Below are 288,358 nucleotides of genomic sequence, written 5' to 3' on the forward strand. Positions count from 1 at the left end.
GAGAGGGTCGCCTCCTTGCGTCTTCGGGTTGTTTTTGTTGTTTGTGCGTATTCATCAAACAGCATTTTGGACTATTCAGCCTTCTTGGAGTCCCTGAATGAAGTCCTGTATGGGGCTCCGGTGGGGGACTCCATTGTTCTGCTGGGGGACTTCAACGCACACGTGGGCAATGACAGAGACACCTGGAGAGGTGTGATTGGGAGGAACGGCCTCCCTGTTCTAAGGATGCTCATAAGTGTACATGGTACAAGAGCACCCTAGGCTGAAGATCGATGATCAATTTTGTGATCGTATCATCTGATTTGAGGCTGCATGTTCTGGACACTCGGGTGAAACAAGAGCTTCCAGCAGGGAGCAAGATGTTCAAAGACAGAAGTGTGGGCTCATTGTTTGGGTCTGTTGTCACTTTTGATGCTACCAGAAGCGATCATAGTGTTAAAACTCAAATTCAGTTTATTAGTAGTTGCAAATGTACCAGAGACAATATTGGAATTTATCGGTTATTGGTTATCTGTAACTTCTGATACGTTTTTGGGTGGTTTATCGTTTTATCTTTATCAAAGATATCTTTTCAGTTACCTGATTATCTGTTATCAAAGTTAATTTTTTGGTTATCTGTGCCCACCACTGTCTATCAGTGTCCGACTTTATGGACCAGCCTACCAGCTGATATCTGCCAGGAAAACTGGAACTTAAGTCAGGGCTTAAAACAAATTTTTCTCATTGTATATGATGATTAATTTGTTTTGATTTCTCTTCTTGCAAATTACAGTGAGCTGCAAGTTGTATTTTTTAACATTTTATGTGTTTGCCGTTTTTGTTTTATTTGGTGTGTGTGTGTGTGTGTGTTTTCAAGTGCTTTACAAATAAATTTGAGTAACAAGAAAATCACTTACCACTAATGCATATGAAAATTGTGGGCTTCAGGCTAAACCATCTAATGTTTTTTGGGGATTTTTTGAACAGCTGCTGGTGACAGTCAAGTGTATTCTTCTCGTAAAGCCTTACGTACCTTCCAGTGCTCTGCATTTTCAAACTGAAGGCCTCCTTTAAATAAGGTGACAAAGAAGCCAGCAGGTTCCAAGGCTTTCAGTTATTCTGCACCTTCCTCTTCATCCAGACTTGAAAGACTCTAAATTGTAATTCACTGTTGCATAATATCGTCTAGTCTGACTGATTACAGGCTGTGGGTTTGCGTCACGGCGCTGGATTTAATAATGCACACTCCTCTCCTGCTGACAACAATCTTCAAATGTTTTTCATGCTTTCGTACCATCAATTTTCGTTTCCCTCTCCATCCTCCCATCTTCTCACCCATCGAGGTGACATGTAATGTTGCTAATTTTGGCCCGTTATTAAAATAGAACCTATTTGAACAGAGCTTCCACTTGTTGTCGACCTTTGCAAATTGTGCAACAGCATTTGGCACCATGCTCGCTGTGCTCAGTCAACATGTGTGACTCCAGTCAGTGTTTATTGTCCTGACTGGAACACACTTTGTGTGTTTGTGTGTGTGTGTGTGTGTCACTCCCTGTCTTACACACCCATGAAGAAGTACAGGACTCTCTGTACATAAAGACCTGATTGTCTGGTTCTGGATGGGTCGGACAGCCCGGCCTGTCAGCGTCTCTGGCCCTGAGTTTGTTTAAAGGCGAGCGTTTTGTCAGGATTGTCTGTGACCTGCGATGAATCGCCTGTTTGTGGGTCTGCATGAAGAACAGCCTCACTGTTTTCCAGAGAGATGCAGCACAAAGACGTCTTCACTCTGTTTGTCTTCATCACTTTTCATTCCACAAACTGTCAAATATTCACAACAAAAACACTGTACACGTGCACTATCACTGCTCTACATGCGCGTGCACAGTAGCTGTGTCATCTGGTTCCAGGTACTTTCAGTAACCGTGGCACTCCAATTCAATGGAAACTGCAAAGTGAATAAAGGTATCTGAAGTGCTGCCACATGTTTAACTGTGAGAGTAATAAAATATTTTAACACAAATTAAAACAAATCGCACCACTGGAAAATACTGCTGTGGTACAAGTGCTTAATACATTCTGATAACATCTCAAGGTATCTGATAACATTTTTTTTTATCAACACACATCAGCTATTTCACTTAAAAAAAAACCTGTAAAATTAGCTATTTTAGTGAAGAATTTCTTTCATAAACCAGGATAAACATCACAGGATATATAAATGATAGTATAATATGAGTATAATCAACATATATCAAGGACTTGTACCAGTTTTCACAAAATTCATATTAAATATGTGAGGAGTTGATTTCAGAATCCAGGCACCCACTCATGAAACTGGCAGTGTCTAGGTTTATAATCAAGGGCCATAACTCTGCCAAAAATGTGTCAATCCTGTATAATATTATAATATGCATATTATCAACCTATAATGAGAATCTGTTCCAAGTTACATAAAGTTCCATCTAAAAACGGGAGTGGGGTTGATTTCAGAATGCAAGTACCTAAGCATGAAACTGATGGGAGTCTAGCTTTGTTAATCAAGGTCCATATCTCTGGTAAAATGAGCCCAACTGGAATGATATTAAAATGTGCACATTACCAACTTATAACAAGGAGTTGGACCAAGTTTCCCAAAGTCCCTACTAAAAATATGAGGAGTTCATTTCAGAAATCAGACACCCTCTCATGAAACTGGCTGTGTCCAGGTTTGCTAATCAAGGCCCATAACTTGTCAAGCCTGTACAATATTATAATATGTGTAATACCAACCTGTAACAAGGATCAGCCTATAACAAGGACCAAGTTTCACAAAATTCCTCCTAAAAGTGTGAGATGGGTTGATTTCAGAACGCTTCTACCCTTTTTGGGGCAGACTGACAGATGGAAATCACCACGACATAATCCCTGTTTGGGCCTTTGGTCAGCTGGGGATAAAAAACTACATTTAAAAGAAAAATGTTAATTGGGCATGCGCAGTCTTACCGCCTGCCGGGGACAGAAACATGGCACTTTCTCTGAGTTTTTGGGCAAATTACATGCAAACAAAGTGAAAATCAAAGAAAAAGTGACAATGCAGTGGACATGTGTTGTGGTTTATTTATGACCTGGAGCTCAAACGTGTCAAGGTGGTTTTGTAGGCTAACCACTGCTAGGGTTGCCAACTCTCTGAAAAATAAATAACGGACACCTCACTGGCAGGGCTGACCAGCCCATGGAAATATAGACTGGAATGGACATGCACGCGTCTATCTATTAGCATCACTCAGGACAGGAAGGCGCCATTACTAAGGGTGGAAATGTGCAGCTCATCAATAATAAACTGACCGCTTTTTTTGCACTAGCGTCACTATTTCTTAATGGATTTTAATAAATGTAGGCTTGTTTCAAAGCCCTTTGAAAGCTCTTTCCAATGCACCTATGCATGTGTGGGTTAAAAAAAAAAAAACAACTTTTATGTAAAATGCAGAAATGTGGGGAAATTACGACAAACTGTGCTGCTTTTCTCGCTCTATTGTCGCTATTTGTTAACAGATTTTAATAAAAGTAGTCTTGTTTTAAAGCCCTTTCATTGCTCTTTCTAATGAACCCATACATGTCTAGGTAGAAAAAAATGTTTTATGTAAAGTGTGGAAATTTGTGGAAAATATTCCATTCTGTTCATTTACTGTGATTTTTTTTTCCTGTCATCATAATTCTCGATGGATTTTTATAAATGAAGCCTTGTAAGTTGTATTCATGCTAATTAAAAGGTCTAACGAACCCATACATGTCTGGATAAAAAAATCCTTATGTATTAAAACATAAATCTGAAGTATGCCTTGACATTGTGCTCATTTATCTTGCTGCTTTTTCCACTGTAATATTACTGCTAGTATTTTAATGACAACAACATATATAAGATTTTTACTAACATTTTATTCCAAGTAGATATAAAGCCATTCAGAATCGATGACTTTTGACCCTCAGTCAGGGTAAAAATTACCTCCTCCATCCCCTCCAACCACACTGTTCAAATTTAAATGCCTCCTGTCACCACCATGTACACATCATATTAAACAACAGCTGCAAATATGTATAGACATAAATATATTTAAACATTTTTGTTTCCGCATGTGAACGCAGCTTAATGAAAAGAACTTATGGCGTTGAGTTATAGTCTCAGTATATTGACATTAAATTGCAGCGTAACGACTTTAAAATAGACATTTGTTTTACATAATTACATTAAGGCTCTTGTTCAGTTCATTTTAGTATTGGAGAATTTGTTGTTGTGGTTCGTGCAGTTGATGATGAAGCACTGGCTGCCTTTTTTCTCCTCATATCGCTTCTGTTTAACAGGATCAAGGTCTCTCTCCACCCTCAGTAACGGCCAGTCACGTGACGTCCATTCCAGTCTCTATTTCCATGGACCGGCCAACTGACCATCACCTTCACCCTTCCCAGCGTGTGTGTGAAACGATTTTTAACCATTTGACTATTGACTTGACCCTGAATTTAAGTAGATGCACACATGCATTTGTTATGATATGAACATGCGGAAAACAAATTATTATTTAGCAATTTATTTTTAGTGCAAAATAAATTTTCACTTACAATTTCAATATGAGCATCCTGTACTGCTTCAAAATATATATAAAAAAAATGTCTTTAAAAATAAATCTTTCTCTGTCGTGTTATTGTTATAAAAGTGTATAAATTAACAAAAAAATATATATAATCCAAAACAATGTAACAGTGAAAGTCTGAAAAAGTAAACAATACTTACAATACTTACAGCTGTTGTCGCGCACCTTTTCCCATTTGCCCATGTATTTTTGCTTTCTTTTTTGTTTTGTTTTTTTTGAGGAGGAGTAACGACGTTACAGACATTGCTGTTCGTAGGAGTATCTGCAGTGTCAGTGTCGGTGTCTGTGTCGGTATCAGCCATGCTGCTATGGTCGTCCGAGACCGTCGTCGGCTCATGATTCTCGTCCGGTATCTTCTTGCGAGCAGATGTCCCTCGACCAATGAGATAAGAGTGATTCTGTATCGTCAACTCGTGTCTGTCAGCTCATTGGTGAAGAGCAGGAGAGAGGCTGGGATCAAATTTACCGTAAGTTTCCATATAAAGCGCCAGTCAATTCCATTGACATTTTACAGACTTTTTGATTCTCACAGAAATACGGGACAAACTGCGTCCCGTTTCAGGTCAATACGGAACGCACACTTTTATTTCCAAGTAAGGGACGATTCCATTTTTCAAGGGACAGTTGGCAACCCTAACCACTGCTCATACGACGTCTCCCATTTGCTTCGTCTTCCCTTCTCCAATGGGAACCGAAAAAACAGCACTTTTTGTGACTCCTTCAGTGATTGCAGCTGAAAACAAAACAGTGCACCGTTTTCCCGTGTTAAGTTATGCTGTGTATATACTGCACAACGGGAGCGGAGGCCCCCATAAGTGGTCAAATCCCATGATATCACAAAGGGGTTCAAACGAGACTGCGGTGCCCTGTTTGTATTATATGTATGTACCATGTCATTCAGTGCGCTGTCGCCTCTACTCGAAAGCTGTATAAAAGCTGTTAGGGGAAGCTCCTGCATGGAACTGGGGGGTTATCATAGTTCTTAGAATGACATTCAGGGGTCTTTTAGCTCCAACTTCAGGGTAGGAACCCTCACAGCTCAACAGGAACCGTGAGTGACAAAAGTGAACATTCGTACCGGATTCCTTCTAGCAGTGCTGTTGGGGATGTGTAGTTCTTGGGGGAGTGAGGTCTGTCAAGGACTGCTTCATCTAAAAGCACCAAATGGTTCCTCCAGTGGTTCCTAAAGTGTGGTCCAGGTGCCTGTGAGTGATTTTCACAGGCGTCTTTATGAGGACTTTGCTTTTTTCCTTCGACACGAGCAGAATATTTATTTCAGATCAAACTCGTTTGGTTCTTGTTTGTCTCCCGGCACCCTGCTGGCATCAACTGACGTTATATAATTCTGTACCGAGTTATATTTGACAGCAGAAATCTGCAGAAGCAGTTCTAAAGGACGCGTGTTTTAATCCCATTACAGCTGACCTACGGTTTAATGTGGATCTGGTTTTTGGCTGAGGATGAGTTGGGGATGGAAATGAGAAAAGACTTGGCAACCCTTCGGTTATTCCTTAATGTTGGCACTTTTCACTGCAGAATTCATCGTCTTTACTATTTGAATATTGACAGTAATGACGGGCGTCTGTTGAGATGTTTCCACCTGAGTGTCACCCAGAAGTCCACGTCTGGACCATGGCCTTCTCGCTGTTTGTGTCTGCGGCCACGGAGCAGCAGCAAAACATGTTTTTCCCTCACAGTAGCTGAAAACTGCAAACAGGAGCTCCACAGTCAGTCAATAAGTGCCGGTTATTACTCAGGTCAACCTGAGGATGTTATTATGTCTGAGAGGAAGGTGGAGCTCAGGCCGTGTGCCAAACCCAGCTCGAAAAACTGCTGACTGTGCATCAGCACCGTCAGACTTTAACAATCCTGTCTGTGGGATCAACACAAGAACCTGCAGGATTAAATCAATTGATCAATATGTCAGGACACTTTGATCTGAATTGGGATCTGAGTGTGTATTCTGTGTATATGATGTTTAATCAAACATCCAATAGAAGACAAAAGGTGAAACTTTGTGCACGTTACACTGAAATGCACATTGAGACACGTGACGCTGCTGAACTGCAGCGAGTAAAACAACAACATAATTGTTTTGCTGATGTCTCTTTGCTGCATTTTTACCTGGTTAGGTTACATTTTTAACAGGATTAACAAGAAATTAATTAAATCATTTTCATTATCTTTATCAATTTTGTGGCTATCTTAGAAAAAAATCTGATTATGTATTTATGCATCAAATGTTCTCAAAGTTAACATTTACGAAGAAAAATTTGATTAACGTCAGATAAACTGAGTTCATTCTCAGTTGTTTGCAGAAGATCAATGATGAAAGGATTGTAAATACAATCATTTTTCTAAATTCCATTGGAAAATAACTGCACATTTTTAATGTCCTTCATGTAGTTGAGTTCATTTGTACTTTTTGTTTTTTGCCTATTTTTAGTTTAAATTAGTCACACATTTGACCTTATTAATAATTAGTAGTCACAGAGCCTTTTTTGCTTGCAGATGATCACCCAGTGATAAAAAGTATAGTAAAACCTCATTAAATATATTTTTTGAAATGGCAGGAAATAAATAACTATACATTTTTAATCCTCTTCATGACTGATTATTTTTTAAAGTTTAAATTGGTCACATATTTGACCTTATTTATATAACTAGAGACAGAGCAGCTTTTATTTTAGTGTTAGGCACGTTGCCGTGCGCCTGGAAAGTATTCACAGCACTTCACTTTTTTCGTTATGTTACAGCCTTATTCCAAAATGAATGAAATTCATTTTTTCCTCAAAATTCTACACGGTACCCCATAATGACAATGTGAATTTTTTTTTTCTTTTTTAAAGATTTTTGCAAAATGTGTATTAAAACAAAAAACCCTAAGCAATTACATGTACATAAATATTCACAGTTTTTGCCATGAAGCTCAAAATTGAGCTCAGGTGCCTCCTGTTTCCACAAATCATTTTTGAGATGTTTCTACAGCTTAACTGGATTCTACCTGGGGTAAATTCAGTTGATTGGACATGATTTGGAAAAACACACACCTGTCTACATATAAGATTCTCCAGTTGACAATCAGAGCACAAACCAAGCATGAAGTCAAAGGAATTGTCTGTAGACCTCAGAGACAGGATTGTCTCGAGGCACAATTCTGGGGAAGAGTAGAGAAACATTTCTGCTGCTTTGAAGGTCCCAATGAGCACAGTGGCTTCCATCATCTGTAAATGGAAGTAGTTCAGATCCACCAGGCCTCTTCCTTGAGCTCCTTGAGGTAGACAACTGAACAATCAGGGGAGAAGGACCTTAGTCAGGGAGGTGACCAAGAACCGATGGTCACTCTGTCAGAGCTCCAGTGGCCAGATGGAAGCCACTCCTTAATAAAAGGCACATGGCAACCCACCTGGAGTTTGACAAAAGGCACCTGAAGGACTCTCAGACCATGAGAAACAAAATTCTCTGGTGTGATGAGACAAAGATTGAACTCTTTGGTGTGAATGTTAGGCGTCATGTTTGGAGGAAACCAGGCACCATCCCTACAGGGAAGCATGGTGGTGGCAGCATCATTCTTCAGCAGCAGGAACTGGGAGACTAGTCAGGATTGAGGGAAAGATGAATGCAGCAATGTACAGAGACATCCTGGCAAAACTGAACATTTCAGAGTGGCCTTTTATTGTGGCCAGCCTAAGGCACACCTGTGCAATAATCATGCTGTCTAATCAGAATCTTGATATGCCACACCTGTGAGGTGGGATGGATTAACTTGGCAAAGGAGAAGTGCTCACTAACACAGATTTAGACAGATTTGTGAACAATATTTGAGAGAAATAGGTCTTTTGTGTATGGAAAAAATGTTTTAGATCTTTGAGTTCAGCTCCTGAAAAATGGGAGCAAAAACAAAAGTGTTGAGTTGATATTTTTGTTCAGTGTATGTGAATTCAATGGTAAATCAAAAAATAATTTGTAGCTGATGGGACTCAGGTTGTTTTTGAGATCACTGTTCCCAGTTATAGACTTTGGAAAAATAATTGCTGATTCTGTTTATTTGAGCTCAAACATCTCAAAGTCCTTTACGTTTGACATGTGGAGGTTTTGAAGCTGTGCTCAAAACACTCCTGCTGCAAAAACATCCCATCAGGTTTTTTCTTTTTTAATGACTGCCAGCAGATCAGAACTTAAAAAAGAAAAATAATTTTATGAGCAGTGGTCAAAATCAGTGGTTCAGTCTGACTGAGATTGAAGAGTTTCTGATGGAGTCAGAGAAATTAAACCTCTGGTTCCTGCCTGTTCTGCTCTGTGTATGTAGATGATGGAGAGACACGGGGTATATAGGGAGAAGGATGCTGAGGATGGAACCACCAGGCAGGAGGAGAAGAGGGAGGACAAAAAGGAGGTTTGTGGACATGGTGAGGGAAGACAGGCAGGCGGTTGGTATGACAGAAGATGATGCAGAGGACAAGGTGAGAGGGAGACAAATGACCTGTTGTGGCGCCCCCTAACAGGAGCAAGTGAAATTAGAACAAGAGTTGCTGTGTTTTTAAAATGTATAAAACAACTAATGTGCATCAGCTGCAGGGATCCACATCTGCACAAGGATATGATGGACGGCGGGTCGGAGCCGTAAATGAGTCCATGGTTGAGGACTGACCTCCTCCCATGTCACCCCTGGGCTTCCTGATGGATGGTGACAGTAACATCTGTCCTCCATCCCCTAACCCACTGTCCCATTCACCTCCTCCACCCCCATCTTCCGTCCTTGCTCCCTCAGTGGAGCCTCTGGTTCTTGCCTGGTCAGCGTTGACCCCGACCATGACCTTGCTTTGGTAGCGCTGTCCTGCGGCTCTGCTCAGGGCCTCTAGGGGGCAAAACGTCTGCGTCTGGCTGTCAAAAGCTCATCTGGGACGCAATATGCCACCCATTTGTGACACATGCTGACAGTTCTTCATCTCAACGGACAAATAACTCAGAAATGTCAACGTGTGCAGCAACACTCCTCTCATGACTTACCTGTGCAGAAATGATTGGAATGACTCACCTGTTACACAATCAGAACAAAACGTCAATCACTTTCATAGCCGGGGGGGGGGGGGTGGCATTGTCTAGGAGACACATGCGCACACTCGCCTGCCCACTTCCTCTTGTGCAATTTGAAGAAACCCAAAAACAAAAGCATGTGAAGACTGAACTTGTTGAACTGGATGGAAGATGGCAGACGTCGGTGTGGAAACAAAACTAGGACGAGGGGACACGAAGAGAGAGACAGGCCCCGCCCTGACATGGGTCACTAACGAGGAAGTGAAGTTTACATCGCAGGAGGAGAAAGTGGGAGATGTCATGTTTTGGTGGAGATGTGCATTATTCATGCCCACAGCGGAGACGCTGGCGAAGTCACAGGAGTGTAAGTAACAACAGATGTCACATCAATCAGCCGCGGTGATGACCTCATTTTCCCGCCTGCACGCTCGCCTTCCAGATGTTTCACACACAGACACCTTTGGAGCTCGTGGTTTTTCTCTGCAGATAATTAGGTTACAGCCCACTTTGTCACTTTAACCCTGAAATTACAGCCACCACCGTGTGCACGACCACGTGCACGCCCAGTTCAGCCAATGCCGAGCTTGTGCAGGTGGAAGAGCGATGACGGCAGTGGCGGCGGCAGCCACACCTGGCTGCAACCGCAGACACAATAAACCGCTATTAAGTCCTGATTGTCTCACAGTTCTCTGTCGTAACAGAAACTAGGAGGACACGAGCAGTGCACACCTCAGGCAGTGCCAGAGTTTTATGTTGGACAAAAACATCGTCCCTGTCTGGACACATTTCATTGCAGGATATTTTCACTTTTTATTTTGTTAATTTAATTATTTTTTTGTGGAATGTCAAAGTGAAATTCATTCATTTTCTTCTACAGATCAAGCAGCTCATCCCACTCTTCCCTAGCCTTGGCCGAGTCCTGTGATTTTTCCCAGGTGATCCCGAGGTGTTTCCAAACCAGCTGGGATATATAGTCCCTCCAGCCTGTCCTGCGTCGTCCCTGAGGCCTCTGCCCAGTAGGATGTACCTGGAAAACCTCCCTCTGCCTCAGGAGACCACTAGGAGACATCCTCACCAGATCCTGGAACACCTCAGCTGGCTTCTTTTGATTCAAAGAAGCAGTGGCTCTACTCAGAGTCTCTCCCGGAGAGTTGAGTTTCTCACCCCGTCCAGGAGTGTAAGCCCGGATACCTAAAGGAGGAATCTCATTTCCTCTGCTTGTATCCACAACATTATTTCGGTCATTACCAAAAGTCCATGACTGTAGGTGATGAGCTTTCAAACTGAAATGTCAAAAGAAAAAAAAATCAGCTCATCCTGATCACAGCAGTCCAAAGTTTGGACACAGACACTCTCCCATTCAACTGAATGTCCAAAGTCAATGCACCATCGTTACAACAGGGATGAAACACCGAAGTTTCAGTACTTTTAGTCCGCAGCAGTATGGTAGTATTACACTGAAGTACATATGCTGAAATGCAGTATTCACCACACTGTAACTGTGAATTCCAGCAGCTGCTGTTACGTTGCCTGTTCTGCAGAAACTGACCACAAAAAAAGACACTTCTTCCTCTTAAGATTTGTTCATATTGTGATGACACATATTTTGCACCAGTCTTCATTATTGTGTATGTAGTGCACAGTTGTGCATGGAGGAATGTGATGCACACCACATTGAACTTTGACCCTGCACACACAGCCAACACAACCAGTCGGTGTTATTGTTTACATTCCATTTTTCCGCAGTGCGCTGCCCAACATGGTGTCTGCAGCACATTTTGCTATTTGATAATGACATTTCTGCATTTATTTATTTTTATTTAAATGACTGCTAACTGCATTTTATCTCTGGAGCCTGACAATAGACACAGATATGAGGAAAAGCTCAAAGTAGTGACATCATTGTGACATCACCATTGAGGAAAAGCCTTTTCCTCAATGGTGATGTCACACCGATGACATCATCTTGTAAATTCAGAGAATACGACCTCTAGCTCAGGGAAAAAATGCCTTGAACACTATGTCTGGCCAGAATTTTCGCTTGGAAGCACACAAGGAAATTGGGCAACCTGAGCTACCTGAGTTAGCATCGCAGCCATGCGGCATACTTTGCAACTACTGAGACACAGTGGTACTAATGTTGAAAACACATCTTTAAAAATTTATTTTTAACAAGAAATAACTGCTATATGTAATATTTTCACATTTTATGCACAATTAGTGAAGTTACCAGCACCAACCATTAGCAAAAACATCTTTGACCATTTCATTTATCCCAAAAGATAACATTAGCTTAGCTTTATTGCGGCTAAGAGGTCAATGACTCAAATTACTGAGGTAATCTCATGAATGCACTTTTTATGGAAGCAGGGGTTTTTATGAGGATTCGTTCAGAATGTCTGAGGGTTCTGAACGCAACATAAGCTCATGTCAGAGGAGATGCTAATGCTAAAAACATACATGGAATTTCAAGGATTGAACAGCAACAAATGTGGTTCCTGTCCAGACAAATTTAACAAAAATACACAAACCTACTTGAGGGAACGTCCGCTTTCAACTTACGTAAACAAATTTGTGATTAAAAAAAAAATGCTTTGAAGTCTGAAAATGGGAAGCTAACGTAGTTAAGCTAATGATATGGATAGCGCTAACATTATTAACCAAAAGGGAAACTTCTCACTAGTCCTAGTATTACGGAGCGCGTGTTGAAGTTGTTTTTAGATTTATGATAGGCAATATGTTGCACTAAAGTAGGTGACAATTAAAAAGTGACAAAAGTGTGACAATTAAAAAAAACAAACAAACATATAATTATGGTGAATTACCATTCAACAGATTTATAGACAACAGTATAATTAAAGCCGATTAATAGTGTATGTCAACAGAATCATATGTTTCGTTTTTGTAAACTGAACTTTAAAATCAGTTTGGGTTTGTAATATACACGATCAAATAATACAGATGTTAGGACCAGTGGACCCTCCCCAAGCAAAAGGTAATCAATGTGCCACCAACTGTTCCTGATGTGGTCAAGATTAGCGTGCACCAGTTTGGTGTTAGGCCGCAGTAATATAGATGCATGTTCACGATCATCCTTTTTACTGTGTTTGAGGATATTGCTGGAAAGTGTTTTGAGCAATCCTAATAACCATCAGGCACAGGTGGAGAGAACCTTAGTTCTATAATATGGTGGAGGCGGCATACATTGTCATCACATCCACCATACTATAGGACTCTTTTGGATCCTGGATGGCAACCATGCAGGCAGACAGCTGGCCCATCCCCACCGCTCCAAAGTAATAATTTTGTCTGCTTCAACCAGGTGAGATGTGGGCGTGACCTTGACCTTCTGCAGCTGCTGGGATCCTCAACACAGACGCACCTAAGTCCAGAGAAACATGTCAACAGTCCTTCACAATCTAAGTGATACAGTTGTCCTCATCGGAGTGTCTCTTGGTAACGTTTGACACAATGTCATTCCAGGTAATTTCAAGAGTCCCTCAAAGAGACAAAGTACCAAAGACATCCCGTCTTCGCCTCAAGTCACTGCTTCTGTTCAGAGTCTCACAGTCACAATACATTGTAAAATTTGCTGCAGCATGTGGCGGAGTGTCCCCCAAAAGCTGAGGCTGTGTCCCCCAAAAGCTGAAGCTGTGAGCCTCTTTTTCCCCCATTGTCTCATTTCCAAACAGTCATTTAATAAGGTTCAGGTGTGTCTGGTTTGTGGTTAAAACTTGGCAGCTTTTACTTTTCAGCTGCTTCTCATTGTGATTCTAACAGATTTTTTTTTTTTTTTTTTTTTTGGAATGCTGAAGCATGTTTGTGAGACACTCGGGGACGCGTGGCCTCAGGCTGTCCTCAAGTCAACGCCAATCATTTCCCAAACCCTTATTTATCAGGCGCTTCTTGTCGTGTTTTGCTGCTGTTGTTTTGCTCCTCAGGAATCTTTAGAGGTGATCTCATCCACGTCTCGCGCCTCAACCCCCATCTCCCCAAACAGCACCGTATTTATCTGACCAAATCCATCACCTCAGGCTGGAAAAACCCTCGTCAGGACCCACAGAAATAGGCCATGGGTTTCCAGGGAAGCCAATGTGGGCTGCAGGTGACGGTTTGGACTGACAGCCGCTGAAGGCCAACAGAGCACCAGGCTTAAAAACAAAGAAATATAAACTGAAAAATAACACTTACAGAGAGCTGATGCCTCTGACAAACTCTGCAAAAATAAATAAATAAGTAAATGCATTATTTTATTATTATTATTATTTTTTTTTTTTTAAAAGCTGTTTGTTAATGTGGCTGACAACTCTGGATAATTTAAAAGCAAACAAACAAACAAACAATCAGGAAATTATTTTGTTAATTAAATTTACTTATTCGTTATACCAAGGAGGATTTATGAGCTTTTTTGCAGAATTGATCAAAAACTAACAGAAACTAAATAAACATGCAGAATTAATGATAATTACTAATTCATGATGTTAGTTTTTGTGGAGGAAGGTGAGAAATCAACTCTTTAATTCTTTATGACATCAGTGACACTTCTAAAATAAAACTTAAGGTTTATTACTGCTGAATGTATAATAAACTGACTTGTTTACGCTGTACCAACTGACAGAAAACTTAAATAAATTTTAGTCCCTCAGGTTGAACAATGATGAGAAATATTAATTGAGGCAAACAGAGGATTTTTATTTTTGGTTTTTCAAAAGGATTATTTCATGAAGACAAACAAACAAACAGCTCTTTGGATTAACGTTGGTGATGTTTTGGCAAACATTGAATGAAGTTGCAGAAAGATTCTGAATTATTGAAGAAGAAAAAGGAAGCCACAAGCGCTTGGCACCATCGCTGTCCCTGCTTTGGCACAAAAATGGAGCCATGTAAATTTTGTGCCAAAACTGGCGATAACTGGGCTTTGGCCAAACAGAGCTATTCTTGGTGAGAAAATACAGTTTAGGCACCGTGACCAAAAACACAGCTGTTAGAACTAGTTCAGAAGTGAAACATTTTTACAAAAAACTATTTATTTTGTATGATTAGTCATTTTAAGATGTTTGTAAAAGTTCATCCATATTTAGGACAAAATGATTCCAACAGTTAAAAAAAAAATACCAGGGACAGGAAAGTCAAATCTAAAATTCCATTGCCAGAACATTTACACGATTAAAACGTGAATCAGGTCTTGTCAGGTCTTGTCTCATGCATATTTTACACATTCACTCAGATCATCTTCTTGGCCACGTGACTTCCGCTCCGGTTTTGAGGGGTAAATAAATATGGGAAGTGTTTGGACTCAGACAGTTTGGGTCAAGTCCCACTGCAGGCTGTAGGTTCGAGATCACATCCATGTTCACACTAATGAAGAAACACACCAGTTTGTTCATCTTTATGGTGTCATAAGGCAAAAATGAGTGGGTTTTACTTTTATTTCTAACTGATCCCATTAAAGAAAAATGTGCAGAAGCAGATAATGAAAAATGTTCAGCAGTTGCAACTCAAAACCCTCTGAGTCGGTTGATGGGAGTAAAATGAACACATACTGGAGCTTATATTGTCTAAAAAAAACAAAAACAAAAAAGTCATTTTCTTACCTTCACCACCCGACAGGTGAGGGCCAGACATTATGACATTATGACCTTTGTGTGTTTGTTAGAAAACATTATTAGATGGTCTTTTACTAATGAAGTTTATCAGGTTTTGGTTTTTGTTTCCTTTTATCTCTAACACATCTCCCTTACGATGTCACAAAGGCCTGATGGTTCTAAAAGCCAGAGTTGTGACTTGCCTCTGTTTGTTGGTTGTTACTGCCCCGTCAGAGGTGCCATTCTACTTTTAGCATGTAGACTTCAGTGTGACTGACTCTAACATTAGCGTCTGTCAGTGTTGGTTAAAGCGGCGGCGTTTTGCTCTCTGCCGGCCCACAGAAGCCCGTTTCTGTCTGAGCGGCTTTGCCAAGTCTCTCCAGTGAGATAATCTGGGCTATCTGCCCTGAAGTTAACTTCAGTGCAGCCGTACACAGGCTCACCGCAGCGTTCACACAGACAGACAAACATTAACCCGCGGCCTGACCCTCCTCTACCCCGCCACAAAAAAAAAAAACCCTTAAGAAATGAAAACACTGTGCTTCCCGTAAAGCTGGGAGACAGCGCAGTGACTCACTGGAGCAGTTTTAAACGGGCCCTTTTTACTTTGAGACGCCTGTGAGCGTCTCCACGTGCATGGACCCAAACACATCCTTCATCACGTGCACAGGCCCAAAGACCTCTGGCTTGTTGTTCAGATTGAACTCACCTGGAATATTAAAGTTCTTATTGTAGCTTTAATTTGAGGCTAATTCCAATCAGATCCAGTTAATTTGCAGGAATTAGAAGACTTTTATTGTTGGGCTACATATTTTTACCTGAATTGGTATAATAACTCAAAATTAAAGCTACAATGATTGAAATCTATGAAAAAAAACCCTGTTGAGGCATTCAGAAAAGAACTTCTCGTCATTTATCAGCCACATAAAAATCTTCATGCCACCTGTGGCGGCTCCAGGGGCTGTTTAGTGGGTGGGGCCCTCAGGCTTGCAGGAGTTAAACTAAATGTGTATATTATAATAATTTAAAGTTGTTTTAATATGCATGATGTAATTCTCATGCAGGACACAGCAGATAGAATTAATATGGTTAAAAAAAATCAAAGAATTTACCCTCTGATGGGAAAAAATACAAATTTAAAATATTTGGAAGGACCTACAGATGTAAAAACAGCTAACAGCAAACATCTCAGTCAGGTATACAGGCTGGCATTGCTTCGGTGGTGCTCTTCTCTTTCACTTATTACTATTATTTTTAATAATAATATTTGACCAGATTCTTCTGTTTGTTAATTTCACCAGTTTCTGGGTTCTGAATGGAATTGTTTGAAGGGAAATGATCCATTTTTAACATGTTACGAGTGATGTAAACCTGATGGAGCTGATGCAAATCACAGTGTGGTGCAAAGTTCTGCAGCAATGGGGGGGGGCACTACAGGGGGCGCTATGGGGCCAGATCAGTGACAGAATGGTGGTATTAGTAGGAGTGTTATTTCAAAAATTTTGGAAATCTATAAATGTTTGCATGAAACCAAAAAATATACTGTTATGGTTTATTCCATGTATATTTCCATATTCCATGCAAAAATGTATAGATTTCAAAAAGTTTTGAAATAACACCCCTCCCTAGTATTAGAGAGAAACTGAACCTGAAAACATGATTTTGAGTGAAAATGTCAGTTTTCTAGTGTGGTAACTGTGGACCAAGTGAAGTGTTGGGAGGAAGGGGGTTCCAGCCCAATGACACACACCCCCAAGAGCCGCCGATGTGAACGGTGCGCACATTAAACGGCAAATGCTGACTGAGAGATGTTTAGATTTTCCACAGAGCGATGATTCCAGTTAAACATTTAAAACGTCACAAAGACTCTTCACTCCCCATCAGTCCAGACACAGCCCCCCCCCCCCAACAAAGACCCAGACACAAACAGAAATGATGCCAGTTTTCCCTTTTAGTTTACAGGCAGCATCCTGACTCACACACTCACACACACACATACACACACACACTTACACACAGTGATGTCTTCACGGTCTCCGTATCTCGTCCCGCTGTCCGATAAGACTGACTCACAAACAATGAGGTTCAGCTTCCAGCTGCATGTTTTCGGACCCGTACAGATGCTGAAGTGTTTTATTTGTCCCTTGTGACCTTTAACCTCAAACACCCCAGTGAGAAGTTTAAAGCCGTCAGTTTGTCCAAAAACACTCAAATTGTGACTGAGTTGAAAAGGATGAACATAAAAACCAGCATGTGCCGTCTGAACGTGATTTCCTGCTCATTATTTTTAAATGATGGACTTTAAAGCTTTGTTGTGAACCAATAAAAACATTTGTTCTATTCCAGCCATAAAAGAGCAACAAAACTACAAACGCACAAATTAGAGAGAAAAACATGTTTCTGCTGCAATGAATGCTTTAAAATAAAAATCAGATTCAGATTTGGACGCAGTCGCAGTTGAGTCATTGGAGGGAAGTCAGGTCTGGACGGATGGACGGACGGACACACACACAAGCGCACACTCAGTGCTGTAGCTGTGCACTCAGATTGCAGTGACTCAGTTAGTAATACACTATCTCTCTCACACACACACACACACACACACACACACACACACACACACACACACACACACACACACACACACACACACACACACACACACACACACACGCACACACACTGTGGGGCTGCTGTGCACTCAGGAGGGCAGCAGTGACTCACATCGAGACACACACACACAGAAGGCCGCAGAGCCAAAGTGAGACCAACGTTATTGGTTTCAGTCCTCTGAGCTTCATTCATGTCAGAATGCTGTGGATCAAGACAAACTCACAAAACATGTCAAATAAAGAGTGTTTCAGCTTTTATGTCACAAAGCTCACCAAGGTTGGGCAGGATTACTTTGAAAGAATACATGTGGATTACATGTATTCTTAATCCAAATGTACATACATTTGGATTAAGAATACATGTAATCCACATGTATGTATGTGCATACATGTAATCCACATGTATTCTGATTACTATTACATCTGATTACTTTTGGATTACATTTCAAAGTAATCCTACCCAACCTTGAAGCTCGCTCAACGGTGGGGCAAAGCGGGACGAGGCGGAGCGTTTTCCCAAAACATCTCACACAATATGTGACCTTGTAACTTCTGGTTGAAACCATATTTCAACAGCTGTATCTTCACACTGCAGTGATCCGTCTGCAGCCTTCATTGTGGACAAACTCAGTGTGTGTATTTTTTGCACTAACCGCTCTGCCACTGTTGTTTTCCCATCATGCTTTGTGCACCTGGAGCCTGTCGCCGCTTTGCAAAGCCCCCGCACTGCGTCGCACAGCTCTTACTGGATTTATTGCATTTAGTGATTTCTTGGATTTAGTAAAATAATTTCTTTCTGTGCTTTGCAGGAGTTACTGTGAGAACAGAAATACTCTGCAGGGACGTGTAAGCATCTGAGAGGTTTACAGTATTTATGATACACAAACAGTACTGTGCAAAAAGTCGTACTGGATGAAATATCACATGGTTTTGCAGTAACATCATGTTGATTAATTCACTAATTATTGATTGGTATCCTAATTAAGTTTAAGATAACAAACATTTAAAAACAAAAACTGCAGTTCTTAAGACATTTGCACAATTTCAAATGATAAATATGGGTGATATCTGCATATATATACAAAGATTAAACCTTAGGTTTTTGTATATAGTTTTTATGCACTTGCATTTCCAGACATTGTATCATGTTACAGCCTTTTTAAAAAAATAATTTCATTGTGCTTTAATTGAGCAGCACTCATCACGCCATAATGACAAAGTAGTAGAAGTTTAGAACTTTGTGCTGATTTATTACGAAAAATAAAAATCTACAATTAATGTTCAAACACTTTAAGTTTTAAATTAAGCTGTTCCAGTGAAAGTCATGTGATGTGTTTTCACCACCTTGTTTATGAAAACATCACTTGATTGGACAAGAGTGATGACACACCCCTGCCTATGTGACATCACACTGCTCAGAGTTTGTTTGCAGCATCACTCAAGCCTGTCTGAGTCACACCAATTTTTACATGCAAACAAATTTTTATTTTAAAAAGTGTCCCCATTTGAACAGATTTTTCCTGCATTTTAAAAATACATAAATGACTAAAAAACAGGCTGCAAATTCACATGTCTAATTATTATTATTATTATGTCTAATTACTATTATTATTTTACCTTTTTTGAAGCACCTCAGCTGCTGAATTTTTTTTCCCACTTGTTTTGGCACTCTTATGTTATTTTTATATTTTCCTCTGTGGAGGATGGAGGTTATGTGATCCACCCCATCTTCTGATTTTTCTGCATCATGTGTTATGATATCACTCTATGTCCTTCAGCTGATGAAATGCAGAAAATGCTTAAAATCCTTGAGTTATGCCAAGAAATATTATATTATATTTAATATTTAAAGGTCATGGAGGATTTTATGATGACTTGTATTCAATCAATCAAACTTTATTGCAGATTCCAGCATCCAAATAGACATACCATCACAAACAATACATAAAACAAACATATAGTGTAAAAGGCGTTATATCGCCTAATATTAAAAAAGTGCTTGTGCAAATTCAATAAAAGGCATAAGAGCAGTAAAAAATGTCATTTAAAAAAAGTGCATATACATTCTATTTAAATGACACACTGTTAAATTGCAATAATACTGCTCATCATGAATTGTGGACTGTTGATAAAGATGTGATTTCAAAGATTTGGAGATGTTTCAACAAATGTATTTAAAATCAAATCAAGGTCGTCTACATTCTTTATTTAATTGTATGTTATTTCAAAAGTACTGTTTTTCTCTCTCTCTTTATGGTTCATCTTTAAAACCATAAATGACCTTTGTGCTGTTTGGAGAAAAGCACCGTGACATATATGGAAGATTCATCCAATGAGTCACTGCAATAATTGTACGTGAATTAATCAGGAAACTTTCCATTATCAAACACAACTGAAGAGAAGCTTTAAGTTCATAAGAAAGAAGACAGTAAGTGAGAGTGATGTTATCAGTAAAGTAACCAGAACTGTCGGTTACAGGGTCTGACTGTGTCACGTTAAATCACAAATTTGGTGACATTGTAAAAAATCAATAATATTCATTTTAACAGTAACTGTGATGGAGATCAGGTGCATATTTTAAGACAGATTACACTATGTAACAAATTTTTATTTTTGTTTTGTTCCTGGGTACACAGTGTGTTTTTCTAACCTGTTATGCCTTAAATAAATAGAAAATAGCTGTTATTCCACAGAAACTTTGCTTCTGTGATCAGGACAATGATATTTTGAAATTTGTCTGTTTTCAAGAATATTCTCGATTCGCCTTCACTACTACTGAGTAGTCTTCTAGAATATTCTTTAACCGCTAGAACTGTCCAGAATTTTCTAGAAGTTTCCAGAATTATCTAGAAATTTCAAGAAACTTTTAGAACTTTCTAGAGCATTAAAAAAAAATAAAATCAAAGTTTGTGCTGAATGTCGTCATTTTTCCATAGACTTTAGACATAAGCAGTTGAAATATAACACTTAGAAGCCAGGAACAAAAACTGTGTTACATAGTGTTATTGATGTCAGACAGTTTTAGCTTCTGTTCAAATCTGAATTTTAAAGATGTTGTAGATATAAATCAATTTAATGTGCTTATCTTGATTTTTTTATCATCTGTTTTTAATCTGTGTTTTATTTTATGGCCCGGCGTCCTGTCCAGGGTGAACCCCGCCTAACGCCCTATGACTACTGGCATAGCTTCCAGCCCCCCGGCAACCCCTAGTTGAAGTAAGCGGCTGAAGATGAGTGAAATAAGTTCCTTCGGCTGCTCCCTTGGTTTGCACTCGGGGTTGCCACAACAAATCAGAGGTGCATCTGCATGCTGATTTGGCACATTATGTATGTGAATAGAGATGATATTTTCTCTGGCGGATGAATTTGACAAAATTTTTTGAAATAATGTGTTGATCAGGCAAAAGGTGCATCAAATTTTCCCTTTTATTCCTCTATTGAGCAATACAAAGAATTTTCTTTTGGTCTTTGTCAGTCCCACTTTATGACATCATAAAGATAGATGCCTTTTGTTGTCAGCTGGAGGTAATGATTCCAGCGCCGGGGGGGATATTTGCTTGTTGACTGGTTTTTCAGTTTGCTTTTTGTATTTGTTGCTGTTGTTGAAATCAGACGGAGGAACAGACACGTTTATGGATTTGTTGCTAATTAATATTTGACCGTGTCGGTGTTGAGTGGAGGCTGGACGGTCTTGCAGAGCCTGTATATATTTTTTGCACGAGAACACGGTGGTTGCTTGCATCTATGTAGGTTGGCGATGGCTTGAAGGGACAGCATGGAAGAGATTTTGGCAGTTTGTTCATCCAGCCCCCGTCCTCCTGCAGAACCATTAATCACAGACAATATGAAGTCATCGCTCCCTCGTGGGATTTTACTGCCTGTAAAAATAAACCTGACATGGCTCATAAGCCGTGTTGCTAACAGTCATATCACGAACAAACAAGCGCTGGCAGCGCGAGCTGCATTTTTCTGTCAAATTCTGGCAGCGGAACACTCGCAGGCTTTTACAAAACCAGGAGGCTCTGACGAGTTCAACTTTTCCTCCTGGTGAACGAGATGATTGGAAATAAGCGCAGTCCATGAGTGAGGTCAGATTTTCCTTCAAGAGGAAGGAATGAATGTTCTGGAACATGCTGAGACAGGAGAGATGGAGAAGGATGGAACAGGGAGGTGGAAGTGGATCCAAGACGCACACCATCACATTTTGATCAGCTTCATCTGTTTCCTTGACAACAATATCATATTTTTGGGAATCAGGTGTTAAAAGCTTCTTTGTCAAGACGGATGTGGAGAGAATTACAAAACACTCATTATTACTTCTGGTGACATCAACCGGTTTGTGTCACATACACAAAATGTTTATCACATTCTGAACTCGTTAATTTAAACAAAAAACTTATAACACGCCATCTATCAGCTTGGAAATCATCAAAACATCAAAGTACAGACAGCTGACAAATTAATAGAACAATATGATAATATGAGCAGAGGAACAGAGCAAATGCCCCCACGCACAGGTCACCAGGGTCACTGATAGTTTGGTGACAAACCACTCCGGTCCTTCTTGAACAGATGCGGTGAAGGGTCTGATGTTTGATGTGGTGCCTACTGATGTTAGCTGGTGCTCTCCACCACCATCCAATGAGGTTATAATATTGTTGAGAAGTATGGCGCTCCATCCCTCCAGTGCAGTTCCAGAGAACATTAAGAATCAACGCCAAGATACACTGAAAGTGTTCTGGTGGCCCAACACATTACGAAAACAACTTGGAGCCTGACTTAATGATCTCCAGTGCACAGTGAGAATGGATTTGGAGGTGTGTCCAACTCCTGTATGTGCTTGACCTTAACGTGTTATTATTTAGATGGTGCACTCAGAAGTGAGAGGTTTTCTGGTGAGGAATGGAAATGTGTGCAAAGCCTCAAAGCTTGTGAGCAGTTACAGGAGAAACCACCACAGCGCCTCCTTCCTTGCAACTCCACCTTCTTCTGCGACTGTGACCCACCCCATCTTGGTACGCCACGCCTGCAAAACTGGGGCAGAAATAAAACTAAACTTATGGCACAAACCAGTTAGTAACTTTTTTGATTTCTCAGTTATTCTGTTTTTAATTCAGGTCCATTGTAATATGACCACTAATGCATGTCATAATGTGCACAAGCAGAGTGTACTGTACATGCACCGTGAACCGGTCTAAATCATAGCTGAGTATCACAGTGTATGGTACACGCAGCAGTCCTATACAGGTCCTGAGGCCCCTTGGTGCCAGTATCTGTCCTCTGATTCCATAGCATGAAGTGGATCAGCCAAGGCCGGTCCTCATTTCCACAAGAACAATGCAGATGATGAGTCTTCTCCAAAGAGACTATATTGTGACCAGGAATCCAACCCAAGTCTTTGTGCTATGGTCTATGGCGTAACCAGGTGTTTAATGGTCTATGGTGTAACCAGGTGTTTGATGGTCTATGGTGTAACCAGATGTTTGATGGTCTATGGCGTAACCGGGTGTTTGATGGTCTGTGGCGTAACCAGGTGTTTGATGGTCTATGGGGTAACCGGGTGTTTGATGGTCTGTGGGGTAACCAGGTGTTTTATGGTCTATGGCGTAACCGGGTGTTTGATGGTCTATGGCGTAACCAGATGTTTGATGGTCTGTGGCGTAACCGGGTGTTTGATGGTCTGTGGCGTAACCGGGTGTTTGATGGTCTATGGGGTAACCGGGTGTTTGATGGTCTATGGGGTAACCAGGTGTTTTATGGTCAATGATGTAACCAGATGTTTTATGGTATATGGCGTAACTGGGTGTTTGATGGTCAATGATGTAACCAGGTGTTCTATGGTCTATGGTGTAACCAGGTGTTTGATGGTCTATGGTGTAACAGGGTGTTTGATGGTCTGTGACATAACCGGGTGTTTGATGATCTATGGTGTAACCGGATGTTTGATGGTCTATGGCGTAACCGGGTGTTTGATGGTCTATGGCGTAACCGGGTGTTTGATGGTCAATGGGGTAACCGGGTGTTTGATGGTCAATGATGTAACCAGGTGTTTGATGGTCTATGGTGTAACCGGGTATTTGATGGTCTATGGCGTAACCGGGTGTTTGATGGTCAATGATGTAACCAGGTGTTTGATGGTCAATGATGTAACCGGGTGTTTGATGGTCTATGGCGTAACCGGGTATTTGATGGTCTATGGGGTAACCGGGTGTTTGATGGTCTATGGGGTAACCGGGTGTTTGATGGTCTATGGTGTAACCGGGTATTTGATGGTCTATGGTGTAACCGGGTATTTGATGGTCTATGGTGTAACCGGGTATTTGATGGTCTATGGCGTAACCGGGTGTTTGATGGTCAATGATGTAACCAGGTGTTTGATGGTCAATGATGTAACCAGGTGTTTGATGGTCTATGGTGTAACCGGGTATTTGATGGTCTATGGCGTAACCGGGTGTTTGATGGTCTATGGCGTAACCGGGTGTTTGATGGTCTATGGCGTAACCGGGTGTTTGATGGTCTATGGTGTAACCAGGTGTTTGATGGTCTATGGTGTAACCGGGTGTTTGATGGTCTATGGCGTAACCAGGTGTTTGATGGTCTATGGCGTAACCGGGTGTTTGATGGTCTATGACGTAACTAGATGTTTGATGGTCTATGATGTAACCAGGTGTTTGATGGTCTATGGTGTAACCAGGTATTTGATGGTCTATGGTGTAACCGGGTATTTGATGGTCTATGGCGTAACTGGGTGTTCTATGGTCTATGGCGTAACTGGGTGTTTGATGGTCTATGGCGTAACTGGGTGTTCTATGGTCTATGGCGTAACCAGGTGTTTGATGGTCTATGGCGTAACCGGGTGTTTGATGGTCTATGGTGTAACCAGGTGTTTGATGGTCTATGACATAACTGGGTGTTTGATGGTCTATGGTGTAATCAGGTGTTTGATGGTCTATGGCGTAACTGGGTGTTTGATGGTCTATGGCGTAACTAGGGCTTTTATGGTCTATGGCGTAACCAGGTGTTCTATGGTCTATGGCGTAACCAGGTGTTTGATGGTCTATGGTGTAACCAGGTGTTTGATGGTCTATGGTGTAACCAGGTGTTTGATGGTCTATGGCGTAACTGGGTGTTTGATGGTCTATGGTGTAACCAGGTGTTCTATGGTCTATGGCGTAACTGGGTGTTTGATGGTGTATGGTGTAACCAGGTGTTTGATGGTCTATGGCGTAACTGGGTGTTTGATGGTCTATGGTGTAACCAGGTGTTTGATGGTCTATGGTGTAACCAGGCGTTTGATTGTCTATGGCGTAACCGGGTGTTTGATGGTCTATGGTGTAACCAGATGTTTGATGGTCTATGGTGTAACCGGGTGTTTGATGGTCTATGGCGTAACCGGGTGTTTGATGGTCTATGGTGTAACCAGATGTTTGATGGTCTATGGTGTAACCGGGTGTTTGATGGTCTATGGCGTAACTGGGTGTTTGATGGTCTATGGCGTAACTGGGTGTTTGATGGTCTATGGTGTAACCAGGTGTTTGATGGTCTATGGTGTAACCGGGTGTTTGGTCTATGGCGTAATCTCTTTCTGCACCAACACTGCACCTGACCACGCCTCGTTTGGTCAACATGCTCGTGGGTATACTCGCTGTTCAGACTTTGTTCTGGCTGCAAAAATAACAGCTGTGCATTGGTGGGAAACATGAGACGGTGCACGGCTTTGTGGCAGGCGGACGGTCCATCATGATGCTGGTTTTCCTTTATTTTGTCACCTGTGTTTAATAAAACATCAGGCAGAGTGAACCTTCACCTGCTGCCAGAAAACTTTTCCTTCCAGTTTTTTTAAACAATCTTAACACATCTTCAGGCTGCAGAGCTGTCAAAGGAAAGTCATTGTCCCCAAAATAAACCTGGTTTTCTCAGTTTGTCTGCCAATGAGGTTGTTTACACCCACAGCTCCCCCTGAGAGGAGCTTCTACAGAAATGTCACTCGATCCACACAGAACCTTCCAAAAAGGATTTAATTTATGAAGCATTAGAACCCGTTAAATGAGGGCGCTGATCAGGAGTCACATCCTGGAGCTTCTTCTTTTCTTGCAGACCAGATTGAATTTTTTTTTTTTTTTACCAGTTTCTTGAAGATTTTTCAGCCAATATCTCCACAAAATCTGTTGGAACAATCAAACTGACCACTCATTAACTTTTGTCAACGTTTTCACCTGCGTTTGGTTTTTTTGTTTGTTTGTTTGTTTGCAGGATAACTCAAATTAATGAAGACTTATGAATTAAACTTGGTGAGATAACTTTCAAGAAAATAAGGGATTTATGGGACCTTGGCGCAGGTATGAGCTCTCAGAGTGCCTTAGTTGATTTTCCACATTTCCCTTTTAATTGGATGAAACCAGTTAATCCCACTTAAACAACAGAAATAAAAGGTGTGGCCCAATCACACCACACAGGATGGTGTGGACCTGGACCCGGATCTGTTACTGTGCCGACGAATAATCTGCAATAATTTAGCTTTGGTGGTGCCATGCACTCCAACTGCCCTTCCAGATTATCCATCCAGCTATTAGAGAGATTATTTAAAGACTGATTATTTGATTTTTATGAAAGTTGATGCATATAATGATTTCTACAGCAGATAAATCGTATTATATTTTGGATATTATTTGAATTCAAACCCAGAAGATAAATTATTTCCTTTAATCTATCAACATTTAAGTAAAATACACGTAACTAGAGGTCACACACACACACACACACACACACACACACACACACACACACACACACACACACACACACACACACACACACACACACAGGCGCGCGATCTGAATTTTGAAAGAAATCCACTTTAAGAAGACATTTTTGGACTTTTTTGGTGCATCATTAGGTGTTAATGTTGAAGTTTGCACTGTAATGAGTGTTGGTTCCTCAGTGTTGATTTGGGTTTATCATATGTAAATGAAATGTTAATGAACACACACACACACACACGACTGATGTGTCAGTTATGTGCACGCACGCACACGCACACACACACACACACACACACACACACACACACACACACACACACACACACACACACACACACACACACACGAGCTCCCACCTACACATCACTACAGGAAATAAAGCATTTCCGGCTGCTGCTGGCACAGGATGTGAGGTTAAAAATGTGCCGTGTTTCAGTGTATTATGAATGAGCGCCACTCTCACTGGGGACCACAGTATCACTCACAGTACTTTTGAAGTACTACGATCACACAAAATATTCACTCTGCCTAAAAAACAAAACAAAACAAACAACAAAAATCCTATTTTCATGAATTATTGTTTTACTGTGAATAACAGTGGCATTTAATTTAGCTGCTTTTTTCCTTTTAACACAGAACCGATGAGAAAACGGATCTCTGCAAAGTACAAATTATGAAGCAAATGAATTCACTGACTTCAATGTGAAAAAACCAAATCGTCACTGCATGCAGCTAACGCAGTTCTATGAGTCACATGGTGAGTGATCAGCTGTGCTGAGTGAAGGGGTTTCACCTGTGTTTGGTTTTTCCAAGTTGTGGGTTGCTGGTGCAAACACTGAATCATGACAACGTGCCAAACTAAGCCCCCAACAAGTATAAATACAACAAACAATTCTCTTGGAGTCCACTTTAAGGAAAGTAAAGCGTGTGAGTGATATAGACAGAGCTGCCTAGACCAGGTTTACAAGAAGAAAACTGAATGTTCATGCAAGAAGAAGACTAGTGAGGGAAGCCACCAAGGCACCTGCAACAACTCACAAGCTTGAAAGCCAGTGAGATGGTAACCCAGGTGTTTCTCAGCTCACGTTCTGTGGTCTCATGACATCTTGAGACATCTAGTAAGATAAACCTGAGAGAGGGTTAATGGTCCAACAAGCCCATTCTGGAATGTTTTGATCATCAGAATGAACACCATGTTTGGTGTAAATAATCATGAAGGCTTCGTATTGATGATGAAGCCTGATTGGCAGCGTCGTGCTGAGATGATGATTCTCAACAGCGGAGCCTCAGAGGCTCGTGAGAAGAATACAACAAAATACTGAACAGAAACACGACAGCACAAGATTCACCTGAGATTTGGTTTTAATATTTGTTTTCCTGCAACCATGAAGTCAGAAAGACACAGGAAAGACTTTAAAAACAGATCAGCAATCGTTCCTTGAGTCCAGATCTCAGTCCAACTGAGAATTTGTAGCCAAAAAGAAAATAAGTCTGTTCACATCAGATTAACGTGCAGGGTGACAAAACGTGAGCATCCAAACGTACCAATTTAAAGCTGAGAATAAAGTTCATCGTCATGACCCACAACAAGGCAAGAAGACTTACACACACACTTACACACACACACACACACACACACACACACACACACACACACACACACACACACACACACACACACACACACACACACACACACACACACACACACACACACACACACCTTAGTTATGGAGTACAGAAAAAAAAAGGGTCAAGTGTTGCTGGCAGGCAGAATTTGAAATCCAGCACGTGTCAAAAACATCAACACAAAAAAACCAGCCTGAAGCTGCACGCCGTGCACAGTAAAGTGCACGTGCCACACAGGGAGATGGAAAGAACAAAGAGGAGGTTGTTTTTTTCCAGAGAAAAACTCTTCACACATCTCCTGATGGTTACCATCAACCCCATCTGACTGAGCCTCGACACCCTCCACCTCATTTCTGGGCACCAGGCAGCACCAGTAATACCAGACAGCTGGGAGGCAGAAAAAAGCAAAAGTGCAGTTTAACCGTTTCACTGCCTCACAGATTTGAGCTGGCTGTGGCTGATTGACTAAAAGCTTTCTGACTCAGTCTCTATGTATTACTCGTCTGCTTTCATTCCTGAGAGTATTGATTGAAATGTCGCTCGACCTCTCCCAGCCACGCCTGTCTGAGCTGCTACCCGACACAACACCTCAAAGCTGCTGTGCATCTAACACAAAAAAAAAAACAGCATCATATGTGCACAACACCTCAAAGCTACTGTGCATCTGTCACATACAAAAAAACACCCAACATCATATGTGCACAACACCTCAAAGCTGCTGTGCATCTATCACAAACAAAAAAAAACACCCATCATATGTGCACAACACCTCAAAGCTGCTGTGCATCTATCACAAACAAAAAAACACCCAACATCATATGTGCACAACACCTCAAAGCTGCTGTGCATCTGTCAAAAACAAAAAACACCCAACATCATATGTGCACAACACCTCAAAGCTACTGTGCATCTATCACAAACAAAAAAACACCCAACATCATATGTGCACAACACCTCAAAGCTGCTGTGCATCTGTCAAAAACAAAAACACCCAACATCATATGTGCACAACACCTCAAAGCTGCTGTGCATCTATCACAAACAAAAAAAAACACCCATCATATGTGCACAACACCTCAAAGCTGCTGTGCATCTATCACAAACAAAAAACCCCAACATCATATGTGCACAACACCTCAAAGCTGCTGTGCATCTGTCAAAAACAAAAAACACCCAACCTCATATGTGCACAACACCTCAAAGCTACTGTGCATCTATCACAAACAAAAAAACACCCATCATATGTGCACAACACCTCAAAGCTGCTGTGCATCTATCACAAACAAAAAACCCCAACATCATATGTGCACAACACCTCAAAGCTGCTGTGCATCTGTCAAAAACAAAAAACACCCAACCTCATATGTGCACAACACCTCAAAGCTACTGTGCATCTATCACAAACAAAAAAACACCCATCATATGTGCACAACACCTCAAAGCTGCTGTGCATCTGTCAAAAACAAAAAAACACCCAACATCATATGTGCACAACACCTCAAAGCTACTGTGCATCTATCACAAACAAAAAAACACCCATCATATGTGCACAACACCTCAAAGCTGCTGTGCATCTGTCAAAAACAAAAAAAACACCCAACCTCATATGTGCACAACACCTCAAAGCTGCTGTGCATCTATCACAAACAAAAAAACACCCATCATATGTGCACAACACCTCAAAGCTGCTGTGCATCTGTCAAAAACAAAAAAACACCCAACATCATATGTGCACAACACCTCAAAGCTACTGTGCATCTATCACAAACAAAAAAACACCCAACATCATATGTGCACAACACCTCAAAGCTGCTGTGCATCTGTCAAAAACAAAAAAACACCCAACATCATATGTGCACAACACCTCAAAGCTACTGTGCATCTATCACAAACAAAAAAACACCCATCATATGTGCACAACACCTCAAAGCTACTGTGCATCTATCAAAAACAAAAAAACACCCATCATATGTGCACAACACCTCAAAGCTGCTGTGCATCTGTCAAAAACAAAAAACACCCAACATCATATGTGCACAACACCTCAAAGCTGCTGTGCATCTATCACAAACAAAAAACCCCAACATCATATGTGCACAACACCTCAAACCTGCTGTGCATCTATCAAAAACAAAAAATCCAACATCATATGTGCACAACACCTCAAAGCTGCTGAGGCATCTATCACAAACAAAAAACACCCAACATCATATGTGCACAACACCTCAAACCTGCTGTGCATCTATCAAAAACAAAAAATCCAACATCATATGTGCACAACACCTCAAAGCTGCTGTGCATCTATCACAAACAAAAAATCCAACATCATATGTGCACAACACCTCAAAGCTGCTGTGCATCTATCAAAAACAAAAAAACCCAACATCATATGTGCACAACACCTCAAACCTGCTGTGCATCTATCAAAAACAAAAAAAAACAACATCATATGTGCACAACACCTCAAAGCTACTGTGCATCTGTCACATACAAAAAAACACCCAACATCATATGTGCACAACACCTCAAAGCTGCTGTGCATCTATCACAAACAAAAAAAAAACACCCATCATATGTGCACAACACCTCAAAGCTGCTGTGCATCTGTCAAAAACAAAAAACACCCAACCTCATATGTGCACAACACCTCAAAGCTGCTGTGCATCTATCACAAACAAAAAACCCCAACATCATATGTGCACAACACCTCAAAGCTGCTGTGCATCTATCAAAAACAAAAAAACCCAACATCATATGTGCACAACACCTCAAACCTGCTGTGCATCTATCAAAAACAAAAAAAAACAACATCATATGTGCACAACACCTCAAAGCTACTGTGCATCTGTCACATACAAAAAAACACCCAACATCATATGTGCACAACACCTCAAAGCTGCTGTGCATCTATCACAAACAAAAAAAAACACCCATCATATGTGCACAACACCTCAAAGCTGCTGTGCATCTGTCAAAAACAAAAAACACCCAACCTCATATGTGCACAACACCTCAAAGCTGCTGTGCATCTATCACAAACAAAAAACCCCAACATCATATGTGCACAACACCTCAAAGCTGCTGTGCATCTGTCAAAAACAAAAAACACCCAACCTCATATGTGCACAACACCTCAAAGCTACTGTGCATCTATCACAAACAAAAAAAACACCCATCATATGTGCACAACACCTCAAAGCTACTGTGCATCTATCACAAACAAAAAAACACCCAACATCATATGTGCACAACACCTCAAAGCTGCTGTGCATCTGTCAAAAACAAAAAAACACCCAACATCATATGTGCACAACACCTCAAAGCTACTGTGCATCTATCACAAACAAAAAAACACCCAACATCATATGTGCACAACACCTCAAAGCTGCTGTGCATCTGTCAAAAACAAAAAAACACCCAACATCATATGTGCACAACACCTCAAAGCTACTGTGCATCTATCACAAACAAAAAAACACCCAACATCATATGTGCACAACACCTCAAAGCTGCTGTGCATCTGTCAAAAACAAAAAAAAACACCCAACCTCATATGTGCACAACACCTCAAAGCTGCTGTGCATCTATCACAAACAAAAAAACACCCATCATATGTGCACAACACCTCAAAGCTGCTGTGCATCTGTCAAAAACAAAAAACACCCAACATCATATGTGCACAACACCTCAAAGCTACTGTGCATCTATCACAAACAAAAAAACACCCATCATATGTGCACAACACCTCAAAGCTGCTGTGCATCTGTCAAAAACAAAAAAACACCCAACATCATATGTGCACAACACCTCAAAGCTACTGTGCATCTATCACAAACAAAAAAACACCCATCATATGTGCACAACACCTCAAAGCTACTGTGCATCTATCAAAAACAAAAAAACACCCAACCTCATATGTGCACAACACCTCAAAGCTACTGTGCATCTATCACAAACAAAAAAACACCCATCATATGTGCACAACACCTCAAAGCTACTGTGCATCTATCACAAACAAAAAAACACCCAACATCATATGTGCACAACACCTCAAAGCTGCTGTGCATCTGTCAAAAACAAAAAAACACCCAACATCATATGTGCACAACACCTCAAAGCTACTGTGCATCTATCACAAACAAAAAAACACCCAACATCATATGTGCACAACACCTCAAAGCTGCTGTGCATCTGTCAAAAACAAAAAAACACCCAACATCATATGTGCACAACACCTCAAAGCTACTGTGCATCTATCACAAACAAAAAAACACCCAACATCATATGTGCACAACACCTCAAAGCTGCTGTGCATCTGTCAAAAACAAAAAAAACACCCAACCTCATATGTGCACAACACCTCAAAGCTGCTGTGCATCTATCACAAACAAAAAAACACCCATCATATGTGCACAACACCTCAAAGCTGCTGTGCATCTGTCAAAAACAAAAAAACACCCAACATCATATGTGCACAACACCTCAAAGCTACTGTGCATCTATCACAAACAAAAAAACACCCAACCTCATATGTGCACAACACCTCAAAGCTACTGTGCATCTATCACAAACAAAAAAACACCCATCATATGTGCACAACACCTCAAAGCTGCTGTGCATCTGTCAAAAACAAAAAACACCCAACATCATATGTGCACAACACCTCAAAGCTGCTGTGCATCTATCACAAACAAAAAACCCCAACATCATATGTGCACAACACCTCAAACCTGCTGTGCATCTATCAAAAACAAAAAATCCAACATCATATGTGCACAACACCTCAAAGCTGCTGTGCATCTATCACAAACAAAAAACACCCAACATCATATGTGCACAACACCTCAAACCTGCTGTGCATCTATCAAAAACAAAAAATCCAACATCATATGTGCACAACACCTCAAAGCTGCTGTGCATCTATCACAAACAAAAAATCCAACATCATATGTGCACAACACCTCAAAGCTGCTGTGCATCTATCAAAAACAAAAAAACCCAACATCATATGTGCACAACACCTCAAACCTGCTGTGCATCTATCAAAAACAAAAAACAACAACATCATATGTGCACAACACCTCAAAGCTGCTGTGCATCTATCACAAACAAAAAACCCCAACATCATATGTGCACAACACCTCAAAACAAACAAACAAAAAACAGCATCATATGTGCACAACACCTCAAAGCTGCTGTGCATCTATCACAAACAAAAAAACACCCATCATATGTGCACAACACCTCAAAGCTACTGTGCATCTATCAAAAACAAAAAAACACCCAACCTCATATGTGCACAACACCTCAAAGCTACTGTGCATCTATCACAAACAAAAAACCCCAACATCATATGTGCACAACACCTCAAAACAAACAAACAAAAAACAGCATCATATGTGCACAACACCTCAAAGCTGCTGTGCATCTATCACAAACAAAAAAACACCCATCATATGTGCACAACACCTCAAAGCTACTGTGCATCTATCAAAAACAAAAAAACACCCAACCTCATATGTGCACAACACCTCAAAGCTACTGTGCATCTATCACAAACAAAAAAACACCCAACCTCATATGTGCACAACACCTCAAAGCTACTGTGCATCTATCACAAACAAAAAAACACCCATCATGTGCACAACACCTCAAAGCTGCTGTGCATCTGTCAAAAACAAAAAACACCCAACATCATATGTGCACAACACCTCAAAGCTGCTGTGCATCTATCACAAACAAAAAAACCCAACATCATATGTGCACAACACCTCAAACCTGCTGTGCATCTATCAAAAACAAAAAATCCAACATCATATGTGCACAACACCTCAAAGCTGCTGTGCATCTATCACAAACAAAAAATCCAACATCATATGTGCACAACACCTCAAAGCTGCTGTGCATCTATCAAAAACAAAAAAAAAACAACATCATATGTGCACAACACCTCAAACCTGCTGTGCATCTATCAAAAACAAAAAAAACCAACATCATATGTGCACAACACCTCAAAACAAACAAACAAAAAACAGCATCATATGTGCACAACACCTCAAAGCTGCTGTGCATCTGTCAAAAACAAAAAAACACCCAACATCATATGTGCACAACACCTCAAAACAAACAAACAAAAAACAGCATCATATGTGCACAACACCTCAAAGCTGCTGTGCATCTATCACAAACAAAAAACCCCAACATCATATGTGCACAACACCTCAAAACAAACAAACAAAAAACAGCATCATATGTGCACAACACCTCAAAGCTGCTGTGCATCTGTCAAAAACAAAAAAACACCCAACATCATATGTGCACAACACCTCAAAACTGCTGTGCATCTGTCAAAAACAAAAAAACACCCATCATAATATGTGCACAACACCTCAAAACTGCTGTGCATCTGTCAAAAACAAAAAAACACCCAACATCATATGTGCACAACACCTCAAAACTGCTGTGCATCTGTCAAAAACAAAAAAACACCCAACATCATATGTGCACTACACCTCAAAACTGCTGTGCATCTGTCAAAAACAAAAAAACACCCATCATAATATGTGCACAACACCTCAAAGCTGCTGTGCACAAATGGCACATCTACTACATTAAAAAAAAGAAATGAAATAAAAATCAGATGTGATAAAGAAGTCTTGATTTCACTCTGCAAAAGGGACTTTTTGTGTTGATGCTCCAAATGACTCTGTACTTTGTCCCCCCGCGTTCTTCTCTTTCATCTTTGCTCTCATGGGAATATCAAGGGTTTTTTTAAAAAAAGGAATGCTAATGCGTATATTAGCCTACATTTACCAATCAAATGTGAAAAACATATAACTGAGACCAGCAGTTTAACTAATAAAATGTGTTGGTAGGATGTTCCAACCATGTTTCATTTGTGTATTTGGATGAAAACTGAGTAAAATATTTACTAAAAACATCTGACAGCTCAGTCGACACTAATCAGTAAGCGCTAACTCATATTTGGATTAGAGATTTGTAGAAGCAATGTTTGTTGTATTCACAATGTTTGTGGGGAAAAAGTACTTGTAGACAAATGCAAATGTGGAGGACTCATACAGCACGTACTGATTGTACATGTGGAACTTAGGGTAACAGGCTAATGATTAAACCAGTCACACGCTAAGTAGCTAAACTAGCACAGAGAGTTCTTGAAATAGCCACGCTACATGCGAATTAGCTAACTAAGGGGTACTGGCCTGAAGAACATATTAGTACAATACAGTACTTACAAAAGGGACCTTAAAGAACAACATTTCATTCCCATTTTAACCATCAACCATGTTAAGCTAAATGCTCAGATAGCTAGCATAGTCACTACCAAGACAAAAACGTACAACTATTCTGTACTAATCAGTGTAGTAAGGCAGTGGAAACTGTATTTTAACAGATTTTGGAATCTGTTTTTATACTTTAAGAGAACAAAATCTTTGAGAAACAGATTTAAGTGATGCAACAGTGGAGTTATTCTATGTTTATTCTGTTGCTTGTTGTTTTATCGTCGTGACAGGATGGCCTTACAAGAGTTTTTTGTATGTTAATGAGAGGTTTTCTGGTTAAATAACTCTGGTAGCTGCCACCGTGTTGCTCACTGCCGTCATGTTTAAAGGCTGGCGGTAACACAGCGGTCTGTGATTGTCGTCGATGCTAATTCCATTCTGGACTTTCAGCTGACGCCACAGTAAGAGAAACAAACACCAAACGCTTAGTGACACACAGGCCTTCTGGCTTTGTGGAATATAAATTAAAACTTAAGCACGACTGTTTTGACTCGATTTGTTGAAGGTCTTTGGTGTCGGTGACACGTGGCGCGGAACACGTGCAGCGAGCCGCGGCGGTGACACTCGTCCTCCACACGCCGTTAACACTTTCAGATGACGTCATGAAGGATTTCATAACTGGTTGAACCAGCAGTTAGGAAGAGTTTCATTGGATATTTAGTTTTCTGTGATGCCTCACATGTGCTGCAGAAGAAGATGAAAAGACACTGAAAGTCAAACACTGGACAGAAAGACGGACCAGCTGGGACATTTTTCCTGAGTGGACTTTTTTCATGAGTGGCGTTCCTTCACATTATCTGACTTCCTTCAGTATTATCTTAATTGAAAGTTGTTACATCAGTATTTTTTTTCTTCACAAAATAATTTTTTTTAAGTGGCTAAAACCTCAGCTTATGGAAACATTAAAACACTGTAACCAGTTAAAGTAAAAAAAAAAAAAAAAAAAATTGAAATTGAAATTTGCCCCCCCATGAAGTGAACCTCAGAAATGCTTCATTCACTGATTTTAATTTCAGTTCAGCACAACTCTCAGCATTTGTCAAACCAAAGGACCCAATGATTTGGGTAATTTAATCCACAAATAAAGAATGAATATATATATATATATATCTCAACAAAAATATAAACGCAACACTTTTGGTTTTGCTCCCATTTTGTATGAGATGAACTCAAAGATCTAAAACTTTTTCCATATACACAATATCACCATTTCCCTCAAATATTGTTCACAAACCAGTCGAAATCTGTGATAGTTAGCACTTCTCCTTTGCTGAAATAATCCATCCCACCTCACAGGTGTGCCATACCAAGATGCTGATTAGACACCATGATTAGTGCACAGGTGTGCCTTAGACTGCCCACAATAAAAGGCCACTCTGAAAGGTGCAGTTTTATCACACAGCACAATGCCACACATGTCGCAAGATTTGAGGGAGCGTGCAATTGGCATGCTGACAGCAGGAATGTCAACCAGAGCTGTTGCTCGTGTATTGAATGTTCATTTCTCTACCATAAGCCATCTCCAAAGGCGTTTCAGAGAATTTGGCAGTACATCCAACCAGCCTCACAACCGCAGACCACGTGTAACCACACCAGCCCAGGACCTCCACATCCAGCATGTTCACCTCCAAGATCGTCTGAGACCAGCCACTCGGACAGCTGCTGGAACAATCGGTTTGCATAACCAAAGAATTTCTGCACAAACTGTCAGAAACCGTCTCAGGGAAGCTCATCTGCATGCTCGTCCTCCTCATCAGGGTCTCGACCTGACTCCAGTTCATCGTCGTAACCAACTTGAGTGGGCAAATGCTCACATTCGCTGGCGTTTGGCACGTTGGAGAGGTGTTCTCTTCACGGATGATGCGAAGGAGATGTGTTGCACTGCATGAGGCAAATGGTGGTCACACCAGATACTGACTGGTATCCCCCCCCCAGTAAAACAAAACTGCACCTTTCAGAGTGGCCTTTTATTGTGGGCAGTCTAAGGCACACCTGTGCACTAATCATGGTGTCTAATCAGCATCTTGATATGGCACACCTGTGAGGTGGGATGAATTATCACAGCAAAGGAGAAGTGCTCACTATCACAGATTTCGACTGGTTTGTGAACAATATTTGAGGGAAATGGTGATATTGTGTATGTGGAAAAAGTTTTAGATCTTTGAGTTCATCTCATACAAAATGGGAGCAAAACCAAAAGTGTTGCGTTTATATTTTTGTTGAGTATATATATATATATTATTCATTATGTAAATATAAAGCATGGTACTGAAAATTTGTGTCATAAATTGTACAGATCTGATTTTTTAATAGTAACAGTATTCTTCAAATCAGATAAAAATCTCTCTTTCTCTCCACACACACACATAAATTTGCAAATTAAATTTGTGAATACATATATGCATAAAATTGTTAAGTGCTGCTGTCACATACAAATAATAATAATAATAATAATAATAATAATAATAATAATAATAATAATAATAAAACTGCAAATCAAGACAAACTGCCCAATGGAAGAAAAAAAACAAAAAACAAGGAAAAATAACCACATTTGGCTCCAACTACATTTATTTTCCAACATTTTAAACAACAAGGTTTTATACTCTTAGGACACTTTCAGTTGTGTCTGTCTCTGTTCAGGATCACTGCTCTGCTCAGCGTGTGAGATCTGATGGGATCAGACGAACCCTCATTTTAATGACTCCACCCACTGATCGAGGTGGGAGGAGCCAGCTGCAATCAAGTCTGTGGAAGACACTAATTAACAGGAAACACTGATAACATACAGTCAAATTTGTCCATTAAATGGATGGTTTGTCTGCCTGGGTGGTTGCCACCCAGAACCCAGAGTGGTGCTGTGGTGTCGTGATACAGCACCTGCACACACTAACACACAACTTGATCTGGAATGCACACCCTAAAGGGGGCGCTACACTCCACCTGAGGGGCCTCCTAGTTGGAAAACCAGTTTTGTGTGTTTTGTGATTTATTTTACTTCTTGTTGTGAGTTCATGACCTCATGCAGGTCGACACTAACTCCGTTTGGCTTTACGTTTAAGGTGTGTGAGGTTGAGCGGCGTGTACGACACGATGGTGATGATCAGGAACTATTTCAGAATATTCTGCTGTCAGATAAAAGAGAACGATTGGGCGGACATCAGAAAAAAAAGAGCCGAAAACAGCAAATACAGTTGTGCTCAAAAGTTTACATACCCTGGCAGAATTTTTGATTTGAGGCTTTTTGCCAAGAAGAATGATTTGAGGCTTTCTGCCAAGAAGAATGAGCAGCTTCACCATCAGAGTCCACAACGACCACAAAAGACTCCAAGCTGCCATTGATGTTAAAGGGGGCAACACACAGTGTTAAGAACAGGGGGATGTAAACTTTTGATCGGGGTCATTTGGGTCATTTCTGTTGTCATTATGATTTAAAAAGATTAAACACAGTTGTGGAGGGTTTCCGGTTTGGTGGGCTCAGGGTCTCATCACTGCTTTTTGCAGATGATGTGGTCCTGTTGGCTTCATCGGCCGGTGACCTCCAACACTCACTGGATCGGTTCAGAGCCGAGTGTGAAGCGGCTGGGATGAGGATCAGCACCTCTAAATCTGAGGCCATGGTTCTCAGTGGGAAACCGATGGATTGCCTACTCTGGGTAGGAAATATGGTCTTGCCCCAAGTGAAGGAGTTCAAGTACCTTGAGGTCTTGTTCACAAGTGAGGGGACGATGGAACATGAGATTGGCTGTAGAATCAGTGCAGCAGGGGAGGTGTTGCATTCGCTCTGCCGTACTGTTGTGACGAAAAGGGAGCTGAGCCAAAAGGTGAAGCTCTCGATCTTCTGGTCAGTCTTCATTCCTACTCTCACCTATGGTCATGAGTGTTGGGTCATGACCGAAGGAACTAGATTGCGGGTACACGCGGCTGAAATGGGCTTCCTCAGGAGGGTGGCTGGTGTCTCCCTTAGAAATAGGGTGAGAAGTTCAGTCATCTGTGGGAAGCTCAGAGTAGAGCCGCTGCTCCTTCATGTTGAAAGGAGCCAGCTGAGGTGGTTCGGGCATCTGCTAAGGATGCCCCCTGGGCGCCTCCCTAGGGAGGTGTTCCAAGTACGTCCATCTGGGAGGAGACCCAGGACTAGGTGGAGAGATTATATCTCCACACTGGCCTGGGAACGCCTTGGGATCCCCCAGTCAGAGGTGGTCAATGTGGCACGGGAAAGGGAAGTCTGGGGTCCCCTGCTGGAGCTGTTGCCCCCGTGACCCAAACCTGGAAAAGCGGTTGAAGATGAGTGAATGAAACACAGTTGTTTGACAATAAACGGCTTCATCCAACCACTAACCATGAGGGGAACAAAAAACGTTTTGTGTTATCATTCATATTCTCTGAAAAATCACCAAAAAATTCTAAAATTCTGCCAGTATATGTAAACCTTTGAGCACAACTGTATCTGCATGCTGAAGGACTTTCTCTTCTACACATCGATGATGTTTACTGGTATACAAATAATGAATGTTTACACATTTGACTGGATCCATTCGGTGCACTTTAAGGTTAGAAAAAGTCTTTGACTCTGAACTCACTCAACTTTCTTAGTATGACAACAAATGTTTGACAGGAAAATGTGTGTGTGTGTGTTTAAATACCAGCTGGGGAGTGATTTTGGGGTAAATAAAACAGTTTTGCTGGTGTCTCGTTGTTAAACGAGTTCTTATAAACGAGTTCTCTGAATTCAGATGAAAGGTCTGGAGCTTAAATGACTAATTAAGAGATGAGGTTTTCCGGCTGTGTAGTCTTTGAGTGTGCAGATGATTCGGCCCACAGCATTAGTTAGTATCGTTAGCAAAGTTTTGGAAATTCTATCATTGAATTGCACTGCGTCTGAATACATGGTAACCAGCTGAAATCAGTTTGGCTTCAAAATGAAGCGCGGCACAGATCAGTGTGTGATGAAAGAAATAATCAATGCCTATAGAGTGTTTATCTGCAGCATGTTTGCATGTGTCCTGGATGCCAGTAAAGCCTTCAACAGGGTAAAACACTCAGTATTATTTAAAGCTCTCATCAGGAGAGTTGTTCCTGATTATATTGCTCACACAAAGCCTGCTCACAGGCGAATGACGCAACCGACAGGCGTGAAAAAACTCATGCATGCGCACGAAGGTTCAAGCTTGGCTGATGCAATCACACGTGATTCAAATCCATATGGTTTTTGAAAAAATAAAAAGGTCCAATACTTTTCTAACAGACCTTGTAAACGGTCAAGTTCTGAAAGAAGTGGACTCATGAAGACACCTCGGACACATAGTCAGTAATGACCTAAGTGATGACCTTGGTGTAGCCAGACAATGCGGGCAGCTTTATGCTCATATGTGTAATCTTGATATTAATTGAACCTTGTTTTGTTCATACTGCTCTCCTATGTACACAGCTCAACTGTGGTGGAACTACAAGAAATCATCTGTCAACAAACTGTATGTGTCCTATCATAACATCGTTAAATTATTCATTGGATTCACTAAATATGAGAGTACAAGTCCACTCTGCACAGTCTTTGACATACAGGCTGTGATCAGGAATTTGGTTTAGACGAGTCTGTGAATCCCATCATACGAGGTCTATTAGAAAAGTATTCGACCTTATTTAAAAAAAAAAACATATGGATTTGAATCACGTGTGCTTGCGTGAGCCAACCTTGAACCTTCATGCGCATGCGTGATTTTTTTCACGCCTGTCGGTTGCGTCATTCGCCTGTGAGCAGGCTTTGAGTGAGGAGTGGTCCACCCCCCTCGGCGGATTTTCATTGTCAGGGAAATGGCTGAGACTGCTGCTTTGCTTGATCAAATTTTTTTTAGAAACTGTGAGGCACATCCATGTGGACACCATTCGAGAAATTCAGGTGGTTTTTGGTCAAAATTTTATGGGCTTCAAAGACATTAAGGGATGTTACTGTCGCTTTAAGGACGCCCTCAGCAGCTGTGGGGCACGCCGCACTCCAGCTGCCATCGACAGGCTGAACGACCATTTCATTTCTAAACAGATCGCTCTGTGGATCCGTGACCATCGTGTGCACTTTCTCTGGTTATCACAAGAGCTGGACATCAACCATTTTCCTGCAGATTTCACTTTTAACAAGAGATTTTGTCGTGGAAAGCCAAGCGGATGCTTTGCGCATCATGATGGATTCGCTGCTGGACCGACACAAAACCACCTCCGTTTTGGTCTCACAGGACGGCTTTGAGATGGCGTTCAGACGGCTGTCGGTGGTTTTTCAGTCGAGTGATTATCCAAGAAATTGTGGACGAGCCTGGACATGCCAGAACATGTTCTGTGACGCTTCATCATGGCGTTGCTTTGGAATTCCTCCGCACGTCTGTCTCAATTTGCCGAAAAAGTGCTGATGTCCACGTCTTTTCACAATTCCTGTGCTAGTTCAGACGACGTCCCAGATAAAACACAGCGTCCAGTTTGGAAATGAACGGCACATTCCACTGTTACGAGGATTTTTTGTCATGGAAAGGAGCGGATGCTTCGCGCGTCACGACGACAAGCGAGACAAAGAACACCTCCGTTTCAGAGTGCCAGAAGGACAAGCTGGGACATGTCCACCTCTCCACAATTTCTCTGATACTCACTCGACTGGTAAGCACTGAAAGGCATGTCCGCGACGCGCAAAGCAACGCCGTGATGAAGCGTCACAGAACATGTTCTGGCATGTCCAGGCTCGTCCACAATTTCTTGGATAATCACTCGACTGAAAAACCACCGACAGCTGTCTGAACGCCATCTCAAAGCCGTCCTGTGAGACCAAAACGGAAGTGGTTTTGTGTCGGTCCAGCAGCGAATCCATCATGACACGCGAAGCGTCCGCTCGGCTTTCCACGACAAAATCTCTTGTTAAAAGTGAAATCTGCAGGAAAATTGTTGATGTCCAGCTCTTGTGATAACCAGAGAAAGTGCACACGATGGTCACGGATCCACAGAGCGATCCGTTTAGAAATGAAATGGTCGTTCAGCCTGTCGATGGCAGCTGGAGTGCGGCGTGCCCCACAGCTGCTGAGGGCGTCCTTAAAGCGACAGTAACATCCCTTAATGTCTTTGAAGCCCATAAAATTTTGACCAAAAACCACCTGAATTTCTCGAATGGTGTCCACATGGATGTGCCTCACAGTTTCTAAAAAAAATTTGATCAAGCAAAGCAGCAGTCTCAGCCATTTCCCTGACAATGAAAATCCGCCGAGGGGGGTGGACCACTCCTCACTCAAAGCCTGCTCACAGGCGAATGACGCAACCGACAGGCGTGAAAAAAATCACGCATGCGCATGAAGGTTCAAGGTTGGCTCACGCAAGCACACGTGATTCAAATCCATATGCTTTTTAAAAAAAAAAAATAAGGTCGGATACTTTTCTAATAGATCTCGTATGTGCTGTTCTTGACACCTGCTTCAAATGAAGGTCCAGGATCAGGACGTTACACACAAGCGTCACTGTATAAATCTGTAACTGCCCACATATGGACCTCTGTACGAGGGCTGTCAATAAAGTTATGGTCCTTTTTATTTTTTTCAAAAACTATATGGATTTCATTCATATGTTTTTACGTCAGACATGCTTGAACCCTCGTGCGCACGCGTGAGTTTTTCCACGCCTGTCGGTGACGTCATTCGCCTGTGAGCACTCCTTGTGGGAGGAGTCGTCCAGCCCCTCGTCGGAATTCCTTTGTCTGAGAAGTTGCTGAGAGACTGGCGCGTTGTTTGATCAAACTTTTTTCTAAACCTGTGAGACACATCAAAGTGGACACGGTTCGAAAAATTAAGCTGGTTTTCAGTGAAAATTTTAACGGCTGATGAGAGATTTTGAGGTGATTCTGTCGCTTTAAGGACTTTTCACGGTGCGAGACGTCGCGCAGCGCTCTCAGGCGGCGTCATCAGCCTGTTCAAGCTGAAAACCTCCACATTTCAGGCTCTATTGATCCAGGACGTCGTGAGAGAACAGAGAAGTTTCAGAAGAAGTCGGTTTCAGCATTTTATCCGGATATTCCACTGTTAAAGGAGATTTTTTTAATGAAAGACGTGCGGACGGGTCCGCGCGTCGGGATGCAGCCGCCGCGACGCTCCGCCACAGGAAAAACACCTCTGTTGAAAGCCTTAAGGACAAGTTGGAACATGTCCTGCTGTTAAACAATTTCTCATATACTCACTCCACTGAAAGCCATCAAAAGCCGCCTGGATTTTACAAATGGTTATCAACACGGAGGTGTTTTTCCTGTGCCGCCGCACCGCGTCGGCTGTGTCCCGACGCGCGGATCCGTCCGCACGTCTTTCATTAAAAAAATCTCCTTTAACAGTGGAATATCTGGATAAGATGCTGAAACCGACTTCTTCTGAAACTTCTCTGTTCTCTCACGACGTCCTGGATCAATAGAGCCTGAAATGTGGAGGTTTTCAGCTTGAACAGGCTGACGACGGCGCCTGAGAGCGCTGCACGACGTCTCGCACCGTGAAAAGTCCTTAAAGTGACAGAATCACCTCAAAATCTCTCATCAGCTGTTAAAATTTTCACTGAAAACCAGCTTAATTTTTCGAACCGTGTCCACTTCGATGTGTCTCACAGGTTTAGAAAAAATTTTGATCAAACAAAGCGCCAGTCTCTCAGCAACTTCTCAGACAAAGGAATTCCGACGAGGGGCTGGACGACTCCTCCCACAAGGAGTGCTCACAGGCGAATGACGTCACCGACAGGCGTGGAAAAACTCACGCATGCGCACGAGGGTTCAAGCATGTCTGACGTAAAAACATATGAATGAAATCCATATAGTTTTTGAAAAAAATATAAAGGACCGTTACTTTATTGACAGCCCTCGTATATGCGAGCATATCATGTATCTATGTACTCATGAGTCTGGAATAAAATAATAATAATAATTATTATTATTATTATTATACCTATTGTGAATGCTGCTGGTTATGGAAGTACTGCCCATCGTGACCTGGAGTGGGAAAGACTGACTAGTGAATCATGATACCTGGCTATGACAGCTGCAACAGGTCGATATATGAGAACAAAATGTCATGTGATCCTCAAACTATGTCAATGCTAAAAATAGATCAGATCCTGTCTGTGGAATTTCAGCAGCAGGGTCAAAGAGAAGCTTTCCTGCTGTCCAAACAAACACACAAACAAATAAATGAACAGTATCAGAGGGCTGATGCAGACCTGGAGTACGCTCTACACGCCACAATATAAATCTACATGCAAATATTCATCTGCCTGTAATGGTGTTTGAGGTTCATCATGAAGCCATTCACACAAATCAATCACAAATATGTTGCTGATATGTTTCAGATCATCCATCTAAGCTTCTTGGTTGTTGAGATATACAACATAAATGAGATTTTGGATGGTGTTTTCCTTGACCTCTGACCAAACTACTCCAAAACCTAACCACCGCTACCTCCCTATTAAAGTCATATTCCCACCGTGTTTGAAGGAAATCCCTCCAGCCATGTTTGAGTTATCATGCCCACAGACCCTGCTGTGCTCATGTGCAGGGTTATTAAAACAAACAAACAAAAACAAGACTGGTACAAATGGAGGTGAAGTACAATGGTTGGATCATGATACCTGGTTACAGGTGCAACATGACCATATATCAGTACAAAATGTCACATGATACCCAAACTGGGTCTGTACCAATCAAACCAGATCAGCTTCCATCTACATGTGATCACATTACGTAACTGCTGGAATTACAAAGACAAAACAGACACATCACTATTGTAGAAAAGTAACACTGTAGATGATGTTAAAGGTGCCAACGTGGAACAAAACAGGAAGAACTTCTGAATCCAGTAAACCCGGATGGAGCCAACTTCAGCTTTATCGCCGGCGATTCGCCGCATTGATTCGTAGTAATAAAAGTGTGACCTGTGAAGTTGAGTATTCTCACACACAGTCCACTTGTGTGTGTGTGTGTGTGTGTGTGTGTGTGTGTGTGTGTGTGTGTGTGTGTGTGTGTGTGTGTGTGTGTGTGTGTGTGTGTGTGTGTGTGTGTGTGTGTGTGTGTGTGTGTTTTCTCTGTGCTTTACTTCCAGGAAACAAAGGAGTCTGAGCGTTCTTCACGTCAATAATCATCCATACACGTCTCGGTCGCCTACGAAGTTTCATCAGAAGTGACACGAATGTTGTTGATAACAACCACGCAGTTAGCAGCTCTGCCCCACACTCCTCTTCCCTGAGGTCATAGTGCATGTGCACATGCACGACACACAGCAGAACGTCACTTTTAGGAGGAACATCAGCAGGTCCTAGAAATGTTTCCTGTGGCCTTCAGTCTGGCCACATCTAACATGATTCAGTCTGTATTCGGTCTGTTACTCTGTGATTTGGTCTATTTGGTCTGTTACGCTGTGATTTGGTCTGTATTTGGTCTGTAACCCTGTAATTCGGTCTGTTACTGTGTGATTTGGTCTGTATTTGGTCTGTTACTCTGTGATTTGGTCTGTATTTGGTCTGTAACCCTGTGATTCCGTCTGTTACTCTGTGATTTGGTCTGTATCCCTGTGATTTGGTCTGTTACTCTGTGATTTGGTCTGTATATGGTCTGTTACTCTGTGATTTGGTCTGTATTCGGTCTGTTACTCTGTGATTTGGTCTGCATTCGGTCTGTTACTCTGTGATTTGGTCTGTTACTCTGTAATTTGGTCTGTATTCGGTCTGCTACTCTGTGATTTGGTTTGTATTTGGTCTGTTTCTCTGTGATTTGGTCTGTATTCGGTCTGTTACTCTGTGATTTGGTCTGTATATGGTCTGTTACTCTGTGATTTGGTCTGTATTCGGTCTGTTACTCTGTGATTTGGTCTGTATATGGTCTGTTACTCTGTGATTTGGTTCTGTTACTCTGTGATTTGGTCTGTATTTGGTCTGTTACTCTGTGATTTGGTCTGTATTTGGTCTGTTACTCTGTAATTTGGTCTGTATTCGGTCTGTTACTCTGTGATTTGGTCTGTATTTGGTCTGTCACCCTGTGATTCAGTCTGTTACTCTGTGATTCGGTCTGTATCCCTGTGATTCGGTCTGTTACTCTGTGATTTGGTCTGTTACTCTGTGATTCGGTCTGTATTCCTGTGATTCGGTCTGTTACCCTGTGATTTGGTCTGTTACTCTGTGATTCGGTCTGTATCCCTGTGATTCGGTCTGTTACTCTGTGATTTGGTCTGTTACTCTGTGATTCGGTCTGTATTCCTGTGATTCGGTCTGTTACTCTGTGATTCGGTCTGTTACTCTGTGATTCGGTCTGTATTCCTGTGATTCGGTCTGTTACCCTGTGATTCGGTCTGTTACTCTGTGATTCGGTCTGTATCCCTGTGATTCGGTCTGTTACTCTGTGATTTGGTCTGTTACTCTGTGATTCGGTCTGTATCCCTGTGATTTGGTCTGTTACTCTGTGATTTGGTCTGTTACTCTGTGATTTGGTCTGTATTCCTGTGATTCGGTCTGTTACCCTGTGATTTGGTCTGTTACTCTGTGATTCGGTCTGTATCCCTGTGATTCGGTCTGTTACTCTGTGATTTGGTCTGTTACTCTGTGATTCGGTCTGTATCCCTGTGATTCGGTCTGTTACTCTGTGATTTGGTCTGTTACTCTGTGATTCAGTCTGTATTCCTGTGATTCGGTCTGTTACTCTGTGATTTGGTCTGTTACTCTGTGATTCGGTCTGTATCCCTGTGATTCGGTCTGTTACTCTGTGATTTGGTCTGTTACTCTGTGATTCGGTCTGTTACTCTGTGATTTGGTCTGTTACTCTGTGATTCGGTCTGTATCCCTGTGATTCGGTCTGTTACTCTGTGATTTGGTCTGTTACTCTGTGATTCAGTCTGTATTCCTGTGATTCGGTCTGTTACCCTGTGATGGGGTCGACCAGCTGCCATTTCTCATTTAAATCACCTGCTGGGAAACGGTGTGAGCCGAGGTGAGGTCCTGACCTCAGACCAATACCACAGCCTGTCATCTTCACCCCGAGTCAACTCATTTACCAGCTGCGGTGACTAATGCTACGATGTGCCCTCGTGTGAACGTGCCGGCGTTCTCACACGTCTTTGGCTCCGATCTTCACAGGAGCTGCGGCTGTAGAGGAGGAATGTTGCACAAACGCATCGTGGGCGGACGGAACATTTCTATACCTACTGTACACTGAACATCAAATACTGTTCCCAGCTACTCTGTACCACCATCTCACTTTCTGTCATCAGAACTATTTCTACTGTAAATAGACGCCAAAGTTCCTGTTTTGTGTGTCTTACTTTGTGCAGTGTTGGTGTGTGTGATTGTTGTCAATGGCAGAATCTGTTTTCTAGTAACTTGGTCATAAGGTTTGGTTGAATTTGAAATTGATTTGCCACAAAGATTTGAGGCCATGGCAGCTTCAGGGAGCAGAAGACACTAATTACCAGGAAACAGGCTGAAGGTCACGGTGGCAGTAAACCAAGCAGCTCATCCCACACTTCCCTATCCTCAGGCAATTCCAATAACTCTTCCCGGGAGATCCCAAGGCATTCCCAAGTCATCTGAGAAATATAATCCCTTCAGCGTGTCCTGGGTTTTTCCTGAGGTCTCCTCCCAGTTGGAGGACCAGGGGGCGTCTTCACCAGACACCCAAACCACCTCACATGAGATTTTTTATTTATTTATTTTGGAACCTGGGTAAACTTGGTGGAACTGGTCTACAGCTGGATTCATTACATTATGAAACATATTTGCATAAATGGGTGGAGCCAGATTTGTTTTCCTTGCAAAACATTTTGGTATGGCCTGGAAAAATAACCTTTAGAATTTGGGGTGGAGCTAAGAAAACACTTAAATGCTTATCTTCAAAAAAAATTGTATGTTTGTTTTGTGATTTTCATTTTTATTTATTTTTGGCCAGTGACTTCCTGTGTAGCTCAGACTTTGATCCAGTCCCAGTTCTCCCCCTTCGGCCTGCCACTGTGCCCTTTCCCTTCATTTTGCACTTTGGCTCCTATTTTACACAAAGCAGCGTGCAGCCCAGCACAGACATTGTTCCCGTCCACGCCTTCATCATTTTCACTCCCTGCACCCACGTTGTTTCAGGCTGGTCTCCCGGTGCTGATTTACAACGTCTTACTGGCAACATTTTTTTGTGCAAAACATAATCGAACATGTAATCACAGCCTGGCCTTGTAGAACGTTCTGTGTGGTTGGGAAACATTTGAACATGTCCAAAAGGTTTGTGACGTCAGAAAACACTGTGATCCAAAAACAGTGAATCATCAGGTGTCATTTTTGCCAAGTGGGGGTCATATTTTGAAAAGCAGATGATGGTGGACGTCCAGGTACAACATGAAGTGAGGAGGACCAGAAACCTCCATCTGCTTCACTCATTTGTAAGCCGCCATGTAAGCCATCAGACAGGTGACCCCAGAGGTGGGTGAAGGTTATGTGATAAATTTAGATGAGGAAAGATTTTGGAATGAATGTCCTTTATTTCAGGAAATGCAGATTAATTTTTTTTTAATTCAGATTTGTCTCATTTTTTCCCCTTATCTCTTCCATTATATCATCCCCACTTTATGATGTCACAAAGGCTTGATCTGTTTGTTCTATGATGATCCTAATGAAATGGATGGAAGGGTCAAACAGTGAGTGCACATTGTGCATGTAACCCACCAGTCAAAAGTAATGCGCACATGTATAAATGATCATTTAAAAAAAATTTAAAAATAAAAAATATGCATCCATAGCAACCCAGCAGCCTGCAGACGGTGATATCACTCCCTCAGGTGTGCACGGCTGTGACTAAATGTTTGCTCAGTAGATCAGGGTGTTGATCTGAACTTCATAGTTTCCAGACTTTCTGTTACCACACCAAGAATTACTGCAATTTATTGGGGAATTGAAAACATGTCGTACCTATGGTGTCTGCACCCTGCAGCTCACATTCACTTCTCCAATTTTCTCACAAAGAGGAACCTTCAGCTTGAACATCAGACAGAGAAATCAAACAGTTGTCGAGTTCCTGAAGAGTTTAAAACCAACCCAGAGTGTTTTTTTGTTTAAATAATGTGCCTTGATTGTGTCTGTGGTGCTCTGACAATGCGTTTACTCACGTTCAGTTTGTTTGGGTGCGTTTGAAGAAATGCAGGGGTTTGGCTTCTTACTCATTTCCAACATTCGCCACATTACGTGACCCGTCTGTGACCTGTGAGTCCTGTAGGTGTCAAACACAGAGTGACCCCCTTTAGTGCAGCAGATAACTGTAACAATTGTTCGTTTCTGGAAACAAGCACCAAATTTGGCACAAATACTCCTCAGACATTACTCTTTTGAGAAAAAAAACAAAACAAAAAAACAATTGGCCACCTGAATTTTCAATAGGCAGCCAAGTAGGAGACAACTGAAGAATTACACAGGAGTCAAAATTAAAAAAAAATGATCCCACCATGTTGAAAACTATATCACCTTATTTGTCTGATTATAAAGATTCCAAAAAGGTACAGTTTGGACTATCTATGATTGAATGTTATGGAGTTATGGGGTAAAAACTGCAAGAATGGTGACAAAGGTCAATTTCAGTTTGTACAGGGGTCAAAAGTTAAAGTTGCTCCAGTTTTGTTAAAAAGTGGTGCATATTATTGGTCGAGCTAATAGGATTAATAAATGGAATAGTTTGACTGTGCTGAATGTTTGGTCTCCAAAGTAAAGGTCAACGTCCATTGTATTCTGTTATGGTTAGAGGTCCAAATGGGACCAGACCGGTACAGATGATGATCTCAAATGCTGGGAGCAAGGAACAGAACTGGTTGTGAACAAAAAGATGTTTATTTACAATAAATAAGAAAGTAATAATGCTGCGCTGGGGTGGCTGCAGAGTGGAGAGTCAGCCTGCTCGTAGTGGTGGAAATTAGGGAGCTGCAGGTTCCCGAGCCAGTCTTGTAAGAGAACTGAAATCCTGGCGTGTATGAAACTGGAGCCGGGGCCAGGTGGGACGCACAGAGCCGAGAACAGGAACTAGGAGAACGGAGGAGAGAGGAGGTGAGTGATTGCACTCGTAACACTGAAGCCTTTAACAACAGACAGTTCACTGCAGGCTTAAAACAGGAAAGTTCACAGTTCTGGAAATGAGGTTTGCTGTTCAGGAATCATTCACAGTTCATGAATATCTTCAGAGGTCAGAGGTCAGGTGCTGCGCGTTTTGTGATGCAGTTCCAATTAAGCAGGACTTGACTTTTAGAAATGACTTGGAAAGTTTTTAGTGGTTCAATATCAGAGTTCATACAGGTCTTGGAAATAGTTCTTGGAAACAGTTCTTAGTCATGCACAGTCACAAACAGGAGCAGCATGAGAGCGGGATCTCACAGACATGCAGGACCTTAACTGAAGTGTGGCAGAGCTACGCGCTCTGTAGCTGAGAGCCGGATCATTCCACAGTGACGTAGTGCAGAGAGTGGCCAGGTTACTTTGAGAAGAGCGTGGAAAGCTCAGATGTCAGAGCCCATGGAAGCGTCAGCGTAGACAAGGTCATGGATTTCTCGTGGAGAGTCAATGTGTGGAATCTGGCAGTCACTGAACTCAAGGCCGGGGTTTAAGTAACCCACTCCTGATGAGCCACAGATGAGCCTCAGGTTGGAGTAGCTGACGAGCAGCAGGTGTTCCTCGGCTCTGCAGCGTGCCACCTGGAGGGAAAACAGACAAACTACACACAAGAGGTTAAAAAGGAAGGGGAGAGAGGCAGCCAAAAGGCTGGCCACAACAGGATTCTATGATATGTGACATATGTTACCCTGTAATGTGATAACTAAAAGCATGACACATGGTGCAAACTAGACCTTTTCTTTAGAGAAACGTTTTTAAATCTTTGTGGGTTGGGTTTGTTTTATGGTCTTGTCAAACTGGCTTGTCTTCTTGATGCTAAATCTGGTTACAAGACAATGACTTGAGATGAGGAGATGTTTGAGGCTCAAGGTCAAGGATAATTCATCAGATAGACCAGGAGCAGTCAGGGATCGAACCTTGTTGATGGGAAACCCACTCTTTTGCCTATGTTACAGCTGCCCTGTCAGGAAGTGTTGTGGTCAGGGTGATGTCCCACATGTTCTCATGCAAATTCAATCCCAGAGTCCACCTGCCTCCTTTTTCACGGTCTGGCTTGCAAATTCACAGTGTTTTATTTATTTATTTGCTGATTTACATTCAGTCTTCTCTGTCTTCAGCTTTGTACCATCTTGACAGTTTTTCTGTCCCATGGACAGACCTGTCATTTGATACATGCTGTATTTTCCAGAGTATCAAACAGCGTTTCCATGGTGTCAAATTTAACAACAGACAGGAACGCAGTGTAGCACATGTGCACACCACAGTGTGTGCTGCTTTAAATTCCAAAAACAGCCGATATGCATTGGACAACAAATTGGATTTTATTTGACACAGTTTGGACAAAAGAAATCATCGGGTGGACACAGACTGCCGTCCCACAATGTTGGAAACACTAGATTGAAAGTCAGATTTTTAAAAAAAATCTTTATTTGAGGTTTTTGTGCATTATTACATTATACGTTCATTATTAGAGTTTATTTTGTTTAGTGTTTTGATTCCTGGGAAAGTCGCATATAAATAATTGTAGTTGTTATTAAAGAATGTGGGATTTTTTTTTGTACATAAGTCACAGGACTTTCCAAGCTAGTTAAAAAAACAACTGACATGCTCTAGAAAGTTCATGCATAGGAAACTGTAGGCGTTGTCATGGCTAAACAAAATCTGATAGGTCCACCAACCCATCAATCAAATCCTCTGCTTGTCTGCTGTCAAACTGCAGTGAAGGACTTTAAAATTTAAAGGTCTCCAACAGGAAGTGGAAGCTATTTTGTCCTTTCTTTGGATTTATATTGAGATTGTGACATCATAATGTTGCGTTTGCTCTCATTTTGTCGCAGATAAGATCAGCTTTCCGTCGATCATTTTGGTGAGAATTGGTGATGATAAAACATGCCGTGAGCGACGGGGCGCTGGGCGTGGCCTCGCAGGCTGCTCTGGTTTTAAAGGAGGATGTTTATCTTCTCTCAACAAAAACAACAATAACCCAAAAATAATTAATGAAGCAATTAATAAATCCAACATGCATGTGAAATGAGATTAAGAGCTTCACATCCTGCTTTTCGCCTCTTGACAGACTGTCAGAGTCTCCGTGGTGCTGTGGCGTGGACGGACAGATCCATATGCCTTACATCAGCCAGAGGGGACAGCGGCGTCCGACTGTCTTTTTCTGCCTCGCTCGTTTGGCTCCAGTGATCTTCTCGTCTTGTGCTAAAGGTCTGTCGTCGCCACGAGGCCCCTCAGCGCTCTCCGGGAGCTACAGACCAATAAAATGCTGATTAAACACGCCTTCATTAAAACGATTACGTGCACAAGGAGGCTCAAATTCCCACAGGCGGACAAATAACGAAGAGCAGAAGGAGAGGACGAAAAGGGGCGTTTGGTTTTCCCTCAAAGGGGAATTGAACACGGCCGCTCATTAGCATTAATTTAAGAAGACCGCAGAAGCACTAAGGACTGAATAACAGTTGACCAGCTTGATATTCTCCGCGAGGGAGCGGACGGTCATCTGCTGGCGGCGACAGCCAGCGTTCTGCCCCGATGTCACACCCACACCTGACTCACCACACCTACGGGCCGCTTCCAGGTCATCGAGCTTCCAGCAGAGAAGACCTTGCCATACACTCAGGAGAGTGATTACTTCTGCTTCATTTACTGAAACCGCCAGTGTTCAGTTCGCAGCGAGATCTCGGATTAGATGGACGCAGGGCGTTAAAGTCATGACCAAGGCCAAGTGAACGTCAGCAGTTCTGAGGCGTTTGTTCCCTTTTGTCCTCTTCACCTCTGAAGTCGGCTGTGGAAGTCAACACAGAATGTTTGTGGCACCAATATTCAGAATACAGGAACATTTAAATTACAATTACCTCTGACAACTGACAGAGGTGGGCGGAGCCATGTGTTCACCCCTCTAACCATTTGCTTGCTAAACCTGAAAACCTGGATGATGGATTGTGCTGAAGCTTTGTGGAGAGGCCTTCTTTTGGGAAAATGAGATGTGGTGGTGATCTCAACCTGCCTCTGAATTTAAATGTGAATTGTCTCTTTAACGTTCTCTCTTTATGATGTCACAATGAATGCTGGCTGAGGTGTAATTACCCTACTGAAGGTATAAGCCTGACTTTCCATCTGACTGAAAAATCACTAAGGGCCCTTGGGCAAGGCCTTTAATCCCCTATTGCTCCCGGTGTGTAGTGAGCACCTTGTATGGCAGCACCCTGACATCGGGGTGAATGTGAGGCATAATTGTAAAGCGCTTTGAGCGTCTGATGCAGATGGAAAAGCGCTATATAAATGCAGTCCATTTACCATTTATAAGTGATTTCTGAGTGTCCAGCTAATTTTCAGTGTACAGACATAAACAAGGTTAAAGAGCCACATAAAAGGAGTTAGAATTCTGACAGCTGTTATGCTTTTCTCTCAAAAATTCTTGAAAGGGTAGTTGTAAAACAGCTAACTGATCATCTGCAGAGGAATGGTCTATTTGAAGAGTTTCAGTCAGGTTTTAGAATTCATCATAGTACAGAACAGCATTAGTGAAGGTTACAAATGATCTTCTTATGGCCTCAGACAGTGGACTCATCTCTGTGCTTGTTCTGTTAGACCTCAGTGCTGCTTTTGATACTGTTGACCATAAAATTTTATTACAGAGATTAGAGCATGCCATAGGTATTAAAGGCACTGCGCTGCAGTGGTTTGAATCATATTTGTCTAATAGATTACAATTTGTTCATGTAAATGGGGAATCTTCTTCACAGACTAAAGTTAATTATGGAGTTCCACAAGGTTCTGTGCTAGGACCAATTTTATTCACTTTATACATGCTTCCCTTAGGCAGTATTATTAGACAGTATTGCTTAAATTTTCATTGTTACGCAGATGATACCCAGCTTTATCTATCCATGAAGCCAGAGGACACACACCAATTAGCTAAACTGCAGGATTGTCTTACAGACATAAAGACATGGATGACCTCTAATTTCCTGCTTTTAAACTCAGATAAAACTGAAGTTATTGTACTTGGCCCCACAAATCTTAGAAACATGGTGTCTAACCAGATCCTTACTCTGGATGGCATTACCCTGACCTCTAGTAATACTGTGAGAAATCTTGGAGTCATTTTTGATCAGGATATGTCATTCAAAGCGCATATTAAACAAATATGTAGGACTGCTTTTTTGCATTTACGCAATATCTCTAAAATTAGAAAGGTCTTGTCTCAGAGTGATGCTGAAAAACTAATTCATGCATTTATTTCCTCTAGGCTGGACTATTGTAATTCATTATTATCAGGTTGTCCTAAAAGTTCCCTAAAAAGCCTTCAGTTAATTCAAAATGCTGCAGCTAGAGTACTGACAGGGACTAGAAGGAGAGAGCATATCTCACCCATATTGGCCTCTCTTCATTGGCTTCCTGTTAATTCTAGAATAGAATTTAAAATTCTTCTTCTTACTTATAAGGTTTTGAATAATCAGGTCCCATCTTATCTTAGGAACCTCATAGTACCATATCACCCCAATAGAGCGCTTCGCTCTCAGACTGCAGGCTTACTTGTAGTTCCTAGGGTTTGTAAGAGTAGAATGGGAGGCAGAGCCTTCAGCTTTCAGGCTCCTCTCCTGTGGAACCAGCTCCCAATTCAGAGCAGGGAGACAGACACCCTCTCTACTTTAAGATTAGGCTTAAAACTTTCCTTTTTGCTAAAGCTTATAGTTAGGGCTGGATCAGGGTGACCCTGAACCATCCCTTAGTTATGCTGCTATAGACTTAGACTGCTGGGGGGTTCCCATGATGCACTGTTTCTTTCTCTTTTTGCTCTGTATGCACCACTCTGCATTTAATCATTAGTGATTGATCTCTGCTCCCCTCCACAGCATGTCTTTTTCCTGGTTCTCTCCCTCAGCCCCAACCAGTCCCAGCAGAAGACTGCCCCTCCCTGAGCCTGGTTCTGCTGGAGGTTTCTTCCTGTTAAAAGGGAGTTTTTTCCTTCCCACTGTAGCCAAGTGCTTGCTCACAGGGGGTCGTTTTGACCGTTGGGGTTTTACATAATTATTGTATGGCCTTGCCTTACAATATAAAGCGCCTTGGGGCAACTGTTTGTTGTGATTTGGCGCTATATATATAAAAAAAAAATTGATTGATTGATTGATTGATTGATGTCATAAAATAAGAATGTTAAAGGAACATTAGTCACTTTGATGTTTGAGCCCAATAATGAAAAGGTTTATAAATATTATGTTGTGCCAAAGATTTTCTAAACCATCTACTGAGAAGTTCTAGTAATCCTCTGACTTTAATTTGGCTTCAGATCCAGTGGGGGCGCTGTTTCACCAAACTAATAATAACCTGGAAGCTAAAGAGATGAAAAATGATCTTGGATATGAATCTGATTGCTGATCCACCTGAAATTCTAACTGACTGTTTCTTGACTCGAGACTGAAATTTCCATTATTTTCATTAAAATCTGTAAATGACTCTTTGAGTTTTGTTGCTCAGTCAAACACGAACAACAAACAACAGGGATAAATTCCTAACCTCTGTCCCTCCTCAGCACTATAACATCTCATTTCCAGTAAAATGATAATTGTTCCATGATGTTGTGGTCAGCAAACCTGACTGGATCCTGACTTCTGAATCCTGGGTGAAATCACAGTAATCAATTATCAGAGTGGGATGTCAGTCCTGACAAAATTAACATTTTGGAAGCATGAATCACAACAGAAAGCATGCACAGATGTGTGGTTATCATGATAAGGTTTCTTGTAAAAAACACTTTTATTTGTTCCTCTCATGTCTGTCACCGGCTCTCTGCAGGACTCGTGGTTGAGAAGCCAGTGAAGCTCTCAAAATGAATCTTTGACTCAACCACAGGATGAACACGGCGAGTGATCTGCTGCTCACGTTTATCTGCTTTAATGTGAAGCAGATAAACATAAATAAATAAATACATCAAGAATCCCAAATTTGGATTTCAAATAGAAAGTCTCATTAAAATTCAATGGTGGTCCAACAGGGTGGGCCGGGGGTCCGAGGGGACAAATGGATCAACACCAAAATATCACAACTCTTTCTCTTGATGAAACTGATCGTTTCACCGAGTTTCAAGGAAATCACAAAACAATTTAAGAAATGATGAAAATGTTAAATGATCCCTCACCTTCAAATGAAATCAAGATTTTGACCAGCACCAACAGTAAATATATTCTTCCTCATGCAAAGATTTGGTGTTGATCAGGGAAGTAATCCTGCCAAAACAAACAAACAGACAAACAAACAGTGGGTGAAAACAGCCTACTGGAGCTTAAAAACACAAATCTTATGTTTGCTTCACTAAACCAGGATGAAGATTTCAGCATTCTGTCTGTAATAAACCCAAACTAAACCTTTGAGGTCTGATTGCCAGTTTTTTACAGTCTGATGCAAACATGTATCAATATCAATCCAAAACACCTTGTGACATCGTAAAGGTGAAGTAAACAGATGAGGTCAGTGTGAAAGTGGAACTGACCACTGACTGAAACTTCAGTTTCCATGAAATGACTTCAGTTTCTCTGCTGCTCCTCACATTCCTCTCATCTGATCAGCCGATCATAAGATTCAACCGTCCAACGCGGCAGCATCCAACTCCCACATAAGGGGAAAAAAAATCCCTCTGGTGCTGCATCATCTCTTCTAAAAATGTTCATGTCAACAAGACTGCAGAAAGCTGCAGCACGACTTCATCTTTTATAGTCTGCCTTTAAAATGCTGCAAAAGTAATAAATCCTGCAGGACGGAAGAAAAAGCAAAGATCTGAATAAAAAGCCATGAATTCAGATCTAAACTTTACATTTGTAGAGTCACAAAGCAATGCTGAAATTTGACTGACAGGGAAAAAAAAAAAAAAAATGTAAACAAAATGATTTAAAAAAAAAAAAAATTAGGCTATGCTTTATCAAAATACAATCTTCAGCTTTTGTATTTATTTGACAAAAATAATTTACTGATTTACTTTGTGTCAATATAAATGTGTGCTATTATGTGTCATTTATATACAGATATCTGGGCATTTTATGTTGCTTTTTGCCCTCTTTGGTGATGTGTTCAGGGCGCCGTGTTGGCACAGGGGTGATGCCTTTGTGTTATCAGGTCTCTGCCCAGTCGTTAATTTAATTAATTTAACAGAAACTCTTAATCATAAACTTATCATCAGACTGATTTTAATATGACCTCTGGACTTTATTTGGTTGGTGAGATGCATCGTTTCTGTCGTTGCATGCAGGGGTGGATCCAGAAATAGTTTTTTAGTTGATTCATTGCAACTGAGAAATCAGCTGGTCAGATTCCACTCATTCATGGAATGACAGTGTAATATTCTCACTGATATTTAAAAAATATATATTTTTATACTATTAATAAACGACGAGATTTAACATTTCCTGATTGTGGTGTTTTGTGATCCGCTGCTTAAATTTAGCAGGTCTTTAAATGTTTTAACATGTGGAGGATAGTTGAGACAATTTTTTACAGCTTTAAAAAGAAATCTGTCAAATGTGTTTGAATTCTGCACACAACTATCTGACTGTGGCTTCAGACGTTCAACAACTTCCTCATTTCTTTGTGAACACTCCACCAAGGCAACAAATAAATTATTTTAATCCGATTACATTTTTTCCACGGATCTGATTGGTTAATCGTGTGAGATTTCAGACCATAAAATATGTGGACGGTGGCAAAATATTAAAACCGTTTCACATATGATGTGTTACTTCCGCCCCCCTGATCACGTTGCTGCGCAGGTATCAACAATGACGCTGTCACCTGAAACCGACAGAAACTAGTACAGCGACGACGATCCTGAAATGTGTGGATTTAATGGATTTAACTGGATTGACTGATGGATTTACTGTGAATTTAATGCAATGCAGCTGACAAGATGTAGAATTCTGTGGGTCTGCTCACAGAATTTCTAGCTTGACATGAAGACGCTGTTGCAACGGTAAGCACTGACGAGCTGACCGCACCCTTTCACAACGCTTTACCAACCAAATTACTTACAGAAAATAAACCGTGCAAACAACTGAATTGGATTAGTTTTACCGACTAACGGGTCGCTGGTAAAACTCAATTAGTGACCGTATAATCCAGCATGAACATCCACAAATCATCAGACACAACAGGGTTATTCCCTAAATTGGGTGTTTAATCAAAATAAACTAGTGACTAAAAGTACAGATTTTTTTTTTTCCCTGCAAAACATCTGTTAAACATTTTGCAGGAATCATTTAAAATGAGTCATTAACATGTACGTATCAGCAGATATCACATACTGTAATATCCTGATTTTTTTCATGTTTGTCAAAAATATTCTCTTAATTCAGTGTTAAAAATTAAACAGGAGGCAGATTGAATTTGAAAATCTTCACACTAAATAAAATCGTTGGGAATAAAGCTCCCGCAGTGACGGTGAAACGTGTTGGAAGACGATAAACAACACTTGACCCGAGGAAGTAACCAGAGGTCAAGAGGTCAAACTAGAAGATGTGAATGTGCGTGGGTGCACGTCCCCGTGGGAAGTGATTCAGGGTCATTACCATACGGAGAAGACAAAGACAGCCGTGTCTCAGCCAGGTGCTCGGTTTAGGACGAGTCTTCAGTCTGAAACGCCTCCGAGGCTCGCTCACTGATTTACATTTCAATCATTTCTGTAAGAACATTTTCTCCAGGACAACAAATAAACATCCAAAACAGATCAAATAAAGATTATCAAGAAAGTACTGACAAATGAAATTCATTTCATATGAACCGCAATGATGAGTTCATGAGATGTTATTAGTCACCGTATATGATACCAAACACTGCTTGGTCCATAGACTGAAGTGCCCTTGAGCAAGGCTCTTAACTCCACGTTGCTCCAGGTGTGTGAGTGTGACGAGCCTCCTGAACTGCAGGTGCAATAAAACTAAAACTTGGATGTTGTGACTGTGGGACCTGTGTGGTGGGTGTTGGGGGAGGTGATGGTCTAGTGGTTAAGGTGTTGGGCTTGAGACCAGAAGATCCTGGGTTCAAATCCCTGCCTGACTGGAAAATCTCTAAGGGCCCTTGGGCAAGGTCTTTAATCCCCTATTGCTCCCGGCTGTAGTGAGCGCCTTATATGGCAGCACCCTGACGTTGGGGTGAATGTGAGGCTATGAGCGTCTGATGCAGATAGAAAAGAGCTATATAAATGCAGTCCACTTTGTTCCCACCAGCAGTGGATGAAGGTGCCCCCTGGGCTGAAACTCACATTAAAAATCACAGAATGAATAGCATCAAAATAGTGCAGTAATAAAAAAAAAAACATAAAAAGATTCAGATTTCAATGGAACATTTTTTTCACAATGAAAACAGCAAATGTTAAATTTTTGCTTATTGTTTTGTAGTGCATCAGTTACCCATCATGCAATGTTCCATTAGACATTATGTTAGTGATTGTTGATGCATCATGACAGTTTTTATCATTTTCTGTGTTTGTTATCTACAATTTTTTCATGAAGAAAAATGTGTGTGCGCGGGGTCAGTCGAGGTCATACACTTTGGGACCCACCATAACTTGTGGATTTGGGAACCATCGTGGTGTGGCACTGCTCCTCCTGCTCTGCTCCTCTTCCTCCTCCACGCCCGCAGACCTGGACGCGCTCCAGGAAGGGTTGGGCTTCCCGTTCCTCTCTGGGAGGAGCCGGAACAACTGGAACCCAATTATGGAATGACCGGTATCATTTCGGATGGCGTGACTCAGCACCCGCGTGTCTGTGGGTCGGAGAGACCCTGCGCGCGTGTTTAGTCCCGCCAGCGGGGTTTTCGCCCGGTTTTGCGTTTTGGCCTAAATGGAAATGCGCGCGGCGGTGCGCCTCAGGCACTTTGTGTTTACCTGTTTTGACTCGCCTTGTTTAGGGTTCTTGTTCCTGGCAGCGACGTCAGCAGGTCTTTCAGACATCACGGGGGCGGGGACAAAACCCAAGAACCAATGAGCGCGCCGGTTGAGCGGCCGCGCGCAGGTCGGTGCGCTCGAAGACGCACGTCATATAAATGGAGCAGAGCGCGTCGGCTGCTTCACTAAAGAAAAAAAAAAAATCAAAGGGAACAGGTCGGACATCACGCGTGGAATGAAATCAGCAGAGTTAATCAGTGGACTTCGCTTTGGTTCCATCTAAAGGTACAAAACCAAGACTTGGTACAGTAGAGTTCTGGAAGTTTTCTGTGTTTTTAGCCTTTGATCGTCACTAAGATAATACAGGCGGACTTTGTGCTGGAGATTGAATCAGTTGGGACACTGAGGACTTTTGTATTTGACTGTCTGATGTGAAATATGTCCACAATAATGGAACAGCCTTTTTATGACGACTCGTTTCTCTCTGCTTATGGCCATCCAGGCGCAGCGCTGCCAGACTACAAGCTGCTAAAGCAGAACTGACTTGAACTTCTCCGATTCTTATCGGAACTCAAACTTCAAGCCACGCACCTGCGCGCGGGGCGCCGACTTCTATCCGGCGGGGACGCGGACTCTCTGAAGCTCGCCTCTCCGGAGCTGGAACGCCTCATCATCCAGAACAGTAACGGGGTCATCACCACCACGCCGACGCCGGCTCAGTTCTTGTAACAACCGCGGGATCACCGAGGAGCAGGAGGGCTTTGCCGAAGGTTTCGTCAAAGCCTTGGACGACCTCCACAAGATGAACCAGATGGCGCCTCCGAACGTGTCCCTCAACACCGGCGGCGTCGCCTGCGCGGCGCCGCCGGCGGTGTTCGGTTCATCCATGCAGCCGGAGCCGCTCGAGTACACCACCCTGAGCAGCTGTTCCACCAACGCCAGCATGACCTCCGCACCCAGCTACCCGTCCTCCACAATCGGCTACCTCCCGCACCAGTACCACCAGCACCGCAGGCCGTGGCGCACAGCTCGCACCACTTCCCGCACTCCTTGTCCGGGGCGGGCATCCACGCGCAGCGCTTCAGCAGCTTGAAAGAGGAGCCGCAGACCGTTCCCGACATGCACAGCAGCGACAACGGCTCCCCGCCGATGTCCCCCATCGACCTGGAAAACCAGGAGCGCATCAAGGCGGAGCGCAAAACGGCTGAGGAACCGGCTGGCTGCGTCCAAGTGCCGGAAGCGCAAACTGGAGCGCATCGCGCGCCTGGAGGACAAAGTGAAGTCCTGAAAACTGATAACGCCGGACTATCGAGCACGGCCTCTGTGCTGAGGGAGCAGGTGGCTCAGCTCAAGCAGAAGGTCATGACACACGTGAGCAGCGGGTGTCAGCCTCATGATAGCGCCCAAAGTGAAGTCTTATTGAACAGAACAACGCGCACTTTGACAACACTGGACCAGAACCGCACTGACAATCTCAGAACGCTCCGGTTCTGTGAGACCTCTGGAATACAAACCGTGTCTGAAAAGATCGAACCGAATCAAACAAGTCACGAATTCAAGTCTGAACATTCATGTTCCATGTTTACAAAGTGTGAGTTTGAGGTTGCTCAATTATTCATGATGAAATTTGGACTGAAAGTCAAATTAAAACCACATTTTTTTACAAAATTTGCTGATATTGTAGTCTTAATATTTCAACCTTATTTTGGCAGAAAACATCCTATAATTTTCTGTCATAATTGGATTCTTCTATCTTCTTTTTTTTTTAATTTGAGCAACCTTAACATTACATTTTTTTTATTTACGTTTACATTTATTTCCCTTCTGATCGTTTTAAACACCGCTTTTATTCCACACTGAATCACAAGAACGTAAAAACACTTTGGGCATTTTTGAAAGTTTTTAAAAGTGTCATGTTGACTTTGCTTGTTTACATTTTTGTCATTTGTGATGAAATTTGTTGTAAGTTATTTGTAAGTTTTTTTTTTTTTGTTTACTTGTATCTATTTAAGTAAATGCACTTGAGAAAGAAACTACATGGTGTTTTGTTTTTTTCTTTTTTTCCTTTCCTTGATAAAGGATTATTTCGTATGAAAAACGCCTTAAAGCGCCACTTGACGTTTGGAGACCCGCCCACCCGAGCGCGCTATTGTTTTCTCGTTGACGCACGAAGCGTCACTCCTAATATGGTCAGCCCCGCGGGCACACGTCACGCACGAGCAGGTTTCCGGGAACTCCCTCCTACACTGACCGTCAGAAGAGCTGCTCCCCGCGTCACACCGCAACGTGCGTGTGGAAACCAACGGGTTTGTCAGTCAGGGGAGTTTCTGCTTTCAGTTTCCCACAAACAGGCTGCAAAAAATTACGGGGTCACGCAGTGTGCCAGATCTCCAGCGAAAACAAGCCCCCCCCCCCCAAAAAAAAAAAAAAAAAAAGGCAAAACGAAGTAAATCCCGTTGAGAAACTTTACAGATGAAAGGTATCAGAAGGTTGTGCGCTCTAGACACCACAATATAAACGTACAAGTAAAATATAGATGCATGTCTGAGATGGTGCACCTATGACTTCTTTATGAAATAATTGTTTTGCTTATCAATTTATGCTCGAAGCGTCAAGGACAATTTTATGACTATTTTTGGCTGACTAACAGGCTACATTTACATTTCCAGCTGCAGTGACCCAAACCCAGATTGATTATTTTTTTTTTAACCAGGATTGTTTCACACAGCACCAGAGATGAGACTCAATCAGATCTTTGATTGGACGTGCGAATATTCACAATTTAACAAAAAGGCTGATTCAGGTTACTTCAGCCAACAGTGTGAACGTCACTGCAAAGCTTGAAATGATTTAACATGTCTTTGGTGCTCATGAGAAGTCATTTTCCAATAGATTGAGTATTTGTGTACACCATCAATACCCACAATGCACCTGTAAGTTGTAGAAATTTGAGTCAAACTGTCAAATTATATTTACAGAAGACCACTATAATGTTTATGTTCAATTTTTCACATCTGTATGAAGCGACATTCTTTTCCAATTACGTTCGCCAACATTTGGCAACACCAGATTGTGTGGTGACTCAACCCACAATAACTCTGACATTAACCAAACACTTGACAGCCTGGTGGACGTGTTCTGAGCCGCTGCCAGGCACACGGTCCAGCCCAACACAGCCTGTTCATTCCAAACATGTCTGTTTCACAACTGCTTTCAAAAGAGCAAATCAGGTAACAGGAAAAAGATCTTGCAAGACTTATGGTGCCACCTAGTGGTTGAATAGCAGTCTTGTTACTCTCAACAATGACAACAATAAAGACCAGGGACACCTTTTTCTTTTACCTTCACTGCTTTAATGCTGATAAGGACAGAGAAGGAAAAATAATCTCTGGGTGGGGGGAGAGAACTATTCTTTCAGTGCTTAAGACTTTGATGCGCCAGTGGGGGGTGGGGGCAAGATGTACAGATGTTTTTCCTGAAGGATTATTGGCCAACACTGCGTTAAACCAACTATGCAACATAACTGAGCGTCATCTGAAGGTTAGTGCTAGTTAGGAGGTCAACATGGAAATGTTCACGTTTACTGCTGCTTGGAGAAGTACGCTTGACTCTTCTCGACGTCTGGGATGATGGTGTCGCTGCCTGGTTTCCAGCCTGCGGGGCAAACTGTGGACAAAGTGCACACACACACACACAAAAAAAGAAGTTAGCAGAAACCAATCACCTTCTCCAGCAGTTATTTCCACCTAGCCCTCACATACTCCAGGTCATGACACAACTTGCCCTCGTGTCGGTGTGTCTGTCTAATTCAGTGTTCACACCAGACACCACATGACGCCACAAATTTGCGTCCCTCGCACCACCATCGCCCAGTGTGTCGCTCTGCCTGGTGAAACTTTCGCTGTGAAAATTCGCCCCAATGCGTCATCAAATAGGAGGAGCTTCCATTCCGCTCGGCGGTTCCGGTTGTCAGTCATCATGGCGGACCTTGATCACACGGAGCGAGTTGCTGTGCTGTATTTGCTGTGGAAAGCTGACAAACGTCCCCAGCGGCGCCGTCCCCAGGTTCACCAACATCCATCCTCATAAGACGTTCCCAATTCTGGGAGTTTCATCATTTGCTGCAGGAGCTGCGTCTGGATGACGGCCGCTTTCAGCGATACTTCCGCCTCTCCAGGACCCAGTTTGAGGACCTCCTGTCCCACATTGGAGCCACCATCCACCTGCAGGACACCAATTACAGTATATCCCTGCCGCAGAGCTCCTTTCCATCTGTCTTCAGTTAGCAAAACCAACCTGTCTTCAATACAAATACACCCCAATATATCCAAATTGTGTTATCCAAATATTCTGCGCTTAAATTAATAATCAAAGTCCACCAAAATATAAAAATACACTGGGCAAACAGATGGCAACAGAGGTAAATTGTCATATGATTGCCATAAAGCAATAAATCATTCGTAATTTCCTGGTAAAATGTGGTTCAGATAATAGATTGTTATTACAAAGATATTGAATACCACCCAGTAGCGCTACCTAGTAACTTTCAGGCAGTGCCCCACAACTAAATTGGTAAAAAATAATGAATATACAATGCATATATAGTAATGAATATATATTATAAAATTAAGGACTACTAAATATTGATTTTGATACTTTATATATTAACCTAAAAATACATCTTTTTTGATGTTCTCTTATTATAATCATGAATGATTTATTGCCTCCTTTGAATATATGTAGTTTTAATGCTAAAATGAAATGAGTGTGTCTGTTAAGTTAGTGCCGGATATAGTGGATTCAAAAATAGTACAAAAGTTTCATCCAAGCAAGTCTTCGAGAACAGTTAATAGGAAACATGACAGAGCTGAAAAGTCTGGACAGAAAATGGCAACAAGAATAATAAGAATTTGGTTATTATTATATATTAAAATTATTCATTTCATTTTCCTAATCAACAATTACTTTTTTAGTTTTAACAGTGATTATATATATATAATATATATATATATATATATAATTATATATATATTATATTATATATATAGTGTGTTCTGCTTATATGACAAGTAATGTAATATATGTGTTACGCATTGTGTATTTTACACTCTTGCTTGTTTTGTTGAGTAGGTATCTGGCCACAGGGGACTCCTACTGAACTATCGCGATAGTTTCTGGGTGGGGCGTTGTCCTACAGTCAGCATTATTGTCCTCAGATGGTTGATGCAACCTGGGACTGCCTCAGGAGAGCTTCATGGCTGTGTCCACCACTGAAGACTGGAGGTCCATTGCGGAAGAGTTTTACCAGCAGTGGCAGTTTCCCCTGTGCTGCAGAGCTGTGGACGGAAAGCACGTCCAGATCCAAGCGCCTCTCAGCTTCAGGATCCCAGTTCCACAACCTACAAGGGGCATTTTTCCATTGTGCTCCTTGCTGTTGTTGACGCTTGGTATCGGTTCCAGGGATTGATGTTTGGGGGGTACGGCAGGACAAGTGACGGTGGCTTGCGCACAGAAGTTTGTGGAAGCAGTGTGTGAAGGCCACATGTGTGCTACACAATTTCTTGCAGGCTTCGGTGGACAATGAGACACAGACATTGTGGGGTCCAGTAGCTGGAGAGGAGCCATTGCCAGGCCTGGGCCAAGTAGCTGCCAACACTCGTCGACAGAGACACGGCGTGTGAGGGCGTGTTTAAAGACTTCTTCACAGTGGAGGGAGCACTACCATGGCAGCCCACAGTGATTTAACAGTCCTTCTCAGGAAGCCACCCACGAACATACAAGCAGCAAACTTGAACTTCACCCCATTTTCTACATTATTTGTTCTGTCTTTCTTATATTTGTTGAGTGCAATTATTTGTACTTTTTCCTTCTGTGTTTGCAGATATTGAATTGGAACCCTGCACACATTCAGAATTTAGGATCTGCGGTTGTCCTTCTGTGCCTGTGGTGGGCTGTTCGGCGGCTGTTGATGCTCACTCCAGAACATATGCACGTTCTTCACCGATGCTGACTTTAAACTTCCATGGAAACACTATTGTGGCTTTCTTTCTTCTTGAAAAGTTGTAAAGTTTTGTTTCCTGTGTGTTATAATGGATTTAATAAATTGAGATAAGCCCAAGTGGAAAAACCTATTTCTAATACCGTCACAAAAGTACATTATTATCATTCGTGGTGGATAAATGAATGTCATACTTATGACTGCATGAAATTATACCAAAGTTGTCAGAAAAAAAAAAAGAAAAAAAAACTAATTTATTGAAAAATATATCATTTACGCGTACTAGGCCTGAGTTATATGACTGGAACAAAATTTACAAAGAAAGACAAGTACAAAAAGAACTGGAGAAAAGGAGATGGAGGCCAGTAGGGAGAGAAGGATGGAGATAATGTTTAGGTCCATCCCTTAAAAACTGTCAATTTATGTTGTTAAAAAAAACAAACAAACAAAAAAAAAAAGTCTATTGGGTGGCTGAATGCTCCAAATTAAGCACAGCTGTGCAATGATCAAATATGACCTTATTAATTTGCATTTTTAATGTCTCTAGGTCATGAAATGACAATCTTACAAGGGCTGGAGCTAAACTGAGGAGATAATGCTCCACAGCACTAAATTCCCGAGGAGGAGGTGGAGGCAGCTGGTTTAGTGCTGCCAAAATGGCAGCCTCCACTGCAGAAGGCTCCTCCTGTGGTCTGGCTCTCCTCATCTTTCTTTGTCCTGTGACAATTTTAAATTAGATTACCCAAATTTTCTACAGTGTGTACAGTGGTCCCTCACTATAACGCGGTTCACCTTTCGCGGCCTTGCAGTTTCATGGATTTTTTAAGTGCAATTTTGCATGCTTTTTTTTTTTTTTTTTTTTTTAACAGCGCATTGTGTTCTGCGTCCTTATCAGGTGGGCCGGTCGCGGCACCAGTTGGCATCACCGTGCTTGCTCTCACTGCCACCGATGCACTTACTGAGTCTGCGGGCTCAGTAAACGCAGCAGCGGGCCACTCACACCGCCACCCTTGTTGCGCCAAATCTGGCAACAGGTCCAGAGACTACGCTCGCTGTTTTGATGCGGATGTTGACCGCAGCCTCAGAGCTCCGTGGCCACCGAGAGAGGACTTGGATTCTTTGCAGGTCCCGCATTCGTACCTCCGGATGCAGTGAGTGAAGGGAAAGTTCTGCGTGTGTCTGTTTATAATCTTCTTGCCCAGAAGGAAAAAAAGAGAGTGTTTACACAGGAGAGAAAAGTGTATAAAGTGTGTAGTGACGGATTTTACAGCCTTAAAACATCTATAATAATTGCAAAAAATAGCGCTGACTACTATGCGGATTTCGCTTATCGCGGGTTATTTTTAGAACGCAACTCCAGCGATAAACGAGGGACCACTGTATTATGACTTTAGTTTGTCATTTTGGGTAAGATGTAAAGCTGAAGAAACGGCTCCCATTGGTGTTTGAAAAAGACAAAATGCTGAAGCGTGTTTTTTTTTTTGTGGATTCCCAAGGAATTTAGAGCATGGTGGCGCTAGAGGTCATGCTCTGAATTTCTGTGGAGAGCCTTTCTTACAAGCGTGTATTGGCATGATGGTGTGTTCCAGCCACTGTGTGGGGGACACATTTCCGAGACTAGTCCATCTGAAGGCCCTGTCACAGCTCAACGATTTAGCTTGCGTATGCCGACCGACGAAGACAACCACGGCATCGAGCACATGCAGTGTCGCTCGGTGTCTCTGCTCCACATGGAGGCAAAACTGACTAATTTTAACATTTTATTTATTTATATTTTGTGGATCATGGGACAAATTCATCGCGTGCAGACAAAAATCGACCGATCCCTGTGGTAAATGAGACGTTAATCATTGAGGCACTGTGATTCTTTCCACTTGTGGCACAAAGCGCGAGGCCTGGTCGGGTAGATGCTTCGTTGATAGCTGAGACTCGAGCCAGCACCCACAGACACCCAGCCAACAGATAACACCTGTAACAGACCGTGCCAGCCCCAGACTGGCCCAGCCACAACAGGGGCTACACCTCAACAACCTGATGGACGACCTCTGGCGCAGAAACCATGATCTGACAGAGCAACTGCAGCGCCAAGTGCCGCTGTTACAGAGGGACTTTTTTCAGCCTCGACAAGGAATTAAAGTATTTTCAGTTGTCGTTTTTGAAAGTCAGTAGGCTTTATGTGGATATGTTTGTCAGGCTGTGATAATGAATCCTACTGAAACAAGCAGGTAAGACTTCATATTTAGTCCACGTATAATGGTTTTAATATTTGAAACTGTTTGTTCGCATGAGAATCGCAGCTTTCAGCCAATCAATGGCCAATATTAATGGATGTATTTCGACTTATGAGTAAATTATAAGAAACACGTGTCAACAATCGCAAAACTTACTTTTAACTTATGTCCCACATGTGCAGGATGTATGAGCCATATGCTGGCATGTGTTGAAAATTTTTCGAGGTCCTCTGCATATATCAACGTGGTCTTAACTTACCCATAAGATATTAGACATACGCCAGCATTTTTTTTTTTTTATTGTTAAATACGGTCGGCATACGCTGCCTAAATCGTTAAGGTGTGACAGGGCCTTGAGATCTGCATGATCAGGTAGCACATATGATAAATGCGACAATACTGATGATCACAGCTGTTGCACCCCACTGATGTGCACATTTAAGACCTGATGTGAGGTTGCAAAGAGAAAAGATGTTTTTGACCAGGGGCAGGATGTTACATCTTTACCTCAGGGAGCCTTGGTGACCACAGTCAGGACCGACAAACCATTCCATTCGATGTTTTGTAGTTGTGAATCTCATGCGGTCTCACGGTCCGTGACTCACGCAAAAGATCAGTTTCAGCAGAGTTCTGGCTCAGGGCATAATGTAAACAAATGTCGTGAAGTATGGTCAATAAAAATGTTGGGCCACAGCAAAAGTCCATCACAGGTGCTACACCTCCTCTAGATAACCCTCTCAACTTGGGAGAACGTGTTATCATAATCGCCTGTGAATTCACTGGATCAATGCCATTCACATCCTCATTAGTCATTGTTTACATGCACTGTGAGATGCCAGAACTCTGCCGGCACCGTGGTGCATTCTGGGAAGCACAGGTGGCCGTCAAGGGGCATTATGGGAAACGCTGAAGTACCGAATTAACACACACGCTGTGCCTAGGCAGTCCGGTTTTAAGAGACAGACCGTGTACTGCTGCAATCAGTTGAGAACACAAATTCAAACCCTTGGATTTACAGGTTTGGTGACGTGTTGACACATGCCCCCAAGTGGCTCTTCACCCAATATGCAGCTGACTTTGTGCTGCTGTTAAGACAGGATCCCAAAGTGTATTTTATTATTGCAAAGCTGCTTAAATGTGAGAATTTGCACTATGACAGACTGTTCTGACCATCTGCACACCGCACTCTGCAGCAGGGTCAGTATACAGTCCAGCATCACCACAGCAACCCATATCATCAAAACTAAACTCAAAGTCAACAGCTGCAGAGAACAGTACACTTTTCTACATAGTTTGAGCACCTTATTAGTGGTATCAGGTTAAAGTTAAGATTAATTCAAGATTAAACGTGGTGGAAAACAGACAATTTAGCTAAAGGAAGCGAGCAGCGAGTCGTCACTCAGCTCTCAATACCTCAGAGCAGAAAGGATGAGGTGACAGACAAAAGCAATTCATTTGAACTTAGAGCTGTAAATACGATCACACAAACCTTCTCCGTATTTGTCAGTGTGCTGGAAGGCATGAACGAGGCGCAGAGTCTCATCCACAGACCGACCTACGGGCAGGTCATTGATGGTGATCTGCCTCACAATGCCTTTGTCATCAATCACAAACAGACCCCTGAGAAAGAGAAGGGGGAAAGAAAAGAGGCGCATCTGGTTAATTTACAGACATGAGGTGATCTATGAGGTGATTATGTAAATCATTCAAGAGTTCCACTTTACAGTTTCAACAAGTCACAAAAGAAAGAAGAAGAAAAAAAACCCCCCAAACAAACGAACAAGGAGAATTGCAACTTGAATGGTCAAACTATGATTTAGACTTTAAGAAGAGGTATATGTGCAGCCTACAGTCCTGTAGATATTACAGCTCATCACGCTCCCACTGGACAGTAATTAATGACTTGAGACTTAATGTCTGCATGCGGTCTGGCCAACCTGTAAGCAACACCGTCGTCTTCCTTCAACACGCCGTAGTCTCTGGTGATGGACTTTGTAAGGTCTGCCACAAGAGGGATTTTCATGTTACCCAGACCGCCCTGCTTTCGCGGCGTATTGATCCTGTAGAGTCCCAAAAAAAGTGAACAAGCAAACAATGAGAACTAACAATATATATGGATCATCTGCAAAAAGAGGCACCGGTCAAAGATTTTTATTCTTGGGGTGGGTGGGGCACCTAGCTTTAAATAAAGAGAGTTCTAATGAAACATAAAAAGGGATTTAAAGTTTGTGTTTGGTTTATCAATGAGAAGACTGAAACATAGCTCCAACTGCTCCCTGGGCAGGGAGCAAAGAAACAACAGCAAAGTTCCAACCACATCACATCGACAACAACAAACCGGCTGCAAATTTGGGGGCATGCAAGATGCATAATTATGCTTAAAAAACAAAGTAGTCATGGTAACAGGTTTTAACTGTATCTCAATAAAATTCAACACCTCCAAGTATCATAAAAACACCCTTGTTCTTGATTCTCTTTTAGAAACTGGACTTTGAAGAGGTCGTTACCTCATCCCTCATATCGGGACCTAAGCAGCTTATCAAGGCTACACAGAGGGGTGGAGTAGGAGATAACCTGATGGGCGGAGCCTGGCCTCAGCATAACGAACCCAAAACTCAGCCAACTTCTTTTACTCCTTATAAAAACTAAATTATGTAGAATTAATCAGAATTCTCACCAAGCCAAGTGACTGAAATGAGAGTCAACAGAGACACCGATCACTTCACAGTTTATTTTGCGGAACTCGTCAACCCTGTCACTGAAGGCCACGATCTCAGTGGGGCACACAAATGTGAAGTCCAGCGGGTAAAAGAACAAGACCACATACTTCCCTAAAGAGGAACAGAATGAGATATTCTGCTGTCAAATACAAATGTTAAATACAGTAATTACATGATGTCTGTGTGCACTGAAGTTAGTCGCTTATAATGTCAAATAATAAATTACCTTTGAAATTTGACAATAGGATATCCTTAAATGCTCCATCCACTACAGCTGTGGCCTTGAAGTCTGGGGCAGGTTGGCCGATCTGAGCTTTTCCAGCAGACATGTTTGCTGCAACTTACTAGGGCAAAGAACACATGTAGCAATAAGACACCACAGTCACCGTCAGTCTGCCTGGGCGGAGATCGCAATCAGGAAAAACAAAACCGACGACTTCAGCTGCGCAAATGCACCGGAGTGCTGCTGTCGTTTTCACGGTTAGAATTTATACACAATACTTATGTACACTGTGTGAGCCAAAACCAGAGTGCAGGAGGCCCACATGTTTAATGTTGAGTCTGACATACTAGCTTTAAAAAGGATAGATGACATCTGCAGTGAAAAACAAGTTTCTTTTTTTGCCTGCAAACGCTTTTGCAGCAAGTGGCCAAAAAAAAGTTCACATGATCTGAGAAAACTGAATTATAAAGTCACATGCAAATCACGTTTAGCAGCGTATAAGAGCTTAATGAGGATTCTTACATGACCATGACTTGCAAAAACAACAAGACCATGACTTCAGGTCATTTTAGAAGGAAGAAAACACACACAAGGATTTTTTTTTTTACCCTCTTTAAATATTTAATGTCGGGCATCATTTTAAACACTTCTGTCCGATAAGGTCTCGTAACAAGTTATACATTATAACTATCTTTAAAAATGATTAAGAAAATTACTGCAGCTCAGTCGTACGTTCGAAAGGCAAAAAGAGAGAATGACTTAAAGACTTAGAAGTTAGTAGTAGGAGGGAAGACTTTAAAGAGAGAAAAAGAAAGATGGAGGAAAAACAAAGAGACAGACACAAAGACAGGGGCCCAAACACTTGAGAACTTGAGTTAGTCTTCACGGTTAACTTAAAGTCAGCTTCTTCTAATGAATCGATGCTTTTAAATCCCAAAACAAATACACACTGAGCACACTTATAAAGTTAAATTACATAAACGGATAAGGAGAAATTTATTTTAAAAAGCGTTTGTTATTTTCCCGCTCACCTGTTTTTAAGACAAAGCCGAAACCAGGTTAGCACACAGGACGACGAACCGGCAGCTTCTGGAGGGACTGTGCTGCTTCTTCAGCTTCTTCTGTCGAGTCTACTGAACCGACATGGTGCATTACCGCCACCAACTGGAGGGACGGACGAAGCAAACTAGGCGGGGCCACGATCACCGGAACTGACTGTAATATTTTCAAAGTAAAAGCTTCGAGTCTTTGGTTGGGATACCAACCTAGTGTCCACTTTGTACCTGTAATAAATATAAATACAACTGTCTTACATTATTACTAAAGATGCACCATCACTTACAAATATCCTCCAGGAAATATGACCATTTCCTGGAGGATATGTTTACCCAGAGGCGGCATGGTGTCTCAGTGGGTAGCACTGTTGCCTCTCAGAGAGAACATCCCAGGTTCTCTTCCTGCCTGGACCTTTCTTTGTGGAGGTGGAATGTTCTCCCCGTGTTTGCTTTGGTTCCCTTCAAGTGCTAAGGCTTCCTCCAACTTCCAAAATATGCAAGCTTTTGGAAGTGGGACCCTTACTTGGAATAACCTTAATTGAAGACCCTTCATTGGAATAAGCAATTATAGAAAAGACTGAATGAAAAAACAGTTATATGTTGAAAGGAGCCAGCTGAGGTGTTTCGGGCATCTGGTAAGGACGCCCCCTGGGCGCCTCACTGAGGTGTTCCAGGCAGGTCTAGCTGGGATGAGACTACAGGGAAGACCCAGGACTAGGTGGATGAATGGTGCATGAATATGGGACGAAGTCACTAGCAAGTCATGAACTGGCAAGTCACAAGTCTCAAGTCATAATGACCACCAATTGTTTGCAAGCTGACTTGAGACTTGTTTGGATGTTTACAACTATACTTGTGTTTGATGATACTGCAGTTTCCAAGTTCCATGGTTCTACAAAGAAAATGATATATGTGATTATGTATATACATTTAATAATTTTGAATTTGTAATAAAAGATATTGTTGATTTTGTAATAATGTTGTGTAACGTTTTTATACTTTGCCTTTTATGTCTGCTTGTGTATAAGTGTGGTGTGTATATACACACTTCTCAAATAAATTATAGTTACAGGTGAACAATCAATCAATCAATCAATCAACTTTTTTTTTATATAGCGCCAAATCACAACAAACAGTTGCCCCAAGGCGTGAACAAAAAGTAATGTCTCCTTGCTAGTACAGTGGCAACATTATATTGCATAAACATATGCAGACAAAATAGAACAATCTGTTTTTCTGTTATGTGTCGACGCGGGTTGAGGAGCGGACCTGCATCTGACTGAACCCAGCGCTAAAATAACCAGAAAGCGGTTCCAATAACAAAACAATTTATTTTCCCCCTTTTGTGCAATACTCGGTGTACAAACATAAAACGCGTCTGTCTGGCGGAGTGAAGGACGGCGCGCTCTCCAGCGCCCAAAGGGTTCGAAGCCCGGCGCCTCTGGACCCACGTTCACCGCCAAACACCCCCCAGGTGGACACGACAAACCGACTCTGTGAAGGATAGAAAAGGTGAGGTAAGTCAGCAGCTACAACTAATATCCTTCAAAGGCACACACTATCAGCAACACATTCAGGTCTGAATTTAAGCTTTATGTAAATGAGCAGCTTCTCACAACAGGTGGAGGATCATCTGTCCGCACGCCACGGCCGTGAGAAGCTGCTGCACAACTCTCATCAATATTCACATATACTGCGTAACAAAATACCAAATTACTGTTAACAATTATTCAGACAATCAAATCACCTCTGATGTGTGCTGACAGCATGTGTCCCTCACCCGTCCTCCTTCACAGGCACGATGTGTCAAACCCAGGCACGGTCCTCAGCGTCTCACAAACGAACATCACAAGGTCGAGTTCCCGGCAATTCTGCTTGAATCACACATGGCTTAAATGCAGAACGCCATCTCATTATCTGCTTCAGCTGAAAGTCTTTAAGGTTGCACGTGAGCATCATCCACAGGTGCTGCATATCACGTTCATGAGGGTGAAGGACTCTTCTGCCAGCACCTTCTCCACAGACAATAAATCAGTTTGCATACCACCTGGAGAGCAAAGAAAAGAAAAGAACACTAAAATGTCCAGCCAAACCCCCCCAACACACAACATTTTCATCCAAATTCCACATTTTTTCCTATCAGATAATTTATCGGCTAAATTTGAGTAAAATGCCAGAATTGATTAATATGGTGTTTCTATATGCTGGCATGTCTATAAAAACCTATAGGTTTCTATGTATAAACAATGGCGCCTATAGGTCCTTATGGCTGTAGAATGCTATCGGTCTCTATAGGCCAAGACCCCTGTAGATCGTGTGTCTATAGGTGTTCTATAGAAAGCTATAAGTCCTCTATAGAATCTTATAGAAACCTATTGAACTTTTTTGTAAGGATGGAGAGATTATATCTCCACACTGGCCTGGGAACACCTCAGGATCCTTCAGTCAGAGGTGGTTAATGTGGCACGAGAAAGGGAAGTTTGGGGTCTCCTGCTGAGAAGCGGTTGAAGGTGAGTGAGTGAGTGAGTGAGTGAGTGAGTGAGTGAGTGAGTGAGTGAGTGAGTGAGTGAGTGAGTGAGTGCTGGTGCTGGTGCTGTAGACCCTGGGTCCTGGTTACCAATCAGGCGGACCATTGGTCTGTCCCCACCTCTGAAATGGAGCCATTTATTTGCTGTGGTCAGGTGATCCACAGGTATTGCTATTTGCACTCTGGATCTTCCTCTTGGCCGTAGTACCATAGCTGATATTTTCTCACAGCACAAGTCAGACTTTGTTTGATACAAATTCATTCCAGTGATACTCAAGGATTCTCCAGAGAGACTTAGTACCAAAGACATCTAGTCGCTACCCCAAAGATTAGACCTCAAATCTCACAACTATACAGCAACACTTAAGAACTTAGACCTTTGTTATCCTGCAAAGATATCGGCATCCCCAAACATGTCTGTCAGCAACCTCATGACTCCATAAGAACAGACGTCTTTCAATCTCAAAGGACAAGGTCCCATGAACCATTGGGTTCCATGAACCATTGGGTTCCATGAACCATTGGGTTCCATGAACCATTGGGTAACTCATCCCATCTGCTCAAAGGGATGTTAATCAGTGAAATCACCTGCTGGAGTCAGTGGCTGCAATTAAAACCTGCCCTTTCTGGAATAGTTTGGACACCACTAGACTCTAGTAGTGGCTAAAGCATTGGGCTTTAGACCAGAGGATCCTCGGTTCAAATCCCAGCCTGACTGAAAAATCACTAAGGGCCCTTGGGCAAGGTCCTTAATCCCCTAGTTGCTCCGGGTGTGTAGTGGGTGCCTTGCATGGCAGCAGCCTGACATCAGGGTGGATGTCAGGCATTGATGTGTAAAGAGCTTTGCGCATCTAATGCAGGTGGAAAAGTGCTATATGCAGTCCTCTTAAGAGACCAGACCAAAACGTCTACCCACCCAGCAAGATCTGGCCACTTCCAGGACTACTGACTTCAAAGAGTAATTGCAATGCAGATTTCCAAGCTCCCAAATGGTTTCCCTCCATCCCATTCATGACCTGCAATGGAAGGCAGCAACAAGACTTACTAACAGGGAGTGCAGGCGTCCAACTTTTTAAAGTGTTTTATTGTTTCTAGAGTGTCAGTCCTGCTACCAGCCAGGACACATAAGAATAAAAGATAAATCGGAATTAGGAAATGTCCTGCCATCGTGGACCGTCGAAGCTTGTGACCTTTAGAGGGCACCAGCAACATTCAACATTAATTCAACATTAGGGCTTTTATTGTGAAGGGCATGGCGTTGCAGGAAGTTGGGATGTGTAAAGCAGCGTTTCCGCTGATTTTGGCGTTGTGCTTGTTTAAGGTTGCTTGTTGACGGGTTTTAGGTAAATCAAGTTTTATTTCTCCATCACAATCGAAGTATGACCTTGATGCGACGGCATGTAATGGACAGGTAGTCACGATTTTACGAAATAAAAGAGAAAACATTAACAAATAAAAGCTTTCAGAACGAATGTAAAGGTGCGCGTGAAGGAAGCTATATGGAGCTTTTCTTGTTCGGGGCGTTCGAACCATGGTTCAAAACGGTTAAGGCCTTTTTGAAGCTTTTGAAACATCAGTTTTTGAAAAAGTAAAAAAAAAAAAGTCGGTAAAGTGTTGTTGTAAAGTGTTAGTGCGCCGCCTAGTGTTAGAGCTGTGTACTGTCAGGCTAATCACGTGACTGATCTTTGGGTTTTGTGTGATTTTTCTTTTTTTTTTTGTTTTTTAGTTTATGTTTGGAAATTTTTAATTCTGTTTAGTGAAATAAAAGCAAACTGCAGTTAAGCTACAGTTATTATTTGTGAATCATATTTGTTTAAATCCTTTTTGTTTTTTTCCTTTTGTTTTGTATATACCCTGTAGTTTTGTAGGGGTTGTTTCAGATCATATAAAGTGTCCTTTATCCACATATTGCATCTCTTGTGATTCATTCATGTCTATTAAAATTACTACATAACTTCATTTGATTGTTGATCATCTCTCCAGCTGTTGATCAGCGTTTGGATCAGGATACATCTGTTTTGTGTCATATCTTCATATTGTTTTGGGCTTGTGTCCACGTAGGTTGAGGCTGTCAGGTGGACCAGTTTTGGTTTCTGGAGATGTTTTGTTCTTCATCCAGAAAAGCTTCATTAGTTCTTGATTTTGCTTGCTTGATTTTGGTTTGACACTGGTAAAATCTTTTAATTTTGTTTTCTTCCTCCACATGATCACAGAGGACCAGCAGAAGTTTCCCCAGTTCCTCCATAAACAAGAAGTCAGCCTTGACGTTAACCAGTTCATACATGGATTTACAAGGTAAAGTTTATCATGTGACTTGTGTTTTTGGAACAGAAAAAGTTTAATCTCACAAGTAAGGAATTATTGAAATACATAAAAGTTGGTCTTTCTCTGTGCAATTGATTTTTTTTTTCTTCTGTAAATTGCTTTCCATAGAAGGACAAGTGCAGTTTTCATCCTATTTTTAAGTTGCAGTGAAACGTTTTGGTGACATTCGACTTCCAGGGTTAGCTACAAGCAGTGGTGGCCACCAGACGTCAGGTTTGTTGGCCACTAAATATAAGGTTTGTTGGCCACTAAACACTGGGTTTGTTGGCCACTAAACATCACATTTGGAAATGAAGGCAGTGCAAGCAACTTCATTAAAACCACATGTAGCTTCAGAACCACACAAATTTTGAGAGAGAGTGAAGAAGTGTCAGCTTTTTGGTGATATTCTGATAAAATCCTCTCCACAAGGTTGTGAGGAGTTGTGGTTTTGTTAAATTTTAGAACATCGCCTCTTGAAGAATCGGAAACTAGAGGTTTATTTTTCAATTTAGTACATTATGTACTTGTCCTGTTTTCTTTACTTCTGCTTCTCACAACAGCGGAGTCGACAGTGATGTGTAAGGTCTGTGGGACTTACTTTGAGTCACGCAAGGGGTTATCCAGCCACGCCCGCCTGCATCTTCGGCAACTTGGAGTGGCAGCTTCAGAAAACAGTGGCACACCCATCGAGCTGCTCTACCAGCTGGTCCAAGACAGCGATGGAACCTTCCCCACAGGCAAGCGGGATTCCCCAGCTGTTGGGTTGATGGGGAGTTCAGGCATAGTGACCCCACAAAAGGTGGCGGGTGAAGAATCTCCAGCTGAAATAAAGGAGGAGACAGCTTTGGCTCCGCCCTCGTCTTCCTCTGCTGTTAGACCGGTCGCGTCTCGAATGAATGAAGGCAGCAGCTCCTCATCAGACCTTCACCTGACCCCGACCAAACCACTGTGGGCACCGCTGGAAACCGACGCCCCCATCACTTTAGGTATAACAGTAACTCGCCAGCTTTACTGTGCAGGTCATGTGACTGAATATGACATTGAGGTGTCATTCTGATGGTCTGCTCTTCTCCCTCCTCTTTCACAGCGTCCAACACAAAAGAGGAAGTTCATGTGTGCGAACTCTGTGGCTGTTGGTATGAGACACGTAAAGGTCTGTCCAGTCACGCTCGGTCCCACCTGCGGCAGATTGGGATCCCTGACAGCGAGATCCGGGGGAGTCCTGTTGAGTTCCTCTACCAGATGGTAGCAGAAGAAGACCCCCAGCCTATCAGCCAAGAGCGACAAAACCCCCCAAGCTCCTCCTCCAAACGTCCCTCAGGTGTGTCCTCTCCACCTGGACCTCCCCCCAGCAAAAAACCCAAAAGTTTAGACTGCACCTGTGTTCTGTGCGGGGAGGTATTTGAGCATCGGAAAGGATTGTCCAGCCATTCGCGGTCCCACCTACGTCAGCTGGGAGTGATCGACTTGTTGGAAAAAGGCTCTGCGATCGATACTGTCCAGGAACTGGTTAAAAGTGGCGTGCTCGAGGGTGTATACCCCCCCAAACCTAACAGCGCCATGAACTTATCTGCAGTGCCTTCTCTTGCTTTGTCTCTGCCTCCTGGCAAATCCCAGTCTCCCTTTTCTTTCCCATCCCGCAGTCCAGGTCCTGCAAAGTCACCTCACTCTCCCCCTGTAGCTCTCAACCGGGCACCAAAGGCCAAGAAAGGCTTTCGGCTGGCAGTGGACCCGCTCCTCAGGACGCCCAAGCCTGAGCCCCTGGACGACGATGACATGGTTGTTTTAGCGGACAGTGCAGGAAGCGGTTCGCACCCCGCTCCAAAGTCTCTGAATGCAGGTAAAACAGGTCGCACTGACTTTTGTTGTCCAAAAACAAGTGTTTTGCCTTTTCAGAAGTTAATGTGGCTCAGCGGGAGTTTTAAAAACAGATCTTAAAGTTTGTACTTCCTCCTTTATATCTGTCGTCTCTCGCCCACAGATGTGGCGTCCATACCCTCAGTGCTTTGTGACTTCTGTGGAATGCTGTTTGACACTCGCAAAGCCTTGTCATGCCACGTGCGCGCTCACCTGCGCCAGCTCGGCATCACCTGGTCTGTCAGGACGTCTCCTATCGATCTCCTCAATGAGGTCATGAAGCGTGGCTATAAAGCCAGTGAGCCGGGGCTCGGTGAGGTGCTGACATCAGCGAAGACTTCATCCTCCCCTCTGAGCTCAAAGAGGCCTGTGAGCGTTGTGCCGCCAGGAGACACACCCAGCAGTCCGTGCACGTCGCCCATCGACTATTCCATGAAGGACAAGCCGGCTTCCAGCAAATCTGCACCGTTGCCACTCGGTAAGCCTGAAGTACCCGAGAAGCCGCCACACGTCGTCTTCGACCTTCAAATTCATGAGGGTGCCTCCCTCTGGGTGCCGTCTGTCTATCAGAAAATTCTGATTTGAACGTTTATAGTGTTGCAGGCTCATCTGAAGTCCACTTGTGTTTTGAGGTCCTCAGGCTAAAGGTCACTGGTACCGCCCGCCCGTTTTAAAAGCTGTGGGTTTCCTGCTTTTCAAACTCTAGCCGCCTCAAAATGTTGGACTGAGCTGCCTGTCAGTCTTACTAATTTGTTTCTGTTTTTGCCCGGCAACTGATTTGTGTTTCCTTTCTGGTGACACTTTCCTCCCTCCGTAACTCTCTCTCTCGTCCTCGCGATGCTCTCTGCTGTGGTAACAGCTGTCTCTCTTTTTGTCTTTTCGTCAGACACGTGCTGTGAGCTCTGTGGGTTTTACTTTGAGAACCGTAAGGCTCTGGCCAGTCACGCGCGCGCTCACCTGCGACAGATGGGTTTGTTTGAGTGGAAGGTCGATGGGGCGAGGTCGCCGATCGATCTGCTCAGTGAGCTGATCCGGAAGAATCCTACCAAGGTGGCCGAAGTGACCCGACGCTACCAGATGGGGACACTGTATATCAAAAAGGTTGGTTGTTGGTTTTTGTTTTGTTTTTAAAGTCCAACAAAAATCTCATTTAAATTTGAATGCAGAAGCTCGATGACAGCGTGCACTTTTATTATTCATGCTCTTCAGGGTACCAGAGCCGCCGGCTCCACCTCTAAATCCAGCGGCACAGACAGAACGCCTGGCGGAACCATGAAATCTTTGGGACAACAGCCAGAGCACAGCGGGACCGGCAACAAGGCGACTATCACCGCGGACTCAACTGAAGCCCCTCTGAACCAACCAGAGAGCTGCGCACAGACGAAGGCGGGCCACAGTGACCACGGCATGCACTCCCCGAGGGGTGAGCCGCCACCCTGTTAGAGTCGTACAAACGCATCCTGTGTTTGCCTGAAACTTCATGAGTCCTTGTGGTGCTTTTCAGGCCATCATCCTCCAAAACGTGCCACAGCTGCAGGGAGAGAACATCGAACTGGCAGCTCACAGCAAACGCCACGTTCTGGAAACATCCCGGCTCTCCTGCCAAAGCCCCCGCTTACGCCTCTGGTCACATTTGTGGGAAAAATATACTCGCTCAAGTGCAGGTCAGTCAAAAAAAAACAAAACAAAAAAGAAGCTAAATCAGAAAAAGTCGGGATGATATGAGGAAAGTACAAAACTTTACTTTGTCTTATGTTTACAAACACAAACTGTGGTACTGTGCAGTAACTCAGTGGTCTAAAACTGAGTGACCACATTAGAAGGAGACAATAAGGTAAGCCACAGGACTCCCAGACAGCACTAAAGGAATTATGGGATTCTGTGGATGTGAGTGGAGAAACTGGGATTAGTGCAACTTTTGCCTCTGTCATCCCCGTTCACAGCATCACGTTGGAGTACAGAAGGATTTTAAAACAGGGAAGCAGATCAGATCTAGACTCAGGTTTCCCATGTTGCTTCTGGCAAATTGCAGCTGAAATTTTGCATGTTCTTTTTTAAGAAAATCCGCATCTATACATACAGCAGATGTCTTAAGACTTGAAACATAAGTGGGTTGAAAGTTATTTAGCAATAAGGTATTTGAGAAAGGAGGTGAGGAAAGGAATGAATCAAGACCTCTAAGGAAAGGAAAAGAAGTAGACAGGACATATCCTTAGTCATGATGGATTACTGAAAGATGCCATTGGGGGAAGGTTGGAACGAAAATGGCCACGAGGGAGGAAAAGAATAATGATGCTGGATAACATCAAAGGGAGCGATTCATACCAAAGGCTGAAGGAGAGGGTTTCGAGACAGACGAGGCTGGACTGAGGACCAGATATGAAGCCTACTGTACAGTCGCACACTTCATCAGGAAGCTCTTTAACGGGTAATACAATAAATAAAAGTTCTTATTGCATTTTCTTTAACCACAGAAGCCCAGAATATCTTCAGAACAGAATGTCTTGGTGGCTTCCCTCACTGGTCTCTCCTTCTGGCCTTCAAGTCATAAAACAGTAAAAAAAATAAAAAAAACGTGGAATATCTTGTAAGGATTATACTTTTTATCGGCGCTGTAGTAGCAGAGTCGGGTTGTCCTGAGACTAGAGCCCAGAGCTCTGATGGTCTAACGCAGGTCTGACAGAATCAGTTCACTTTAAATCTAGATCCAGGTTTGTCTGAGTTGACTGAGATGGGTTCACAGCCTTCTCTGTCCTGTTCAGGTTCTGTGAGAAAGTGTTCCAGGGGCCTCTGTCGGTCAAGAGGAGTGGATCACACACCTGCAGAAACACATCCTGGGACTCGGCTACAAAGGCAAAGAGTCGTCGTCTTCGTCTCCTCCTCCGGCGGCAGCGCTCGTCCACCCCGTAGCCGTCTGATACACCTCTGGACTTCCAGCTTCAAATGTCAGGTCAGGTCAAAGTACAGACACAATCAGTGAAGTGAAACTCTCTTTATGTCCTGTAGAGGGCAGAAAACACAATGTGACACATGGACTTTGTTTGTCTGCTGTTACTCAGTTTTGTCACTCAGAATTCTGGACTGTGTCCTTGTTTATTTAAAAAAAAAAAAAAAAACTTTATACTGTCAGTTGTCAGCGGTTATTTTTCTGTCAAACCCGAAAAAAAATGTTTCAGTTGTAAAACTGTATCATGTTTTTACAGATGTAACTATGAACCAACTACATGTACTATTTTTACATCTTTTAAAAAAAATATCTAAATTATCATTTTTATGTGTATATGAAACATGTTTTAACTCGTCAGTGTTCTAGAAGCAACTTGATCTCTGATCGACCAGCAGCCATGATCATTAAAAACCAAATCTGTTACGTGAAGCATGAGATCCGAATATTCTTAAACAAAGCTTCATTGGCTTCACACAGTTGCTTCGAGTTGTGTGTTAATGAACTGAGTGTTTGCGATCCCTTTGATTTGCTGCCAAGCCGTGGCGGCTCTTAACGAGCAATAAACTGAGAGTCATAAAGAACCTGAACCGACTGTGACCTGAACCACGTCTCATTGCTTCATGAACCAGTAGCCAGCGAGCTGATGGCGTTCTGTATGTGACCCCAGTAAAGAGTGCTTTAAAGTTGGATTAAAGGAGGATCTTTTGCCCTTACTGTTGGTTTTAAAGGTTGTCTGGTGGGGGGGTAACTCACAGGGCTTTACAAAGTACAGTTCAGTTAATATCTGTTGTATAATTAAAAAAATAAAAATTATTTTTCAAATATCCATAGAAATGTCAGTTTTTTAAATTAAATGGGTTTTTTTTGTTTTCTGTGTTTATTGTGCTGATTTCTCAGACAAAGTGTTTATCATCAAACAAATATCGACTGCTATAAATGCTTGTTTTTCTCAGGAAACATATTTTCATCTGCTTTCATCCTTTCACCTTCCTATCATCATGTCAGACTCATCTCGTTTTAAGCTTTCAGACGCCGGCAGCATGAAACCTTTGAAATAAGTCAGCGAGCTCAAGGCCACGCGGCCGCTGGAGGCGCGGCCTTAGTGTTGATTGGGGGTTGGTTGTCTGCGTGATCATATTTCATCAGTGAATTAAATACACTCTTTTTTCTCTCTTTCTCTCTGTAACTTTGTAACATTTATATTATTTTCTTGAGGGTTGAAATGTAGGAGCGCCTGTATATTAATGAAGTGAAATTAATGTTTTGTTTTGTTTTTTGTTTTTTTTTTTACAAAATGAATTTTCATGTATTTAAGACTGTAAAGATTAAAGACATTAAAGGATTCTTTGCCGTGCGACGAGGTGTAGGTCGAGGAAGAGTGGATTACATTTTGGTGCAAATCTGGACCATAAAGTGGATCTTACCTTTGATCTTGCTTTCTTTGATTTGGATCCTTTGATCCTGCCTTTTATCTGTGTTGTTTTACCCCCAAGTCCCTGACATCCTTTTCTCATACGACATTGAGACAAATCGGAAAGGTGAAAAACTGATTGATTTCATGACACTTAGGTCTTATAGCCATGAACACCCGTCTCATGAACCCTCCAGTGAAGGTGTGGCCCTTCCAGCATCCTTCAGGAACTCGTACCCAACTGGACTACAAATTAATTGGGAAGAAATGAATCAGCCGTGTGAGGAACAGTCATATGAACATATCACAGAATCATATCTGAAACTTTGAATCTAAGCTTGCAATGCTCAAAGAGACTTAAATCAGATCCAGTCAAGCAAGCCCATTGGGTTTGCATCACTCAAGCTCAAGACCTCTCTTTGCAATCCACACTCTGTTTAATTTTCCTTACTATGCCCCAAAAACGTCACTCCAAGTGAGAAATAGACCCTGATTTCCTCCTGTGTAGAAGAGGTGGCAGTTGACACTCTCCCAAGAAAATGGAAAAAATATATAAGTTCTATCAACTCTTATGATTCCATCAAAGTTGCACGTATGAAACTAGCAAATGCAAACAATAGATACAAACAAAACCCTTCTGCCAGGAATAGAGTAGCCACCAGGAAATCCTGTCTTCTAGTTTGTGGGTAACCTTAAATTGTCTCAGAGCCAGAGTGGGTCGTTTTGGTGCAGATATGCATCGATGGGGATTGAAACAATCAGCTTCATGCAAGGCCCAGACCGCTGCTCACATACTGGGTGAATGTAAGATCCTTCACCCTCCCTCCACCCATCACGACCTTACAACTATAGATGACGATATGGAGAGATGGCTTCAACACCTGGCCGACATTGTTGGATGAGCTTTACAACACTCATATGCAAGAAGAAGAATGGGTCACAACTGACTCCATCCAAGGGAAGATCAACATCAAACATCTCCAACAGTCCTATCAACACGCTGCTGGAAGGAAAACTGTCAGGAAGGCTAAACCCTCAGTTACCGTTATAGGAGATACTCCAAAGAAGTGACCATCAGGCTAAGCACTTTCAGAAACTCCTTGGAGAGTCGTTCGCCGTTACGCCTAATGTTCCAAAGATCCAAATTGCTGACTAACTTAATATCAACTCATGTCCTTTCACAGTTGAAGGTTGTAACATCAGGAATAGCTAACAAGAACAACCCCAGGTCCCGACAACATTCCACCCGTGATCTGTTAAGACTCTAACTTACATCATGTTCTCGATATCTGCGACAACGTATTTACTTCACTCAAAGTTCCACCACTCTGGGTTACTTCCAACATTATCCTGATCCTAAAGAATGGAAATCTGACGCTTCACAAAAACCCCAGTGGAATTTTTCTAACTGCTACAGCAGCTAAATGGTACGAGATGATTCTCAACAGGCTTGTTCCTGTTCTAGACCCACTACACTGTAGAAACCAAAAGGGCTTCCAGAGGGGATGATCTACCCTCTCTTAAATCTTTTGTCTATACAGAGTTATTAAGGAAATGGAAAAACAGGGAGCTTTGTCGACTTTAAAAAGTCTTTCAGCTTGATCAACTTGAACTCATGTTTGAAATTCTTGCCCTTTACGGAATTCCTGATAAGATAATCAAGGCCATCAGAGCTTTTTACTACAACAACATGACAAGAGTTGCCACGCCAGACCGACATTTGAAGTCGTCTGTGGCATCCTGCACTGTTGTACACAACAGAGTGTTTGTCAAACCTAGAACAAGCCGTAGACACCCGACAACAACACTACAGATCTCAGTTGCTATGTCATCAAGCTCTGTTACCGATGCTGAGGCAAGACAGAATTTATCTTTACTACCTTTAGCTGTCTGTCAAATCTGGTTTCTCATTGAAGCATGTTGATGATTTCAAATACCTGGGCTCATGGATCATGGACTCTGGGAAGGATTTTAAGACTTGTAAGGCACAGGTTTGGGCAGCCTGCAATAAGATGGACAAAATCTGGCCACCAGATCTTTCGAACAGCCTTAAAACTGATCTATTCAATACGGTCGTAGAAACAGTTTTGACGTACGGCTCAGAAACCTGGACACTTAATGTCCGACTACACGTGTGTTTAGATGGCTGCTCTGCAAATCTCCTCAGAAGGATACAGAACCTGTCAATGTCCTCACATCTGACACTCAAGCAAATATACGAGGACATTCCACTGCTAAGCCAGTGTCGACTTGAAGGTCGGCCCCAAATTTCTGGTCACTGCTACAAGCTAGAGTTGAGCTAGTCTCTGACTTAATACTGTCAGACGGGTGGTTCTGTAATCTTGTTTTGTATTGTTGCTTTTGCTCTATCTTTTATTTGTTGCTTGGGGTCTTGTGGTTATGTGCTTGTGACTGTCACCTGGGTATTTGGTGGTGGGTGTGTCACTTCTACTTGTTCCCCGCCCTGATTGCTCACACCTGCTTTCCATCACCAGCTGATCACCAACTTATTTAAGTCTCTCTTCGTACCTTCTATTTTGCCAGATTGTTGTGCTGTGTGCCTTTGCTTCCAGCCTTTCTTCTGCGTATTTTGTGAGTCCTTACTGCGCTTTTGAAATTCCCTGCCTGTTTTTGACCTCTACCTCTCGCCCAGTGATTTGGTTACTGCTGCATATCTCTAACTGCCTTTTTGTGTACCGAACCACGGCTGTCTTCTCAGTAAAGAACTTTGAATGTCGACCATCTGTGAGCGAGTGACTCCAGCATTTGTGTCCAAACCCGGTGTGTCTCCACACCTGATAAATACTGTGGAAAGAACAGGAAACGTTCCCACACCTGGTTACTCAGGACACCAGCATCCGTGTAGAGGGTGTTGGAGTAGCCATGGGTACCCGTGATTGCTGGAGTTCGGTTGTGCGTCGTCTCTCAGCCGATGCTGGCACATGATGAAGATGGTGCTTTTAGTGTGATTCTGCCTTTGATACTTTTTTCTGATTCTACAGACCCGAATTTCACAATGAACGCAATCATGAATTGAAGTCACTGGTAAAGATTTTTGTTGAGCCTGTGATCTTGATTTCTTTGATCCTGAGTACAGCATCAAAGTAAGACCGACACTGGGTGGCAAAAATACTTGGTGAGGTCAGTGGATCATTATCAAAGATCTGTAATCAGGCTCAAATGTCAGCATGGATGTGTGATCAGGTTCAAAGTTCAGGATCTAAGATGGTAAGAGAGACACTAACCCTGTCGCAGTGTGTGTGTGTGTATGCGTGTGTGTGTGTGTGTGGGGGGGGGGGGGGGTGATATAATGACAGGAATTTAAACCCTGGATCTTGTCTGAGTGCTGCTCTTGTTCTTTTCTAGGACCTTGTGATACTTGATTAGGGTAACACGAGGTTATAAATATAAAAGTTCCAGGGTTGCACAATATTTGAAGCTGAGCAGTAACAAAGCACACCCGCCTCTTCACCACACTGCTGGGGCCACAAAATGCCAGGTTGTGCGCCACATCCGGCCCCCGGGCTCCACTTGATAATCAGTTATTAACTGCTCTACCATCTGGCTTTCTATGGTCCTTTATTGCTCTCAGGTGACCTATGAAAGGCCTAAAATCATGAAGCTCACATTTACCAGCTGCTTTCTGTTTCTTATGCAGAATAACACATTAAACGGATCTCAGATCCAAACAGACAATAATGTTTCTGTGTATTTACATGTTGGGTGGCTGCAAAACGTCCAACAGTTCCTGTTCATGTTGAGACAAAAGTTTCACAGTCATTTTTTTACTAGGGTTTTTTTTTTTTTTTTTTTTGTAATAGTTTTTTGTATAGTGGCGAGATGTGAGAAAATCCGTCACAGTGAGGGACGATGTGTTAAATGTTTGCACGTAGTATTTCTGTTGTGCTGACGTCATCATGTTACATGGGCGATGTCTGAAGAATCATCTGTTAATTTCTGCCAGAGAAAAAAACAGCAGAACATATGAAGGGTTCAAATGCAAAACCCAGTATCTCCAAAACTATAAATTTTTAATTGAGGCCAACATGTACTTGGCTATCAAGGGGACCATCAGTGTACAAAATATGAAAGAATTTGAACAAACTGTTTTCATTTTCATTGATGAAAGTCTGTGCATTTCCGAATATGGTTTTCTTTAAATCTCCATTTTCAACTGCATTTTTCCCATTAAAAAAAAACACTTACTGGGTTTTGCATCTGAACTCTTCATATACAGTTATAGAAGCATAATAAAAAATGGGCACTCAGAACACGTGATTCAGCCAAGGTGCAGGAGACCCTTCAACCATAAAGAGTTTTTATTAATGAAACATTGTTTTCTGTTAAACTGGCAAAAAATACCCTATTTTTCCAAGTCTTAAATGAAATGTCAGTATGCTAATTAGCCTAGCTGAGTGAATCTAATGGCCCTCTGTGCTAGCTCGGTGAGATGGTGTGAAGCTGCTCCTGTTGTCTGGAGATGGGTTTGTCGTTGCTGGTCGGTGACGTTACTGCAGCAGGCGGCTACAGTGTAACTTTCATTCTTTCTGTGCTAGAGTGGCACGAGTGTGACTTGCTGCCTGGAAATGAATTCTCCAACAGCTCCAGTCTGATTTATAGTCTTGGGTTTGGCAGAGGATGGAGCCATGTCGCCGAGACTCCAGGTTTCATCTGGAGTTTCCTCCTTCACGATTCTTGAGTTGAATATTAATTTTTTTGGCCTTCACAGTGTTGCACGACACTTGCAGATTATTGAATTTGCAACATTCAGGTTCACCTTTAGACGTTTGCATGAGCCTGAACACTGTTGACGGGTTCGACTGACACTATCTGATTCACTTTTTTCCTGAGCTGTTGTTTTTGGAGATGAGTTCACGGTTCAGCCGTCGGTGTCCTTGGTTGTTGCCACGCTGATTTATTTTGCAGCGTTCAGTCTGATCCCGGACACCAGGGATGTGTACAAACTGTCTCCTGGGACCCGTGCTGCTGGTGTCATCACGCACTCTGTAAACTGGCCCAGTTTGACCTGTTGACCTTTGCACAGATCCTGAATCAGTTGTGCACCAGACACAAGGAAGGAGCTGGCGTTCTGTCCCGTGGCTCTACAGAAGCTTTGATTTTTATTAGCTGACTTAAAAAAGAAAATGGTGTGCTAATGAGAAAATCAAACAAAATCAAACATTCTGTAATTATGTGGAAGGAAAAAATCTATTAAAAGCACCTAATAATGAATTAATTTTGATAAATTGAGGCCAAAAAATTCAAATTTCAAGTTTCAGAGAAAATGTGCAAATTGTGACAATCAATCAAATGCAATCTGAATGCAAATGACAACGGTCCCATAAGTGGATAAATATTAAGGGAATAATGACAGAAGGCCAGACTTTGTGGACAGTTGGTTTGTTTGAGGTCTTAAATTATCTCTTGCGTTGCAGTGATACATATCCAGCTTCACGGTGGAACAGTTTCTTTTTAAAAATGTGGTTTTAGTTATAGTTTGCCAGAAGGCACATGGGAGACTTAAGTCTGGATTTGATCTGTTTTGCTGTATGGAAATTTTTTCCACCATGAAATGGTCCAAAGAGTCACTGCACACAGTTTCTCCAGTCACAGCCACAGAAACCTGTAACTTCTGCAGAGTTGTTCTAGATGTCTCACTGGTCTCCTTCCTGCAGTTGCTCAGTTTTTGAGACCTGCCTCCTTCAGACATTTTTACCGTACAGCATCATACAGGAATTTTGTGATGATGGATGGAAATGAACTCCAAGAAGATGTTCATGTGTCCATGGTTTTCCCACCTACAAAGAATGTAGAGGTCTGTAATTTTTATCGTAGGTACACTTCAACTGTGAGAGACAGAATCTAAAAAAAAAAATCCAGAAAATCACATTGTATGATTTTTAAATAATTAATTAGCATTTTATTGCATAAAACAAGTATTTGACCCCTACCAACCAGCAAGAATTCTGGCTCACACAGACCTGTTAGTTTTTCTTTAAGAAGCCCTCTTATTCTGCACTTTTTACCTGTATTAATTGGGCCTGTTTGAACTTGTTACCTGTGTAAGAGACACCTGTTCACACACTCAATCAAACGCCAACCTGTCCACCATAGCCAAGACCAAAGAGCTGTCTAAGGACACTAGGGACAAAACTGTAGACCTGTACAAGGCTGGGGTGGACTACTGGACAACAGGCAAGCAGCTTGGTAGAAGACAACAACTCATGATTATTTATTAGAAAGTAGAAGAAACACAAGATGACTGTCAATCTCCCTCGGTCTTGGATTCCATGTAAGATCTCACTTTGTGGGGTAAGGATGATTCTGAGAAAGCTCAGAACTACACATGAGGACCTGGTCAATGACCTGAAGAGAGCTGGGACCACAGTCACAAAGATTACATTAGTAACACATGATGCTGTCATGGTTTAAAATCCTGCAGGGCAGCAAGGTCCCCCTGCTCAAGTCAGCACATGTCCAGGCCCATTTAAAGTTCACCAGTGACCATCTGGATGATCCAGAGGAGGCATGGGAGAAGGTCATGTGGTCAGATGAGACCAGAATAGAGCTTTTTGGAATCAACTCCACTTACCATGTTTAGAGGATGAGAACAACCCCAAGAAAACCATCCCAACCGTGAAGCATGGGGGTGGAAACATCATACTCTGGGGGTGCTCTTCTGCAAAGGGGACAGGACGACTGCACCATATTGAAGGGAGGATGGATGGGAGTCATGTATTGTGAGATTTTGGCAAACAACCTCCTTCCCTCAGTAAGAGCACTGAAGATGGGTCATGGCTGGGTCTTCCAGCATAACAATCACTCCAAACACACAGCCAGGACAGCTAAGGAGGGGCTCCGTAAGAAGCATTTCAAGGTCCTGGAGTGGCCTGGCTAGTCTACAGACCTGAACTCAATACAAAATCTTTGGAGGGAGCTGAAACTCCAAACCTGAAAGATCTAGAGAAGATCTGTATGGAGGAGTGGACCAAAATCCCTGCTGCAGTGTGTAAAAACCTGGTGGAAAACTACAGGAAACGTTTGACCTCTGTAATGGCAGACAAATGTTTCTGTACCAATTGTTAAGCTCTGTTTTTGTAGGGGGTCAAATACTTATTTTATGCAAAAAAAATGCAAATTATTTAAAAATCATACAATGTGATTTACTGGATTTTTTTTTTTTAGATTCTGTCTCTCACAGTTGAAGTGTACCTACGATAAAAATTACAGACCTCAACATTCTTTGTAGGTGGGAAAACCTGCAAAACTGACGGGGTCAAATACTTATTTTTCCCACTGTGTGTGTGTGTGTGTGTATATATATATATGTGTATATATGTATATGTATATATATGTGTAGATATGTATGAATGTATGTATATATATATATATATATATATATATATATATATATATACACAACCCCTGGCAAAAATTATGGAATCACCGGCCTCAGAGGATGTTCATTCAGTTGTTTAATTTTGTAGAAAAAAAGCAGATCACAGACATGACACAAAACTAAAGTCATTTCAAATGGCAACTTTCTGGCTTTAAGAAACACTATAAGAAATCAAGAAAAAAAGATTGTGGCAGTCAGTAACGGTTACTTTTTAGACCAAGCAGAGAAAAAAAAAATATGGAATCACTCAATTCTGAGGAAAAAATTATGGAATCACCCTGTAAATTTTCATCCCCAAAACTAACACCTGCATCATATCAGATATGCTCGTTAGTCTGCATCTAAAAAGGAGTGATCACACCTTGGAGAGCTGTTGCACCAAGTGGACTGACATGAATCATGGCTCCAACACGAGAGATGTCAATTGAAACAAAGGAGAGGATTATCAAACTCTTAAAAGAGGGTAAATCATCACGCAATGTTGCAAAAGATGTTGGTTGTTGACAGTCAGCTGTGTCTAAACTCTGGACCAAATACAAACAACATGGGAAGGTTGTTAAAGGCAAACATACTGGTAGACCAAGGAAGACATCAAAGCGTCAAGACAGAAAACTTAAAGCAATATGTCTCAAAAATCGAAAAATGTACAACAAAACAAATGAGGAACGAATGGGAGGAAACTGGAGTCAACGTCTGTGACCGAATTGTAAGAAACCGCCTAAAGGAAATGGGATTTACATACAGAAAAGCTAAACGAAAGGCATCATTAACACCTAAACAGAAAAAAACAAGGTTACAATGGGCTAAGGAAAAGCAATTGTGGACTGTGGATGACTGGATGAAAGTCATATTCAGTGATGAATCTCCAGTCTGCATTTGGCAAGGTGATAATGCTGGAACTTTTGTTTGGTGCCGTTCCAATGAGATTTATAAAGATGACTGCCTGAAGAGAACATGTAAATGTCCACAGTCATTGATGATATGGGGCTGCATGTGAGGTAAAGGCACTGGGGAGATGGCTGTCATTACATCATCAATAAATGCACAAGTTTATGTTGATATTTTGGACAATTGAAAGGATGTTTGGGGATGATGAAATCATTTTTCAAGATGATAATGCATCTTGCCATAGAGCAAAAACTGCAAAAACATTCCTTGCAAAAAACACATAGGGTCAATGTCAATGAGCAGATCTGATTTGATGCAGGTGTTAATTTGGGGGATGAAAATTTACAGGGTGATTCCATAACTTTTTCATCAGAATTGAGTGATTCCATATTTTTTTTCCTCTACTTGGTCTAAAAAAGTAACCGTTACTGACTGCCACAATCTTTTTTCTTGATTTCTTATAGTGTTTCTTAAAGCCAGAAAGTTGCCATTTGAAATTACTTTAGTTTTGTGTCACGTCTGTGATCTGCTTTTTTTTCTACAAAATTAAACAACTGAATGAACATCCTCTGAGGCTGGTGATTCCATAATTTTTGCCAGGGGTTGTATGTATATATGTATGTATGTGTATATATGTATGTATGTGTATATATGTATGTATGTATATGTATGTATATGTATGTATATATATGTATCAATCAATCAATTTTTTTATATAGCGCCAAATCACAACAAACAGTTGCCCCAAGGCGCTTTATATTGTAAGGCAAGGCCATACAATAATTATGTAAAACCCTGTGAGCAAGCACTTGGCTACAGTGGGAAGGAAAAACTCCCTTTTAACAGGAAGAAACCTCCAGCAGAACCAGGCTCAGGGAGGGGCAGTCTTCTGCTGGGACTGGTTGGGGCTGAGGGAGAGAACCAGGAAAAAGACATGCTGTGGAGGGGAGCAGAGATCGATCACTAATGATTAAATGCAGAGTGGTGCATACAGAGCAAAAAGAGAAAGAAACAGTGCATCATGGGAACCCCCCAGCAGTCTACGTCTATAGCAGCATAACTAAGGGATGGTTCAGGGTCACCCGATCCAGCCCTAACTATAAGCTTTAGCAAAAAGGAAAGTTTTAAGCCTAATCTTAAAAGTAGAGAGGGTGTCTGTCTCCCTGATCTGAATTGGGAGCTGGTTCCACAGGAGAGGAGCCTGAAAGCTGAAGGCTCTGCCTCCCATTCTACTCTTACAAACCCTAGGAACTACAAGTAAGCCTGCAGTCTGAGAGCGAAGCGCTCTATTGGGCTGATATGGTACTAAGAGGTCCCTAAGATAAGATGGGACCTGATTATTCAAAACCTTATAAGTAAGAAGAAGAATTTTGAATTCTATTCTAGAATTAACAGGAAGCCAATGAAGAGAGGCCAATATGGGTGAGATATGCTCTCTCCTAGTCCCCGTCAGTACTCTAGCTGCAGCATTTTGAATTAACTGAAGGCTTTTTAGGGAACTTTTAGGACGACCTGATAATAATGAATTACAATAGTCCAGCCTAGAGGAAATAAATGCATGAATTAATTTCTCAGCATCACTCTGAGACAAGACCTTTCTGATTTTAGCGATATTGCGTAAATGCAAAAAAGCAGTCCTACATATTTGTTTAATATGCGCTTTGAATGACATATCCTGATCAAAAATGACTCCAAGATTTCTCACAGTATTACTAGAGGTCAGGGTAATGCCATCCAGAGTAAGGATCTGGTTAGACACCATGTTTCTAAGATTTGTGGGGCCAAGTACAATAACTTCAGTTTTATCTGAGTTTAAAAGCAGGAAATTAGAGGTCATCCATGTCTTTATGTCTGTAAGACAATCCTGCAGTTTAGCTAATTGGTGTGTGTCCTCTGGCTTCATGGATAGATAAAGCTGGGTATCATCTGCGTAACAATGAAAATTTAAGCAATGCCGTCTAATAATACTGCCTAAGGGAAGCATGTATAAAGTGAATAAAATTGGTCCTAGCACAGAACCTTGTGGAACTCCATAATTAACTTTAGTCTGTGAAGAATATTCCCCATTTACATGAACAAATTGTAATCTATTAGACAAATATGATTCAAACCACCGCAGCGCAGTGCCTTTAATACCTATGGCATGCTCTAATCTCTGTAATAAAATTTTATGGTCAACAGTATCAAAAGCAGCACTGAGGTCTAACAGAACAAGCACAGAGATGAGTCCACTGTCCGAGGCCATAAGAAGATCATTTGTAACCTTCACTAATGCTGTTTCTGTACTATGATGAATTCTAAAACCTGACTGAAACTCTTCAAATAGACCATTCCTCTGCAGATGATCAGTTAGCTGTTTTACAACTACCCTTTCAAGAATTTTTGAGAGAAAAGGAAGGTTGGAGATTGGCCTATAATTAGCTAAGATAGCTGGGTCAAGTGATGGCTTTTTAAGTAATGGTTTAATTACTGCCACCTTAAAAGCCTGTGGTACATAGCCAACTAACAAAGATAGATTGATCATATTTAAGATCGAAGCATTAAATAATGGTAGGGCTTCCTTGAGCAGCCTGGTAGGAATGGGGTCTAATAAACATGTTGATGGTTTGGATGAAGTAACTAATGAAAATAACTCAGACAGAACAATCGGAGAGAAAGAGTCTAACCAAATACCGGCATCACTGAAAGCAGCCAAAGATAACGATATGTCTTTGGGATGGTTATGAGTAATTTTTTCTCTAATAGTTAAAATTTGTTAGCAAAGAAAGTCATGAAGTCATTACTAGTTAAAGTTAATGGAATACTCAGCTCAATAGAGCTCTGACTCTTTGTCAGCCTGGCTACAGTGCTGAAAAGAAACCTGGGGTTGTTCTTATTTCTTCAATTAGTGATGAGTAGAAAGATGTCCTAGCTTTACGGAGGGCTTTTTTTATAGAGCAACAGACTCTTTTTCCAGGCTAAGTGAAGATCTTCTAAATTAGTGAGACGCCATTTCCCCTCCAACTTACGGGTTATCTGCTTTAAGCTACGAGTTTGTGAGTTATACCACGGAGTCAGACACTTCTGATTTAAAGCTCTCTTTTCAGAGGAGCTACAGCATCCAAAGTTGTCTTCAATGAGGATGTAAAACTATTGACGAGATACTCTATCTCCCTTACAGAGTTTAGGTAGCTACTCTGCACTGTGTTGGTATATGGCATTAGAGAACATAAAGAAGGAATCATATCCTTAAACCTAGTTACAGCGCTTTCTGAAAGACTTCTAGTGTAATGAAACTTATTCCCCACTGCTGGGTAGTCCATCAGAGTAAATGTAAATGTTATTAAGAAATGATCAGACAGAAGGGAGTTTTCAGGGAATACTGTTAAGTCTTCTATTTCCATACCATAAGTGAGAACTAGATCTAAGATATGATTAAAGTGGTGGGTGGACTCATTTACTTTTTGAGCAAAGCCAATAGAGTCTAATAATAGATTAAATGCAGTGTTGAGGCTGTCATTCTCAGCATCTGTGTGGATGTTAAAATCGCCCACTATAATTATCTTATCTGAGCTAAGCACTAAGTCAGACAAAAGGTCTGAAAATTCACAGAGAAACTCACAGTAACGACCAGGTGGACGATAGATAATAACAAATAAAACTGGTTTTTGGGACTTCCAATTTGGATGGACAAGACTAAGAGACAAGCTTTCAAATGAATTAAAGCTCTGTCTGGGTTTTTGATTAATTAATAAGCTGGAATGGAAGATTGCTGCTAATCCTCCGCCCCGGCCAGTACTACGAGCATTCTGACAGTTAGTGTGACTCGGGGGTGTTGACTCATTTAAACTAACATATTCATCCTGCTGTAACCAGGTTTCTGTTAGGCAGAATAAATCAATATGTTGATCAATTATTATATCATTTACCAACAGGGACTTAGAAGAGAGAGACCTAATGTTTAATAGACCACATTAACTGTTTTAGTCTGTGGTGCAGTTGAAGGTGCTATATTATTTTTTCTTTTTGAATTTTTATGCTTAAATAGATTTTTGCTGGTTATTGGTGGTCTGGGAGCAGACACCGTCTCTACGGGGATGGGGTAATGAGGGGATGGCAGGGGGAGAGAAGCTGCAGAGAGGTGTGTAAGACTACAACTCTGCTTCCTGGTCCCAACCCTGGATAGTCACGGTTTGGAGGATTTAAGAAAATTGGCCAGATTTCTAGAAATGAGAGCTGCTCCATCCAAAGTGGGATGGATGCCGTCTCTCCTAACAAGACCAGGTTTTCCCCAGAAGCTTTGCCAATTATCTATGAAGCCCACCTCATTTTTTGGACACCACTCAGACAGCCAGCAATTCAAGGAGAACATGCGGCTAAACATGTCACTCCCGGTCCGATTGGGGAGGGGCCCAGAGAAAACTACAGAGTCCGACATTGTTTTTGCAAAGTTACACACCGATTTAATGTTAATTTTAGTGACCTCCGATTGGCGTAACCGGGTGTCATTACTGCCGACGTGAATTACAATCTTACCAAATTTACGCTTAGCCTTAGCCAGAAGTTTCAAATTTCCTTCAATGTCGCCTGCTCTGGCCCCCGGAAGACAATTGACTATGGTTGCTGGTGTCGCTAACTTCACATTTCTCAAAACAGAGTCGCCAATAACCAGAGTTTGATCCTCGGCGGGTGTGTCGTCGAGTGGGGAAAAACGGTTAGAGATGTGAACGGGTTGGCGGTGTACACGGGGCTTCTGTTTAGGGCTACGCTTCCTCCTCACAGTCACCCAGTCGGCCTGCTTTCCCGGCTGCTCGGGATCTGCCAAGGGGTAACTAACGGCGGCTAAGCTACGTTGGTCCGCACCGACTACAGGGGCCTGGCTAGCTGTAGAATTTTCCACGGTGCGGAGCTGAGTCTCCAATTCGCCCAGCCTGGCCTCCAAAGCTACGAATAAGCTACACTTATTACAAGTACCGTTACTGCTAAAGGAGGCCGAGGAATAACTAAACATTTCACACCCAGAGCAGAAAAGTGCGGGAGACACAGGAGAAGCCGCCATGCTAAATCAGCTAAGAGCTAGTAGCTATGCTAACCTAGCGGATTCCTAAAAACACGCAAAGTGAATAATGTGTAAATAATTTAGAGGTGATTCAGCAGAAGGAGTGCTTTAGTTAAGGCACGTAAAGATTACACTGGGAAACAAATCGTAATCTAGATAACTAGATCAATCTAACTGTGCAGATTAAACAGCTAACAGATACAGAAAAACACCGCTGTGCTCCGGAACAGGAAGTGATACAATACCGCAGTGAGAGCCAACCACCAGTAGAGGCAAGCAAGAGGATCCAAGCAAGCATGTATGTATGTATATATATATGTATATGTATGTATGTATATATATGTGTATGTATGTATGTATGTGTATATGTATGTATGTATGTGTATATGTATGTATGTATATATGTATATGTATGTATGTATATGTATATGTATGTATATACTCAACAAAAATATAAACGTAACACTTTTGGTTTTGCTTTTTTCTATAAAACAGTATCCTGCAGCATCACTGAAGAAAAAAATCTAAGATATGAATAAAAGATTTTGTGGTTCAAAAAACAAAAACAGAACTTAAGTATTTGATTCTTTTCCTGAAATGAATAAACTGTGCACATAAAGAGCCAAATGGGAAAAAAGAAGTTGAAAGACGACTTGCAGCTGTTGCTGACTTTGACGCATTTTGAAATACGGATTATTCAGGATCAGTTTTCTGAGATCCACATTGGTTTACAACTCTGGAACATAATCTGGGACTAAAATAAAGTATGCGTCATTTCTAGCTGTCAATCACAGCATGATTGATTTAAAGGTAAATAAGGAACGTGAGCTCAGAGTTTCCTGTCAGCTTTAGTCTGAGGCTCAAAGGCACTAAATCAGGTGAACAGTTTGTCTGATCACTCGTTTGTAAGATGCAGTCATCTCCTGAACTCTTTCATGTGCACAAGTTTCTAACACATGCTTTCCTCAAAAATGGACTGAAACAAGTGAGGGAAGCCACCAAGACACCCGGGACATCGCTGAGAGGATTCCAGGTTTAAGCCACTGGGATTGGAGAGGTTTTTGACTGTTGCAGCACCGAACACCAGACCAGTAACCACCTGTGACCAGAGTAAAACCAACATCCAGCACATAGCAGGACATTATTAGATCAGTTCCCATGGCGACCACCTGGTTTAGCTGTTTTGATGTGACTTTCATCAGGAACCATTCTTTTTTGTCCCAGGAGCTGGACCAGAGCTGACTGTGATGTTTTGTTTTGTTTTTTTTTGTTTGTTTGTTTGTTTGCTTCTTTTTTTTTACTGCGTAAAGGTGTGAAAACATAGACCGGAATTCAAACATGAGGTGACAGAACTCGTTTCTGCAGAACCAGTCTCTGATGATCTGGTTCCAACCTGTGCCAGCTCCCGTCTCCATCCTTGCCAGTGCTGGACTTGTAGTTCTTATGAGGGTCTGAACCGGAAATGTGCAGCATCCAGACTCTTACCAGGTTCCAATCTGCTGCTCCAGGCCTGTCAGCATCAGACCCAGTGAATCCAGACCTGGTTCCCTCGGATCATCAGTCCAAGATTTCTGCACAACAAACATTCCAAAGTGAAAACTGTATTTCAGTTTGTAGTTCAAAGAAAATCATTAAAGTCTGAATCTCTGCGGTCGATGAAAAACCTTGACTCCTGTCAGCTCGCCGGATAACGTTTCAGTGCATGAACCATTTTTAACTCTAATACTGTGACAGGAGCAGAAACTGGATCTGAGCTCAGTGCCGCAGAGCGACTCGGTCCAAACGCACTGCACCGCACCAACAGTGTGGAAACAGTCTGTAACCAGGCATGAACCAAACACAGCGGGTCCTCCAGAACTGGAACTTCTCTATGAGGTCCAAAAAAAAAGCATAAAAAAAAAAACAACAAAATGCAAAACTGCTGCCAAGTGAGATGAAAGGAAAATTAACAACACAGTGAAACAAGAAGAGATGAGAGAAAATAATAATTTTACTTATATAGCACTTTTCAGGAAAAAATTCAAAATGCTCTTCATGACAAAGCAACAACAACAAAATGATATAAGTTTAAACATATATCATGAATTCAGCTGTTTTCAACAAAAGCTGAAAACAGCTGTTGTAGTTGCTAACACAGAGTAAGCTTGTTTACGATAGAATTTACTGGTAAATAAGTTTGTTTCCTGTTGGAATTCTGACCTTTGACCCAGTGGGCTTCACTAGAAAAACCTTGGCCTTGTTTTGAATGATTGGTCTTTGGCTGATGTCGTCTCTGCAGTTCCAGCATTTGTGTGGCTCGTTTGGTCCAGATTGGCATAAAAATAAAATTATTTGACCGTGACCCAATAACTTGGGAACAGGTGGCCAACAAAGAAACAGGTGTGACCTTGACCCCAGTGATTGACCTTCTCTAAGGTTGATTTAGGCTGAGTAATTCAGGAAGTCAAATTGAATTTGGTGTAAATTATGGTGATATGACCTTGATCTTTACTAAAAACTAGCCCTTTAGGAGTAGAGCTGGGGTTGACCTTCAATCTCCTGCCAAGTTTTGTGGAAATGAACCAAAGTAGCTGGGAGGAATCAGGGACAAACAGACAAACGTTGCTCATGATGAGGATGTCCCTATCAGACAGAACCTCAGATGGTACCATCTCAATTGTAGATGGTGCCATCTTGTGGCCGCAAGTGATAATACAGTATATTTTTGACATAGAAGTTGCTTTGAAATATCACTCTTGCATTCAGCCAAACAAGTAGAAAAAAAAGGGTGATTTATGTTCTGACAAAGGCAGTATATTTTAAAAATTTAGTGGAGAAAACATGATGTTAATTTCCATGCAGAAATTTGAAGTGGGCTGTTTTTTATTTTATTTTTGTCAGTACAGTTGCCATTTCCAAATTCTGATTCTTCATTATTGTGAGCAGCTTGTGTAAACAGATCCTCAAAATAACTGTGAATTCAACCAACACATTATTCACATTTATTTTAAAGGACAGGTTAATTCTCTGAGTCATTCCAGTGTTGGTGGAGTGTTATCGCCACACACTCACCACCTGTGTATATTAACGCCTTGCTCGTCTTGCGTTTGACCAGCTTGGCGGTTTGGTCTTGCTCGCCGTTCTCTGCTGTGTCTCACGTCAGTCATTTGACAGTGAAACACTCAAACTTTACCGTCTTCCAGGAATGTCACACATGATCTGGCTGAGTCAAGCTGCTCAGAAAAGGCAACTCAGAATTAATGTGTGCATTCTGTTGGAAGGGGCGGGGCTTAAAACTGCCCATCTGCATTACCTGCTACAGCTCCTCCACCTCCGTAATGATCCTCTCTTTGTTCCTGGACTCATCTAATATCATTTTTACTTCTTCAGTGGTGACAGGAAGTGGTTTACTACGAGTGTTTTAAGCTTGCCCCGAGTCGTTACCTTAATTAGCCGGTTAGCATGTGACTGTTTGCATTCTACATAAATATTGCACAGACTAATTTAGTTTTTTTCCCTGAGTGAAAAGGTTAACCCTAAATATTCAAAAATAGAGCTCAGGTTCTTAAACATCAAACATTCTCTTTAATTTCAAGATCAGTTGCATGTTTTAGAGTGGACTTTTATTTTGAAAGGTCTAAGTCACACCTGTTCAATAATCATGCTGTTTAATCAGCATATGGATCTGCCAAACCTACCAAAGGTGAAACGCTCATGAACACAATTTCTTTTACAAATTTGTGAGCAAAATTTAAGAGAAATAAGAATTTTGCATGCATAGAGGAAATCTTACTTTTTTATTTCAATGCAGAAATGAGAAGAAAAACAAACAAAAATGCATTTGTGTTTCTCTAAGTATATTTAAGCTGATGGAGGATTTTCATCAATTTCCCTGGTGGAAGTCACTGAGGGAGTCAAACAACTCCACAGTGGCAAGGCCCCAGGGGTTGATGAGATCCGTCCAGAAATGCTGAGGGCTTTGGGTGTGGAGGAATTGTCTTGGATGAGACGTCTCTTCAACATTGTGTTGAGGTCTGGGACAGTGCCTAAGGAGTGGCAGACTGGGGTGGTGGTCCCCATATTTAAAAAAGGGGACCAGAGCATGTGTACCAATTACAGGGACATTACACTACTCAGCCTCCCTGGTAAAGTCTACTCCAGGGTGCTGGATAGGAGGGTTCAGCCGATAGTTGAACCTCGTATTAAAGAGGAACAATACGGGTTCTGTCCTGGTCATGGAACAACTGAATAGCTCTTCATTCTCACAAGGATCATGGAGGGGGCCTGGGATTTTGCCCATCCAGTCCAGTGTGTTTTGTGGACTTGGAGAAGGCATATGATCAGGTACCCCGGGAGATACTGTGCGATGTGCTGTGGGAGTATGGAGTGAGGGGGTCCCTTCTCGGGGTCATCCAATCTCTGTACTCACAAAGCGAGAGCTGTGTTCGGGTGCTCGGCAGTAAGTCGGACTCGTTTCCGGTGGGGGTTGGCCTCCAACAGGGCTGCACCTTGTCACCAATCCTGATTGTGATATTCATGGCAGGATATCGAGGTGTAGTCAGGGGGAGTAGGGTTTCCAGTTTGGTGGGCTCAGGGTCTCATCACTGCTTTTTGCAGATGATGTGGTCCTGTTGGCTTCAGCGGCCGGTGACCTCCAACACTCACTGGATTGGTTCACAGTCAAGTGTGAAGTGGCTGGGATGAGGATCAGCACCTCTAAATCTGAGGCCATGGTTCTCAGCAGGAAACTGATGGATTGTCTACTCCGGGTAGGGAATGAGGTCTTGCCCCAAGTGAAGAAGTTCAAGTACCTCAGGGTCTTGTTCACGAGTGAGGGGACGATGGAGCGTGAGATTGGCTGGAGAATCGGTACAGCAGGGGCGGTGTTGCATTCGCTCTACTGTACTGTTGTGACGAAAGGGAGCTGAGCCAAAAAGCAAAGCTCTCGATCTACTGGTCAATCTACTCTCACCTATGGTCATGAGGGTTGGGTCATGACTGAAAGAACTAGATCGCGGGTACAAGTGGCCAAAATGGGCTTCTTCAGGAGGGTGACTGGTGTCTCCCTTAGAGGTAGGTTGAGAAGTTCGGTCATCCGTGGGGAGCTCAGAGTAGAGTCGCTGCTCCTTCACGTTGAAAGGAGCCAGCTGAGGTGGTTCGGGCATCTGGTAAGGATGCCCCCTGGGCACCTCCCTAGGGAGGTGTTCCAAGCACGTCCATCTGGGAGGAGACCCAGGACTAGGTGGAGAGATTATATCTCCACACTGGCCTGGGAACGCCTTGGGATCCCCCAGTCAGAGGTGGTCAATGTGGGAAAGGGAAGTCTGGGGGCTCCTGCTGGAGCTGTTGCTCTCACGACCCAATCCCAGATAAGAGGTTGAAGATGATAACAGATGACGATGAGTATATTTTCTTTATTGTTGAGTTTGCCTCAAAAAATCTTCACAAACTGGAGCAGGTAGCCTGTCAATCTGTAGACCATGGGTTCGAATCCCGCTCTTTTTGCCTGAGATTTGTATTCACTTTGACATTATATAGTACATTTTAAAAATATTGCACAAAGAAGCATGCATTTTCTTTATTTCATGTCACAAAATAAAAAGTAAAAACTCTTTCTAAGGGCTGTATAAAAAAAAACCTGGATCTGTGAGTCAAACTGTATCTTTCAAAATTATTACAATTATTATTATTGTTATTATTCACTTTGTTCCTATTTTCAGTGCAGCAGTCATCATATGTAAAAATGAGCTGTATGGTTGTGTTCTTTTTTTGGCGAGCTGTTCAAGCATACATTTGGACTTTGTACATCATGTTCAGTGACTCGTCGTGGTGTCAGATAAACAGAAGACGCCTTCGAGGTGCAGTGATGCTCTGCAGAGCAGCACAGCTCCAAATATGGAACCAGAAATATTGGGGGGAGACCAAATTCCCTGAAACCTAGCTGCATGATTTTAATTTCTGAGGTGTTTATACCAATGGATCCTTCAGCGGCGAGCAGCAGATTTAACCGCCTGGTCTACATTGTTTGAGGGAACATGAATCCAAGCCTCAGATTTGGCTCACAAGAGTTCCATAGAGACCGTCTCCCTGTTTTTCCTCAATATTTACATAAATCTGTGTTCCTTCAGAGTGAAAGTTCAGACAAAACTCTTTTGTCCTGCAGAACAGAACAGATTTTGTCTCTTTGTGAACATTTTTATTGTTTGCACCATCAAGAACCTCACATGCACCCCCCCGCCAAATAAAGCAAATTCCAAAAAACAACAACTCTGACAACAGGTAATTGTGAGAAACATGTTCATTTTACAGTTTTTGAATATTCTGAATATTCTGCATTTGTATTTTTGGATTTGTTCTGTGGCTTTTGTCACGGTTGATCATGGTGTTTTGATTAACAGACTTGGGCATCTCTGGGTCACCCCTGGAGTGGATTTCATCCTATCCCTCCAACAGGCGTTTCTCAGTCACTGCAGCTTGAATTTATTTATGTCTCATTCTGTCCTGTGGTGTGCCCCAAGGTTCTGGTCTGAGATGAGGTGCTTCACACAGCATAATAAAAACAGAGAAAACTGAATGAAAAACTTAAAAACACAATAAAAAGACAAAACCATAAAAGAACACGAGAATAAAAACACATAACACAATAAAACTAATGATAAAACAAGGAAAACAAGTCTTTAAACATGATTTAAAAGTCTCCACGGTACATTTGAAGATGTTTCATATAATTGCTATGCAAACGATATCCATCTCATTTAAACCTTGGAATGTTGCCACTGTATATCTGTCCTCCAAAACCGTGTCAGTGTCACAAAGAACTGGATGATTATCTGTCGCCTAATTCAACAAAACCTGAAGTTCTTGTTTGTGGCCCAGATGGGTTTGGTCCCTCAGTGATGATGAACCTGGGCTCTCCGGCTTCATCAGTCAGAAATCTGGGTGTTACATTTGACCAGGTTCTCAACTTGTGCAAACTGATTTCTTACATCTACAGAACATTGCCTGAACTACATTGTGTCTCACGCTGAGCTGGAAATGATTATCCATGCTTAATTATTTCATCATGTCTGGATTATTGTAGTTCACTGTTTTTAACTTCAGTAATCTTCTCTAGATTGTTTATGAACAGTCCAGAATGCGTCTGATGAGGTCCTCTCAGAGGTCATCTCACACACATTTTGTCCTCTTGCATTGGCTCCCCTCACAGTTCAGACTTCACTTTAAAATCTTGGTGATGACTTTTAGAGCTCTTCACGGTCAAATGCCTCCACATCAATGAACTCTTGCTCCTTCATAGAACGAGTAGATCTCTGAGGTCCACAGACCAGAACCTGTTAGTGGTCCTTCAGTGAAGGCTGACGGAGACTGTGCGTTTGAGGTTGAGATACGCTGCCACTTCACCTGAGATCTGTAGACACTGTTGAACCTTTTAAAGAGAAGTCCAACGCTACTTTTACGTCATCGCTGTTTTAATTTCTGTATTCCTTTTGTTATTTTAATTGGTGTTGTAAAGCATGTTGTGAATTTATCTTAACAAGTGCTGTACAAATAAACTTTAGTTACTTGCTTATACTGTTATTACGTGCAGTTTGATAAATGACTTCATTCAGTCATGTTTTTTAATCTGCTGAAGCACTTGTAAGATGATCTTGTTGTCATGACGACAGTCTCCTCTGACTCCTCTGGACCACTTGTGGAACAACCTGAAGTCTCTCACAAGAACCTGATGCAAATGAAGACGCACAGATTATTAATCATTTTTTAAATCAATTTTTTATGTGTGCCAGTGCTGAACAGTATGAGAGGGTTTTTTCCTTTAACTGAAGTTTCTTGCTGAAAGATGAGTTTGCTTTGATTATGCAGTTTTCACTCAGTTTCCACGTAGCTTTGAACATAAATTACCATAATAATACCATAATAAGGGAGGACAAATCTGGTTGTGTAATGATTTATGAGAAAGGATCCGCCCACATCACTTCCAACAATAATAGGGACAAAGAACATCATCTGACTCCAGAATCCAAGAGTGCAGATGTTATGTGGATGATGTGGAAGCAGAACGAACAGTGCAGCTGCCAAACTGCCAAAATATAGACGTATTGTACAACAAACACCTTTGAGATTCCTGCATATTCATCTTTAACCCAGAGGAACAATCCGTGGTGGTACAGTTTTGTAATTTCCATCACCTTCCTCACCTCTTCTTGGAGCTCTGCTTCCCACCGGATCTGTGATTTAATGTTTTAAACATTCGACCAGACTGACTCGAGGTCCTGAGTCCAGCCATCAGTGTGGTTGAGAAATCTGCTGTCCAGAGTGTGAAATATGTTCTTACAGCAGTCTGAAAATCCCCAACAACAACAAAGAAAACGAGCGGACATTCATCAAGTCTTTACATTCACACTTCAGGCTCAAGTTTGACGCAACTCCATTTGGACATGGAGAAACACACATACACACAGATCCCCTGGTCTTCTTAAGCGGACTCCCAGCCAAGTACTAATCAGGACCTATTTCTGGGATCTGACAGGTTCAGGTGAACACAGAGCAGAGCAGCTGCACAGGAGAACTTTATTTATTTATCACTGACACCTGCTCACAATAAAATGTGAAAAATGTCCGACTTTAAACTCTTGGCTTGATCTTGTTGCAACACCTCAGAGTTATTTGTTTCAGATGTTCTACAATCTGCACTGCAGCACTGAGCTTTAAAGAACTGCAGCACTTTACTGTGTGTGTTAAAAATGTGACATCTCCCCATAATACTGAATTTATCCTCATCTGTGTCCAAGGGTATTTGCCTAATTGAAATATTTTTTCGTTTCTCAGCTTGTCAACACCTCACTGTGACTGATACCGTTACATGTGCTGTAAAGTTTCTGCATAAACACTGCAGTGAGTTTTTACATACACTACATTGAGTCTGTACATGCACACAGCATCGAGTCTTTACATGCACACAGCAGTGAGCCTTTACATGCACACTGCATTGAGTCTTTACATACACACTGCAATGAGTTTTTGTATTCACAGTGCAGTGAGTCTTTACATGCACACTGCAGTGAGTCTACACTGCATCGAGTCTTTACATACACACTGCAGTGAGTCTTTACGTGCACATTACATTGAGTCTGTACATGCACGCTGCATCAAGTCTTTACATACACACTACAGTGAGGCTTTACATGCACATCACACTGAGTCTTTACATACACACTGCAGTGAGTTTTTACATGGATAAGGCAACAAAGTGTTACATGCACACTGCAATGAGTCTATAGATATACAATGCAGGTAGTCTTTACATGCACACTGCAGTGAGTGTTTATATCCATGCTTCAGTGAGTCTTTACATGCACACTACAATGAGTCTTTACATGCACACTGCAGTGTGTCTTTACATGCACATCTTCTTCACATTGCAAATTCCCATATCATGCTGACATTTGAAAAGCTTGAGCAGAAACGACCCATTGATTATGATCAGCTGTCTCAGGCTGCATTCCACACGAAGCGGGACACTGGAGTTTCCCAGTTAAAAATTTTAACATTTAACCTCACAGAGTTCCAGATCCCACACACAAAATGTAAACAAGTTATGTGGCTAAGTGCATGTCGCCATAGTTTCTATTAAACAATTGTACATAGAAGTTAATTTTAAGTTAATTATTTACACCTACACTGTCCAATCGGCCACTTTTTAGGTATGTGGATCTAAATAGTGTTCACAAATTGTGTGCTGTCTGCATGCAGTAAAGCAACATTACCCACGTCGCCATAAACTTGACAACCTGGTCTGTTGTATTTGTCAGAATTTTTAGTCTGTTGTCATACAGAAAATGGCTTCATGTTTCTTTTAGCTGATTAGAATTGACAGACGCTGTCACTGACATAAGAGCAGCCGCTCATGACAAAGCTGGAGTCGAACGTCCAACTGAACTGTGCATCCAGAAAGTGTTCACAACTCTTCACTTTTTCCACATTTTGTTATGTTACAACCTTATTCCAAAATATTTTAAATTCATTTTTTTCCTCAAAATTCTACATGCAATATCCCATAATGACAGTGTGAAAAGTTTTTTTTTTTTTTTTTTTTTTTAGATTTTTGCAAATTTACGAAAAAATTAAAAACTAAGAAATCAAAGGTACATAAGTATTCACAGCCTTTGCCATGAACAGATACAGATTATTGTCACTGTACAACAAAAGGTAAGGGGCAAGTGTTTCAGTGCAAATACCTGAATAAACATGATTTGGAAAGACACACACACCTGTCTACATATAAGGTCCCACAACTGACAGTCAAAGCACAAACCAAGCATGAAGTCAGAGGAATTGTCTGGAGGCACAAATCTGGGGAAGGGGACAGAAACATTTCTGCTGTTTGAAGGTCCCAATGACCACAGTGGCCTCCATCATCTGTAAATGGAAGAAGTTCAGATCCACCAGGACAATTCCTAGAGCTGGCCACCCGTCTAAACTGAACGATCAGGGCGTTAGTCAGGGAGGTGACCAAGAACCCGATGGTCACTCTGTCAGAGCTCCAGCATTCCTCTGTGGAGAGAGGAGAACCTCTCTGCAGCAATCCACCAATCAGGCCTGTATGGTAGAGTGGCCAGACGGAAGCTACACCTTAGTAAAAGGCACATGGCAGCCCACCTGGAGTTTGACAGAAGACACCTGAAGGACTCTCAGACCAGGAGAAACAAAATTCTCTGGTCTGATGAGACAAAGATTGAACTCTGTGGCGTCATGTTTGGAGGAAACCAGGCACCATCCCTACAGTGAAGTATGGTGGTGGCAGCATCATGCTGTTTGGATGTTTTTCAGCAGCAGGAACTGGGAGACTAGTCAGGATTGAGAGAAAGATGAATGTAGCAATGTACAGAGACATCCTGGATGAAAACCTGCTCCAGAGCGCTCTTGACCTCAGACTGGGGCGACAGTTCATCTTTCAGCAAGACAATGACTCGAAACACACAGCCAAGGTATCAAAGGAGTTGCTTCAGGACAACTCTGTGAATGTCCTTGAGTGGCCCAGCCAGAGCCCAGACCTGAATCTGATTGAACATCTCTGGAGAGATCTGAAAATGTGCACCGACGCTCCCCATCCAACCTGATGGAGCTTGAGAGGTGCTGCAAAGAGGAATGGGACAAAACTGCCCAAAGATAGGTGCACCAAGCTTGTGGCAACGTATTCAAGAAGACTTGAGGCTGTGATTGCTGCCAAAGGTGTATCAACAAAGTATTGATTCAAAGGCTGTGAATACTTACGTACATGTGATTTCTTCGTTTTTTATTTTTAATAAATTTGCAAAAATTTCAACAAAACTTTTTTTATATTGTCATTATGGGATGTGAGTAGAATTTTGAGGGGAAAAAATGAATTTACTCTATTTTGAAATAAGACTAACATAACAAAATAAGGAAGAAGTGAAGCGTCGTGAATACTTTCTGGATGCACCATTAGGGCGCTTTGGTGTAAACACACTTTTACCTCACCTTTGGATTAAAACAATAAATAAAATTATACCATATAATACCATAAAAGGAGAAAAATTGTAAGTTGAACATTGTTTCATAATTTATTTATTTTACAATTTTTTAAAACAAAATATATGGAATCTATACACACATTTGCTTGCTTTTTTCCAAAATGCAGATACATATTTTTAGTATTGGAAAAAGTGGGATTCCACCTGCTGTACATACACTACATGTTTATTTTTCTGTATCTCAGTATCTCGACATTATCGCTCCTTTCTGCTCCACTCTGCAGATTCACTGACTTTTTGCCAAGTGGCTCAGCAAAGTCATTTAAGGCTTTGTACACCAAGGAGTGCAGATTTTTTTTTACATTTTATTTTCATCTATTTGTTTTTTTTTTTTTTTTTTTTTTAAGAGGAGTGGACTTAAGGGCGTCCCACTGGCGTTTATGGAGGATTTGCGCATGAAATGAAGAGACAAAAGCTGAGTGTCCGCAACAAAGGTGGGCAGAAATGACAAATGTCCCGGGGTGGATCAGCGAATACATGAGGAAGAAAAGCGGATATAACAGGGAACAGAAGCGAAGGCGACTGCGGAGGCGCCCCCATGAGGGGCACAGCGGCCGTGATAAACTCGCTTCATCCGTGCCCACTCTGTCTGCATGCGACATACCATTTGCGACCGTGATGTGGCCATGCTGGGCACGTGTCATATCTGTTTTACACGCTGTCCCAGTCCGCCGCCAAGCCGCGCCAACCCGTCGGTTGCGAATATCAGCGGATGACAGGGGATATGCGGTGCTTTGGTTGTGTATGTCCTGTGTATGTCTTCAGTATGTGTTCAGGCAGTGATGCAGATCTCATCCGCAGCAGGATTTTTGAGCCGCTCAAAAATCCTGGCTGCAGACATGCGTGCCTCTGCGGATGATTACGGACGTGTTCGGATGGCGGCCGACTCATACAGGAATGTTACACGGTTATTGCGGTTGTTTGACGGATGTGGGCCACTTTTGTGCGCATTCCATCTGCAAATCCTCCTAAACGCCAGTGGGACAGGGCCCTAAGAAATGATTGAATTTAACTTTTATTTTAAGCTTAGATTTGGTTATTTTTCCTGACGGAAGCATTCGGGATGCATGATTAATTTAAGGGCCGTTGGAATTTTGAAAACTCAATAATTTCTATTTTTGCAGTTTCTGATTATGACTATGTAATTGTATAGTAGAGAAGCTTGAATCTTCGACTGGACTGAGTTGCTTGATGCGAGGACGTTTCGCTTCAAATCGCAGAAGCTTCCTCAGCTAAAATTCTTGCTCTGGTAGTCTAACTTCTGTCTTGACTCTTGTAGAGATGAATAAACAGAAGCCACAAAAGCTGGAGTTTTAAACCTAACCAGACCCCCTCCTACCGAGAGGCAGACTGCTATGGGCTAGTGCAGGGGTGGCCAAGTTCGGTCCTCGAGAGCCACCTTCCTGACACTCTTAGTTGTCTCCCTGCTCCAACACACCTGAATTCAATGAAAGGCTCATTAAAAGTCTGCTAACGAGTCTTTCATTGGATTCACGTGTGTTGGAGCAGGGAGACAACTAAGATTGTCAGGAAGGTGGCTCTCGAGGACCGAACTTGGCCACCCCTGGGCTAGTGACTAAACAATAGCTCTAATTAGCACCTACTGTGCTCTAGTTAGCACCCTCCTAATGACAGGGCAGCTGTCCCTCCTAATGATGGGACAGATGCCTCTCCTGATGGCTGCCTTGACGACTCTCCTGATGATGTGAATGACTCATTACCATGAACAAAAGACTGAAACTGCTTTGATCTGAGTACCCCATTGTAGACAGGGGACAAAGCATGTCTCAGATCCCTTCCCCGGTTAAGGCTGGGTTTCAACTATTTCACATACAATGCCTCCTTGACCCCTCTCTCAAACCATTTCTTCTCTCTGGCTAATATTTTAACTTCCTTGTCCTCAACCGTGTGGTTAGTGTCTTTAAGGTGGAGATGAACTGCAGACTGAGGTCCACTGGCGCCCTCTCTGCGGTGCTGGTATAGCCTTTTGTGTAACGGCTGCTTAGTCTCACCTATGTTGTGTGTTGGGGGGTTTGGCTGGGCATTGTTTTGCTGTTTTTGTGTTTATTTTCCTCCCAGGTGGTTTGGGGCTGATCTCTGGGGAGAGTGTGCTGCAGAAGAGTCTTTCACCTCTGTTACGGTGATCTGCTGCACCTGTTGCACTCACGTGCGGCTCTCTATCAGGACGATCTACGACACCTGTGGCATTCACGTGCAGATCTAAGGACTCTCAGCTGGTGTCAATGAAGAAATGAAGAGCTGCATTTAAGCCAGCAGTGATCAGGGCTGAATTGCCGGAGAATACGACCATGTGACGATTGTTTGGGGATGCTGAGGGCCGCTCCAGATTCTGACATTGCGACTGTGAAGGAGGACAAGGGTGAGAGGCAAACGCGGTCAGCACACGTCAGAGGTCATTATTCTGCAAGGCTTATCTGTAATTGTAATTTGGCGTTTTTGCGCAGCTATAATTAAATACTGGTGAAAATTGTCTGGTTTGCTCCTCACGGCAGTGGCGCGGATTGATTATCCTCCACTAGCTGTGAGCAGCAGCCCTTTTGAACTAAATCCGAAAGCAGACCTGAACGTGTAGCTGATAAGTGTGCCTCTAAATAATATTTCGTGGTAACATTGTTGAATAACCTCACCTCTGTTCCTCCTTCACAGAGTACAGTCCTGGGAAAAGCCACCTGGGGGGGTGTTGGCGGAATTCCTGAGTCCAAAACGTTCGGGCTCCGATCTATTGAGACGCTGAGAAAGCGCGCCGCCTCTTCACCTCGCCAGTTTTGTTTAGTATTTCATGTACAGCACTAGGGGAAAAAAAAAAAAAAACTTGTTTCTTTTGGAACTGCTTCTGGTTATTTGACGCTGGGTTCAGTCAGATGCTGGATCGCTCCTCAATCTGCGTCCAAACCATAACATAGTGTTCGTTACAGTTTTCCTGACATCTGATAGAATACACTACATTGCTCTGTTTGTAACTAGGGATCCTCTCTCGGTAGGAGGATCTGGTTAGGTTTAAAACTCCAGCTTTTGTGGCTTCTGTTTATTCATCTCTACAAGAGTCAAGACAGAAGTCAGACTACCACAGCAAGAATTTTAGCTGAGGAAGCTTCTGCGATTTGAAGCGAAACGTCCTTGTGTCAAGTAACCCAGTCCAGTCGAAGATTCAAGCTACTCTACTATGGAAACCACCTGGACAACTGAGAGCCTACACAGAAAGACTAATTGTATAATTTTAGTGATATTTTTACAGGAAAATAGCTATTTTAGACTCTTTATTACAACACGTGGCGAGCTGTTAAGTTTTTTGTGTTAATAAATTGGAATCCGTATTAATTTACGGAGCGTGGTGCAGTAAGCGTTCCCACTGAGCTTCACTGCAGATGTGATGCGCTCTGGTCTGGAAACAGATGTTTCTGAGATCACATGTTTCTTTGTTTCGTGCACTTCAACAAGACAAAGACGGACCTCAAAGAGGTTCCCCTGAAAGAGGGTCAGTCAGCCTTTGATCCTCCATGACGCCTCACTGAAGTCATGAAAGGTCACCCGAATGCCCCGTCACTGTTTGTGCTTCATTGAGAGAGCAGAAGTTAAAAAGAAGACGACAAAGTAAACACCAACCTTGGGCATCTCGGCGCGATGAGCTGCAGCTGTGAAATCAGTCTCATTTCCTGTGGTGAATAATGAAGCCCAGTGAAGACTTGAAGCTCTCAGACAGGTGTCAGAACAGTGCTTCTTTTCTCACTTTCTGTTCTGTTCTTGCATGTTTTTTTCCTAGAGCATTTACCATCCTGATTTATTTGGACTGAATAAAGATTTCATGATTTGAAAGGGAATAATAATGTTCTTGAACTAGTATCCCAGACAAAATGATTCCTCCTTATTTCCACATATCCACTTTTCCTTTATAAATATTCCATGTAAATGTTGCTTCTCCTTCCTCTCTGTGCAACTTGAAAGCTCCATTTTAAATTAAGAGCAGCTTGTGTCGGAAATTAGCTTCACTTTTCCTCCACTGTGGAGCCCCATGGGGACCTCTGAGATATGCATTGTGGGTAATAACGTCTCCCTCTGTGCATGGGGCTTCTCCTCGTATAATGAGCTGTCACAGAAACGTTAAATAGACACAGACACTGAAACAAGTTTATACTTTGTGTCAAATACTGTGTTAGATAGTCACTGATTAACGTTTTAGTTTATCTAAATGTGGATCCTGCTGATCCTGTCACCTCATTCCAGGGGGTCAAATACTTTGAAATATATTTTGTTATATTTTCACTCTTGTCTCTGTCCAGTTTTTAAAAAGTGATTCCCAACAAGCTGACTGTCTCACTCAGGTGTGTTCGGTCAGTCCAGAGGGTGCAGGTGAGGGGGCTGGGGACCAGGGTTGGGAACCGTCGCTTAGACTGTGTGAGTAAAATGAATGAATCTATTCGGCACACACACCCAAAATAGCAAAGACAACTCTCAAAGAAAACAATCTAACAACGTACCCATGTGCCTGAAAGGGTGTCGACAGCAGTGTTGTCAAAGTAACTTTGAAAAGTTACTTCATTAGTTACTTTATACAATTACTTCATTAGCAGCTGCGGACAACTTGTCAGCAGCTGCTGAATGTAATTAATAAATTAATAAAGTAACTCATAATCTAACTTGGTTAAGATTTAGTACTCAGAAAAGTAACTATTAGTTACTTTGCTGATTAGTTACTTTGCTGATTGCTCAGTTTTAAGTGTAAGCAAGTTAGATTACTAGTTACCTTATTAGTTACATTACTTATTAGTTGCAAGTTTTCGGCAGATTCTAATAGTCATTTCCTAAAACTGCTAATGAAGTAACTGCATAAAGTAACTGTATAAAGCAACTAAAAAAGTAACTTGTCAAAGTTACTTTGACAACACTGGTAGACAGAAGCAAAAGCTTATAAACACCCAACCCTTTAACCAAAAACTAAAAATCTATAGATATGTATATAAAAATATACATATACCCATGATAGCAAATACAAAATATAAATTAATCACTGAGCTAAAATTTCAAAACTCAAAACATGCAAACACCAGTGCACCAAAAACAGAAAGTGTGGATCCTTTTGCACTGCTTTAATGCGAAATATATTCAGTCACACAAAATTCACTTTCTGAACAACTTCAGCTGAAGGTGACAGCTGACAGGATGACAGAGCACGTCTGAGCAAAAGTGATGACTTTTGCATTGCACATGTATATCAGTACAAAATATCGAGGTAGTCACTGCAGAAGAGAGTTTCTGCAGCGACTACATATATTTTGTGCCGATATACATGAACAAAAATAAATGAAATGTGTGATGTATTTCAACTCTGGAGATAATCAATATGATAATTGGGTTCTATTTATGTGTGTTTTTTCTGTATTTAAGTTGCACCAGACTATAAGTTGCAGGACCTCAAGATAAGGATAATGTGACTTAAGTCATTGTGTTTTACAGTCATTTTAACATTGCATGATCATTTGCAACTGTGTTTGTGTGATATTATACTGGCCAGTACACTTACAAATGAATAATAATAATAATAGTAATGATAGATAGATAGATAGAAGCGTTTTACAGTCAGTTGGTGTTGTAACCTTTATGTGTGTGTGTGTGTGTGTGTGACTCCGTCCTCCAGCATTTTGAGAGTCTCAGAAAGAAAACCTCTTATAAATGCAGCCTTTCACGTGAAGCTGTGAGCTGGCAAACCGCAGCACAGGATCAGGACGGACCTTTATGGGGTAAGTGTGCAGTAAATGTTTCTAAAAACCAAAAAGGTGAACGCAGCAGACAAATATAGATAAAACGGTGCACGACTTATTTGTGTGCAGCCACAGTCAGTCAGTGTGTGACCCATGCACGCACTCACACACATACTCACACACACACGAGAAGGCAACTCAGTTAAAAGCACTTCTAATTTATTGATTGTGGAATGTTCATTTGTTGTTTCACATTAACTGTCATCCATACAACAGCTGATTAAGACTTAAAGATGGACTGCACAAAGGATCCGGACAGACATCGGCAAATAATTGATGTCTGGCTTTGCCATTGTCCTGGATCAGGACTATGATCTAGCCTGTCAATCACGTCCTGGACTCAGCCATCAGAAGCCAGTGACATTCACGTCTCCGGGTCCTCGGCCTTTGAGATTGAGAGACGCCTGGGAAGAGCTTATGGAGTCTTGAGGTCAGTGGACCGAGGTGTTTGGTGATGCTTATATCTTTGAGGGGGAACGAAGGTCCAGGTCTTTAAGGTCCTGGTGCTGCCCGTCTTACTGTATGGTTGTCAGACTTGGACACTAATCTGTGACCTATGAACGTCTTTGGTACTTAGTCTCTTTGAAGGATCCTTGAGTACCAGTGGAATGACTCCTGGAGAGCATCACTTGCATTGTGAGGGAGCGTCAGCTATGACACTTTGAGGACAGATGGATGGATGGATGGATTCTTACCAAAACACTGTATCTGCCATAAATAATGCATAAATAAATGCAGCAGGAATTATATTTAGAAATAAGAAGAACAGTGATTTCAGTGGAACCACAGAATGGCTCTTAATGGGGGTGATGGCCAAAAAAAAAAAAAATTATTTATCTGTCTGGTCAATTATTTTCTGCACTTTGGTTTCAACAGATGAAACCAACAGTGTGATGGCACAGAGTGCCTTTTAGCAAAACAGATCAAATAAAATTAAAATCTCACAATGACAGTGACCAAACCAGTTTTCATCAAAAAATAAGGTGAATGTGATTAACAGCTTGAAACAATAACTTGAAAAAGAAAGAAAGAAAGAAAGCAGAGACACATGATGATCATTTAACACATAGTTTCATTGTTTGGGGAAAAACTCAGCTTTGGGTAGAATTTTGTCTATGATGATATTTTTACGGCCCATATTTAAAAAAAAAACTCTAGCAGTGTTTGAGTGTCTGCAGGTTAATTAATACGAGGTCTGTGATGAAAAAAGAAGTCCTTTTTATTTTTTTCAAAAAATAAATGGATTTGATTCATATGTTTTTACGTCAGACAAGCTTGAACCCTCATGCGCATGCGTGAGTTTTTTTCACGCGTGTCGGTGACGTCATTCGCCTGTGGGCAGGCCTTGAGTGAGGAGTGCTCCACCCCGCCCGTCGGAATCTCTTTGTCTGAATAGCCGCTGCGGACGGCGCGCGTTGCTTTATCAACATTTTTTCTGGACCTGTGAGGAATATCCGAGTGGACACTATTCTAGAAATTAAGCTGGTTTTCGGTGAAAAGTTTAACGGCTGATGAGAGATTATGGGGTGTTTCTGTCGGTGTAAGGGCTTCCCACGGAGCGGGACGTCGAGCAGCACTTCCAGGCGCCGTCGTCGGCCTGTTTCGACCTGAAAACATTCTAATTTAAGGCTTAATTCACCCAGGACGTCGTTGGAGAACATAGAACATTCAGAACAGGCCAGCATGAGGACTTTATGCGGACATTCCACTGTTTAAGGACATTTTGTAATGAAAGACGTGCGCGCAAATTCGCCGAGTCGTTTCCGTGACGACTTGGCGAATCTGTGTGCGCCGTGACAGGAAAAACACCTCCGTGTTGAAAACTATTTGTAAAATTCAGGCGGCTTTTGATGGCTTTCAACAAGTGAGTAACTGAGAAATTGTTTAACAGCTTGGGCATGTTCCAACTTGCCCGTTAAGGTTTCCAACGGAGGTGTTTTTCCTGTCGCGACCCCCCGCGGTCGGGTCCGGCCCGACATGCGACTCTGCCCGCACGTTCTTTCATTACAAAATGTCCGTTAACAATGGAATGTCTGAATAAACTCCTCATGCCGACTTCTTCTGAAAGTTCTCTGTTCTCTGACGACTTACTGGGTCAACAGAGCCTGAAATGTGGAAGTTTTCAACTTGAAACGGCGAGACGCTGCCGCCTCGAAGCTCAGTTCGCCATCAGGTGCCATGGGCCGTCCTTACGGCGACACTACCAGACCAAAATCTCTCATCAGCCGTTAAAACTTTTACTGAAAACCAGCTGAATTTATCGAATGGTGTCCACTCAGTTGTGCCTTACAGTTTTGAAAAAATTTTAATCAAACAAAGCAGCAGTCTCTGAGCCATTCCTAAACAATGAAAAAATCGACGAGAGGGTGGGCGACTCCTCACTCAAAGACTGCCCACAGGCGAATGACGTAACCGACAGGTGTGAAAAAACTCTTGCATGCCCACGAGGGTTCAAGCATGTCTGATGTAATCACACGTGATTCAAATCCATATGGTTTTTGAAAAAAATAATAAGGTCCATTACTTTTATCACAGACCTCGTAAATAATATTAATAATAATAATAAATGTCTTGGAGTGGACGTAGAATTTGTGGCTGCACCTGAAGGATCGTCACTTGTGACCTTCCTAAAGTTGCACAGAGCTGTGATGTCATAAAACAATAAAAGCGTGTGATAGAGGTCGTTATTTTTATTGGCACTCTAATTGTACTTGTGTCACCGTCTGTTGTTAATAATTCCTCTGATAACCCAATTAGCGACCAGCGTGGATCCGTTTTAATTACAGCTTCTCTTGCTTTATTCTCTGGACAAAACCCCTCATTCATCACTGCCGAGTTCTTTTATTACCGCAGACGACAACAATGCAGCAAGGAGCACGACCCCTGAATGTGACGTGGGTGTTGACACCATCGTGGATAAGATTGGTTTTCAGATATCAGGATTCTGGATTTCATGTCTCTCCTGAGCTGGAGATCCTGCAGTCCCCAACAAGTTGCTGGACGTCACAGTTGGTCTGTACACAGGTACCGTGAGCGAGGTCACGTCAGACTATCTGGTTGGGTGATTGTCTACCAAGACCCAGGCCGGCTCCTCAGTGGGTTTGGATGCAACAACATGTGCCATCTGTGACATGCTCCCTGACATGACCTGACCTGAAGTGATCTGAGCTGACCTAACCTGTCCTGACCAAACCTTACCTGAATCTGACCCATCCCAACCTGAGCTGATCTGACACAACCTGACCAGAGCTGACCTTTCCTAACCTGAGGTGACCCAACCTGACTGACCTGACCTGACCTGACCCAACCCAGCCTGAGCTGATTTGACCCGAGCTGACTAGAGCTGATCTTACCAAATCTGACCTGACCCAGCCCAACCTGATCTGACCTGACCTGACCAGACCTGAACAAACCTGAAGCTTTGTGCTGCATCACAAGCAGATTAAATTTTTTTTTAAGTGTTTCAGGTCATTTCTCATTATTTTCCTACATGTTGTTGCTGTTAACACATCCAGAGTCTCCATCTTGACAAAGAACTCATTGTCAGTGGAAGAAGAGTCATAAAAACAATTCCATATATTTAGTTTGGCTCAGAGATATTATTGAAATTTGTCTCCGCCCAGTTACAGGTTGTACTGTTGATCTTTCAGAAGACAAAAGTAAATAATGTCAATAAACGGTGCCATCCAGATCACATAATCTCATTTTATATTATTTAAAAAAAACAGTTCAAAAGAATCTGGAACAGAAATTCTAAATAAATACACAGGTGATTAAAAGGTTCGTTCACAGATAATCCAGTGTGCCAAATTCTTTAATGGTTCAAAAAAAACAAAAAAACAACTAAAACTTTCAAGGTATTCGAGATAGCAGCCTGGTGTTTGTCCAATTAGAAGAAGACTATTCATTCGAGAGGTTCCACTGCCCTTAAAACACTCAAATATTCCTCTGACGTTTGATAACTGAACAAAGAGCAAAAGTTTACTTACTGATGTGACTCATTTAATCAACATTTATGATTTTCTCCTGTTATTTGACGTTTTAATTCAATAACATTCGAATGCAGCACAAATGTAAATAATCTCATTTTAAAGGCATTTGAGCTCCCGAAACCCAAACCTGTTTCCAGGAGAAACCAGCGACGTGTCGTGTTTAAACCCAGCAGCCCCAGAGGTTTCAAATGTCCAAAAAGAATTCAGATTTTTTTTTTTCTGTCATTCAGGTCACTGATGCTTTGTTACATCACAATGACATCATCAACTGGAAGGCACTCCGAGTGCGTACCTCCACCAAGGACACGTATTGCTTAAAACATCTTCTGGATCCTGGATCCAAAATATGTTATGGGTCAAATTTAAAACAAAATCCCTTATTTTCTAGGACATTATCCATCTACTCACCCAATTTCACCAACATCCACTCATTTTGAGTTTAAATGTTACTATGTGCCAAATGTTCTTCTGGATGTCAGTTCCAGAATATATTCTGGATCACCTTCAAAACAGTATCACATATTTCTCAGAACATTATCTATCTGTTGACCAAATTTCATTGATATCTGTTGAAGAAGCGGAGGATCATATTTAAGGTGGGTAGCCAATGAAAACGCAAAGCTTGTGTCCAGAAGGGCCCATGGCACGTGTCTCTCACTCCTCCTCAGCACTGTTGTTGAGAGTGCCAGTTGGGAGCGTGGCTGCAATTGGGAAGAGAACCCGGATCACTGGCATTCCAGTCCAATGTGCAAACCATTATGCCACCGCCTCCCTGTTTGTCAATTTTTGAATGATCTTAAGAGACAAACAAACAAAAAAAAAAGGAAAAATGCCTGTGAAAACATTATCACCTTGGCGGAGGTAAGAACTGTACTTAGAACTGGCATTGTCTGAGAAGGAACCCATGTTGGACTCACCCCCCAATCCAGCAGGAGTCATGGACTCTCATTCACTTCAAGTTACAGTCTCCAGGGATAAGCACCAACCCGATCCACCAACCCAATAAGCACCAACCCGATCCACCAACCCAATAAGGACCAATCTGATCTGTAGTAGTTCATTCGGCTGCTCCTGGTTTTTGTTTGGGGTCGCCACAGCAGATACAGCCTAATCCGCATTGGTAATTGGCACACGTTTTACGCCGGATGCCCTTCCTGACGCAACTCCAGTTTTACCTGGAGAAACACACACAGCCGCTGGTGTTCCAAAGAGGTCTCCCATCCAAGTACTAACCAGATCCTGCTCTGCTTAGCTTCTGAAATCTGACGGGATCAGGCTTACACAGAGCAGACCGGCTGCACCACCCAGTAAGCACCAACCCAATCCACCAACCCGATCCAACAACCCCATACGCACCCACCTGATCAACCAACCAGGTTTTCAGTCCTGTATAGGACTTATTTACCACATTCTGCACTCAGCCACCTGAAGTGTATCTCATGTGCTGAAAGTCCAGCTTCTTAAGATATTAACTTATGTCTGTATTGACATTCATGCCTTGTCCTTTGAGGTTGACATACGCCTGGGAAGACCTTGTGGAATCACAGGGTCAAGAGAAAGAGGTGTTTGGTGATGCTGATCTGTTTTTATGAGACCAAAGGTCCAAGTCTTCAGGGTGCTGATGCTTCCTGTCTTACTGTATGGTTGTGAGACTTGGACACGAACCAGTGACTTAAGATGTCTTTGGTACCTGGTCTCTTCAGAGGACCCTTGGGTACTTTTGGAATCTAGAAAGACTTTGTGCCAAAGGAGCGGTTACTTCAGGAGGCTCAGATGAGGAGGACCACTTGCATTGTGAAGAAGCATCAGCTATAATATTTTCCCCATGTGGTGCATTTTTCTGAGCATGATCCAGCACACGGTGCCTCAGCAGTGGATGGAGAAGACCAATGACATGCCCATGTATCACCTGGCTGCAGTAAATAGATGGTTACCTTCAGGAGGACGTGATGGACCAGTTGTCTGTCTGGATGGTTCCCAATCAGCACCATGAGAATCAGGATCCTTCTGTGGTGTGATGGACGTAGTGGCATGCAGTACCAGAACAATCAGGATTGTGCAGCTGTGCAGTACTGTCTGATATAGGTCCATGTCTAAACCCAGAGCCTGGAAAAAAGAACCCTGTGAACAGTGACTGAGTCCAATGTGACATTAACTGCCTCACAGCATGAAGATCCTGCTTTCAAGCCCGCCTGTTCTTCTGGAGCATCCAGAGCTGCATCAAGAAGATGACATCAGGTCTAAAACCTGTGCCAAACAAACATGTACTGTAAAAGTCGCTCTGCCACATGATGTTTGTTTGATAAATCAGTGTGGTGGATTGATGTCCCTGTAACTGTCCAAAACTTGCTGAAAGCAGGCCGGCTACCTGCTCAGGGCCTCAATTTCCAAATGCATCTTCAACCTAAAATGATCTCAGTTCCTCTGTGGAGTCAGATGATCATAACCTGCAGATGCTTTTGGAAAATCATCACCGTTTTAGTATTTGTTTTCTAATTTGATTTGTGCATAATGTTGACTTGTGTTCTGTTTCTTATTTATAGCATCTTTTTTCACCTCACTACTGCCTCCAAATTAGTCAACATTAATCTTTTTTTAATTTATTTTTAATCTTCCCAGCATAAAACAGACAAATGAACTATTAGCATTTTTATGGGCTCAATGTCGATCTGCTTGCTGCTGTTTATTGATTTTGTCCATTTGTGTGTAACTGAGACTGTGCAGATCCTCAGATGCTCAGCAGCAGAAGAATTGAACAGCAGCTTTTGAACCATCAGCTGCATGAGGATCTCTGCATCAAAGAGGCAGCTGAACTTTTGCCAGCATGTTTTTTTCTGCAAACATTCCACAAGGTCTATTTGGACAGACAGTGCGCAGTTTTCCGCTCAGTAGTCAGCATCTCTTCAGAATGTCAGTCAGGAAGGTGCTGGAACACGACCCCTCACTGTGCATGACGTCATGTTCTTTCATTCACAATGAGTGTCGGCTTGTTGTCCAAATTTATGAGAAACAAATCAAATGCCTAGTGGATGAACTATCAACATGTCATAACTCCTTCATGCATTTTGTGATTTGCTTGAAATTTGAACTGTGTGATGAGTGGTTGCCCCTGTACGCACATGCCCACATCTGGTCACAAGGTAACGCCCTGGCCTCGGTAGGCGGTCGCGCGGAACAAGGGCCCGTATATGACTGTTTGCAGTCAGTTCAAATTGTTTCTTTCTGACTGAGTGATGATGTTTGGGTCTGCGTGGCCTTGACATTTGATCAGTTCTTTCCAAAATTTGATGAACACACAACTCTTTCACCATGTTTAATCTACAGTATATTAGTGCCAAACTGTTTGAGGTCACCTGCATGTTTTCCTTGTCAAGGTTTTCCAGGCAAATTTATATATATTGTCATGATCTGGACCCTTTGCTTTGTGTTTCTGTTTTGACATGTTTAGTTTAGATCAGTGGTGTCCAAACTATTCCAGAAAGGGCCGAGAGGGTGCAGGTTTTCTTTGCAGCCACTGACTTCAGCAGGTGATTTCACTGATTAACATCACTTGGAGCAGGTGGGATGAATTCATCAGTGAAATCACCTGCTGGAGTCAGTGGCTGCAAAGAAAACCTGCACCCTCTCAGCCCTTTCTGGAATAGTTAGTCACACTCTGTTTGGGCCACACCCTGTTCTGGATCTTTCCACACACCTGTTTCTAATCTGCAGCTCATCACCTGGGTGTATTTAAGCTCCACTGGTTGCACTAGTTTCCTGCCAAATCGTTGCATCTTGTGCCTTTGCTTCCAGCTTTGTGGTCTATGTTTCCAAGTCCTGCTACCATGTTGTGTTTCAACCACCTGCCTGTTTGTACCGACCACGTCTTATGTCTGATTCTTTTGGATCTGTTTGCTCATCTTTGACTGCCTTGCTGTGTACCGGACCCCACTGAATCCTTTAGTAAACATTTTTACTAACCAGAGCTACTGTGTTGAGTCCTGCAATTGTAGCCAGACATTTCTGTCAAACCTGATATATATATATATATATATATATATATATATATATATATATATATATATATATATATATATATATATATATATATATATAAACCAAAAATCATTGAATTGCCTTTGGTTGTCTTCTGTGTCCCACTTGGATCATTTCATTCCTATTGTGTTTACAGTGCGATGCTTCATGTTTCCAGCCCTCACGGGAAACACAACAGTGATGTGGTTTGAGATCTTTAAACATCCGGACACAAACTGTTTTTTTGTATCTAAAGAACTGCGCACTTTGAGTTTATGCAGAATAAAAATACTCAGTCATTCCAGATCCAAATGGAAAAATATGAAAGGGTTCCTGCAAAGACGACTCCACAAAGTGACCTTTGCTCATCACTCGCTCAGTGGTGTCCACGTTTTCTCCTGTAACGTGACTTGCACAGTGTTTGCTGATGTTATTGGTGAACAATCAGCCTCTGAATATCACTGCGTTTGGTGAGCTGCTGGGAGAGAGATGTCTGCTCCCATATTTTGACAAATTATTGCTCTGCACAAAGTTTGACAAAATGCATCAAGAGACAAACCAATGAAGCGCTGTAGTGAAGGAGCTCTGTGCACGAGTGGTCTTGTGCATGCGTGGGCGTGCATGTGTGTGCACAAAGCAGAGAACATTTTTGTTTTCAGTATTACAATTCCAACTTTTGAAGAAAACAGCAATCTGAGCTTAAACTTTTCCAGCTGCATGATGTGAATAGCTTCTCAGAGTTCTCCAAAGACCATCAGGTTTACAGTCCGTGGGTTTTCTTTTTTTTTTTTTACAGATGACTTTGTGGTCAGTGGAAGGGGAAAAGCGACCAGAAGGAGGCTGAAAGTCATAAACCCCAGACTTAATGTTGGAAGCGCTGTGGGCTACAGAGGCCAAGTGGCGCTGATTTTAGCAAGTGATGAAGAAAATGGGGTGAACAAGGTCTGCATTTAGTGTCGGCTGCAGAAAAAAACATGCGGCTCACTTTGATTTCTGCACTCTGAGGCTTCAGGACACAGTGAAAGAAACCTTTATGTAAATGATTTTCTCCAGATACTTTAAGGAGAGCCTGTTCAGGACAGATTTACCAAACTACAAAAGACAGTTACATTTGCTTAATGAAGCAAAACTGTGAGTGACTTCTGGCAGACACCTTGAGCTGCAACAACAGGCCTCATTCACACAATTACCACATACCTCCTACTAAAACAAGCTGTATGCATGATCCTCTAAAACACTCCCTCCAGACTGGGCGGGCTATTTAAGATGTAATAATTTTCCAACTTCCCCCTGCTGGAATGGAAAACTTTTGACTGTGTTGAATGTTTTGTCTCCAAAAGGTCAAACAACGTCGAAGTCCAGTGGATTCTACGATGTGACATATTACCCCATAATGTGATAATTAAGCATGGTACAAACTATTCCTTTTTAAAACCCTATTAACTCAGCCAATAATTTGTATCACTTTTTACCAAAAGCAACTTTAACTTTTGACTCCTGTACAAACTGAAACTGACCTTTGTCACCATTCTTGCTGTTTTCCCCCATAACTCCAGAACATTCAGTCATAGACAGTCCAAACTGTACCTTTTTGGAAGCTTTATGATCAGACAAATAATGTGATATAGTTTTCAATATGACTGGAGCTATTTTGAATTTTGACCACTGTGTAATTCTTCAATTGACCTGGCTGCCTATTCAAAATTCAAGTGGCCAGTCGGTTTTTCAAAAGAATTAATGTCTGAGGCGTATTTGTGCTGAATTTGGTGCCATTTGAAAGATTCCTCTGTAAATATTCTCTTATCTGCTGCACTGTATCCACCAACCTGAAAACATGGTGCTGCTGCTGTTGCAAGAAGTATTCTTTAATAGTTCTTTAATAGTTGTGTGACTGAAATCTGTTTACTGTTTTATTATTATTATTATTATTATTATTATTCAGTTGTATTTATATAATGGCACAATATAAAGCGCCTTGGGGCAACTGTTGTGATTTGATGACAAATATGTAGGACTGCTTTTTTGCATTTACGCAATATCTCTAAAATTAGAAAGGTCTTGTCTCAAGAGTGATGCTGAAAAACTAATTCATGCATTTATTTCCTCTAGGCTGGACTATTGTAATTCATTATTATCAGGTTGTCCTAAAAGTTCCCTGAAAAGCCTTCAGTTAATTCAAAATGCTGCAGCTAGAGTACTGACAGGGACTAGAAGGAGAGAGCATATCTCACCCATATTGGCCTCTCTTCATTGGCTTCCTGTTAATTCTAGAATAGAATTTAAAATTCTTCTTACTTATAAGGTTTTGAATAATCAGGTCCCATCTTATCTTAGGGACCTCATAGTATCATATCACCCCAATAGAGCGCTTCGCTCTCAGACTGCAGGCTTACTTGTAGTTCCTAGGGTTTGTAAGAGTAGAATGGGAGGCAGAGCCTTCAGCTTTCAGGCTCCTCTCCTGTGGAACCAGCTCCCAATTCAGATCAGGGAGACAGACACCCTCTCTACTTTTAAGATTAGGCTTAAAACTTTCCTTTTTGCTAAAGCTTATAGTTAGGGCTGGATCAGGTGACCCTGAACCATCCCTTAGTTATGCTGCTATAGACTTAGACTGCTGGGGGGTTCCCATGATGCACTGAGTGTTTCTTTCTCATTTTGCTCTGTATGCACCACTCTGCATTTAATCATTAGTGATTGATCTCTGCTCCCCTCCACAGCATGTCTTTTTCCTGGTTCTCTCCCTCAGCCCCAACCAGTCCCAGCAGAAGACTGCCCCTCCCTGGGCCTGGTTCTGCTGGAGGTTTCTTCCTGTTAAAAGGGAGTTTTTCCTTCCCACTGTCGCCAAGTGCTTGCTCACAGGGGGTCGTTTTGACCGTTGGGGTTTTTACGTAATTATTGTATGGCTTTGCCTTACAATATAAAGCGCCTTGGGGCAACTGTTTGTTGTGATTTGGTGCTATATAAATAAAATTGATTGATTGATTGATTGATTTGGCGCTATATAAATAAAATTGATTTTGATTTTTTTTTTTTTTTTGATTTATTCTATATTATTTATTTTTACTAGTTTGGGAGGTCCTGCAATTTACACACACAAAAGACTGGCTTTTCTGTGTGGAGTTTGCGAGTTCTCCGTGTTTGTGTGGGCTCCCTTTGGGTGCTCCGGCTTCCTCCCACATCCAAAGACATGCAGATTAGATGGACTAGAAACTTTAAATTGTCTGTAGGTGTGAATGTGTTTGTTTGTCTGTGTCCCTGTGACAGACTGGCGTCCTGTCCAGGGTGAACCCGCCTCACACTCTATGACTGCTGTGATAGGCTCCAGCCCCCTGTGACTCTTAATTGGAGTAAGCGGTTGAAGATGATTGAGTGAGTGAGTGAGTCTGCACCATCTTTAATATGCTGTGATTGACAGCAAAATCCTCAACATATCTTCAGACAGAACAGCAGCTCCTCACTTCACATATTATTTCACTTCAATTTCCTTGTTCCCTTGAAAATAAATTCATGCATCTTTGGACATTTCCTCTGTTTTTGTTTAGTTTTTTTTTCTAACAGCCAATTCAGTTGTTGCTGCTGGTCTGTTGCCAGCTTTAATTTGTGTCCAGCTGCATTCCAAGTTTGGGGAAAACTGAAACCAACCCCAATAAGGAAGCAAAATCTGAGCTTCATCATTTCTACTCACAGCTTTTACCACTTCAAGTGTCAAACACCCAGAAGGAAAATTAAAATATTTTCTTTCATATGGCTACAAAACTTCCCCAAATTATCATCATTGAAAGCCACCTGGAGCTGTTATGGATCAATTTTCCATATTTGTTTTATGTGCCCATCATTTTACATATTTTAACCTCATCAAATTGTGGCTGATTGTCTCTGAATATCAATCTGAGATGAGCTGCAGTGTGAAGTTGAGAACAGAAAACATGTCAAAGCCTTTTCTCCTTTATTGAATCTGGCAACATTCTCAGACTCACCATCTGATCTACTGATCGAGAGCAGCCACACTTTAGAAAAGTTCAGCAGGATCACTGACAGTCTGTCAGTCATATTATTTTGATTGATTTGTGTTTTTAGACACTTGGCTGTGTGGATATTGATCATCAAAGCTCCAATTTTCTGATCACATTATAGAACTGTCATCACGCTTGACATTTTATTATAATAATGAATGTGTATTTGTTCTTGTGAACTTGACCACGTTTTAATATCCCATTAAAAAAAATCTGAATTTCCAGGAGCTGCTCTTTTATGTTCCATTCTGGTTTCTACTCTGATTAAATTGGTGCATTTATGTCCAACATATATATTTGTCTGCATACCAACGTGTGATTGGAACCTCACACAACATTCAATCCAGGTTTCAGCTGCATGAAACCGAATCGCCGACTCTATCACCCAGGGGTTTAAAAAAACCGCATAAATGGATCAAAAATACAATAAAATAAATAATCCGAACGTGTTTGGGCACTGAGTGAGAAATGAAAGGATGTGGTGACGTTTAATGGGACAAAAATTGGAACATCTGCACCAGGTGTGTGTGTGTGTGTGTGTGTTTGTTTTATGACAGTGCCACACATGCAATGCGCGCAGCACCAGACGCGTCAGGGCGCGCAGAGAGAGACGCGCCCACGCAGGCCGTGGGGACACAGACGCCATATAAGAACGTGACCGTCTGCTTCAGTGTCAGTCCTTCACGAGCACCATGCGCCCAACGCACCGATCTAGTAATGACCTAACGCGCAGCGCTGCACGCGGAGCGCCGCTGCCGCGCGCACCCGCGGATTTTATCCACTGCGATTTCTCTTTTCAAGACAAAACACTTTTCTGGACGACTTTGCAGTGATTGTTTCGGGATTACCTCTGGATAAGCTGAGAATGAAGGCAATGTTCTGGAGGTTCAGCCTGAACTTGATCATGTAGAGGTGAGCTGTTTTAAAATACATGGTCTATTTTTTAGCCTATTGATTAAAGAACAGAGTCATTTTCCAGCCGAAGGTCACAGCAAAAAGTTCAAATCAAGACCTGCATTCCTTTGTTAACACTGGCTATGTTCACATAACTGGCTGATGTGACTTATTTTTACCCCACTTTTCTGAGTAGAGTGAGGATGCCAAATTTATTGTTATTATTTATAAAGATTTAACCATTTTTGTGTACTCACCAAATCTGACTTATTGCTTTTTTGTAGGCTTTTTTGTTTGTTTGCTTGTTTTCTTTGTTTGTTTGTTTGTTTTTTACATTAGCTGCGTGTGTGTGTCTCAGGAAGGGCATCCGGTGTGAAACGTGCCAAATTAACATGCAGATCCATATCAGATTTGCTTTACTTTTATTTTTATCATTCGTGTTGTGTGTTGGGGGTTTGGCTGGACATTTTGGTGTTCTTTTCTTTTCTTTGCTCTCCAGGTGGTATGCAAACTGATTTATTGTCTGTGGAGAAGGTGCTGGCAGAAGAGTCCTTCACCCTCATCAACGTGATGTGCAGCACCTGTGGATGGTGCTCACGTGCAGCCTTAAAGACTTTCAGCTGAAGCAGATAATGAGATGGCGTTCTGCATTTAAGCCATGTGTGATTCAAGCAGAATTGCCGGGAACTCGACCTTGTGATGTTCGTTTGTGAGACGCTGAGGACCGCGCCTGGGTTTGACACATCGTGCCTGTGAAGGAGGACGGGTGAGGGACACATGCTGTCAGCACACATCAGAGGTGATTTGATTGTCTGAATAATTGTTAACAGTAACTTGGTATTTTGTTATGCAGTATATGTGAACATTGATGAGAATTGTGCAGTTCGCTTCTCACGGCCGTGGCATGTGGACTGATGATCCTCCACCTGTTGTGAGAAGCTGCTCATTTATATAAAGCTTAAATTCAGACCTGAATGTGTTGCTGATAGTGTGTGCCTTTGAAGGATATTAGTTGTAGCTGCTGACTTACCTCACCTTTTCTGTCCTTTGCAGAGTCGGTTTGTCGTGTCCACCTGGGGGGTGTTTGGCAGTGAACGTGGGTCCAGAAGCGCCGGGCTTCGATCCTTTTGGGCGCTGGAGAGCGTGCCATCCTTCACTCCGCCAGACTGATGCAGTTTACGTTTGTACACTTTGTATTGCACAGAAGGGGGAAAAATAAAATTGTTTTGTTTTTGGAACCGCTTTCTGGTTGTTTTGGCGCTGGGTTCCATCAGACGCATGTCCGCTCCTCAACCCGCGTCGACACATAACAATTTGGGTCACTTCAGCTCACAGTGTGAACACGGCATCAATGTGTGTGTCTTGTGACATCAGATACAATGTAGTTATAGAGTAACATGTGCCACTTACAAAAAAACAAAACAACAATCTGTGTTGGCACACAACTCAGTCAGGATAGTTTTAAATGTTCTTAAAGTGAAGAAAGATAAGATTTGAATCCAATTTAAGACCAAATATGCAAAATGCTTCTGAAACAGAAAAAAAAAAACATTTGTTCAAAATAGAGGGAGACAAAAAAAAACCTCTGTAAAATTCAAGAGGGAAAAAACAAATCAGGTCGTTGTGTCCATGAATGTGAAGGGGTCCGGTCTTGTTTTTGAGGTCGACTGAACCCATAATGTTTGCTGGCAAATCTTGAAAATGATTGTGTCATATCACCATGTTGCTTATCCAGTAAATTACAATAATGAGAGCTGGATTGTGGGCAGTATGGTGGTTTCATGGTTTGCACTGTTACTTCACAGCAGAAAGGTTGTGGGGTCGCTTCCCACTTGGTCCCCTCTGTGTGGAGTTTGCATTAATTACAATAAATGGGTGTATATGAAGTGGATGAATACAGTGATTGTTGCAATAACACCAGACTAAGATTTTTCTGCCATCTTTTTTTTTTTTTTTTTTTTACACAATTTGACCTCACACCTCTTTGCTTTGCAGACGTTGGGAGCCAGTAAACCTGCAGCATTCAGCCATGTTAACCTTGAGCCGCTGCAACTCGTCAGCCTCCTCGTCACTTTCCCTTCCTCTGTCAAACGACACGTTAGAGAAGGTGCAGCTTGAAGCAGTGAAAGGACTGTCACTGCAGAGAAACATCACCTTGGACCCGCCCACCACCAGTGGCCCCATCGCCGCCATGTTGTCCATGACCCTTGGCATTGTCTCCAATGCTGTAGCTCTCTTCATCCTGGTCAATGCCTACTACTTCCAGCGCCGGCACTCTAAAGCCACTTTTCTTCTATTTGCCAGCATGCTGGTGTTCACAGACTTCATCGGCCACTTGATCCCCGGGGCGCTGGTTCTTAGGCTCTACCTGTCTGAAGACGTGCCTGTCGAGGACTATGACCCTGCAGATGGCATGTGCCAGTTCCTGGGTGGCAGCATGGTGTTCTTTGGCTTGTGTCCTCTCTTCCTGGGCTGTGCCATGGCTGCAGAGCGCTGTTTAGGTGTTACTAAACCACTGCTGCACTCGTCCATGGTCACCACCACCCGTACTAAGATCTCGCTGTCTGTCATCTGGCTGGCAGCGCTCTGTGTGGCTTTGCTGCCGTGTGTGCAGCTGGGCTCCTACACCTATCAGTTCCCAGGGACGTGGTGTTTCATTAAGGTGCTGGAGGACACTGAAGAGGTGGATGTGGTGTTTGTGGTGCTGTTCTCTGGTCTGGGTTTGGCCTCCCTGGCTATCGCACTGGTGTGTAACACAATCAGCGGACTGACACTGGTGTTGGCTCGGCTCAGGAGGCGGCCAGGCTCCCATCACTCAGCCAAGTCCCATGACATAGAGATGGTGGTGCAGCTGGTGGGGATCATGGTCACCTCGTGTATCTGCTGGAGCCCTCTGCTGGTGAGTCTTGGCAAGTAAGAGAAGCCTGAAACCATAGAGAAGAATAAATCCTGAAACACGCAGCTTGGAGTGGTTCCTGGGTTCAAGTTCAAATCCATCTGATGACCCCAGGCAGGATTATAATCTTTACTGGTCACTATTATTATTGTAATTTTCATATTTTGAGGAAATACCATTTTTGTGATCTTATTTCCAGCATAGATGTTTAAAAGGCACATTAAAAATGCAGCCCAGTCTCACACCAGGTTGTAAAAATGTGCAGACTAATAAGAAAATGCATCCTTACTTATGAATTTAATGATCATTTTTACACCACACTCAGTGGGAGAACAGGCCATCTGGCCATCTGTGTGTGAACAAAATAACTTAGAGTTTTCATCCGGATTAAAAAAAAATATATATATATATACACTCAACAAAAATATAAACGCAACACTTTTGGTTTTGCTCCCATTTTGTATGAGATGAACTCAAAGACCTAAAACTTTCTCCACATACACAATATCACCATTTCCCTCAAATATTGTTCACAAACCAGTCTAAATCTGTGATAGTGAGCACTTCTCCTTTGCTGAGATAATCCATCCCACCTCACAGGTGTGCCATATCAAGATGCTGATTAGACACCATGATTAGTGCACAGGTGTGCCTTAGACTGCCCACAATAAAAGGCCACTCTGAAAGGTGCAGTTTTATCACAGCACAATGCCACAGATGTCGCAAGATTTGAGGGAGCGTGCAATTGGCATGCTGACAGCAGGAATGTCAACCAGAGCTGTTGCTCGTGTATTGAATGTTCATTTCTCTACCATAAGCCGTCTCCAAAGGCGTTTCAGAGAATTTGGCAGTACATCCAACCAGCCTCACAACCGCAGACCACGTGTAACCACACCAGCCCAGGACCTCCACATCCAGCATGTTCACCTCCAAGATCGTCTGGGACCAGCCACTCGGACAGCTGCTGAAACAATCGGTTTGTATAACCAAAGAATTTCTGCACAAACTGTCAGAAACCGTCTCAGGGAAGCTCATCTGCATGCTCGTCGTCCTCATCGGGGTCTCGACCTGACTCCAGTTCGTCGTCGTAACCGACTTGAGTGGGCAAATGCTCACATTCGCTGGCATTTGGCACGTTGAAGAGGTGTTCTCTTCACGGATGAATCCCGGTTCACACTGTCCAGGGCAGATGGCAGACAGCGTGTGTGGCATCATGTGGGTGAGCGGTTTTCTGATGTCAATGTTGTGGATCGAGTGGCCCATGGTGGCGGTGGGGTTATGGTATGGGCAGGCATCTGTTATGGATGAAGAACACAGGTGCATTTTATTGATGGCATTTTGAATGCACAGAGATACCGTGACGAGATCCTGAGGCCCATTGTTGTGCCATACATCCAAGAACATCACCTCATGTTGCAGCAGGATAATGCACGGCCCCATGTTGCAAGGATCTGTACACAATTCTTGGAAGCTGAAAATGTCCCAGTTCTTGCATGGCCGGCATACTCCCTGGACATGTCACCCATTGAGCATGTTTGGGATGCTCTGGACCGGCGTATACGACAGCGTGTACCAGTTCCTACCAATATCCAGCAACTTTGCACAGCCATTGAAGAGGAGTGGACCAACATTCCACAGGCCACAATTGACAACCTGATCAACTCTATGCGAAGGAGATGTGTTGCACTGCATGAGGCAAATGGTGGTCACACCAGATACTGACTGGTATCCCCCACCAATAAAACAAAACTGCACCTTTCAGAGTGGCCTTTTATTGTGGACAGTCTAAGGCACACCTGTGCACTAATCATGGTGTCTAATCAGCATCTTGATATGGCACACCTGTGAGGTGGGATGGATTATCTCAGCAAAGGAGAAGTGCTCACTATCACAGATTTAGACTGGTTTGTGAACAATATTTGAGGGAAATGGTGATATTGTGTATGTGGAAAAAGTTTTAGATCTTTGAGTTCATCTCATACAAAATGTGAGCAAAACCAAAAGTGTTGCATTTATATTTTTGTTGAGTGTATATATATATATATATATATATATATATATATATATATTTACAACCCCTGGCAATAATTATGGAATCACCGGCCTCGGAGGATGTTCATTGAGTTGTTTAATTTTGTAGAAAAAAGCAGATCACAGACATGACACAAAACTAAAGTCATTTCAAATGGCAACTTTCTGGCTTTAAGAAACATTATAAGAAATCAGGAAAAATAATTGGAAAAAAAAAATGGACTCACTCAATTCTGAGGAATAAATTTTGGAATCACCCTGTAAATTTACATCCCCCAAACTAACACCTGCATCAAATCAGATCTGCTTGTTAGTCTGCATCTAAAAAGGAGTGATCACACCTTGGAGAGCTGTTGCACCAAGTGGACTGACATGAATCATGGCTCCAACACGAGAGATGTCAATTGAAACAAAGGAGAGGATTATCAAACTCTTAAAAGAGGGTAAATCATCACGCAATGTTGCAAAAGATGTTGGTTGTTGACAGTCAGCTGTGTCTAAACTCTGGACCAAATACAAACAACATGGGAAGGTTGTTAAAGGCAAACATACTGGTAGACCAAGGAAGACATCAAAGCGTCAAAACACAAAACTTAAAGCAATATGTTGTGAAAGTGTAGTGACACGGACCCACAACAGGGGGCGCAAATGAACGGACAATAGAAGGAGTCAAATTTGAACACTTTACTGTTGTGAATGCCACAACCATACACAGCAGATTATAGAATGATACAAAGTCAATGGATAAAGGTGTCGTGTGGGCAGGCTCGACGATAGGAGACGTCCGTCTAAAGAAGAACCGGAACCACACGATTTCCTCCGCCACCGAACCCGAAGGATACTGGAGCCGCCAGGTCCCGAGTCCCCCAGGTGGCCACCGTCTCCCCGTGTCGGATCTGGTACTGCTGGCGAAGAGCAAAGACAGTCAAGTGTGGGTGTGTGTACACCCAGTAACAACAACGGTGGGAATTCCACCTCCACCTCAAATCACACACTCGTGCAGCTTCTGTTTCAGCACTTATCTGGAAAGAGTGAGAGGCGAAGACGTCGGCACTCTCACAAACCACCAATCAGCGGACAAGGCTCCACAGGATAGCGGCTGCAAAAAGAGTTCAGACTAAGATACAGTTTAGTTTATGGCTGAGAATATTACCTCCTTAGAAGAACGATATCGCGGCGACGTGGTGGAGGTGTCATCCTGCTTTTATCTGGGGTGAAGTGCAGATGATCAGTGACAGCTGTCATAGTTGATGAGTGACAGCTGTCACCTCGGCTGTTCCTGTGAGGCGGCAGCGCCCTCTTGTGCCTGAAGCCCGCACTTCAGGCAGGGCGCCCTCTGGTGGTGGGCCAGCAGTACCTCCTCTTCTGGCGGCCCACACAACAGCAATATGTCTCAAAAATTGAAAATGCACAACAAAACAAATGAGGAACGAATGGGAGGAAACTGGAGTCAACGTCTGTGACCGAAGTGTAAGAAACCGCCTAAAGGAAATGGGATTTACATACAGAAAAGCTAAACGAAAGCCATCATTAACACCTAAACAGAAAAAAAACAAGGTTACAATGGGCTAAGGAAAAGCAATCGTGGACTGTGGATGACTGGATGAAAGTCATATTCAGTGATGAATCTCGAATCTGCATTGGGCAAGGTGATGATGCTGGAACTTTTGTTTGGTGCCGTTCCAATGAGATTTATAAAGATGACTGCCTGAAGAGAACATGTAAATTTCCACAGTAATTGATGATATGGGGCTGCATATCAGGTAAAGGCACTGGGGAGATGGCTGTCATTACATCATCAATAAATGCACAAGTTTACGTTGATATTTTGGACACTTTTCTTATCCCATCAATTGAAAGGATGTTTGGGGATGATGGAATCATTTTTCAAGATGATAATGCATCTTGCCATAGAGCAAAAACTGTGAAAACATTCCTTGCAAAAAGACACATAGGGTCAATGTCATGGCCTGCAAATAGTCCGGATCTTAATCCAATTGAAAATCTTTGGTGGAAGTTGAAGAAAATGGTCCATGACAAGGCTCCAACCTGCAAAGCTGATCTGGCAACAGCAATCAGAGAAAGTTGGAGCCAGATTGATGAAGAGTACTGTTTGTCACTCATTAAGTCCATGCCTCAGAGACTGCAAGCTGTTATAAAAGCCAGAGGTGGTGCAACAAAATACTAGTGATGTGTTGGAGCGTTCTTTTGTTTTTCATGATTCCATAATTTTTTCCTCAGAATTGAGTGATTCCATATTTTTTCCCTCTGCTTGGTCTAAAAAAAGTAACCGTTACTGACTGCCACAATTATTTTTTCCTGATTTCTTATAGTGTTAAAGCCAGAAAGTTGCCATTTGAAATTACTTTAGTTTTGTGTCATGACTGTGATCTGCTTTTTTTTCTACAAAATTAAACAACTGAATGAACATCCTCCGAGGCCAGTGATTCCATAATTATTGCCAGGGGTTGTATATAAATGGTTAAAAAGCATGGTCAGCAGTCAAGATCAAATTTTGGGTTGAATCCTTACACATACAGTATATTTAGACGGGCTATTTTGAAAATTTGTCTAAAAATACACTGGTGGTTATTATTAAAGTCCATTATGAACTAATATATCACCTTTCTTTTGGTCACCTTTTAAGTGTGAGTAAAATTAAATGTTCAAATTCAATGTGACCGTTGAACTCAAACACTTTGTAACCAATACGGATTAAACATGGTGGAACGGTTGTGTGTTAGTGAAGGATTAAGTGGTTCACATTTGGACAGAACTGATCGAGTGTCAAAGTCACAGGTCTGGTCTGAGAGCGTACACCTGTGCCACGTGGCAGTCCATCCAACGAATTACGAAACCACCTTCCGTTCTGGTCTGGATGGCAACCACCCAAGCACATGACTGGTCCAACCCCAGCTTTCAAAAGTAATCACCTATCTGGTGCAGCCAGGTGAAATGTGGGCGTGTCCTTGGACTTCTGTTGTCAAAGGGACATTAGACCATGTCACTGAATCACATGTAACTCTCTGAGTGCCCTTTCTTTTTTATTGATTTATGTCACTTGTGATAGTTCATTAATTGATTAGTCCTTCAACCTATGAAATATAAAAAAAATGCTCTTCACAATTTAAAAAACCCAAAGTGACCTCTAAAGGTGTCTTGTTTTTTTCCAGCTGTCAAAAACAAAACAAACACAATTAAGTTTAATCAAAAGCATAAATTTGCAAAATCTTAAGTTTGAAAAAAGCCAGTATTACTGAATAATAAAAGATTAATTAATAAGATGTTGGTGGATTCTGTCAAATTAAACAATGACTCAGCTCATCCTTTCAGCCTCAGTTTTTTTCTGTTGAACCACCTGAAGACTCCATAAAGTGATGATTTGAATCTGTCTCAAAATTTGATTTTTTTTTCTCTGTCTAAAATGTTCTTCATGAGTCATCACAAAGATGGGAGGGATGAAAGTCAGAAATTTAACTGTGTTTTTTCCTTCCCGGTGGAGTTATGAGCTTTCTCAAGAAACATCTACAGTGTGAAAAAAGAAAAGAATTTTTACAGAAAATAAAAAGAACTGGCAGCTGCCTCAATAAATTTGTTAAAATTAAATCCAACACTATTTTCCCCCTAAATTATCATTATTATGTTGTTTTAAATGGCTTAGTGGTTAGCACTGTTGCCTCACAGCGAGAAGGTCATGGGATCAATTCCCACCTGTGGCCTTTCTGTGTGTTTGTGTGGGTTTCCTCCACATCCAAAGACATGCAGGTTAAGTGGCTTGGAAACTTTAAATTGTCCGTGGGTGTGGAAGTGTTTCTTTGTCTATATATGTGGCCCTGTGACAGCCTGGCATCCTGTCCTGGGTGAACCCGCCTCACACACTGTGACTGCTGGGATAGGCTCCAGGCCCCTGCGACCCTTAACTGGACGAAGCAGTTGAAGATGAGTGTGTGATGTTGTTTTAAACGAATAATATCTATAGAAATTAAAGGCAGTTGTTACTTATTACACATTGAATTGCATTCAGTGATATTTTGTTGTGCTGCTCCCATTTTGCTCAGGGTCACTGCAGGAGGTTTGACATAAGATCCACATGTTGATCTGTTTTTTCACAACTGTATAAGGAGAACAACAGTTGGCCAACCTTGAACATGTGGTATTTTGTAGAATAGAATTGAGTCAGACAAATACATCAAGACAAGAGGATTTGATGGATTGTGTCATTTAATGCATTTTCAGACACTGTAACATTAACAGTATTTTCTGGAAAGGTATTTACATAGTTTTACTGTCATTTTTTTACTGAATTATTCAGGCAGCCACAGCTGCCCCGCCCCAAGAACTACAGGATTTTTTTTTTACAGAGTAGTTTATGATTAGTTTTGTGAGTCCGGTAAAGCCTTTTTCATTGATTAATGATGCACACATGCTTCATGTCTGCAGATCTTTGGAATGATGTCTGTGATTCACTCCTACACAAACTCGATTGGGGAAAATCTGCCCAACTACAAAACCCTGATGGTAATGGGTGTGAGACTGGCCTCATGGAACCAGATCCTTGACCCCTGGGTCTACATTCTGCTGCGCCGCACCGTCCTCCGCAAGATCTACCTCATTGCTAAGTGCCAGGCAGGTGTGAAGGGCGCGGCCTTACGCCGGTGGGAGCCCAACTACTTTCACAGCTCCGAGATGAAAGCAGTCGATCAAACGTGAGCGGAGACGAGAACTCAGATCATTTCTCTCATGCAGCTGGAGTTTGTCATTAGGTCACTGAACAGATTGAAGGAGTCAAGACCCAGCAATGACAAATAGCAAACGCTCTGCACTTCTGTTTAGCTTTACCATCTGACTCAGACACTCAAAGCACCTTACAGTGATCTCACACACACACACACACACACGTGCGCACACTGAAGTCAGAGTGCAAGGTCCTCAACTGCACACCAGGAGCAACTTGGAAATTAAAGATCTTGCTTAAGGGAAGCGTAGCAATTTCTTATCTTACTCACAGGGAATCCTGTCTGTCTCACCATCAAAGTTTACCATTTTATTATTTTATTTTTACCTTAGACATGAAAGCTAGCTAATGCTGTGATTTTGCACAAATTATCTTTTTGTTGTTAAATTCTACAGTTTCTTTGTAATAAGTGAACATTTTTGAACAATATTCCTTGTCTTAACAATCATTCAGATTAACGTTGTCTCAATTAGGGGCGTAGCCAGGATTTTCTTTAATATATTCATATATCTATCTGTCTATAGGTAGATAGATATACAGTGCATCCAGAAAGTATTCACAGTGCTTCACTTTTTCCACATTTTGTTATGTTAAAGTCTTTTTTCCAAAATGGAGTACATTCATTTTCCCCTCAAGATTCTACTCATAAAAACCCCATAATGACAACATGAAAAAGGTTTTTTTTTTGGAATATTTGCAAATTTATTAAAAATTTAAAAAAAGCTAAGGAATCACATGTACCTAAGTATTCACATCCTTTGCTCAATACTTCGTTGATGCACCTTTGGCAGCAATTACAGCCCAAGTCTTCTTGAATATGATGCCACAAGCTTGGTGCACCTATCTTTGGGCAGTTTGGTCCATTCCTCTTTGCAGCACCTCTTAAGCTCCATCAGGTTGGATGGGGAGCGTCGGTGCACAGCCATTTTCAGATCTCTGCAGAGATGTTCGGTCAGATTCAGGTCTGGGCTCTGGCTGGTCCACTCAAGGACATTCACAGAGTTGTCCTGAAGCCACTCCTTTGATATCTTGGCTGTGTGTTTAGGGTCATTGTCCTGCTGAAAGATGAACTGTCACCCCAGTATGAGGTCAAGAGCGCTCTGGAGCAGGTTTTCATCCAGGATGTCTCTGTACATTGCTGCATTCATCTTTCCCTCAATCCTGAGTCTCCCAGTTCCTGCTGCTGAAAAACATCCCCACAGCATGATGCTGCCACCACCATGCTTCATTGTAGGGATGGTGCCTGGTTTCCTCCAAACATGACGCTGGGCTTTCACACCAAAGAGTTCAATCTTTGTCTCATCAGACCAGAGAATTCTGTTTCTCCTGGTCTGAGAGTCCTTCAGGTGTATTTTGTCAAACTCCAGGTGGGCTGCCATGTGCCTTTTACTAAGGAGTGACTTCCATCTGGCCACTCTACCATACAGGCCTGATTGGTGGATTGCTGCAGAGATGGTTGTCCTTCTGGAAGGTTCTTGTCTCTCCACAGAGGAATGTTGCAGCTCTGACAGAGTGACCATGGGTTCTTGGTCACCTCCCTGACTAAGGGCCTTCTCCTCCGATTGCTCAGTTTAGATGGGCATCCAGCTCTAGGAAGAGTCCTGGTGGATCTGAATTTCTTCCATTTATGGATGATGGAGGCCAATGTGCTCATTGGGACCTTCAAAGCAGCAGAAATGTTTCTGTACCCTTCTTCAGATTTGTGTGACAGTTCCTTTGACTTCATGCTTGGTTTGTGCTCTGACTGTCAACTGTAGGACCTTATATGTAGACAGGTGTGTGTCTTTACAAATCATGTCCAATCAACTGAATTTACCCCAGGTAGACTCCAATTAAGCTGTAGAAACATCTTAAGGATGGTTAGTGGAAACAGGAGGCACCTGAGCTAAATTTTGAGCTTCATGGCAAAAACTGTGAATACTGATGTACATGTGATTTATTAGGGGTTTATATATTTTTATATATGTTGTATGTTTTATATATATATTAGCAAAAATCTCAAAAAAAAAATAAATATTTTTCACATTGTCATTATGGAGTATTGTGTGTAAAATTTTGAGGAAAAAAAAATAATTTCATCCATTTTGGAATAAGGCTGTAGCATAACATAAAAAGTGAAGTGCTGTGAATATTTCTGGATGTACAGAAGAATACAGAAGTTAGATTTTGAATCAAACCCATGAAAGAATTCAAAAGCATTTACATTTTTATTTGGGTTTGGTGGCTGCGCCTCTGATCAGACAAGGGATGCATGTGATTGTGTTCTGTCATATTATGGCTCAGAGAATATTCAGTCATGTTTCCAGGTGTGTTAGTTTGCATTGAGTCTTAAGTGTTAAAATCATAGAAAGTAGTGTGTCACTGTAGTAATTCAGTGGAACTGAAGAGAAAAATATGGTTTTCAACCGATTGTATTTCTGTGTAGAATGATTATATCCCATTATTACTATACACTATTATTATTATTATTATTATACTTTATTTCTGGAAAGCATGCAGTAAATATTATCAGCACCATGCTTATCAAAATATAGAAAATTGTGCTTTCCATATTTTAATCATGCTTCATGCAAGACAAGGTAAATTCCATAATACTTGAATTGTAACCTCAATTTACTGAGGATATGAAAATGAGACGTAAATAAAATAATGTAATTGTTGCATAAGCTTTGAATCGTTATTTTTTTCTCCTTAGTTTCAAGAGTGTTACTTTATGATGTTTTTGGAAGCTATAGTGTGCTACTTGTTGAATATGTACCTTCACCCAAAAACTAAGAAGTGGTCGGGGGGCGTCATACGATTGCCTCTGTGTGTGTGTGTGTGTGCACGTGAGGGAGGGAGGGAGTTTTGAGTTTTATTTATTACACCTGTCAGCAGTGTGCTTGCTCGTGGGGTGAGTCAGGGTTCCCTTGCTTGTGTACAGCCGCTTGAGATGATTTCCGTTGTATTCTGCCGCTTTATAAATAAATTTGTTATGTGGGACCAGACTTTGCAGATTTGGCTGTGGTTTTTGCAGCAGACATGGATGCTTGATTGGGATTTGAACATGGTTGTGTCTTGTGTGTTTATCATTTACTTTTTGAGATGCAGAAGGACTTGTGGATTGACAGACAACTTTGTAGTTCCAGAACAACATGCACTACCACCTGCACCATTGTCCTAAAGCAGTGCACGTTTATTTGTTGGACAAATGCATATGACCCATGCCATACAGATTCAGCACTTCCAATCTGTAAAGAGGTGTGTCAGCTGCTCAGGAGACAAAACACCAGGAAAGCTCCTGGCCCAGATGGTGTGTCAAACTCCTGCCTGATAATCTGTGCTGAGCAGCTGGCCCCCAATTTCACCCAGATCTTCAACAGATCACTGGAGCTGTGTGAAGTCCCATCCTGCTTCAAAAGCTCCACAATCATCCCTGTTCCCAAGAAATCCTGAGTTAGCGCAGAAGTTCAATCTACCCCAGGAACTGTTGGTCCAGTTCTACACAGCAACACTCCAGTCTGTTTGATGCACATCTATCATCATGTGGTTTAGTTCAGCAACCAAATAGGACAGAAACAGTCTACAATGGACAATAGGGTCTGCAGAGAGGATCAGTGGTGCTAAGCTGCCCTTCATCCTGGAATCAGCAGGAAGCAGCATCACTGCAGACCCATCACACCCTGGTCATAACCTCTTTAAACTTCTGCCCTGTGGAAGACGCTACAGGATAATGTGTGCCAAAACAATCTAACATAGGAATAGTTTATTCCCTCCAGACCATCACCCTAATCAATAGTTATATTTTGTTTGTGACTAATAAATCTCTGGCTACAACACACACTGAACATTCATCAGAGTCCACACAGGTAACAAATACCTGCATCAAGACCTGTATCACACATCATCATCCATCAACCCACTTTACACTATTGTTATTGCATTTTAAACTGCAGCCACTTTATCATCATTATTATTACTTCATCCTTATTCCAAATGAAACCAGAGTCACATTCCTTATGTGTTGACATATTTGGCAAATAAAGCTGATTCTGGTTCTTGTTTTGTTTAGTGTTTTGATTCCAGCATATCTTGGTCTTTGTAAAATAAAACAGATAAAACATAATTTACTGTGATGGACTGGCGGCCTATGCAGAGGGTACTCTGCCTCTCGTCTGGTTACTGCTGGAATAGGCTTTCTTAAAAGGTCAGGTCAAGTCTGTATGTCACTACATCCACCACAATACAGAACCACGTCTGCTCCTAAATGGAAACCACCCCGACAGCTGATCTATCACCAGTTTGCAAAATTTTGTGTTCCGGAATCTGACCTTGATTTGAATTGAGAAAGGGTGCGGCCTGCCTCTGGTGATAAAATGCATCTATACCTGATGTCTCAGCTGCCCAGCAACCATGCAAAATTGCAAATCTTAAATATTTTAAAGTTAGAATTAAGATTAGGATATGGTTTAGGGTTTGTGAAATACATTTTTAAAAAATGAACATTACTTTCACTTCCATAAATCTTGCATTGTAGTGTCATTCTGACATGGTTCAGGTCGCAATCTGGAATATTTCTGACGAACAAGCAGTGTAAGATGAGACGAGATAAGACTCAAGATGGGAAAATTCACGCATTACAGCAACATAGTCAGAAAGCTGCGTCGATCGCATCTTTGTTTTTGTCATAAACGACTTTAAGGACTTCAGGCCGGCGGCGCTATGACCTCTGAAGTCATGAAATGCTTCAAGCGTGTGGCCTCCACTACCTCAAGTCCTACCTCCTTCCAAACTTTGACCCACACCAGTTTGCTTATCGAGCAAACAGGTAATCAGCTGATACCATCACCACTGCCCTGCACACCACCCTGAGCCACCTGGAGGAATCTGGAACCTACGTCAGGATGCTTTTAGTGGATTATAGCTTGGCTTTTAATACCATCCTGCCTGACCTGTTAGTCAAAAAGCTGACTGACCTGGACTTTCCACCCTTTACCTGTGACTGGATAAAGGGCTTGTTGACTGAGCATCCAGTAAAGGTGGGTCCTCTCAGTTCCTCCATCCTGACACTCAGCACAGTCTCCCCCCAGGGCTATGTGCTGAGCCCCTTCCTGTTTGCCCTATATCCATGTGCCTGTGTCCTCTCCCACCACTCATTGTTGTCAAAATTGCTGATGATACAACAGTGGTGGGCCTGATCACAGGAGGAGATGAAACAGCATACAGGGGGAGGTTCAGAGGCTCAAGGCATGGTGTACCACAAACAACCTCATGCTGAACACCATCAAAACCAAGGAGATGGTCATAGACTTCAATAGGAAGGGGGAAAACCATGCCCCACTTCAGATCAGCAGCTGCTGCATGGAGAGGGTCTCCTCCTTCAGGTTCCTGGGGGCGCACCTTTCTGACGACCTAACATTGTCCACCAACACGTCGGCATGAGCGTACTGAGGACCTTCTACTGAACCACAGTGGAAAGCATCTTGTCGTACTGCATCACGGTGTGGGTTGCAAGCTGCACCTCTGGGGACAAGAGAGCGCTGCAGTGAGTGATTAAAGCAGCCCAGAACATCATCGGCTGCTCCCTGCCCTCCCTGGAAGACATCGCTACCTCCTATGGCCTCAGCAGAGCACAGAAAATCTGCCTGGATGAGTCGCATCCAGGCCAGGGTCTCTTCTGCCTTCTATACTCTGGCAAAAGATTCAGAAGCCACAGGTGCTGGGCAAATCACCTCAAAGACAGTTTTTACCTGTGGGCAATCAGACTCTTGAATGTACAGGTATGCTCCGCCCCGGTTCTAAATCCAACCAAATCCAAACAACAATCCAACCAAGTGCAATATTTATGCCTACCATTGTCATGTCTCTCACTGACATGTTTGTATATATACAGTATTTTTTTATTCCACTGACACGGTTTATATATTTAAATCTTTCTTATTTTATTCTATTTTATTTATTCTATTCTAGAAATGTCTTATTGTTGTCGGGGGGTGCTTTCTCTAATTTTGCTGTATGCCCAGTTGTACAATGACAATTAACAGCTATTCTATTATACTCTACTCAAAACCTGGCTTCATAATCAAGGAATAATTTGCTAATTTTAAATCTTGACTAGTACATCAAAATTAATTTACAAAACTTAACCATGTAAATCAAAAGTGTGAGGCAAAGATAAGCTTAACTTTCTTAATATTGTGACTTTCTTATGACAAACAGACCTGCAAAGAGGAAAAAAAATCTCAATTTTATTTTACAAATAAAATAAAAACGTTTTATTTTTCAATTATGCTTTTTGGTGTATGACTTTAAAACTCATCATTTTCGTGTTTTTTTTCTTTCTTTGTTTTAATGAAAATGTAGTTTGGCGCCGTTGTGTCATTACGTCATTGTTCGGCGACGCATGCGTAAAACGAAAAGGTAGCGTTGTTACCGTAAAAATCTCGAAAATTTACACTTGTTTGTGAGCTGATAGAGGTGAGAGTTTATTGCAGACACAAACACACATGAGACTTGGAGAAATGAATTAGGCGTGAGTGAAAACGAGTTGTGTCGTATTTCGAATAGTAGCAGATGCTAATATGGCCCAGCGGAGCAAAGCTAACAATGCTATAGCGACGTGAGCTAGTTGAACCTTTCGGATAGTAACGGAGGATCCGTAGGTTGGAATGGAGAGTTGCGTAACGTTACTTGTAGTTGCTTTGCAATAATTTTACGTTCATCAAATCCATACGATTACTGTATCCGCAGCCTCCAAATTTCCTGCGTGACGTTCTTCGCCAGCGTTAGCTGCGTTGAATTGTGTGATGAGCACGTTTCGTCTTAATATTGACCATAAATTCAGTGTCTTTAGTGTTATACTGCTTGCTGGTTACCAGATGCTGGTCGACTATTTTTTTTTTAATCACCAGGTAAGAGGTGGATTAAAATCGCGACGGCATGGCAGCAGTACGAAAGAGGCACGAGCGTCACCGTGAGGCCTACGAGGAGCTGGTGTACTGGGACGGTCTGGTCAAAAAGGGTCACAAGCTCCTCCCGGAGGACTTTAACAGGTACTACACAAACACACGCAATCTTCTTTATTGAATCTTTCAGGTTCCCACAAATTTCTTGTAATATGCTAACCTCCCCCCCCCCCTTCCAATTTCATTGTAATTGGAACTGGGGGGGGGGGGTGCTCTAACTTGGAAAAGCGCAGTAAAGCAGCCATTGGGTGTCTTGGTGACTTCCCTGAGTAGTCTCGTTTTTGCATGGTCACTCAACTTTTTTAAAACTGGTCACACAGATTTTCCACGGAGTACCATACTGTTGTATTTCTTAGTAACTGGTGTAAAGTCCAAGATGTGTTCATTTAATCAACCCCTGACTTCTCTATAGAAAACTGGTGATAAAACTGATGATTTACATGTGTAAAGGTGTTCTCACACTGTAGAGAAAATGTATTAGTTATGTATTTACATTTTTTTTGTCCGGTGGCAGAATTGTGTAATCCATCAATCTTTTATGGATTTGGGGCTCTGGTGGACAGATGACTTCACATTTACACATGCAACACAGAAATCTGCATTCAGCAGAACAACCTTCCCGATTTGAAGACATATATGCATGCTGGGGGCAGCCGGATTTGAGTGGGATTCGCAGAGGACTGAACGCAAATGTAGAGAGAATCCGGTTTACTCGCTCGGGAATCAAAACGGCGATGATAACTCTGAAAAAATTATAGGCTGGTAATGGTAGTTATCAACTTTTAGTCCACACTTTACTTTTCTGCCAATTTTTTTTTCCTATATTATAATAGCCATGAGGCGTCTATGCGAGCGTGTGTGTGTATGTCTTCAGTCACAGAGAAACTGGGGAGAGCTGACATTTGCTATTTGGTATGCTTATGTATTTTGGGTCAAGGATGAACACTACTAAAATGGAAAGTTGATAGGACTAATATTTTTGGAGAAATTAGTGATATTTGCTAACAGTGAACAAAAGACATTGTGTTCCAGTGCACAATGGGAGTTCTGGGTTTTGGGGTTTTAAATGTTATTGTGGTTTATGTTAGTTTAACAGTGTTTTTAGTGTTATTGATTTTTTTTTTTTAATGGTTTTGTAGTTAAGTTGGTTTAGTTAGTTTAGTTGTCATGTTGCTGTTACCACAAGTGAAAAGTGTATTGCTTGTGATGTCTTCCACCACTGTCTCTGTGCATGTGTAAAATTAAAAGAACCTGCTTCTGGCAGAATGTAGAAAAGACAGCTCTGTGTGCGTGTATAACTTCAGTGATGGACAACCTGGGGAGAGTTGGCATTTGCTGTTTGATATGCTTAACGCCACCAAAACGGAATGTTGATAGGACTAATATTTCTGGGCAAACTGCGGATATTAGCTAACAACACTGAACAGTGGACATTGCTAACTACATTCTGGACTCGTGCCATTCCAGCAGGGGGCAGTAAATCATCTTTATATTAAAAGTGTGTGCATGATTTTATTTAGCAAGTTCAATGTAAGTATAAGTATATATAATTAGTAAATGTACATATAATTGCAAATACATAAAAAAAAAAATACATGGATGACACAAGAAAGTGAAAACACAAAGTAAAACTCGCCTAAACTGTCATCGTATAAACTGGACATTCGCACTCACCGGACAAAAGCAAATGTCCCAATTATTTTGTATGGATTTCCATGAAATAAACACCGTATATACCAGATTGTCAGTGGAACTGCCTCCATATCAATGTGGGGAAAACCAAAGAGGTGGTGGTTTGGGGGTGGGGGTTAGTAAAGTTAGACCTTACTCGTGTGAAGTGCCTTGAAGCAGCATTGTTGTGATTTGGTGCTATAAAAATAAAATGAATTCTAATCCAAATATATTTTTTCCACAAATCTGATTGGTTAATTGTGTGAGATTTCAGAACATAAAATATCATGTAAACAGTGGCAAAATATTAAAACTGTTTAATGTGTTACTCCGCAACCTGTCTGCACACGTTGCTACGCAGATGTCAATAATGGCGCTGTCAGCTGAGAGCGAGAGGTTGCCAACCGCCATTAAACACGAAGAAGAAGAAGAAGAAAAAATACCTGGCGGAGCAGCAACACTGAAATTGATTAATTTAAGATACTCTACAAAAGTAGTGATGTGGATTCTGCTCACAGAATTTCCAGTTTGGCAGAAAGATGCTGCTGCCACGGTAAGCTTTGACGAACTGACCACACCCTTTGCGTAACATTTTTACCGAACTATATTATTATATGGATTAAGATGTAGCCTTCAGTGGTGGACACGGATCCGTGCAAACGTTGGAATTAGATTAGAATGGGAATAACCCCCTTGTGTCTGATTTGGAGACGTTAATGCTGGATTATGGTCATAAATAGTCATTTTACTTAACTCTATTTGCGACCGTAAAATCTAGCATTAACATCCGCAAATCATCAGACAACAACATTCCCTAATTATATTGAATTAAATTGAATTGAATGGTGGTGGATTTCCGCATGCACAGTCGCGCTTTACCGATATGGGTGAAGATCCATGGAATGGATATTGAGATAGTGGATTCTTACAAGTACCTGCGTGTTCACCTAAACCAGGGCTATTCAACTGGCGGCCCGCGGGCCAGAACCGGCCCTTTAATAAGTTTGGACCGGCCCGTGGCCCATTTACCCATAAATATTAATAAATACACGATAAAAAGCCGCTACAAAGTGCATTCGCTAATTTTCGGCATTTTACGCTAGTTTGTGGCGCTTTGCGGCACATTGAATCCTTTACGGCACATCAGCACTGTTTCCAAACAGCCCCACCTCACGTGAAGGCATTGCGGGCACTTCAACAGTTGGTGGCGGTAATGTACCGTATTGGTTTGCAACCCGCCAATATACTCGAACGAAGAAGAAGACAACAACAGGATGCATTCAAAGGAGAAGAGAAGTAAAGTTGAAAACGAAAATAGAAGGTTTCATAATGACAGGACTGATGAATATGTGCACGTAGAAAATGCTGAAGGCAATCCTATGTGTCTGCTGTGTTGTGACTGTTGCTCGGTGAATAAGGAATATAACGTGCAGAGGCACTTCATTACGACTCACTCCCGTTTTGACAGTGAATATCCACTGGATTCTGATGCTCATCAAAAAAAATAAAAGGACTTAATATGATCTACAAGCGAAGCACTGCAATCTTCTCCCGTAGCTGCACTCTGCAACAGAAGACAACACCAGCATCCCTGCGTGTTGCGGGTTCTTGCTAAAACGAAAATGCCGACTGACTCTGAAACAGTGAAAGAATGCATATTAGCTGCCATCGAGGAGCTGGTAGCGCACAAGCTAAAACAGCAGGTAATGTCTTCAATCAAGTCAATCCCTCTGTCAGATACAACAGCTGCAAGACGACTGGATGTTTTAGCCACAGACGTTTTCGAGACTCTTCTAACTCAGTTGAAGAAAGCTGAATTCATGTCGCTGGCTGTGGATGAGTCAGCTGACGGCTCTGATACAGAACAACTTTGTATGTGCAGTTTTTCAACGGTGACCGTTTCAAGGAGGATCTGTTGGGCCTAATTCCACTGGAAGGACAAACAACAGGGGAAATAATTTTCCAAAAGCTTATTGCTTTTTTAAAGACAGTGTACTGGACCTGGAGCGTATTAACCTGCTGGTTACAGATGGAGCTCCCTCGATGGCAGGAAGGGTCAAAAGACTGTCTGCATGACTGTCTGCTGTTGCACCAAAACTACAGTCTGTCCAATGTCTCGTTCACCAGAGTGTCCTCTGCTCTCAGCTTAGTGGTGAGTTGAAAAGTACCATGGACTCTGTGATTGCTGCAGTGAACTTTATCAGAGCAGCATCCAGTCTTCACCACAGGTTGTTTCACAGACTACTTGTTGATATGTCAGCTGAGCACTCTGACCTACTTTTACACAACGTCAGGTGGTCTGTGAACTGAGGGAGGAAATTATCACCTTTCTATCTGAATGCAAGCACAAGAAGGCTGAAACATTTCTGACAAAAATGCTAGATGACAAATTTGTCTCAGAAATGTGCTTTTTAGGTGATATCATGCATCATTTGAATGGTCTTAATCTGAGTCTTCAGGGGAGGATAAAACAGTGGCTGATGTGGTTGAAAAGCTGACTGCTTTTATAAAAAAATAGACATTTTCGCATGTGATCTTAATAACAGGCTGCTGCACTTTCCCACACTCAGTGACTTCATTAGTACCTTTACCAAAAAGTAGTATATGCAAGTATGTTTCAAGTGTACTTCTAGTTTACTTTTTATATACTTATCAGTACTATTTTTTGGTAAGGTTATATACTTTTGATGTTCTGTTAAATAAAAAAGGGAAAAAGAAATGCAGTAGCATTTATCTCAATTGTACATCCGAGAATAATAGTACAGGTCACGAGAATGTCCGGCCCACAGATCATAGTATTCTGACAAATTTGGCCCCGGAAAAATATAGTTGAATAGCCCTGACCTAAACAATAAACTGGACTGGTCCAACAATACTACTGCACTTTATAAGAAAGGCCAGAGCAGACTTGACCTGCCAAGGTGACTCTGGTCCTGTGGAGTGCCAGGGACACTCCTGAGGACCTTCTTCGACTCGAGGTGTGATTCTGGCTTTTCCGACCTGAAAATGAGGCACTCGTGAATCATGCAAATCCGTTTTGTTTTTTGGGGGGGGGCATATGTCATATGCACACGCCGGGTCTGTTGGTAAACATAATGCCCGATCACCGCTCCTTTTTGTGCCTCTGATTCATGTCTTCATGTCGCTCTACAAGTAGTCCATTCAGATGTGGCCAAATGTAAAAGTAAGTCCCTTCGGGTGCTCCCTTGTTTGCACTCGGGGTCGCCACAGCAAATCCAAGGTGGATCTGCATGTTGAATTGGCACAGGTTTTACGCCGGATGCCCTTCCTGACGCAACTCCACATTACATGGAGAAATGTGGTAGGGGTGGGATTTGAACCTGGAACCTTCTGCATTGAAACCAAGCGCACTAACCACTTGGCCACCACCTCTGCAAAGATGTGATCAAATGTAATTTTCTTAATACACATAATGTCTGGCGCTTATTTAAGGCAGGCGTTTATTTTTTTCAGACCAAGTTTTGACCCGGTGTCGCCTTTTTCATGTATCTGTGCATGCGTCGTTTCAGACCACAGCAGCATGTCTGAAACCGAGTCTCTTCACCAGAAGCAATCAAATGGATTATTAACCATTAGATGATAAAGTTGAAACCTCTTAAATCATTCTAAAGTGAGTTTTAAGCAGAAACAAAGCCGTTTTAAGCAGTAACGAGGCTAAATTCCGTGACGCTTTGAAATGTCCGACACGCAGTGAACGCATCAGCTAGCAGCTCATTTAGCCACACTCTGATTGCTTCCGCTGCCTTTTATGATGAAATAATGCTGAATTTATGTGGAAATGATTGTTGTACAAAAGCGTCAGATATCTGTCGCTGAGATAGATGATGACTGAAGTGCAGTTTGAAGGAGAAACGAGGTGATAATCCGTGAACCGTGTCATCGGGGGACTGATTTTTAGGAGGACTGTTCGGTCTCCTACACTGGTCATTAAATGAGGCAGGTCCCGATTCAAGATCAGGCGTTTAATCAAGGAAATACTTAATGCCTGGTTCACACAGCAAGATTTTAAAATTGCCTGTAGGTTCCAATACCTGGCGGATTTTGTCCGTTTTTTACATATAATGGATTTCATTTATAATGGACAAAATTCGCTGGCCCAACTGAATCTATTATATGTGAGTTTTACTGTATTTCCATTGTGGTCCATTGAAAAATCAAATGACAAAATAGAAGTAATAATGATATTAGTAATAGTGTGTATATGATAACAATATATAAATACACTAATACAGTAAATTAACATTAAAATTACGTGATTAACACGAAAGAAAAGGGTTGCGTTTTTCTTCTAAAAGCTCTTGAGGTCTAAGGTTCTAAAACATTCTGGACTCACACATCATTCCACCTCATTACAGAAACTTTGCACAATTTATTACCATCCTTGAAAAATGTAAGCTATCTATTTTGTAAACACTACCCAATTTAAAGTCTGTGGATCCCACACGGGCAACACACCAGTTTATTATATTGTCTAAGTTAAATTGGATGTATGTTGGTGTTGTTAGTTCTTCGACCAATGCCTTTAATCATAGCTGATTAAAGAGCTGAACAATTAATTATTTTGACTTCATACAGTCAGGGAAACCACTTGGCAGAGCATTGATGCTGGTGGAGTTTGTATACAAGCAAACACAACAATCCACTTTTTGTGGTACTTTCTTGTACTTTAAACTGTTGATCATCCTTCATTTTTGTCATTCTCTCTAGATATGAAGCACTGCGTTACTGGTATGACTGTCTACGCTATCAAGATGAGCTAAAACAGTACAAGGACTGTCTCAGTGTCATTAAGGAGACCGTAAAGAAAAAGACTAATGAGAAGAATACAAGTGAGAAGCCTACAGATGAAAAGGATACAAGTGAGAAGGTTGCAGACGAAAAGGATGCAAGTGAGAAGGTTTCTGCTCAACGGGTAAGGCAGCGACCTCTTGCCATTACCTCTGCCAACAAAGTTTGGCAGAGGTTATGTTTTTGCCCGATTGTTTGTTTCTTTGTGAACAGCATGGAACCCACAATTTTTTAAATATTGTTATGACATTTTTACAGAGGATTCATATCCTGATAGACAAGAACTGATTCAATTTTCAAAGTCAGGAAAATGTGTTCCTTTCTCCCAGAAACTGTGCCACATCTTTTTTTTTGGCATTTCTCATTTACCAACAACTTTTGGAAGGAGATTACCCATTTCATAACAACCCACTTTTATAAAAACTTTAGAATGTTTTCTGAACATTTTTTTTCTGTTTTTTTGCAAAAGACAATACAACAGAAAATGAAGTTTATATTATTAATCTACTCATTATTATGGCAAAGTTTTACATACTCAAATGTAAATTCTCAAAAAAAAAAAAAAACATTCTCTATCTTTTATAAGGACTTTGAAATTTATACAAACAGCATTGAACCCTGTACAAATACAAAGGCTAGAAAAACATTATCAGCATGGAAACACTGTATGAACTGTACCTAATTTGTCATTTTATTTTATTATTGTTACCCCCTGGCAAATTTTTATTCAGTTATGTGAATGCACTGTGTTGTCCAACTTCTCAATCAAAAAAAAAAAAAAGGTTACAAGTGTTAAAAAAAACAAGTCAGGAAAAATCTTGGAAAGTCCATATCTTTTAACATTGAATGGATTTTCAAAAATCCATTCAAGCCCACTTTAAATTCTTTAAATCTTTTGAGGCCCACACAAACCTTTAATCGTCATTTGGCATCGTCATCCCCTGCCACTACTGAAGTGATTCCCCACCATTGAAGAGATACTACATATGTTAAACCCTTAAATCATGAGGCACATAGAGTGGAAAAATGTGAGGCATTCATAAATGCGAAAGCATTGAGCAAAAACTTCACAATGGGTGAGAAAAAGTCAGGACTGTTTTAATGTATAAAATGAGCAGAACTGTTGTTAATCCTCATGTTTCATAATCACCTCAAGAGCTGATTAGGGTGCTGCAGATGCACTGAAATAATTATTAGCAATTTAATAGATGTTTGGCATTATTTATTATTGGCACTAATACTTCTTGTCTTGGCAGGGTTGGTTACAAAACTACTGAGGGTTTAGTACACACATACACTGTTGATTTATTTATCCTGAAAGTACTACATAAATAAAGGTAGAATTATTGTTACCCTGTCACCAGACAATGTATAGACATCCTCATATTTTTAAAAAAGAATTTGAAGTTCTAAACTTGAGTCTGCATTGTTTTATTTCTTAGTGTTTCCTGTTATTGCTATGATTTGGCAAAGGCTATTTTTTAAATTCAGTAGTACTGTTCATATTCAAATATTTTATTTTAAAATGTCCTTTAAACATTTGCGCATCATTTGCAGTCAGAACTATGGACAGAAGTTCCATGTTTTCATTGTTCTTTCATTTTAACAATGGAAAGCAGTTATAGTTTTGTGCCCTCTCCTCAAATTAAAAACTATGAGCCAGTCTGAACAGTTTGGTTTTTGTGGCTTTTACATAAGTATGGTACATTTTGAATCCATTATATTGAATTATTTGCTTGGTTTTGTTTTTAATTTGACTTTTACTCTGTTAATATTATATTTTAATGCTGCTTTTATTGTTTCTTGTAATGCTTTTAATTTCTATTTTAATGTATTTCATGAGATTCTATGCCACTGTAAAATGTTTTGAATTCCCTAATGTAAGAATGGTATGATTACAAATTTGCCTTGTGGCCTGTTGGAGTCCTACATTCAATGAGTTCAATGAGAACTTAGCAAATTATAAATTTGACACTGGCTCCAATGTAATGTTCTTTTAATATGAATTTTACTGGGTGTGTTTCATTCCGGGTTTAAGGAAACTATCTGTATCATTCAGACACCCTTGCAGGGATATGACAACCCAGTGATGGCCAAACATTCTGAGATTTATCCAACTGCAGATGAACTGACGGCCATACACGCAATTGTGTCTGATGTGGAGTGGGCACTGAAGGCCATTTCTGAGCAAATGAATGCTTCAAAAGATTGTGAAGAAAATGCTGAGGAAAAGAGGTAAAGCAGATGTCCAGTTGGTCTGTATCATTTGTGCTACTATTATAAATATGGATATTTAATCAACTAAATTAAAATGCATTTAGATGTTAAAATGGAGTACTAATAGTTTATTGTATTATAAACATCATTTGTTGGCATTTTATTGAGATAACGTATAAAAACTTTTCATTACACATGTGGCGTATTAATGTGATCCTACCAATCACATCGGCAAGTCATTCAACTGATGAATTCATCTCCTGTAGAATGAAAGTGTGCACATTTTCTCCTGTTTCTGGAGTCAGGTCAAGACAACTAGTTATTGCCCAAAGTTAAGCTTTGGAATCAAGTTAAAGTTTTTATGTATGTCTGTCCTGGGTATGCTGTTAATTTCACCTTTATAGAAAGTAAGTGGTCCTCCAGCCTACACACAAGACTTTTTAGGGGGTTAGTGGCAGGATTGGTACTTCAACTACCATACAATATTTCACAAAACTTGACACAGCAAAAGAATATCTTGTTTCTGCACTTGGTGGGAGTAAATGTGTTTTCAGGCGATGGTCTGTGGAGGAGGGTGACTGGTACGGTGCTGAGGGGGTCGGCCATCCACTACATGGTGGTATCCAGGTCGAAACCTGTGTAGGCTCATGTTGGTGGGCACCTGGAATATTTCTCTTAGCAAAAATGACCATCTGCCACTGCTCTATGATGGGCTTAGAAAAATCCTTCATAGCAGTGACTGCATTGTCTAAGGTAGAATAACTGGGAAATGGCCAGATCTCAGAGGTTGAACACACCTGCTTTTGATCTGGTCACCACAGTAATCATCACACTGAGAAAAGTGGCAGTTGCTGTGGCTGCCTGGCACCTGCCCTCTAGTGGTGTCACATCATCACTTTCAGTGAGTGTATTATGATGCTCAGGCTGTGCATTCATTGGGAGTTTTATGTTGTCAGCACACTGACAACACAAAACGTGTGAATGACATCATGGTGAGAAAGACATTTTACTTGCAGCTTCACCCCTGTGGATGACCCTCAGGACTGCAGGAGTCGCCACCCTCCAAAGACAAGACCCTTGGTGCTGTTCAGTCATTTAGCCTTTTCTACAGATGAAGCTGCAACCTGCTTAAATTCATCCCTTTCATAATGCACACTACTATGTGAATGTGTACAACCCCTGGCAATATGGAATCACCGGCCTCGGAGATGTTCATTCAGTTGTTTAATTTTGTAGAAAAAGCAGATCACAGACATGACACAAAACTAAAGTCATTTCAAATGGCAACTTTCTGGCTTTAAGAAACACTATAAGAAATCAGGAAAAATAATTGTGGCAGTCAGTAACGGTTACTTTTTTAGACCAAGCAGAGGGGAAAAAAATATGGACTCACTCAATTCTGCGGAAATAATTATGGAATCACCCTGTAAATTTTCATCCCCAAAACTAACATCTGCATCAAATCAGATCTGCCCGTTAGTCTGCATCTAAAAAGGAGGTGATCACACCTTGGAGAGCTGTTGCACCAAGTGGACTGACATGAATCATGGCTCCAAACACGAGAGATGTCAATTGAAACAAAGGAGAGGATTATCAAAACTCTTAAGAGGGTAAATCATCACGCAATGTTGCAAAAGATGTTGGTTGTTCACAGTCAGCTGTGTCTAAAGTCTGGACCAAATACAAACAACATGAGAAGGTTGTTAAAGGCAAACATACTGGTAGACCAAGGAAGACATCAAAGCGTTAAGACAGAAAATTAAAGCAATATGTCTCAAAAATCGAAAATGCACAACAAAACAAATGAGGAACGAAATGGGAGGAAACTGGAGTCAACATCTGTGACCGAACTGTAAGAAACGCCTAAAGGAAATGGGATTTACATCCAGAAAAGCTAAAGAAAGCCATCATTAACACCTAACAGATACAACAAGTTACAGTGGGCTAAGGAAAAGCAATCGTGGACTGTGGATGACTGGATGAAAGTCATATTCAGTGATGATCTCAAATCTGCATTGGGCAAGGTGATGATGCTGGAACTTTTGTTTGGTCCGTTCCAATGAGATTTATAAAGATGACTGCCTGAAGAGAACTGTAAATTTCCACAGTCATTGATGATATGGGGCTGCATTGAGGTAAAGGCACTGGGGAGATGGCTGCATTACATCATCAATAAATGCACAAGTTACATTGATATTTTGGGACCCTTTCTTATCCCATCAGTTGAAAGGATGTTTGGGATGATGAAATCATTTTTCAAGATGATAATGTATCTTGCCATAGAGCAAGAACTGTGAAAACATTCCTTGCAAAAAGACACATAGGGTCAATGTCTTGGCCTGTTAAATAGTCCGGATCTTAATCCAATTGAAAATCTTTGGTGGAAGTTGAAGAAAATGGTCCATGACAAGGCTCCAACCTGCAAAGCAATTGACATCTCTCGTGTTGGAGCCATGATTCATGTCAGTCCACTTGGTGCAACAGCTCTCCAAGGTGTGATCACTCCTTTTTAGATGCAGACTGACGAGCAGATCTGATTTGATGCAGGTGTTAGTTTTGGGGATGAAAATTTACAGGGTGATTCCATAATTTATTCCTCAGAATTGAGTGAGTCCATATTTTTTTTTTTCCCCCTCTGCTTGGTCTAAAAAAGTAACTGTTACTGACTGCCACATTATTTTTCCTGATTTCTTAAAGTGTTTCTTAAACCCAGTAAGTTGTCATTTAAAATGACTTTAGTTTTGTGTCATGACTGTGATCTGCTTTTTTCTACAAAATTAACAACTGACTGAACATCCTCCGAGGCCGGTGATTCCATAATTTTTTCCTGGGGAAGTAACCTGCGCAGGACTGATGTCCTGTCCAGTGGCAGTCATAGCGTAACTATATAGAGCATCCAGGAATATGTTCCAGCACCAGTGTGCCTCACGACCTGAATAGGACATAGTTGTTCTGAATAAGTAAATATTTTAAAATTCGCCTTTTTTGTGTGACATTACAAGTGCTGGTTCTGAAGATCGTCTGATCCGTGGCGTTGTGAGGGTGGGTGCGTTGGGCAATGGACTTCTGCTGAAGGGAGACATGAACCTGGATATGGTGCTGCTTTGTTCTGTCAAGCCTACTGTGACCCTGCTTCAAGAAGTGGCCGAAAATCTGATTGCACAGTTAGAGGTACAAATAATTACTTCAAATGATTTTTTTTTTTAACAGCATATTTTAACAGCTCTAGCTGTGACTCGGCTGTTAAAGAGCTGTGAGTATTTCTTACTGCAAGGCGGCATTCTGTAGTAGCTCAGTTCCCCCCCCCCCCCCTTTGTGATATCATCACATTTAATGTCTTATCAGCAAATTGCTTATAACTTGCCTCGAATACACAAAGTACACATTTTCTTTCACCTTTAACACCTTCATTGGCAAAAGCATGAATACAACCAAAAAATAAAAGTTCTAGCTGTAAGTTACTGTGCATTGAAACCTTTTTTCACCATTCTAATACAGCTGCTCTGCTGAACTTTGTCCAACAGGACATGGTCAAATATGCCGTGACCCAGCGTATCGAGGATGGAGCAGTTGTTGTGACAAGCATGAAAGGAGTTTCCCTGCATCTGATTTTAAACATGACATCAGAACTTTTCAGTAAGGAGGGGGAGTGGGCAACTCTGCAGCAAGAGTGGGCTACTCAGCAGCAAGCGTGGGCAGCCCAGCAGGAAGAGTGGGCAACCCAGCAGGAAGAGTGGGCAGCCCAGCAGGAAGATGGCGCGGCCAGCAGGAAGATGGCGCGGCCCCAGCAGGAAGATGGCGCGGCCCAGCAGGAAGATGGCGCGGCCCAGCAGGAAGATGGCGCGGCCCAGCAGGAAGATGGCGCGGCCCAGCAGAAGATGGCGCGGCTCAGCAGGAGGAGGGCGCGGCTCAGCAGGAGGAGGGCGCGGCTCAGCGGAGGAGGGCGCGGCATCAGCAGGAGGATGGCGCGGCTCAGCAGGAGGAGGCGCGGCTCAGCAGGAGGAGGGCGCGGCTCAGCAGGAGGAGGGTCGCGCTCAGCAGGAGGAGGGCGCGGGCTCGCAGGAGGGAGCGGCTAGCAGGATGGGCTGCTGCGCAGGAGGGGCACAGAGCTGCTGGGAGGGCACAGAGCTGCTGGAGGGATGGCCGGCTCCCCAGGAAGAGGGCGCGGCTCCCCAGGAAGAGGGTTTCGCCCTGCAAAGAAGAAGGCATGGCTTTGCAGCAAGGTGCGTATGTTGGTCCATAATCGCAGCAGCCACGGGCCATGTCCTGTACATCGTGTGTCTGTGTACAGACCATGTACTGCTCTGCTGACATGTAACAATCCAGAATTTTGCCAAAGTCTCTTCTCATGTTAGTGGTGTTTGGACTTTCTCAGGCTGAAGCCAGTGAAGAGCCAATGAACACTGGCTCTTCACTCGCTTCACTTCACTCGTCGTTTGACATAAATTGGTTACAGTGCCTCAGTCATTTAAAAATAAAAACTTTTTTTTTTTTTTTTTGCTGAGCTGTTTTCCATGTGTAAATAGTTTTCAAGAATGACAACTTAAGCGCGTATTGCATGTACTTTGTTCTCAAGATGTGCAGTACATTTGGTGTCAGCTGCAGCAAAACTGAAAACGCAAAAATTTTTAATTCTGCCTGTAGAGAAACATCCTGTCAGTTACACTTGTCTATGGAAAAAGCTGGTTCGTGGTTGATTTAGAGGTTTCATGTGAATCGGCACATGCTATATTGATTTTAAGTTGCAGGGAGTTCATTGGAAGGTCTGGGGGTGTCTGTTCAAATCCCATGTCAAGATCCATACTGGTTTTACTGCATATTCTACTGCATTTGCTGCACTGCACTTTAGTGCTGGATAATTAATAATGTCAAAAATAATAGTTTCAGATGATCAGGTACACCAGCTGTTCTCAACATGGTCCTCAGGGACTGATGACCCAGCACATGATCTATCCCTGTTCTACCCACACCAAATTGGCAAAGCCAAGTGTCTCCCAGATGTCAGATGGTGCAAACGCACCTGATTAATTAGCTGTGAGTAAAGCAGGAACAGCTGGAAAACCGGTTGTGGTGGATGTCCCTGAGGTCTATGATTGAGAACCCTTTAGTTAAACATGCTGACAGTTTACTTGGCTATTTCTGGAGCATTAAATGATGGTTGGGAATATGAACTTTGTTTGTATGAACTGTTTGATTTTAGGAAATTTTGTAGAAATTAAAGCACTAAATAATGGATCATAAGCAGGCTCACACCTTTTTATTATAACATCTGAATGATGAGTTTTTCAGCCAGTCTGCTTTGGACAAGTTGGGAGATGAACATCAAGTTCACAGTCAGTTAATAGACAGGTTTCATGGCACGACAGGTTTATTGGACTAGAGCAGGCTGTCCTCAACTGTGTGAACATGCACAAAGAAAACTTGTGAGGTGTACCTCAAATTGGGTGTGGAACTTCAGGCATAGTACTACTAATCATTTCCAGATTTTCGTTTTGGAATGTGGCTTGCTATATCTGAGGCCACAGTTTTGTGCAAAATGACGTCAGCCACAGTCGTGTTTGGAATAGTTTAGAGTAAGGGTGTACTGTAGAAAATGTGCTAAAATTGCCTAAAGCTAGTATGGGTCCATTACACATTTTGTTCAGGGCATCCATCAGTTTTGCTGCAGTATGGACCAGACGTGAAGATTCTCTACATGCTTGTAATTACAACTGATTACCTTCTAGTTTGTCAAGTTTTTTAGGGACGCTGGACCCTTTGACCAACTGGACACACTGTCTCAGGAGGGAGGCTCAGCAGCCAACCCAAGCCGAGTGCTGAGGGAACGGGGGAAATTTATTTTTATCTTACCCAGGCCAGATACAGTAAACATACCTATGTAATATTAAAAAAAAAACTGCATTTTTATGGGTGTATTGATTTGTAATACTTGTACATAGTTTCAGTCAGACTTCTTGGGACCAAAGACTTATATAATAGGTACTGTGACCCCGTTTCCCTGGTGCTGGTGGTTTGTGGAAAGCTGCTGCTCCCTGAATTGCAAGACAGAGCCAACCCCCTTGGTCAAACTGTACCTTTTCTTCTTACTCCACCTCGTCAATAGACACGCAAACTGTCAACGATCCGCCGGATGTTCTGGACAGGCAGAAATGCCAAACTGCCTTGGCGTCTCTCCGCCACTGCCAAGTGGTTCCAGGTTTGCATTCATGTCCTTATTTGTATCTAAGGTTGAACAGTGAATTCTCTAAATGATTGTTGAAATGATTGTTGAAACTTTAAAATCTTGGAAGAGCTGTTCTTACACTTTTAAATACTTTTATGGCTCCGGTAACTCCAAAAGTCAAAAGGCACTAAGATGAACTCTAAGGTGGGAATATGAACTTTGGCCCCTTGCGCAGCATCATCCTTTGCTCTACAAGCCAGCCTTCTTATGTTTTCATCAGTTGTGTGATCTCAGTTGTAATTGGGGTCGGGGGATCAGACTACGCAATGAACCCCCCCACCCCAAACAAAGGACTCCTTAACTACAGCTGGAGTTTTTGAACGAAGCCCTTGTCCCCTCACAAGTTTGAAATCTTTTGAAGTATACCGACGATCCATACCAGTTACAGATTAGATAAATTGTTGCTATTTACATCAGTTTACAACTGTCTTGCTAGTCTTCCTGATTACTGTTGTGATATTTTTAAAACCAATTTCATGATCTGTCTTTGAGTCAAGTACATGACAGGGTAAATCTCCCAGTGTCTTCCACACACAAAGTTTTTAATCGGAAAGTTCTGTCAATGAGACTTTTTTTTTTCTCCTCATATTGGTCATAACAACTTTCGCATAGTCTGTTGTGTAGACACGGCTCTTATTTGGAGCCTTCTGTGTTGGTCCTTTTGTGAAATCCAGACAACAAAGAGTTGAAGCCCTGTAAGAGGGGCAGCTCAGCTGACTGAAGTTAACTGTGTTTGTGTGTACAGGTCAACGTCAAAGACCTGAAATACGCTGCTGTCGTGATCCGGGTATTGACAGACTTTTGTAAACATAATTCTACATGGACACCATTGGTGGATGGGTGAGGCCCCCTGTTGCATACGTTTATTAACCTCAGTTGTGCATCTTCCTGTGTGATATTTATGGCTGTTCATTGAGTCTTTACTACTTCTCTGCTCTAACGGTCACATAGCCACTTGAATTGCTGGTCCAGAACAGCATTGTGTCAGCTGAGAAACCACTGGGACCGGGTGATATTTTCTGTAGGGTTTTGGAGTCCATTGCCTGTGGAGTCCTTTTGGATGGTGAGACATGTCTTTCAGCCGTAAAAATCGGTTTTGTGTTTGTGTACCTCCTTACATTAATCATCTGCTTAATTTGCACCTGTACCAAGATGGGCCCTGGAATTAAAGATCCATCTGAGGAGGAAGATATGACGCCGCTGCACATCTAACACCGCAGGAATGTGAAGACATCACAAAGAGCGCTCAGGTAAGATTTGACTGGTAATGCATTGCAAGCACAGCTGCAATCTTAATTCCCCTACACTAATCATTTTGTCGGATGTTCTCCAGCACACCTTGAGGCTGATTTCCTTTGGACAGTTCTGCAAAGTGTTGGGGATTGACCTCAAAATATGAGACGGAACAGAGGCCGCCAAGAATCAGCAGCCAAGAGGCTACAGGTACCTAATGATTCACGTCTTTTTCCCTTGTAATTGATAAATAGTTCCATTCTCAGGCTTCTGTTTTTGTGCAGCCCAGATAGCACCTTCCAGATACTTTCCTCAGTCAATGAAGAGATATTCAAGGAGGTGGAGGGCGAAGAAGACCAGGACATTCAACTCAGCAGCAAACAGAGAAAGCTTTTGAAGTACCAGCAGTTCTACCAGAAGAGATCATGTTAGTAATGCATATTGAAGACCTTGGTATTAGTCTTGGGTTTCTACTTGACTTCCTTTTGGCTTTTTGCTTAGTTTTGTATGTTATTTGTAACTGGTGCACCGGAAACTCATCCATCTGCAGGGTGCTGATGTGTGAGCATTAATACCTCCTAACGGAGGAGGGCAGTCAGAATTCAGATTATTATCTTCATTAGATCTTTCTGATATAAAAATTTCTTTAGAAGACTTTGTGACCTCCATTCTTGCTTTTGCATTTCTTTTCAGTTGCGGACGACTTATCCCCAAATCCTGTGGATGGCTTTTATACCAGTACAGACCCGGTTTGGAATACATACTTGTATCACAGTCGGGTCCAGTCAGAACCAATCTTCACGATGGCTGTGGAGTTCAAAGGCAAAATATTTGAGGCACGGGATCTTCCAAACGAGCCGCTAAACTGAATGTGGCCAACAAGGCAAGTACCTTTTAATTTTTTTTATTGTAACTCGATACATCCTTTTACAATATGCAGGTTTATATCGACGACAGGACAAAGCTTGTTTTATTTTCATGTTATGGGCCCAAATCTGGTATCTCTATATTATAATTGACAAGTGGCCTCTGTGTGCGTGCATGCATGTGTGTGGCTTCGATCACGCAAAAACCGGGGTAGAGCTGATATTTGCTGTTTGGTAGGCTTATGTATTTTGGGTTTAAGGGTGAATGCTGCAAAAACGAAAAGTTTTATAGGACAAAATATTTTGGGAGAAATGAGGAATTTTAGCTAAAAAAAATAAACAATGGATGTTGTGCTGCAATGCACCATGGGAGTTTGGGGATTTGGGGTTTTTAAATGTATTGTGGTTCATGTTAGTTAGTTACTGATTTATTGTGTTTTTCTGGTTCAGTAGGTTAGTCAGTTTAGATAAGTGTTATGTTGCTGTCACCATGAGTGACAAAAGGCCCTTTTCCACTACACAAAAGTTGCACTACTCAGCTTGACTCTAAACTTTTATTTTTTATTATTGCTTTTCATTAGGGTTAGTACTGGGTACATGCTCAGGAGCAGTTCCAAGCGAGCCGAGCCGATACTAAAATGTGACGTCAACAGGCTGCTGGCCACTGATTGGTCAGAGAATGTCGTCACTGGACGAGTCATGAGCGCGCCGTCTGAGACGATAATCAACCCGCCATTTTTAAATACTTGCAGCAGTTTTATAGCGACCGTCCTTTTCTTCGTTTGACGGCGAGTTTTTTTTTTTTACTCACACACAACCACACTGTGGTCCGTGGATGAGTTGTGTACGTGTCTGTGTTTGGTGGCGGAGGAGAGATACAGAGAGGTGGATGAAGCGATCTGAAATGAGAACATCTCCCAGTCTTTGGCCGTCACGTGTACCGGACATTACAGCAGCACAGAACAGCTGAAAAAGTTTTAAAAGTGATTACAGGACCACAACAGCCAGAGTAGGTCGGCCGTAAGGGCTGGAAACAGTGCGACCATAGGAACGCTGTTTACTGACACCGGGCCGGCAACCAGCGGGAGGCAGGATGACCGCAACTTGGCCAAGGCTTTGGTGACAGCGACGGACCGTAAGTGTTTTTGTGACTTTGACGTAGTCTGCTGGAAAGCACGTTTAATGTTACTTATCCCATTGGTGGGAAGTGCACATTAACAAACGAAATTTTGAGTCTTAACTTGTGTTAAAGTAACATTGTTGTCTCATGTATGCGGGCACAGTGAGCTAGCTGATTGCTAACTAGCGAGCTAGCTAAGGCCGTGCTGCGCTTTAAAGTATTAACTTCTGACAGAAAAACGCTTAAAGTCAGCATTGCAACAAACGTGTACATTTGACTAATTTAGTGCCATTACTGTGATTTTTTTTTTTTTTTTCTCTCTCTCTCTTTACATGCCGCCATTTTATTTTTATTGAAGAATCCAGTTCCATAAGTGAGGAGAACTGAAACTTTGGGGAACTTTCCCCAAAGTTTCAGTTATCTTGGTCGCTTTGGCCTACGTTGTGTTTCCAATTGTGTGATTTGTTGGAGGATCATTTTGAAAGAAACATAACTTTTATGCAAAGTGAAAAGATAACTGAAACTCTGGGGAATTATTATCATACAGAGACTGAAGTTTTTTGGAGGTTTTTATTACAATTCTTATTGTAGTGGAAAAAGGGCGCACCTGGAACCAGATTGAGTAGAACCGAGTCGAGGCCAAGGAGTGCTACTTCTGTGTAGTGGAAAAGGGTCTTTAAGTGTTATGTTGGCACAATGAGTGAAATGTGTAGTATTTTTAATGTCTTCTGCCACCGTCTCTGTCAAATTCAAACTATCTGCATACAGCAGAATACAGAAAAGACAAACGGCTGTGTGTGCAGTTTTAATCATGCACAAACTGGGGAACCTAACATTTGCTCTTTGGGTCAAGGATGAACGGCGCCAAAGCCGAATGTTGATAGGACTAATATTTTTAGAGAAGCTACATATATGAGCTATCAACACTGAACAATGGACACTGATATTTACATTCTGGACTCACACTCCAATCCAGCAGGGGGGCGGTAAATCATCTATATATTAAAAATGTGAATGTGTGTCGGATTTTATTTAGTAAGTTCAGTGTAAGTACATAATATAATTGTAAATAAGTTAAAAATACATGAATGACACAAGAAATTGAAAACACTTTTTTCCATTGTGGTCCATTTAAAAATCAAATGACAAAATAGAAGTAAACATAAAATAATAATAACAATAGTGTGTATATGATAACAACAACCTAAAGAATTTATAAATACATTAAGACAGTAAATTAACATTAAAAATTACATAATTAACAGGAAATGAAAGGGTTGAGTTCTAAAAACTGTTGAGGTCTAAGGTTCTAAAAACATTCTGGAATCACACATATTCCAACTCATTGTAGAAACTTTGCATAATTTAATACCACCCTTGAAAAATGTCAGCTACCTATTTTATAAACACTACCCAATCTCAAGCCCGTGGATCCCCACAGGCAACATGCTAGTCTGTCTATATTTTTGATTACCTGTGTGAAAATATCAGTCACCATTTCACATTGAATGAGCTGCCGAGTGGCCAGTCATACCCTGAGTATGGAACTTATCTGATTTACTATTTTTTGTACACAAGTGATGACAAAATCTGGGTCATGGCTTAAACAGAAAATGCACTTTGTCCAGTGGTAAATAAATAAATCTCTACTTATTTTGTAATTTTGCCTCCTGAGTGTTGCTTTGTGTACGTATGTTGGCTAGAAAAGGGGTTTAGTGTTTTTCATTTTAGCTGCACTGTTTTTTCAATATATTGCAGCTTTACACAAATATATTAAAAACTCTTCTCTGTTATATGCAATACAGCCTAGTAGAGTACAATAATAGCTGGCATGTACTTTGTCTTTAAAGTAGCAAGTAGTTACATAGTGAGGGGGGGAAAAGATGCCAGGTGTAGGATGGGGAAAAGATTTCATCAAAATTAGAAAACTGTTTATGATTATATTGCCCCTACTGATGATTTGAAAATGTATTTATTGGGTGTGCCCCCCATTAGTGTACACATTTCTGAAAATGTGTGTGTCCAGTCTTAAAAGATAGGTTTAGTTTCTAACTTAGCATAAGAGATGCCTACACAGCCAGAGTCAGACACCCCCCCCTCCCCCTTTGGCAATTTGGACCATAATGTAGTCCAGCTTCTCGCCACCTATTGATCAGCGTTTAAATCTAGTAAACCTGAGGTCCACTCTGTCAAACTGTGGTCTGCTGACAAGATAGAGGAGCTGAAAGGATGTTACTTGTGTACAGATTGGGACATTTTTTTCCAAAACGCGGATATCAACAATGCCACAGAGGCAATTACTGGTTACATCTCTTTCTGTGTTGACTCAATCATTCCCCAAAAGATTATTAAGAAATGCCCAAATAATAAATCGTATGTCACACGGGAAATACGGGAATGTAATAATAGGAAGAATGCAGCTTTTAAATCAAGGGACATTGCAGGGGTTAGGGTCGCACAAAAAGACCTGAACCAGAAGATGAGAGATGCTCGACTGCAGCATAAGGAGTGCGCAGAACGGGACCTTTCCAGAGCAAACAGGAGACTGTGGGATTCTGTTCGGGGCATGACAAACGTGGACACAAAAGGAAACCTGTAATTGACAATAATGAATTTGCAAAAGCCAATGAGCTAAATGATTTTTATTTGCGTTTTGAGAGTGATAACCAGGAAGAGTGCAGGGAAATTTTAAGAGATTAGGTGTCATTTGCATGAGGACAGAATTTTAATTGACCCACAATCAGTTACTCAAGTTTTTAAATCAATGTATACTTATAAGGCCACAGGGCCAGACAATATGTCTGCTTTTCTTTTAAAATATTGCAGAGGAGCTCACTCCAGCTTGGCATCAACTCTTCCCGCTCTCTATTGATACTTATTCAGTACCTGAGCTTTGGAAGAGATCAGTTATTATCCAGTCCCCAAGAAATCACACCCCCAGTGAATAATGATTTTCGGCCAGTGGCCCCTAACCTCTAATGTAATGAAAGCATTGGAGAACTGTTAATTCAGGAGTTACTGTAGAGGTGGAGCCAACACTTGGATCAGTATCAGTTTGTGTACAAAAGGAAGCGGAAGTACGAGTGATGCCATTTTAACTATAATGACTTGGTTTTAAACAATCTTGAGAGTTCCTCTGATATGCCAAATTAGTTTTTATAGATTTTAGTTCTGCTATTTTAACTGTATCCGGTCGCATATCCTTTTTCAAAAAATGATTCTGCTGAATGTGAACCCTTTTTTAATTAAGTGGTATCATTCTTTTTTGACAAACAGGTCACAGCATGTGAAGGTCAATTCTGTCTGCTCTGATATTGCATTAAGTAGCACTGGTGCCCCTCAGGGCTGTGTTAGTTCACCTTTTTTATTTACACTGTGTACCAATGACTGCATCAGCTATCAGCCAAACCAGTATGTTGTTAAATTTTCAGATGACACTGTAATACTCAGTCTGCTAAACACTAGTACTAATTCAAGTTGTCACAAATCTGGAGTGGACAGGTTTGTGAACTGGTGTGATGTCCATCAATTGCAGATTAATAACTACTAAAACAGTGGAGATGTTGGTGGACCCTCGGGCTGTTGGAGACCGTAGTGTGGTCACCATACATGGACGTAACATTGAACAGGTGGATTCGTATAAATATCTGGGGGTTTACATTGATAACAACTTAAGCTGGCACATGCAAGTGTCAAGCGTTTGTGCCCGAATCCACCAGCGCATGCACCTTCTTCGTCAACTCCGACTGTTTGGTGTATGTAGGAATATTATGCTGATTTTCTACAGAGCAATGATTGAGTCCGTGTTACGGTATGGTATTACTAGCTGGTTTTGTAATTTAATGGTTAAATCAAAACTCAAATATTAAATCTGATTAAGATAGCTGGCAAAATCATGGGTATGGTGGTACCTGTGACTCCCCAAGAGTTGTTTGAACAGGCAGTTCTCTGATGTGCTGACAATATTTTAACAGATGCGTCTCATGTACTGCACTCTGAATACATTTTACTTAACTCAGGAAGGAGGTACAGGGTTCCTCTTTGTAAATATAATCGATATAAACACTCATTTATTCCATTATCAGTGAAGCTCATAAATCAGCAGATAGTTCAGGGAAGATAGTATAAGGTTATGTATTGTGGAATTTGCACAAAGATGTTAATAATGTTGTGTATTTATATTTTATCTTTTGACTTACTGTGTTGTTTTTGATGTATAGGTGCTATGAACTGGATGTGTTGTTGTGTAGCAGACCCTGTCCAAGGCAAATCTCTCCTTAGGGAGACAAATAAAGACACTTTGACTTTGAACTTCACTGACTAGCAGTGTGGGGGTCCAAGCGGTTTATGTGCTTGTTTCCAAATTTGTGCCAAATCAACATGTAGATCCATTCATCTGCTGTGGCAACTCCAAGTGAAAATGGGAAAAGCAGTATGAATATACTCATTTTTAACTTCACCAGTGATCATGAATTCAATCTTAGACTGGATTTCGTTATTGCTTGAATCCCTCCAACTACTTTATGGCTCTGACTTGTTACAGGTTCTGCAAGACCTTGGACTGGCTGTCACCCCAGAAACTGGTGATGATGTACAGGCATCCACTGCAACTGCGGCCTCTACCACCTTAAATGCGGTATGTTCCAGAGTTCCTGCCTGTTTGCTGGTGGTGTTGCTGTGACAATATTCTGTTTCCTCAGGAGAAATAAAGAACTATAGTCATTACATTTAAGGGGCTAAGCTGTTTGTCCATCTGCTGTGTACAGGGCAGCTTTGGTCCTATTTTGACCAAGAAGGGTAAGAACCCAGTGATGGAACTGAATGAGAAACGACGCAGCCTGAAGTATGAACTCATTTCTGAATCAGGAGGCTCACATCAAAAATGCTTTGTCATGGAGGTGAGTCATTGCACAAATACAAATTGTTTTGTCAGGAATTCAGGTGTTTTGTTTTGTGTCTCTCTACCCTTGACCGAGTGGAAATTTGCATTTTAATTAGATAGTGAAGCATAAAGATTGATTCTTATTTAGATTTCTGTGTATGAACCAGTACTTCAGCTGGTACGGTGTATTTTCTGTTGACTGAACAGTTTGTGGGTTTGATCTCACAGTGCTGCTGAGCCGGGGCTCCGTGTTGCGTAGACACAATAGGTAGTTACTGCCGGCATAAATGGCAGATCACACCGGCTGTTGGATTACTGCCTGACTGGCTGCTAGCTCTCTCTGACCAGCTGGTGTGGCGTTGTGAGCCCCTTCAGCTTCGTCCGGCCTGACTGACAAACAGTCGCTGAAAAAGCTCAGAGCAGGATGAAGTCTGTCACTTCTTGTGCTTTTTGACTGAGTGTTTCGCTTTTTTAATTTTTTGCTTTTTCTGGAACACATGACATTTCACAAATATGGTGACTGCAAAAAGCAAAAAACAACAAACACACGCTAATTGCGAGACTTGTAGATAAATTTCCGGTGGAAATGCATCTGCTGAATCACAGAGAAAGAGGGACAAAATACATCAGCGACCAGTAATTATTACCGCATGTGCGCAGATAAACTTCTAATCATGAATACTTTATGTTGCTGACTGGGACTTAAAGTGTAACATGTCCTTTAAAAATAGAAAAAGAAAAGCCCCCCTACGGTGGTTGAATTACAGAGTAGGGGTCCAAATCACAGCATAGGGCCCCCCCTACGCTCAACTGCACTGACGAGAACCCTGATCAGAATGGGTACAGGCCCTTCAGAAGGTACAGTAAAATCCAATAATCAATTCTTTTGCAGATGATTTATTCATGAGTCACATTTTATTCTAGGCACTGCCAGGCAATATTGTATATACATGGTATACAACTTCACATTCATGCATTGCACAGGCATGATGCTCTGCAAGATGCACCAGTTTCTCACCCAGCAGTTACAGAGAAGGTAACAAGAATACCAAAGCTACTTACTTATGGAAGGAAATGTTGTCTCCCTTCTTCCTCCCGTTGTGGCATTGCCAACATGTGCACCTTTCCAGTGTTGCAGACTGAACGGTCCCTCCTGCCTTCACTGCGCATGTGTCATTTCTGTGCATCAGCCACGGTTCACTGATTCACCTTGTTTCTGCTTCAACCTGCTTCAGTCATCATCAGCATTATTTCATAATAAAAGACAGAGGAAGTGATGAAGAGCTCAGCAGCCGGACGAGCTGCTGCTGCAGCCTTCACTGCGCGTCCATCATTTCAAAGCGTCAATACTGACTCACCAGTTCTTGCCTCGTTTCTGCTTAAAACTGACTTTAGAATGATTTAAGGGGTTTTACTTTGTCATCTGATGGTTAATAATCACATTTATCCATTTGATCGCTTTGGGTGAAGAGAGTCAGACTCAGACGTGCTGCTGTGGTCCCAAATGACGCATGCGCAGTAAAGGCAGGTCGACCAATTTTTAGGGGGGACCGTTCCATCTGCGACACCGGCATTTTTCAGCTGTTTTTTGACTAAGATTTATGAGCTACTTGGTGCACACTAGCCCTGAGTTGCCTGGTGTGAAAATGATGACCACGCCTTCCTGCCGGCACACGTCATATTGTGACTGCGCTCTATAGTACTCGTATACAGGTCTATGGTACTACCATGGTTTCATATTGAGCGGAACTTTGTTGCACGTGTGCTCTCATTCTACATGAGTTGACAGTAAATGCAAACAGGCATGCTTGTGTGTGCATGTTAGAGGAGTCGCATGGTGAAGACTTTTTTTGTCTCTCCTTCTGTCCCTCCCCCAGGTGGAGGTTGATGGGCACACGTTCAGTGGAACCGGCTCAAATAAGAAAGAAGCAAAGGCTCACGCTGCGCTCGCTGCATTGGAGGCTATGTTCCCAGAGGATGATGATGACGAAGAAGAAGAAGAGGATGCCGAGGTTGAGAAGAAACCTGCTCAGAAGAAGAGACGCAAGTACACTGATGTGGTACGTAATCTAGTGTCTCACACACACACACACACACACATATATATATATATATATATATATATGTATAGTATTCGGCCCCTTGGTATTTCACGCATTTTACTTTCCTTATGCCATTTCAAATACAAAAAGCAAATCAGGCTTTTCAATATAAAAATTTCTAAAATTATCTTAAACTCAAACTGAAAGCAAATTTCTTCAACTTGATATAAATTAATAAAAAATATAAAACCCAAAGTTTTGGGTTGCATAAGTCATCAGCCCCTTTGGTATAATATTTGTAAATAGTCAATTTTATTGCCAGTTTTCCTCAGACAAGTCCGGGAATGGATACATGAACATCTCCAAGGGATCCAGATGGGCTGTGTGGTCCTTTAAGGTTAAAGGATGCTGGGTGGACTTTCCAGAATGGTTTATTTGTTTTTAGTAAAAAGTAATTTATTAGTTAATGAATGATAATGTGGGTGACTGTGACTGCTCCTTTATGTTGGTGTGTTTGAGGAAGACACTTTGAATCATTCCCTTTAAAAGCATCCGGCTGTAATAACTGAAGCTATGAAATACATCAACTCCATACAAACAGTGAGTCTGTTCTTACTTCTCTGCACATTTTCAGAAGCTGGAATAGACTCTTGTTGATTTGCTTTTCAAGTGGTGTGATGTCGAGTTATACATTTAAGCTATTAAATAACATCATGCTTGCAAAGAATCTTGCTTACAGCGACAAAGCCGAATGTCGTGATTAATTACATGATCTGTCTGAGAACATTTGATCTTTGTGTAACTCCTTTATCTCTTCCTGTGGAACAGGAATTTCCAAAGTTTGGTTCTTCCCATGGCATTCCTTTGGACTCCAGGTACCGTGGCTTTTCTCCAGACTCCAGATTCCGCAGCATTTCTCCAGACTCCAGGCACCGTGACGTTCCCACATACACCAGGTACCGTGACATTCCCACGTACCGCCGGTATGAGGACGTCCGTCCAGAGTCCAGGTACCGTGACATCCGTCCAGAGTCTAGGTACCCTGACATTCCTCCGGAGCCCAGGTACCGTGACATTCCTTCTGACCGTGGCTGGGATCGTGACAGAGGCTGGGACAGGAACCGCGATAGACCTACAACAGCATCCAGTTATAGCCGGTGTAAGCATCTCCATACTCAATATCAGTGGACTCAGAGTGGTTCCAGAAAGGGGAGGAGTTTATTAAAGAAGTCAGCAGCTGATGGAGTTGGTGAAAATGAAAACCTGCATTCGTCCCCTTACTGGAATCAGTTTGAAACCGGTACTTTAACTGTTTGTTTGTTGTCACAAAGATAAAACAGGACCTAGTGTTGGTCTGTTATCATGTTGTGGAGCTGCCACCCCCCCATCCCAAGTTCTGCCACACACCCATTAATGAAATGCCAGTTGATATCACAAAACTCTCCGGTGCACTTTAAGTTTGCAACAGTTCACTTGGTGCACTTTTGCAGAAATTAAACTAATTTCTAAAAGTTACAATGAGATTGGCTTTGGCTCAGGTTATCGTATCTGCTTTTTTTCTGGATTCTGGATCTTTATTTATATAACTGGGGGTTTTGTGTGGGAGACAGAGAGACACACACAACATTCTCTGGCAATGTTGTGTTCGTGGAAAAATCCTGACATACTTTCCCTGTTCAGGATTTCTGAAGGTACCAAAGCCCATCTCTGCATGCATTGAATGTAAGGTTAGGTAGACCCTGGATAGGTCACCAGATCACCACAGGCTTAACATATAAAAAATTATAAAATAGTATGTCAGATAAAATCATCTTCTCAAAAACACTTCACAATTAAAGCATTTAATGGCAAAGCAACACCAGTTGTCCAGTAAAGATTTTTAATTTGAAAGTTTGTGTTATTAGGCAGGTTTCCATTACCTTCAAAATTGTGCAAGTTAAAGTTGCAAATTAAACTCGTATTAGAATCGGATTTCAGAATAGAATTTATTGCCAAGTAAGTTTTCGCATACAAATAAATTTCATCTGGTGTCATTGGTCCACAAACAACAATAAAAAGAAGAGGAAAAAATACTACGTAAAGTACGTATTCTAGTAGCATAGAGTACGTACCCTGGCAGCGATAAACCAATCGGAGAACATTACGTAATATGTAAAGTACGTACGCTAGTAGCGAAGAGTACATACGCTGCCAGCGATAAACCAATCAGAGAAGAGTCCGTGAGTCTGTGGTACCTACACTTACCTCCGCCACTTCTCCGGTAGTTACCGTATACTACAGGTATCCTGCAAAACATTTGTTTGTCTAAGGACCCCTGAAAATGGCGCCAGCGAAGAGACATGCTTACGAGGCACAATTCAAACTGCAGGCTATCAGTTACGCGGTTGTTCATGGGAATAGAGCAGCTGCGAGAGGAAACAAGAAAATGAACTGCGCCAAGTTAAAAAGACCAAACGGAGTTTCCGCAGAAACAAAGCGAGGTGGCCACAGCTAGAAGACCAGCTGTTCAATTCAGACACAGAAGATGACTTCAATGGATTTGAGACAGAACCATAATAAAAAATAATGTGAGTACCATATTGTTAAATACCGGTAGTTCAAAGTTGTTTAAAAGTTCAAATAAACTCACCGTTTTGCTTCCGTGACCTTTTTTTTTTTTTGTAGACTATATGTTTTAGCGTGCGCCTTTTGTAAGGGTTAAGTACCCGCTAATTGAGGCCGCGCCTTATAATCCGGTGCGCCTTTTGTAAGGGTTAAGTACCCACTCATTGAGGCCGCGCCTTATAATCCGGTGCGCCTTTTGTAAGGGTTAAGTACCCACTAATTGAGGCTGCGCCTTATAATCCGGTGCGCCTTTTGTAAGGGTTAAGTACCCGCTAATTGAGGGCGTGCCTTATAATCCGGTGCGCCTTATGGTGCAGAAAATACGGTAATTGGTGCATAAACAATATAAAGCAATGGAAACAAATACTTTTGTAAGATGAAAGAGAGTCAAAGAGGCAAAACTATGTTCACTGTCAAATGAGTATAACATAGTGGAATGCATGGATGCTTATTCGCCATCTTTGGACGGATTTCCATCTTTTTGCAAAATCTTGCCGTCTAAAAGAACTAGAAAACAATTTTTATTTCCTCAAATCCGTGAAATGGTATTTTAGAGGAAAAACTCCAAATCGCTGAGAAATTTATCATAAAATAGTGGTGTGTTCAGGGTTCTAGCTAGTGCAAACTTGCGTTACGGCCCGTTATGCTATAATTTTGGACCGTTACGGTTTCCAATACAGCGTAATCAACTGTTTCTGCAGCGTGACTCCAGTTTGAAGTGTGAATCGAAGCAATGCTTCGTTTTAGTGGCTCGTGGCTCTTTGATTCACTGCTCTTCAGAAGCGGCAAGTCCGCTTCTTAACCCCTCTGAAAGCCATTAAAATATCATGAGTCATTTTTGTGTGGATTAAAGTCACTAACTGGGACTCTTGTCTTGTTGCAGTCGAGAAACAAGAATCGTCCTCCGTTTTGTCACAGCTTTAAACGCTGCACAGCTCTCTGCAGAGACAGTCCGCTCGGAATTAATAACTTCAAAACGAATCGCCGCTTTAAATAAAATGACACCTCTTACAAACGTTGCAATACAGACAATAAACTACAATCGACTAAAACATTTTTTCCTCCCAAAATGAGACGTCCAGCATTCTTTATAAACCTGACCTGCAGCACAGCTGCAAGAGCTCAGCTCATATATGGAAAGACATTCATGCCAATAATAATGTCTGAAAGGAAATGCTTTTGACAAAAACTCACAGATTTTATTTCTGTTCATGTCCAGAGATCAAGGATCCACCATGTAGAGTTTATTATGTCCAGAGCTTAAGGATCCAGTAACCAATTTCATATTTATTTACTTTAAAACTCAATAAAATGTTGTTCAATTTCAATTTAATCAGCTTATACTCATAAAGCGCCAAAATACAACAAAAGCCATCTCAAGGTGCCTCACACAGAACTGTTCAACATAAAAAAAATAAAAATAAATAAATAGAGATAAAAAAAAATTCAAATACCCAATTAAAAACAGAAGTAAAAGATAAAACATAACAAAATTAAAACTACTCATAAGAAAGAGAATAAAAATAGGGTTTATGTCTTGACTTAAAAATGTCCACGGACTCCGACTGCCTCACTGAGGGCCATGTACTGGTAACCCAGAATGAGATTGCCCACTCAACAAACTTCCTCAGCCTTCTGGACATGATGAAGGGACGTGGGCTGTCGTATCTGGCTTTTCCCCTTTGGCTACCCCTAGAATGGCCAATTTTTAGCTTGAATTTTCAAAAGCTTCCCCCCTTCTGTATTCTCCACTACAGTACTACAACTTTTATTTCTCCCTGTTCAATCCAAAACAATATGCATTGAGCATTGAGAAGAAACATTTATTGTAGTACACATTCAGGCTCTCCACGCACATTTTCAAGAAAATGTTTATTTTCATTCTTTTTGGCACATGGGAAACCCAGCGGTGTTAACGAAGTGTGTCGAAATGATAGATTTCTTTTGTTCCTGAATCTGGATCGGTATAGAATGACTGATTAGATGCCATGTCAGTGTTCAGAGCAGACAAATAGGCTGACTGTATATGTATTTACTATAATAGTATGTATACATGGTAGTGTCATCTTTGATGGCATACAAAAGTGAATTGATCCTAAGCAGAATCTCATCAGTATTATGTTATGTATCTTTATCTAGTCTGAAAGCAATTATCTAGTCTCTAGTCTGAAAGCATTATGAAGTTAACTAGTCCTTTGAATGTTGAGATTTTAATTGCCTAGTCTTTGAGCCCAATCAAAAACAAACTAAATCAATAATTATATTTTTTGCATGAGTTAGCTATATTTGTAAATTATTGTTGTTAAACCCCCCCCAGACCCCCCCTTTCCGCTTCGCCGCGAGTAGTTGCTGTCTTTTTTTTTTTTCATCTTAAGCATCCATGTGGAATGGGGCTATGCAAAGGCATGCAGGCGTACAGTACCTTTCAGTGCAGGGATGATCAGTCTGTACTTTATACAGTGAGGAAAATAAGTATTTGAACTCCCTGTGATTCATCTTAGGTGCATGTCCACTGTGAGAGACATAATCTAAAAGAAAAAATTCGGAAATCACAATGTATGATTTTTCTTTCTTTTCTTTTTTTTAAGAATTTATTTGTATGTTACTGCTCCAAATAAGTATTTGAACACCTGTGAAAATCAATGTTAATATTTTGTACAGTAGCCTTTGTTTACAATTACAGAGGTCAAATGTTTCCTGTAGTTTTTCCACCAGATTTTCACACACTGCAGAAGGGATTTTGGTCCACTCCTCCACACAGATATTCTCTAGATCTTTCAGGTTTGGAGTTTCAGCTCCCTCCAATGATTTTCTATTGAGTTCAGGGCTGTAGACTGGCCAGGCCACTCCAGGACCTTGAAATGCTTCTTACGGAGCCCCTCCTTAGTTGCCCTGGCTATGTGTTTGGGGTCATTGTCATGCTGGAAGACCAAGCCATGACCCATCTTCAGTGCTCTTACGGAGGAAAGGAGGTTGTTTGCCAAAATCTCGCAATACATAACCCCATCCATCCTCACTTCAATACGGTGCAGTTGTCCTGTCCCCTTTGCAGAAGAGCACCCCCAGAGTATGATGTTTCCACCCCCATGCTTCAGGGTTGGGATGGTTTTCTTGGGGTCGTTCTCATCCTCTAAACATGGTAAGTGGAGTTGATTCCAAAAAGCTCTATTCTGGTCTCATCTGACCACATGACCTTCTCCCATGCCTCCTCTGGATCATCCAGATGGTCACTGGTGAACTTCAAACTGACCTGGACATGTGCTGGCTTGAGCAGGGGGACCTTGCTGCCCTGCAGAATTTTAAAGCATGACAGCATCATGTGTTACTAATGTAATCTTTGTGACTGTGGTCCCAGCTCTCTTCAGGTCATTGACCAGGTCCTCATGTGTAGTTCTGAGCTTTCTCAGAATCATCCTTACCCCACAAAGTGAGATCTTGCATGGAATCCCAGACCGAGGGAGATTGACAGTCATCTTGTGTTTCTTCCACTTTCTAATAAATAATCATAACAGTTGTTGTCTTCTACCAAGCTGCTTGTCTGTTGTCCTGTAGTCCACCCCAGCCTTCTGCAGGTCTACAGTTTTGTCCCTGGTGTCCTTAGACAGCTCTTTGGTCTTGGCTATGGTGGACAGGTTGGAGTGTGATTGAGTGTGTGAACAGGTGTCTTTTATACAGGTAACAAGTTCAAACAGGTCCAATTAATACAGGTAAAGAGTGCAGAATAAGAGGGCTTCTTAAAGAAAAATTAACAGGTCTGTGTGAGCCAGAATTCTTGCTGGATGGTAGGGGATCAAATACTTATTTGCAGCAGTAACATACAAATAAATTATTTTTAAAAATCATACATTGTGATTTCCAGATTATTATTATTATTATTTTTATTATTATTATTATTATGTCTCTCACAGTGGACATGCACTGAAGATGAAAATTTCAGACCCCTCCATGATTTCTAAGTGGGAGAACTTGCAAAACCGCAGGGTGTTCAAATACTTATTTTCCTCACTGTAAGTCTAGCTGCAGACAGAAAGAAGCTGTTTTTATCTCTTGAGGTTTTTTTGTCTCTTTAGGTCATTAAAAAGACTTATTTCAAAAGTCAGCTTTATTGTCAATTCTTCACATGTACCAGACATACAAAGCAATCGAAATTACGTTTCCCACCATCCCGTCGTGAAATATTCCTTACAGTAAGGTAGTCAGTAAGACAACATATCTACCATTCAAGTAAACAATAATAAGTAAGAAGGTGATAGAGTAACTTTATTGATTCCCAGGGGGAAATTAAGGTGTCAAGTAGCTTAAACAAATACACATAATGCCCACATTGACATTTCAAGACACACATATACACAACAAGCATTAACACAGGTCAAGGTCAAGGGGAGGAAAAAAAAAAAGCAGTTGTGCAAAAACATATCCTGTGAGTTGAGGTAGAGGTAGTGCAACCGTCCCTGGTAGTGAAAAATAGTGGGGTAAAAACTGTTCTAGTGTCTTGTAGTGAAAACTTAGCATCCTTGAATAACTGGAGGACATGGGGTCCTGCAGGAGAGAGCACGGAGTCTGTGGCTAAACAGACTCAGCTGGTTAGTGAAGATGGTGTGAAGGGGGTGTTTCTGATTGTCCATTATAGAGTCCAGTCTCTTCAGGGTTCTGTTCTCAGCTGTTGAAGTGAGAGTCTCAAGCTTCATGCCCACCACCGAACCTGCCTTCCTCACCAGTCTGTCCAGACGTCCAGCGTCTCTCTTCCTAATGCTACCACCCCAGCACGCCACAGCATAGAAGAGCACGCTGGCCATGACAGACTGGTAGAACATCAGCAGAAGTCGGTTGCAGACATTGAAGGACCTCAGCCTTCTGAGGAAGTAGAGCCTGCTTTGGCCCTTCTTGTAGAGTGCATCTGAGTTTGTAGACCAGTCCAGTTTATTGTCGAGGTGCACCCCTAAGTTCTTGTAGGTGCAGACTGTCTCCAACATTCTCTCCCTCAATAGAGACAGGCACCGAAGGCGGGGTAGATCTCCTGAAGTCGACCACCATTTCCTTGGTTTTGGTGATGTTCAGGTGCAGCTGATTGGTTAAGCACCATCCCACAAAAAATTTTTTTGCAATGAAGAACTAAGAGCACACTGTTCACTGTGACAAGTGGCAGCGAAAATTGAAATAGTGCAGACAGTCAAGGCAAATAGTGGCAGCTGAGGTATTTCTGTTTGACCTAAGTGTGCAAGTGGCATAGTAGTGCAGTAAAAAAGTGGATTTTATGCTTTGAGATTATTTATTTTCTGGTTATAAACCATGTCTTATTCACATTAAGAATGAAAATTAATGGTTTAAAGTTGCAGAAACACTTTAATTAGCAGTGATTCTTGTCTGTTCTTCAGGTAAGATGTTTGCTGATAATGACGACAACAGCATGGCTGGAGAGTTTGGCTCCATCGGCGAAACCAACATGGGTGGTTATCGCAAGTTCTACACAGAGAGTAGCTTGTACTCCTGCCCACCCAGCACCAGCAACCAAAAGGGGGGAAGACGTCAGCCCATGGCCTCTTCCCTTGAAGAGGAGGAACCCTACAGCTATGGCTACATGGATACAAAGATGATGATGATGAATCAGGGTCCTCAGACAGGTGGTGGCGCTGGCAGTCAGGGCAAAACAGACTACTCGATGTACAGCACAGCTTACCCAAGTTCTGTGACCGGAGGCCAAGTCTACAATAGTAGTTATGGTGAGGAAGTGCAAGGTAAAAGTAGATGCAACACATAGTGGTACTGTTTCACAGTGTACTGAATAAAGGACAGTCATATTTGCCATGTTGCCCTTATAAAAATATTTCTGCTGTTGGGTTTTGTTTTGTGGCACATGAATTTGAAAACTCATCATGCAATTGTTTTGAAGTATGACCTTTAATTTGAAAGAAAAACATATCTGCAACATGGTCTAAATTTGATTTAAAACTACAAGACACTTTCTTCATTAAACTGTATACAAATGTAGCTCCATCTGTTCTCTGTGTGGGGAGTAGGTTTTGGGTTATCCACAATTATATGACAATAAAATCAGTGTAACCCCAGTAACAAAAATCAACACACCTACTTTGGTGGTGACTTTTCTTTGGATGAAAGACTAAAAACATGCCTATTTTATGGCACAAAACCTTTATGTATTTTGCAAATATTTCTGTCCTTAGCCATGTGATCCTAATTCTGAATTACACAAGTATTCACCCACTTTAAATGTAGTAGTGTAATAGTGTGTGGGTAAAAGGCATTCTTCAGACTGCCAGTTCAAATCAGATTTATTGCACATCTGATTCAAATCAGATCTCATTGACATTATGATAGCAAGTGAACAGATCCAATCTGTGTGTCTTGTCTTGCAGTCGTCATTTTGCTTGTATAATCCACATTGGTTGTTATACACACAGTCTAATGGTTCTCCCCTAACAGCACCTCCCTACAAACACACCTCATGATGAATGTTTGTTTGTTTGTTTATTTATTTGGAGACAGTTGTGTGAGATTTTATTGTATCAAGGTGAAAACTGATTGGAGCAGAGAGAGAATGAAGTGATGATGGCTATGTATGTTGGGGAGAGAGTGCATTTCTTACTGCAGCTCTTCCCACATAACGCTAGCTCCACCCTTGAGCTTTGCATGGCACAGACGTAACAAAATGCACCCGGAATCTGATCAGAGCGTTAAAGACCAAATTGTATTTGTAAAAAATGCAATTTAATCTCATTTCAAACCACCTATGAGTGAGCGTGGCAGTCTGAAAAGGCCATAGACCAAAGTCATCCATCCCAGTTTTTAAATGAACACAAAATTCCATTTAAATGGGAGTACAAGCAACACTTCTGATTTGATTTCTTGTTGCAGATTGGAGAAATCAGTCCTCCACGGGCAATGAGCAGGACATGTACCAGGGTTTTGGAGGGCGCGGACGTGGTTCCTATCAGTCATCCATGGGCACTGAAGACGAGATGTACCAGGGCTTTGGAGGACGTGGACGTGGACGTGGCTCCCATCAGTCCTCCATGGGCAGCGAAGAAGAGATGTACAAGGGCTTTGGAGGACGTGGTAGGGGGTCCTATCAATCCTCCATGGGCAGTGAGCAGGAGATGTACCAGGGCTTTGGAGGACGTGGCCGCGGTTCTTATCAGTCCTCCATGGGCAGTGAGCAGGAGATGTACCAGGGCTTTGGAGGACGTGGCCGCAGTTCTTATCAGTCCTCCATGGGCAGCGAGCAGGAGATGTACCAGGGTTTCGGAGGACGTGGCCGTGGTTCCTACTCTGGATACAGCAACATGAAATATTAAGCGTCATGCACCCATTTTTCACCTTTTTGTCACAGGTTCCGCAAGTTGAAATGGGTCACTAATTTTATTGATGTGTGTGGTAGTGGAAGTAGCATGACAAATTCTGAAACTTAAAGGACTAAACTATCTGCTCTGATTCAGACAGATACTGCCAAAGCGGTTGGCGTGCTCAGTTGAAAAAGGCTCCAATAAAGGCTTGGCAAAGCGAGATGAATCTGAGCAACTGGTTTTGTCCCTGGGTTACAGACTTCGGGCAGTCATTGACTGCAGAGAATTTTTATCAATGTGTTTGCAGTAATTGTCATGTTTAGAATATTTAGTTTGTCTCGTTACTTTAGATCATAAAAATGGCGACTCTATAAAAATGGCTAATTGCTTAATGGTTGTGCTGTTTTTTGTTAAACCCTTTGAAATAAACCCAGAAGTCTGCACTACAATCAGGATGTCTTTAGTCTTGACTTCATTGCGGTGTTGTCGAAGCAAAAATATAAAAATTGTCACGGTCTGTATAGTTTTGTACCCAACTTTGTTGGCGTTCTGTGTAGGAAGGTAAATGAAATCCATTTGCTTGAAGATGTATACGCTCGAGAACTTTAAATTGCTTGCCAAAGTAGCTCTCTTGAAGGGGATTTCTGGTGTTGCTTGATGATATGTGGTCTAAATTTGATTTTAAAGCGAGTATCTTGACTCTAAATGATGCAGTACTCAAAGCCTCAGCTGTTCCCTTTGGGGAGTAGAATCAGAAATTTTTTGAAGCTGTAGCTGATGGATGTAGAGCAGGTAGTTCAGCGGGAGAACGAGCAGTGTATATAGACCTGGGTTCGATTCCTGGTCACTTTATCCATGTCCTTGGGCAACACTGCGCTGCATCATCCCAGGCCACCCAGCTCTAAACCAGCCTTGGCTTTGGAAGTAACCTGTACTGGAATCCCATCAGTCGGCCATCATAGAATCTCAACCAGCACCAGCGGGCCAAAGGACACAATCAGAATCAGAAGAAGTTTATTGCCATTGCCAGTGAACAGGATTCACAGACTAGGAATTTGCTTCGGTACAATGGTGCAACATTAAGAAGAGAGAAAATATAACGTGTCAAAATAAGATAAAAAAAAAAAGAAATATGAAAGGCTGTGTGCAACAGAAAAACAGAAACAAAAAACAGTGCAGTGGGAGGAGTGCAATTAAAAACCAAAGTACATTGTCTAAAGTGACCCGTGATAAAGTGACAGAGTTAAGCTTAAGGGGACTGAGTTATGAGGAGTTCATAAGTCTAACGGCAGAGGGGAAGAAACTGTTCTTATGGTGGGAGGTTCTGGTCCGGATGGACTGTAGCCTCCTGCCCGAGGGGAGTGGTTTGAATAGACCGTGTGCAGGGTGAGAAGGGTCAGCTGTGATCCGACCTGCTCGGCCCAGAGTCCTGGACTCTTGATGAGGGAGCTGATGTTGACTCCCACTTGAGGTCCTGGGTGATGGTGGTGCCAAGGAAGCGGTGACAGTACACAGTGGTGATGGGGCTGGTGGGGCGGGGGGGGCTGTGGCTTTCCTGAAGTCCATGATCATCTCCACTGTTTTCTGGGCGTTGAGCTCCAAGTTGTTGCTGCTGCACCAGGTCACCAGCCGGTCCACCTCCCTCCTGTAGGCAGACTCATCCCCATCCGAAATGAGTCCGATGAGGGTGGTGTCGTCCCCAAACTTTATGAGCTTTACAGAGTCGTGGCTGGAGATGCAGCAGTTAGTGTAGAGGGAGAAGAGCAGAGGGGAAAGGACACAGCCCTGTGGAGATCCTGTGCTGAGAGCCCGAGTGTTCGAGACATTTTTTCCCAGCCTCACACGCTGACTCTGGTCCGTCAGGAAGTCTGTGATCCACCTGCAGGTGGAGTTGGGCACGTGGAGCAGAGAAAGCTTGTCCTGGAGCAAAGCTGGAAGGATGGTGTTGAATGCAGAGCTGAAGTCCACAAACAGGATCCTAGCGTAGGTTCCTGGGGAGTCCAGGTGCTGCAGGATGGAGTGCAGGGCCAGGTTTATGGCGTCATCTACAGACCTGTTGGCTCTGTAGGCAAACTGCAGGGGGTCCAGGAGGGGGTCGGTGATGGACTTCAGGTGGGATAAAACCAGGCGTTCGAAGGTCTTCATGACTACAGACGTGAGAGCCACAGGACGGTAGTCATTAAGTCCAGTGACGTGTGGTTTCTTGGGGACTGGAACTATGATTGAGGACTTGAAACAGACTGGAACATGGCATGACTCCAGGGAGGTGTTGAAGATCCCTGTGAAGACAGGCCAGCTCATCAGCGCAGTGTCTCAGGGTGGCAGGAGAGACACAGTCTGGGCCCGGGGCCTTACGTGGATTCAGCATTTTGAAATGTCTCCTCACGTCCTCCTCTTGGACCGAGAGGGCAACGGGGGGAGTGGGGAGGGCAGCAGTGAGAGGGGGGTGGTCCAGAGTGTTTGAATATCCAGTTGTGTGGGGGGTGGGGAGGTGTGAGTCCTTGTCTTCAAAGCGTGAATAGAAGATGTTCAGGTCGTTGGCCAGCTTCAGGTCGTCAATAGAACGAGGTGCTTTGGACTTGTAGTTGGTGATCTCTTTCAGCCCCCTCCACACAGAGGCCGAGTCATTGGCAGAGAACCTTTGCTGCAGACGTGAACTGTACATGGATTTAGCCTTTGCCACCTCCTTGCTAAATCTGTACTTTGCACCTCTATAGTTGTCTCTGTCTCCTTCTCTGAAAGCCACCTCTTTCTGCTGATGGAGCTGCTGGAGTTTAGGTGTGAACCAGGGCTTGTCATTGTTATATCTCACCCTGGTACGCTGTGGGATGATGCTGTCTTCACAGAAATGAATATATGACGTCACAGTGTCCGTGTAGTCATCTAGACTGTTGAAGCCTCAAACATATCCCAATCCGTGGTGGCCAAGCACGCGCGTAGCTCCTCTACAGCTTCATTGCTCCCCACTTTAGACGTCCTCACAACAGGTTTAGAGAGTTTAAGTCTCTGTCTGTACGTGGGGATCAAGTGGACCATCACGTGATCTGAGAGTCCCAAAGCTGCACGGGCCACCGCGCGGTAGGCGCCGCTCACTGTCGTGTAACGATCTAACGTGCTCCCTTCTCTGGTCAGGCATTTAACAAACTGTTTGTATTTTGGTAATTCCAACCCCTGGCAATAATTATGGAATCACCGGCCTCGGAGGATGTTCATTCAGTTGTTTAATTTTGTAGAAAAAAAGCAGATCACAGACATGACACAAAACTAAAGTCATTTCAAATGGCAACTTTCTGGCTTTAAGAAACACTATAAGAAATCAGGAAAAAAAGATTGTGGCAGTCAGTAACGGTTACTTTTTTTTAGACCAAGCAAAGGAAAAAAATATGGAATCACTCAATTCTGAGGAAAAAACTATGGAATCACCCTGTAAATTTTCATCCCCAAAACTAACACCTGCATCATATCAGATCTGCTCGTTAGTCTGCATCTAAAAAGGAGTGATCACACCTTGGAGAGCTGTTGCACCAAGTGGACTGACATGAATCATGGCTCCAACACGAGAGATGTCAATTGAAACAAAGGAGAGGATTATCAAACTCTTAAAAGAGAGTAAATCATCACGCAATGTTGCAAAAGATGTTGGTTGTTCACAGCTGTGTCTAAACTCTGGACCAAATACAAACAACATGGGAAGGTTGTTAAAGGCAAACATACTGGTAGACCAAGGAAGACATCAAAGCGTCAAGACAGAAAACTTAAAGCAATATGTCTCAAAAATAGAAAAATGTACAACAAAACAAATGAGGAACGAATGGGAGGAAACGAGTCAACGTCTGTGACCGAACTGTAAGAAACCGCCTAAAGGAAATGGGATTTACATACAGAAAAGCTAAACGAAAGGCATCATTAACACCTAAACAGAAAAAACAAGGTTACAATGGGCTAAGGAAAAGCAATTGTGGACTGTGGATGACTGGATGAAAGTCATATTCAGTGATGAATCTCGAATCTGCATTGGGCAAGGTGATGATGCTGGAACTTTTGTTTGGTGCCTTTCCAATGAGATTTATAAAGATGACTGCCTGAAGAGAACATGTAAATTTCTACAGTCATTGATGATATGGGGCTGCATGTCAGGTAAAGGCATTGGGGAGATGGCTGTCATTACATCATCAATAAATGCACAAGTTTATGTTGATATTTTGGGCAATTGAAAGGATGTTTGGGGATGATGAAATCATTTTTCAAGATGATAATGCATCTTGCCATAGAGCAAAAACTGCAAAAACATTCCTTGCAAAAAGACACATAGGGTCAATGTCATGGCATAGGGTCAATGTCAATGAGCAGATCTGATTTGATGCAGGTGTTAATTTGGGGGATGAAAATTTACAGGGTGATTCCATAATTTTTTCCTCAGAATTGAGTGATTCCATATTTTTTTCCTCTGCTTGGTCTAAAAAAGTAACCGTTACTGACTGCCACAATCTTTTTTTCTTGATTTCTTATAGTGTTTCTTAAAGCCAGAAAGTTGCCATTTGAAATGACTTTAGTTTTGTGTCATGTCTGTGATCTGCTTTTTTTCTACAAAATTAAACAACTGAATGAACATCCTCTGAGGCCGGTGATTCCATAATTTTTGCCAGGGGTTGTAGAAGCAGAGTCCTCCACCTCTTGTTTTTCCAACAGTAGGTAAACAACATCCATTTACATAAACAGGCGAAAACGAAGGTTTTATAGATTCACGTGACAGTCAGAGCAGAAAGTTGTGTTGAAGATGAGGATGGGCCTGATGTAATACCAAACAATGTCGATTTAAAGACTTGGAATTAAGAAAACTAGGTCATGCATTGAGTAGCTTCCAAAAATGTCAACAAGCCTTATAGGTTAGTAATCACTGATAAATTATAACACTTGTTATTTTTTAACCCTTTAAGTACAGATATGTTGTCCATAAGGCAATGGACAAATAATTTTTGGTTATCAGCCCACTTCTCGAATGAACTGTCAAGATACTATGACACATTCGAACAGTTTTTGTCGCCATCTAGCTGCCAATGTGAGCATTTCAAGCCCTGTATATTTCCTACTCATCAACCGCTTTTAGGAGCCTATCCCAGCAGTCAGGACGTGAGGTGGTGAACACACCTACGGGCAATTATATCCTGTTTTGTCCTTTGGATCTCAATCGCTTGGTTAAAATATCAAAAACTAGCAAGTAGTTTATTTGGAATTAAAATTTACGTCATCACTTAGGTGGCGCTGTGTCGTCGCGTCATCATTCGTCGATCCTTTGTCGAGCGCAAGTAGCGAAAAAAGCTTTACAGCGATAAGGTTGGAAAATCTGCACGTTTTATTTGGTGAACTGAAAAAGGTGAGATTTTAATCATACAAATAAATATACCTACGGTTGACAGCCTAAAATTGTGTTATAGAAAATGTAGTTTGTCAGTTACCGAAACAACAGATTAGCGTGGCCCCAGCGTGCTAAGCTAACAATGCTAGCAACTCATTGGATCAGATTTCTTTAATTCCATGTGATAACGGAGGCTCTGTAGGCTGGGAAGTAGAGTTGCGTCCCATTATTTACGTTTAATTTGCATTCATTTGGACGTTTAGCGAATTAACTCTCGCGTTTTATGCGTAGCATTAGCTTAGCCTGCATTAAACTACGCTGCGTTCGTCGTGATATATCGATTATGTTCCTCTTCCCGTTGCAGCCCAGACGTTGCTCGACTATGTGTTTTCGGTTCGTTTTAAAACAGGTGGACTAAAAACGTGACAGCATGGCCGCACTGATGTGGAACGAGCGTCAGGCCTACGAGGAGCTGCTGTACTGGGACAGTCTGTTACAAGAAGGTCACCAGCTGCTGCCGGAGGACTTTGACAGGTGGTCCTCACATACTCTGCTTTATACAGTTTGTAGACCAAACTATTCAAAGAACGCATCCATGAGGGCCATGCTAAAATACTAAATGGGGACTGATAATTACGAAATGGAAGTAAAATGTAATGAAATGGGACCTAAAATTATAGTACATTTCATAAAGAGCAGGTCTTTGAAAAAACAAAAAAGCATAGACTTTATAAATAAATGACAGTGCTCTTCCCCTCACTCCCTCCAAGAAATTAGTTCTTTAGAATGGTGAAGCACGCACATATAAAAGAACAAAATAAATCTGATAAACAGAGCCATAGATAGATATCCGATGATGTCACGGGTTTCCCACAAATCCGCAGTCTGCCATGTTGTGAGTCAACTTTCTTTGTCACTGATCTATTAGTGTGAGTGTGTACACGTTAGAGGAAATGAAAGCCTACAGTTGTCGTGTACGTGCAGACGAGGATGATTTGACAACAGCTCAACAGCTTTTCCTGTATATTCGTTTTGTGAATTGTTCTGTAATTTATGTCTGTATCATGGCCCAAGCAGAGGATCACCCCTTTGAGTCTGGTCTGCTTGAGGTTTCTTCCTCAGAGGGAGTTTTCCTTACCACGGTTGCTCTGGGGGTTAGTAAGGTTAGACCTTACCTGTGTGAAGCACCTTGAGGCAACTCTTGTGATTTGGTATAATGATATAAATGAAAATAAATTGAAATTCGGGCTGCTTCCAGCGGAACAATCACACCGGAGTTTACGCTGCCCCCACAGTTGTTGTGCTGATCCACAGCAGAAGCAGCAGCATCGCTGGCATTATTATTATTATTATTATTATTATTATTACTGAGCCAATGTCACCGAGCACTTTGAATAATTCACCAACATCTGAGTGCTAAAAGACATGGTGAAACAATGTGGTGTTCTGCAGCCTGCGCAAAACCATCTCTGCATTATGCATCGCCAGTTAGTACAGGACGGATCAAACCATCTTCCATGGTCCTGTGCGCACTGGTCGCAAAAAGTCCTGGCACTGTCAAGAAGGCTTGTAAGAAAATAAATGTGACAATTTTCATGCGCTCGCAATGATAAAACACCAGAACAGAACCCGGTGTGCATCCACGGGAAGCCTACTTTATAGACCTCCGTGTGCCACCTGTGTCGTAGGTTAACAGTCGACGTGCGATGGTCGCAAAAAAAAAAACTAAACACCTTTGGGCTATGAAGTCATATCAAATGACACCACCCGCTGAATTTAAGCAACATATTAATTTTTATTACGTTCTTGGCGGACGTAATGAGAGCGCGTGCGTGCGTGTGTCTGTGTGTGAGACAGAGTGGGGAAAAAACTTAACAGTAAAACATCAAGTTTTGCTTCTTGCTCTGATGACCAGTGGCAATATTTAAATTTTTTCAATTTGAAATTGAAAAACATCAAGTTTTACTTCTTGCTCTGATAACCAGCGACAATATGTGTCTTGATTGTCAGTACATTGTGGCTTGGGACAATATGTGCCGGCATCTCTTTTGTTAATAAACTGAATCAGTGCCACACAACATGACGGCTAGTGCAAAGGGTCATGGGAAATGTGCCATAGTGGAAACCCATCTACATCCACCCTGAGTACATGTACGGAGTGCATTTCCAAAATGCCATTAAAAAAAAAACAACCAAAATATAAATAAAAGTACTTAATTTACTCATATTTGGAGTCTGTCTGCTCCATTTCATTACATTTTAGCCCCATTTCGTAATTATCAGTCCCCATTTTTTTATTTTAGTATAGCCGCATTGATGAGATTTTTTTTTTTTAAACATTGATTTCTTAGCTGTAGTCGCTTTTTAAAATGCTGCAGGTGACTGGCATTGTTTGTTTGTTGAATTAATTGTTGAAATCCTGACATTATAACTCTCTGGAGGCACACATTTATTGCATAAAACCCAGCATTGAACAGCAAGTAACATGATTGATAGGGATGCTTGAAGTCATTGAAATTGTAATTTATTTATTGCCTTTCCTCTATCTAGGTATGAAGAGCTACGTTACTGGTATGACTGTCTATGCTATGAAGAGGAACTAAGACAGTACAATGACTATATCGCTGTTATGGAAGAGACTGAACATAAACGACAGGTTGGTGCCTTAGCTGTTGAACAAAAGATTCTCATCTGCAACCATTTTATTTGTAGTCATTTAACAAATTTCTTTTGTCTGTACATTAGTTTTTTCCATCACACTTTCTCCCCAAAACTATTGCTTTTCTTCTTAAAATAAATTACTTCATCCAGCATATTTTTAATTGTGCTTTTTTACAAAAACTACTGTTTATTATTCAAGTTTTGTGAAATAAAAAAAAAAAATCTCTGATTAAGAAATTTGACAACTTTTGGTTTTTCCTAATTATGTATTTATTGAAAGAAACGACCAAATTGTTGAATGCTAAAATTGACATTTACACTCTGCTACAATGTGATGATCTTTTTCTGTAACATAAACCTTACCTTTCTGATTCTCTATTTAAGGAATTTGCATCGCCTCAGATACCTTTACAGGGACACGATCGACGAGTGATGGCCAAACATGCTGAGATTTATCCATCTTCAGAGGAACTGAAGGCAGTGCAGACAATTATATCTGATGTGGAGTGTGCTCTTAAGGCTGTCTCTGATACAATGCGTGCTCCAAAAGATGATAAAGAAAATGCAGCGGAGAAGAGGTAAACAGTACATACATACATATGTACATATGTGCCCATAATAAAAGTATGTACATTTTAATCAAAGAAATTAACATGCTTTTCATTTCTTTATGGTACCGTGAAGGTCTGTGGAGCTTTTCCATCAAAATGATAAGCTGTTAACATAGTTTTATAATGTTATCTTCTGTTATAAATGTTTGTGTTTTATTGTGAGATCATTTATGCAAAAATTTTTACCTTGACAAGTAATTCAGCTGATGAACTTGCCTCCTTCACTGAAAATGGTGTGAATCAATGATGTTATCTGGTGGAGTCTAATCGCAGTGAAAACCTTCTCTGTTCTTTCTGAAACCTAATTAAGACAAGTGATTTCATGTGGAATACAAAACAAAATCTGAAAAAAGTACAAAAATATTTGTTGTTTGCATCTTATTTAAAGATCCAAAAAAAAAAAAAAAAAAAAAAATTCTGGTGTTAAGAGGAAAGCTGTTGGAACTGAGAGTTAATGTTATTGCCACTGATAAAACTGATTTGGTGGAGATAAATGTGACCTTTTCATTTTAATGCATTCTAAATTAGTAAATGTTCTCTTTCACCTTTTCATGTGACTTGACAAGCGCTGATTCGGAAGATCGTCTGCTGCGTGGCGTGATGAGGGTGGGTGCAGTTGCCAATGGACTTCTACTGAAGGGAGATCTGAACCTGGAGTTGGTTCTACTTTGTTCCACCAAGCCAACTGTGACCCTGCTGAAACAAGTGGCTGAAAATCTAACTGCACAGTTAAAGGTACAAATGATGGTTTATAAAGGTTTACTTGGTTATGTGGGAGTGGAGGTGGAAGTCAATGTCTTCACTTAGTACTTTTATTGATGTCTCCGGGTCCTCGGTCTTTGAGGTTAAGAGACCCCTGGGAAGAGCTGATGGGGTCATGAGGTTGCTGGACAGAGGTGTTTGGCAATGATTATACCTTTGTAAGAGAACAAAGGTCCAAATCTTTAGAGTTTTGGTCCTTCATGTCTTACTGTATGGTTGTGATACTTGTGACCTAAGATGATGACTAGATGTCTTTGGTGCTAGGTATGTTTGTAGGTTTCATGGGTACTGCTGGAATGACTGTCATTCAAATTGTGACATGGAGAGACTCGGATGAGGAGTATCAGATGGATTTTGAGGGAACTTCAGATATGACATTTTGGTGATGTGGCACACATTCCTCTGGAGATAATCCAGCATGCAGGTATGGGGCCATTATTGTAGCAAAAGTATTTGCAAATGCGTATTTTGATCTGTGTGTGTGTGTAAACAGATCCACAGATGCGTATAGCCATCTGTGTGTGGTTATTTTGATCTGTGTTTTGTAAACACATCCATAAATGTGTAAAAAAAAAAAATAAATAAATAAAAATCTGTGTGAAAATCGGGCCCCTCGATTGAATGTGTTCTTACATGTGACTTTTGCTACAGTTCTACCGCGTTAGATCTGTGTGTGTGTGTGTGTCTGTGTGCGCCTCCACCAGAGGATGCAAGCACCATTGACATCGCTGTCCTTTTAAGCCTGGCTGGTCCCTTGAAGAGATCAGAATACACATTTGCAAATATTTTTCCTACAATAATGGCCCCATAAATGTCCAAAAGACAAATGTAGGACTGGAAAAGACGAGACAATTTTCCAGGTCAACGATGCAACAGTGTGTCGTTTATGCTGGACACACAGCATAAAAACACACTTTGTTTCCGCCCCTGAGACTATCCACCAATCACAGACGGGAACTCACACAGTTTAATTTGCATGCAGTATCTATAAATGAATGGTTATCGGAGTCAAAACCTCATTCATTTCGTTAAATGCAGATTGCATTAAATTTGAAAATACTTTTGCTACAATAATGGCCCCATAGCCGCACGTCAGTTAAATATCGTTGATTGACTGCGTTTATTTTGTAAGTGTAAAATAAACAGACAGATTATCATTGACTCTCTACATACATGCAATTTGCATTTGGCTCCAATTACACTGGTCTACAGCCAAAATGCTTCTCAAATAAAGATGGTCAAACTTTACTCATTTTGGGCCACAGAGAATGAAAATGTTTCAAATTATTGATTGGCTGTAGTTTTAAGAAATGCTACTACTGTTCTACTAAGGATTAATATATAACCCTTTTACTGATTTTTAAAGTGTTACATGATGATTTTTCATTAAAACTCTACTCGTATAATTATGTAGATGCAAAATGTAAAACCTTGTATATCTTGGAAGCAGTAGCCATTTAACCATTGTTATTGTCATATTTGAATTCAACATGCCAAAATCCATAATAAATAGCACATTTTATTTCTGAAGCAGACAACTTCTAAATATTTGTAGACTAGTGTAACCACTCATTTATAGATACTGCATGCAAATTAAACTGTGTGAGTCCCCGTCTGTGATTGGTGGATGGTCTCAGGGGCAGAAACAAAGCTGTGTTTTTTTGTTGTTGTTGTGCTGTGTATCCAAAATGACACACTGTTGCATCGTTGACTTGGAAAAATTGTCTCATCTTTTCCAGCCCAACATTTGTGTTTTGGACATTTATGTAGCCGTTATTGTATGAAAATAATTTGCAAATGTTTATTTTGATCTCTTTGAGGGACCAGCCAGGCTTAAAACGACAGCAATGAGTGATGTCATTGGTGCTTGCGCCCTCTGGTGGAGGCACACAGACAAGTCTACATACACACACACACACATTGCTGCACGCATTTACAGTTCTAACATGGCAAAACTGTAGTAAAAGTAACGTGTAATAACACATCCAATTGAGTGGCCCGATTTTCACAGACACATGGATACACACGCACAGATTTTCTTTTCTTTTTTTTTCTTTTTTTTCGCATTTGTGGATCTGTTTACATACACACAGATCAAAATGTGCATTTGCAAATACTTTTGCTACAGTTAATGGCCCCCTATGCAGGTCTCTCAGCAGTTTGAAAAGGCCACAGCTGGCTGCAGCAGATGGATGGTGACTTAGAAGACGTGAGTATGGCCTAATTGCCTTGCTTAGTGGTTGTCATCTTGGACCACGAGTGGTTCTGTAATGTGATGGATGCAATAAAGTGTAGGAGTGACACATGCTCCAAGAGAGACCTGGTCCAGAAAAAAATGTTTTGTTTTTTTTGTTTTTAAGAAAAAAATATTCATAACTGAACAGATGGATTCTGCAGCTGTGACATTTGATTAAAGAGCTGTACCTCTGACTACAGGAGTGTTAATGAGCAGCTCAAGCTCCCTCAGTTTTATGATGTCATCAGGCACAAAGTCTTTATCAACACATAAATCGTCCACTTTTGCATCTAATACGCACCATACATATTTTTGTTTTATTTTATCATCTTTGTTGTCAAAAGTATAAATTCAGCATTCGGCACACAAACAAGAAAGTCATCAAGTTGATTTTCAAGGATTCTTTTTTTCTGTCCTAATATGACTGTGTAATAGGAAAAGGAAAAATACGTCATAACCCAGTGTGTCGGGGATGCAGCAATTGTTGTGACAAGCATGAAAGAGCTGGCGCTGAGCCTAACTATCCATGTGACGTCACCACTGGTCAGGAAAGAGGAAGAGAGTTCAACTCCAGAAGAAGGTGCGTGTGTTGGTCCAGCTTCCATCTAGACTTCAGCCACCACAGGCCATGTCCTATGAACCCGCTGAGCTGTGTGTTGTCTGTATGCAGACCATGTAGTGCTCCACTGCCTCTTCTCATGTGAGTCAGTGGTGTTAGGACTGTCTTAGGCTGAGGCCAGTGAACAGCCAATGAATCTTGGCTCTTCACTCGCTCTGCAGTCCTGTCATCATTTAATGTCAAATTGGCAATTTATGGCACATTGTAGTCAATACACTTTGTAGCATATTATTGGTTGTAGTGCCTCAGCCATTGAAAACAAAATCTTTTATTTTTGCCGAATTGTTTTCATGTTTAAAGTCAAGGCTTTTCAAGAATGAACAACTTTAAGCGCGTATTGCATGTACATTGTGCTCAAGATGTGCAGTACATTTGGTCCCAGCTGCAGCAAAACTGATTACCACTAAAAATTTAAATTCTGCCCACAGAGAAACATCAGAAAAGTCCTGTCAGATGTAAGAAATTCAAAGTTAAACAGTCTGTGAGAACAAGCTGGTTCGTGGTTGATTTAGAGCTTTGATGTGAATCTACACACACTGTATTTATTTAAAGTTACAGTGAGTTCGTTAGATGGTCTGGGGGTGTTTGTTCAAATCCCATGTCAAGAACCATACTGGTTTCATTGCATGTTCTAGTGCATTTCCTACACTGCACTTAATAGTTTCAGCTCATCAGGTACACCAGGGGTTCTCAACGTGGTCCTCAAGGACTGATGACCCAGCACCTGACCCATCTTTGTCCTACCTGCACAACTGCTGACATTTTAGAAATTTAAAGCACTAAATAGTGGCTCGTGTACGTGTTCACTCCCTTTATTATAACAACTGAATCATCAGTTTGTAGTTTTGTCTGCTTTGGACAAGTCAGGAGGTGACCATAAAACATCTCAGTCTTCAAATATCCCTTCAAGATCACTTCAGTCATTAAGAAACGGAACCATGTGGTTATTGGATTAGAGCAGACTGTCCTTAAAAACAGAGTGAACATGCTTAAAGGAAACTAGTGTGGTGCACCCCAAAGTCAGGCAATTTAGCTCCAAGTGTACTAACTATACTAATGACTTCTCAATTTTCATTTTAGAATTCGTCTTGTTATATTTGAGGCCACATATTTTTGTACATGGTGGACGGCCGCTGTGGAGTAAAATGTTCAAACGTTATTGCGAGAATTTACATTTGATGAGGTTGAGCTTTGCATGATGTTGACAGTTTTAAGGGGTCTATTACACAGCAGAAATGAGCTTAAGAATTCTGTTGTTTTCAGTTAGTTATTACAAAGTGTGAAGAAGCACTGGAAACAGGGTAACAAGAAAGAAAGGGAAGTAGAGTAGAACCGGACAGAAGCATGAAAGTGACTGTTAAAAGTGATCTCATAGCATCCTCTAAAGCTTAGGAAATTGTTGAAGAAAAAAAATATTTAACTGAGGGTTATCATTGCACTGATACTTGCAGCAGGATGTCTAAATAGACATTTCAATTTAATTTATATAGCACCAAATCACAACAAAGTTACTCAAGGCGCTTCACACAAGTAAGGTCTAACCTTACTAACCCCCAGAGAAAGAACACAGGCGACAGTGATAAGAAAAACTCCCTCTGATTATTTGAGGAAGAAACCTCAAGCAGCCCAGACTCAAAGGGGTGACCCTCTGCTTGGGCCATGCTACAGACACAGTTGACAGTGTGAATATACTGGAAATTTTGGGAATCCACACATTCTTAATATTATTGTTACACTCAACAAAAATATAAACGCAACACTTTTGGTTTTGCTCCCATTTTGTATGAGATGAACTCAAAGATCTAAAACTTTTTCCACATACACAATATCACCATTTCTCTCAAATATTGTTCACAAACCAGTCTAAATCTGTGATAGTGAGCACTTCTCCTTTGCTGAGATAATCCATCCCACCTCACAGGTGTGCCATATCAAGATGCTGATTAGACACCATGATTAGTGCACAGGTGTGCCTTAGACTGCCCACAATTAAAAGGCCACTCTGAAAGGTGCAGTTTTATCACACAGCACAATGCCACAGATGTCGCAAGATTTGAGGGAGCGTGCAATTGGCATGCTGACAGCAGGAATGTCAATCAGAGCTGTTGCTCATGTATTGAATGTTCATTTCTCTATCATAAGCCATCTCCAAAGTCGTTTCAGAGAATTTGGCAGTACATCCAACCAGCCTCACAACCGCAGACCACGTGTAACCACACCAGCCCAGGACCTCCACATCCAGCATGTTCACCTCCAAGATCGTCTGAGACCAGCCACTCGGACAGCTGCTGAAACAATCGGTTTGCATAACCAAAGAATTTCTGCACAAACTGTCATAAACCGTCTCAGGAAAGCTCATCTGCATGCTCGTCATCCTCATCGGGGTCTCGACCTGACTCCAGTTCGTCATCGTAACCGACTTGAGTGGGCAAATGCTCACGTTCGCTGGTGTTTGGCACGTTGGAGAGGTGTTCTCTTCACGGATGATGCGAAGGAGATGTGTTGCACTGCATGAGGCAAATGGTGGTCACACCAGATACTGACTGGTATCCCCCCCAATAAAACAAAACTGCACCTTTCAGAGTGGCCTTTTATTGTGGGCAGTCTAAGGCACACCTGTGCACTAATCATGGTGTCTAATCAGCATCTTGGTATGACGCACCTGTGAGGTGGGATGGATTATCTCAGCAAAGGAGAAGTGCTCACTATCACAGATTTCGACTGGTTTGTGAACAATATTTGAGGGAAATGGTGATATTGTGTATGTGGAAAAAGTTTTAGATCTTTGAGTTTATCTCATACAAAATGGGAGCAAAACCAAAAGTGTTGCGTTTATATTTTTGTTGAGTATATATATACAGAAAAAGAGTCTGCATTTTGTGAACAGACTGGTCTCATTTTTCACTGTTTAGTACATGCAGGATAAAACGGACACACCTCCCCTCTTAACCTTTCACAGTACCAGCCCTAAGCATACACTTTTGCTTTACTGATAATCGTACTAATAATAAATAATATTGACTTGTTTTGCACTTTCAAGTATTTCTTATATCCATAGTGTTTCCCAAAATAAAATACTACTACAGATCAGATGGGAAAGGTATGGAAAATGTAAATAAGAAAAGCCTGCAAAGATTCTTGTATATAATTTTATTTTATTGCTGACAGTTTGACTGCAGAATATTTCATGTTTTTCTGGTCATGTTCAATTCATTTGTTAAAACCATTTTTGCATGTCATGCCCACAAAGCATAAAAAGTTGGGACTATGGAAATTTAGGGCTAGTAATGAGGTGGTAATAATAATAGTAATATTATAAATATATTACCACCACCAAGTGATTATATTCATGGTTTGGTACAAAAGCAGTATCCATGACAGGCTAAGTATTTGAGGAATAAACATGGGCAGAGGATCTCCAGTTTGTCAACAAATGCATAAGAAATTATAAATGTTGAAAACAAGGTTCCTCAAAAAACAAAAAGGTTTGAAAGGATTTCCATATTTCTCCCTCTGCAGTGCATAATATTAAACGATTCCAAGAGTCTGGAGGAATTTCATTGCTTAAAGGACAAGGGTCCCGGTCTAAACTGAACACCTGTGAGCTCCAATCCCCCAGGCAGTACTGCATCAAGAACAGTCATTCATCAGTAGCTGATATAACCACATGGGATTACTTTGGGAACCCCTTGTGGAGCACTACAATGGGCAGTTACATTCACAAATACCACTTAACACATTATTGGGCAAAAAAGAAGCCTTATGTTGACTTTGTCCAGAAGTGCCATCTTCTTGTTTAGGATTGGAGGCATCTGGGTTTGGACCATTACAAAGTTGAAACGTGAACTGTGGTCAGACAAATTAGTATTCCAGATCTTTTATTTTTCTGAAGAAATGGACACTTTATGCTCTGGACCAAAGATGGAAAGGACCATCCACAGCGTTGTCAGCAACAAGTCCAAAAGCCAGGGTCTGTCGTTGTCTGGTGTTACATCCATGCCTTTTCCAAAGGTAATTTACCCTTCTGTGATGGCAGCATTGATACAAAAAAGTACACTGAGCAATAGAGCAACATACGCTGCCTTCAAGATGACATCCTTTTCAGGGCAGTATATGCATTTTTTTTTTTTTTTTTTACAAGACCATGAACAGCCACATTCTGCACACATTACAAGGACATGGCTGCAGAATTGAAGTGTATGGACAAAATAACACCTGAAACTCTTCATCACTTGGTGTCCTCAGTGTAAAAACACCTTTTGTATTGTCAAAGTCCAATGTATTTATATAGCACATTTGCAACAACCAAAGCTGCCCAAAATGCTTCAGATACAGAATAAAATGGTATAAAAATACAAAAAGCAATAAAATACATACATAAATACAATAAAAAAATTTAATTTAATACAAAAGTGCAACTCCACTTAAGTATTGAAGGCCTGTGCAAGGAGTGTTGTGAGAACGTCTGTCAGCATTACAAAGTGGTAAATGCTTTAGTGTTCCAACTTTTGGGGGGGATGTGTTGCAGGTCATGGCATGGCAGGACATGGATTTGTATTAATAAACAAAGTGAAGTTGACCAGAAAACATTAAATGCAGCTAAATAGAACTCAAAGAAAATGCAACAGTCATTGCAGTGTTTTTGTAAAATAAATGGCAAAAAATATTTATTTATTTTTTACCATATCAGCCAGTCCTAGTTGGCTCACAGTCATGTTTGGAATAGGTTAGAGCAGGGGTTCTCAATCTGGTTCTCAAGGACCCCTGGACCTGCACATTTTCCATATCTTCCTGCTAATTCAGGTGTCTGTTAGGAGTTGATTGGCTGTGCAATCTGAATTAGCAGATCAGCTTATGAAAGAGCAGGGAGAGATGGAAAATGTGCAGGTTCAGGGATCCTTGAGTCCCAGATTGCGAACCCCTGGTTTCTGTGAAGGCTCTCAGTTGTCCAGGTGGTTTCCATAGCAGAGAAGCTTGAATCTTCAACTGGACTGGGTTGATTGACGCGAGGACCTTTCACTTCTAATTGCAGAAGCTTCCTCTGCTAAATTTCTTGCTCTGGTAGTCTGACTTCTGTCTTGACTCTTGTAGAGAAGTCCTCGTGAAACGTCCGCGCATCAAGCAACCCAGTCCAGTTGAAGATTCAAGCTTCTCTACTATGAACCCCTGGTTTAGAATAATGGTGCACTGTAGAAAATGTGCTAAAATGTGCCTAAAGCTAGTATGGGTCCATTACACATTTTGTTCAGGGCATCCATCAGTTTTGCTGCAGTATGGACCAGACGTGAAGATTCTCTACATGCTTGTAATTTACAACTGATTACCTTCTAGTTTGTCAAGTGTTTTTAGGGACGCTGGACCTTTGACCAACTGGACACACTGTCTCAGGAGGGAGGCTCAGCAGCAAACCCAAGCCGAGAGCTGTGGGAATACAAAAATTTTATTTTTTTTTTTTTTTAGCTTACCCAGGACACATGCAGTAAACGTACTATGTAATATTAGAAATACTGCATTTTTATGAGTATCTTTATTTGTAATACTTGCACATAGTGTGGAAAAGTTATCTTCAATCAGACTTCTTGGGACCAAAGACTTATATAATAGGTACTGTGACCCCATTTCCCTGGTGCTGGTGGTTTGTGGAAAGCTGCTGCTCCCTGAATTGCAAGACAGAGCCAACCCCCTTGGTCAAACTGTACCTTTTCTTCTTACTCCACCTCGTCAATAGAAACGCGAACAGTCAACGATCCGCCGGACGTTCTGGACAGGCAGAAATGTCTAACTGCCTTGGCGTCTCTCCGCCACGCCAAGTGGTTCCAGGTTTGCATTCACGTCCTTATTTGTATGTAAGGTTGAACAATGAATTCTCTAAATTCTTTGTGTTTTTAACTCTACTTTCAGATAGTAATAATTCTTAAATGTCCTCTAAATTGTTGTGATACATGAGCTTAACATTTGGGAAGAGCTGTTGTTGTATTTTCAAATATATTTAAGGATCCAGTATACTCCAAAAGATGTAAGACTGTAAAACCATCACAGAGGTTGGGTATATGTGACTTTTTGACCTTTTATGCAGCTTTGTCTTAAGGACCCTGTCACACTAGAACACGAATGCTGTACAAATCACACGAATTAGCAAAACAAGCAAAAGTTGAGTTGCATTAGTACGAGACAATTAAGGCAATTCAAGCAGAAGTCGTACAGTCATGTACAAAGGCCATTAGCCAGAATGTGGTTCGGGGCAAGCTCGAGTGATTCGTGCAGGTCGCATGCGAACAAGATCTAAGATATGAAAATCAGCTGTTCGGGGGGTGGCAGAGGATCACTGTGCTTTGCTGTGTGTGTCGCTCGTTCTCTCTCTCAATTTCAGTTACAATGGAGGTTTATTTATATAGGAAACATACGTTTTTCATTATCAAAGCAAGTGTTACAGAGAGCAAAAAATAAAAACCTCTCTCTGTCTGGAAATAAACTGTTTGGGGGCGCGTGGTAGAGGATCGCTGTGCTCCACTGTGTATGTCTTCTGTTTCTCTCCCCTTCTCTGGAAATCAGCTGAGTACCTTGGGGCGTGGCTCTGAGATGCACAGACACACCCACCTGACCGGCCTGTTTTCTCTTTTCTTTTTTGTTTTCTAGAAAACAAATAATGATACATAAAAATAAAAACAGTCAGATGGGTGAGATTTGTGCATCCCAGAGACATGCGGCAACTCGCATGTGGTCTGAAACATGCTGATGCAGCACCTGTGATCGTGGTAGAACATCCAGACTGTGCATGTAATCACACATCCATTGATAGTCCACCTCATGTGTCACAGGATTTATCTGAATTTCCATGTTATCTTGGCTGTTAGACATCGTCCATACGGCTGCAGTGCGCGGCAACGCATCTCGGAGATGCACTGACACACAGGGCATGTGATAGTGGTAGAACGTCCGGATTGTGAATGTAATCATACATTTGGTATTTGGTGTGATCATGTTCACATGTAGTGTACATGATGATTGTGACTTTGCACATTACAATATTTTCTTTGTGCACCGAACAGAATGCAGGGGGGTCGGGGGGCATCTCATCGGGGGCACAATTGGGACATGTCAACGCAGTCACACTGCTCCTGCTGGTGGGTTGCCATTTCAGATGCCAGTTCGAATGTCATTTGGGCTAGCAGTCACACAGCAGTACAACCACTGTATGAATATTCCTCAGTTCAACTGTAGCACGACAGTAGTGTGCATGCTCTCTACATTTGTGCTGGCCTGCCAATTTAGCGTATTTCCCTAAGTGCAGGGAATTCAGATGCAGCTGAACTGCAGCACGACTTGCACAAATGTAGTTTGAATGTCACTTCATATATTTGTGCAAGTCGTGCTGCAGGCAGAATGCTGTACGACTGCAGGTCGACTTGCACGAATGATGTTCGGCTTTTCATTCCTATGGCAATATAAATACAGTACGACTGGCTCTACCGCTGTTTGTTTTCCAGCAAGAGCGACACATGAATGTGCTGACTGCTGTAGGAATGCCGTACGAGGCGTTCAAGTGCGGTTTGAATGCAGCATGAATGTGCAATTCATGCTCTAGTGTGATGGGGTATAAGCTATGAATCCCAGCCAATATATGGTATATAATATAACTAGTGATGGTGTGATGATGGTAGTTGGGGGGTTAATTGATCAGAATACACAATGGGAACACCCCAAAAAATTGAAGCATTTATCCTTTAAAAGTTTTAGATCTTTTGAAGTCTACTGATGATCCATACCAGTGACAGATTTAGATCATTTGTCTGCCTGATTACTGTTACAGTAGATTTAAATGTCAATTTCATGATCTTTCTTTGAACTCAAGTGCATAACTAAAGGGGAAACAGCCCTGTGTCTTCCACACACAATTATTTTAATCAGAAGTTGTGTCAGTGGGATTTTCCTTTTTAACCCTATTGTAACTAAAATGTTTCATTGTTGATTTATAAACGACTCTTATTCAGAGCCGTAGGTGTTGATCCTCTTGTGAAATCCAGACAGCGGAGAATTAAAGCCCCGTCTGAGGGGCGGCTCCGCTGACTGAAGTGAGTTATGTTTGTGTCCACAGGCTAAGGTCAAAGACCTGAAATGTGCTGTTCTTGTGATCCGGATAATGAGGGATTTGTGTAACCGTATTCCTACATGGGCACCAATGGCTGGATGGGTGAGACCACTGTTCTTGCATGTTTTATTAACAGTAGTTAAGATGTAAGTAACAAACCCACTGCTTCTTGTGCATGTTTGCATGTGCTATTTGTGGCTTTGAGGGCCTTTTTCTGCTTTAATTTTAGGATTGGAGTTACTGAAATGTCTCTGCTCCTGGTGAACACTCTTACCAGCAGTTTACCATCTAAACATGTCTTACTGTCTTTATTTATAATGTGTTAACATCTCCAAAGATGCTACTTAAGACATTGACTGTTTTTATCATGAAGTTGTATACATGCTTGCATTTGGTTGAGTCGGTATAATCTGTTTTTTTGTGCACGGAAACTCCACTTTCGTGTTTTTAACAGTCACTTTGCTTTGAACACCACATAGCCCATTGAACTGCTGGTTGAGAAGGCGATTGTGACGTCTGAGAGGTCACTGGGACCTGGCGAGGCTTTCCGCAGAGTTTTAGAGTGTATTGCCTCTGGAATCCTCCTGAAAGGTGAGTTGTGATTTTTAATCGCCGAACTAGCTTTATTTCAGGATGCACTATTACATTGGTATCAGCCAATAAAGGTTTAAAATGTTCATTATTAATATCTTCAAATATGAACATTTCTGCTGAGAAAACTGTCTAAGGCAGGGGTGGGCAATCATCTGCCATTAAGGGCCAAGACACTGCAGGTTTCTCTTTTTACCAGTCACCTGAGTAGGTGATTTTATTAATGATCAGGTGTCTGAGCAGGTGGTTTAATTGACTATCAGTTTTATGTTCAGGGGAGAAGTTCATCAGCAAGCACAGTTGCTGGGGTGATTGGTTGAGAGGAAAATCTGCACTGTCTTGGCCCTCGTTGCCCACCCCTGGTCTGAGGTGACACATTTGGACTGAGTGCAGTATGCATACTTCTGCCTTCAAGAAGGTGTCCTAAATGTATTATTTGCATGATACATTACATTTGCATGATACACTAAATTATACATTTAGTGTCAAATTGAACGTCTTGTTTGATACTTGTATCCACAACAAGTTGGTGATCACAGTAAGAGAATGAAAATATCAGCATGAATATCTGCAAAAATCCAATATTGTGAACTGTCATTTTTCATGTTCCTTTAAGGCTGATTTTTCTGCTTAATCTGTATCTGTACAAAGATGGCCCTGGAATTAAAGACCCATGTGAGAAAGAAAATGTTGACGCTATCGCACATCTAACTCTGCAGCAACGAGAAGACATCACAAAGAGCGCTCAGGTAACATTAGTCTGCTAATGCGTGTGCACACAGCTACGTTATTTATGTTCCCACTCCAATCACGTTTCTTGGATGTTTTCTTTAGCACACCTTGAGGCTTTTTGCATTTGGACACTTGCGCAAAGTATTGCGCATTGATTCCCAACATGGTGCAGGAGTCAGCAACCAGGAGGCCACAGGTATCTAACAGTTTACGTGCTCTACTGAAAGATTAGGTGCAATTTAACATGTGCATGAATAGTTTTGTTCTGAGGATTGTTGGTCTGATTTCCTGCAGCCCAGATAGCGCCTTCTGAGCACTTTACCCCACCAGCTAAGAGACCTTTCCAAGAGGTGGAGAAAGGAGATGAAGGGCCTCAACTCAACAGCAAACAGAGAAGGTTCCTGAAGTACCAGCAGCGCTATCAGAGGAGATCATGTTAGTAATGCATGGCGGGGGGCCGTTGGTATTTACCATAGGTTTTGACTGACCACCTTTTCAAAAATGTAGAGTTAAAAACTGATCGACAAGGCTTTTTCGTGCTCTACTTATTTTCTATATATATATATATATATATATATATATTTTTTTTTTTTTTTAAATTTGACTACAGTATCTAGTGGCAACTCATTCCTCTCTATGGTAATGATGTCTAAGCATTATGATCTCTTTATAGAGGAGGCCAGTCACAATTCTGACCTCTTTCCACATCTGCTTTTTTTTTTATCTTTAGCATTGGTATTCATAGGGCGAAGCGATAAAACAAATAACGTATTGTGATCAATGTTAGCTTGATAATGGTTTTAACTTGATATGAGCTTGATAAGAAATAAACACAAGAAGGTGCCATTTTTTGCTTTCTGTTCCTATTGCAAAGTGTTCACTACCAGTAGTGAAGGAAGCACTGGAAACCGGACAAAAAACAAAAAGAAAGGGAGAGACTGGAAAAGTCAAAGGCGCAGCAAAAACAAATTGAAAGTGAACTCATCTCCTAAAGCTGCGGAAATGGAAGGTTCAGTTTGTAATGTATGTTGCCAATACCACAGCACACCTTCAGAGGTCTTGTGGGGTCCATGTCGTTTTGTGTCAAGACCGTTTTGGAGGCAGAAGGTTGAGCTACCCAGTTTTAAAAAGGTTATGTTATGGCTAATTGATTTATCCATTGATTAATCGAAAAATAGATAAGAATCTGTGCCTATATAACCCTATGTCATGTAGTCTTCAGTGTGCACCACTTTATATCTCCTACTATACGCAGCCCGTACTCAAGGATCTTGAAATGGTGCAATATCCCCATCTGGTGGATATTTGCCAGGGACATTTGCTGAGATCTCGTATGTGCGTGTGTGTGTGTGTATTTATGTATATATGTATATATATATATATATATATATATATATATATGTATGTATATATATACGTGTGTGTATATATACTCAAGAAAAATATAAACGCAACACTTTTGGTTTTGCTCCCATTTTGTATGAGATGAACTCAAAGATCTAAAACTTTTTCCACATACACAATATCACCATTTCCCTCAAATATTGTTCACAAACCAGTCTAAATCTGTGATAGTGAGCACTTCTCCTTTGCTGAGATAATCCATCCCACCTCACAGGTGTGCCATATCAAGATGCTGATTAGACACCATGATTAGTGCACAGGTGTGCCTTAGAAGTGTTGCGTTTATATTTTTGTTGAGTGTATATACGCGTGTGTATATATATACGCGTGTGTATATATATACGCGTGTGTATATATATACGCGTGTGTATATATATACGCGCGTGTATATATATATATGTATGCGTGTATATATATATATGTATACGTATATATATATATGTATACGTATATATATATATGTATACGTATATATATATATGTATACGTATATATATATATATGTATACGTATATATATATATATATATATACGAGGTCTGTCCAAAAAGTATCAGACCTTTTTATTTTTTCAAAAACCATATGGATTTGAATCGTGTGCTTGCATGAGCCAACCTTGAACCTTCATGCGCATGCGTGATTTTTTTCACGCCCGTCGGTTGCATCATTCGCCTGTGAGCAGGCTTTGTGTGAGCACTGGTCCTCCCCTCTCGTTGGATTTTCATTACGAGGTGGAACGATTTGGAGCTTTGCTGCATCAAATTTTCCAGAAACTGTGAGAGACAGCCAGGTGGAAACCATTCGGAAGATTCAGACGGCTTTTGGTGACGATCCTATGGGCATCACACAGATTAAGGAGTGTTACAACCGGTTTAAAGACGGCGCACAATGGCGGAGGATGCGCCACGCTCCGAGCGGCCATCGACAGGCTGAAATGACCAGATCATTTCCAAAGTGAACGCTGTGTTGATCCGGGACGTCATCTGACTACCAGAGAAATTGCAGAAGAGGTGTACATCAGCACTTTTTCGGCGCATTCCACTGTTACAGGAGATTTTGTAATGAAAGACGTGCGGAAGTTGGAAGTCTCACAGGACATGTTGTGACATGTCCAGCTCTTGCACAATTCCTCGGATACTCACTCGACTGAAAAGCCACCAAAAGCTGTTTGAATCTTCCGAATGGTTTCCACCTGGCTGTCTCTCACAGTTTCTGGAAAAATTTGATTCAGCGCTGCTCCAATCGTTCAGACATTTTCCTCAAAATGAAAATCCAACGAGGGGGGAGGACCAGTGCTCACTCAAAGCCTACTCACAGGCGAATGACGCAACCGACAGGCGTGAAAAAACTCACGCATGCACACGAAGGTTCAAGGTTGGCTCATGCAAGCACACATGATTCAAATCCATAAGGTTTTTGAAAAAAATAAAAAGGTCTGATACTTTTTGGACAGACCTCGTATACGTATATATATATATATATATATATATATATGTATACGTATATATATATGTATGTATACGTATATATATATGTATGTATACGTATATATATTAAAAATTGGGTCTGAACTTTCTTGCGTTCACATTTTCACACATCTTATGTACATTAGTGTTCAGAATAATAGTAGTGCTATGTGACTAAAAAGATTAATCCAGGTTTTGAGTATATTTCTTATTGTTACATGGGAAACAAGGTACCAGTAGATTCATTAGATTCTCACAAATCCAACAAGACCAATTTCATAGCCTTAAGAGTGTGCATATCATGAATGCCTGGTCTTGTTGGATTTGTGAGAATCTACTGAATCTCCTGGTACCTTGTTTCCCATGTAACAATAAGAAATATACTCAAAACCTGGATTAATCTTTTTAGTCACATAGCACTACTATTATTCTGAACACTACTGTACATGTGCGGCCATCAGTCACTGTGCCTGATTACGCCCGCCTCAGCCCTGTGTGTGCAGTTGTGGAGGGATGTCTTCATTTTTTTGAACTTTAAACATGAAGAAAACTTAAGCTACTATTTTTGAGACAAACACATGCTGAACATTGTGGTGCTCATGAGGAAATGAGTGAAACTCTATCAAATTTGTGAGATTTTTTTTTTTTTTTTTCTCCCTTTCTTACTTCTCTCATTTGTTTCTTTGTAGTCACTGACGACTTGTCCATGAATGCTGTGATGCGTTTGAACCAGTACAGACCCGGCTTGGAATACAGGCTTGTATCGCAGACTGGTCCAGTCCATGAACCGGTCTTCACGATGGCTGTGGAGTTGAAAGGAAAAACCTACGAGGCCACGGGATCTTCCAAACGAGCTGCCAAGCTGAATGTGGCCAACAAGGCAAGTTCCCTTTAGTTTGACACCACCTTTACAAGTGACCATGGGCTCAATCTGTCAGTGTTTAAATTGGTTTGGAATCCCTTCAGTTACTCAAGTCGCTTTAAATTGTTACAGGTCCTGCAGGATCTCGGTCTTCCGATTAGCTCAGAATCTAGTGACAATGCACAGGGAAGTCAGGGAACTAAACAGTCCCCTACAACCACAGCTACTACTTCCTCAGATGAGGTATGTTTCAGAACTCCTGCCAACTTGCTGGTGTTTAGAATCCTTGCTGTTAATATTTTATTCTGTCAGGAAAAAAGTGTTCACTGTACCTTAGAGATCCATCTTTCAAGTGGTTAAAGTTTGTCCATCTGCTGTGCACAGAGTGGCCACGGTCCTATTTTGACCAAAAACGGTAAGAACCCGGTGATGGAGCTGAACGAGAAAAGACGCAGCTTGAAGTACGAGCTCTCAGCGGAAACAGGAGGATCGCATGAAAAGTGCTTCGTCATGGAGGTGAGTCGGCAGTATCACACAAATACACATTTTGTTATGTACTTGTGCACATAGTCTGAGAGCTTGCTGATACAGACAGAGCAGTGCGGGTGGTGTAGCCAGTACTTCCAGCAAGGCGTGACACTAGACATAAAGAGACGCTGAAGACAATGGAACAACGGTGTTACATCATTATAGAGTTATGACAACTCCATTATATTCTGCCCTGCTCTCAGGTAGTTTTGTAATCCAGCTAGGCTGTCTGTGCTGGACTGCCTGCTTGCTGCTCACCCGCCAGCAGAGAGCCGAGCAGAACAGCACTGCACCTCAGAGTGAGAGAGCACAGCGTCTCACAGTGAAAAAGTTAAGTGTGAAAAACTGATTCAGGTTTTTCATCCAGGGTTTCATCATTAAAAGAGCAGATTTTCTTCTTTACTTCTTCCTGTTACGTCTTACAGAATTATTTTGTTTGTTTTCTTATTATTGTTTATGCACCAATGACCCCAGATCAAATTACGTGTATGTGAGAACTTACTTCAGATTTCAGACAACTTTATTGATCCCAAAAAAGGGCAATTATGTTTACACTCCAATTACGTCAGACACGATACAGCAATTAATCCACAGTTATTACTTGTTTACCGTAATAATGGCACACATCAAAATTAAAGACAACACATATACATTTGACATTGTTTATGTGCACTGAACTTGAAGCAGTCCATCATCCGAATTGAGGCAAAGTGGGTGAAGGCCGCTGGAACTGGAGTCGCGCCGCCACTAGCTTGGGGGGAACGGGGACCTGCCGCAGCTAAAAACCGTGCAGCCCCCAGAGGGGAAAGGGGTGGCATGAGCGGTGGCCGGGATGGGGTGTGTGATAGGGGGGCAGGAAGGAAAGTAAAGGGGAAAAATGGAGCATGCTTCAGTCTTTGTCCATGTGTAAGTCTGTCAGTTTATTGTCTTTGTGGGTTGAGATAAGAAAGGAGCTGAATAATCTCACCAAGGCCTGAAGACATTCCTCTGGAGGCAAACTATCGGGCAATTTGTCCTTCAGGCTTGATAAGCCTGGCGTGTTGTGGTTTGAGCAGTGAAAAACACTTTTTACAGCTTCACTAGAACAACCAAATCCCAATTATGAATTAAGAATATTCCCAATTGTAAATTAAGAATATTCCCCGGCCTCCGAAATCTTCACTCCAACTGCAAGGCACGTATCTGCTCCAAGATGTCATCCAATTTGCGTCTGAGTTCAAGAGTCATCGCAGTCTGAATGCACTGCCTTGCCAACGTCGTTAATCATGACGGACAAGCAAGGGGCTGTGGGTCTTGATGCCGCCGTCTTGCCAGTTTTCCGGTAGATCAGGGCAGCACATAAGCCAAAAAGTACCAGCCCTGCTACTATAAGACCAAAAATGAATAAATACTCGACGTCCTCAATGGAGAAAGGCGCCAAGCATGCAACACGCCAAGACCCCCAGGAGTCGAGAACATAGCCCGCAGGATACGTTCCATCTGGGCAGGTAGGATCCCCCGGTCCTGACCTTCTTGTAGAAAAAATGGTGTCAATAGCGTTCAGAGACCAGCTGATCAATTCTATGGTTAATCCAATAGTAGTTCAATAGATCCAGTATCCAATATAGTTTTGAGGAATTCAGAGTCTGGTGAAGTAGGGACTTGAAGGTTAAAGGCAGAGAGATAAGGGAGAGTGGAGGAGATGCGACCGCCCTCGTCGGAGTCCCAAGCTGTCCGGAGTCCCAAGCTTGGGACTTACTTGGCAATAAATTTGATTCCAATTTGACAATCAAACCAGTCCAGATTTAGCTCTTGTTCCAAACAAGAAAATAGGGGTTATATTGTTTTTTGTTGTTTTGTTTTGTTTTTTTTTTAAGTGTGCAATCCCACTTAAAAATGTTGAAAAAAAATCTCTAAACTGTCAACATGACAGAAAAACTCTGCCTGTCTTACTAGATTGAAAGTACAGTGTGTCATTTTTGAAGACGAGAGCAAACGCTAATGCCGAGAGGGTGCAGGTTTTCTTTGCAGGGTGCACGTTTTCTTTGCAGGGTGCAGGTTTTCTTTGCAGCCACTGATTTCAGCAGGTGATTTCACTGATGAGCTCATCCCACCTGTTCAAAGGGATGTTAATCAGTGAAATCACCTGCTGAAGTCACTGGCTGCAAGGAAAACCTGCACCCTCTCGGCCCTTTCTGGAATAGTTTGGGCACCACTGACTTAGATAGAAAAATGCAAAAAAAAAGGACTTTGATATTACAACATGTGTGATTTATTTATGTATTTAATTTTTTGGTCTATTAGTCTTGCTTTCAATGCATCCAAAACCAGTCAATGATTCGCAATGCGTGCTGCCTCGGGTAATAATTGCCAACAACACCCCTATACTAAAAATTTCTGGGGAGAACCCTGTTTAATGACGTAATAATAATCCTCTGTCCACTTCCCATATTAAAGGACCTCACGGACCGTGTCTGGCCACACTGCTGCCTAAGACTTTCTCTCTCATGCATTATTATGACTCTGCAGCTATTATCATGTTTGATGATCAGAATCTTTTCTCTGTATATTCCTCTAGTGGAAGTATTGCCAAACATCCATATCAATGTAAAGGACATATGGAAGTACAGTGCATCCAGAAAGTATTGACAGTGCTTCACTTTTTCCACATTTTATGTTATAGCCTTATTCCAAAATGGAGTAAATTCATTTTTTCCCTCAAACTTTTACGTACAACACTCCATAATGACATGAAAAAAGTTTTGTTTGTTTTGTTTTTTTTTTTTTTTGTTGTTTTTTTGCAAATTCATTTAAAAAAAATCACATGTACACGGGCTGGATTAGACGACTGCATAATTTTTGAAACAGATGTGGAATGTGGACTGGACTCTGCCACACGAACAGGCCCACTGAATGGTATGATCCCTGCCTGTGGACTGGACATCTGAATGGACTTCTCATCAAATGCATCCTTTTTGTTGTCTTATGTTCTGTTTTGTAAAACTTTATAAAACCTCGTACCTGGTACAATGGCTGAAGCAGTGGGTCACCCCTCTGTGTCTGGTCTGCTTGAAGTTTTTTCCTCAATATCATCAGAGGGAGTTTTTCCTTACCGCTGTCGCCTATGTGCTTGCTGTAGGTATTGGTAAGGTTAGACCTTACTTGTGTGAAGCACCTTGAGGCAGCTTTGATGTGATTTGGCGCTATATAAACTAAGTAAATTGAAATTGAATCTGTGGAAACAGGATGCACATAAGCTCAATTTTGAGCTTCATGGTTAAGGCTGTGAATTCTTTTGTACATCTGATTTCTTAGTGTTTTTTTAATATATATATTTGCAAAAATCTAAATTAAAAACAAAACCTTTTTTCACATTGTCATTATGGGCTATTGTGTGTATGATTTAATCCATTATGGAAAAGGATGCAAGTTAACAAAACAATAGAGTGCCAACTGGCACTTAAAAAAACTGAACTAATGGCTGGCTGTTTAATATTCTGGAAATTTACTGACTTGAGCTTGTTTGGTGGAATACTAAAGGCTGCATCAGATCTTAGTGATGTCATGAGGCAGGAATGTTGAAGATAAAAGTGAAACTATTGAGGCACTTCCAGATCACCCTGATCAGGGACCTTCTGCACATTCACTCCACTGTAATGCTGCTTTTCAAACTGTTCACTGTATAAACATGGCAGCATGAGATCATTAGTCTGTGCATGTAACCTTTCTCTGGACATTAGTTTACAGTTGATGCAAAAATGCAGTGTGGTGAATGTATTTCTGTTTGTTTCTCAGGTGGAGGTGGATGGTCAGAAGTTCAAAGGAAGAGGCTCTAATAAGAAAGAAGCAAAGGCCTATGCTGCTCTAGCTGCACTGGAAGCGCTGTTTCCACATAGTGATGGCACGTCGGGCAACAAATCTGAAAAGAAGAAGATCACCTACACAGACATGGTTAGTATTCTACTGGTAGTTTTATATTTTTCACAGGAGTGGATATTGGATATCCCTATCCACAGGAGTGGATAGGGATATTGCGATCAGCGTGTCCATCTGTCTGTCCGTCCGTTTTACTTGTTAGCGTGATATTTGAAGAACATAGTTGCAAAACCTTTGTATGTACAACCCCTGGCAATAATTATGGAATCACCGGCCTCGGAGGATGTTCATTCAGTTGTTTAATTTTGTAGAAAAAAGCAGATCACAGACATGACACAAAACTAAAGTCATTTCAAATGGCAACTTTCTGGCTTTAAGAAACACTATAAGAAATCAAAAAAAAAAATTGTGGCAGTCAGTAATGGTTACTTTTTTAGACCAAGCAGAGGGAAAGAAAATATGGACTCACTCAATTCTGAGGAATAAATTATGGAATCACCCTGTAAATTTTCATCCCCAAAACTAACACCTGCATCAAATCACATCTGCTCATTATTCTGCATCTAAAAAGGAGTGATCACACCTTGGAGAGCTCTTGCACCAAGTGGACTGACATGAATCATGGCTCCAACACGAGAGATGTCAATTGAAACAAAGGAGAGGATTATCAGACTCTTAAGAGGGTAAATCATCACGTAATGTTGCAAAAGATGTTGGTTGTTCACAGTCAGCTGTGTCTAAACTCTGGACCAAATACAAACAACATTGGAAGGTTGTTAAAGGCAAACATACTGGTAGACCAAGGAAGACATCAAAGCGTCAAGACAGAAAACTTAAAGCAATATGTCTCAAAAATCGAAAATGCACAACAAAACAAATGAGGAACGAATGGGAGGAAACTGGAGTCAACGTCTGTGACCGAACTGTAAGAAACCGCCTAAAGGAAATGGAATTTACATTCAGAAAAGCTAAACGAAAGCCATCATTAACACCTAAACAAAAAAAAAACAAGGTTACAGTGGGCTAAGGAAAAGCAATTGTGGACTGTGGATGACTGGATGAAAGTCATATTCAGTGATGAATCTCAAATCTGCATTGGGCAAGGTGATGATGCTGGAACTTTTGTTTGGTGCCATTCCAATGAGATTTATAAAGATGACTGCCTGAAGAGAACATGTAAATTTCCACAGTCATTGATGATATGGGGCTGCATGTCAGGTAAAGGCACTGGGGAGATGGCTGTCATTACATCATCAATAAATGCACAAGTTTACGTTGATATTTTGGACACTTTTCTTATCCCATCAGTTGAAAGGATGTTTGGGGATGATGAAATCATTTTTCAAGATGATAATGCATCTTGCCATAGAGCAAAAACTGTGAAAACATTCCTTGCAAAAAGACACATAGGGTCAATGTCATGGCCTGCAAATAGTCCGGATCTTAATCCAATTGAAAATCTTTGGTGGAAGTTGAAGAAAATGGTCCATGACAAGGCTCCAACCTGCAAAGCTGATCTGGCAACAGCAATCAGAGAAAGTTGGAGCCAGATTGATGAAGAGTACTGTTTGTCACTCATTAAGTCCATGCCTCAGAGACAGCAAGCTGTTATAAAAGCCATAGGTGGTGCAACAAAATACTAGTGACGTGTTGGAGCGTTCTTTTGTTTTTCATGATTCCATCATTTTTTCCTCAGAATTGAGTGAGTCCATATTTTTTTCCCTCTGCTTGGTCTAAAAAAGTAACCGTTACTGACTGCCACAATTTTTTTTTTCCTGATTTCTTATAGTGTTTCTTAAAGCCAGAAAGTTGCCATTTGAAATGACTTTAGTTTTGTGTCATGTCTGTGATCTGCTTCTTTTCTACAAAATTAAATACCTGAATGAACATCCTCCGAGGCCGGTGATTCCATAATTTTTGCCAGGGGTTGTATACAGATATCGGTCAGAATGTGTTTCCATGTTCTGTTTATTTTGTCATATAAAACTGCCAACTTAAACAAGGTTTTATTTTAAAATGACACGTACCAGAAAGACCAGAAATCGAGTTGTGATTTCTGGTTGCAGGTCTGGCACCGCCGCACTGGATTCACGTTGCTCAAGGCACCTCAGACTTTGTTGTACTCAGCTTGAGCTACAATGATTTGTTTCTACAATTATTTCAATCGTGTCTGTTGTTAAGGATATTATGATTAATAATATAATAAGGATTTTGGATAATTATGATAGTAGATTGGACCCAGCATATAATTAATTGCTAAAACATAGAGATCTGGATAAGTGACAAAATTCACCAAACCAATCATATTGTGTAACAGTCATTTTAAATTGGAATTATATTTGATTAAATGGAAATGATCCATAGTGCTCCTGCAGCTCGCTCCGCCGAATTTAGGAGAATTACGGCCCCTCCCGCGGGAGAAAACACGTAATTTAGGCTATTAATAAAGAGATTGATGGGGTTGTTTGCTTTTCTCCACCACCCTGTATGTCTTTTTACGCACTGGTCAGGAATAATGCTCCTGTTTGACATTTGTTAATTTTTATACTTATTTCATAAAGTTATTATTTCAGACAGTTGAACTGATAATTAAACATTCAGGAAAATTTAAAACTTGAAGGGCTTCATGTAAAATCATGGACTTAAGTTAATATAATTAATTTCAGTATTACAAATGATTTCCTTCAGTTTTTGCTCTTTTACAGATAAACCATTCAAAAATGATGAAATATATTTTGAGTTGAAATGAAAGCACTCTGCTAAATACTGGACAGGTGTCTTCATTGGTTATGATTTTAATTATTGAGATTACAACAGCGATATTACGGCGTACTAAGGAAGTAGTAGTTGCTGTTGCAGACAGGATCCTTTCAATGGTATGAAATTCATCTCTGCCAATATTATAAAGCTCAGACTTGAGCATTTACTGGGTGTTTTGTCACAACAATCGATCACATCCTAGCTTGCAGCCTATCTTGATTTTTTTGCTCTCGGACATCCTCACAACTTGTGAAATCCCCAAGAAGTTGCTGGTCATCATAGCCAACCTGGTCACAGGTCAGATACTGTGAGTGTCCAGATTTTTCCTGAGTGAATTCTGGTGTTCATCAGGGATGCATTCTAGCTCCTGCACCGTTCAGTGTTTGCATCTTCTGGGTGTTGTGGAAACAAACAGCTTGGGTACCTTTCTTGATGAGCAATGGCTCAGTGGCCTCAATTTTGGGAATGATGCTGAGTGACATCTCAGTCATGTGGTGTGTTTCTCTGTGTGTGATCAGCCTGCAGGTGCCTCAGTGTTGAGGACCCCAGTGGCTAGTCAGGATCGAGGACACGCCCAAGGTTCACCTGGCTGCAGCAGATAGAGGTTTACTTTCAGGAGTTGATGATGGACCTGTTGTCTGCCTGTGTGGTTGCCAACCAGGACAGTGTACAGTACCCATGCAGAGTTGACCTTGTTAAGGAACAAAGTTATCATCCCTATAACGGATCAATGTTTCATGATGAGACAGAAATGAACAAACATGATGTGAACACATTTGGTCTTTGTGTAACTCCTTGACCTCTTCCTGTTGAACAGCACATTCCAGGGTTTGGCACTATTCGTGGCATCCCTTCAGACTCCAGGTCCCGTGGCTGGGGTCCTGGCAGAGGTCGGGGCAGAGGTCGTGGTCGCCAACCCACATCAGCACCCAGTTATAACACAAGTAAGCCGCTCCTACACTCAATATCAGCAGGCTCAGATTGGTTCCAGAAAGGGGAGGAGTTTGATCAGTGATGTCAGTTGCTGGTGTCATTGGTCACTCGTACCCTGACTAAAATCAGTTTGAGACCTCTACTCTGTTGGTCTGTTTTCACAAGACATCCATCATACACCTGATGTACTTTTGAAGAATTTAAACTGTATTTTCTTTTATCTTAAAAGCCGACTACAATTATGAGAGCAGCTTTGGTACAGGTTATCGTAAGTATCTGCTTTTTTCCTGTGCTCTATGTATCTTTATTTGGGTAGTTGTGGCTTTTGTATGACTGCATGGTTAGAACACGTTGTGTACATTACACAGCAGTAGCCTAATAAAAGGGTTAGTTGGTAATATGGTATCCCAGGGTATTTAAAAATAGCAACGATATATAACTTTATATAACATGATTAAAAGAATCTTCACTGTTTATTAGAGCCGGGCTGATACATTTGTAAGCCGATGGAAATAATTCTGCTCCCCAAAACCACTACAGACCACTCTGCTGATTATCTGCACCGCTCCAGTCAGTTTTCACCCCGCTCCAGTGAAATCACTTGCTGCTTTCTCATAAAAAAAAAAAAAAAAAAAAAAAAAAAAAATTGGCATTGTATTTTAATTTTTATTTAAAATGTTGTCTGGCATCAAAATAACTGAGCAGCCAAGTGTGTGTGTGTGTGTGTGTGTGTGTGTGTGTGTGTGTGTAAAAGCACAAATCATCCTCCCAAACAGTGGTACATCACAGAACGATAACGTGCAATCTCTGACTGACTGTTAATTTTTCTTTCACCAATCAAACTTTTTATATCATTGGCCCAGTAAAATCAGGCATGTCCTTGACATTAAGTGTTAGATGTGCAAAAAGCTTTTGATAAAGTAGATTGGGGAAAAATGGGTTTTATCCAGCTAAAGACTCAGGCCTTCAACATTATACAGTAGTGTTCAGAATAATAGTAGTGCTATGTGACTAAAAACATTAATCCAGGGTTTGAGTATATTTCTTATTGTTACATGGGAAACTAGGTACCAGTACATTTAGTAGATTCTCACAAATCCAACAAGACCAAGCATTCATGATATGCACACTCTTAAGGCTATGAAATTGGGCTATTAGTAAAAAAAAAAAAAAAAAAAAAGTAGAAAAGGGGGTGTTCACAATAATAGTAGCATCTGCTGTTGACACTACAAACTCAAAACTATTATGTTCAAACTGCTTTTTTTAGCAATCCTGTGAATCACTAAACTAGTATTTAGTTGTATAACCACAGTTTTTCATGATTTCTTCACATCTGCGAGGCATTCATTTTGTTGGTTTGGAACCAAGATTTTGCTGGTTTACTAGTGTGCTTGGGGTCATTGTCTTGTTGAAACACCCATTTCAAGGGCATGTCCTCTTCAGCATAAGGCAGCATGACCTCTTCAAGTATTTTGACATATCCAAACTGATCCATGATACCTGGTATGCGATATATAGGCTCAACACCATAGTAGGAGAAACATGCCCATATCATGATGCTTGCACCACCATGCTTCACTGTCTTCACTGTGAACTGTGGCTTGAATTCAGAGTTTGTGGGTCGTCTCACAAATTGTCTGAGGCCCTTGGACCCAAAAAGAACAATTTTACTCTCATCAGTCCACAAAATATTCCTCCATTTCTCTTTAGGCCAGTTGATGTGTTCTTTGGCAAATTGTAACCTCTTCTGCACGTCTTTTATTTAACAGAGGGACTTTGCAGGGGATTCTTGCAAATAAATTAGCGTCACACAGGCGTCTTCTAACTGTCACAGCACTTACAGGTAACTCCAGACTGTCTTTGATCATCCTGGAGCTGATCAATGGGTGAGCCTTTGCCATTCTGGTTATTCTTCTATCCATTTTGACTGTTGTTTTCCGTTTGCACCTGCGTATGTTTTCCCCTCTCCAGTTAACTTTTTAATCAAACTACGCTGTTCTTCTGAACAATGTCTTGAATGTCCCATTTTCCTCAGGCTTTCAAAGAGAAAAGCATGTTCAACAGGTGCTGACTTCATCCTTAAATAGGGGACACCTGATTCACACCTGTTTGTTCCACAAAATTAAACTCACTGACTGAATGCCACACTACTATTATTGTGAACACCCCCTTTTCTACTTTTTTTACTAATAGCCCAATTTCATAGCCTTAAGAGTGTGCATATCATGAATGCTTGGTCTTGTTGGATTTGTGAGAATCTATTGAATCTACTGGTACCTTGTTTCCCATGTAACAATAAGAAATATACTCAAAACCTGGATTAATCTTTTTAGTCACATAGCACTACTATTATTCTGAACACTACTGTATACCGAGACTGACGACACAAGCTCTCTGATCATCATGGCTGGGAGATGTTAGACTGTGGAACTCTATTGGGATTCATTGCAAATATAATCAGTTTCCTGGACCTGAACTAGGTAACCTGGGTTAGGGTTGAGATGGACTGATGCAATATGACATTTGTGCCATATAATGTTCAGGTGTTGATTTCTGTAAGACTGCATTTTGAAATAAAGCTTGTGTTCCTACAGTAAAGCTGCACATAACCAACACACTGAGGAAAAAAAAAAATCAAACTAATTCATCACTCTGTGGAATACATCAGAAAACCTACAGAAAATGCCCATGATTGTTTTTTTATCTGAGATCTGTGTTCCTACATGTTAAGACTGATGGTTATCAAATGTCTTTATTCACACTAAGAATGAAAATGGACAGTTTAAAGTTGCAGAAATTGTTTTTATATGTAGGTGATTTTTGGCTGTTTTTCAGATAAACTGTACGGTAATAATGAAGCTGGCAACGCAGCCAAAAACACCGGCACGTTTTATCCTGAGACTAGCACGTACTCCAGCCCGCCCGTCTCCACCACCAGCACCCAAAAGGCGGCAAGCTACCAGTCGACACAGTCTTCCACCGACCAGGAGAGCCCGTACAGCTACGGATATGTAGACGCCAAGAAGAAGATGCTGACTCAAGACCCGCAGACAGGAAGTCAGACCAGCAGTCAGGGTCACGCAAACTACTCAATGTACAGCACAGCTTACCCGAGCTCTGTGACGGGGGGCCAGGCGTCTAATAGCAGCAGTGGTTATGGTGAGTAAGAGCGAGGTTCACACGGTCCGTAGGGGACTTCATCTCACAGTAATGTTAAACAAACAAAAAGCATACGGTTGGGTTTGGTGAATGGAAGGCTAAAAATGTGTCAAAATGGCACCAAAACACTGTGGCACTTATTTGGAGAAAATGCTGAAATTCTCTTGGCATTGTCTCGACTGCCTCGTCCAATCTCTTTGTCCCGGTAGGTTCATTTGAAGCGGGCCACCCTGTCTCAATGTGGGGCTTGTGATGCGTTACTGCACTAAAAATGTAGCTTCTGATTACAGTAGAACTTCATATTTCTGTTATTTAATATACCGGTCGGTCACATCAAATGCACCACACCACAGAATGGCCCCTGGAGGACAACCAGCTAGACGGACAGCTGGACCATCCCGCAGCCAGGTGAAAGGTGGACGTCTCCTTGTTCGTCCAGTCGGGTCCTTGTAGCTGAAGTTCTGTCACAATGTCAGTGATCCTCCTCATCTGAGTCTCACTAAGTATCTGTTTGTTTGACACAAAGTCATTCCAGAGGGACCCATGGATCCTCCCAAGAGACCTGATACCAAAGACATCCAGACCTTATTGATTAGCGTCCAAGTCTCAACCATACAGTACCTCAGGAAGCACCAGGACCCTAAAGACTTGGACCTTCGTTCTCCTGCAAGCATCACCAAATACCCTTTGACCTCTTGACTACATAAGATTTTCGCAGGCATCCCTTCATCTCAGAGGCAGAGGACATAGAGATATGACTGTTTTCTGATGGCCAAGTCAACAGTCATTGAAGTCCTGGATCTTAGTCGTGGATCCAGGAGAACTGTAAACCCAGGCGCTCAGAATCCTCACTCACCTTCTCGAGTGCTGCAATCAGGGTATCAGAGTGTTAATAACCCTTAACCTTTCCTCCTCCTCCTCCTCACCATCATTTCCACAACCCTGTCCAGCATCCAGTTAAGGCAGGTATCGAACTTGCAAATTCCCAGCAGGTCCCAGAGAGCAGCCGCATCGACCAAATCAGATGCTGCTGTGAAGTCCTGGTAGGATTCACGCTTCAGTTCAGTGAGTACTTGTAGGGCTCGGATGTGGTTGACTGTTGACTTCCTGGATATGGATCCTGGCTCCTCTGGTTGCCTATCAGCAAATAACTGGAACTGAATCCTGTTCAGAGTGATACTGATGTGAACATTTGGTATTAGAAACTCAAATGTCTGTCCCAGTTTTTATAAATGGCTTTAAGAGAAAATGCCCTATGCGTAGAAAGACGAGTACTGACGGGGTTTCTTCCTGCAGGTTGGGGCAATCAGTCATCCTGGACCAATCAGCAGGGCTACAACATGTACCAGAGCTATGGTGGGCAGGGTCAAGGCTCCTACTCCGGATACAGCAACATGAATTATTAAACACCACGGCCACACAGCGGCAGTGTTTGTGGAACCAGAAAGTGGAATTGTGGCGTCACTCTTCAGTCACTTGTCATTTTACTTTTTTAACATCTTGCCGTCAGTTATAATTGTAGGTGACTGAGGATTATCTCTGACTTGTTTTAATCACCATGACCCTCATCTTGATGTGAACCTAAAAAAAAAAAAAAAACAAATGTCTAACTCTTTCTATACTTTGTTTTTGTTTTTTAGTGTGTACTGTTACAGTATGTCGGCATGATTTTGATTTTAAGTTCTCTGTAGTTTGAACGGATTAAACTCTGAATAAACACTGTACTAGTCCTAGTTACTCTGAGTCATTTCTGATCATCACCTGAAGTCGTGTTTATCTCTTTAGTTCTCGTTGGTCGAGGTGGGAAGTAAAGATAACGTGTGTTGTTGAATTGTGAATTAAATCTTTTAAAGTGGATTTCAGGCAGATCCTGTGGGGCCACATGAGACTGAGAGCCAGGAGATGATTCCACGGCCTGTGTGGAATCATCAGTTATAGTTTTTGGTTTCTCGACCCTCAGAACCTCAAGTGCTCCAGATTTTAAGACTGCAAACTAGCAAATACCAGATTTAACAGAGTATAAATTACAGGATTTTTTTTTTTTTTTACTCTTATATTGTGGTGTCCCTTGTACAAAAAAAAAAAAATCATATTCTATAATGATACCTATTTATTCTAGTGTTTCCAAACCTGTGGACCAGCAGTCCATGTCCATCTCATGATTTTGTTTGCCCAAATTGCATCAAATAACATTCTGTATGATGTCCAAAGCATATTTATTTGTCCATCTTATTTATTTTTGGAATTTAAAAGTCCTTATGTTAAGTAACAGCACAGGCTGTGGTGTGCACATGTGCAACACTCAGTTCTTGTCCGCTGTTATATTCACCGTCAGAAAAATGTTACAAAGTGATTTCCTCCAACAGAAAAAAGCCGTAGCTTAACAGCATGGGATCGCAATGTATTTCCATTTAAAAAAAAAAAAACAAAAAAAAACCTTTGCATGTGGGACCGGAGTCATTTCCATGATTAAAAGCCAGACTTGTTTATTTTTTTCACACTGTGTTCAAACTCGGACCCACAGCCTGACGTGCACCTGATAAATCAGACACAAAAGGCTGTGATTTGACACTTTCCTGCTTTCACTACTTCATCTGCCATCATATTTTAACAGTTTTTGCAGTGCATGTGGTGATTACAAATGGATGAGAAAAGTCTGCACATTTACAACACAATGTTGGAAAAAGAAATTGTTCATCTTTCCTTTGATTTGGAGGTGATGATTGTAGAAAGAAAAGCTTGTTGAGGGTCAAATTAGTCCAGAATAAAGTATAATCCAGAGGTGGGGAACTTTAAAACTGTCACACACGTTATTGCATGACACGGAGTTACAGAGCTGCAGAACTCACACAGGCTTTAAATTAATTGTCATAAATTGTAAATTTGATACCTTAACTATTTTATATTTATTTTGATTGTACCTGGATGTGTTGCTGTATGTGGTTAAATGATTTTAAAAAATGTTGAAAACATTACAGGTTCATTCCGTAGTTCAGCGCAGTTGGAACCAAAATGGCGCATGTTCTGAGTTGACGTCACTCTCTCAATTAAGGCACTCTAGTTTCTACATGAAAAACACGCATGTTATGTCCTTTATTTCACAGAGAGGTAAAAAGCGCCTTCAACTTTCCGGGTGCACACTTGTACCCTGCAGGGGGCTTAGCAGTGGAACACCAAAGACCAGGCTGACCGAATACACAAACAGCAGCTGTAGACATCTGTCTGCACTGAACACAATGCAGTCAGTAGTTATAGTTTGCATACACATCTGTGAAACCTCTTTGTGATCATCAACAGGACGTCACACGGCAGGAGACCTGCCAGGAAAACAAATGTGCGTCTTGGCTCATTAACATGCAAGGCGAAGGAGCACAGTGGGCATTGAGGTGTGAACAGGTCAAGTAGTGGACATTCACGTGTGAACAGGGCCCTTTCAAGGCATTTGGGGGCCCCAAGCTCACCACCCTGCCCTGCCTGCCCGAAGCCTACACGAACCACAGCATAGACGCACCACTTAAACTCACACTTTATATCAGTAAAATATTTCATTGACTGTATTTGAACATTTGCAAAAACCTCACCACATCCCATAATAACCAACATATAAGAGCGCAAATTGTGCAGTAATCCAAAATACTTAAAAAAAAAAAAAAGTACAGTAACTAAAACAAACATACTTTGAAAAGGCTATTAAAAATACGTTAACAAAAGCAATATTTAAATGTGAACAGGTATAACTTAACTAAGGAGGAGGAGGAGATCAGCTTCCTGGGAGTGCAGCTGTCTGGCAGCCTCTCCTGGACTGCCAACACCACAGTGGTGGTGAAGAAAGCCCAGCAGCGACTCCACTTCCTGAGGGTGCTCAGGAGAAACAATCTGCAGGAGAAGCTGCTGGTGGTGTTCTACAGAGCCTCCATCAAGAGCATCCTGACGTACTGCATCACAGTGTGGTACGGGGGGTGCACAGCAGCAGACAGGAGAGCGCTGCAGAGGGTGATCAAAACGGCCCAGGGGATCACTGGCTGCTCTCTGCCCAGCCTGGAGGACATTGCCAGGTCTCGCTACCTCATCAGAGCTGCCAGCATCTGCAAAGACACATCCCACCCCAGCAACCACCTGTTTGACCTACTACCCTCCGGCCAATGGTATAGGTCAATCAAAACTAAGACAAACAGACTCAGGGACAGCTTTCTCCCCAGAGCGATCACTGCACTGAACAATAACAAATTGCTCTAATCTGCACCTTCAAGTTTCTTGTGCAATATCTGTAAACCATGTGCAATTTTCCCGTGCAATATGATTCCACACTTGTATATAATTCTCGTTTTACATTTTACTTGGTCCACATTTTATTTTATTTCATTTTACATTGTTTATATTAGTTGTACATATATACTCTAAATAATTTACCATTAAATTTCACTATATTTTATTTGGCTAAAAATTACTCACACCACAGAAAGCACCTTTTTGGAGTTGCGCTCAAATCTCGTAATGCAAGTTACAATGACAATAAAGATGATTCTGATGTGGTATCATAGATGTTTATATGTCTACATACAAGTCCTTGGATGTTATGCTCATATGAGTCCAGCAGAGGATGATGTGAGACCACTGAGTTGCCTGTTAAGGTTACTGAGGAAGTTGTCTGAGCGTTGTTCAGTAGATTACTTTTTGGGAAACTTAACATATAACCCCAATTCCAATTAAGTTGGGGCATTGTGTGAGATGTAAATAAAACAATACAATGATTTGCAAATCCTCTTCAACCTATGTTCATTTGAATACACCACAAAGACGATATTTAATGTTCAAATTGATAAACTTTGTGCAAATATTTGCTCATTTTGAAATGAATGCCTGCAACATGTTTCAAAAAAGCTGGGACGGGCAACAAAAAACTGGGAAAGTTGATGAATGCTCAAAGAACACCTGTTTGGAACAGGTTAAATGGAAACAGGTGAGTGTCATGATTGGATATAAAGGAGCATCCCCAAAAGGCTCAGCCGTTCACAAGCAAAGATGGGGTGAGGATCACCACTTTGTGAACAACTGCGTGAAAAAAAAATAGTCCATCAGTTTAAGAACAATGTTTCTCAACATTCAATTGCAAGGAATTTAGGGATTCCATCATCTACAGTCCATAATATAATCAGAAGATTCAGAGAATCTGGAGATCTTTCTACACGTAAGCGGCAAGGCCAAAAACCAACATTGAATGCCCGTGACCTTCGATCCCTCAGGCGGCACTGCATTGAAAACTGACATTGTGTAAAGGATCTTACCGCGTGGGCACAGGAACACTTCAGAAAACCATTGTCAGTTAACACAGTTCGTCGCTACATCTACAAGTGCAAGTTAAAACTCTACCATGCAAAGTGAAAGCCAAACATCAACAACATCCAGAAATACCACTGCCATCTTTGGGCCTGAGCGCATTTGAAATGGACAGACACAAAGTGGAAAAGTGTGCTGTGGTCTGATGAGTCCACATTTCAAATTGTTTTTGGAAATCATGGACATCGTGTCCTGCGGACAAAAGAGGAAAAAGACCATCCAGATTGTTACCAGCGCAAAGTTCAAAAGCCAGCATCTGTGATGGTATGGGGGTGTGTTAGTGCCCATGGCATGGGCAACGTACACATCTGTGATGGCACCATCAATGCTGAAAGGTACATCCAGGTTTTGGAGCAACACATACTGCCATCCAAGCAACGTCTTTTTCAGGGACGTCCGTTCTTATTTTAGCGAGACAATGCCAAGCCACATTCTGCACGTTTTACAACAGCGTGGCTTCGTAGTAGAACAGTGCGGGTACTAGACTGGCCTGCCTGCAGTCCAGACCTGTCGCCCATTGAAAATGTGTGGCGCGTTATGAAGCACAAAATACAACAATGGAGACCCCGGACTGTTGAACAACTGAAGTTGTACATCAAGCAAGAATGAGAAAGAATTCCAAGCTTCAACAATTAGTGTCCTCAGTTCCCAAACGCTTATTTAGTTTTGTTAGAAGGAAAGGTGATGTAACACAGTGGTAAACATACCACTGTCCCAGCTTTTTTGAAACGTGTTGCAGGCATCCATTTCAAAATGAGCAAATATTTGCACAAAAACAATAAAGTTTATCAGTTTGAACATTAAATATCTTGTCTTTGTGGTGTAATCAATTGAATATCAGTTGAAGAGGATTTGCAAATCATTGTATTCTGTTTTTTATTTACATTTTATACAACATCCCAACTTCATTGGAATTGGGGTTGTATATTTTGTTGCTAGCCTACCTGCATTTGAACAAGACACGCAGGCCTTATTTATCCTATGTAAATTATCACTTACGAGCTCGTACCGCTGTCTTGTTTTTTCTTTTCTTTTCTTTTCTTCTTCCTTTCTCTTCTGACAGATAACTCTGCTTCATCATTGGTGAAGTTTTATATTTTGCTGGTGTCCCGAGTCCTGTCGAAATGAGCTGTCAGGTGGCTCCCTACTGTGGGAGGGGCCCCATTGAGGGGGATTCCGATAACTGTCATTGCACTGCATCGACTGTAACAGAAATTAAAGGGGCGCTCACACAGTTTGTCATTGCATAAAATTCATAACCAGTCATTGTCTGGGGGCCAGTCTTTGCTTTGCCAGGGTTTGCTTGGCTTGTTGCAACGGGCCAGCGTGTGAACAGGTTTAACATACAGAGGTTTGGATCATCATCATGTGAAGCAGGAAACCCAAAGTAATTGTAAGTGGCTGACATTTACTTATGAACAACCTCTGACTTGGTGAGTTATGTAACAACTCTTTGAGTGTGCGCGCGCTACACCATAACTAAAAAGTTCTGTGTGCAACACCAGTCACAGTGGCCTTGGTAATCGAAATAAGTTTATGAGCCAGTTATCGTCATTTGCAAGTAAATCGTCGCGTTCCCTGAATGCACGCTCACGTCAGATTATAACATTTGCAAGGTCCTCTAACAATGCTAACACAGCCATTGTTAGTGCCATTTTACGCACCACTTTGCGCATGCTTTCATATCCACCCATATATTTGAAAAACCATGGGTGTGTTAATTGCTCGTAAGTGTGTCTCCAGTGTGCACATCACTCTGATGACTTCATGTGTTCATAGTATTCACAGTTTCCCAGAATCACCTCTACATGTTGGCAGAGGAAGCTGTAAAAATGTGCACATGCCTGCTGTGAACTTGGCTTGTGCACATTTCCATGGTTGTTTCACCTTTGATACATCTGAGTGTGGAGGTGTGGACATGGAGGAGCTAGTACATATGCATGTGCGTTAAATTCCACGTTGATTTGGATGTACAAAAGGAACATGCTTGGATCCATGCGTATGCACACTTTGTTACATCTGAATGTTTTTGTGCATATGACAGTTTCTGGGTTTTGGTGTACGCCATGTTTCAGTAGGAAACCCACGCAAGTCTTTGTACATGAGGCCCTGGGTGCTTCCTTTAGTACTGTACAGGTTTGAAACTAGTGACCACAGGTGATGACTGGGTTTCTTTGGTACTTTGTGTCCTCGGAGGACTCAGAACATCAGTTACATTATTGTGGTCATACAGGGGGTCTCTGGACATGATCCATCAAGCAGTTGTCTTGGATTTGAGGACATGCCCACTTTTTCAGATAAATATTTACTTATGGGAGTTGGGACTGGACTGGTTGTGTGGTCTTGGTGGTTGCCATCCAGGACCTGAAGCAGTTTAGTAGTGTGGGTGATGCACCAGTGTGTCTGCTCCCTGATTTGACTCTTGAACAAAGGTCCTTGATCTCCAAGTTGCTCCCTCTGTTCAGTTTGGCGCCTCGCTGACATCTGAATGGTTTTGAGCACGAGGAGGTCAAACGTTCTTCAGGAATGCAGTTTGTTGTTGGAACAGGGTTTAACATGGTTTTTGCATTTTCAGCATGAAGGTCATGGGTTCCATTCCCCACAAAAATCCAGTTCCTCTGTGAGCAGTTTGGATGCACGTCACTGTAGATCAGGATGAGGAGAAAACGCAGTAAATAAACTCAGACTTCTGTTATTCCCAAAATGTCCAAAAATCCGAACAGTTCAAACAAAGCGATGGCGTTGAGGAAGCTGGTGATTAACTCTGAGGTGTGGAAAAATGTCTGAATGGCGGCTAGAATAACCCCGGTGGATCACGCGTGGCCCTGCTGACACACTTCCCTGTGTGAGCAATGATCATGCCCGCCCCCCGGCGTGTTCTGGGGTCGGGCCTCCTGCAGCCTGATAAAAGCAGCAGCTCCCACTGGATGCTCCTGAGGACGCCGCCGCCAGTTATCTGCTGTGAGTCTTTTATCTTTGACTTTCTTGTCTTTGCACACTGTTAACATCTGCATGTTGTTTTTGTTGCTGAATGTTTGCGGCGTCACGGAGAGCTTTTTTTTTCTGAGCTTCTTGTGACATTTCTATTTTAAAAGAACAGACTCAGAGTGTGACCTTTGACCCTCTCTCAAGTCTGTTTCTCTTAGCTGCAGTTGTGATGTCAGCCAATCACAGGTCAGATTTTGGCTTGAAAGCTGTGTGGTGGTGAAAAGGGGAAGCAGGCGCAGCTGGTGGAGCTTCTTTCAGTTCTGGTTAAACGTGTTTGACATCAATTTCTTTTCACTGAAGCTCTTTTTTATTTACAGAAGATGGCACATATCCTGATTTCTGTCTTAATTGCTGCTTTTGCTGTGGCGGGCTGCGACTCTACAGTCTTCCAGGACTTGCATCAGCATCGTAAGTATCCCTTTGAAATGTTTGGGTTTTTTTTTTTTTTTTTTTTAGTCCTTTGGACCAAGATCTACAGGTCTAATGCCATCAAGATTCATGTACCGTCAGATTTTTCTGCAAGACCAGTGAGTTGTTCTGAAATGTGGTGCAGGCAGTCCTTCGGAGGCCATGTGGTTAAGGTAAGATGGAGTTTCTGGTTGAGTCCCTGTGATCCCCCCCACCCCCCAAAGAAGGGCAACAATTGTAATTTTTCACACAACTTGATTTATTGCAGAAAAACATCAATAACCTTTTCTGTTATTTTATATGAAGATTCTTTGGGAGCCTGACGACAAACAAAAATAAATAAAATTCACTGTCCTTGAACTGTTCTAGGGGCCCTTGAAATGGCCAAAAATGACATTCTGCGCACGCCTCAGTTTCAGGCTGAAAAACTATTCAGTGAGTTTTCTTTCATTCTGGATTTTTTTTATTTTTTTTATTTTTTTAGGAAGATCTAGACAAAGTATTCCAGATTCCCCCCCATCCCCCCCATGTGTGCTCCGGGGCCAAAATAAGACTTAAAATGGGTCTAATTTCAGCTAAAACCCAAGAACTCCTACCGTGGGACCCAGGACCCCCCCCCCCACATACACACACCCCACCGGCCAACTTTCAGGATTTTTCAGGACGTCTCTCCGAAATTACTTGACTAAATGTCATCTTACAGATAGATTTTCATTGACCTTTAATCATTAATGCCACTTGTCCACCACTTGGTTCTCCTAAACCTTTGTCTTCTAACAGAAAACCAAACTTCCATCAAGTTTCTGGCAGTTGGCGATTGGGGCGGGTTACCTTACCCCCCCTACATGACGGTGGTCCAGAAGACTACGGCCCAAGAAATGAACAAAGTGGCGGAGCAGATGGGAGCCGACTTTGTTTTGGCCCTCGGTGACAACTTCTACTACAAAGGCGTGGACAGCGTGGGCTCTCCTCGGTTTAAGGTCAGGCACAAACACGCGGTCAGGCTGCTCAAAGACGGCAAACGTGTTGACGTGAACGTCTTTTCTGAATCTGTCAAACCAGGTGACGTTTGAGTCTGTGTATACAGGGAAGTTTCTCAAAGTCCCCTGGTTCGTGCTTGCCGGTAATCACGACCACGCCGGGAATGTCAGAGCGCAGATCGAGTACAGCCAGAGATCAAACAGATGGTGAGGTCCAAATCAAAGACACCTCAGTGAACTTTGACCTGACCGTGGTTGTGACTTTTGTGTTGTGGCTTGTTACCTTTTAGGAAGTTCCCTTCGTACTATTACGAACTGAACTTTCACATTCCCAACACGGGGAAGACCCTGAGCATCATTATGCTGGATACTGTGATGCTGTGTGGCAACTCCAACGACTACGATGACCAGAAGCCTAAAGGCCCCGCCCATCCAGTCAACGCCAACCGTCAGCTGGCCTGGCTGCAGGGGAGACTGGCTCGATCCGAGGCTGACTTCTTGCTGGTGGCGGGTCACTACCCCGTGTGGTCCGTGTCCGAACATGGGCCCACAGACTGTCTCCTGCAGAGGCTTCGTCCCTTGTTGCTCAAGTACGATGCTACTGCCTACTTCTGCGGTCACGACCACAACCTGCAGGTTAGTGTTTGCAAAATGTCTAAAGCTTCTTGACCCACTTGTCTTGTACTCAAAGCGTCTCGTCTCCAACAGTTCCTGGAGGAGTCCGGCGTGGGCTACGTGGTGAGCGGTGCCGGGAACTTTGTGGATCCTGACATCCGTCACTGGAATCACGTGCCCAAAGACTCCCTGAAGTTCTTCACTGGCAAAGCGTCTACGCTGGGTGGGTTTGTCCATGCAGAGGTGACGAAGAACAACATGGTGGTGACTTTTTTCCAGGCTCGAGGCACTTCGCTCTATCGCACCGTCCTGCCTCAGAGGCGTTTCCGCCGCACCAGCTAACCGTACCGAAGTCTAACTGACTCGTTTGTGTGCAGTGTAGCAGGCCCGTAACGTATCGCTTTTATTCTTTTAAACATCAGAGTTGTTAAGAAAAAATAGAATTTTATGTATGAACTTTGTTGTAAAAGAAACAAACTGTTTGTAATGAATATCAACTTGATCTTTGGCCATATTGATTAGTGTTGCTGCTGCAGGTATTAAACACGCTCCTAAAAGGTGCAGGTTCTGGTTCTGTCAGTCATATCGGATAATTCCGCTAGTCTCTGCCCCTTATGCCAACTGCTTTAAATTGCTTCCACTCACCTCCGATGGGTTTATTTATTTTCCCCCTGAATCTATTCTGTTTGAGAACTAAAAAAAAATAATAATAATTAACTTTGACATTTCAGCTTGTTGTTATTGTTGTTGTTGTTGTTGTTTTTGTTTTGTGTTTTTTTTAAACAAAGTTGTGGCTAACCAAAACCCCGAGACATTTCCAGGGTCCTGTTTAAGAAAACCGCTTCAACATAGTCTGAGTGTAAACCTGTTCTGGTGTCGGAACCTGATCTTCTCAGTTGCTGCAGCTACACATCTGCCTTCTGATTTTTGTGTTGGGATTCTGTGGGTCTGAAAAGTCAAGAATTGCCCATGAAAAAGGGTGTTTAATTTAGACCTATTATTCCGTGAGCACTTCCTGCTCTGGCGTTCGGGTCTCTGAATCCTAACATTGTATAATTTTGGCCAACTAAAGTGTAAAAGGTCAAAAGTCAATATTTCTTTCAAAGCAACATTTATACTCTTGTTATTTTAAGTGTTAACCTTGTTTTGCACAATAAATAAATGGCTTTTAGGCTCCAATGTCTCCTTGATTTGTTGGGGGGAAAAGTGGGTGTATTTCAGGAAAAGGTCACTGAAAAAGGAGCAAGTCTTTATTTCTTAGAGCAACGTGCTGCTGCTGCTGTGAGCAGATCTCAGGACCCGTGATAATTAGTTTAATCAACTGGGTTAAGTTAATCTTGTGTAAAGTACATCTGTGGAGGAAAAAGCCCTCATCAATGGAACACAGATAACATGAGTCACTATGGAGACGGGGGCGGTGGGGGTCAGTCCACCAACAGTGAAAAGAAAACATGAAATGAACACAAATGAGTTTAAGCTGCAGTTTGAGTGAACCTGATTTAACAGGCGACGGTCTTTTCTCATTAAAGGGTCATTTTAATTTGGCGGGGTGTGAGACTACGACCTTGTTTTTGTTACTGCGTTTTACGGGGCTGCGTGCTTTGACTTTTTTGCTAAATCCTGGGAAGACATGATGTCTGGCAGACAGCAGTGAGCGTGATTCACATGTTTTCTCTGACATCCTCTTTAATCTCATACACATAAAAATTCATCTCATATAGTAAAAAGGGAAATGGAAGCTTTTTTTAAAAAAATAAATAACTCAAATGCCATCGTGCTTGAATAAATTTTTTTCTTGAGTCTTGGCAGGTTTACAGTCAGATACTTGTGTGTGTTGTATTGTTTGTATGAATTTGTTTGTTGGATTGTCTTTGACCTCGTGCACGCGGGAGGGTCAAACTCCTCTGTGTGATGTCATCAGGCACAAACAGAAAAACAAAGCTTTCTTTGTGAGTTTATGGAATTTCTTCTCCGTTTGTCACAGAATCGATGAACGTGCAGTTTGCTCTTTATCTGCAGACGTGGCCGTTTGTGAAGGTCAGCTCGGCTCTTTCTTGTTCTCGGCTACAGGAGGATTAAAGGCAGCAGCTGACCAATGAGATCTGAGCTCTTACTCAGCAGACTGTAGCTTGAGAGAAATAACTGCAGCTGTGTTCTGATTCAAAGAATGCTTTGGGTTCATATGTCACACATCATCATCATAATGGTTTGGGATTGTATCATATTCAGCTGAAGGCAGGGGATGGATACAGGGTCAAATCCCAGTTCTTGAAGCAATCCAGACTCATCGTAAGAAAAAAATCATGTCGTCTTTTGTTCAGGATCACCACAACAGACCCAGCACAGATCCACGTTGGGATTTGGCAGAGGTTTTACGCTGGATTTCCTTCTTGACTCCAGTTTCATCTGGCCCTAGTTTTCCTGACAGGTCCCGAGCTTCTGAGATCAGACAGGACCAGTTACGTACAGAGCAGACTGGCTGAGTTTTAAAGATTATGTATGTTTATTGAATAAAAAAAAAAAAAAAATCATTTATTATTTTTTATTTATAATAGAGATTTGTTTGCACTTTAGATTACAAAGGCTTTATTTGTTTTAACTTGTCAAAAGAATAAAAGCACAAGGTGGAGAGTGGTTTTCTACGTGTTAACCTGCACTGATAACAAGGAACAGAAATAAGAGCTGAACAAAAAGTGATGTAAAAATCAGCCATCTGACAGATATATATATATATATATATATATATATATATATATTATTTATTTATTTATTTTTTTTTTTTTTTGTGGCACCAGATGTAGATATGTTCTGCACTCTGCCCAGTTCTGGTTAAGAATTTACATGATTTAATGTAAACTTGCACATAAGACTTTAAACCTGAAAATAAAGATGATCTGAAAATAAATAAAATCACCTCTCTGCAGCTTGCAGACTCTTTTATTTATGTGATACAGATCCGTGCAGTTTGCATCATTCCCTCATTGATGCTCTTTGACCTTCTCCGAGTCTTGATTCCTCTTAAACCTTCAGAGGAGTGAAGGATTCACCAGAGGATCTCGCACAGTGTTCGTGTGGAGTTTAGAGAGATTAAAATCTCCTGCCTGAGGAAATAGGATTACTGAAGTCACGCACGTCACGTCAACACACCACCGAACAGCTGCAACGTGATCTCATTAAACAACAGCACTGCAGCTGATCTGCACATTGTTTCTGCAGCAAAGCACCAAACAAAAACTGACTGTTGGGACACATCCATATTATTGACTGAAGTGACCTCAATCTCATTTTGTTGTTGTGGACACTTTGGATATGCACATGAGCCGAGGTCACTCAAGGTCCAGCAGGTGTTCTGTTAAATGTTTCAAGGTTTGAGCCCCATTTTCCCTTGAGTGTCTGTCCTTGAGCAAGACATTGAACCCCAAACTACTCAAAGTTGTAGCACAGACGTGATAATAGAAAAAAATAGAAGGGCTACATTCACATTAGAGGCTTAAGTGGCCTTAATTGGATGTTTTGGCATGTCTGATGCTTTTAGCTGGATGGTTTAACATTTGTAAGTTTCTGATCTGATCTTTCTCACAACTGTCACATTACCATAGAACAAATTAAAATTAAATCTAAGATGGCATAAGCAAGTGTTCTAAATCTGATATGCAACCATCAAACAAGATCTGTGTCAGCTGCAACAGCAAAAACCAAAGTGAGGACACTTCAGATAATCATGTAAACATAACCTTTTTCCTGGTTCTCTCCCTCAGCCCCAACCAGTCCCAGCAGAAGACTGCCCCTCCCTGAGCCTGGTTCTGCTGGAGGTTTCTTCCTGTTAAAAGGGAGTTTTCCTTCCCACTGTCGCCAAGTGCTTGCTCACAGGGGGTTGTTTTGACCGTTGGGGTTTTTCTGTAATTATTGTATGGCTTTTGCCTTGCAATATAAAGCACCTTGGGGCAACTGTTTGTTGTGATTTGGTGCTATATAAATAAAATTTATTTGATTTAATTTTGATTTGATAACTGGAGAGATTCAAAATCAGATTTGGGTTTTAAGCTGGTATTCTGAAAATGACTTATGTGGTTCTAGATCTGATTAAGAACTGATCTCTGATCAAATACAGCTTGTGCACCAAGATGCAAAATGTCCAGAACAAATCATCAGATCAGAGAATAATGATGTATTCAAATCAGCTGATAATGTAAATGTAGTTCAGTGGGGAGAAAAAGGACAAATGGCGGGTGGATGTTGATTTGAGTGTATAAATCTTTTGATTGCAGCACTGAGGTGTGTGTGTGTGTGTGTGTGTGTGTGTGTGTGTGTGTGTGTGTGTGTGTGTGTGTGTGTGTGTGTGTGTGTGTGTGTGTGTGTGTGTGTGTGTGTGTGTGTGTGTGTGTGTGTGTGTGTCTTTTCTCCCCACCAGGAAACCAGAACATTGCTGCCGCTGCTGATCCAAAACCCAACAGTGACACCACGGTGACCTCTGAGCACGACAGCGATAGACAGGCAGCTGTTAGGGCCAAAGTCCCTGAGAGGTCAGGTGTGTAGCTCTGCACTCAAATCAGTGTAACACCGTGTTCTCCCCCACGCCAACAAATCTCCTCTCTGGAAGTGAAGCTGCATATCTAGCATTTCAGCCTGGATCCAGTCAGTCCAATCAATAGAACCAGATATTGTTCCCTGGTCAGGAGGCTTTTGCGTCACGTACGTAAATGTTTGAAATTCCAACACTCAGACTAAGTTGCTGCCTGCCAATGAGATTCTGTGTCAAAAGTATTAAAGGCTAAGCTGTTCGGCTAATCTTCCCTCTACGGTCACCTTCCACTGCAGAGTACAGGTTCTCCGTGTCAGAATAAGCTATTCAAAAACACGGATCATGCTCTATGATACTTTGAGAAAAGTGAGAAAATGAGAATATCTCAAATAAATTTAAATGCAAATATTTGCTCCAGTGTCTATGAGATTTTTTTAATATCTGCATGTTTTTTAGCTTGAAAGAGCAGAATATCATCTGCAAATGACTTAACATGAGCAAATAATATTTTCTGAACAACATTTTTTAAAAATATACAAATATGAATGTGCTAAAATATATCAGAGGAGGTGATTTTTTATTTTAAATATGAGTTATTGAGGTGTAAGCTGATCAGCTTGTTTGATTATTAAGATTAAAAGTTTTCAAATGGTCTCCATGTGAAAGTTGATCTTAACAGAGTGCTATCATCTCTGTTCCACATGTTGAAATGACTAATTGCATCAAGATGAAGAAGAGAATGTTGAATCTAATCATGGATCAGGATCTGGATTTGGATTCTTGACCGTTGTGTTTCTCTAAGATGATTCATCCACATTTCCATTCATTTAAACTAATTCACTGAAGAAACAGTCAATAACACATCTAATTACAAGCAGCAGATTACTATATTTTTTTCACAGATTCAGATATGAATTTGTATCAGTTACAGAAAAAAATGACTTTCTGACTGATGTTAGTAAAGTTGATATATTCTGTAAGATGTAAAGTAAAATTCTGTGCAGCCGTGGCTGAAGAATGTGCTCTTAGTGCTCCTTTGGTTATTTAATGCGCCTGGTCTTACAGTAGTGTTCAGAATAATAGTAGTGCTATGTGACTAAAAAGATTAATCCAGGTTTTGAGTATATTTCTTATTGTTACATGGGAAACAAGGTACCAGTAGATTCAGTAGATTCTCACAAATCCAACAAGACCAAGCATTCATGATATGCACACTCTTAAGGCTATGAAATTGGGCTATTAATAAAAAAAAGTAGAAAAGGGGGTGTTCACAATAATAGTAGTGTGGCATTCAGTCAGTGAGTTTGTCAAGTTTGTTGATCAAACAGGTGTGAATCAGGTGTCCCCTATTTAAGGATGAAGCCAGCACCTGTTGAACATGCTTTTCTCTTTGAAAGCCTGAGGAAAATGGGACGTTCAAGACAATGTTCAGAAGAACAGCGTAGTTTGATTAAAAAGTTAACTGGAGAGGGGAAAACTTACACGCAGGTGCAAAAAATTATAGGCTGTCCATCTACAATGATCTCCAATGCTTTAAAATGGACAAAAAAAAAAACCCAAAAACAAAACAGAGACGCGTGGAAGAAAACGGGAAAAAAACCATCAAAATGGATAGAAGAATAACCAGAATGGCAAAGGCTCACCCACTGATCTGCTCCAGGATGATCAAAGCCAGTCTGGAGTTACCTATAAGTGCTGTGACAGTTAGAAGAAGCCTGTGTGAAGCTAATTTATTTGCAATAATCCCCCGCAAAGTCCCTCTGTTAAATAAAAGACATGTGCAGAAGAGGTTACAATTTGCCAAAGAACACATCAACTGGCCTAAAGAGAAATGGAGGAATATTTTGTGGACTGATGAGAGTAAAATTGTTCTTTTTGGGTCCAAGGGCCACAGACACTTTGTAAGACGACCCCCAAACTCTGAATTCAAGCCACAGTTCACAGTGAAGACAGTGAAGCATGGTGGTGCAAGCATCATGATATGGGCATGTTTCTCCTACTATGGTGTTGGGCCTATATATCGCATACCAGGTATCATGGATCAGTTTGGATATGTCAAAATACTTGAAGAGGTCATGTTGCCTTATGCTGAAGAGGACATGCCCTTGAAATGGGTGTTTCAACAAGACAATGACCCCAAGCACACTAGTAAACCAGCAAAATCTTGGTTCCAAACCAACAACATTAATGCCTCACAGATGTGAAGAAATCATGAAAAACTGTGGTTATACAACTAAATATTAGTTTAGTGATTCACAGGATTGGTAAAAAAGCAGTTTTAACATAATACTTTTGAGTTTGTAGCATCAACAGCAGATGCTACTATTATTGTGAACACCCCCTTTTCTACACTCAACAAAAATATAAACGCAACACTTTTGGTTTTGCTCCCATTTTGTATGAGATGAACTCAAAGATCTAAAACTTTTTCCACATACACAATATCACCATTTCCCTCAAATATTGTTCACAAACCAGTCTAAATCTGTGATAGTGAGCACTTCTCCTTTCCTGAGATAATCCATCCCACCTCACAGGTGTGCCATACCAAGATGCTGATTAGACACCATGATTAGTGCACAGGTGTGCCTTAGACTGTCCACAATAAAAGGCCACTCTGAAAGGTGCAGTTTTGTTTTATTGGGGGGGGATACCAGTCAGTATCTGGTGTGACCACCATTTGCCTCATGCAGTGCAACACATCTCCTTCACATAGAGTTGATCAGGTTGTCAATTGTGGCTTGTGGAAGTTGGTCCACTCCTCTTCAATGGCTGTGCGAAGTTGCTGGATATTGGCATGAACTGGTACACGCTGTCGTATATGCCGGTCCAGAGCATCCCAAACATGCTCAATGGGTGACATGTCCGGGGAGTATGCCGGCCATGCAAGAACTGGGACATTTTCAGCTTCCAAGAATTGTCAAATCAAATCAAATCAATTTTATTTATATAGCGCCAAATCACAACAAGCAGCTGCCCCAAGGTGCTTTTTTATTGTAGTGCAAGGCCATACAATAATTACGGAAAAACCCAAACGGTCAAAATGACCCCCTGTGAGCAAGCACTTGGCGACAGTGGGAAGGAAAAACTCCCTTTTAACAGGAAGAAACCTCCAGCAGAACCAGGCTCAGGGAGGGGCAGTCTCCTGCTGGGACTGGTTGGGGCTGAGGGAGAGAACCAAGAAAAAGACATGCTGTGGAGGGGAGCAGAGATCAATCACTAATGATTAAATGCAGAGTGGTGCATACAGAGCAAAAAGAGAAAGAAACACTCAGTGCATCATGGGAACCCCCCAGCAGTCTAAGTCTATAGCAGCATAACTAAGGGATGGTTCAGGGTCACCTGATCCAACCCTAACTATAAGCTTTAGCAAAAAGGAAAGTTTTAAGCCTGATCTTAAAAGTAGAGAGGGTGTCTGTCTCCCTGATCTGAATTGGGAGCTGGTTCCACAGGAGAGGAGCCTGAAAGCTGAAGGCTCTGCCTCCCATTCTACTCTTACAAACCCTAGGAACTACAAGTAAGCCCGCAGTCTGAGAGCGAAGCGCTCTATTGGGGTGATATGGTACTATGAGGTCCCTAAGATAAGATGGGACCTGATTATTCAAAACCTTATAAGTAAGAAGAAGAATTTTAAATTCTATTCTAGAATTAACAGGAAGCCAATGAAGAGAGGCCAATATGGGTGAGATATGCTGTCTCCTTCTAGTCCCTGTCAGTACTCTAGCTGCAGCATTTTGAATTAACTGAAGGCTTTTCAGGGAACTTTTAGGACAACCTGATAATAATGAATTACAATAGTCCAGCCTAGAGGAAATAAATGCATGAATTAGTTTTTCAGCATCACTCTGAGACAAGACCTTTCTGATTTTAGAGATATTGCGTAAATGCAAAAAAGCAGTCCTACATATTTGTTTAATATGCGCTTTGAATGACATATCCTGATCAAAAATGACTCCAAGATTTCTCACAGTATTACTAGAGGTCAGGGTAATGCCATCCAGAGTAAGGATCTGGTTAGACACCATGTTTCTAAGATTTGTGGGGCCAAGTACAATAACTTCAGTTTTATCTGAGTTTAAAAGCAGGAAATTAGAGGTCATCCATGTCTTTATGTCTGTAAGACAATCCTGAAGTTTAGCTAATTGGTGTGTGTTCTCTGGCTTCATGATAGATAAAGCTGGGTATCATCTGCGTAACAATGAAAATTTAAGCAATGCCGTCTAATAATACTGCCTAAGGGAAACATGTATAAAGTGAATAAAATTGGTCCTAGCACAGAACCTTGTGGAACTCCATAATTAACCTTAGTCTGTGAAGAAGATTCCCCATTTACATGAACAAATTGTAATCTATTCGATAAATATGATTCAAACCACCGCAGCGCAGTGCCTTTAATACCTATGGCATGCTATAACCTCTGTAATAAAATTGTATGGTCAACAGTATCAAAAGCAGCACTGAGGTCTAACAGAACAAGCACAGAGATGAGTCCACTGTCTGAGGCCATAAGAAGATCATTTGTAACCTTCCCTAATGCTGTTTCTGTACTATGATGAATTCTAAAACCTGACTGAAACTCTTCAAATAGACTATTCCTCTGCAGATGATCAGTTAGCTGTTTTACAACTACCCTTTCAAGAATTTTTGAGAGAAAAGGAAGGTTGGAGATTGGCCTATAATTAGCTAAGATAGCTGGGTCAAGTGATGGCTTTTTAAGTAATGGTTTAATTACTGCCACCTTAAAAGCCTGTGGTACATAGCTAACTAATAAAGATAGATTGATCATATTTAAGATAGAAGCATTAATTAATGATAGGGCTTCCTTGAGCAGCCTGGTAGGAATGGGGTCTAATAGACATGTTGATGGTTTGGAGGAAGTAACTAATGAAAATAACTCAGACAGAACAATTGGAGAGAAAGAGTCTAACCAAATACCGGCATCACTGAAAGCAGCCAAAGATAACGATATGTCTTTGGGATGGTTATGAGTAATTTTTTCTCTAATAGTTAGAATTTTATTAGCAAAGAAAGTCATGAAGTCATTACTAGTTAAAGTTAAAGGAATACTCGGCTCAATAGAGCTCTGACTCTTTGTCAGCCTGGCTACAGTGCTGAAAAGAAACCTGGGGTTGTTCTTATTTTCTTCAATTAGTGATGAGTAGTAAGATGTCCTAGCTTTACGGAGGGCTTTTTTATAGAGCAACAGACTCTTTTTCCAGGCTAAGTGAAGATCTTCTAAATTAGTGAGACGCCATTTCCTCTCCAACTTACGGGTTATCTGCTTTAAGCTGCGAGTTTGAGAGTTATACTATGGAGTCAGGCACTTCTGATTTAAGGCTTTCTTTTTCAGAGGAGCTACAGCATCCAAAGTTGTCTTCAATGAGGATATAAAACTATTGATGAGATACTCTATCTCACTCACAGAGTTTAGGTAGCTACTCTGCACTGTGTTGGTATATGGCATTAGAGAACATAAAGAAGGAATCATATCCTTAAACCTAGTTACAGCGCTTTCTGAAAGACTTCTAGTGTAATGAAACTTATTCCCCACTGCTGGGTAGTCCATCAGAGTAAATGTAAATGTTATTAAGAAATGATCAGACAGAAGGGAGTTTTCAGGGAATACTGTTAAGTCTTCAATTTCCATACCATAAGTCAGAACAAGATCTAAGATATGATTAAAGTGGTGGGTGGACTCATTTACATTTTGAGCAAAGCCAATTGAGTCTAATAATAGATTAAATGCAGTGTTGAGGCTGTCATTCTCAGCATCTGTGTGGATGTTAAAATCGCCCACTATAATTATCTTATCTGAGCTAAGGACTAAGTCAGACAAAAGGTCTGAAAATTCACAGAGAAACTCACAGTAACGACCAGGTGGACGATAGATAATAACAAATAAAACTGTTTTTTGGGACTTCCATTTTGAATGGACAAGACTAAGAGTCAAGCTTTCAAATGAATTAAAGCTCTGTCTGGGTTTTTGATTAATTAATAAGCTGGAATGGAAGATTGCTGCTAATCCTCCGCCTCGGCCCGTGCTACGAGCATTCTGGCAGTTAGTGTAACTCGGGGGTGTTGACTCATTTAAACTAACATATTCATCCTGCTGTAACCAGGTTTCTGTAAGGCAGAATAAATCAATATGTTGATCAATTATTATATCATTTACTAACAGGGACTTAGAAGAGAGAGACCTAATGTTTAATAGACCACATTTAACTGTTTTAGTCTGTGGTGCAGTTGAAGGTGCTATATTATTTTTTCTTTTTGAATTTTTATGCTTAAATAGATTTTTGCTGGTTATTGGTGGTCTGGGAGCAGGCACCGTCTCTACTGGGATGGGGTATTGGGGGGATGGCAGGGGGAGAGAAGCTGCAGAGAGGTGTGTAAGACTACAACTCTGCTTCCTGGTCCCAACCCAATTGTGTACAGATCCTTGCAACATGGGGCTGTGCATTATCCTGCTGCAACATGAGGTGATGTTCTTGGATGTATGGCACAACAATGGGCCTCAGGATCTCGTCACAGTATCTCTGTGCATTCAAAATGCCATCACTAAAATGCACCTGTGTTCTTCGTCCATAACAGACGCCTGCCCATACCATAACCCCACCGCCACCATGGGCCACTCGATCCACAACAATGACATCAGAAAACCGCTCACCCACACGACGCCACACACGCTGTCTGTCATCTGCCCTGGACAGTGTGAACCGGGATTCATCCGTGAAGAGAACACCTCTCCAACGTGCCAAACGCCAGCGAATGTGAGCATTTGCCCACTCAAGTTGGTTACGACGACGAACTGGAGTCAGGTGGAGACCCGATGAGGACGATGAGCATGCAGATGAGCTTCCCTGAGACAGTTTCTGACAGTTTGTGCAGAAATTCATTGATTATGCAAACCGATTGTTTCAGCAGCTGTCCGAGTGGCTGGTTTCAGACGATCTTGGAGGTGAACATGCTGGATGTGGAGGTCCTGGGCTGGTGTGGTTACACGTGGTCTGCGGTTGTGAGGCTGGTTGGATGTACTGCCAAATTCTCTGAAACGCCTTTGGAGACGGCTTATGGTAGAGAAATGAACATTCAATACACAAGCAACAGTTCTGGTTGACATTCCTGCTGTCAGCATGGCAATTGCACGCTCCCTCAAATCTTGCGACATCTGTGGCATTGTGCTGTGTGATAAAACTGCACCTTTCAGAGTGGCCTTTTATTGTGGGCAGTCTAAGGCACACCTGTGCACTAATCATGGTGTCTAATCAGCATCTTGATATGGCACACCTGTGAGGTGGGATGGATTATCTCAGCAAAGGAGAAGTGCTCACTATCACAGATTTAGACTGGTTTGTGAACAATATTTGAGGGAAATGGTGATATTGTGTATGTGGAAAAAGTTTTAGATTTTTGAGTTCATCTCATACAAAATGGGAGCAAAACCAAAAGTGTTGCATTTATATTTTTGTTGAGTATACTTTTTTATACTTAATAGCCCAATTTCATAGCCTTAAGAGTGTGCATATCATGAATGCTTGGTCTTGTTGGATTTGTGGGAATATACTGAATCTACTGGTACCTTGTTTCCCATGTAACAATAAGAAATATACTCAAAACCTGGATTAATCTTTTTAGTCACATAGCACTACTATTATTCTGAACACTAATGTATATCACCTGAACACAACTTTTAATTGAATTAAATCTATACTATTAGTTAATTATATTGTCCGATCCTCCTACGGAGCAGAAATATATTTAGTAACAAAATGAGACTGAACCTCTGCTGTTAGCAAATGTTACGTTGATGGATACCAACGTGAACCTTTAATGACACGCATGTGGACCCGCGTAGTGCACATCACACCTACACTCTGATAATAACACAATGAATCTGATAATAGTCACTCTGTTTATGTGGACCTTTGAAGTTGAAACTGAACTCATCTGTTAAATATATATATATATATATATATATATATATGTGTGTGTGTGTGTGTGTGTTCTTCTTCAAGCTCTGGTCCTCCACCAGAGGCCTGGGAGTTTGAGGGTTCGATGTAGTATCTTAGCTGTTCCGAGGACTGCACTCTTCTGGACAGAGATCTCTGATATTGTCCCTGGAATCTGCTGGAGCCACTCGTCTAATTTGTGGGTTCCAGCTCCTAGTGCTCCTATTACCACTGGGACCACTTTGGACTTTACCTTCCATATCTGCTCCAGTTGCTCCTTCTTCGGTTTCTAACAAACCAAAAGTTCTGACAGCTACATACAATAAATAAATATAACACTGTTGTCAGATGGTGCAAGTACGTCTGGTTAGAAAAAGAATATTAAAATGGGCACAAATCCAGTGGTAAAATGTGGACGTGAAGGCTGGTGAACTGATGGTTTCAGGATCTGTCTGACTCCTGATGTTCGGGGGAAAAAAATGCAGTTCACATATTTTGACTGTGATCAGAATCAGTGAAAATTAATGAAGCAATCAATACAGTGTTTAGAACTTCACAAATTCCATCCAGGTGGGCTTGAATCTGCTTCATCTGAAGCATATTTGTTGCATTCTCTCAATGTATGCTTTCATCAGCTTAGTTTTCTGTAATCTAGCCATCAGTCTGTTTTTCATCAATCAATCAATCAATCAATTTTTTTTTATATAGCGCCAAATCACAACAAACAGTTGCCCCAAGGCGCTTTATATTGTAAGGCAAGGCCATACAATAATGATGTAAAACCCCAACGGTCAAAACGACCCCCTGTGAGCAAGCACTTGGCTACAGTGGGAAGGAAAAACTCCCTTTTAACAGGAAGAAACCTCCAGCAGAACCAGGCTCAGGGAGGGGCAGTCTTCTGCTGGGACTGGTTGGGGCTGAGGGAGAGAACCAGGAAAAAGACATGCTGTGGAGGGGAGCAGAGATCGATCACTAATGATTAAATGCAGAGTGGTGCATACAGAGCAAAAAGAGAAAGAAACAGTGCATCATGGGAACCCCCCAGCAGTCTACGTCTATAGCAGCATAACTAAGGGATGGTTCAGGGTCACCTGATCCAGCCCTAACTATAAGCTTTAGCAAAAAGGAAAGTTTTAAGCCTAATCTTAAAAGTAGAGAGGGTGTCTGTCTCCCTGATCTGAATTGGGAGCAGGTTCCACAGGAGAGGAGCCTGAAAGCTGAAGGCTCTGCCTCCCATTCTACTCTTACAAACCCTAGGAACTACAAGTAAGCCTGCAGTCTGAGAGCGAAGCGCTCTATTGGGGTGATATGGTACTACGAGGTCCCTAAGATAAGATGGGACCTGATTATTCAAAACCTTATAAGTAAGAAGAAGAATTTTAAATTCATGGCCTATCTGGAGCCAGGTCATGGTGGAAAAAGGTCTCCCAAATCCTGTAGTCCCTCCTGTGTGACCTGAAGGTGTTTCCACACCAGATAGGATAAATGATTCCTCCAGAATGTCCTTAGTTGGCCCTGGAATCTCTTTGGACCACTTCTGACCAGCATCCAGGAGGCGTCCTAGAACCCTGAACGACCTCAACTGACTCCTTTCAGTGTGAAGGAGATGTGGTTCCATCCTGAAGAACTCCTTGACTCTCTTACAGTGAATCAAAGTCTTCTCAGCCTCTTGTATTTGTCTCTGTCATATTATTATTTCCATCACTACTCGGGTTTTATCATCATAGATAATGACGACGGAGGTCCTTGTCCATGGATTCCATAGTGTGAAGTGATTAAGAGTCTACGACTCCCCTTATTGGGACGCCAGTCCATCACCGTTTACATTTCCAGCTGAGGTTGGTAGAGATTTACAGCGGGGAGGACTTGGACAATGCAGATGAAGTGTCTAGTCTGGTCCTGGCTACAGGACCCTACGTGACCCCAAGATGATATTGGCTGCTCTTAATATTTCCTGTGTTTTATTTTGTTCATTATTCAGTTTTGATGAGTGTGTGTGTGAGTGTGTTAAAATTATTTTGAAAAAAGTCCATCCAGATTGACCTTGATTAATTCATGGTCCAGTCAAACTGGTGTAAATTGGTTTTTGTACCTGATGAACAGAAAGACCTGTGAAACCAGTTTTAGATTCTCTGCGTCCTCATGCGTCACCTTCCCTGGGGGTCGGATGATGATGGGACAGGCCGCTGATGTGGAGGGAAGTGGGGAGAAAAGATGGTATGTATGGGATCATCACCATAAGCGGGCTAGCCAGTGGGCTTTCTTCTGAAGGTGTCATGGGGATGATGATGTCATCCTTGTCCCACACATGGAAAGTGTTTGGGTGGGAGTGGCTAAGGCAAGGTGGTATGTGCAGGGGATTGGTTCCTTCCACATTCCCATCATTTTTTAGGTCCTCTTCGATGGGGCCCAACAAAAAGTCTGTGGATGAAAGTGAAGCATTTAATTTACCAAAGTCCTTTATTCCATTTTCAGCACAATCTTATGTCATAGTAATACCCACTGAACTGTCAATTAAATAATAAGAAAATATTCCACAAATGAACATTAAACAGCTCAGCATCCACCATTCTATGTAGTTTTGGTTCTTTAGAAATCATGGCCACACCCAAAATATGATGCAACTGGAGCTCTTGGTGAAACGCTATTGTACCTGCATTATAGTAAATGTCCACCAGGTGGCGATATTGCGCCATTTCAAGAACTTTTTGAGACTAGGGTGCCAACCACGACCAACCTGTTGGTTATACTAGTAGATTTCTACAGCATTCACCTGATTTAGATGTAATTACTCTCACATTAAATATGCAGTAAATCTATATTCAAAACCATATCAATGTCCACCTCTGTATAGAAGAAGTAAGTTGTATCCAGGCCCTGAGGCCCATTGTGTTCGTCTTTATAACCAGACTCCGTGAAGCAGATGAGGGTCTAGGACTCCCTCCTGGATCAGACACTACACCATCACAAGTTACTTCCTCAAACACTGCTGGCATCCAGTTACAGGTGGATGAAGTGTCTTGTCCAAGGACACAGACACCAGTAATCAAACCCAGTACTACATATTGGTCAGCTAACCCCTATCCCACTGCTCTACACCTCTATAGGTCTAGCAAAAACTACAGTTGTCACAGTAGCCTGGAGTACCTGTTATATCCAGCATTAGATCTTTGATGAGGTGACCTATGATGGCATAAGCCACAGTGACCACGATGACTGCGGCCATCAGAAGGTAGAGAATAGATTTGGGTAGCGGGATGATGTCCCTTGCAGGAGGCTTGTACTCCTTGTACAGAGGCTCAACATTATGAAGTAAATACTGGAAGGAATATACACCATCATTAGTGTGGTTAAAGTGGTCCATATTTCCAACAATCACAATGTCCAGCGTCCTCTTATTGGGTCCAGAGTGACTTCAGGTTGATATATTCAGGTCCACTTATTCAGGTATCTGTACCTATAGATACACAAAATCTGTTTTATTGTACATTTCACCTCTCCAAAGTAATCATATTTAGCCCTTCAAGGTGTAAAAATGCATGTTTAACATAAATGAGACACTCACCCATCTGTGAGGATGAAACAAAACACATCACTGGCCAACATGTTCCTCCACAGAGATGGACTCCTTTTATTTATATTATTCTAATTGTTATCCAGCAAACAAAGCACAGTTGATTAGCAGTGACTTTTGCTGCTTTTCTGATGTGGGCTGTCCGTGGTGCTGAAATAATCCAGAGTGTGGGCGGGGACAGAGGAGGAGAGATGGAGGGATTACACTTCCAATCATTGCTTTATCTGTCCCACACGGATAATTTAATCTGTAGCCACTCGTCTGATTTAGAGCTCCTCCCCACAAGAAAATATCTCATCCTGCTACTGTTCTCTCACACACACATATTATGGGTTGTTTTCAGATTATCGGAAAATATGATGGTTTTTATGGCCTGAAAATCTTCACTGACTTCCACTGTTTTTATAGTAAGTGGGAAATCTGTATTCTTAAGAAGGTCAAGTTAAAATCCAGTATTAAGTCTTGTTTTTTAATTCTGCTCAGAATAACATTTATGGCCTGTCTTCCTGCAGCAATCACATAAAAAACAATGTAAAGCACCGTAAAATCACCGTAAACATCAGCATTTTTTCAGTTTCGTGGTAATGGTGTAATTTGGGACATTTTGACTTTTCTGCATTCAAAGGCATCAAGAAGTTCTAAATTAGGAAACAGCAAGTGTATCAGATTTCTATTACTCCTTTTTGGGTGCGTGTGTGCTACTTTGAAAGTGTTTCTACAGTTAACCAACTCTGCATTAAGATGTCAAATGAAATATACAAACTGGTGCACATGCGCATGCCTGACAAATTTTAGCACACAGAACTTTGTGCGCACTGAGAGCGCCATCGTTCCCATTGGCTGCTGTTGTTTAAGATTAGGCTTAAAACTTTCCTTTTTGCTAAAGCTTATAGTTAGGGCTGGATCAGGTGACCCTGAACCATCCCTTAGTTATGCTGCTATAGACTTAGACTGCTGGGGGGTTCCCATGATGCACTGTTTCTTTCTCTTTTTGCTCTGTATGCACCACTCTGCATTTAATCATTAGTGATTGATCTCTGCTCCCCTCCACAGCATGTCTTTTTCCTGGTTCTCTCCCTCAGCCCCAACCAGTCCCAGCAGAAGACTGCCCCTCCCTGAGCCTGGTTCTGCTGGAGGTTTCTTCCTGTTAAAAGGGAGTTTTTCCTTCCCACTGTAGCCAAGTGCTTGCTCACAGGGGGTCGTTTTGACCGTTGGGGTTTTACATAATTATTGTATGGCCTTGCCTTACAATATAAAGCGCCTTGGGGCAACTGTTTGTTGTGATTTGGCGCTATATAAATAAAATTGATTGATTGATTGATTGTTGGTTTTGCTCATTTTGGTTGAAAGGCCTCAAAAAGGCCCCAGCAGCCACTGGATGTGGGTACCAGCCAGGTCGCTGTGATGAGCAGCAAGCCTTCATAAAATGCAGGCAAACAATTGGTTGATTTTACATTGTGGTGGACACAAAACACACAATGGACAGTGTAGACATAATTCACCATACCAGATTGTCACCTGTGGTTACAGTATTTCCTGTTCTTCATGTAATAGCACACCGATATGCGTGAAGTGCATACTGAAGTGTCGCCACTTGTGGTTACAGTGTGTTCCCTGCCTTACATGTATTAACAAGCCAAAAATGTGCAAATTTCTTTCCAGTCAGGACCCCTGCGGGATATGCATATTGATATTTCCTGACACGATCCCTCCGTGGGTGATGTGTGATTGTCTGTTCCTGCTACAGATATGATTAAACTGTCTCTGCCCCTTTGATTTCCTGTCAGGATCCCTGGGGGGTTGATGAGTGGGGCCGAGCCTCTCTGCATATTCTGCGCGTGTGAATGAAAGTGAGTGAAATAAAGTGACATGCAAATGTGTTGTTGAAATGCGAAATTGTTGCTCTGTCTTTCATCCAGTGCAATTTCCACAACATGTACCTGCCTGAACAAGCCTAGACATGTCCCAGTGTTCCAGCGTTCAGTCAAATATACTATACAAAAGAATAACTGCAAATAGTTCTGTTAAAAGATTCCAACATGGCCCAAAATAGGAGGTTCACTTGTCCTCATCTGTGTCTACAGAACTCAGAAATTCAGAGCTGAATTTATAGTATTTTTCATGGAATTACTGAATGAATTTTACTGGCTCACACCATTATGCCTGTGCTTGCCCTGCAATGGCAGGGAATTTATTTTAAAATGAAATAAAGACAAAAGCTCCTCTCATTGTCCTAACATTTATAATGCAACACAGTAATTACTTTTTTTTTTAATTTAGATTTTTTGCATATCTTGTTTTTTATTTATATTTTGTTGCATATCTGTCATTTTTAAGACATTTGAAAGCTAGATTATGACATTTTAATGCAATTTTAGGCTGTATTTTAAACAATGACATGATATTTGGGGTGGAGGGTTAAAATTTGATATTTTTTATGATTGTGTGGAAACTTTTCATGTTGTGATGTTTTCAAAAAAGCTAAAATGTGATGGTGGGCTTTTACATGTTTTTCCTGTAATCACTAAAATTTGAAAACCACAAAATTTTAAGTTTAACATCTGATGTATGTAGTGAAGTGACATGTATGTAGTGAAGATTTAGAGAAAATTTACTTTTAGTGCTGTATTTTTCATTTCTATAGAATTTGCTTTTTTCCCCTTGAAAACAGGCACAGTCAGTCAATAAGATAATGCTAATGTGCAGATTTTAATTATGAATATGAGCCATTTGCTTTTAGCATATCTTTTAGCTATCTGCTGTACATAAAACATTATTTATGATTATTTTATATGGTTTAACAGCAGAAAAGTGAAGCTAATGTTACTTTAGCTGTCGCCAGTGTCTGTGTAGCTAGCTAGTTAGCTGCTACTGGAATCATATCAGTAGTCACAAACTCTGGTGACTTTTGGAGAACTTGTTTCTATTATTATTTTTAACAGGGGTGTGTCTGTCATTCATTTTAGGTTTTCATTTTACAGTCAAGCAGACCTCCTGTGACACAATGGAGACTTTTTTTGATGAACCTTCGTCTCCTCAGCCGAACCGAGAAACTTCACGCAAGGTAACCTGGAAGTAGCTCTTTAAAAAATTAATAAATAATGATTTTATTCTATTTTTATTGCTAGTCTTGAGTGCCTCCAGTGAGCATTTTTTGCATTGAAAAGACACTTTAAAAAATGTCTACACCCATTGTTGAAAAGATGTTCAAAAATGCTTCAAAAGTGAAAGTTTTTTTCATTGTTTATTTGTAGACGTTTAATCAATGTTTGGATTTAGACCATTTTGAACCATGATTTTGAATAGTGGTGTTTTTCAATCTGTAAAATGAGTAAATTATCATTTTGAAGCCTAGCTAGCAAGGCAAGTCCACATTGGGAACTTTCCACTAGTCCTATAGGACTATAGGGTCCACTAGTGCTGTGTTCCACTAGACCTACTCGTAGTATTAAGGAGAGCATGCTGTTGTTGTTTTACATTCATGGTAGGCTATATGTTTCACAAAAGTAGGTTAAGTAATGTTACAAAATTGTGACAATTTAAAACAAACATGTAATTATGGTGAATTACACACTCATCTTCAACCGCTTAGTCCAATCAAGGGTCTCGGGAGGCTGGAGCCTATCCCAGCAGTCACAGAGCGTGAGGCGGGGTACACCTAGGACAGGACACCAGTCTGTATGGTGAATTACTTTGTTAATTTTCAGTTCAACAGATTTAAAGACAACCGTACAGTTAAAGGTGATTAATGGTGTATGTCAACAGAATCATATGTTTTGTTTTTTTTCTGTTTTGTTTTGTTTTTTTTGTTTTTTTTTTTTGTTTTTTTTTGTAATTTTTTTGTATATCAGCTTGGGGTTGTAATATACACCAACAAATAGAGGTTATAGGACCAGTGTACCCTCCCCGACCATATTTATCATTTAAAAGCTAACAATGAAAACCACGTATAAAACTGGTCTATGTCAAGGTTTATTCAATGAGTAAACTTTCACATTTAGACCAGTTTTCAATGTATTTTCACCATAGCCATTTTTAAATGTCTTTTCAACGTTAAAATCATTAAATTTTGGAAGTCTTAATTAATGAGTAACATTTTTGTTAAAAATGGCAAAACACAAATTACACTTTGAAATATTGTTCAGGCTGTTGAGAGACAATTATACCACCATCAAATATCATGATCGTTTACAAAAGGACCATAAATAAATAACAAAACAACACCATACAGCATATAAATTTGTTTAAGCAACAATTTAAATACAACCTGAATAATGTCTTCGAATTGGCAGAGTCTCCTTGAATCTTTTCATAAAATGATCATAGACAACTGTTAATTTGTTATTCCTTACACCTGATGCTTTTCAGCATTTTTGACACCATGTTTTTGAATTCCTTAATGTTTTTTTCCCTTTTTTATCTAAGGTAAATTGCTACATGACCTGGTTCTCCTCAGAAATAAGCCAGAACTGGCCCAGATCCATTTTGTTGAAATAAAAAATTTCCTTCCATTGAGAGATAGGGACATTGTCGACATTTTGATATTTCTGTGTACAGTAATGTCTTGAACATTTGGCATGATGTAGAATATCTCCAGGGTTCAGCCCAAACAGGTCCACACTCAGGGATGGATATACAAGATTTCCTTGGAACTGGGTATACCTTGGAGTTCCTTTAAGCAATAAATAGTCCGTGTTGTAAAAACCTGTTTTCACTTTGAAATATGGCTGCAACAAATGATTATTTGGATCATCGATTAATCTGATGGGGTTTCGACACAATTAATCGATTAATCGGATTAGTGTGAAATCTTTTTTAAAATGTGCCAGGGAAACAATTTTTCTCTCCTTCCATCACTTTATTTAACAACAGAACATTATTTGAAAACTTAAAATACTTGAAAATCAACAAATCGTCAAATGTCCCTTGGCTGTTGAAATAGAAAATAATAAAGAATAAAACAGTTTATAATAAAGAACAAAAATAATTATTTCAAATGGCATTGCTTTATCAAACTGCTGAGGTGCCATAAAACAACATTGAAACATATTAAATGTTATAAAATATATGGTGAAAAAAGAGGTATTTTTGTTGCTGCAAATGAGCAATTAGCATAACCAGTTAACCATAAAACCTAAATCAAAAATTGTAACCTGACTCATTATATGTGCAACATTCTCTGTATAACTTGTAAACTATGTGGTCATTTCACAACGACACATGTGACTCATGTCTCTTTCTCTTGTAGCATTATTAGTTATTATGACTATTATTATTGTTGCTATTATTATTAATATATAAATAAAAAAATATTATAATTTGTAATACATTTGACTCTTTTACGACAACAAATGCTGAGCCATTCATTATTATACAGAAAACAAATGCACAAACATGCTGAAATGCCACCAGCTTAATGCTAACTTTAACATTGAAAACGCCATAGATATGCTAACATGTTAGCATCGGCATTAGCATAAAATACATCTATCAACTGTTTCAGAAGACCATTACAGGTCAGTTTAACATAAAAAAGGTAAATATTCCTCACAGACATATGCTCTTTAGGGTTTTAGTGGAGAAAAATTAAGATAAAGCGAAATAAAACAAATGAAACCAACAAAGCAGCAGCTCGAAGCACTCCTTCATTGGTTCAAAATTCAAAGCAAAGCTCAGTTGATTATATGGAAGAAACGAAACATTTGTGGTAAAACAAAGTTATTTAGCAACTAATCGATGACTAAATTAGTTGACAACTATTTTAATAATCAATTTTAACCGATTAACTTGATTAGTTGTTTCAGCTATACTTTGAAATTAGGAAATTTATAGTTGCTTCTTTATTTGTGCCACAGGCAGAAGACCTGGACCATGAGCCAACAGGATGGAGATCTTCAGCTGGAAGCATGACTGAGACTCAAGAGCAGCACATGAGGTGTGAACGTTCTCACCAACATGATGTTTCCTGTGGAATTGTTCACCTGTGGACGGTTTCTCAGTGAAGAAGATAGATTCAGTGTCCTTGTTAAACCACACTTGTTTGATGACCTCATAAGTGACCTCATCCTTTGTAGCTCAGGGATTGATGACATCAGCAAACATTTGCAGAAATGGGTGGAAAAGATTAACAACAGCCGTACATTTGACCAGAACGTGATTGACGGCTTCCAGGAGAAGTTAGTGGGGAAGGTACCTTATTCTGTTCTGGAGCAAGTCTTTGTAGTTTTCCAAAGAAGTAATGCACTTAAGCATGTTGACCGATACATGGAGATGCTTTATTTCTGCTTTTCTGTTTTTTGTTTTTTTTTCTTTTAAATGAATGAAATAAATAAATAAATGAAAATGAATGAAATGAAATGGACAGAAGGATGGATGAATGGATGGATGGATGGCAGATGGAAGGATGGTAACAATATTCTCATTTTTTCCTAAATTGATGAAGAATTGAGTTGCATCACTTTGAATAACTTGAAATGTCATATTGGGGACAATGAAAGTTTTTTTATTTCTACTCAGTTTTTCACCTTTTTACCATTGAAATTAAAACTCCATGCTGAAGTTAGGGTACATTTCCATCATTGCAGTAAAACAGTTTTTAAGTTGAACCTGCAGGACCTTGATGGTTTGCTGTGACGTGGTGTGATGTTGGCTTGTTCTTCCTCTCGTAGGTCTCAGAGATGTGCCAGCAGATGAAGCAGCACATGTACACCATTTGTGAGGCCAACAGCAGCAACATGCAGCAGAAGCTGCACGAGTTATCTGAAGTGCTGGAGAGCTGCACCAAACTCAGCCGAGACTTAATGGAAGCCGGTCGAGCCCTGGAGAGTCTCAGAGACACCCTCCGCTCGAACACCACCGTGTAAACCCGATCGTGTCCTGAGTTCGTTTTATTCTGTGCTGGATTTCTGCTCACTCCGGAAGCAGCTGTTAGGTTCTTCGTCATCCTGTTCCAAGAATACACACACTGACTGTTGGGTAAACCGTCAGGTTATAGGTCAATAACACCAGTTGAAAGCTGGAACTGTTACTTTTCAGCTGATGTGATTTAAATAAAAACATTATAGCTCAACAACAAAATGCACACATTTGTTTTCTAGTAGCTCAGTTTGTTACTGTATCTACCAGGGAGAGAGGTGATCCAGACCAGATGGTCGTCTGTTCAGTTCCTTAAGACAGGAAAATCAATACGGTGCTTTTGAGCAGCTGAGTTCTTTGCATTCAGTGCATCAGTGTGTGTGTGTGTGTGTGTGTGTGTGACAGAGAGAGAATGTGAGGCATCATTATAAAGCATAGTGACCATCTGCGTCACATAGAAAACCTCTGTATATGTAGCCCATTTACTGTTTACCCACAGTAGGTCACGTGACCGCCGTCCGCTGGTCAGCTGCCAGACAATAAACCTCAAAGTGGTTTGGAGATTATAAGAATATTTTCTGAGGAGATGGTCTTTTATGTGAGTTGTGTAATTTTATTGGTGATAGTCTGCCTAAGAAAATTATTTTAGTGTTGTGGAAAAGATTTTCTTTTTATCTCATTCTTCAGAGCCTCGCCTTATGACATCACACCATCTGATGGAGACGGCAGACATCTGTCTTTTCTCCTCTGGTGACCTTTGGTATCCTGATAGAGGTGTGCGCTCTCTTTGTATTTGGCTGATGGTAACGGTTGGCTGTGTAACCATGAATGAAACACTGACCTCTGGTGGTTAAAGAACATAACTGCAGTTCTTAGAAGATGCCGCAAAACACATCTTTCGAGCTTTATGCCTGTTGACTTAAAACAAAAAACAAACAAACAAAAAAAAAAAGAGGTAAATGATGAGTATTATCCACTCGTGTTTCCGCCATCACACACCTGCTGACATGCTCCAACTTTACAGTGTCACAGATGATGTCATTTCCTCCCACAGTGCAAGATCAAGGGGATGAGACTTCAGTATAAATGTCATCTCTAGAACTCATCAAGACAAGAAATTTAATACATGACTTTTTTTTGAGCAGCCAGTCTCAGATACAGAGAGGATGGCGACCAAGTACCCAGCAGTGGGGAATAAGTTTCATTACAGTAGAAGTCTTTCAGAAAGCGCTGTAACTAGGTTTAAGGATATGATTCCTTCTTTATGTTCTCCAATGCCATATACCAACACAGGGCAGAGTAGCTACCTAAACTCTGTGAGTGAGATAGATTATCTCGTCAATAGTTTTATATCCTCATTGAGGACAACTTTGGATGCTGTAGCTCCTCTGAAAAAGAGAGCCTTAAATCAGAAGTGCCTGACTCCGTGGTATAACTCACAAACTCGCAGCTTAAAGCAGATAACCCATAAGTTGGAGAGGAAATGACGTCTCACTAATTTAGAAGATCTTCACTTAGCCTGGAAAAAGAGTCTGTTGCTCTATAAAAAAAGCCCTCCGTAAAGCTAGGACATCTTACTACTCATCACTAATTGAAGAAAATAAGAACAACCCCAGGTTTCTTTTCAGCACTAGCCAGGCTGACAAAGAGTCAGAGCTCTATTGAGCCGCGTATTCCTTTAACTTTAACTATAATGACTTCATGACTTTCTTTGCTAATAAAATTTTAACTATTAGAGAAAAAAATTACTCATAACCATCCCAAAGACATATCGTTCTCTTTGGCTGCTTTCAGTGATGCCGGTATTTGGTTAGACTCTTTCTCTCCGATTGTTCTGAGTTATTTTCATTAGTTACTTCCTCCAAACCATCAACATGTCTATTAGACCCCATTCCTACCAGGCTGCTCAAGGAAGCCCTACCATTAATTAATGCTTTGATCTTAAATATGATCAATCTATCTTATTAGTTGGCTATGTACCACAGGCTTTTAAGGTGGCAGTAATTAAACCATTACTTAAAAAGCCATCACTTGACCCAGCTATCTTAGCTAATTATAGGCCAATCTCCAACCTTCCTTTTCTCTTCTTGAAAGGGTAGTTGTAAAACAGCTAACTGATCATCTGCAGAGGAATGGTCTATTTGAAGAGTTTCAGTCAGGGTTTAGAATTCATCATAGTACAGAAACAGCATTAGTGAAGGTTACAAATGATCTTCTTATGATTAGGCTTAAAACTTTCCTTTTTGCTAAAGCTTATAGTTAGGGCTGGATCAGGTGACCCTGAACCATCCCTTAGTTATGCTGCTATAGACTTAGACTGCTGGGGGGTTCCCATGATGCACTGAGTGTTTCTTTCTCTTTTTGCTCTGTATGCACCACTCTGCATTTAATCATTAGTGATTGATCTCTGCTCCCCTCCACAGCATGTCTTTTTCCTGGTTCTCTCCCTCAGCCCCAACCAGTCCCAGCAGAAGACTGCCCCTCCCTGAGCCTGGTTCTGCTGGAGGTTTCTTCCTGTTAAAAGGGAGTTTTTCCTTCCCACTGTCGCCAAGTGCTTGCTCACAGGGGGTCATTTTGACTGTTGGGGTTTTTCCGTAATTATTGTATGGCTTTGCCTTACAATATAAAGCGCCTTGGGGCAACTGTTTGTTGTGATTTGGCGCTATATAAATAAAATTGATTTGATTTGGTCTTAGTCGCCATGAAGACCATCAGTTCATTCCTGACCAGCGGTGCCTCAAATTTGACTCCGATTGCAGAATTAAAAGACTGAAAGAAAGTCTGCTGAGTCAGAAAGTTAAGCTCTGAACTTATCAGTCCATTTATGTTCCATTGTTAGGTGAGGGCTCACCATCAGAGATGGCATGAGGAGCTCAGAGGAAAACTGTTACTTCTTCAGATAGGACCCAGATGAGGTTGGGTATTGTCATGGTGCCTTTCTTTTTTTGGCAAGCAAAGGTTTATGGACCTTGACTTCATGGACGATGCTGTGATCTTTGAAGTATGCTAACTGCTTAGTGAGGAATTGTGGATTTGCGATTGTCCTGAATCAAGACAAAGATCCGGGGTTTCAGTGGCTTCCTGATTTCAACCATAAGGTATTAGACAGATGTATAAATTGGACCCAAAATGCAGACACAGATGCTGAGCTTTTCGTAAAAACGATAAGTCATTTTACAAAACAGTACAAAGTTCAGGGTGGTTCAGTGTTGGTTCCACGTGGGGTGGTGGTGGTGAGCAAAACTGTCCTTGAAGGCCAACAGCTCTAAAAGACTGACATGGGCAAAACAGGTGGTGAGGGTGGGAGCGGCTGGCTGAGAAAACACTGGAAACAACAGAGTCTCAATAAAGTTCATACAGTCAGAAGGTTCAGATAGCTAAGAACTGAAGCCAAGTGTAGGTGGTGGTAGGTGGTGGTACAGGAGGTAAGTCAATGAACTGGCAAAGAGTGAATGAATGAGACTGTCTTTTAAACTGCACTGGAGTAGATTGATTGCAGGTGCAAGTGGCAAACAGGCCGGCCACGCCCAGCCTAAGACTCACAAGACAAGCAGACATGCAGGAGGAGGAGAAGAACAGCAGAGGATACAAAGAGAAAAAGATAAATAAAGTGACAAACTTGGAGAGACATTCTCTTATCTCAACAGTGACGCTCATTTTTTGGTGGGTCCTTTCTTTTAGATTGGGAGATACCTGGGAAGATGTTATATCTGACATGCTGATATCTTTGCAGAAAGGACCAAGTCTTTTGGCTCCTGGTGCTTGCTGTCTTCCTGTATGGTTTTGAGACTTGGACTCTAACCAGTGACCTAATGAGACATCTGGATGTCTTCGGTGCCAGATCTCTTTGTAGGATCTTTGAGGACTGTTGGAAGGACTGTGTTGTGAAGATGTAGGAACACAGACCCACAACAGGGGGCGTTAAATGAATGGGCAATGGATAAGCCAAACAGTAACAATTTAATGTTGTGAAGTGCACAACGGAATACAGACAAATACAGTTTTGGTACTAGAAACAATTATATGTTGAGTGATGTGTGGGCAGGCTTGAGGATAGGAGACGTCCGTCCAGAACCGAGCCGGATCCCACACGGCCCTCACCGCCAACGGATCTGAAGAACACCGGAGCCGCCAAGTCCTGGATCCCCAGGTGGCCACCGTCTCCAGCTGTCAGACCTGGTACTGCTGGCAGAGAACAGAAACAGTATAGATGAGTGTGAGTTCGCACACTCAGTAATCCCACAGTCTGTGTTCTTTTGGGAGGGAGCACCTCCACCTCCAATCACACACTCGTGCAGCTCCTGTCTAACCACTTATCTGGTTGGGGTGTGAAGCGAAGCCGTCGCTGATCACACCAAACGCTAATCCCACAGATAAGGCAACACCACAGGAAAACGGCTGCAAAGAAGTTCAGACTATTACTCAATATTTTACTTCTGCAGAGAAAATTACCTCTTCTTGTAGCTGATTACTCGGTGGGGAGGTGGAGTTGCAGTCCGGCCTTTATGGTGGTGGTGATGTGATGTGGATGAGTGACAGCTGGTGCTGATGACGAGTGACAGCTGTCACTCCCGGTTGCTATGACACCCTCTCGTGCTTGAAGCCCGCACTTCAAGCAGGGCGCCATCTGGTGGTGGTGGGCCAGCAGTACCTCCTCTTCAGCGGCCCACACAACAACCCCCCCCCCCTCAACCAGGAGGCGCCCGACCAGGCTTGTCCGGGTGCCGCCGGTAGAAGTCGGCCAGGAGGGCCGGGTCCAGGATGAAGCTCCTCTTCACCCAGGAGTGTTCTTCGGGTCCATACCCCTCCCAGTCCACCAAATACTGGAACCCCCGGCCCTTCCGACGGACGTCCAGGAGCCGGCGCACAGTCCAAGCCGGCTCCCCGTCAATGATCCGGGCAGGCGGCGGCACCGGTCCAGGGGCACAGAGGGGAGAGGTGTGGCAGGGTTTGAGTCGTGACACGTGAAAAACCGGGTGTATCCGCAGTGAAGCTGGCAGCTTTACCTTCACTGCGGCAGGACTGAGGACTTTTAGGACGGTGAAGGGTCCTATGAATCTGTCCTTAAGTTTTTGGGATTCCACCTGCAGGGGGATGTGCTTTGTAGATAGCCAGACCGCCTGCCTGGGCTGATACGTAGGGGCCGGGGCACGCTGGCGGTCTGCATGGGTCTTAGCCCTCGTCCGGGCTTTGAGCAGGGCAGAGTGGGCAGTACGCCACTCCTGATGGCACCTCCTCAGATGGGCCTGGACCGAGGGCACCCCGACCTCTCCCTCCACTAGCGGAAATATTGGGGGCTGGTACCCCAAACAAACGGTGGCAGAGGACACTTGGCTATTATGAGCATACTTGATCCAGGCCAGATGGTCACTCCAGGCCGTCGGGAGCGGAGGTCACACAGCGGAGGGCCTGCTCCAATTCCTGATTCGTCCGCTTTGCCTGCCCGTTCGTCTGGGGGTGGTACCCGGACGAGAGACTTACGGTGGCCCCCAGTTCCCTGCAGAAACTCCTCCAGACCTGGGAGGAGAACTGAGGACCACGATCTGAGACAATGTCTGATGGAATCCCATGCAGACGCACGACATGGTGGACCAGGAAGTCTGCAGTCTCCTGGGCCGCTGGGAGCTTCGGGAGGGCCACGAAGTGGGCCGCCTTGGAGAACCAGTCCACTATCGTGAGGATGGTAGTCTTGCCCTGGCACGGTGGGAGGCCCGTGACGAAGTCCAGGCCGATGTGAGACCAGGGGCGATGAGGCACTGGCAGAGGCTGGAGGAGGCCTTGAGTCTTTTGGTGGTCCACTTTGCCCCTGACGCAGGTGGTGCAGGCCTGGACGTACTCCCGGACGTCGGCTTCCAGAGACGCCCACCAGAAGCGCTGCCGGACAACTGCCACGGTTCTTCGCACCCCTGGGTGGCAGGAGAGCTTGGAACCGTGACAGAAGTCCAGGACTGCAGCCTTGGCCTCTGGTGGGACGTACATTTTGCTCTTCGGTCCAGTCCCCGGGTCCGGGTTCTGTGTCAGGGCTTCCCGGACGGTCTTCTCCACGTCCCAGGTGAGGGTGGCCACGACAGTGGACTCGGGGATGATAGTTTCTGTTGGGTCTGACAGCTCGGTCCTGACTTCCTCCTCGTGCACCCGGGACAGGGCGTCAGACCTTTGGTTCTTTGTCCCGGGGCGGTATGTGATCCGAAAGTCAAAACGCCCGAAGAACAGTGACCAGCGGGCTTGCCTGGGGTTCAGACGCTTGGCGGTCCGGATGTACTCCAGGTTCCGATGGTCTGTGAAAACCGTGAATGGTACCGAAGCTCCCTCCAACAGGTGTCTCCACTCCTCCAGAGCCTCCTTCACCGCAAGAAGTTCCCGATTGCCGACGTCATAATTCCTTTCAGCCGGGGTCAACCTGCGGGAAAAAAAGGCACATGGGTGGAGAACTTTGTCGGACTCCCGCTCTGGGATAGCATGGCTCCTATCCCTGAGTCAGAGGCGTCCACTTCAACTATAAACTGGCGATTTGGATCGGGCTGCACCAGAACTGGTGCAGTCGAGAACCAGCGTTTCAACTCCCTAAACACGGCTTTGCACCGATCCGACCTGGTGAAGGGGACTTTAGTGGAGGTCAGGGCTGTCAGGGGGCTCACCACCTGACTATAGCCCTTGATGAACCTCCGGTAAAAATTAGCAAAACCGAGGAACTGTTGTAGTTTCCTACGGTTTGTTGGTTGGGGCCAATCTCTCACCGCCGCTACCTTGGCCGGATCGGGTGTGACGAGTTCGAGGAGATGATGAACCCCAGGAAGGACAAAGAAGTACGGTGGAACTCGCACTTCTCGCCCTTCACAAACAGCCGGTTCTCCAACAACCGCTGCAGGACCTGACGTACATGTGTAACATGAGTCTCAGGATCCGGGGAAAAGATGAGTATATCGTCTAGATATACGAAGACAAACCGATGCAGGAAGTCCCGCAAGACGTCATTAACAAAAGCTTGGAACGTTGCGGGGGCGTTAGTGAGGCCGAACGGCATGACCAGGTACTCAAAGTGACCTAACGGGGTGTTAAATGCCGTCTTCCATTCGTCTCCCTTCCGGATCCGAACCAGGTGGTACGCATTCCTAAGATCCAGTTTTGTGAAAATTTGGGCTCCATGCAGGGGCGTGAACACTGAATCTAACAGGGGCAGAGGGTATCGGTTGCGAACCGTGATCTCGTTCAGCCCCCTGTAATCAATACATGGACAGAGTCCGCCGTCCTTTTTGCCCACGAAAAAGAAACCTGCACCCATCGAGGAGGTGGAGTTCCGGATCAGCCCGGCAGCTAATGAGTCCCGGATGTAGGTCTCCATTGATTCTCGCTCAGGACGTGAGAGGTTGTACAGCCTGCTGGACGGGTACTCAACGCCCGGGATCAAATCAATGGCACAATCGTATGGACGGTGCGGGGGAAGGGTGAGCGCCAGATCTTTGCTGAAAATGTCAGCAAGATCGTGGTACTCACTTGGCACCGCCGTCAGATTGGGGGGGGACTTTAACCTCCTCACTAGCTGTCACACCAGGCGGAACCGAGGATCCGAGACATTCCCGGTGGCAGGTTTCGCTCCACTGAGCCACAACCCCAGATGGCCAATCAATCCGGGGATTGTGTTTTATCATCCAAGGATAACCCAATATCACACGGGAGGTAGAAGGTGTTACATAAAACACAATCTCCTCCCTGTGATTACCAGACACCACCGATGTCACTGGCTGTGTCTGGTGTGTGATTAATGGAAGAAGGGTGCCATCTAGTGCCCGTACCTTCAAAGGTGAAGGTAGAGCCACTAGAGGGAGCCCGACTTCCCTTGGCCATCTGCTGTCCAGCAGATTCCCCTCCGACCCCGTGTCCACCAGTGCTGGGGCGTGAAGGGTTAGATCCCCACTCAGGATCGTGACTGGGATGCGTGCAGATTTTCTGGGTCTCCCCGCGTGGGTATTGTGACCCACCCTTAGCCCAGTCTCTAAGGACGAGTGCTGCTGTATTGACCGTTTGGGGCATTTTTTCTGTGTGTGCTCGGTTGAGCTGCAGAGAAAACACTCCCCACGGACCAGCCTCCTTTGTCTCTGATCTGATCGCCTTTTGGCCCTGCTGTTTTCCATAGCAACGTCAGCAGGGGGAGCTGTTGTCACGTGGAGTACCCTGGCTGTGGAGCGTGGGGAAGACGGCTCCTTTTTGGACCCGGGAGGAAGAGGGATGGCTTGTGCCTGACCACGCCCTTCGTCTCGCTCCCGTCGGTGTTCTGTTAATCGGTTGTCTAACCGTATAACCAGGTCGATAATCCCGCGGCTCGTCCTTCGCCACCAGGTGCTCCTTAAGGACCAGAGACAGTCCGTTTACAAAGGCGGCGCGGAGTGCAACAGCATTCCAGCCGGCTCGCGCTGCCGCGATGCGGAAGTCGACTGCATACTTAGCTGCGCTCCGACACCCCTGTCTTATCGACAGCAGTACGCTTGAAGCGCTCTCGCCTCTATGAGGGTGGTCGAACACCTGTCGGAACTCCCTCACAAACCCAGTATATGTCGTTAGGAGCCGGGAATTCTGCTCCCAGAGCGCTGTAGCCCAGGCGCGTGCCTCTCCTCGAAGCAGATTTATTATGTAAGCCACCCGGCTAGTGTCTGACGCGTACATGACGGGACGCTGTGAAAAGACGAGCGAGCACTGCATCAAGAAGTCCGCGCACGTCTCAACACAGCCTCCGTACGGCTCCGGAGGGCTTATGTATGCTTCAGGGGAAGGTGGGGGGGTTCTTGAATGACCAGTGGAACGTCTGTTTCTGGCATTCGGTCAGCAGGAGGAGGTGCTGCAGCAGCGCCCTGAGCATGCGCTTCCACCTGGGCGGTGAGAGCCTCCATCCTCCGATTGAGAATAACACTCTGCTTGGTGACTAAGTCCAACTGAGCAGTGAAAGCGGTTAAGATTTGCTGCAGCTCACCTAACACGCCTCCTGCTTACGCCTATGCACCTCACTCTTCCATTGGCTGTTCAAGCGATGGTTGACGCCCCTCGGGATCCATGACGCTGGCCGAGAAATCCTGTTGTGAAGATGTAGGAACACGGACCCACAACAGGGGGCGTTAAATGAACGGGCAATGGATAAGCCAAACAGTAACAATTTAATGTTGTGAAGTGCACAACGGAATACAGACAAATACAGTTTTGGTACTAGAAACAATTATATGTTGAGTGACGTGTGGGCAGTCTTGAGGATAGGAGACGTCTGTCCAGAACCGAGCCGGATCCCACACGGCCCTCACCGCCAACGGATCTGAAGAACACTGGAGCCGCCAAGTCCTGGATCCCCAGGTGGCCACCGTCTCCAGCTATCAGACCTGGTACTGCTGGCAGAGAACAGAAACAGTATAGATGAGTGTGAGTTCGCACACTCAGTAATCCCACAGTCTGTGTTCTTTTGGGAGGGAGCACCTCCACCTCCAATCACACACTCGTGCAGCTCCTGTCTAACCACTTATCTGGTTGGGGTGTGAAGTGAAGCCGTCGCTGATCACACCAAACGCCAATCCCACAGATAAGGCAACACCACAGGAAAACTGTTGTGGCTGGCGTGCCTGGCTGGCTTTTGTGTGTCTTTTGTTTCTGTCTTTTGGTTTTCCTCCCAGGTGGTGCACATTTGGGACTGAGTGGCTTTGTAGCTGAGTTTATCAGGACCTCACCCTGATCACCTGAGGCTGATCACCTGCGGCTCGTCAGGACTCACAGCTGTGGTGCATCTACATGGATTGGAACATGGTGGCATTTAAGACTGGAGTACACAGTGTGTATTTGCCAGAGACTCGACCTTGTGACCAGACGGGTGAGATCGTCGTCTCTAGAGCCATCTCCCATCAGTGGATGCAGAGAACGTCCAGGTTTGATGCATGGTCTGTGAAAGAAGAGGGGGTGAGGTCTCACGCTCGTCAGCACACTTCCTGAGGTACGTTTGGTTTTGTGACTAACATTTATACAGTCAGTAAATGTGGTGTCCCTCACACCTTATTATATTGAGCTGTATGTTAGTCGTTTAAATCAGCTTCCACTGCAGTGGAGTTTTGTGAACGAGGTGTTCTATGCCTGCAGGGTGGGAAGCTGATTTGCAATTAAGCCAGGAAGTGTTTGCTGTTTGTGCACCTTTGAGTGGTCTCTGTGTGTTGAGTGTGGACTCACATAATGATTTCTTCTTTCACAGACTCGGTTTGTCGCGGCCACCTGGGGGGTGTCGGCGGGGTCCTTGGGTCCGAACAGTTTTCTGGCTCCGGACCGTTAGCGCTGCTGGGAGCGCACCGCAATCCACCACGCCAGACCGCGCACTCTTTTGTTGTTTTCGTATCACTTCATTGTTATGTTTATTAAACTCTGTTATCCTTTGTACTGTGCTCTGCTTATTTTATACTGGGTCCTTCAAACGCTGGTCGGTTCTCCGGGCTGCGTCCGAAACATAACAGTAGTCTCTTGCCAAACATCACGGACCCAGCGGTAGCAGAGATGGTAATGCGCCGGGAAGGCGGCAGCAGACGTTCAGAAGTTATCCGGATCAGTTGCGGGTGCTCTCCGCCCGGATGGTGCGTGTTTGAGAACCCATTACTGAATACTGATTCGTGCTCTCTTGCAGCCGTGTTTCCTGTGTTTGTGCCTTATCCGTGGGTCGTGGTGGAGTGTGACTGGCGACGGCTTCGCGTCACGCTCCGACCGGATAAGAGGTTTAAACGGGAGCTGCAAGAGTGTGTCTGTAATGGGTGAACGCGCACGGCGGAGCTCTGTGGCACGGGTCGCTGAGCTTCCTGTGTTACAGTTGTAGCCCCGTTTCCCCGGGTAAAGATAGCTACTGCGTCTGTTTAGCTCCAGCGTTATTTAGTTGAGCACATTTTTGGTTGTGTGTTACACACAGCTGCTCACAGGAAAAGCAACATGAATTATTTTCTGTCACCAAAGGGGGGGTTTCATTTTTAGCACTCTGGCTCCCTCTGTTGGTGACTGAGTCACATTACCATTAAGCTCTTAAGTTGGAACAGGTGTGTTCCATTTGTTTGAGCTTAACGGTATACATCACTTATTAGTTTTGTGTTAGTTCATTTTGTGTGGGTGTTTTTTGAGTTGGTTTTTGTGTGGGATTTTTTTTTTTTACACTATTAGTGTCTGGGGTCGTGTCCCTGCAGTCTGTTTGGAGCAAAAAAAGGACCCAAGCGACTTTATGTTAGTCTGTTAGTCTTTCTTTTATTTCTTTTAGTTTCACCTCCCCAGGGTTTGATGGGACGGTCCCCTGGGGGGTGATGGGGGGGTAATTGGGTTGTTTTTTCTTTTTTTTTTTTGTTTGTTTTTTGTTATGCCCTCTCTTCTCCTCTGACTCCAGCCGGGTGAGCCGTACGTGTCGGCGTTGCTGGAGTGGTGCAGTTTGGTTCTGCTGGGCGTTTCCCAGGTAACCTCTGCACCGGGGGGGGGGGGGGGGGGTTCGGGGTGTTGTTGTTTTTTTTTTGTTTGTTGATTCCCTGTTCCACCTCCGGCTTCAGCGCGCCTTTGAGCCGTCTGCCATCGGCGTGGCTGAGGTTTGGGACAGTGGAATATACCCGCAGCTGGTGGCTGGTTTGGGAGTCGGAGGAGTGACGCCGTTTTGTGCCGTCTGCCATAACCGCTGTTCCACTCCTCCCGGTTGGCTTCTGGGGTATAGTCACGGTTGGTGACGCTGGACGTGCTTCCAGTTTCCACTGCGCCAAGGGGGTGGGGTTGGGGTTGTTTTGTTTGTATGTTTTTTTTTTTTCCTTTTGTTTTTCCCCCCAGTTTCCGCCCTCAGGGTGTGACTGTGGTGTCCTCTGGGGGGGAAAGGGCTGTGGGTCCATCTAGCCATAGACGGCCGGGGCTGGGTCCGTTGGTCATGAGGGGAGGCGTCTCCTGGGGTTGATGGAATGGTCCTCTGGGAGGCGCTGGGAGTCCCCGTGGGTGACGTTGGATCCCAGAGGGACCTCGGCTGTGGTTATTACTCCTGGAGCTGGCGGGATGTCCTCTGGGGGGTGTTGGTCCCTACATGTTGTTAGGGGGGGGGGGTGTTAGCATTTTTATTTGCAAGCTTAAGTTTGGGTTTTTCTTTTCTCCCCTTCCCGGGGTTTGATGGAACGGTCCTCTGGGGAGGGGGGGGGGGGGGTGGTGTTAGCGTTTTTATTTGCAAGCTTAAGTTTGGGTTGTGTTTTTCTTTTCTCCTCCTCCCGGGGTTTGATGGGACGGTCCCCTGGGGAGGGGGGGGTGGTTTGGTTGTTTATGTTTGTCTTTTTTGTTTTATGACTAATCAGACTGAACATGGTTGGACAAAGGCTGACCGCACAGGTTTAAGAACTCCTGGCCACACCTGTGCTAAGTGACTGACAGAAACAAAGGCAAAGATGCAGCCAGAGGAGAAGACATCAACCGTTCTGTTAAATGAAGATTCTGTTGGAAGACGAATGCAGATACGGTTTCCAGCCATGGTCCCTGAAGGGGGGTGTTTCTCCTGGGCCAGGTTTGTGTGGTCGCCGGGAGGCTTCCCGTGAGGGTGGGGTGCTGTTGTGGCTGGCGTGCCTGGCTGGCTTTTGTGTGTCTTTTGTTTCTGTCTTTTGGTTTTCCTCCCAGGTGGTGCGCATTTTGGACTGAGTGGCTGTGTAGCTGAGTTCATCAGGACCTCACCCTGATCACCTGAGGCTGATCACCTGCGGCTCGTCAGGACTCACAGCTGTGGTGCATCTACATGGATTGGAACATGGTGGCATTTAAGACTGGAGTACACAGTGTGTATTTGCCAGAGACTCGACCTTGTGACCAGACGGGTGAGATCGTCATCTCTAGAGCCATCTCCCATCAGTGGATGCAGAGAACGTCCAGGTTTGATGCATGGTCTGTGAAAGAGGAGGGGGTGAGGTCTCACGCTCGTCAGCACACTTCCTGAGGTACGTTTGGTTTTGTGACTAACATTTATACAGTCAGTAAATGTGGTGTCCCTCACACGTTATTATATTGAGCTGTATGTTAGTCGTTTAAATCAACTTCCACTGCAGTGGAGTTTTGTGAACGGGTGGGAAGCTGATTTGCAATTAAGCCAGGAAGTGTTTGCTGTTTGTACACCTTTGAGTGGTCTCTCTGTGTGTTGAGTGTGGACTCACATAATGATTTCTTCTTTTACAGACTCGGTTTGTCGCGGCCACCTGGGGGGTGTCGGCGGGGTCCTTGGGTCCGAACAGTTTTCTGGCTCCGGACCGTTAGCGCTGCTGGGAGCGCACCGCAATCCACCATGCCAGACCGCGCACTCTTTTGTTGTTTTCGTATCACTTCATTGTTATGTTTATTAAACTCTGTTATCCTTTGTACCGTGCTCTGCTTATTTTATACTGGGTCCTTCAAACGCTGGTCGGTTCTCCGGGCTGCGTCCGACACGTAACAAAAACAGCTGCAAAGAAGTTCAGACTATTACTCAATGTTTTACTTCAGCAGAGAAAATTACCTCTTCTGGTAGCTGATTTCTCGGCGGGGAGGCGGAGTTGTAGTCCGGCCTTTATGGTGGTGGTGATGTGATGTGGATGAGTGACAGCTGGTGCTGATGACGAGTGACAGCTGTCACTCCCGGTTGCTATGACGCCCTCTCGTGCTTGAAGCCCGCACTTCAAGCAGGGCGCCATCTGGTGGTGGTGGGCCAGCAGTACCTCCTCTTCAGTGGCCCACACAACAGACTGTTACTTAGGGAGACTCTGATGAGGAGTATCACTTGCATTATGAGTGAACATCACCAACAGCATTTTGTCCATACGGTGTGTTTCTCTGGCTGTGATCAAGCATGCAGGTGCCTCAGTGTTGAGGCCCCCTGAAACTGCACAAAGCCAAGGACATGCCCACTTTCACCTGGCTGCAGCAGACTGATGGTTACATTCAAGAAATGGGGACAGACTGGTTGTCAGCCTGTATGGTTGCCATCCAGGACCTAGGGTGGTTCAGTAGTGTGGTGGATGTGGTGACCTGCAACACCAGCACATGCTCCCAGACCTGATCTGACATATTAAAAACACGTTACTGTTTTCTAATTGCTTTTTTTAACCTGATCTCTGGGTAATCTTTTATTAATCCTTCATGATTTATTGGCTGTTGCATTTGTCTTTATTGTCTTCAGAAACCTGATCGGTCCTGCTGGTTAATTATTTGTTACATGCACATGACACCTTTGTCAATGAGGGTGAGAACGTTCACTCACAGTTACAATTACAAAACACTGACCTGCAGGATTGCCTCCTAAACAACACATGACTGAATACACGAGAGTCATCACCTGTCTTTACAAGATTTGTCCAACTTCATGAGTTGAAAATAAAACTATTCCAGTTTTAATTGATCTCTTTTGTAGATCATTGTAGCACTATATGAACATTTGAATAATATATGAATCTTAGCTTTTATTTAACCAACAAAAGTAATATTATGCATCACTCATAATACACCTCAAGTATGAGCTGATTGTCTGCAGAACTAAAAGTTTTTCCTCAGAGCAGTAAAAAGTCTGTCATAGAATCACATCAGAGTCAACATTCCACTGAAGCAGAGGCAGTGTTGCCACATCTCAGCAGAGAAACAAGCAGCCAGCTCTAAAAAAGAATGCAAAAGATAAAAGAAGCAGAAAATAAAGAAACTTGGGGGGGAAAACATTATTGTCGTGCACCTTTTCTGTTACAGTACTCATAACAAAAGTAATACCACAATTATCATGAGTACAACTTCTACTGAGTGCTTTGCAAGTAGTTTAGTTACAAAGCAAATTTACTGATATGTTTTTAATATTTGACGCCTTACATTTGGATTTCAGTAATAAATACAAATAAGCAAAAACATTTGAGTACTACAAGTTCATTCAGATGGGATTCAGGTTCCAGGAAGGGCTGCTAAATGTCATCGTCTCTATATGACCAGCAGGGGGCAGCATAGTGAAACAGGAACATTTTGGCACCTCGCAGGGTCGCTGTTACGGCTCCAAAATTATGGAACAACCTGCCTCAGCAAATCAGACAGGTCTCATCTCTGCTTGTTTTAAAATCTCTTTTGAAAACCATCTCTATGACACTTAGTAAGATGTCCACTTCATTCATTTATTTGATTTAATCTTATTATTTTTTATCATATGGCTGATATTTTTACTCATGTTTTTTGGCTTTTAATTACTTGTAGTTTGTTTGCAACTTATGTGAATTATGTCTTTTATGATGATTTTTATTTTCTGTACAGCACTTTGGTCCACTTTGGTTGTTTTAGTGCTTAATAAATAAAGTTGGTTGGCAACCAGTTTTATCACATGCATTTTATAACACACTAAGGACGGGCTGGTGGCCAAGCGGTCAGTGCACTTCTTCTGCTTCTTCATCAAAAGAGATGGTTTTTGGTTCAAAACCACCCGTGTCCATTCTTCATATAATGACTTGTGTCAGGAAGGCCATCTGGTGTGAAATTTGTGCCAAATAAACGTGTAAAAAGGGAAAAGCTGAAAGAACTTGCTGTTTTATAATGCACCAAATATGATGGAACTTTGTTGACTTTTTTGAGATCTTGGACACAAAAAACTAAAAATGTTACATTTTAGACATTTTGGTGACATGTATGGAAAGTTTGTTTTGACACATGTAATGTGAGAGTTTAGTGTTAACACTGTGATAAATATGATGTTTCAGGTTCTGAAGTGTGATAAAACTTAAAACTTTCCTTTTTGCTAAAGCTTATAGTTAGGGCTGGATCAGGTGACCCTGAACCATCCCTTAGTTATGCTGCTATAGACTTAGACTGCTGGCGGGTTCCCATGATGCACTGAGTGTTTCTTTCTCTTTTTGCTCTGTATGCACCACTCTGCATTTAATCATTAGTGATTGATCTCTGCTCCCCTCCACAGCATGTCTTTTTCCTGATTCTCTCCCCTCAGCCCCAACCAGTCCCAGCAGAAGACTGCCCCTCCCTGAGCCTGGTTCTGCTGGAGGTTTCTTCCTGTTAAAAGGGAGTTTTTTTCCTTCTCACTGTCGCCAAGTGCTTGCTCACAGGGGGTCGTTTTGACCGTTGGGGTTTTTCCGTAATTATTCTATGGCTTTGCCTTACAATTTAAAGCGCCTTGGGGCAACTGTTTGTTGTGATTTGGCGCTATATAAATAAAATAAAATGGATTTGATTTGATTTGATAGTAAATCCCCCAAAAAATCGAGGTGGCGAATGTTTTTATAGAATTTCAGAAAAAAAAACAGATCTGAAGTCACCAAACTTGGCAACTTTGAGTAGCGGGAATGCAAATGTTTTGTGTCCGCCCGCGCCTTGTGATTGGCTGCGGTCGGTGTCAGTCAGCCGGGCGCGCTTTCTGATTGGCTGGTAGGCTGAGGAACGCCTTGCGGTTGAGGACGGTCTCTGCTGCCTTCTCGCTCTTCTGGATAGATTTTGGACTCGACATTTCTATGGTAACTGCGCTGTCTGGACCTCTGAGCTGCTGAGTGCGAGAATGGAGCTGGACGAGAAAAACCCCGACCCGAAATACGGTAAGAAAACACGTTTATGTCGTGACGATATGCGTTTTTTACTTAAAACGGGTGAAGAAATGGAAATAATGACTGCAGTGCACGATGGGTGTGGACCCCATGACAGCCTCCGACGGCAAACAGACCCAGACCAGAGATAAAAACACAAAAACCTCAGGCTTATTTTTATTTATTCTTTTAAATGAACTGCCTAATCAGTGAGGCCTTTAAATAAAAGTAGGCTGTTTTTCCTCAAACCAGGTCTTACATTAAACAGTTTATACACATTTTCTGAATTATTCCTGGAAAACAAAACAGGAACACACAGACATATAGATTATTACAGGTGTGCAGTCAGGGGGGGTCTGATGGGGGCTGAACCCTCCTCGGTCAAACTCGAGCTTTCTTTACAATACTCCAAAACTAAAGTAACACTGCTGCAGGATGCAATAACAAAATCAGCTGCAGGGGGCAGTATTTCTACTGCGATGACAAAGAAGAAATCCTCACCGAGAACAACCGGGCAGTTCCATGACACCATCCCAGCTGCACCCCAGAGATTTCTTATTCTTAAACCTCTGGGGTCCGAGGGCATTTTTTTGACAGTTCACTCGCCTGGCATAAATGTTTTATTATTGCTGTTAAAAGCTCACCCTGCATCTCACAATCAAGTGCTGTGTCTCTTTTTTTTCACGGCAACCTGTACTTTCAGAATATATATGCTATAGTGGTGTTTTTATAAGTGTATTAAAGGTTTACAATCAGAAATAAGAAAGGAAAAAATAAAGCGGGAAATAATTTTCACACACATTTATTCAAAACACACAGCAAACTATAATAAACAACTATTTTGACACTTTATAAAGGTAGTTTGGGGTCTTCTACAAAGATAATTTACAGAATAAATGTTCTAACAATAAACACAAATGCAATATATACAGTACAAGGTCTGTTGGAAAAGTATCAGACCTTTTTATTTTTTTCAAAAACCATATGGATTTGAATCACGTGTGATTGCATCAGCCAAGCTTGAACCTTCGTGCGCATGCGTGAGTTTTTTCACGCCTGTCGGTTGCGTCATTCGCCTGTGAGCAGGCTTTGAGTGAGCACTGGTCCACCCCTCTCGTCGTTAAGGAAATGTCTGAACGATTTGGAGCTTTGCTGCATCAATTTTTTCCTGAAACTGTGAGAGACCTCCAGGTGGACACCATTCGGAAAATTAATATGGCTTTCAGGGACGATTTTATTGGAATTACACAGATTAAGGAGTGCTCCAGCTGGTTTAAAGACCGCCCACAGCGTCTGAGAGCGCGGCGCGCTCCGAGTGCCGATCAGCAGGCTCAAACCCCGCTGAAACAACCAGATCATTTCCAACGTGAAGGCTTTGTTGATCCGGGACGTCGTCTGACTTTCACAAAAAAGCAGTAGGCGTGGATATCAGCACTTTTTGGCACATTCCACTCTTACAGGAGTTTTTTTTTCATGGAAAAAGAAGCGGATGAATGCGTCACCGTGCCACTCATGGCGCGGGACAAAACCACCTCCGTGTTGGTCTCTCAGGACAGCTTTCAGGTGGCTTTCAGAAGGCTTCCGGTTGCTTTTCAGTCGTGTGAATATCCGAGAAATCGTGCATGAGCTGGACATGCCCCAACATGTCCTGTTAGGCTTCATCACGGCGTTGCTTTGCGCCATGCGTCTCCGCCGCGAAGCGCGGGATTCCTCACTCCTCTTTCCATGACAAAAACTCCTGTAACAGTGGAATGTGCCGTTCATTTCTAAACTGGACGCTGTCTTGATCCGGTATGTCATCTGACTAGCACAGGAATTGCGGAAGACGTGGACATCAGCACTTTTTCGGCACCTTGAGACAGATGTGCGGAGGGATTGCTTGCAGTGACACTCTTTGGTCCACCACGTGAGGTTGTATGCGACCCTGTTATGCTGATCACTTCATTCATATGTGCAACGCTGCACTTTTATGCATGGAGCCAGCAGCCAGAGGGCTCTTCAAATAGCATTCACATCCCAAAGAGTAACATATCGCTGTTCCTAACAATATTTGGGATTCCATGTGAGACTGCTCTGCCCTGCGATTGGATATTGGAAAACCCTGTGACGGTGAACCAATTCCGATTGCACACGTCATCACACACATCTATGAGGAGTACAAACATGGTGGATGGCTAGCTCGAAAGTCCGCGGAGTTCACTTTTCAGCAAAAAAGTACATTTCTATCTCATATCATGAAAAAGTTATTTATAATTTAGTAAAACTTGTACTCAGCTATCGTATATGACGGCGTCGGCTCCAGAGGGTTAATACCATAATTCCCTTGATGGTTTAGTTCACAGCAGGACCACTGATGGCGGTAATGGACGTGACCATCTCATGGAATTGCCCAACAACAAACTGAAAATGGCACAAATTTTGATGCAAATCTACACACGTGATTTTTACAGTCATGTTACGATGCATCAGAAGACATTTCATAATCATGATGGTCTAGGTGGCTTACTTCTGCCAGTTACCATGGTAACGGAGTAAATTCTTCTGCCTGACTGTGTGCTTTCTCTGCTGTCATCCATGAAGAGTATTTATTTATTCATTTTCTATCCCAGTTCATTGGTAAATGACAAATGTACTTCAATTCCTGTATGAGAAAAAAACAAAACAAAGTGTCTTAGCTCACATACTCGCATGTAGTTGAAGACATGATCCAGCAGGGGGTAGATTTGATCTGACAGGAGTAGGGCTGCAACAAACGATTATTTGGATCATCGATTAATCTGATGGGGTTTCGACACAGTTAATCGATTAATCGGATTAGCTGGGAATTGTTTTTAAAATGTGCCAGGGAAACAATTTTTCTCTCCTTCCATCACTTTATTTAACAAAAGAACATTATTTGAAAACTTAAAATACTTGAAAATCAACAAATCATCAAATGTCCCTTGGCTGTTGAAATAGAAAATAATAAAGAATAAAACAGTTTATAATAAAGAACAAAAATAATTATTTCAAATGGCATTGCTTTATCAAACTGCTGAGGTGCCATAAAACAACATTGAAACATATTAAATGTTATAAAATATATGGTGAAAAAAGAGGTATTTTTGTTGCTGCAAATGAGCAATTAGCATAACCAGTTAACCATAAAACCTAAATCAAAAACTGTCGCCTGACTCATTATATGTGCAACATTCTCTGTATAACTTGTAAACTGTGGTCATTTCACAATGACACACGACTCATGTCTGTTTCTCTAAAATTGTATTGTAGCATTATTAGTTATTATTAGTATTATTATTGTTGCTATTATTATTAATATATAAATAAAATAAATTAAAAAATATTATAATATGTAATACATTAGACTCTTTTACGACAACAAACGCTGAGCCATTAATTATTACACAGAAAACAAATGCACAAACATGCTGAAATGCCAGCAGCTTAATGCTAACTTTAATATTGAAAATGCCATAGACATGCTAATGCGTTAGCATCAGCGTTAGCATAAAATACATCTATCAACTGTTTCAGAAGACCATAACAGGTCAGTTTAACATAAAAAAGGTAAATAGTCCTCACAGACATATGCTCTTTAGGGTTTTAGTGAGGAAAAATTAAGATAAAGCGAAGTAAAACAAATGAAACCAACGAAGCAGCAGCTCGAAGCACTCCTTTATTGGTTCAAGATTCAAAGCAAAGCTTGGTTGATTATATGGAAGAAACGAAACATTTGCGGTAAAACAAGTTATTTAGCAACTAATCGATGACTAAATTAGTTGGCAACTATTTTAATAATTGATTTTAATCGATTAACTCAATTAGTTGTTTTAGCTCTAGACAGCAGAATGTCAAAATAATTTCTTTTGGCTGCTCCGTTTTGGTTCACGGTCACTGCAGTGGCTCTGGTATGAATGTGCATGTTGATGTGGCACATTTCACACTGCATGGCCTTCACAACACAACCCCAAGTGTACAAGGAGAACATAGCCCTGGTGGCCTTGAAGCAACAAACGTGCTAACCTCCTTGGATTTCTCATATGAGCTCTCTGAGACCTGGCAGGATCATGCGGGAAACAGGACAGATGCAGAAATCATGCTGCAGAATCGTTCCGGCTGTTCCTTCAATTTGTCTAATGATTTTGTCGTTTGAATGTTGTCATCTTGATAGTTAGACATTATCCTTGGCATCATTGTGAAAGTGGTTCTTCTTCTTCTTTACATACACGTTTGTATTCTTCCAGATTTGCATCAGTCACATGATGCAGAAATCATCATCTTCATCATCACGCTCACATGCACAGAAGTTGTCTGTTCACATTGGCAGGTTAAAGTCTGTTGAATGTCTGGTCTAATTGATTCAGGCATTTGCTCTCACAGCTCGTCCACTAGAATCTACACCAGTGGTGTCCAAACTATTCCAGAAAGGGCCGAGAGGGTGCAGGTTTTCCTTGCAGCCACTGACTCCAGCAGGTGATTTCACTGATTAACATCCCTTTGAACAGATGGGATGAGTTCATCAGTGAAATCACCTGCTGGAGTCAGTGGCTGCAAGGAAAACCTGCACCCTCTTGGCCCTTTCTGGAATAGTTTGCACACCACTGGTCTAGAGTGTAGACAGGTTTCAGGGTGGCATTGTGTCACACTGCTCAGTGTGCCACTCTCGCGACATCGCTGCTATTTTGGTATTGTGGGATAGCTGGCCCACAGATTGAGCTCACCGGACTACTTTCGCCTGACCCAGTTTCAGGTTGTTTTCAAAATGGCGCTGAATTTTCCGACATGAGAAGATGCTGCTGGATGAGTGTGAGTATTGACTTACGAACATTCAGGCGTAAAAGCACACGAGATGCCAAATATCATAATTACCTGGGAACTACTTTTTGCGCAGGAATTCATCAAGCACATCAGCGACAGGCGCGTACTAACACAGAATATACAAAAACTGTATAGATGTTCGGCCAAAACGAGAGGGTCCACTGTTAGCTTACCATAAGCTAAGCTAGTGGCACTTTTGAGAGTATGGCATCGTGTGTACTTTTTGCTCTGTTATTTTCTCTTCTTCTTTGTACTTCTTTGCACCGCTCTAGGTGTGTGCACAAACAAACATGGGTAATGTGTGCCAATAAATCTGATGGCGGCCCCCCCAGCCCCTCAGTCCTGGATACGCCTCTGCGTTACTGTGTGTTTGCATCCTGTATGGATGCGGCCTGATTCGATTTCCTCTTTTTGTTCACTTGCAGTTATTTCAGTTACATATTGTGGAAAATCCATCCTCTGGACCAGCCGGAGATCTGACTCATGTGTGTCACGTGGATTTTCTCCTCCAGCACTGGCGGCCCAGGATGGCCTAATGTGGTCTTGCGTCTGGGGCGGGTTGTTGACTCATAAGGATTTTGTAAAGTGTGTAATTTCTGCCTTAAAACCTGAAGTCAGTGTGACACGTGGGAATGATCACGGAGCGCTTGAAAGTAAACGCCAGCCGTCACGCTTGCGTTTCTTTGGCAGCGTAACATTTATGCTGCCTGCATGCTTTGCTTCTTCGACCGTCTGAGTTGCTAATGGTAACCAGCCAGCGCCTTCATGCACACAGTCTCCACTCAGTCCCACAGCTCCTGGTCTGGAGTGTTTCTTTGTTGTTGCCTTCTTGTTGCCATGTGAACTGTCCACATTGCTCAGGTCTTGTCCATGAAGATGAAGTCAAAACGTGTAGCCTTCACAGCCTGGAGATAAAGATGTCTGCAGGACGTTGGGATTCCACCTTGCCGGTGTCCCTCGGTTGACTGTCACTGGTGACTGTTTGCCTGCTCAGCACTTTAACTCTGTAATTTGTGGTTGTTTTTAAAAATGTGACACCGTACAGTCAGACGGGACTAAATTGCTGCCTTAAGTTGCTTGTCTGTAAAGGGTTTTGGCTGTGAGACGTTTGCAGGCGGGCAGGCTGCAGCCTGCAGACTGGAGCTTTAGTCAGGCCTCGAGGATTCACCCACTCAGACGTGCAGCCACGTGCATGTACACAGGTTTAATGTGTTGCTGTGACCTCCTGGACTTTGGCTGCTTGTTTTAGTTAAAATCAGATCAACCGCCGGTGTTGGCCAACACATTCAGCGTGTTGTAATGTTGGCGGCGCGCCTCATTAACGAGTCATTTTTAATTAATTAACAACCAGTTCTAAAAAAAAACTCTGAATGAGGATGAAGGGATTTTTATTTTTTCTTTAAGACATGAAAACTCATTACTTGTAAGTATTTTCCCGTCGTTGCCCTCTGAGGTTGAGAGGAGCTGATTAGATTTTAGTGTTGTTTGGAACACACGTAACCTTTGCCCCCTGAGGGATGAGAGAAGTTGTATTATTGCAGATGAAGTGTGTGTCTGATGGAGAAATTAAAAGAATGATGTTTAGAAATGTTCATAAGCTTTGATAAAAGCTTGGACCTGCTCTCTGTAAAATGCAATGAATGAATGAACAGACTGATGGTGGCGTCCATCCCCTCCAGCTTGTGAACACAATAACTCTTAAACAGTCAATGTAATCATCTTGCAAGTCTGCAAATTATACGGGCATATGATGAGAATAAAGTGATTAAGAGACACTTTGGTTATTAACTGTGATGAACCAGATCAACTGAAAAACCAAACTTGTTTTGTGTAATATAACTTGGACGTGGTTGCCACCTGCTGGACATGTTTGATCTTATAGTAGCATGATGGACATGGATCACGTGTGCTTAAAATGAGGATGTCTGTTGGTCTGCCTGTATGAAACAGGGTTCCACAATGCATTATTAATTTCATCTGCCATAACTCAAGAAGGTCTAAGTGCCGTCGTGTTTGGAATATTTATATTACATTGACATAGATATGATTGGTGGAGGTGTCGATTTGCAAATAATACTTTTTGTTTTATTTGTAGTGTTGGTAAAAGTGCTTCTTGTTCTGTTTGTGATTGGTGTTTCTGTCTCATGTGCCTCCAGTGGTGACGTAATCTGAGTAGAATATCGAGGTGGGTCTGGAAGGGGAAATAAATGCATGAACTGCAGGTGCTGCCGTGCACTCGGACAATCAATACGCGCAACTGGCTCAGCCGTTAAATTGTCATGAAGTCAGAGAGATTTAAAACATAAAGTTCACTGTCAGATTGAGAGTTTGTTTTTGATAATCTGGTGAGATTAGATATGTGGAGCCGTCTTTACAGACTATAAATGGACCTACAGTATCAGTCGGTACCGATGCATGAAACCTGTTCATAAAATCTGTAATTTCCTCAGTGTGAAAGAGAGCGGCATCATTATTCTTTCAAAAAAATAAGACGTAATCTGCAACAGCAAAGTCAGATTCATCTGGTCCACTGGTCAATCAGAAAACATCAGATCAGTAAAAACATCCTGTAGGTGCCCGATCAGAACGATAACCATGTGACAAAGACGAGCAGACGAGAGCAAATCTGCTTACCGCCACAGTGGCCATGAAGTCATTAAGGTAGCTGAGGAACAGGGCGTCTGATGACCCCGAGGGCATCTGATGACCCCGAGGGAGCCATTAGTGGGCCACATTACTCCCGATGACATCATCGCTTCCTTTAACACACACACGTGCACACTCGCCAGTGGAAATCTGATCTGAAGCAGATCACACAGTCGCTGTAAAACCCACTCACCGCTTTGGGGTTTTATTTTGTAACATCAATAAAAAAGGTTTCTTTATGCAGTTTATTTTCTTTCATCTCAAAGTGAAAGCAGTCGAAATAAAAAAAATAAGCGAAACTTTGACACTCCAGTTTTATTCCTGCCCGTTAATTTTTTTTAAAACAATCATTCAAACAAATGTGTTGGGAAGGTGTCGTAGCACGGACCCACAACAGGGGGCGCAAATGAACGGACAATGAATAAGCCAAAAAGGTAACAATTTAATGTTGCGATAATACACAACGAAACGTACTGTAATCTGCACAGTCAATTTAACACCAGGTGACGTGTGGGCAGGCTTGAAGATAGAAAACCCCCGACGAGAGAGAAGCTGCGTCCCACACGGCTTCCACCACCAACGGTCTGAAGAACACCGGAGCCGCCAAGTCCCGAGTCCCCAGGTGGCCTCTGTCTTCGGCTGTCGACCCTGGTACTGCTGGCAGAAAGCAGAGATAAGATGAGTGAGTGTGAGTCCGCACACTCAGTAAATCCACAGTTAACGAGGGAGGAAGCGCCTCCACCTCCAAGCACACACTCGTGCAGCTCCTGTTTGAGCACTTATCTGGGTGGGAGGTGTTGCGAAGCCGTCGCTGAACACCTCAAACGCCACCTCCACAGACGAGTCTCACCGACAGGAAAACGGCTGCAAAGAAGAGTTTAGACAGATACACAGTCTTAAGTTCACAGAGAAATTACCTTGGTAATGGTAGTCGATTTCTCGGCGGGGAGGTGGAGTTGCAGTCCGGCTTTTATGGTGGTGATGATGAACGAGTGACAGCTGGTGCAGAGGATGAGTGACAGCTGTCACTTCTTCTGGGTCTGGCGCCCTCTCGTGCTTGGAGCCCGCACTCCAAGCAGGGCGCCCTCTGGTGGTGGTGGGCCAGCAGTACCTCCTCTTCAGCGGCCCACACAACAAAATGTGTGGAATCATTCATTTGAGACTTTTTTCATGTAGACATTTAATGTATAAATATGTTGTACAGCACAGAAAAAATAAATAAAATATGCTAATATATAAAATAAATAAATTGAGAAATATTGGTTGCTGTGCCAAAAGACGTGACTGAGGTGACCTTACTGGAGGTTTTTTTTCCTCCTCCAGCTTGTAATAAAACTGTCTTACCAATAACTGTTATATTGACCAATGCCATCTTTAAAATAAATCAAATGTAAAATAAAAATATTGATAAAAGCTTTCAAGGATATAAAAAAAAACCTCTTATTGTCAGACAAAACAAGATGATCTTATCATGAAGTACCTGTGAGTGAGATCCCTCACACACCACATAATCTATTCCACACTTTCTACTAAACAATCCCTTCAAATTGTGCTGGTTCATTAAAGATGCAGATTCCTCAGCACTGCCCTCTGTCTGTCAGCGCCCACACGCCCGCATCAACGGCGCTGCAGGCTTTCAGCCCCACCTCCATGCCAGCCTCCACCTGTGGGCTCCGACCCCCTCCCCATGATCACAAGCAATAATCTGCAGGCAGTGATGAGGTCAGAGCCCAGACACCAAGCTCCAACTACGTGCTGCAGCAATTGTTCAAGTTGTCTGTCTGAGATGACTATTTAAACAAAAACGATCGAGGAGGTTGAAGTGTGTGATCATCAGTAATGTTGTGTTTTATGCTTTGGCATGCGGCCGCTGCGTCACATGATCATGGAGGTGGGCACGCTCAGCCCAGGTCACATGATGCGAGAAAAGACGTAGGCGGGTCTTATCTCAAACTGTTCAACATCATAACCGAGTCATTGTTGTAACAACACAAAACGTGTATCAGCAAGTCTTTGTCCTTTGTCTTTGATGTTTGGTAGGAATAAAGGTTGATAATGCAGAAGACAGAAACAGAGCAAGAAGTCCAGTATCTGATCGAGCAGTAGCTAAAAAACATTCTCATGTGGTTTGTAAAAAATAATTAAGAACTGAAGCTGCACATGGAAAGCGCACACCGTGCACTCTACAAACTCATCTGAAACAGAACCCTTAAACACAGTTTATAATGTGGACACCGTTAGACAGTGAAGCCCTGGTCCCACCGAATAATGAATGATTAATGCAGCATGTTTTTTTTTTTTGGGGGGGGGGGGGTACGAGTTATTCAACTATCATGGGAGAATAGAGGCTTTTAGAGGCAGAATATTCAACTAACGAGGCTCATCTGTGAGTGTGGTGCTAACATCAAAAAATTCAAAATTTAGCAGCGTGGGACAGTTTGTGTACGAGGTACTATGAGGACAAAGAGGATTTTAGAGGCATGTTTGTAGTGAAGATGAGGCTGTTAAAAGCCCATTATCCGAGCACCTGGCGGCTACGTGGACAGGACAGGCTATTATAGCTCTGCCCTCTAGCACACTTCTTCGTGACAATCCCACCTGCTTTGTGTGCTGGACGCTGTATATAAAATAATTACTTCTGGAATCACAGAGGACTGTTTCATCTGGACCCTTTTTCCTCTCTCTGTCTCGTGTGCTGAGGTGGAGAATGTATTTGGAACAGCCTAAAAGGTCATTATTTGTAATGTTTTTATTGTAATAGGTCCTTCTTTATAAGCAGCTGTAAAAGTATGTTTATGATAAATTCAACATCTCACTATAATCATTCAAATGAGCTGCACTGTGTGTGCTGAAGCAATCACTTGCACTCAGGACAAGCATTTACGCAAAATGCCAGCGCGCAAAAGAGCAAACAGACAATAATGGACGAACAAAAAGTTAAAAGGCTCAAAAGACAGGTCAGTCGTGGCTCACTAGAAGCTGATACCTGGCACATGTGAGGTACTTAGAGGCACATAGAGGCTTCGTCATAGTGGATACGTGATAGATTTATACGTGGCTCATTATTCGAATATTCACTGACAAATCCATATGTGCCTCATTATTCATGGCTTTATTATTTGGTGGGTCCAAGGCTTGAGAACATTTGGCATTTGTTCTTGATGAAAGGCTTAAAGCTACATTGTGTAGGATTTAGTGCCATCTAATGGTTGGGTTGCAGCCTCACACTAGCAGCCAATAGAGAGAGTGCATATGGGAGTAACCAGTGAGTCCTCTCATTTTCTTCTTCTTTGGTCTTCTGGCCATGTTGTAAAAATGCAAAGGCTGGTGTAAGTGTGACCCTTTTGAGCTACTGTATCAACACGGTGGTGCAACATGGCGGCCACCACGAGTAGGCACACTCCCATGAGGATGTGAAGGGTTCATTGTAAGATTATGAAAACGCATCAGTTCATTGTCACAGTTAATTATACAGTAATGAAGATGGTTATGAATGCTATATTTAATTTCTGCTCATGAATGCTTTGAATTTCTGCACACTGTAGCTTTAAGTCATTAATTATCAGTGGAGCTTACTTTTGCTTTGTTTTTATTTTCATCTCATTGATCTTTTAATTGAGCCTTTCCCAAATTTAAGAGTGCTGCAGCCCGCTTTGTAATCTGAAAATCTTCTGGGGCCCACCCAAAGCTTTAATTAATATTTAAATTGACACATGAGACAAGTATTTCCATATATGTATTATGTTAAACTAAGTCATATACATGAAGAGAAAAAAATCATAATTTAAAACTCATGGCTTTGTTTTGTTACTTCTGATGACATGACTATATATACTTTAGTGTATGAAATAATTATTCAAAAATAAATGTTTAAAATTTTATTTCAAATTAAATTAATTAAAAATATTTTTATCAATTTAAATTTCATTTTTAAAACATTAAATATCAATCCTATTTTTATTTAATAAATGACCTCACTGCCCACCTGCAGTACCTTCATGGCCCACACTTTGGGCTCCACTGATCTGATCGATGTGTTACGACAGCTGTACATACTGTGCTGTGAAAAGCGTAAAACACATTTGAGTCTTGTGGGCAGCATTAGCTTCACTTGCATTTTGCTGAAACGTCAACGTCTCAGACGTTCATCTCCTTTGGGTTCGTTGCCCTGTTTTTTTTTTTTTGTTTGTTCGTTTTTTTTTTTTAATTTCCTCTGAAACAGGCGGCGAGGTGGTGACAGCAGTCAAAATAGGAAGTGAAATGTTTGAAACAAAGACTGCAGACAGGAAGGAGCGTTAAAAAGCTTCTGTTCAACAAAAACGGCGTCTGACGGAGAATCGGACTGACGCAATGACAGAATACAAGAGACACGGTAACGTCTGCCCGCTGCCTGACGGGGCTTTGAAGACTGATCTTAAAGCTTATTTGCTGATATATTTATTTGTAGCTGAAAGCGTCTCCTCCAGGGTTCTAGCTTGGACCATTTTAGTGGCGGGTAAATTATGTGATCACGGCTCATAGCGTATATAGCTATAAGCTTATATAGCTATAGCTTCGGATCCAGGGGCCCGCAGCCCCCCAAAACTACAGGGTTTTATACCACTAAAACATTCTTGGAAAGCCTTACTTTAACTCATTTTGAGTGGTTTTAGATGCATTGAATGCAAGAATAATAAACAAAAAATATGTTTATGTTGTACTAATATTTGTAAGATCAAAGTTCTTTTTGCATGTATCTGTCAAAGTCCAAGTTAATAAATTAAATAACATTGAAAATGTTAAAAACACATTAATATTTAATGGACATAGTATTTACTCTTCTTCAGAAATGACACACAGTAGTTTTTATTCCAGTGAAGCAGGCAGTTTTTCTGTCATCCCGACAAGTCTTGTTTTTTTTTTTTAACAATTTGAGTGGGATTGCATTACGTTTTCTTTTTAAACAATATAAAGCCTATTTGTCAAACCTGCTGTTTCAATTGAAAAACTTTCTGAATCAGTTAAACTTTCACTGACACTGTGCAACAACCCTCCCCCCCCCCCCCCCCCCCCCCCCCGTCTCTCACGCGTCTGCAGTTTTCAAACTTAGAGCTTTTTGGAAACACGAAGCCTTTCAATTTTAAAATAAACTAAATTTCTGAATGTATCTTCAGATACAGATACAGAAGGATCTCTGGAGGACTTTCATGGTGGAGTTATTATTTCTTTTTTTTTCTTCAGCTCAGAGTGCAGCAGAAACGCTGTTTCCAGCTGCTCCCGTTCACAGCGCTGTGACCACAGAACGCGCTGACTCTCTGATCTCTGCTGTTTGCGATTTGATATGAAGAAAATAATTATTGGTTTAAAATTGCAAAACTATGATGCTGTAACTTGAAATACGATCAAATTGGTACATTTTCAGCAACATTTCAGTTCATTTTTCAGAAATTCTGTGCTGGGTGGTGCAGCCAATTTGAACCCGAGAGCCAGGCGGAAATTTGCAGTACTGGGCGGGGCCACCTGGCGTCACCCACCATGGCTAGAACCCTGGTCTCCTCGGATCCATCACTATGATTCTCGTTCCGCTGTCAGGTTTAAAATAATAATTTTAATGTTGCTGTCTGACTTTGACCTTTTGGACTGAATTTGCTGTGATCATTATATTCACCTGCATTTTGGGGTCAGAGGTCGATATGTTTGCTTGAGTGACTTTGGAGAACTTTAACATGCAAATTCAAAATGTCTGACAAACTGTAAATAAATGAGGAGCCAAACAGACAAATATTTGAGAGAAAAAAAACTGAAAAATGAATTCTGAAAGATTTGTTCAGTTGAGAACGATGCCTCACTGGTTTGACTTAACAGATGGAAACAATTCTGAAAAAGTCATCAGCATCTTGCATTAGCTCAAAAACTCGCCAGTGGCTAGCATTAGCTCACAGACTTGCCAGCAGCTAGCATTAGCTCAGAGTCGTCAACGTCTAGCATTAGCTCACAGAGTTGTCAGCATCTAGCATTAGCTCACAGAGTCGTCAGCGTCTAGCATTAGCTCACAGAGTCGTCAGCGTCTAGCATTAGCTCACAGAGTCGTCAGCGTCTAGCAGTGGCTCACAGAGTCGTCAGCGTCTAGCAGTGGCTCACAGAGTCGTCAGCCTCTAGCAGTGGCTCACAGAGTCGTCAGCCTCTAGCAGTGGCTCACAGAGTCGTCAGCCTCTAGCAGTGGCTCACAGAGTCGTCAGCGTCTGGCAGTGGCTCACAGAGTCGTCAGCGTCTGGCAGTGGCTCACAGACTTGCCAGCGGCGAGCACTAGTTCAAACAAATCATAAGTGGCAGATACAATTTTCCCAAATTTTGTCACACTCAGTCACAGTAGCTAATTAGCTTAGCCCAGTCACTGTGCTGTTCTGCATTCTACTCTGGCTAGCTGAACACCCGTTGAGCCTGTTTGTGCTAACATGCCTTCATTGTGCGACAGCGTACTGCAGCCCCGTTTGATTTAATGTCAGCTGATGTTTGTGGCCATTGATGATGACTGACGCCATGCTGACAACACGTCTGCTGCAACAGGAAGTCGCATCATCAAGTGTCTAGCCCCGCCAACTCCAGCCATGCACATAGAATTCCTCATTCCCAGTGTGACTGTAGCATTAGCTGTGTGTGTGTGTGTGTGCACGCGCGTGCTTCTGTTAGAGGTTAAAGAACTTGTAATGCTTTGTGAAATTGGTCATTCGACAGGATGTGATGTTGACGTATCACTGAATTTGTCAGACTATAATTTGAGAAACACATGCATGTGTGTGTCTGAGGTGTGTGGATTGACTCCACATAACCTTGGCCTTTGTCAAAACAAATCCCCTTTGTTTTAACAAAGGTCAAGGTTATGTGGGGTCGAAGGTCAGATATTTGTTCATCAGTCTAGATGTTCTCTTACTCCTCCCTGGTTCTTTGGTTAGTTTCTACCAAACTTGATATGTGGATGAGAGTCAACCCCAGAATTGCCCTTGAAAGGTTTGTTGATAAATGTCAAGGTCATTGTCAAAATTAGGAATTTTGTTTTAGAACCCCAATTCCAATGAAGTTGGGATGTTGTGTGAAATGTAAATAAAAATGGAAAACAATGATTTGCAAATCAGTTGTTTTTGTGCAAATATTTGCTCATTTTGAAATGGATGCCTGCAACACATTTCAAAAAAGCTGGGACAGGGGCAACAAAAGACTGGGAAAGTTGATGAATGCTCAAAGAACACCTGTTTGGAACATTCCACAGGTGAACAGGTTAATTAGAAACAGGTGAGTGTCATGATTGGGTATAAAAGGAGCATCCCCAAAAGGCTCAGCCATTCACAAGCAAAGATGGGGCGAGGATCACCACTTTGTGAACAACTGTGTGAAAAAACAGTCCAACAGTTTAAGAACAATGTTTCTCAGTGTTTGGTTGGAAGGAATTTAGGAATTCCATCATTTACAGTCCATAATACAAACCCTGGCAAAAATTATGGAATCACCGGCCTCGGAGGATGTTCATTCTGTTGTTTAATTTTGTAGAAAAAAAGCAGATCACAGACATGACACAAAACTAAAGTCATTTCAAATGGCAACTTTCTGGCTTTAAGAAACACTATAAGAAATCAAGAAAAAAAGATTGTGGCAGTCAGTAACGGTTACTTTTTTAGACCAAGCAGAGGAAAAAAATATGGACTCACTCAATTCTGAGGAATAAATTATGGAATCACCCTGTAAATTTCCATCCCCAAAACTAACACCTGCATCAAATCACATCTGCTCGTTGACATTGACCCTATGTCATGAAATTGACCCTATGTGTCTTTTTGCAAGGAATGTTTTCACAGTTTTTGCTCTATGGCAAGATGCATTATCTTCTTGAAAAATGATTTCATCATCCTCAAACATCAGAAAAGTGTCCAAAATATCAACGTAAACTTGTGCATTTATTGATGATGTAATGACAGCCATCTCCCCAGTGCCTTTACCTCACATGCAGCCCCATATCATCAATGACTGTGGAAATTTACATGTTCTCTTCAGGCAGTCATCTTTATAAATCTCATTGGAACGGCACCAAACAAAAGTTCCAGCATCATCACCTTGCCCAATGCAGATTCGAGATTCATCACTGAATATGACTTTCATCCAGTCATCCACAGTCCACGATTTCTTTTCCTTAGCCCATTGTAACCTTTCGTTTAGCTTTTCTGTATGTAAATCCCATTTCCTTTAGGCGGTTTCTTACAGTTCGGTCACAGACGTTGACTCCAGTTTCCTCCCATTCGTTCCTGATTTGTTTTGTTGTGCATTTTCAATTTTTGAGACATATTGCTTTAAGTTTTCTGTCTTAACGCTTTGATGTCTTCCTTGGTCTACCAGTATGTTTGCCTTTAACAACCTTCCCATGTTGTTTGTATTTGGTCCTGAGTTTAGACACAGCTGACTGTGAACAACCAACATCTTTTGCAACATTGCATGATGATTTACCCTCTTTTAAGAGTCTGATAATCCTCTCCTTTGTTTCAATTGACATCTCTCGTGTTGGAGCCATGATTCATGTCAGTCCACTTGGTGCAACAACTCTCCAAGGTGTGATCACTCCTTTTTAGATGCAGACTAACAAGTAGCTGTGATTTGATGCAGGTGTTAGTTTTGGGGATGAAAATTTACAGGGTGATTCCATAATTTATTCCTCAGAATTGAGTGAGTCCATATTGTTTTCCTCTGCTTGGTCTAAAAAAGGAACTGTTACTGACTGCCACAATCTTTTTTTCCTGATTTCTTATAGTGTTTCTTAAAGCCAGAAAGTTGCCATTTGAAATGACTTTAGTTTTGTGTCATGTCTGTGATCTGCTTTTTTTCTACAAAATTAAACAACTGAATGAACATCCTCCGAGGCCGGTGATTCCATAATTTTTGCCAGGGGTTGTATAATCAGAAGCGGCAAGGCTGAAAACCAACATTGAATGCCCGTGACCTTTGATCTCTCAGGCGGCACTGCATTAAAAACCGACAACATTGTGTAAACGATCTTACCTACAAGTGCAAGTTAAAACTCTACCGTGCAAAGTGAAAGCCAAACATCAACAACATCCAGAAACGCCGCCGCCTTCTCTGGGCCCGAGCTCATTTGAAATGGACAGACGCAAAGTGGAAAAGTGTGCTGTGGTCTGATGAGTCCACATTTCAAATTGTTTTTGGAAATCATGGACGTCATGTCCTCTGGACAAAAGAGGAAAAAGACCATCCAGATTTTTACCAGAGCAAAGTTCAAAAGCCAGCATCTGTGATGGTATGGGGGTGTGTTAGTGCCCATGGCCCATGTGCCAACTTACACATCTGTGATGGCACCATCAATGCTGAAAGGTACATCCAGGTCTTTTTCAGGTCTTTTTCAGCAAGACAATGCCAAGCCACAGTCTGCACGTGTTACAACAGCGTGGTTTTGTAGTAAAACAGTGCGGGTACTAGACTGGCCTGCCTGCAGTCCAAACCTGTCGCCCATTGAAAATGTGTGGCGCATTATGAAGCGCAAAATACAACAACGGAGACCCCGGACTGTTGAAGAACTGAAGTTGTACATCAAGCAAGAATGGGAAAGAATTCCACGTACAAAGCTTCAACAGTTAGTGTCCTCAGTTCCCAAATGCTTATTGAGTGTTGTTAGAAGGAAAGGTGATGTAACACAGTGGTAAACATACCACAGTCCCAGCTTTTTAGAAACGTGTTGCAGGCATCCATTTCAAAATGAGCAAATATTTGCACAAAAACAATAAAGTTTATCAGTTTGAACATTAAATATCTTGTCTTTGTGGTGTATTCAATTGAATATAGGTTGAAGAGGATTTGTAAATCGTTGTATTCTGTTTTTATTTACATTTTACACAACGTCCCAACTTCATTGGAATTGGAGTTGTAGACCATGGAAGACTCCATTAAATTTTGGAGGTGATCCGATCTGGATTTTTTAAAATGAAATTTTAAACGAGATAGACGTGAAATGTGTCGCTTTAATAAAACGGTTCTGTCTTCACCCTCAGGTGAGTCCAGGAAGTTTGACCCGAGCTTCAAAGGGCCGCTTCAGAACAGGTGAGTGTTTGTTTGCGTCAGCGGTCGTGATCCTCCGCCGCACGTTACAACGTCTCATCTGTTTCAGGGGCTGCACAGACGTCCTCTGCTGTCTTCTCTTCATCTTGGCGCTGCTGGGATACTTTGCCGTCGGAATCCTCGGTAAGAAAATCTGCAAGAATTTCATTACATATGAGAAGTTAGAAACTTTTTTTTTTCATTTTTACAGCAATCTCATGTCTGTAGTCAGATTATAAATTGTTAATCCACAATATTATCATCCTTGAGAATCTCAAATGAGAATTTTCTGTTTTTTCTTTTTCATAAAAGTAAAATATTTTGCTTTTTCCAAACACTTGATTATCATCTCATTTCTGAAATGTCAGAAATGAGATGATTCACAAATGATATCATTTTCATATAAAATGGCCGTTAGAGTGTTCAGGCGATTAAGCTGCTGATTAAAATAATTGTTGAATTTTGTCACGTAGAAAAAGTTTGAGCATCTGGAAATGACAGAGTATGTTTCTTAAACAGACATTATTGAGATTATTGATGTAATTCCAATAATAAACTCATCATTTGTGCAGCAGACGCAGCCTTATTTTAGTACTTTTAAAGAACCAAACTAACTGCTTGTATGTTTGAGTCCAACACGTGCACTTAACATGCACGTTCTGTGAGTGGAAACAGTTTTCCAGTCCAGTTCCTCCGGAATGTTGATGTTACAGTCTTTTTTTTTTTCCCTCTTATGTTCCCAGTGTGCTCACTTTGGAGGGTGATCCTGGAACTTTGCTGGGATCATTAATCTGTCTTAGTGAATAATTTGCTTTAACTTTAATAATACGTTTATTTTGCACACGATAGCAAAAATGTTCCACTCTCAGTGATCACAGGCTGCCGAGATTAAGTGTTTTAGTCTAAATTTGTTCCACCTGCTGATTTCTCATTTTGGTGTTTTCAAGCATTGAAAACTGTAAGCAATCTGGATCGATTTACAGAGTTCCTGCTGCGGCCAAGAACCACCAGATATGAACATGGATAGTTTGACTTTTCTTTATTTCTTTTTTTTTTTTTTTTTTTTTTGCTGTGCACGTTTGTTCTGCTTCAATCTGAGTTCTTGCATTCGTCCCGGTGCAGCCTGGTCCCAGGGGGACCCCAGGAAAGTCATCTACCCCACAGACAGCAGGGGGCAGTTCTGTGGACAAGCTGGAACAGCTCTGGAGTGAGTCTGCGAACCTGACAACATGAACAACATTTTGTCACATCACATTGGACCAGAGAAACATTCCATACATGCTCATCCCGTCAACAAAACTAAGGTTCTTTTAGCTGCAGGGAACAGGAATACGTACTGTTTTCCAGATGTAATGGAGGGAGCAGTGTTTGATTCTGCACACAGCTTATAAATCAAACCTTTTGAGCTGAAATTAATATTAGTATTTTTTTAAAACATTGTTTCTAAAATATTAACCGCTGTCTCAACAAGAAGTAGTGATGGAACAATTTGCATTGATTTTGTTATTTCAGCTTAACTAGAGAAGTCTTGTGGGATTAACTCAGTTGAAAGTTGAAATAACTTTAAAAAATCTATGCAAATTGTTACATCAGTTTTTGTCGTTGAGGCAGCAGCTCCTTTTATAGAGTGTCCAATACATATACAGTACACTGCACTGTGTGACCCCGCTAATAATTAGTACTCGTTTAATCGTTTTCATATTCAAATCTGCTCCTTCAATGTAAAAATCTGTGTGAAAAACTTAATGAATCAAACATTCAAAACAGTTTTATATGTTTAAAACATCCATTACTGTGAACAAGTCGACAGCACAAAAAGTCCACTCGTTCAGTTTAAGCTTTTCCATGACTATTACATGTTGTTGTGGAAATTACTTCATAATGGATTACGCCAGTGTGCATGTAAGCGGTGAGATGTACACTAAAATAAATGCTGTGCAGCAGAAGATGCTCACTGAAGCATTTCTTATTCTCAGGAGGAAAGTGACCGCTTGCAGGAAAAGCTCTTCCTTCTGTGTTTTCTACTGTGCAGCCTTTATTTTCAGCATGCACGTGCAGCTGTGCACTAGTTATGTGCACAGGTGTCTGATTCACCACAGCATAGGGGGTTGGAGGGCAGTGAATGGTTTATTGATCTCAAAATTAATAGCTATTTGATGTTATTTTTACTTTGCACAAAACAAACAAGCAAATAAATAAATAAAAATGCAAAAATGGCCCAATGTCTGTTCTGTATTATCATGGCTATGATGTATCACTATCACACCGGTGATGACTATGACGCTGGTGCACCGCCCACCCCAGAAGATGGTGGCTTTGAACTCGTCATTCTGCTGATTCGGCACCATCAAATCCGTCTTACATTCACTGACAAAGAAACAATCCCATTAAAGACATTTTCAGCGTGATAATGATGCTGCATCTGCCATTGAGCATTTTTCTGAGGATCACACGTTAGATACAGAAGGCGTGCAGGAGTGTCGGTACAATCACAAAAAACAGTGTGTAAAGAAATTTATTCCATTTAATGTGGCTCAAACGGTAGTTTTCTGTTACTGTTCCTCCCCAACAGGAAGAAGCCTCTGCTCTTTTATTTCAATATCTTGAAATGTGCCAGTCCGCTGGTCCTGCTGGAGTTCCAGTGTCCCACCACCCAGGTTAGACTCAAGATTGGATTTCTTTGTTTGTTTTTTTAATATACAGTTGTTGCTATTAATACAAGCTCATTGACAGGATTTGAAATTCTTTGCACGTGTGTGTGTGTGTGTGTGTGCACGCACATTGATTCTAATTGTGTGTAGTTGTGTGTGGAGAGTTGTCCTAACAGGCATCTCACATTGACGAAAGCCAAGTCAGGTCCTAAGGAAGACCAAGATTACTACAAACAGTTCTGTAAGGAAAATACCAACTTCACAGAACTGGTAATCAATCACAGAATTATTACACTTCAGTTGAACTCGATACTGAGAACGTGCAGATGATCATAACGATGTTGTCCATGATCCAGAGCTCTCCTGTGCTCCTGAGCAGTGGTTTGTGTCCCTCCATGCTGATACCCAGTAAAGCCTGTATGTAAAGCCATCATTGATGTCTTCAGACTGCTGTGATTCTTCTTTTATTCATGTTTTGTCATTTTTGTTACACGCATGCTCTGTCCACAGTCACACGTCGCTGCCTTCCTGCTCTGGGGACCATGAAAGATGGCGTGGTCACCGTGGGCAACATGACCACTTTGGATGCTGATGATGGTCGCAGTGTCAATGCGTCTGAACTGCTGGAGGCCACAAAGTGAGTCGCTTTCACTTTAACACATCGACCACACGATGAAAGAAAAAATCACTTCTATTTATTTACACAGTTCAAAATGACAGCATAGGGTAAGTTCTAACCTCACTTACCCCGATATAGCACGTAGACAAGAGCAGTCAGGAAAATCTCCCTCAGGTGTTTTTTTTTTATTTTTTTTATTACAGGAAGAAACCTCAAGCAGACCAGACTCAGTGGGGCGACCATCTGTTTTTGCGTTAATATTAATAAGTCATTACGATGTTGGTGTTTCACAACTTCATCACATGCCAACTATGAAAACATTAGCAAATGTTCCCTTAAACCTGCCATTGATCAAGAAAGACCACAAAATTTCATCCATCCATCTATTCATTTTTTAAACTGCTTATTTATGCAGACTCATTGTGGCAGCAAGTTAATAATGTTAATGTGGCTCCAGCCTCTCCTAGGAGATCCCAGGTATTCCTTGTGGTGTATATTATAAACCCTCTGGACTGTTCTGGGTCTACCGCTGAATCTCTACCCAACTGGGTGTTCCTGTAAAGCTTTCAAAGGGAGGCCTCCAGAGGGCCTCCTAACTGAGATTGCCAAACCTTGCATTGCACTTTACCTCATCTCTGAGACTGAATCTTACCGTCTCATGAAGCTACAGGTATCCTTAAGTAGAGCTGTTGGCAAAACTCTGTTGTACTTGCATTAATGGTAAACATCCACCAGTTGGAGATATAGTTCCATTTCAAGAACCTTGAGTATAGGCTGCTGTGGGACACCACCACCAACAACCAACCCATTGTTTATATTAGTAGATGTCAACAAAGGTTCTCGGTCATCCAGATGGTTGATTTCTAGACATTTTAGTCAAAAGCAGCTGGCCTTCTTGTTTTGCCTTTAAAACATTTGGCAGCTCATCTCTTGGATGATTTACAAAACATCTTGAAGATCAAACAAGAAGTCCAGTTGTTTTTGACAGCACGTCTCTAGATTGTGTCCCTGATGGCAGGTGACTTGGCTCCAGCTTCCCAACAACAATCCAAACTAACGCTCATGTTTACTGCTACCATGGTTCCCATCAGCCTGTCAGTTCCACAGAATTGATCCCTCCCTTATTTACAAAAAAAACCCACAATGATAGTGACGCTGATGCAATGAACTATGGTCAAACAATGACCAAACATATAACAGTATAATGATGTTAGAAATGGTTTGTTTGACTGTGGCAGGAAAACAACCACATGGTTGATTGTGGAACGTGGTTATTGGTTTTTAATAAATTTGTCCCCCTCCCAACCAGGAAATCGAACGTGGTTGTTGAAGCTCGCCAGGTGGCCATGAGAATCTTTGAGGACTACACTCAGTCTTGGTATTGGATATTGCTGTAAGTTCACACATTTATTGATCGATTGATATTTGTAGGAATAAATAACCCCCTCACCCACTCTTCTGGGTTTTTTTTTTATAGCATAATTGGTTTAACTGACCTGTAAAAGGTTTTAATACCTTTTATCTGCTGATTAGTCAGTGAAATATTGAAGGAGTAACAACCATGTAGACATGAAGCGGCAACGTGGAGAAAGTTATTAAAATGGAAAACCACACATATAAAAAAGCTGTAATTCTGACAGTTTTCACTTGATCTGGATGTAGCTCTACTGAAAATCCAGCTGGTAGTCAACACTCTGCTTGATTCAAATGAACACAGCATTGGATTTGAGTCTAGACTTGGTTTTGTAGATGATACTGGATTCAAGTGTACTGTAGCCCCGACTGTTCCCTGTGGGGGCAATAAGGAAATGGTAGGGGAATCCCCGGCAGTGTCATAGGGAAAAGATTCAATATGGGTCCAGTTTTTGGAATGAAAACTTTGTGTTAATGTGTGTGTTTTTCCTCTCTAGTGGTCTGGTGATAGCCATGATTGTCAGCTTGATTTTCATCATCCTGCTGCGGTTCTTAGCAGGTATCATGGTCTGGATCATGATCATCCTGGTTATCGCCGTTATTGGATACGGTGAGTCTTTGAAAGATTGTTTTTATTCCATAGAAAAGATAAAGTGACATTTAGATGGTTATTTTCTAACCTGGAAGTTGTCTTCCAGGGATTTTCCACTGCTACATGGAGTTTGCCAGTCTGAAGGGGGAACCCGGAGCTGATGTCACCATTTATGACCTGGGACTGCAGACGGACTTCGGGGTCTACCTGCAGATCAGACAAACGTGGCTGGCCTTCAGTAGGCACACACTCACACA

The 288,358-nt window shown here is 41.9% G+C and overlaps 7 protein-coding genes, 4 long non-coding RNA genes and 2 pseudogenes across 15 annotated transcripts in view; 11 read left to right on the forward strand and 2 right to left on the reverse strand.

Annotated features, from left to right (window-relative positions):
- Positions 1-60,201: 60,201 nt before the first annotated feature.
- LOC117525700 lies at positions 60,202-62,087 on the forward strand (annotated as a pseudogene).
- A 1,880-nt stretch (positions 62,088-63,967) lies between these two features.
- Positions 63,968-72,847, reverse strand: prdx2 (peroxiredoxin 2). Its single transcript, XM_034187630.1, has 6 exons — positions 72,722-72,847; positions 71,694-71,811; positions 71,425-71,578; positions 70,685-70,807; positions 70,237-70,367; positions 63,968-64,184 (listed from the first exon to the last, which is right to left on the reverse strand). Exons 2-6 carry the CDS (start codon positions 71,794-71,796, stop codon positions 64,099-64,101), a joined length of 597 nt encoding a protein of 198 aa, XP_034043521.1. The 5' UTR covers positions 71,797-71,811; positions 72,722-72,847; the 3' UTR covers positions 63,968-64,098.
- A 3,718-nt stretch (positions 72,848-76,565) lies between these two features.
- si:dkey-217d24.6 (protein Wiz) lies at positions 76,566-83,113 on the forward strand. 3 transcript variants are annotated; one of them, XM_034188606.1, is made up of 9 exons: positions 76,566-76,683; positions 77,486-77,567; positions 78,140-78,565; positions 78,667-79,419; positions 79,561-79,914; positions 80,323-80,537; positions 80,646-80,859; positions 80,941-81,100; positions 82,199-83,113. In XM_034188606.1, the coding sequence occupies exons 2-9, from the start codon at positions 77,555-77,557 to the stop codon at positions 82,344-82,346; spliced, it is 2,283 nt and encodes a 760-aa protein (XP_034044497.1). In that variant the 5' UTR covers positions 76,566-76,683; positions 77,486-77,554; the 3' UTR covers positions 82,347-83,113. The 3 variants fall into 3 exon arrangements, with proteins under 3 accessions (XP_034044497.1, XP_034044498.1, XP_034044499.1); XM_034188607.1 differs by having other exon boundaries at positions 76,572-76,615; XM_034188608.1 differs by lacking the exons at positions 76,566-76,683; positions 77,486-77,567 and adding an exon at positions 77,589-77,810.
- Positions 83,114-114,293: 31,180 nt separating this feature from the next.
- LOC117526039 lies at positions 114,294-123,464 on the forward strand. Its single transcript, XR_004565197.1, has 3 exons — positions 114,294-114,409; positions 114,647-114,860; positions 123,233-123,464. It is a non-coding gene; the product is annotated as an uncharacterized LOC117526039 (long non-coding RNA).
- Positions 123,465-127,139: 3,675 nt separating this feature from the next.
- Positions 127,140-137,654, forward strand: ptger1a (prostaglandin E receptor 1a (subtype EP1)). The gene is made up of 3 exons (XM_034188026.1): positions 127,140-127,361; positions 129,339-130,242; positions 136,711-137,654. The coding sequence occupies exons 2-3, from the start codon at positions 129,373-129,375 to the stop codon at positions 136,978-136,980; spliced, it is 1,140 nt and encodes a 379-aa protein (XP_034043917.1). The 5' UTR covers positions 127,140-127,361; positions 129,339-129,372; the 3' UTR covers positions 136,981-137,654.
- A 5,717-nt stretch (positions 137,655-143,371) lies between these two features.
- Positions 143,372-155,853, forward strand: LOC117526677 (zinc finger RNA-binding protein-like). Its single transcript, XM_034188729.1, has 5 exons — positions 143,372-143,461; positions 143,896-144,036; positions 150,349-150,553; positions 152,489-152,664; positions 155,649-155,853. Exons 2-5 carry the CDS (start codon positions 143,924-143,926, stop codon positions 155,851-155,853), a joined length of 699 nt encoding a protein of 232 aa, XP_034044620.1. The 5' UTR covers positions 143,372-143,461; positions 143,896-143,923.
- Positions 155,854-156,726: 873 nt separating this feature from the next.
- LOC117526036 lies at positions 156,727-178,956 on the forward strand (annotated as a pseudogene).
- Positions 178,957-184,154: 5,198 nt separating this feature from the next.
- LOC117526035 (interleukin enhancer-binding factor 3-like) lies at positions 184,155-217,264 on the forward strand. Of its 2 annotated transcripts, XM_034188024.1 has the most exons (20): positions 184,155-184,291; positions 184,683-184,807; positions 186,824-186,929; positions 187,319-187,512; positions 188,112-188,280; positions 190,979-191,123; positions 196,891-196,982; positions 199,258-199,353; positions 199,731-199,842; positions 200,494-200,591; positions 200,677-200,770; positions 200,869-201,009; positions 204,133-204,323; positions 204,438-204,548; positions 204,690-204,821; positions 208,608-208,763; positions 212,266-212,392; positions 212,611-212,649; positions 215,217-215,540; positions 216,837-217,203. In XM_034188024.1, exons 2-20 carry the CDS (start codon positions 184,704-184,706, stop codon positions 216,944-216,946), a joined length of 2,541 nt encoding a protein of 846 aa, XP_034043915.1. In that variant the 5' UTR covers positions 184,155-184,291; positions 184,683-184,703; the 3' UTR covers positions 216,947-217,203. The 2 variants fall into 2 exon arrangements, with proteins under 2 accessions (XP_034043915.1, XP_034043916.1); XM_034188025.1 differs by lacking the exon at positions 212,611-212,649 and having other exon boundaries at positions 216,837-217,264.
- On the forward strand, positions 188,641-190,657 carry LOC117526041. Its single transcript, XR_004565199.1, has 2 exons — positions 188,641-188,731; positions 190,455-190,657. It is a non-coding gene; the product is annotated as an uncharacterized LOC117526041 (long non-coding RNA).
- On the reverse strand, positions 194,405-196,459 carry LOC117526038. The gene is made up of 2 exons (XR_004565196.1): positions 196,327-196,459; positions 194,405-196,083 (listed from the first exon to the last, which is right to left on the reverse strand). It is a non-coding gene; the product is annotated as an uncharacterized LOC117526038 (long non-coding RNA).
- On the forward strand, positions 200,031-200,202 carry LOC117526040. Its single transcript, XR_004565198.1, has 2 exons — positions 200,031-200,075; positions 200,106-200,202. It is a non-coding gene; the product is annotated as an uncharacterized LOC117526040 (long non-coding RNA).
- A 6,757-nt stretch (positions 217,265-224,021) lies between the features above and the next one.
- acp5a (acid phosphatase 5a, tartrate resistant) lies at positions 224,022-227,042 on the forward strand. Its single transcript, XM_034189127.1, has 5 exons — positions 224,022-224,273; positions 225,054-225,253; positions 225,336-225,460; positions 225,544-225,889; positions 225,962-227,042. The coding sequence occupies exons 1-5, from the start codon at positions 224,186-224,188 to the stop codon at positions 226,208-226,210; spliced, it is 1,008 nt and encodes a 335-aa protein (XP_034045018.1). The 5' UTR covers positions 224,022-224,185; the 3' UTR covers positions 226,211-227,042.
- Positions 227,043-265,159: 38,117 nt separating this feature from the next.
- Positions 265,160-288,358, forward strand: part of slc44a2 (solute carrier family 44 member 2) — a 38,695-nt gene continuing 15,496 nt past the window's right edge. For both annotated transcript variants that reach the window (XM_034187440.1, XM_034187439.1), the window contains exons 1-11: positions 265,160-265,303; positions 282,781-282,829; positions 282,897-282,970; positions 283,949-284,033; positions 285,399-285,483; positions 285,628-285,747; positions 285,834-285,894; positions 285,988-286,114; positions 287,406-287,489; positions 288,007-288,119; positions 288,208-288,339. In XM_034187440.1, coding sequence (XP_034043331.1) covers positions 265,267-265,303; positions 282,781-282,829; positions 282,897-282,970; positions 283,949-284,033; positions 285,399-285,483; positions 285,628-285,747; positions 285,834-285,894; positions 285,988-286,114; positions 287,406-287,489; positions 288,007-288,119; positions 288,208-288,339 — 967 coding nt within the window. In that variant the 5' untranslated portion in view covers positions 265,160-265,266. The remainder of the gene's footprint in view (positions 265,304-282,780; positions 282,830-282,896; positions 282,971-283,948; positions 284,034-285,398; positions 285,484-285,627; positions 285,748-285,833; positions 285,895-285,987; positions 286,115-287,405; positions 287,490-288,006; positions 288,120-288,207; positions 288,340-288,358) is intronic.

This window comes from Thalassophryne amazonica, chromosome 15 (assembly GCF_902500255.1).
Source record: "Thalassophryne amazonica chromosome 15, fThaAma1.1, whole genome shotgun sequence".
Taxonomy (NCBI): domain Eukaryota; kingdom Metazoa; phylum Chordata; class Actinopteri; order Batrachoidiformes; family Batrachoididae; genus Thalassophryne; species Thalassophryne amazonica.

Coding starts and splice junctions, on each gene's coding strand:
- ptger1a (XM_034188026.1), top strand. CDS start 129,373: ATGTTAACCTTGAGCCGCTGCAACTCGTCAGCCTCCTCGTCACTTTCC. Junction 130,243..136,710: donor TCTGCTGGAGCCCTCTGCTG/GTGAGTCTTGGC, acceptor TCATGTCTGCAG/ATCTTTGGAATGATGTCTGT.
- acp5a (XM_034189127.1), top strand. CDS start 224,186: ATGGCACATATCCTGATTTCTGTCTTAATTGCTGCTTTTGCTGTGGCG. Junction 224,274..225,053: donor CCAGGACTTGCATCAGCATC/GTAAGTATCCCT, acceptor GTCTTCTAACAG/AAAACCAAACTTCCATCAAG. Junction 225,254..225,335: donor TGGGCTCTCCTCGGTTTAAG/GTCAGGCACAAA, acceptor CTGTCAAACCAG/GTGACGTTTGAGTCTGTGTA.
- prdx2 (XM_034187630.1), bottom strand. CDS start 71,796: ATGTCTGCTGGAAAAGCTCAGATCGGCCAACCTGCCCCAGACTTCAAG. Junction 70,368..70,684: donor GACGACGGTGTTGCTTACAG/GTTGGCCAGACC, acceptor TCTCTTTCTCAG/GGGTCTGTTTGTGATTGATG. Junction 64,185..70,236: donor CACTGACAAATACGGAGAAG/GTTTGTGTGATC, acceptor CTTTGTCCACAG/TTTGCCCCGCAGGCTGGAAA.
- LOC117526035 (XM_034188024.1), top strand. CDS start 184,704: ATGGCCGCACTGATGTGGAACGAGCGTCAGGCCTACGAGGAGCTGCTG. Junction 187,513..188,111: donor GAAAATGCAGCGGAGAAGAG/GTAAACAGTACA, acceptor TGACTTGACAAG/CGCTGATTCGGAAGATCGTC. Junction 201,010..204,132: donor GCGCTATCAGAGGAGATCAT/GTTAGTAATGCA, acceptor GTTTCTTTGTAG/TCACTGACGACTTGTCCATG.
- si:dkey-217d24.6 (XM_034188606.1), top strand. Junction 79,420..79,560: donor TCCAAAGTCTCTGAATGCAG/GTAAAACAGGTC, acceptor TCTCGCCCACAG/ATGTGGCGTCCATACCCTCA. Junction 81,101..82,198: donor ATATACTCGCTCAAGTGCAG/GTCAGTCAAAAA, acceptor TGTCCTGTTCAG/GTTCTGTGAGAAAGTGTTCC.
- LOC117526677 (XM_034188729.1), top strand. CDS start 143,924: ATGGCAGCAGTACGAAAGAGGCACGAGCGTCACCGTGAGGCCTACGAG. Junction 150,554..152,488: donor AGAAGGTTTCTGCTCAACGG/GTAAGGCAGCGA, acceptor TGTATCATTCAG/ACACCCTTGCAGGGATATGA. Junction 152,665..155,648: donor GAAAATGCTGAGGAAAAGAG/GTAAAGCAGATG, acceptor TGACATTACAAG/TGCTGGTTCTGAAGATCGTC.